A 288358-nucleotide genomic window follows, 5' to 3' on the forward strand; every position below is an offset into this window, starting at 1 on the left:
TGAATCAACATATTAAACAAGCTGATGTTTGGCACTCAGTTATGAAAAGGGCACCATTAATGTTCAGAATAGATCTGGAAATGTATTCTGGTAAGCAAACTCTACACCCTTGATTTGACCTAAGATGAGCATGCTTCCCTCTTTTAATATGACAATGTAATGTCATGCCAGGTCTAGAACACTTTACAGAGACTAGATTATGCAGATTAATTGCCATAGGAGCCCAGCTTCAGTGTAACAGGAGCTCTGGCTCACAAACCCCACCATGTATCCCCTTAAGATCCTTAGCAGGCCACAGGAACCTCTAAGAAGCACAATCCGGTGCGTTTCTCCCATCAGAGCCATGATTTACACCCAACCCTCTTTAAAAGGGCACACATGTCCTTACATTTGTCCTGCTTTAGCTCCTGGAAGATTCATGGCTCAGGGGAGTAAACAGATGGGCTTTGCCTGCCTGATTGATTTTGCTTAGTTTCAACATGCCGAGGAACATAATAGCACCCTGGGACCGTGGAAGACCATTGCTGAGCCAAAGACAGTGCTCAGGGTCCGTAAACATTTTGCACAAACATACAACCCTAGGTGCTTTGAGATTACTGTGATGATGATTTAAAATCTTTGTCCTATGAAGGGGGAAAATAATATGGGAAATGTTGCTCATTTTCAGGGAGTTAAAATTATGGCACATTCACATTTAAAAATGTGACCATTTTTAAAAAACACAACCCATCACACATGTTTTAACTGAAAAGGTTAATTGGTCTATGAGCTGCATAGATCCCCACTCCTCTTGCCCAGGAGTCCATTTGACAGCACATTCACTTCATTTGCATGCCCGTTCTCTACACTTTAGTTTATAAGCTTGCTAGCCTACTGACTGGCTGGGGATCCCCCCAGTGCCGCTCTATGGGCACAATGCTGTTTGCATTGTTGGCTTCAAACCTCAAAGTTCCCTCCCTGCCACTCAGTCTTGTGAGGTGACCTTACTGTGGCATAAAACTCAAAGCATAATAACTTAATATAAGAGAAGGGTGCCAGACTCACTGCACACAGAAAGGCAACCACATGTCCCTTTTGCTCGCCCTGTTGGTCCCACGTCCTTCTCGGCCTTTCAAGCAGTCCAATGAACTCAGCCTGCATAGGTAGACGGATATGCATTACTTCTAACACTAAACACGTTTTTTATCAGTATGCTCAACAATGCTACACTATCTTGGTCATTAAAAAATACATTTCAAGTAGGACACTGCCAGCATTCACACTTCCATGCTTTTGAGTCCCCTGCATGCAATTTTAAAGATTAATGAGGCGGAGTGGACAAGGAAAGAGTAAAAAGCAAGCCAAACTCAGTTTTACTCTTTCTTTTTCCACTCTGTCTCATGGAAAAGTGAACACCACCGGCAAATTCCCTTTTCAGGTCACATTGACCAATGTATTCCTTTGGAATCCACCTGGTCTTGACCAGATGTAAAACTGAGGCAGATTCCACAGGTATCCCTTTGTTGCGTGCCTGCATGAAAATCTAATGCTGGTATACATTGAGACACACTGATGAGAAGGAAGAGGACTGCAGGGCAGAGAAGAGATCCTATCTCTGCCCCATTATCCATCTCATCATTACTCCTAAATGGGGCTGCACATTAAATGGAGGCGTAAAAGAATGATGTTTCACTTTTATTCCACTGAGATACGATACAAGCGAGTACAGGCTATTCCACCCTTTAACACAATATGGTACAGGTAGGACCAACAATGAGACAGGAGTAATGATCACCCTTTCATTAACAATCAGTTAAAGTTCAAAGAACTGATAATACAAAATGTATTCATAATTCAAAATACTCCAAAATTAAAACAACACGTGGATGTGTATCTAACAGCATTTCTAGTAAATTTCAGGATCAATTGCACACGATAAAACAAAAATGACAATGTTATAGTGTGGTTAGTAGTTGAAGTGACTTGGGGCCTCATTACACGGAAGGCGGTAATGGTTAACGGCCACCGTTAATGGTAACGGTGACCGTTAACCATTACCGCCTTACTATGAGGTTCCTTAGCGGGTTGGTGCTTTAACGCCTGCCTTTTGCAGGCGTTAAAAACCAACCCGCTAAGGGACCTCGGAGCTAATTACGGCACCGCAAAATTGCGGTGCCGTAATTAGCGCCTTCCCCATTCCCATAGAGCCCTATGGGGCGGAAATGGGAATGGGGAAGGGCAATGGCGGAAGGGGGATTTACCGCCCCACCAACCTTGGAATGGGGCGGTAAATTCCCTTTCCGCCAAGGCGGTGCCAGTAATTTACCGGCATGGTCCAGGGTGCTAATAGCACCCTGGATCACCGCCTTCCGTGTAATGAGGCCCTTGGTGTGTTGCACTCATTGGCCCTCATTAGGACTCCGGCGGAAAACCATGGTGCTATTAGCACCATGGTCCATGCCGGAGTCCGCCATGGCGGAATGGGGAATTACCACCCCTTTCCAAGGTTGGCGGGGCGGTAATTCCCCATGTCACCATGGCCCTTCCCCATTCCCATTTTAGCCCCATAGAGCATAATGGGAATGGGGAAGGCGGTAAGTACGGTACCGCAAATTACGGTACCGTACTTACCTCGAGAGTTCCTTTGCGGGCCCCTACTTTAACGGCTGGTCTAGACCAGCCGTTAAGGTCGGGTCCTGCAAAGGGACCTCGCAGTAAGGCGTTAAGGGTTTAACGGCGCCGTTAACCCCTTAACGCCTGGGTCCTAATGAGGCCCATCATCAGCACACTTCCTAAATCAACACATTTTCACTATAATTCATGGAAGTATTTGCGCCGAAAAACGGGGATTTGTGCACCATTCTTCCCCGCAAATCCCTGTTTAACAAATGGGGATTTGCGGGCAGAATGGCGCTCAAATCCCCGATTTTCGGCGCAAATAATTCCATGATTCAGCCCCTTTGTGTTTCCAGCTCGGGGATGACTGAATGTGGTTTCAGTTTAAATGTCTAATCTCTCCTCTGCACTTTCCTCAGGAATAGTATTGCTAAATGCGTTGTGGTTTTAGCGTGAAGAGAGTGCTCCAATCTTTTATTGCTTCTGGGTGTCTTGGGCTTATTTCACATGGGACTGTCAAAAATACTGTCCTATGTGTTGATTTATCTCTGATGAATGCTAATTCTCGGGTTAGCCAGGCAAAAACAGCTTCTCTTCTGGAACTATGCTGGTGTGGTACTCTTCGCGCCGTGCATACCAGCACAGTGATCTCGAGACCCTCTGGAGGAAGATGGGTGCCAGATGTGGTGTTGATTGCCAGCTGAAGGGTCGCGTCTCAGTGAGTCCTCGATCTGCTCTGTCTCAACTACCCTATTTACGTCACTCTTATGCCTCCATTTAATGCACAGCCCAATTTAAAATTAGGCTTTACATTTGTATCCAATAGCAAATATTTCTACCACATTCACAGGCTAATTCATAGAATCCAGCGCACAAGTAGCGCACGCGGCTGGCGCACAGCGTGCGCCTGCGATAGTCTGCGCCAGGCACGTGCGCTAAAACAGATTTCCGCGCACAGCGTATTCATGGATTTCAAGCTCCCAAACCAGCCGTGGCGCAGAGAATCGCAGCGAGCCTGCAGCAGCGCCAGTAACGCCCCCAAGAACGCCCTCGCGCAAGGAAAAGCCATCAAAATCGCTAAATCATCGCTAAGGGCTGCGCTAACCCTGGACCACTTCACAGGGCAGGCAAACAAGGAAAGCAAAGCGGGCAATCTTCAAATCATGAGTATGCGGGAAGTACTACACGCGACTAGGCAGGGAACGTGAATTACAGGGGTACGCGGGAATCACCACACGCGAACAGCCAGGGTGCGTGTATTACAGGGGTACGCGTGAAGTAGAACACGTGATAGGCCAGGGAACGTGTATTACAGGGGTACGCGGGAATCACCACACGCGAACAGCCAGGGTGCGTGTATTACAGGGGTACGCGTGAAGTAGAACACGCGATAGGCCAGGGAACGTGTATTACAGGGGTACGCGGGAATCACCACATGCGAACAGCCAGGGTACGTGTATTACAGGGGTACGCGTGAAGTAGAACATGCGATAGGCCAGGGAACGTGTATTACAGGGGTACGCGGGAATCATCACACGCGAACAGCCAGGGTGCGTGTATTACAGGGGTAGCGGGAAGTCCAACACGCGATTGGCCAGGGTACGTGTATTACAGGGGTACGCGTGAAGTAGAACACGCGATAGGCCAGGGAACGTGTATTACAGGGGTACGCGGGAATTATCACACGCGAACAGCCAGGGTGCGTGTATCACAGGGGTAGCGGGAAGTCCAACACGCGATTGGCCAGGGTACGTGTATGACAGGGGTACGCGTGAAGTAGAACACGCGATAGGCCAGGGAACGTGTATGACAGGGGTACGCGGGAATTATCACACGCGAACAGCCAGGGTGCGTGTATTACAGGGGTAGCGGGAAGTTCAACACGCGATTGGCCAGGGAACGTGTATTACAGGGGGACGCGTGAAGTAGAACACGCGATAGGCCAGGGAACGTGTATCACAGGGGTACGCGGGAATCATCACACGCGAATAGGCTGGGTGGGCCCTCACAGGTGTACCCTGTACACCCTCCACGGCCCCTGCAGGCAGCCCACAAAACAGTGGACTACCCTGCACACCTGATCATGTCCCCCTGCACCCCCATCCACCAGGGGCACCCTCCACCAGGCCCCCACCCATGTCTCCCACCACCCCCACCCCCCAGCAGTGCAGGGGCACCTGCCATCAGGCCCCCACCCATGTCTCCCACCACCCCCACCCCCCATCCACCAGGGGCACCCTCCACCAGGCCCCCACCCATGTCTCCCACCACCCCCACCCACCAGCACTGTGGGGCACGTGGCCAGCAGGCAGTCAGGCAGCAGCAGATGGCAGGTGGGAGCGTGCTCAGGGCTCTGGGGGACTTTAATTTGGCCTCCTGACCAGGAGCGTGGACTTTCGTGTTTGAACGCATGGACAGCCTGATAGGGAGTGATTTTGCACGTGAAAACCCCACACTCAGCGAATCGCGTTAAAAGCCGTCCCCAGCATATGTGCGTCAATAGTTACCTGCACGTGCAGTGTCAAAGCGTGTGATTGGCGAAAAAGGATCTACACGCAGGAGTGACAAAGCGTGTGATTGGTGAAAAGTGAGCTACACGCAGGAGTGTCAAAGCGTGTGATTGGTGAAAACGGATCCACACGCAGGAGTGACAAAGCGTGTGATTGGTGAAAAGTGAGTTACACGCAGGAGTGTCAAAGCGTGTGATTGGTGAAAAAGGATCCACACGCAGAAGTGACAAAGCGTGTGATTGGTGAACATGGGCCAAGCACGTACACGCCGTAAGTGACGCTGTACGTGTGGGCCTGTATAAAAGGTAGTGTTGAACACCATTTCCTTGTACGTGCTTTTCGTGGAGAGCGAGTGGGTGAATTCTGTACTTCTTGTCGTTTCACACGCGATTGACTTCACGGCGTTTCCAGTTCGTACTCCCTGTTACCTCTGACAGCTTTTTCTCTTTTTCCTCTAGTACTGGTTTACCTGGGCCTGTTCCCTCAAACAGTGTCCCCTTCTACTGTTGTCCTGTCTCCTCAGACAGCGTACACATCTTCTTTTGGCGGGGGTGTTGCCAACCAAACGCGCTCATTTTTCACGCTCTTTTACCTGGCAGACGGTGAGTCACGCACGTATCTAACTTCTGTGCTTGCCCCGTGTGTAGCCTACCCCTTCAGAGGTCATTCTAGGCTGCGTGTGACACGCATACGTTCATTGTGTTACTGGATGCCACAGCGTAGTGCAGGGTTTTCCATCAGCACACGTGGTCTAGGAGGGGTATTGTGCACGTTCCTTAACTTTTTTGGGGTGCCTGTGCGTTGCGTGACCCGTCATCTTTCCCCAGGGGTGTCATATAGCCTTGCCACTGCACTAGGGTACGAATACCATCTGGTACCCAACCCCTTTGACACCCAATTGCCCAGGACAATTGTGCACACCGACTCCCATACGCACAATACCATCAGTGCCATGGTTGGGAGGCGTGCAAGCCGTAAGGGTGGCAAAGGTGGCCGAGCCACACGTGGTGGCCGTGGAGGATCCACTAGGGGACGTGGTTGTGACTTGCAGGGTGCCCCTGTCCCCCCCAGTCTGGAGGACCAGTCAGGGACACCCATGCCCCCCCCCCCCCCCAGTTGAGAGTCATGTGGCTGATACCAACCCTGATCAGCCCTTGTCGGACCAGGCCATTGTGGCACCAGACCTGTCCGAGGGTGATCCCATCGCTGACACCCAGGTCAGCAGGTCCACTGCACGTGCACCGGTGCACATTGGTGTCATCAGGGCACGCGCATCTATGCCAGATAGGTCATCTGCTGGCCCCCGTAGCCAGGGTGTGGCTCCATCCACCCCACCTCTCATACACCCTGCCAAGACTGTGTCGGTCCTAGTTCATGCACCTCAGATCAGGCCTGACCCCATCCCACTACCCCCAATGCCTGCACCTACTCCCATGCTGAGTGGGCAATCCCACACACCCAGTACTGAGTCCACCACGGCTCCTGCCCCTAGTGTCCACAGCGGCGTAGGACACTCTGGATCCCCACCCCCTTCCAAACGCAAGAGGAAGAGTGCACGTCCGGCACAGGCTGATGCACCAGGCACGGCTGCACAGTCCGGCCCATCAAGGAAGCCAAGCTTCACAGACGCCGAACTGAATGCACTTGTTCAGTATGTGTCAGATCATGATAGGGAAATGGTCATCGTTGCAGGGTCCAAGACCACACATGCCAGACGCCAGGCACACTGGCAGACCATTGCTGACAGAATAAGTGCCCTTGGAGTAGTGAGGCGCACAGCTAGTGATTGCCAGAAGCGCTGGAATGACCTTAAGCGCAGGGCAAAGGATAAGCTGGCCTCAAGTCATGCCGCAACCTTGGTGACTGGAGGTGGGTCCCCAGCACAGGAAATAGAACTCACACCACACGAGTCCGTAGCTGGATCCTACGTCACCGAGGGACAACTCCAAGGTGTGGGAGACCTCCCTGATTACGAGGCATCATCCGGTGAGTGCACATGCATGTGTGTATTATCCATGTGCATGGTGTGTGTGTGAAGCATTCATGTTGGGTGCCTGTCAAGGGGGTGTGTGGCAGAGTTGATAGTGGCACCCATGTGCCCCATCCAGTATGTTCAGTGCAACACCATCTGCCCACAGCACTATCCCTACTGGCAACAGTGCACATATGGCCCGACACCATGGAAGTTGCCCTTGAATTGTCATTTTGTCACTACATTGTTGCTCATACTCCCCTGTCTATTCATCTGATGTCTTACATACCATTCCTATACTTTCCCCCAGCCATTCAAGTTTCATCTTCACATGCCTGACATGCAATGATACCACATGCTAATGCGTCCTCTGTATATAAATGCCAACCAACATGCTGTCATACTGTGGATGTTGCCTTGACATCCACCTCCTACCTGTGGGCTTTGGTACCGTCTGGTTTCGAGCCCCATTCCCTCACACTCCATGCTGCTCTTCATGGTCTATCTTCCATGACTTCTACAGTTCAGACCATCGTGCCCTACTCACGACACCTGCTTGCCAAAAGTCAAATGAGGGCACCCTGCCCTCCAATGCGACCCACCCTATTGCTGACCAGTGCATCTGAGCCTACTCAAAGCTAACTCTCACTGACATCTGCTCATACATGCCTTTGCCTGTCCCATAGACCCTTCACATGGTCCCTGTCCTCTCTCCTTGCTCCTCTTCCACCATCAATGGTGGGACCCGTTGGGGTGTACTCCTGGCCTCCTTCCAATCCTCAGAGGCCACTATTGATGTGCATGGTAATGGGAGCGTCCCAGTCCAAGGCCCTTAGGCCAACCTCAATCTCCTTGAGAAATGCTACCCACATCTCATCAACTTCCTTACCTCTCCTGCTGTCCCCCCTCCTCTCTCCTCATCAATCCTGCACTGCCTCCCTGCACCCTCCCATGAACCTTCTCCGCCTCCCACTCCAACTCCTACACATGCTGCACCCCTGATCTCTAGCACTCCCCGTAAGTCCTACAAGGCTGTCAACCTCCTCCACAATTACACTCCTTTCACTGCGGCTGCATCAGGCATTCCTCCGATATCTGTCACTTACATGAGGTTATGCACCTTGACATCCTTGGTCTCATGGAAACATGTCTGACGGCCAGCTCTGTCTGCATCCTTCACACACTCCTACCTGATGTTCGGGAGACCCTCTCCTTGGCCCGCCACTACTGTGCAGGGGGGGTGTGCCCTTGGCTTCCCTGAGGGTATTCCTGCCACTGTCACTCCTACTTAGACCTACTCCACTCTGGAATGGCTTGTGTGACGTCTCTCTCCACCACACCTTGACATTCTCAAACAGTGCGTACTGTGTCTGGGAAAACTGGTCAAATGTACTACTTCCTTTCTGAGTGTCCTCACCTCTCCTCCTCACTCATGTCCCCAGACACAGAAATCCTCATCCTTGGTGCTGTACGCATCCACCTGCATGCTTGTTGACGCCCCCACGTGACCTTTCTGTGACCTCAGCAACTCCCTCTCACCCTCTAGACTCCCGTCTGTCCCTACTCATTCTGCAGGGCACACTCTTGATGCTCTGATCTCATCTGACTTTCCCCTCTCCGTCCATCTCTGCACTCCTCTCTCCTGGAGTGATCACATTCTCCTCTCCTCCCAGCTCACCCTCACCACCCCACAGGCAAAGCCACCCTCACCACTGTCACACACCTTCTTGGTATTCCGACCCATGAAGTGTGTGTCAGTCGAGGCTCATGCTGCCAAAATCTCCCCCCCATCCAGCTCCCCCTTAGGCTCACTCCCATCCTGACAGGGCACACTCCATGCTCCACTCCATGTCAGGTACACTGGATGTCTTTGCCACGGTCATGACCAACTGTCTGAAGCCCCATGCCAATGCAGAGTCCTGGCATGACTCGGATCTTGTGAACCCAAACCACAGGTGCCGGGTGGCAGAGAGGGAATGTCCTGCATCATGGCCATCCTCTGGCAAACTGGCCTGCCACATGCTCCAAAGGCAATAGCGCCTCACCCTTTTCACCAAGATGAGATCCCCAATCCAAAGGCACATATCTGCGGCATGTGACAACTCTGCAGGACACATAGAAATCTGCAAGGACCTTGCCGAGCCAGATGCAGTGTGTACCTCCCCTGTCCCCTCCGAGCCCACAGCACTGCATGATTGACTCTGTACCCCTATAGGCCACCCCCCCAGCACTTGTCTGCGCCTAACACCATCTGCCCTTGACGTCAAGTCCTACTTACCTTGTACAGCACTTCCAGCCGCCACTTCCCATTGCACTTCATTGTGCCACCCACCCCTGCACTTGCGTGACATGAATGACACCAGCACCAGTAGGATTGTTGACTGGCATCCCCTTCTGCCCCACCACCCCTCAGTGCTCCGCTGTACCTTCATACATTTCTGGACCGGTGCTTCACGAATGCAATATGAATCCTTTACAGGTGATGGGGAGGTGGAATCACATTGTTTACTGCATTTTGTTGATGTAGACAAGGCACTGTGCATCGTGGCCTATTTGGACTAGCAGATCCATGTACAACATGTATACTTATTGAAGTGACGATGCAATGTCAGGACCAGAGTGGTTGAAATCCAAAAAACTCGCCCTCCTCTCCCTCTTCACTTGGTGGCTATGTCACATGCCATGTGTGTGATGGCATGTGCCTTTGACATGGCAATCACCGGCCAATGTGTGATGGCAGTGCTAGGCAGCATGGTGAGCAGGCGTTGCTCTCCAATCTGTACATTGTATGCCCTGAGCCTCCCCTACAGACCCAGTGATGGTGAATGCATAGGAGGTCTCCCAGTCATGTGGGACATGTGTCGTAGAACTACTGCCTCTGTTGTTCATCAGCCCTTGTTGCATGCCATGGTGCTAATGCCTGTTTCCATTTTTCTCTTTCATGTCTTTGCAGGGGACAAAGCACTTGTTGATGCTGGGGATGTGGTGGTTGAGCCGTCCCAGGAGGGCAACCCGGGCCGACCTACCACAAGTGAGGGACGTGGTGTGTTTGTGGGTGAAAACCCACAAGTGCTGCAGGCCGTGCTGTCGAGGGGTGTCTCTGGGGGTTCCTCCCCCGAGCAGTATTCAGGTGTAGACTCGGAGGATGACACCTTTGTGCAGTCGCAGGTGAGTGTTCTTGGGAGAGAATCTCCTCTGTCCGACCCACCTGCAGCCGGGCCATTGCCCTCAATGGGGATGTCAGTGTTGGCAGATCAGCCTCCGGTGGTTACGGATGCAGGGCCACACCACCCAATCTCTGATCCTGTTCCTGGGGCTGCAGATCAGAGAGGGAATGCAGTCCTGCAGCCTGAGGCCTTGCCGGCACAGCAAGGCGCAGTCCGCCTTGCCCCAGGCAGGTGTGGTGCCCGTCAACGTGGTGGCCGTATGCCACCTGGCAATACCGTTTGGGAGCAATCCATCTACGGTATGGCCACCCAACAGGCAGCATCATCCGAGATGATTGCACAGGCCATGGATAGGGTGGCCACTTCCATTGTCCCCCCAGAAAGGCTGATGGAGCGACTGGAGCAGGCTACAGAGTCCATCTGCCAGGCACACAAGGAGGATATGTTGGCGTCCAACATGGACAGGCGGGCGGCACTGGCGACTCTGCGGGAATCACTTTCCATGGAGTCCCAGCGCCACAGGGAAGGCCTGAGGGAAGAACTCCGTCACCTCAGGTCGACCCTGTTAGAGCTTGAGGCTTCATCCCATAGAAGGACAGAGGAGCAGCTGGAGCGTCTGACACGGACGCTCTCGGCCGAGATGCAGGCAACTCGTGCGGAGGTCAGGTCATCCCGCGAGTTACTGCATGGGGACCTCCGCATGATTATAACCCAGAACCAGAACTACCAGACCCGCCTGCTTGCAGCCATGGAGGAGCAAACTCGTGCTTTGCGTGGGCTGCCTCCCATTGTCACACCATCTTCTGAGGCAGCTCCCCCACCTCCAGAGTCAGCTGCAGGGTCTGGCCAGAGCCATAGCGACTCATCTCCCACAACAGAGTAGCCGTGTGGGCCACGAGCCTATGGGGTGTTTTCGTTTCCCATGATCCACACAGGTGGATTGTGGCGTGCATCCTGTCCTCGGACCTCATAGGTGCCCCCCCCCCCGCCGGCCCTTTCATGGCCATTTTTTCTCTATTTTATTTTTATTTTGCAAGAGTGTTGCCTTGTGTGGGTACCTGGGCATACACTGTATTGTGGCTGGGCACATGCAGGCTTGTCCTGAGTTTGGTTTCGATGCTTGGGTAGCAGACATCCACACCCCTCCTGCTTCCCTTTCCATGGGCTTGCAAAGGGTGTGCCCAAGTGACATCAAATTACACGGTGACATTGGACTCCCATGAGCTGTTGGCCAGTCCATAGTCAATACTGTGTAGACATTCATAGTGTTCATTGTTGTTGCACCTAACTATGCATGATGGTTTGATATGTGCCTCTACTTACATATGTTGCTCATGTTTTGCAGGTATTTCACACAGATCTTCACAAGGGCATACTCTCTGGAGTCAGACTACATGTCGGTAGATGTGCACTGACACTTTTGCATGGCGCCATCACTGTACATCTGGACGGTGAGGACATACCAGCAGAATCAGGTAATGAGACTACCATTGATTACATGCATTGTGTCTTGTTTGGGTGGGCTTCAGGGTGGGTTGGTGTGTAATTTGATTGAAATTGCTCTTACACAGGTGTGTAGTAGTGGCTCCAGGTCCGTTAGCTGCTCAAGTGCGGCTATGTTCCATTTGGGGCACTGCTATTTGTGACACTGGTGTCATGTTGTGATGGCCAGTTTGTTTGCTGTCACATACCATGACATGGTGTCCTCAGTGGCGGGACTGTGAAGGGAATGGGTGACATGGCAATGTTGTCATGTAGTGAATCGCCTGTGGCAATGCATATTAGATTGATGGAGTTGTGTCTTTGCGTTGTGATGCATTGCTGGTGTATGTGTAGCTAGGGGTGCACACATATTGACACTTCCATGTTAACAATCTCAGGCTGATGTGTATCTGACAGTTTATTGTCAAGTAAATTTCAGACATTGTCAGGTAGTGTCATCATTGATTGTCAGATGGTATGTGCCAGAGCAGTGTGCACTAGCCAGCACTGTGATTCCTAGGTGAAGAAGTTGGCCACCAGTTGCGTACGGGCTGCCTCCCCCCGTGCCCTTTCCCCTCCCATGCGCAGCGGGCGTGCATGTGGTTGTGGATGTGGGGGCACCACCATGTCCACGGGCAGGCCCCGGCGTGTTGCAACGTTGTGCAGGACACATGCTGCCACTATGATCCTGCACACTATTCGGGGAGCATATAACAGCTGCCCGCCAGAACGGTCAAGGGAGCGAAAGCGTGACTTGAGCACTCCGAATGTGCGCTCCACTATGCCCCGTGTTGCAATGTGGGCTGTGTTGTACCTTACCTGGGGTGGCGTGGTGGGGTTCCGGATTGGGGTCATCATGTGGGGGCTGATAGGGTAGGCACTGTCCCCTGTGGAGGTGGTGATGGGTATCATTAGTGGTGTTGTGTCATGACCCAGTATCTGACATGCATGCATGTGCAGTGGCATTCATGCTCACCAAGCAGCCATGTATCTCCATGCTGTCCAGCCTCTAGGTCCCGGCATAGGGTAGACATTCTGTAGATGAAGCTGTCGTGGGTGGACCCTGGATAGTTGGCATATACTGATGTGATTATTCCCTTGGCATTGCATACAACTTGCACGTTGATGGAATGCCAGTGCTTGCGGTTTCTATAGATGTGCTCTGTTGCCCTGGGTGGACGTAGAGCCACATGTGTGCAGTCAATTGCACCAAGCACTTTGGGGAATTGAGCCACACCATAGAATTCCTGGATGCACGTCCGCCTTTCTGCATGAGTCCTGGGGAGATATATGTGCCTGCGGACTGATGGCCGTGCAGTGATGATGTTCAAGACCTGGTGTAGGCAGCGTGACTGCGTGGCCTGTGACACCCCACCCACTATGGCACTTGTCCGCTGAAAGGATCCAGTGGCCAAGAAGTGCAGTACATTCAGGACCTTCTGCAGGGGGCTGAGTGCTTGGGAGCACAGGGTGGGTGATGTGAGGTCATCCTCCCACTCACTGACCAGGTCCAGTATGATGTGTGCTGGAAACCTGTACCTCCCATACACCTGGTCATCAGGCATCCCGAATAGGCTGGTTCTGGGTGTGAATATTCTGGCCCTGACTCTCCTCCTCCTCCTCCTTTGGTAGCCCACTGCCACTGCTGCTAGGAACGGTATGTTCATCCTGGCATCTGGCTTGTTTTTTGAAAAGTGCGCAAATTAATGCCTTGCGCGTGTTGTAGGCGAGCGTGTGAGCCTCGCACCCCTGGAATCGAGTTCCCACTCCAATCGCGTGTGGAAATTCCCACGCAGCAGGCATACAGGTGCGCTGACGTACTTGCTTGTGTAAGTGGCCGCGCACCCCTGAAATACACGTACATAGGCCAATGGCGTGTACGCGCACTTTTGGCCAATTACACGCGATGAAATACACGTACATAGGCCAATGGCGTGTACGCGCACTTTTGGCCAATTACACGCGATGAAATACACGTACATAGGCCAATGGCGTGTACGCGCACTTTTGGCCAATTACACGCGATGACACTCTGACGTGCAGTATTTCCGCGTGTGCTCCGTCTTCACGTGCTGAGTGGGGAACGCCCGTGCGGATCACGTCAGACGCGCTTACGCGATGAGGGACTCTGGTCCAATAGAATCGCGTATGCGTGCTGACGCACTTACGCGCTAAGGGCCTTTCCTCGGATTTCACGCTGACGTGCAGGAATTTCACGTGCCAAATCACTCCGTATCAAGCTGGCCACCCGAAAACACACGGAACACCACGCTCCTGCCCCGAAGGCCGAGTTACTGCCCCCCCAGTGCCCTGAGCAGCCTCCCACGTGCTATCTGCTGCTGCCTGCCTGCCTGCCTGCCTGCCTGCTGCCACCGTGCCCTGCCATTTGGTGCCTGCACATCAGCCATCTGCAGGGGTCCAGTTGCTGTGTCCACCCCTGCTGGAACTGAAGACTCCCAACTGGGATTACATCGCTCCACAGCCCAGCCCCAGGACCCAGTTGCCCACCCACACCTGCCTCTGGGGTTGCCATGTCGGGCACTTCTACATCTGGCACCAGTGGCAACCCCAGGCCAGAGGGGCAGAGGGGCACCAGCTTCACTGCCACCGAAGTTGGTGTCCTGGTGGAGCATGTCCTGGGGCAGTATGATGCCCTCTTTGGATCGTCCCGCGCCAGCAAGGAAGGACGGGAGAGGATCTGGGCCGACTGTGTGGTTGCCATCAACGCGGAGGGGGTGGCAACCCGCAACGTCTTGAAGATCAAGAAGCGCTGGGAGGACTTGAGGTCCAGGACCCTTGTGAAGGCCCGGCGCCTCGTGGAGGGGGGCCGGGGCCACATGAGTTCCATCCAGAAGAGGGTCCTGGAACGCGTACGCCCAGCGCTCCACGCCCAGATCCTTGAGAGGGAGACCCGTCTGGAGTTGAGCGGTAAGTGTCCAAGCATCACTGTGTGAGACAGTGCATGTTGCGGTGTGCTGGTTCTATGATACTTGCCTGTATGTGTGCCATGGGCCATGTATGCATGTATGTGTGCTGGGACATCATGGTAATGCATGTGCGACCAGTGATGTGTGACCCACATGGTTGTTGCATGTGTTGAAATGCGGCATGGGGAGCACTATGCAGATTTGGGACATGAGAGCATGCCAGTCTCTGTACCTGGACATGGATGGGGGTGAAGGATGGGTGCTGATGCCAGGTACATATATGGTAGTCATGTCTGTGTGCCTGACCTGCATGTCTGTGACTTGTGCATGCCATGGATGCATGACACATGTGTGTGACAATGCACAGATTCAGTGACGCACCCAACTTCCCCTTGTTTTGCCTGTGTTCGGTGTGATTGGGGCCAGATGGATGTGACTGAGGTGAAGTGTGTGCATGTGATATGCATGAGCCATGATGCATGTGAGTTACATATCATTGAATGTTTCAAGAGTCAATTGGACATGCATGGAAATGTGCATGGCATGCACCATGCCTGTTACTGTGTGTGTTTTGCCTGGACTGACCCATGTGTTGTGGAGGGACATGATGGAAGTGTACTTTGACAGGGGTGCTCATCTGCTATTGCTTCCTGTCTAGGGGACCATTGTACAGTAGCCTGATGCTTGTGTCCTTTGTCTCCCTCTACGCAGCGGCTAGTGAAGAAGAGGGCGGAGACGGCGCTGTGGAGCAAGGCGGCGGGGATGCCCCCACGGCTGCAGCGGAAGGGGTGGGTGAGCCCCCACAGGGGCCTGCTACGGCGGGAGACGGTGAGGAGCCATCCAGGTTGGTGGTTTGCACAGAGGAGGAGGAGGCCGACACTGGTGCACACATGGGGCCTGGTGGGAGCATCCCTGCTGGTGCAAGTGGTGCAGTCCAGGGCCAGGGGCAGGAGGCAGCACAGGTCACCGTGGAGGTGCCTGTGCATGTCGCTGTCCCTGACCCTGTGAGTGCACCACCATGCACCAGCAGGGATGCCCCGTCCCAGGCCCGTCCGCAGGTAGAGGGGATGTCCATGTCAACTGACTCCCCTCCACCTGCGGCCGTGGGAACCCCTGGCCGCGTGGAGCAGGTCCTGATTGGGGTCGCGATGCGCACGGCTGTGATTCGTGATGCCGTGCGTGCTTCCCGGGAGGAGCACGCACGTCATCACGAAGTGCACCGTGCCGACGTGGCCCAATTGGGATCGGCCATGTTCGGGGGGTTCCTGCATGTGTTGGCCAATCTGACGGCCCTCTCCTCCTCTGTGCAGGCTATCCACCGGTCGTTCTCCTTGCCGTCTTCCGGCCCAGATGCCACCATGGCCCCCTGTGGACCTGCCCCGACCAATGCAGCCAGCTCGGTGGGGATCCCATCCCTGCCGCAGTTGGGAGTCGGAGGTCCAGCAGGGGTGGACGACACAGCAAGTGGACCCCAGCAGATGGAAGATGTGCCGGCATCATCGGGCAGGGCACGTGCACGACGGCGTCGGTGGTTACCATCAGCCTGGATGCCGTCGTGCTGGCAGAGGCAGTGGCGTCGGAGGCAGCAGCGGGCTCGACGTGGGAGGCATCATGGCTCAGGGCCATCAAGATCAGAGGGGCAGGCATCGGCCGGAGGGCAGGGCAACCCTGGCATGGCGGTGTGTTCCGTGTGGGAGGAGTTTGGCCAGCGGATAGGTGCGGAGCGGCAGCGGGCGGAAGAGGAGCGGCTCGCCATGGCCAGGGCAGAGATCTCCATGCATCAGGCATTGAGGCGGGCTGAGTGCCTCGAGGAGGCTCGCAGGGAATTTGGTGAGCACATGGGGTTGTCCCTGCGAGACCTCGGGGCCAGGACTGAGTCCCGCCTCCAGGACATTGACATGGAGTTCGAGGATGCCCTGGCCAGCATCACCAAGTGAGCCGCAGGACTAGCCCGCTGCCTTTGTATATAGTTTTTTAGTTAGTTAGTGCTAGGTTTCCTTTATTTCTTTTTATTATTTTGGACCGCTTGGACAATGGCCACTTTTTTGTACATATTTTTTAACTTAGTTAGTATTAGGTTTCATTAGTGGTGTTGGGCTCATGGACCCTTGAACATTCCTGTATATATTGTTATTTTTTGGGAGATACATTTTTTTAATTTCATATTGTTTACACCATGTCGTAATGGTTTATCTTTGATTTCATGCTACATGTGTTTGCTTTGGACATAATCTATTGATTTTTCTATCCTTTGTTTTTTGGTTTCTCATTTTTGTTCCCGGACATGGACCTTTTATTTGCTTTGCCAGATAGTTGTATTAGTTTATTTTGTTTTTTATTTAATACATTTTTATATTATCTTACACTTGTGTCATTTTTTCTTTGGTTTCTTACATGTCATGATATGGGTTTTGACATTCACTTGCACCCATTGTGTATGTGTGTGTGGCGGACATGTGTTCTTTTGCATACTTGCCTTTGGGGTTGTGTCATGTGATTGCATTCACTATGTGGGTGCATGCAATCCTTGCCTGGGTGTTTGTGCTGGGTATGCTGGCCATTACTGCCATTATTGTGTATCGTCAGGACCAGGGGCCAGGGGGACATGGGTGGGGGCCTGGTGGAGGGTGTCCCTGGTGGATGGGGGTTGGGGGTGGTGGGAGACATGGGTTGGACATGGGTGGGGGCCTGCTGGCAGGTTCCCCACAGTGCTGGGGGTGGGGGTGGTGGGAGACATGGGTGGGGGCCTGGTGGAGGGTGCCCCTGGTGGATGGGGGTTGGGGGTGGTGGGAGACATGGGTTGGACATGGGTGGGGGCCTGCTGGCAGGTTCCCCACAGTGCTGGGGGTGGTGGGAGACATGGGTGGGGGCCTGGTGGAGGGTGCCCCTGGTGGATGGGGGGTTGGGGGTGGTGGGAGACATGGGTGGGGGCCTGGTGGAGGGTGTCCCTGGTGGATGGGGGGTTGGGGGTGGTGGGAGACATGGGTTGGACATGGGTGGGGGCCTGCTGGCAGGTTCCCCACAGTGCTGGGGGTGGGGGTGGTGGGAGACATGGGTGGGGGCCTGGTGGAGGGTGCCCCTGGTGGATGGGGGGTTGGGGGTGGTGGGAGACATGGGTGGGGGCCTGGTGGAGGGTGTCCCTGGTGGATGGGGGGATGGGGGTGGTGGGAGACATGGGTGGGGGCCTGGTGGAGGGTGTCCCTGGTGGATGGGGGGTGGGGGTGGTGGGAGACATGGGTTGGACATGGGTGGGGGCCTGCTGGCAGGTTCCCCACAGTGCTGGGGGTGGGGGTGGTGGGAGACATGGGTGGGGGCCTGGTGGAGGGTGTCCCTGGTGGATGGGGGGTGGGGGTGGTGGGAGACATGAGCAGGTGTGCAGGGTAGTTCCCTGTTGTGTGTGCTGCCTGCAGGGGCCGTGGAGGGTGTACAGGTAATGCCTGGGAGCACACAGCCAATTCGCGTGTGGAACTTCCCGCGCACCCCTGGAATCCACGTACCCTGCCATATCGCGTGTTGAACTTCCCGCGCACCCCTGAAATCCGCGTAGCCGGCCATTTCGCGTGTGCAACTTCCCGCGCACCCCTGGAATCCACGTACCCTGCCATATCGCGTGTTGAACTTCCCGCGCACCCCTGAAATCCGCGTAGCCGACCATTTCGCGTGTGCAACTTCCCGCGCACCCCTGGAATCCACGTACCCTGCCATATCGCGTGTTGAACTTCCCGCGCACCCCTGAAATCCACGTAGCCGGCCATTTCGCGTGTGGAACTTCCTGCGCACCCCTGGAATCCACGTACCCTGCCATATCGCGTGCGGAACTTCCCGCGCACCCCTGGAATCCACGTAGCCGGCCATATCGCGTGTGGAACTTCCCGCGCACCCCTGAAATCCACGTAGCCGGCCATTTCGCGTGTGCAACTTTCCGCGCACCCCTGAAATCCACGTAGCCGGCCATATCGCGTGTGGAACTTCCCGCGCACCCCTGAAATCCACGTAGCCGGCCATTTCGCATGTGGAACTTCCCGCGCACCCCTGAAATCCACGTAGCCGGCCATTTCGCGTGTGCAACTTCCCGCGCACCCCTGGAATCCACGTACCCTGCCATATCGCGTGTTGAACTTCCCGCGCACCCCTGAAATCCACGTAGCCGGCCATTTCGCGTGTGGAACTTCCCGCGCATCCCTGGAATCCACGTACCCTGCCATATCGCGTGTGGAACTTCCCGCGCACCCCTGGAATCCACGTAGCCGGCCATATCGCGTGTGGAACTTCCCGCGCACCCCTGAAATCCACGTAGCCGGCCATTTCGCATGTGGAACTTCCCGCGCACCCCTGAAATCCACGTAGCCGGCCATTTCGCGTGTGCAACTTCCCGCGCACCCCTGGAATCCACGTACCCTGCCATATCGCGTGTTGAACTTCCCGCGCACCCCTGAAATCCACGTAGCCGGCCATTTCGCGTGTGGAACTTCCCGCGCACCCCTGAAATCCACGTAGCCGGCCATATCGCGTGTGGAACTTCCCGCGCACCCCTGAAATCCACGTAGCCGGCCATTTCGCGTGTGGAACTTCCCGCGCACCCCTGGAATCCACGTAGCCGGCCATATCGCGTGTGGAACTTCCCGCGCACCCCTGAAATCCACGTACCCTGCCATATCGCGTGTGTAACTTCCCGCGCACCCCTGCAATCCACGTAGCCGGCCATATCGCGTGTGGAACTTCCCGCGCACCCCTGAAATCCACGTTCCCTGCCATTTCGCGTGTGGAACTTCCCGCGCACCCCTGAAATCCACGTACCCTGCCATATCGCGTGTGTAACTTCCCGCGCACCCCTGCAATCCACGTAGCCGGCCATATCGCGTGTGGAACTTCCCGCGCACCCCTGAAATCCACGTACCCTGCCATATCGCGTGTGTAACTTCCCGCGCACCCCTGCAATCCACGTAGCCGGCCATATCGCGTGTGGAACTTCCTGCGCACCCCTGGAATCCACGTAGCCGGCCATATCGCGTGTGGAACTTCCCGCGCACCCCTGAAATCCACGTAGCCGGCCATTTCGCGTGTGCAACTTCCCGCGCACCCCTGAAATCCACGTACCCTGCCATATCGCGTGTGTAACTTCCCGCGCACCCCTGCAATCCACGTAGCCGGCCATATCGCGTGTGCAACTTCCCGCGCACCCCTGAAATCCACGTTCCCTGCCATTTCGCGTGTGGAACTTCCCGCGCACCCCTGCAATCCACGTACCCTGCCATATCGCGTGTGGAACTTCCCGCGCACCCCTGCAATCCACGTAGCCGGCCATATCGCGTGTGGAACTTCCCGCGCACCCCTGAAATCCACGTTCCCTGCCATTTCGCGTGTGGAACTTCCCGCGCACCCCTGCAATCCACGTACCCTGCCATATCGCGTGTGGAACTTCCCGCGCACCCCTGCAATCCACGTAGCCGGCCATATCGCGTGTGGAACTTCCCGCGCACCCCTGAAATCCACGTTCCCTGCCATGTCGCGTGTGGAACTTCCCGCGCACCCCTGTAATCCACGTACCCTGCCATATCGCGTGTGGAACTTCCCGCGCACCCCTGAAATCCACGTACCCGGCCATATCGCGTGGGCAACTTACCGCGCACCCCGGTATGCACGCACACGTTTATTTTTTCTCTCTGCGCGTGTCTGTGTTTGTGGGTACCCCTTTGTACGTCATTTGTCCTGGAGGGCCACAGTATTGGACATTGATCATGTCTGTATATATGTGCTATTTGTTGGCGCACCTTTTAGCGCACATTTCTTGCAGGCGCAGAGACGCTACCGCCTGCTTTCTTGTGGCGGTCGTGTTTGTGCCTGTTTGTGCCTGTGCGCTGCTTTGAGCGTGCGCTTTTTTGCCCTATTCTATTCCATGAATACGTGTTGTATGCGAGCGTGTGGGCGTTCCGCGCACTTGCCTCCTTGAATTTCCCCGTGCCGCCCACATTCTTCCCCATTCCGAGTGTTGTGCCCCATTTTATTCCCCATTCCGAGTGTCCCGCCCTGTGTCCCGCCTACTTTAGAGCTGTGCGCTGCGCTCGGAGTGATGGCGCAGTGGCCGTGGCGCACGACGTTGGTTGACCTGTGCGCCGGCCTGCGCCGCGCGTTTTTTCCGTGCACGTCCTCTGCTTTTCTTGCGCAGGGACTTCCATGAATCGACGTGCGCTGGTTTCCCTGCGCTTTGCGCTGATTTTCGGCGCAGCGCACGTATTGGCCCCTCTGCGCCGGGATTTTCGGCGCACATTTATTCCATGAATCGGCCTGTCAATTGTTCAACAGTTAAACATTATAGGCAATATTACATATTTATACTGTAGTATCTCGATATTACAGGCAAATGCGATGAATGTTTCGTCAACATATCTGACAAATGTGCATGTAATTTTCATCTAAGGGCATGGTATTCAATATGTATGTGCATGCCAGTGGCTTCAACTGTAGACATGTGCTCTTCAAGTCAATAGAGTACTCCCCTTTGCACTGTGGCCCACAGAACATGGGTGAGTCCCATGAAGAATTTAGTCAAGCTGTCACATAGTCACTGGCAGAGTAAACCTCTTTGCACCTGAACACTCTGCATTGCATGACTATCATAATGTCTCTAAATCAGTAATCTCTGCTGGCAGTGAACAAGTCACCTACATTCTAAATAGTATTTGCACACAATACAGTGGTCTATTATTTTGATGTTTGTTCAGATTATGGTCTGCGGTAGGGCCATTCACACCACAGTGCTTCAAAGCCATAACGATGGCAGTAGGTGTAATACAAATAAAATAGATACCATAACAGAACATTTGTATAGCTTTAGGCCCACTACCTCTAGTTCTCTCAGGCACAGAAATAACGAAGAATGCAGAATTGGTATGTGAGAGACTTGCACACATTCCATGCGTTTCCCCTGCTGCTGACATAGTTGCAATGCAAAGGACAATTACAGATGAAGACAGGCTTCTACGTGGCTTTTGGGGTCTAGCCACTTAAAGCATTGCTTTGTTCACACTACAAGTCAAGCAAATGCAATGTTAAATCCAACATGTCAACATAAACATGTTTCGCTGGTGGAGTTTGTGCTACAACTGCAGCACACTTGAAGCATTGCTGGTGCATTATGACATTAGAGCTATCTTGTGCACCACAGAAAGCCTATCACAGAACGATGAACAATTGTTGGCAAAACATGTCACCAAAAGGAGGAGAACATGTGCAAAATATGGTTCCCCAGCGTTAATGTGTCAATGGCCTTGGAGTCAGTGTCTGCTACCACAAACGCCAGTATCATTTGCTGGATAGTTAACCATTCTGCCACTACCTGTCCACTTTATTCCACTTTTGTGATCATGCGAGTCTCCTACCATCAATGCCTTGCATACACAATGTGGCTTGCTGGTGGACAGTGTGAAGCTGCTCTCATTACTACTCTTTCTACCCACAATATGGGAATGTAACCCAATGTCCTGATACAGCCTTATAATAAGCAATAGTCCTGCTTGTTCACATATTCATATAATTTCACCTGTCCAAGATATTTCTCACCATAAGAACTACTGCATCATACAAAACAGGTACAGCTGTGCTTGAAAACTTAGTCTGGTTGGGAATTCGGAAGTGGGCATCACCTCTCTGGCATCTTTGTTTTCAATAATGGCATGCGGCAGAAGGTCTACTGCCAGCATTACCACCAATTTAGCATTAAACAGCTGTACCCTTGGCTGGTTACAATGACATTTCTGACTGCATTCAAATCCCTCACTGAAGGTGGGTCCGCGCTGTTAAACACTTGTGCATAGCCGTGTTATGAATCCCATATCATATATACATTGTTCCCCTAACGCTACTTTGTTTTGGGGTGCTGCCTATGGCACTGGCATAATGGCTGGCAGACTGAACACCTACCAGTTCTTGTTTCACCATGTGGGGCAGTGCCAGCATGCTGCTGAGGGTTCACTGGCTCGTGGTGTATGCTGTGTACTATGTTAGTCCCACTCTTGGAGCATGATGTCACTTCATATGACCCAGTAATGACATGACCATGTCAGTCCCTGTTTTCTAACATAACTCAACCCTGTAATCACAGAGTACTGGTGGCAATATGCTGCTCTTGATCCTGTACAAAACATGTCCACACTATAAATATGCACTGTGGTGTTGCAGTAAGTGGTAGTGGCTGTTGATTAGAGGTAGAAGATGAAAAATGGTTCTCCACAAGGCACACGGGGGCTAGGAGTTGTACTGACTGCTGTGATGATCTGATAGGTGCTGCCATTGAATGGCATACACCACTGCCTTCTCTGTATTTCCGAGGTGTCACAATGAAAGTATACACAGAGCAAGGGCTTTGTGGTGTACTTCTACACTTTGAGCCAATGTGGAGGGAGTAATAGCCTGTTCAGTCTATGATAGTTCTTTCAGCCTTCCTTCTGGCCCACTGCTGGATTTGAACTTAGTGTACTGTTATGGTTCAGAGGAGTGCAAGAAGTTAGCAACAGCAAGATGCATCAGCATAAATGACATTGGTATTGACGTTGATGGTGTTGAGTTCAGCTTTGATGGCAGTCCAACCGATTTTGATGTGGGGGAACAGGGAGCCTGAGCAGATCTAGTCTCCAGATACTGTGAGACCCAATTTAGGGGCTTGAGAACAGGGCGAGTCATTTAAGGGTATTCTTTCCCACCCTGGGAGATTCTGTAGTAGAATGGCAATTCCTGGTCCACAGCAACTGTCACCCTCAATGTGCTCTTGGAGTGGGTGGTGGCAGCGCTCTCCTCTGCCTTGGACTGCTCCTTCTTCACCTTAGTGGTTGCTGGCTTCTGAAAGCGCAACTCTTCCTAAAGAGGTTCAAAGAATCCTTCTCATGTGTTGGTCCAAAGTAAATCAAAGAAGTTGTGGGTGACCCCTTCTTTTTAAAGGTAAATGTCCACAGTTGATGGGACTAAAGCTAACCGGCTTTAGTGGTCCAATCCATGTTCTTGAAAGAAGTGGACTTTGCCCAGATGACACCCAGTGCTTGTCTCCAGAGGAAGAGGAGAACACGAGAAGGAGAAAGAGGCTGAGTGAAACAAGATAGTGAAACTCTTCCTCCACTTTACAGAACCCGCCTAACTACTCTAACCCTACCCCGTAATTTCTCACTAGGATCAAAGGAATGTAGAAATGTAACATCCTGGTGTGAGGCTACACCCTTTGAGTGGGTGTGCTCCTTTGATGTCGATGCCCAGGACAGCTGTCTGGGTGGCAGCTCTCTCTGGCACAGCGTGTTAACTACGCTCACAAAGAGATCAAAGAAGAGGCATGGCCATAGTGGCTTAAGTAAGACTACATTTACTAAGCACAAACAGAATAGTGTAAGTGTAACTTAAACAATTTTTTGTCTAAATTGAGCTTAGTAAATCAGACCAAAACATGATTTACAAATTACGTTCCTTTTGTGCATAGGTTACATGAAAAGCCATATAGTCATATGTTCGGTGCTAGTTATGTCCAAATTGGCAAATGTACCACGTCAGACATGAAAAACCACCGAATCTCACACCTTGCACAAATTAAGATATAAGCCACACCTGATTCACCAAGAAAAGATACGCACTTCCAAAAATACCCCACACAAATTCCATCGGCAGAACCAACGCCAGTGTAAGTGAACGCGTCAAGCAAAAATCATGCCAAACACAACAAATATTTTCATATAACAACCGCCAAAATGTTAACTGTACACTCACACACTTTCCACGTACATCCCTGCCATGAATGCACAAATCAACAAACTTACCTGGATCAAGTGCCATACTCACACCATCAACTTCAAGATTTTACTTACGAGACTCCACACACTTCTCTCCAGATCCAACTCCTTTAGTAAATACTTTCTAACTTACTGTCTGTGTGTGTCACACTCATCAAGAGCCACAATGCTGGTGATACTCCTTACAAAATATTAACACACCTACCAACACACCACAAAAACAATGGAAATCTCCATCGATATACCCACCAAAAATAGGCATGGATCCACCTAAACACCCATAATTCACTGGACACACCCACAGAAACTGGTGAGGCAGGAACAAGTTGGAAAGCACGCCACTGACACGTGCACCTTATATGACAGACATATCGACCCAGATATAACGCCAGAGAATGGCGGAAAATCCACCAGATGTTACATGTGTACCAGGGCCACTCTGACCATGTCCACATGGCAAACACTAGTTTTTTAAATGTTTTTTTTATTTATTGTAATTTAATCGAATCAATCACAAAAAAGAAATACATACAAAACAAACATCAATCAACAATTTTCAAAATAAAACACAAGCAAATATGAAAAGAAAACAGAAGAAGATGCGCATAGAAAAATCCCTTTTTCTTTTCCTTCCTTTCTTTTCTTCCCTCTTCTCTTCCTCTCTTTCCCTCAAAAAGTAATAAAACCCACAATTCTTAAAATCTGTAAAACTTCAATAGAGAGGCGTCTCTCATGACAAGCTATAAGTCTTTCCCAAAAGGCATCTGTTGAAAGCCAATCGCAATTTTCCTGAAACACTCCCATTTGATTTTCTAGTCCCCCTACACAAAATCAGCAAATTATCTAACGTTTGTGCTACATACGCACCAGAGAAGGAACATTTGGTTATTTCAGACGCACAGTTATCATAAACTGAATTTGCCCGGTTTTCACCAAATTTTGCCAAAATCTCAAGAACCCTGACCTTAACTTTCAGCTGGGAAAACATTTGAGATCATTTGGTAGAAAACCTATTGGTTGATCAAATACAGACAGAGAAAACAATATATATAACCCCTGCATCTGTGTTATTGTTTGTATCCAGTACCTTCGTGAAAGAGCCAACTTGACACCTACTGGATTTTCAATTAGCTCTTCCTTAAGTGCTCACGTTGTCGCAACAAGGCATCAGCATATCTAGTCAATTGGACTAGCACCATATAACCACGCTCCTACTGCTCTAAAACTATATCCCTGTATAGGGAATAATTCATAGTGCCAATATACAACAAAATAATGTCAGGGTTTTCCAGTCCATTGCCAATTTGCTGAGGCCGTGATCCCAGTTCATATCTCAGGCTCCCCATCGGTAATCCTTTCGGCAAATGTAATACTTCCTTCCAGATCTTACCTTTGATTCTAAGGTCTGGGAGTGAGATATTATGTCCAGACCATAAAGCAGCAAAGGGATTACCTTTGCCTTGTAGTATTCTATCAGTGGACATATTGAGAATTTACACAATGTATTAGATATCTTCTTCATTTGCGCCACCAATGGGATCAACTTCGAATCTAAAATAGACTCCAGCGGGGCACGCATCTGAATGGGATGCTGCTTTACCCCTAAATACGAGAGCTCTTTTACCACTGGAAATATTTGGTCCAAAAGCTGCGACTTAAAACGCAGCAAGATCTTACGTTTGCCCTTGAACAGCAACATTTCACATTTGGCTGGATTGACCTGTAAAGCATTGACCTTCGCCTATATACTGAAGGCAGTAAGCAAGAGCTAGATTGAACAGTAAATCATGGCAAAAACTTGCAAGACAGACACAGCACCCAAATGACATACACCTCACACCACACTACAGATACATACCAACAACTATTGAGACAAAAACATACAAAATGCACTCAACATCTTGACTACACATGTGCCACCATCAATACATCATGGCAAATAAGGTGCACGATAGGAAAAAGAAGTAGCTCTGATCACATGATGGTCACAACACCTTTGCACACACCCAACCAATGCAGTACACATGGATAGCACTACAAAACTGAATGACACACCCATCCTAATCAGCATCAAATGCCTAAACTTCCTCCTCTGATAATCAATGAATAATATCACACCAGTGGCCCCAAATGCGGAAGAGGTCATGGTGTCCTGCAAGATGCAAGCTGAAAAAGGTAAAATTCGGCGAAGGTGAAATGGACCTGATGCTGGAGTTCATGTACAATCACTGGACCCGCATTGTCTGGATACCTGGACATCGCACCACGCAGAGACAGTGGCACGCACACTGGCTCAGACTCACAGAGCATATCAATGCCCTAGGCATCAAGCAACACACCAGGGGGAAATCAAAAAGAAGTGGTTGGACGAGAAGCAAAGGGTGAAATTAAAAGTTACCCAGTACAACATTGCACTAGCTCTCGGAGGAGAAACACCAGGTCTTGGGTTGCAACTGACACCGAGGGTAGAGAAGACCATGAGCCTTTTCCTAGAGGAGGTGTGCAATGGTTTATGAAGCACAGCGATCGGAACAGACTTCCGTGTTAAGCACATCACCTTTGAACACCAACTCACAACCGCTTGACACCCACGCAGCACTCAGCAATTGATGCAAGTGACAAAAAGGGAACACAACATGCGCGCACACAGGCCATGACCGATGCCGCTTCCAAGTACACCACATAAACCTACGTCACAAAGTACATGCCATAATGTACATGCCACATAACAAACTAGAGAAAGATGTCCACAGAACACACATTCACATCAAACACACAAGTCATTGTTGCACATGGTAGATAACACCACCACTGGCACATGCATCGGCAACGCCACAGAAAACACACACAACGCAGTCACATGGACATCGCAGTCGCAATATAAGGGAGCATACCATCATGCCACATGTGCCACTTCTGCACTGCCAACTATCAACACATTACACACCACCTCTACATGAGCACCACATTCATTAGATGTCAAGCCTCTTGGCACATGAGACACAACACCCACATGCTAAGCACCTTCACCCGCACACGTAGCCATGCAACCACTCATGAGGCTGCCACCATAGCAGCACACAAAAATACCTGGCACATTATCATGCTGCCTACACATGCACCACTCATCACCAATATGTATATAGGGGTCATGGACGACAACAGTGGCTTGATGTGAAATGGGACGTTGTGTCAGGGCCACATGTATGTCAATCAATAGCAACATGTCTCACATCCATACTATGTAATGGACTTACATGTCTCCTTTCCTTTTCACTTCATAGCCATGACAACAGAGGAAGGGACCCCTGCTGAAAGCAGTCGGGAAGAAGAACAACACCTGCCTGTCTGGAGAGTACCCACCCAGGAGGCCCAATAGGCGGAGGACTGGGGGACACATCTCCCCAACATAGGAGCAGTGCCAGGCGAATTGCCACCTGCACACAGTTGCATGGGTCTCCAAATTGTCCCAGCTGCAGAGAAGGCAACACCAGAGGTGCTAGCCAAGGTCAGAATGCCTCTCGCACAGGTGGTGGAAGGTGATGAGGACATCAGCAGTGGAGATTCCACAAACATCATCTCCCCCACCATCACACCCAACACGGTGTGTCACCCGTGCCGGTATCAGGTAATAATATCGCCATATATATGGTCGCCGTAAATAATATCGCCGGGAAAATATTGTGGCGATATTATTTGGGTGACCATATATATTGGGACAGGGGCAAAAAAAAAATTTACAAAAAAAATAAATAAATAAAAAGACAAAAAAAAGTTTTGGGCTTGCGGGGGTGTTCCCTGCATGTTCCATGCAATAATGTCGCCACAAAAACTTGTGTTTTTGTGGTGACATTATTACATGGAACCCCCGTGCCACACCCACGTACCTCAGCCTGAGTCACTGCTGATGCTGGATCCCACCCTCAGGAAGCACAACCCCCATCAAGCCTGTGGAACCATCAGGGGAGGAGCAACGCAAGTGGCTCTACAAGTTCCTAGAGCAACAGTGGTTGATGGTCGAAACCGTGGCCGAGGTCAGGACCAACATCACATGGGTACTCACAGGTGTGTACAGAAATCTGGATGGAATTAACAGCACTGGCAAGGATATCAGGTGAGACATTTTCAGGCTCTGCACCTCCTTGGCTACTTCAACTGAGGCACACCTAGGAGTGTTGGGGAGATTTGATGGACTGATGGCAAGGCACAGTTAACTGATAGGGAGACTTGAGATGGTGGGCAGGGCCTTGTGTGCCAAAACCTGCCCGCAGGCCATTCACTCACCAGAATGCCGCTCAGCCTGGAGGCAGCGAAAACATTGGTGTGAGGACAGCTTGCCCTCCCCCACATCGAAGGCTGAGCCACAGGCCAAAAAGAGACATGGGAGGCCTAGAAGGTGGACCCTGACTCCCACATCAGACTCACCTCATTCTTCTCCTGCTCCTCTTACCCCAAACCCTTCTTCCATAAGTGCCACAAAATTATACTTGTTTTTTTTTTTATACCTCGCTTAATACCGAAGAGGTTTCTAAGCGTGGACCCAGGATTCAAACTTGTGTTGCTCTGCGTTGTCTTGCTTCCAAGACGAGCATGTTACCACTGAGCTATACTAACCATGTTTGCTGTAGCAACGCCCCCCTCCCTGAGCACGGACCCATCACACACACACCTTCACATCCCCACTGCTGCTTGTACAGCACCACACATTAGCATCAATTTACAGTTTGTAGAGCACCTAATAATTGAAATGTTTAACACCAAAACTTGCCTATGGTGACTTTCAAGATGCAGAGACATTGCTTGTCCGTGAGTGGATGGAGGTTGTAACTGTGTATGTGGAGCCCTGGAGCGAGACACAATGTGAACAGGTTGCCACATCCATGCACGTACATTGTCATCACAACACACATCTACCTGTGCCAAGGCAATGTCCCATGTACCCATAATTGTAACAGCAGTTAGCATGTGTCAATTCAACACATCCCCACATCAGTCTAGTTGGGATCAAGGTCCTACATCCCACACATGAGAGGATGTACAACCTAATAAAACCTGTGAAGCACGAGTCAGGAAACACTCCAAAGACCAAAGGTACAGGCCACAAGTATATTACTGTGTCATTCCCACCATATCCCTTCACTGAGAGATACAATGTAAAGCAGCACACACACACACATGCACTGTAGGTAAAGATGTGCCAAAAAATGAAAGACATTATGAATCAGCAAGTGTATGCCAAAGGTCCATGTAACCTGCATGAAGGGATAGGTGTAGTAAGTAGGCCCACAAGACAAGAAGCACAATAGAAGCTAGAGCAGCCAGTTATTAGACGAGCATGTGATAATATTTAGTAGGAGGGATAGTTTACGATGTCACAAGTGAAGGATAGCACTCAGCCAATGAACATATATAGAGGAGAACATACACAGATAGACTAAGCAATGAAAGTAATAGCGATGACAGGGTAACACAGGAACAGACTTTAGGGCCTAACCAAATCACATATAAACGCAATTGCATAGATGCTATAAACTAAGAAATACACTAGGTTGCTAATCGTGTGTGCTAGCAACACTAAGTAATAGAAAATATGAAATATGATAGATGCATACATGTATACGTACACTCCTGAACACTCTTCAGGTGCCCAAACTTTAGTAGGCCTCAAGGTTGAAGACAAGGCCTAAGCCATATGGAAGAAGCATTAGGAATTGCTTAACACCGCAAAGGCCATCATCTTAGGACAGCACAAAGAATGCCATGGCAAGGTTGGCAGCCTTGAGCACAGTGTAAAGTCGCACAGTGATTGGTCAGAAGTATGAGATGAACACTTTTCCCAACCAAAAGTACAAGGTCGCATGACCTAATCAAATGCTGCTAAGGGAAGCAGGGTCTGCAATGGGAAGGGGTCGAAGGATGCCTAGTGATTGGCTGCAAAGGATAAAGTTCAATCCGTCCCACACAGTCAGCAAGTGAAAAATATAATACATAGAAGTTTTGCCCATGTTCCCAAAAATGAACCAAAGCAAGGTCATAGCACTGGTGAGAATCAGATCATGGGCAGGGACAGACAAGGGACACAGTCATTCAGACAGAAAGGACACACCCTCCCCCCGTACTAAAATATTCATCCAAGACTGGAACCAGACATAATTGAAGGTTAGCTTCTCTCCCAGCTAGAAAACAACATACACAGGTTCAGAGACCCTACATTTACACCAAGGATTCCATGAAGTTGTGCATAGATTAGAACCTTTAACAAATCATAAGAATGATTCAAATTGTAATATAACTTGTTCATATGGCAGTAGAACACACATAGTTGCAACCAGTATTCAGCCCAAAGCAATGGGCCAAGGAGCATAGTACATGAGGTCATGGGCATCAGCCATCAGAAAGGAAGGGACATACTTGCATGTTTCCAATCAGACATTGCAATAATGTGCTGCCAGTTCACATAGCTTGATGGGAGAAATGGTAAATTGGTGCCAGTGTTTAGTTCCCATGAGACTAGGATGTGAAATATTCAGTGTGCACCAGGAGGAGGCCAGAAGGAGCAGGAATGATCCATTGGCCTGCATAATTACTGGAGGCAGAGGCACCGCTCCTAGGTGTGCAGGCGTTTCTGAGGGAGGGATGGCATCAGAGGACTTTAAGAGAACGTAGCAAGCGAAGTGCAACAGATGCAAGAACAACGATCGAGAGTTAGTATATGTGGAAAAGTGGAGTGTGTGAAGTGGACCACGTGGTGTAAACTTTTTAGTATAAGTTTGGATTTGTAGCAGGAATGGAAAAGGGCTTCTGTAGGGAGGAAGTGGTGAAATCACAGTAGCTAAGATTCTGGGTATTGTAGTTTTAACTTCCTTTCAGAGATTACTGGGGCAGCAGTGTTCAACTAAGAGTGGGAAGTCCCACACTAACAGGGACTGTAGTCCTACATTCCACAGGTAAGTGAATGAGAGCAGGACAAATTAAAAATGTTTATGTAAGCATTGGGTTTTACTTGTACTGTAAAAAGTTTAGATATATTAAGTGCTTTTGATAAGAGGTGAACACAGATTGGGGTGAGTGTGGAAGAGTAATTTTAAACTGTGTAGAAGAAGGTTTCTGTAAATTTTGAAATGGTGTGAAGATGCACAGAATAAATATCTCTCTCTCAACACTCATTGATTATTTTGATTGACATTTTGTGTTTTTTGGTAACTCAGGGGTGCGCCATAGGGAGCGACCACAGGAGGTCAGTTTTGTTAACTCTTGGTGTTATCTGTACACTGTGGCAAGCAAATATTGATCAGTATTTTATTGTGGCACTGAGTGTATTAAAAATTGAGTACTCCGGTTGAACATATGTGCAGCTCCCGAAATACAGGGATAAGATCTTGCAGCATAATTTGGAGTGGTACAAGGGAAAATATTTACAAATTGGCCAGCAGAAGGTACACATGATAATAATATCATTGAACACATGTACACACATCTGTTATCCACTTACAAGGGTAAAAAGCAGAAAAGAAGGCAGAGTATGTTAGAGATTTGGATGCTTTATGAGACTGATGGGGAGTGAGAGGGAGGGGAAGAGGTTAATGGTGAAACAGCTGTAGTGAGCCCGCCCTTACACCGTACAGAGACATAACAAGCACGACACAGGCTTTAACACCTGCGCAGTTGTAAGTCCAATCCCAAGGGTATGAGGGCACACTGTCGGCACCGGCTTCAGCACCTGCACAGCCGATATATACATTGCTAGCCGGAGTCTATCCAGTAAAGGCAGCAGCGGGATATACAAACCCCTGATACAAACCAGAGCAGACCCAGAAACATTAACATCATGAGGACCCCGGGGAACACTAAAGATAAAGACCCCATTCTTGCCAGGCTAGAAAATAAAGCATGCAGGGTTCGAGAAGCAGTGATCTAAAAGACAGAGGAAGAATTGCAGAGTGTGACGAGACAATGAGCACGAGAAGGACTATGTCTTGTAGTAAATGCAGATACATGGACAGCAGGGGAAGAATTGTTCAAAATGAATTAAGGATGGGAAGAGGGAAGAAAAGACCAATAAGACACAATAATGGGAAAAAAGGGACCTATTTTCCATTGATACAGAAGGGGATAGGGAGGTCACAAAATGTGCCCTGTACACATATGGACAAACATAATTTGATAAAGACCATTCCCACTCTCACTGGGCGAGAGGGCAAATGGATATTTGCACTTGAAAAACAAACAGCGGGAGTAACATTAGCAGTGGGTAAGATGAAAATTTTACTCGCCGGCATATTGGGGGAACAGACAAACACGATTTGGGAGGAAGCAGGGTATCCTGCAGTCCAATTAGTGAATGAAGCACATGATGGAGCCCCCTTCAATAACTGCAGAGCTCATGTGCAGGATGCTCTGAGAAGGGGCACACACAATGCGAGCTGATGAAAGACCCAGCATTATTCATTCACTTGATTCAGGAGATGTGGAGAGAGGAGAGAGGTGAAGCATGGGATAAAACCATACCGATATTTTATCATGTATTACACAGGGGATTGCCAACAGATTTGCAAATGGAGGTAGTCAAAATAGTGGGCATATAGGCGAAAACATGGAGGGAAATTCAAGCACATATAGTATTGTAAGCGCAAGCAAGAAAAAGAAATGAAAAAGGATGAGCTGGTACAGCGTGCTCAAGCAAAACTAGTGCAGAAGAAGTTAGCAAAGATGAGTATGGAAGATGCAATGGTTATGAATGTAAATGACAACCTACAAGGCAAAGAGCATCAACAAGGAAGGGTAGGTAATACAGATAACAATAGAAGAAACCTGGGAGGGGTACAAGGAACATAGAGAGGGAAAGGAGGTGGTTTGGGGTGTTTGAGACCCAGGTTTGGAGAGTCATGCTGGACATGCAGTAAATGATGTCATGTAGCATGCGATTTTAAAAATAGGCAACCAATGTAGTATCATTCAGGTGCATCCCTACACCAATGCCCAACTTATGGGTCATCATACTGTGCACCGACCTATGGGGGATATGCCTCAGGGTCAGCACAGGCCCAATACCCAGGCCCCTGAATGCAATTAACATTCTATTTAAAATGTGACCCCTACTGTGACAATAGGCATGTGGTACAGTGCTCAAGGAACTGATTTCATGGCTGTCACCAAACAATGGATCACCTGTCCCTGTACCACCCATTAGCAAAGCCCAGGATAGCAGCTGTAGCATGGCATTCATGCATGTGCATGAACGATTTGACAGGAAGGAGAAAGTAAAGCAGGTAATGACCCATTCTCTAATTCCCCATTTGAGACAGCTGATTATGGTACTAATGCTGTAGCAGCCGCAAATCTAGCTGAAACCATGCTTATACACTGGTTGCCCATGCCCTTGTGTGGAATCACTTCAGAAGCCAGTGACCACCACTAGATACGATGGTAAGTGCATCCCATGAGGTCTGTGCCCACTTTGGCCACTTGCGTAGTGCCCAATAGCTGTTATGAAAAGAGCATTCAGGACATCAACTCTCTTACAACCATCAGATAACAGCAATGCTGACTCAGTGGAAGTCCATCCTCTGAATGCTGGAGCTTCTGCAACAACAGTGGAACACAGCGACCGACTTCCGAAATAGCCAGAGCTGTAAACTGGATTGTGCCTATCTCATAACCACAGAAATGTTGTAAAAATGATGTGTGATATTTGATCTTTAACAGGTTAGCATCACTGCCACATCACTCAGCAAAGTGCTCCCACTGGTATAGCCATTGGAATTAAACCTAGCTCATCCAAAATAATCGAGGACATATTTGGCGATCCATGAAACTTCTCACAACCTCACAACAGGATCAATACATTGCTTCAACAAAGGGAAATATGATGTAACGCCTGCCATCTTTCTTGACCCAAGTTTCAAAGTCAAATTGGAAACTTTGAAACAGCATCTTTGTGATAAGGACAAGTAAAAAATAGGGGCTAACATTCACACGAGGATGCCATATTATTTTGTAACTATGCACTAAAAAGACATGTAAAATTCCAGATGTAAAATGAATACAAAACTAAAGTCCGAGATCATCAACACAATACAGGGCTCCGCAAGTGTAAAGAAGGATATAGAATAGTGCAGATTCATTTTTCTCACCTTCTCAAACTAGTTCAGCGGGCACGACAATGAGCTTTTGTACAGTGGAAAAAGTAAGCAATTGTGGGACAGAATCCTCCCCAAGTCTGGCTTGCTCTATGCTGTGAGGTCTCCTCGAGAACACATCATGCTCACTGCACACAAAGTGTTTTATCCCCATGTTCTTGCCACATGTCAAACAGGTAGTAAAGATGAGTCACTTCTGGTCTAGAAGGCGGTCAGTGTTGGCACCTGTACATCTTTAATTAGCTTTGGAAGTCATAAACTGGAACCCAGCTAGCCAGCATTGTGAACATATTTATTGTTGCTGGGGCTATTGCCTCAGGCTAAAGGAGGTGCCTCAATGACAATGGCACATGTGTGTGAGAGCTTACTTTCACAAAAATTAATGAGCCTCACATCTCCAAAAACAAGAGCTGCAGTTAATACCTGGTCCATCACTTTCAACACCCAACATGATGAAGATATTTGTACAAGTCAGATGTAGACACATGAATGGTGAGGCATTGGCAAAGAAAAAGGTGGAGGTGGAAGACATACAAGCTTCCATGATCATGCAAAGCTCATTCTTGTCAGCTATTCTGGCTCATATAAGTGCATTGCACCAGTAAAACATTAGGTTTCCCTTCATCCTCATTCTGTTTTGCTCTACCAAAAGATTAAAACTGTTACATCTAGAATATATGCAACTTTGGACAGTACGATAAACTCTGTTCTAATTTTTGTGCAAACTTTTACCAGGTTCTTTCATTTGTCTCTACCTATTACGCTCACCTGGCTCCCACAGGGGTGTCGAGCGGAACTGGACAGCCACGGTCTCCACCAACGTGATGCGTAGTGCAGAGATGACTGACTGGACTGGTCCACCTAGCTTCGTCTGCTTGACCCGTAGAAGCAGTCTCCTAAAGACGGGGAAAGGGAATTAGCCACCCGTGGATTTGAGCAGGCCCGGCTCCAGCAGGGGGGCCAGGCCCCCCCAAAGCCAGCCTCTGGCCCCCCCTAGAAAGGGGGCCATGCCAGTGGTGTTAATGACCACTGGTAACCGAGGGAGTGGGGGGTGGATGTCACTCTAAACCACAGGTGTACAACATGCGGCCCAAGTGCGGCCCAGCATGTTGATGTTCTCGGCCTGCCAGGATGAAAGACACTCCTAACAGAGGACAGGCTGCAAGCAGCTACGGCCGTCCTCTGTTAGGAAATACTTTTTTTTACTTGCCAGGCCGGGAAATGCTGACCCTCTATTGGTGGACTGCATTTACTACGTGGCTCTTACAAGTCACGTAGTGCATGGGCTACACCAATAGAGGGCCAGCATTGCAGCTGGCGTGGCATGGACTGTTGCCGGAAGGCATTTCAGCCTTTCCCTGCCAGCTGCAGCGCAAGCACATCCACAGTGCTGGTAAGTGGGGGGCGCTCTCCTGTTCTTTATCAGTGTGTGTGCTGGGAGTTTGGGGTGTGTGCAGGGAAGTATCCAGCATTGCAACAGATTGTCAGGTGAGGCGCAAAAAAAGTCCTGCTACTTTCCCCCCAAATGCAGTGTGTGCAATTCCATACATACGGCCTCATTCATGCAGCTTCCCCTCCCATCAACTTTTTTTTGGTAACATTAGTGGTAGATGGCATTTTAACACCTACACTTGCATACGGATTGCACCAACAGAAGGGACTTCACAGAAAAGGACTTTGCAAGGAGCATCATCAGTTTTTGGTACTTGAAGTTACAATGGAAGTGACTTTAGAATAGGTTGCCATAAGTAAGCCAAGTGGCAAATAACTTTGTGGTGCAAAATACCTAAATTGCACTGTTAATATAGATGCAGCAACTCTATAGTCATTAGCATTTGTTTTTTATAACAACATGATATGCTAACATAAGCTATGAAGTGAATCACTGCAGATAAGGCACAGTACGATTGCATGATTTGCCCAGGATCACACACTTTGTTCTGTAGTGAAACCGGGATGCAGACAGTCATTTGTGGATGCCAATTCTATTTAGTTCACTGTCTTTGTGAAAAGGCTCTTGCGCTTATGCAATCCACTGGTCATTATGTTGTTTGGGGGGCGTGGGGCATATGGTTTGGTTGGGGGTGGTGGCCATGGGGCATAGTGTGGGGGTGCAGGCCATGGAGCACAGTTTTTAGTTGTGGGATTGTGGCCATGGGCATAGTGTTTGGTTGCAGGGTGTGGTCCATTGGGCATAGAGTTTGGTTGGGGGGTGGGGGCCATTGGGCATAGTGTTTGGTTGGGGGCGTGGGGTCATTGGGCATAGTGTTTGGTTCGGGGGGTGGCCATGGGGCATAGTGTGGCGGTGCGGGCCATGGGGCACAGTTTTTAATTGTGGGATTTTGGCCATGGGGCATAGTGTTTATTTGGGGGTGGGGGCCATGGGGCATAGTGTCGGTTGGGTGTGGGAGCCATGGGGCACAGTGTTTGGTTGTGGGTGGTGGCCATGGAGCATAGTGTGGGGGTGCGGGCCATGTGGCACAGTTTTTAGCTGTGGGATTGTGGCCATGGGGCATAGTGTTTGGTTGGAGGCCATGGGGCATAGTGTGTTTGGGGGGGGGCATGTGGCAGAGTTTGGTTGGAGGGGTGGTGGCCATGGGGCATAGTGTGGGGGTGCAGGCCACGGGGCACAGTTTGTAGTTGTGGGCATGGCACATAGTGTTCAGTTGGGGGTGGGGGCCATGGGGCATCGTGTCTGGTTGGGAGGTGGGAGCCATGGGGCATAGTGGTTGGTTGGAGGTGGGGGCCATGGGGCCTAGTGTTTGGTTGGGGGGTGGTGGCCATGGGGCATAGTGTGGAGGTGTGGGCCATGGGGGACAGTTTTTAGTTGTGGGATTATGGCCATGGGGCATAGTGTTTGGTTGGGGGTGGGGGCCATGGGGCATAGTGTTTGGTTGGGGGGTTTTGGCCATGGGGCATAGTGGCTGGTTGCAGGGTGGGGGCCATTGGGCATAGTGTTTGGTTGGAGGGTGGGGGCCATGGGGTATAGTGTCACACGCAAGAGTTAACCCAATCATAAAGCTAAATTAGGCACAGTTAAGAGATGTACCTCCTTTTTATTTTGTTGAAACCTGACTCAACGAAGGCCATACTCCCAAGAGTATGGCCAACTCAAACTGCAAAGTATAGCAGTCCAAATAGTAGTCCAAAATAATGAGCTTGTGCCTTGCAAATCTAAAGCAGCATAATGCGTGGGATGTTTGAGCGCAGTGTTTTTTCTCCTGAATGATTTGTCTACTTTGTCCACTATTGCCAATATATCCTTACGAAAGAAATGAATTATAAAAATGGAAAATCTGTAGTACAAAATATACGTTTGAAATACACAAAGACCTGCACACCTAAAAATGTATTTTTTCCATGTGTTTAATAATAATTGAGGGTTGAAGAACACTCCTGCCACTACCTCACCTGCCGCTCCTCCCGCATTTACTTTTCGGCCCACTATAGGCAGCATGTAGGGTACCTTTGGCCCTCTGGCAAAATCAGTTGTACACCCCTGCTCTAAACATTCAGCAGCAACCTCAGAGACATCATTCCGGAGGCTGAATTGCAAGAGGCCGGGCCACGAATGGTTTTCTTACCCTAGACAATGATGTATGCCCCACAGCCATTCACACCTCTTAGTGAGGTAGCACACTTGCTCAAGCAGGCTGCCTACAACCATTTTCTGAAACCTAAAATCAAAATTTTGGATTCTGTAATTTAAAGTATGTTGTTTTTTTGTGGGAATATAGTGGTTTTACACATCATGCTTAATAAAATGGTGAACTAGATCAAACAATAAATGACAGGTAAAGTTGCTTTAACACAGATTTCTGCAGAAGGTGCGTCAACTGACGGGGGGCCTTACAAATTACATTCAAAGTATATATTCTGCTGCATTAACTACTTGAGTATAAGTGAAAAGATAAGGTTGGTAGTAACAAAAATGTAATTCTGGAGGCGAGAGTATGGTCAAATCAAAATGTGATAGATGCAATGCTTTGAATTAAACATTACCACTACTGTTGCTCTGCGCAACATTCCATGCCATAATTCTGTAGTATGTCTGTGCGATTAGAGAAGGGGACAAGGCATTAGCAAATGACTTTTGGTGCTGCCACCAAAACGTGCAGTTTAATCTCAATTGCTAAGCGGTATTGCATCTGCACTGGAACACAAGCAACCACATTAATGTTTAGGCTCTGCGGTTTAGCAGTTTGGGAAGGGCTACTGAAATTAGTGACAGGGCCAACGCTGATATGCAAACAATGGTATGGAAGGCTGGCCAGAGCAATGGCGGTGGTTCTGATTGATTCAGAGACTTTTTACCTATTAGGTACCAACAGAACTCATGCTGTGGAACACAGATTACAAGGCAATAAACTGTGAGGAGATACACACATCCTATGGGTGTGTCTGGTCACCTACCCACCTAATGACTAGCCATGGCTATGTCAATGCCTCACCACCAAAACCTAACCTTTGCAGAACTCTTTGAGCAAGCTCTGTCACAAAGTAACAACCAACATGTTGCTGTACAGAGTCTGCCAGTGTTATATCTAAGCATTCTTTTGACTGTTTAATTACTTAATTGCCTCTGTAATTGAGCTACTGTTGTAGTAAAATTATCTTAATGTGTGCCTTCGGCCAGTTGATTTTATAAACAATATATTTGTCAATGCCTCTGTGACTTGCACTGAAGTCCTGTCTTAAACAAGCAATCACAAAGTCAGCAGTTTTGGCTTGCGTATAGGTATTAGCAGACATTTGCCATCATATGCCCAGTTACTGACAGCATTTTCCAGCTTTTTCCATTTTATGGCCAGGTGTTACCCTCATGGCAGTACCTGGCAAATGCCTATCCATGCCTAATCAAAAGCCCAAGCTTTTGGCTCTGCCAGGGCATGTTGCCTTGAGTTTGTCTCCCTAAGAGAACGTGTATATGCCCAGATGTGGGTGTCTTGCTTGCTACGCCTAGGGAATCAAGCTGCAACTCACTGAGCTGGTCCAACAAGGCCCTACTTGAAAATGATAAGGCTAGGTTGGCAACTATTGACCAGTTTCAAATCTTCTCATCCATACTTACCAGTGGGGCTCCGACCTAAATAGAATGTATCTTTGGAAGGCTAGTCTACTCTGACCGAACGTTTCATGATTCAAACTGATAAGTACTGACTTGATAACCTCATTCTGTTTGAGTAAATTTACAGAGTTTACATGTAAACAAAATAGGTCATGCGTGTTGTGGGATTTTTTTGGAATGTAAGATGTAAATCTTGGGTGCTGCGTGTTTAGGCAGTGCTGGAAATGAAACATGAACACCCGTAAAATAACAAAAAAAAGTGAGTTTTCTTTAATGTTACGGACAAAGAATAAAAAGTGTACATCTTTTATAACTAAAAAGCAGTATTTAAAAATTTTCTTAAGAGTGCAATCAGAGGTGGATTTAACAATTGGACAAGGGACAAATGCCAATGCCCCCCGCCCCCTGCTCTACTCCCTCCCATCGAATACAAACAGCAGGGCTGATCAGGCCCTACCAGTGAGAGTCTCAGAGGCAGATTATTTACAACAGGAAGTGATTAGAGATGAGAAAATGTAAAAAGGCAGTGCCCATTGCTGTAGCACTTTAAAATAAGTTATATAGGGTTTTAAGAAGCTATTTAAGTGTGATTGTTGGGTGATTAGTAAGTAAGGGGATACAGAACAAGCTGTGTGAAACAGTAACATTGTCATGCGTTTCATTTCACTTTGAGTCTGTATAAGTAGTTTTGTACATTCTCATTAATTGCTATGCTGGTGCTTCTAGGCTTCCATTCAGGATGGGGAAAATAAAGCTACAGTCATAGGGGATAATTTTCCAGGTCAAGCAGTGTGGAAGAAGTGGTGCTAAATGCATTTAGCTTCACATTTTATGAGCTGCTGGATTTTGTATGATTTGACAGGCGAAGTTGGAGAGCAGATCAGACTTAACAAGGTCCCCCTGCCAAATCCGATTGGTGTTCCACCAGCATGTATTATTACATTGGGGAAAACCAATGGATTCCTATGGGATCTGTCTGATGTTTACACCTAGTAAAAGCAGGCAGAGTCCAAAGGAATACATTGTGGATGGCTCCCATTACTCTTTACTTTTCCACTCCTTGGTGGAAACAATTAAAATTAATGAATGGTACCTTTTGCAAAAAAAGTGCAAACAGGAAAATAACTCTTTGCAAGTTTGGATTCAAAACAAAATGCCCCCCTTAATCTTTTCATCAACATGTTTCTACAATAATTAATACATTTTCAGGTTGGTTTATCATGTGACTTGTGTATTTTTTAAAGTGATCTGTATAACATTGAGTATTATTTTAGGTATTCAAAGCCAAACTTCAACACATATGTGTACCAACTTGAGCTCAGATGATGTGTGGTGAAGTATCTAAATTTCAGGCTAGGCTCAAATTATGGCTTTACCACTTGATCAAAGTGTGTGATCCTTGGCATACTTTTAATTTCACTGTGCCTTACCTGTTAAAATTAGGTGCCCCTCGAAATTATTCAGTTTGCATTATAAGCTATTCCAAAAAGCCTTACTCATGGTTTAATAGATGGACAGCACAAGCATTAGGACACTCACATGTAACTTTGAAAATATCCAGGCCACATTTATTGAATAAGATTGTGCCATCCAATAGCAAATCAAAGTAAACACATCAAACAAAGAGTCATCATGGACAATTGCATATTATAACCAGTGTGTTAACAGTATGTACCAGACAATGATGTACAGGGTCACGCCCCACAGGAGCGATACCAGAAGGCTGCAAACCCCTCAAATAGCACCGTCTGCCTCCTGATGCAGCACCTAGCACTCCTGTGCACTCTCAACTCAATTAAATAACATTTTGTGTTTAACATGGAATATTGGACATGAACCATTGATGGGAGACATTCAGAATTGGACTGCTGTAGTGTTTCAGTTGGAAAGAAGGGGGGAAGAAGGTTGTGGAATCGGTGGGTGGAGGGAGGATTGTATATAGATGTGTATGTTATTGGAGTATATGTTGTTGTGCTCGAAATATTCTTAAGATCAAAAGACTTCCTGTGTTGATTGGACATGGTATGTTCTGTTCTTGAAATTAACTGAAGTTTGAAAGAAAATGTAATTTTGTAGGAAACAAAATCGCCTATTCCTTGCTTCAGTATTCTGAGGGGCCGGGGGCATCCATCTTTCACAACAAGATGGAGGGAGCACAAGCATCTCCTCCGGGGCACGCTGGGAGTAGCCATCACATCAGGATCAGATATACCAGAAAGGGGAGAGCAGATGGGAAGGGAAGATAGGTAGATTGATGTTGCAACACTATTTTCCTTGCTTCTCTTTTGCTATGTACTGTTTTTTGTAGAGGGGTGCACACATATTTTTGCAGATCTGGGAAGACATTGTTTGCTGGATCACGGATCTGGGAAATCTGAATCAACGCCAGCACTTTGTTTAGGGTACTCCTAGACCCACACCGAATGGAATGTGGGCCCCCCTGATCACAACCCTGGCCCACCCAAATGAAAATTCCTGGAACCGGGCCTGGATTTGAGTATTAACACCTCATTGCGTCCGCACTTGTCACTTGTGACATTCCCTTTCACAAAGCTCACCTTATAGTTTTGTATGATGAGCTCTCCATCCTGCGAAGAATGCAGGGGCGCGTTGATGGCCAGTTACTTCACTGGCTTGAGGATATTGGAAGAGTTCTGGACAAATCTTGGCTCCAAACCTCTGGGAGAAAGGCCGTAAGTATATAGTTCTAATGAGTTCAAAATGTCCGATGAATCACTCTTGTCCAATTTCTTGTTTCTTTTGCAGCTTAGACCCAAAAGATGATCGTCTTGTGGCAGCTGAAAACGTTCAGGTAAGAGTCTGTGTTTTGTAACACTGTCCGGTAAATGATGCCAAGGTTTAACTCGCTGTTTTCTCTTTTCTTGCATGTGCAGCGTAGGAAGATTTGGCGTGCTGGTGGATAATACCTCCTGCGGTAAAATCAGGTAAGAATATGGTGGCAAGAGATTGTCCTTGTTTGTTCCCTTGGCTCACCTTGTTGTTTTCTTGTCCCCCTTAGGCTCTGGAATGCAGCAACCAGGTGATGGAGACAGCACCATATCGTAGAGATGCTGCGAGGAACGGGGAGTATGGTGCAGCGCTGCTGCTGGCGATGCGACGCATTTAAAATGAAGTCTGTTTCTGGTTCGAAGATGCGCTGAATCCAAAATCAGGTATGAAATCCAGTAAAGTTCTTGTTCTAACCTTTCTTCTTCTTTCCCTTCTTTCTAGACGCTCTGGACTCGAGGCGGGCGTGGCAGGATGCTTGATGCTGACTGCAGACACGGTGAGCGTTACGCTGCTGGATGCAGAATAACGCGAAGCATGTGCTGCTCTTCGGGCGTGGTTTAAATAGCCTTCAAAGTAGTCCCAGGTAAGTATTCCTCCATAGCCACACCCGAGTAACAAAATAGTCCCTAAGATAAAATAGTCCCTTCAAGCCTCACATGGGCTTGGATGCTTGGATCCCTTGCAGCATGGTCTGCATCAGGTAAGTTTTAACATATGAGCCTGGCGCCTATGGCGCTAGGACTAATGTCCCATATGAGCCTGGCGCCATAGGCGCCAGGACTGTACCCAGATAGCCCCTAACAGGGGTTGCTGGGTTTGCTCCAGGTATCATCATGCCTGTTTCCGGGGTTGATGGACTTGGTCTGGATGCCTGGGGGTAGCCCTCATGACAGCACTCCCCCCCCAAGGCCCCTCCTAAAGTCGTTCCTCCCCTTGGCCTTGGTTTGTCTGGGAAATTCCGGTGGAATCTTCTCACCAACCTAGGTGCATGAACGTGGTCACTAGGTTCCCATGACCGTTCTTGTGGTCCGTAACCTTTCCAGTCGATTAAATAAAAAAGTCTTGACTTAACCATTTTGGAGTCCAGGATACTTTTCACTTCAAATTCGGTTTCCCCGTCTAGAAGGACGGGGTCAGGTGCTTGGTTAGTCTTGTCCCAGGTTGTACTGGCTTCAGAAGTGACACATGGAAGAAGGGTGAATTTGCATACTAGCAGGTAATTCCAATTTGACGGCCACCGGGTTGATAATGGCCTTAATAAGGTAAGGTCCCAAATATCTAGGGTTAAAGGTCCGCTTTCCTTTTAGAGGTATGTGTTTTGTGGCCAACCAAACTTGATCCCCAATTTGGTATTGTGGAGCATCACTTCGATGCTGATCAGCGTTTTTCTTGTACTTTTCTTTCGCATGTTTCAAATGTTCAGTTGCTTCCTTAAAGGCTTGTGTAATAGTAGCGTGCAGATGGTTCACTGCGGGCATTTCTAAGTGTTGAGGCGAGTCAAGTTCTGAGGTTCGAGGGTGGTGCCCGTATATGGTATAAAAGGGGCTTTGTCCAGTTCCAGAATGTACAGAGTTATTGTATGCATGTTCGGAGATCCATAGAATGTCCTTCCAATTACTTTCAGTCTGGTGTAACATACAACGCAGGTACTGTTCAAGAGTCTGGTTGGTCTTCTCCGTTTGACCATCTGTCTGGGGATGGTGACTGGTCGATAACCTCACGTCGATTTGCGCCAATTGACAACATTTCTTCCAAAAATGTGAAATGAATTGACTACCTCGGTCAGAGACCAATACGGAGGGAAATCCGTGTATTCGAACAATGTTTTCGAGAAACTCCTTGGCCAGAATTGAAGCAAAAGGTAATCCCTTTAAAGGAATAAAGTGGGCCATTTTGGAAAAAAGATCCACAATAACGAGAATAGTGTTAAATCCATTACATGGAGGTAGGTCTGTAATAAAGTCTAACAATAAGGTGTGCCATGGTGTAGGTGAAATATCCAAGGGTTTTAAAAGGCCAGCCGGTTTTTTCTTTTGACTTTTGTTTTGGGCGCAAATGCCACAGGACATTACAAAAGACTTTACGTCTTTTCGCCAGGTGGGCCACCAGAATTGTCTCTTAATTTTAGCTTCATTTTTTGCGATACCTGGGTGCCCTTCCATCAGAGTGTCATGATAATTGGAGATGACTAGTTCTTGTAGTTCCTTATGTGGTAGAAATAGATGCCCTTGATAATAATGTAGGTCATTTATGACAGAGTAGTCTGAGCCTTTCTTTACCCAGTCCTGCAGGGCTGTTGGATCGAAGAGTTGTTGGATCTTTACCTGAATATCTTCTAGGGTTTGTAAAGTAGTTATGCCAAGAATTCTTTGTTCTGAAATTATAGGCACTGGCTCCTGGTTCGCATATGCTTCTTCCATTCCTATTCGGCATAAGGCATCTTCCTTGCCATTTTTACAGCCTGGTTGATAAGTGATCACGAAATCAAACTCAGCAAAGAACAATGCCCATCGAAGTTGGCATGATGATTGGGCTTTGGCTGTCTTTAAATACTGCAAGTTACGGTGATCAGCGATTACACTAATGGTATGCCTGGCACCGAGAAGATAATGCCGCCAAGCCTTGAAGGCGGATTTGATAGCTAATAGCTCCTTATCGGTAACCGCATAGTTTAACTCGGGTGCCGAGAACTTTCTGGACCAAAATGCTAGTGGGTGAAGTTGACCGGTTTCAGGATCCTTCTGGAACAGGACAGCTCCCATGGCTAAACTGGATGCGTCGGTTTCAACTATGTAAGGGAGATCATGACCAGAATGCTTTAATACAGGTGCAGACGTGAATTTCGCTTCCAGTTCTTGGAAGGCATTCTCAGCTTCTTTAGTCCACAGGAAGCATTTGTTTTTTTGCAAGAGCACTGTGATAGGGTGTACAACGTGCGAGAAATCCGGAATGAATCTGCGATAGAAATTAGGAAATCCGAGCATGCTTTGTACTCCTTTAACTGAACTGGGTGATGGCCATTTGAGAATTGCATCCACCTTTCGAGAGTCCATTCGAATTCCTTTTGGAGTCAGGAAAAATCCAAGAAATTCAACTTCTGTAGTATGGAAAACGCATTTTTCCAATTTTGCATATAACTTGTGCTGGTGTAGTTTCTCAAGGACTGCACGAACGTGCTTCACATGGTCAGATTCTGAAGAGGAGTACACTAGAATATCATCTTTGTATACGACAACACAGACGTCAATGAGTTCACGCAGGACATCATTCATAAAATACTGGAAGGCTGCTGGTGCATTGCACAACCCGAAAGGCATCACCTGGTATTCGAATAACCCGTACTTAGTGCGAAAAGCAGTCTTCCATTTGTCGCCTTTCTTCCATTTGTCGCCTTTCTTTACACGTACCAGATGGTATGCCCCTCGGAGATCTAATTTAGTGTAGATGCAAGCGTCCTTTACTTGGTCTAGTAATTCTGGGATCAGAGGCAATGGGTATCGGTTCTTAACCGTGATCTGATTTAAGGCGCGGTAGTCTATGCACGTTCTGAGGTCACCTTCCTTTTTTGGCATGAAGAACAAAGCTGAAGATGCAGGGGACTTGGATGGACGAATGAAGCCATTGGCAAGGTATTGGTTCTAGTATTGTCGTAGGTGAAGGTTCTCGGGTTCCGTAAGTGCGTAGATCCTACTACATGGAGGTTGTGCACCAGGTATGAGATCAATTTGACAATCGTGTGATCTGTGAGGTGGTAAGGTGTTTGCCTGTTCTTTTTGGAAAACATCCTGGAATTCTTGATATTCATGCGGTAACTGCACAACTGGAGTAGCGACTGTGGCCAGGTCCTTGTTCAAGGTTTTTATCGGGTAACAAGTATGTGCACAATCCGGGAAGGTTATTCTCTTCTCTCGCCAATCAATACAAGGATTATGTGTTTCCAACCAAGGTATCCCCAGTATTATTTGGAACTGCGGGGTTTTGATTAAATCAAACACTATAGTCTCTCGATGCCCATCCTGTCCCAATAATGTCATCTCTGCGGTGGAATGAGTTACAGGCCCAGAGGCAATTTCAGTTCCATCGACTGTGGTGATGACATCTGAAGTGGTCTTTCTGCAGAGAGGTAGATTCATCCTAGAAGCCAATTTGAGGTCCACATAGTTTCCTATGGCCCCGCTATCAATGTATGCCCTAACTGCGTGCAAACGTGATGGCTGCCTTGGATCTATAAGGCCCATTGGTATGATGAAATGCGAGGTCTGAGTATCCTTCTTCAAGCTCGGCAAGCGGACCTCTACGCTTGTCGGGCGTGGTCGTTTCCAGAGTCAGGCTCCATATAGCTTTTATCAGCAGCTCCGACCACCTTCTTGGATGGTTTTACAGGGCAATCCCGTAGAAAATGTCCCGAAGTTCCACAGTATAGACATAATTGCATTTGCCGCCTTTTTCCTCTTTCCTTCTGTGTCAAGGGTCCTTTAACTCCTCCGATTTGCATGGGTTCTGAGGCAACTGTTCCTTTGGGGGTAGCTTTGGGTTTAACCAACACCCGGTTCTCAAACTTGGCTCGATCAGCCTTTTGATTCTGAAGTCTGTGATCTAACTGGACCACTAAGTCTATATATTCAGCACAGTCTTGAGGTGGGTTCACAACTTGAGCCAAAACATCTTTGAGTTCTCCTCGAAGTCCCCGATGAAACAACGTAATCCGTTTTTCCTCGGGCCATCCAGTTTCCACCACCAACCTATTAAAGTTTGCTATGTAGTTTAGAAGGTCTTGGTTACCCTGTCATAGGGACAAAAGTTCGTTATCCAGGGCCTGTCCTTGAGAGTGCCGGGCAAATAGTCTTTCCATGCTCATTTGAAAACCCTGAAAATCCCGAAGAATAGGGTCATCCTGATTGACTAGTGGGATTGACCAATCCGCTGCACTGCCGCTGAGATATGATCATACGAAGGCTACTTTGGCTTGATCGTTTGGAAAGGCTCCAGGTCTGCATAAAAAGTGCAAACGGCATTGGTTCATGAACACAGCAAATCTTTTCAGGTCCCCCGCAAAGCATTCTGGTGGGGCTAAAGGGATATTGCCTGGTAAAATCACTTGCACGGGGTTGCTTGGTGAAACAGTGTTTGGAATCCCCCCGAGTCCTGGTAGGGGTGTTTGCCCCGCTTGGTTTTGCAGTAATTGTCTAGCAAGATCATCAGTGCGTTCCTTCAAAACAATCAACTCTCTCCTGAGTCTATTAGTTTTCTTGGCGAGCGGCATGTACTTCAGCCCTAAATTCCTCTAATAATTGAGCCAGTTGGTCAGTTTCTGAGGTCTCCATGACACCCGGGTGAGAATTTGTAGGAAGGCTTTGCGTTCTGTTACGCTCAACTGGCTCCCACAGGGGTGTCGAGCGGAACTGGACAGCCACGGTCTCCACCAATGTGATGCGTAGTGCAGAGATGACTGACTGGACTGGCCCACCTAGCTTTGTCTGCTTGACCTGTAGAAGTAGTCTCCTAAAGACGGGGAAAGGGAATTAGCCACACATGGATTTGAGTACTAACACCTCACTGTGTCCCCACTTATCACTTCTGACATTCCCTTTCACAAAGCTCACCTTATAGTTTTGTATGATGAGCTCTCCATCCTGCGAAGAATGCAGGGGCGCGTTGATGGCCAGTTACTTCACTGGCTTGAGGATATTGGAAGAGTTCTGGACAAATCTTGGCTCTAAACCTCCGGGCGAAAGGCCGTAAGTATATAGTTCTAATGAGTTCAAAATATCCAATTAATCACTCTTGTCCAATTCCTTGTTTCTTTTGCAGCTTAGAGCCAAAAGATGATCGTCTTGTGGCAGCTGAAAGCGTGCGGTAAGAGTCTGTGTTTTGTAACACTGTCCGGTAAATGATGCCAAGGTTTAACTCGCTGCTTTCTCTTTTCTTGCAGGTGCAGCGTAGGAAGATTTGGTGTGCTGGTGGATAATACCTCCTGCAGTAAAATCAGGTAAGCATATGGTGGCAAGAGATTGTCCTTGTTTGTTCCCTTGGCTCACCTTGTTGTTTTCTTGTCCCCTTAGGCGCTGGAATGCGGCAAGCAGGTGATGGAGACAGCACCAGATCGTAGAGATGCTGCGAGGAACGGTGAGAATGGCGCGGCGCTGCTGCTGGCGATGCAACGCGTTTAAAATGAAGTCTGTTTCTGGTTTGAAGATGCGCTGAATCCGAAATCAGGTAAGAAATCCAGTAAAGTTCTTGTTCTAACCTTTCTTCTTCTTTCCCTTCTTTCTAGGCGCTCTGGACTCGAGGCGGGCATGGCAGGATGCTGGATGCTGACTGCAGACACGGTGAGCTGCTGGATGCAGAATAACGCGAAGCATGTGCTGCTCTTCGGGCGTGGTTTAAATAGCCTTCAAAGTAGTCCCAGGTAAGCATTCCTCCACAGCCACACCCGAGTAACAAAATAGTCCCTAAGATAAAATAGTCCCTTCAAGCCTCACATGGGTTTGGATGCTTGGATCCCTTGCATCATGGTCTGCATCAGGTAAGTTTTAACATATGAGCCTGGCGCCTATGGCGCCAGGACTAATGTCCATATGAGCCTGGCGCCATAGGGGCCAGGACTGTACCCAGATAGCCCCTAACAGGGGTTGCTGGGTTTGCTCCAGGTAACATGATGCCTGCTTCCGGGGTTAATGGACTTGGTCTGGATGCCCGGGGGAAGGCTTCATGACACTACCAACCGGCAGGTCTACTGTGTAATTTCTGCACTCTTGTACCTGAGATTCTGCCTCAATGTATTTGGCCCTAACTACCAGCAAACCCACGCCTGCATGTTTAATGGCCGCGCCAAGTATTCAATGTCTCCATTTTTAATACCCCCTAAACTAGACAGTTAAAAGGAGATAGGGTGGTGCTCTAGCATGTGGTGTTTTCCGGGGATGCCATAACTGACACAATATCCACACACTCTGACTGAAATATGACAGGCAATGCATGTGCTATATGCCTTCATTCCTCATCATGCTGTGTCTACTGTCCAGATTAAATGGCACCAACTCTAACAAAACTAACAGCAGGTTGTGTTGCTAGTAGTAGTAAAGCAAACCTGCTAATCAATGGTGCCACTTTGCCAGACTATGATGGGCTTGACATGGGGCCAGGAAGACATTTGGGCTGGCCCAGACTCGGGAGCGGGGGTTGCTTGTTAAATCATGACCATTGTCTTGCAGAAATTGCATATTAAACTGCTTGCCTTTTACCTGAAAGCTACACCATCTGGCAATCTAATATAGTACCATGACCAGATGTGGTTTTTGTCGAAGGTGTAGTTGTTGATTGACCTGCTTTCGCCCCTTTAAGGTAAGCCTGGTCCTACCTAATCTCCTTGGGTGTTTCAGTCTATTCAGGAACAATTGTTGTATCTTATTATTGTGTTGTTAGTTTATGACCTTTTTCTGTACATCAAATTAAGCCATCTACTATTGGAGTCTACTCAGAAATACTCTCATAACTTTTCTAATGTGCTCATCTATGCTGTTGGTTTCTTGCTTGAGGTAGGTAGATATATTGCACTGCTCAGTTACAGGCAACCTGATTTCAGGCTCCAAAGGAACTCATTCTGTAATCTTATTCCGTGGTGGCATCCCATGTGGCTTTTGGCTCACAAACCCACGCAGGACACCACAAAGGAATAGAAGAGTGTAGGTGGCCAGTTATATTGTCATACCTTACTTATAGTAAGAGTACCTGCTGTTTTAGAATTGCTCAAGACTTTGGATTGGCTGGCTAAACTACCTTCTTGAACCTTAGGGCACATGATTGAATATCGGATCTCATCTCCCACCTTTAGACTCAAGGTGAAGTTTTATCCTTGGTATAACCAACCGAAATCCAACCAAGCAAGTCATACATACATGGACATATTCAAACTTTCCCTCAGTCAGTTTGATATGGGTTCCACTACCCCAACCAGCCAATGCATGCTTGCTTGTCAGGAACACAACCAGCTCGCAGGTATTCATGAAAGGGCTGGTAAAGGGAGTTAGGTAGAATTTCCTTTTGGGGTGTAGTTCTCCCCAATTGTCAGTCATCAACACGTTTTGCTGGGCTCTTGGATTTTTTACCAGTTCTCCTGAGCGGGAACCTTTTTCCACACTTATTCAGTCTTATACTCTAGAGTTTGGGACCTTTTTCAACCCTTTTGGTTGTATCTTTAGGAGTCTTCCTTTCCTCCAACTTTTAAGGCATCTGCAATTTATTATTGCAGCACACAACACTTTACTTTCTGTGCAGTGTTGCTGAAAGATCCTTGACCTTACCTCTTTTACTTTCTTAGATTTTCCTTTGATAACTTAAGGTGACAAGGATAAGTGAAATGTGTGATAGTACCTATGCTTTTCTTTTCTGAGATCAGATCAGACCACCGTATGTGGAGTGCTGATGGGACATTTTGTATCCCCATTGTATCCCTTTTCTCACCTCTCCTGTAACTTTCTAGTATAAAACTGAGTGGCTGGTGGCTGTGGATGATTTTCTACCGATGTTGTGAACCTTATATCAAAGGCTGTATTCGTAGCTTCGGTAAGGCACACATCGGCACACTTGTTCCAAAATGGTGCCTGTCTATTTTTTTTTCCAACTTACAATGACTTGTCCTTTCATGAGCCTTCTTCTGTCTACCTGTGTGGGGGACGTCCCGCCTATTCCTTTGTCTTTGTCAGGCTCCCATTGTGCTAGCCCGCCGAAAGTGTTAGTGTGTCGGGGAGGACATGAAACTGGGAAGTCACCAAATTTGCTCTGCTCTTTGTCCTCCGGTCTGTCTGCTTGGATCCAATTCTGACTGGCTGCCTGCATAAAAACACCACCCAAGGTTTGCGTGTAGCACACATGCTGATTGGCTGGGTTAATGATAAATGACCAGGGTCTTGATGCTGAAGGGAGAGTTGACAACTGGAAGATCCATCAGCTGAGTCATGGACCAAGAGAATGAAAAATGTCTGCCATGTGACAATCATTGCTGCTACAATGCCTGTGTCAAGCCCCTCAAAACCTGATGCCATGAAAATTGTCTGCTGGGCATCCCTGTGACTGAGTCTGTCAATCTGCTCCCGCCAAATGTTCTTCCTCCAGCTGTGAAGGCCAGAGACCCAAACTGGAGATGCTGTTGTCTTACATTGGGGACCTACCGGTGACATTGTTGTTCTTCCTCATAGAAGGTACTGCCTCACTCCTGGGTACTTACCTGGGCAGTTATTGTGTTGCTGTTCTCCCTTCCTGAGCTTTTCAAGTCACGTTGGGGTGGACAACACAACCATGTTCTGCCCTGCCTAAGTACCTCCATCCTAGATGCCGAAAACCTTCAGGTGGTCTACCTACCCCCCTGATCCCTTTGAATCCAATTGTGTTACTTACTTGCTATGTAAAGCATCATATTTGAATTTGACAACTTTCACATCATCTGTATTCCTTTGTTCTGCTGCCCACAGGTCACTAGCTCCCCTATTACTCCATCTCACTTTTGGGACTCTCATTCTCCAGATAGGGTTGGACTTCTAAGGTTTAGTCCCACAGAAAGTTATCTAACTTGCCAGTGTCGCTATTTAGTAAATGTTGGTTGATTAATGATTTCAAATGCCCTACTGTATATATGTGTGAAACCTTCCTTACTTACCTAAATTGCATTTAGAGATTAGTATTGCCCTAGTGTACATAATAAATAATACTATTCATAATATTATTACAGTGTGTAAGTGTTTCCATGTCTATAAGTGAACTGAAAGGTCTTTGTACTTAATTACCCTCCTCCTAGACTAATCATGGCTGCTCGACCATAGTTACCAAACCTTTTGGGTAGTTCAGGCCAAACTGATGGGTTGGACGCCTGTACACCTAAAAGTGAGTCTTCTACAGGCTCTGACCTAGCTACACTTAAACATAAGTGTAGGGCGGCTGAGAGGAAATGGAGGATTTCCTGTTCATCCTCTGACAAACGGGTCTGTCGCCTGCTACAAAGGCAATACCGACTCTCTGTCCTCACCAAGAAGAGAGTCCACATTCAAGCTTGTGTCTCTGTGGCATCTAAGAACTCGGCTGAAAATCTGTAAGGAGCTGGCCAACACTGCTGCAGTCTCTAGCCCTCCTGTTGCCTCCCAAGCTCTTTGCAATGCCCTTGATTCTAACTTCATTTCAAAAACCCAGGACATCCTGTCCACCCTCTCCACCCCCACCCCTCCTCTCCCCTCTCCATCTGTGTTTGCTGACCCTCCTTTGGCCACCCCTCCACCATCTTTCTCGTCCGTTCTTCTTTTCTCCCCTGACGAGGTTGCTAGACAAGTCCAATCTATGAAAGCAGTATCAAAACATGTTCATCCCTGTTCCTCTAAAATCATCAAGGACCACATTGACACCCTCGCTCCTGCCCTTGCTGATTTTTGCAACCACTCCTTTGCCTCAGGACCCTTCCCCTCCCCTCTGAAGCACTCCTCTTCTCAAGAAACCCACAGATGATCCTTCTTGTCCAGCTAACTATCACCCAATTTCCATCACTCCCTTTCTGGGCAAACTCCTGGAAAAGTTGGCCATCTCTCAGCTTAACCTTCATTCCAATTTGTTGGCTGTCTACATGACCACCAGTCTGGCTTTAGAGCTGCCAGAAGCATGGAAACTGCTCTCCTGAACATCTGTGAAGATCTGCTCTCCAACCTTGACTCTAACATTCCCTCTGTCCTCATCCTCCTCGATCTCTATTCTGCCTTCGACACAGTCAACCATACCATCCTGCTCAATCATCTCCGTGAAAACCTGGGTATCGCTGATCAGGCTCTGGCCTGGATGACCTCTTTCCTCTCTGATCGACACTCTCAGGTCCAACTTGGGTCCTTCCTATCATCTATCTTCCTCTCTACCTGTGGTGTTCCCCAGGGGTCTAACCTCTCGCCCTGGCTTTTCAACCAATACCTGGCAACTCTCGCCCACTGCATTGACATTTTTCACTCAAATTTCCAGTGCTACGCTGATGACACTCAACTAATTTTCAGGCTGCCCTCGGCCACCTCCTCTCCCTCTCTTATCTCTGATTGCCTAACTGCAATTCAAGATTGGTGTGCCGCCAATGATCTTTGTCTGAATTCCAGCAAGACGGAGATCATCCTCATTGGCACACCTTCACCATCCTTTCCCCTCACTCCCTGGCTGGCTTCCCTTGGCCCGCCTCCTCCCCCCACCTGCAAGGCTAAGAACCTCAAGGTCATCTTTGAGTCCACCCTTTCCTTCTCCGCCCACATCTCTGAGGTCTCTAGAAAGTCAAACTTCCTACTGAACCTTCTCAGAGGTACTCTGCCTTTCCTCTCCTTCCCCCAGAAGCTCATGGTATCCCAAGCTCTTGTTCTCTCTAGGTTGAACTAATGTAACAGCCTCTTTCTAAATCTACCTGCCTCTACTCTCCGCCCTCTCTAACTCATCCAGAACAGGACGGCGAGACGTGTCCTTGGCCTCAAGCCCTGGGACCGTATCAATCCAGCTCTGAAATCTCTCCATTTGCTCCCAGTGGATGCAAGGATTAAATTCAAAACCCTCTGCATTGTCCACAAGGCTTTCTGGGGCCTGGGTCCAAAATACCTTCAGCTATCCCTCTGCAAATACCTCCCCTCTCCAGCTCTTCGCTCCTCTACCTCTAACTCCCTCAGGGCCAGTCGTTTTTCAAAGAAATGAGCTGGGGGTAAATCTCTATATTCGGCAGGGGCTTCCCTCTGGAACAGCCTCCCTGCCACTCTAAAACTTGAGGAGAACCATCTCCGGTTCCGGAAGCACTTCAAGACCTTCCTCTTTTCTTCTGCCTTCGCTCCCCCTCTCCCCTGCTGATCTGTTCTCTTTTGGCTCTGTGCACCTGGCTACCCTCTGTCCTACAGGTCCAGGTACCTGCTCACGCTGCCACCCTCCTGCACTGCCTCCGGGCCACCCCTCGCACTGGGGTGTGTATCTGTACCCATACAGCCCCCCCTTTTTTCTTCCTACACTTATCAGACTTAGCCTGTCTGCTACCCTAAACCTAGCACTTGCAAATTGCTGGCTGCACTACCACTGCCTTTATTATTATTTATTTATTAATATTTATCTGTTTCTCCTCTGCTTCGCACTTTCCACTTCTCCCTCCTTCCATGCACTTTTCCTTTCCCCTCCCCCTCTCCTATGCACTTGCGTGTTCTCATTGTCACTGGGCCTAGTAAGATCGCTGTTTTGTTCTCCCCTGTTCCCCTCCCTTGCCTTGTCGCGATCTGAGACACTTGTGTACGGGCGTGATAGAAATAAAATATCAATATAAATACAGTCCTACAACAGGTGGACTTTAGTAAAAACTCCCTAACAAAGGGTTTGTACATTCACAGACATTTGCTTGCATATTTCACCTTGTTTCCTTTGTACAGGGGAATGTCACCCCTTGTGCACTTCTAATTTTGTAAAATACGGCCACAGGTTTTTTTAGTTTCATCACGCTCTGCTTATGCTCCAACTAATGTTACCTGATGCAGTTGATGTGCCTGGTTACCTAACACAATCAAGGGAGAAGCACCTAAATGAAATTAGCAGCCCACAGGTGGTCTTATGGGGCCTTCTATCCAATCAGGGAGATCATAATGCAGGCTTTCGTTCATGAGCAGCAGGAGGCTGTCATCATAACCCTGGAACACAGCTCCACTCTCGCCCCCACCAACCCTGACAAACTCCCCCAGATGCCCCAACCCCATTTCAGCACCATCCCACCCAACCGCCCACCCAGTCCTCAGACCACCCCCTTACTTAGCTGGCCCATGGCACCTGCCATCCCTCCTTTTCGCTCACTGTCCTTCGCCATCATGAAAAGGGAGAATGATATGATATGATAAGTCATTTATAACACACCTGTACACACGTGTTTCTAGGCGCGACAAGACAACTGAGTGAAGAGAGAGGGAGGACAAGACAAACGATCTTACTAGGCCATGTGCCATTCAGTACAAGAACGAGAAGTGCAAGGGGAAGGGAAGAGGGAAGTGCAAGGGAGAGGGGAGGGAAAAACAGGGTAACAATGCTCTGAGTGTGTGCGGCCAGGGCAGCAATGCACTGGGTAGTGCAAATAGAACAAGGGCCAGTAGGGTTACAGTTACACTCCCTGGTAGGTCCGGAGGAAGTGCAAGGGTGGCTGATCAAGAAAGAGCCTGGTACCCAGTGAGACTCTAGGAGTAGCCAAGCAAGCAGTCGGTACAGCAGACAGGTAGGTCCAGTAGGCCAGCAGGGGAGGGAGAGAGAGAGAGGAAGCAGAAGAGAAGAGGAATGTTTTGAGTTGCTTCCGGAACTTCAGGTGGTCCAGTTCAAGTTTGAGAGGGCCAGGGAGGCCATTCCAGAGGGAAGGACCTGCAGAGGAGAGATAGATCTACACCCCCAATCTCTGCCTGGACAAGCGTCTAACACTTAGACAGTTGGAGGTAGCTGAGCGAAGGGCTCGAGATGGAAGGTTTTTTCAAAGAGAGCATTGGATGAAGTGTGGGCGCTGTCCCCAGAAAGCCTTGTGGAAAATGCAAAGGATCTTGAACTTGATCCTTGCAGCCACTGGAAGCAGTGCAAAGGACTACATGTATATCTTGTCTACCTTGTCTTTGGCAGCTACCTTGAATTGAAGTGGGTTTTTTTTATAAGTTGAGGAACGCAAACATGGCAATTCCCAACTTAAATAAAATAAGTATTAAGCACCCTGGAAAACATGCCAGGGTGCTGATAGGAATAAACCCCTCGATGGGGAAGCATTACTGGGTCTGGTAATGCCCCGGGGCTCATGTTAAGGCCCTAGCTTCTTCTTCAGGAATGCAACGTGTTCCCAGGAGCATTACCTGACCCATTAATAACCTTCATCCTGGGGCTTTCTGCTTAAATAACTTTAAGATGTATCCCCTACAAAACTCCTAAATAAAGAAATAACGTAGAATTTAACTGACTTGCATTTTTGTCGATAGATGGTTTTCAAATTTCTGGCCAATTGATGGGATATTTTGATGTCAGCATTTAACACGTTACATTAACAGTAGAAAGAAAATTCACCCCATCAATCAAATCCAAATAGGCGGCTTATACATTTCAGTGACCCTCAAAACACGGTGGTCATATGGTGCCTGTCTCTCTAATATCCTCTGTTTCAAGTTAATCTTCAAAACAAGGTGAACGTTCTTCCTGGCACAGCACTATTAATGCGATATCATATCAAGGCTTATTACACTAGCACAAGGGTTTGTATCCTTTGGCTCTCCTGATGGTTTGGACTATAACTCCCATAAACCCTGTCCACCATGCTAAATGGCGAGTGATCAAGAGGGTTGTCCAAACATCTGGAGAGCAGCAGGTTCCAGATTCCATGCACTAGCATATCTCTGGCCAGTAAAACAACTATTTGAAATGCATCATTTGTAGTGTAATGTGTAGACACAAGAATAATGTGTTTCTCTTAGCAAGTTCAACTGTTCAACAATGGGCTTCCATCATCTGAATACAAGTACTATCAATCAAACGAATACAGTCTTGCTCCATCGAGTGATGGTTTCGACTATTTTGCAGGCAAAACTGGCAAGCATTTCTGAAAACTGCGATGGGTACATTTACAGATACAATGCAGCCAAGGCAACTATTATTTCTTAGATTCAGAAGAAACGCCATTTAAATGAGTCATAGTGAAGGATAGTATATGTACCTCTGTTATTTAAAGATGGCAAGCTTAGCCTGTAATTGCTTAGCCTCTGCCCAGAATAAACCTCAGCAGCCATCTGAGAAAGTTTCAAAATGCCAAGTTCAACAAATCACTAAAAAAAAGGCTGTTCAACTATTAGAAATCTTCATGAACTTTCTGAATATTGTTATTCTACATTCATTTTTTTCACATTCCTATCATCTTTCAACATAAAATGCCACTTACTGTAAATGTCAGTTTTGTTCCACGGCCTGTGCTACAGCCATAAAATCCCAATTGTTTTCTTTCGTAAAGGCCTTGCTGAGCGTTGACTTCATTTTATTTCTGTTTTATTGCCAAAATGGTCTATTTTAAATAACATCCCTTTTTCAGAAATGGGAGTTAAACAACAGAACAAGGTTTAGTCATTACCATAAATGTATAAAGTACTGTGCGAGTAATAAAATGGATCATGGATTCAGGATAATGCAAACTGAAATGTTATGTTCGGTATCAAGATTAGATTACATTAATGCAGTTCTTTCCCAGTGCTTTAAAGGCCATGGGATGCATGGAAAAAAGAACGGGCATCATAACTTAGAATAAATAAACTGAGACATTTGCTTAGAATGTCAATGATAAACAAATGTATTATTGCATTCCCCCATGTTGAATTGCCCTCCAAGTGCTATTAAACAGCCAGACTGTGAAGATAAATTATAGTTTTAATTATAAACATTACCTTTGTGTATTTATTAGTTTATAATAGAACCATCCTCAATAACCGTATATCACTTATGTCAGTTCACATTTTAATTAACTTGGAATGTACGCTACTTATAATTTCTGGTTCTTGTCATCTGCAGCTAAATGAACATGGACGCGTTGACTATTGTCGGTATTATAAAATGAAGCACGGGTAAAATTCGATTCTCTTATTGTGCAGCTATGTGAAATGATGTGCGACAAAGCCACATTGGAGGAATCTGCGTTTGAAATCGAGTTCACGGATGCAAAAGTAGTATTGATGCGGATTTAACTAGGGCGTCATCGTCCTTTGAACTGTGGATTGCACAATGGGACCACGCCTATATTCACGTGTGTGCAAAAAGGTCCCAATACTGTACTTCCTTTCCACCAGGTAGCGGAAAAGTGAAGAGTTCAACATGGGTGACATCGTCTGCACTCTTCTCTTGTCCACTACATGTTGGGAAACGTGTAAACGTCTGCTGCAATTAACAGTCGGAGGAGGCCTTCACAGCTGATCCGTCAGCTTTTACCAAGTGGCCATTTCAGTTGGATCCATAAGAAGCCATCTAATTATCGCCAGCAAAAAAATACATGCTTGCAGTAATGCAGCCTCATTCATCAGGTAGAGTGGGAAAGGAAGGTGGACATGAAAAGTGTGTCCTGGTCCCTAACTCTGACAAATGGTTGAAAATAATACTGCTTGGTAACAATGGCAGTACAAATGTACCGCCAATTTACCACCATTTTTATTACCTGCAGGACCCACAACACGACCCCCAAAGAGTTTTAGATACATTGCTACCCTTAACAAAGGGGTTGAGATTTGTGAAATATGCTACTAGTGTCTCAATCTAACTGATCCCCACCATGCAATTCACAATTCAAATGAAATGAGTCCCATTTGATAATCCTTTATTACAACCTCTTAATGCCCGTCATAAGGAATTGTGCTCACAGTATTAAGTCAGGGGACAGTTGATCACAGAAGATCCCATCTCACCACTCAAATCCATCCTAGGTGCCAATAGATATCTAGTTTGAGGTACATATGCATTTGAATAGCTTATCCATTCTTTCCAAAATGCATAAACGGAATCGGCCGAAATGTATGGAAAAAAAATACCGACTCCGCAAAAGACCTAAAATACACACCACGAAAAGTTCTAACTACCAAAAGTTCGAACTTTTCGTGGTATGTGTTTAGGTGTTTTGGTGGAGCCGGTGTGAATTATTATTTTTTTTAAAGACTGCAGGGGCTGTGGCCGAGGGGGTGCCCCCCGCGCCATTCCGCTCACTATACTACACAGTATAGTGAGCGTGGAGTCACGGGGGACACCCCTGCATGTTCACATGGGAAATGTACGAACATTTTGTATTTGTGCAAATATTTCCATCGCAGGAAAATTAGCCACAGAAAAATCACGTAGATCTGCATAAACCACTGTTGTGAATAAACTAATGTGTACTTTTCCCATACAACGTTTTTCTCGTCACCTGTGGTCTGCTAAACAGTATAAGTTCCAGACAGCACTATGTGCTTTACAAACTGCTGTTGTGTATTATTGCACTTGCCAACATCCATGTAGAGGTAATCCCATGAATACCTCCATCTGGGCTTTACAGACTGGGAAACCTCCAGCTGTTAGATCACACAGTACCTAACATAATTGAATGCACAGCAGCAAACGTGCACATGCTGAAGCTGAGTGGCAGCCGCTTATGTGGGTTTCATTTAATGTTGTTATGGAAACCCTTTCCCATCTTGTAGATGTCTATTGAAACATCTCACCTCAACCATCTTACAGGGAGAGGGAAAGTATGGTGTGGAATTACTGATCTTACTTTTCCTTCGCCTGTGCTTCGAACTGTGCTTTACCAAGCTAATCCTCCTAGGTAATCGAATTGAACTGTGATGTCGAAGGCAGTCACCGCTGATCCCATACATTCGTGACCAACTTGCTGCATTGAACCATCATGACTAAACTGCCTGATTTTTCAAGCAACCTGTCACACAATCAATCTGCGGCAGCTTGAGGTAATACCGCCTGCAACTGGCCAACACTGAGTCCCTTCAGATACCCATGGGCAGCAATGCACACACAGGTGCTCTTCTCAAGTCGCCCCATTCGCCTGCTTTGGACCACGAATTGCGCCATTGAAACCAAGAAGACTGAATACTAAGGTAGAAATTCGAATGGACCAGAGGCCCCTAAAATGCCTCTATGGGTTCTTACCCCCTGGCCTTAATACCTTATGCCCCAGAGAGATTAACAACACCATTCCCTGTCTTATAAAACATTTCTAAGTAGCCATTGTTGCATGTGATTGTTTGTCTACATTTATGTCTATTTTTCTTCGTTCTGTCATTTCCAATTTAATTTCCAGTGCTGGCAGTGTAAAGTGTTTTTAACGAAGTGTCTGTGTTTTAGTAAAGTATCTATATTGTATAATAGCCCTGCTTGGACACTCATTTTTAGTTTTATTACCAATGTTCAAATGTTGCTTGGATGCTTCTGTAGTGGTTCACAACCTCCACCCCCTTCCTTGAAGAGTCCAGCCTGCTCTTCGAGCATGCTACCTTAACAGGCGAAGGAGGTATACATCTCATGTGGGTGTCTGATTCACCATTATGGTTGGAACTCTGCTCTGATAGTAGTGTTGGATGGAGCATAGGGCATACAAGCTATTGCTCCTCCCTTTTGGTGTGCAATAGTCATGTTGCCACACAGCGATCTCTGCAAAACCCATCAGTTGTGGTACACCGAGATTTCCAGATAGGTTTTTATTATTTAACCATTGCTGTGCCTTTTGCAGAGTGTTAATGTGATTGATTAGAGTACAGCTTCGAAGAGATTGAAAACCTTGAAATGCCATTAGGGCTATTTCCAAAACAAGTTGGATAAACAAAAAATGTTGCAGGAAAACACAGCCACGCGTAATCTATCACTAAAGTGTAAACCATGGCCTATAAAACGGGGGTCCAATGAAGTCTACAGAATACCATGCTTTTTCATAACGTAAAATCGGAAATTACGGGCAAAATGGCAATAGTGAAAGCCTGGTGGGTGGAGAAGAAGATGGGAATGGTCGAGCAGGTGTATGTGGGAGAAAAACTGAAATTGTGATGATTACTTGAAGATGATGGAGAACAGGATGCGAAGAATACGAGGGTGAGTTGTCCGAGATGATCTTGGTTGAGGATGTTAAGGTAAACCAAGTAAAATGCTGCAGATAAGCCCAGTGGTATAAACCAGAGGCCTCATTTAGGTCTACCAGATGGAGAGAAACACTGATTCTGTTCTGTGACCTATTGTCACTCCAGCTTGTACAGGTTACAGGATGTCTTGCACTTCACTGAATATCCTAAACTGGTTGTTTAGGTGCATTTGTAAACTATTCCTAAATATGTGCATCCCCATCTTATATTAAGTGACTGCCTGTAGCCAACAATTTTGATGATCTAATATTATCTAATGTTTTCTGTGTTGATCACCAGGTCCTGTGCACAACAAATAGAATGACAAATATTTAAACATTTCAACAATGCTTATTCAGTCCTGGTCTTCAACAATTCATTGGCATCATACAAAAATATGCCACAGATCTTTCTATTGTAAAACTACTTCAGTAAACAGTTTAAAATGCAGCCTTGTCAGACATCTTTAGGTAGGGAAGATTTGCTGGTTTCCTCACCCATTTTACTTTATTTTACACAGGGCATTTTTCCAGTATGCAATAACCAATTCGCTCCGATGGCATTCTCATCCACATCTTTAATTCTCGTAGTGGCTCAAAGATGCTATCTATTACCTGAGTTAAATGCCACACTGATATCAATGAATAATCAATAAAGATAGCCCGATGAGCTGATGATGTGTATTGACAATAGTTTCCTCTAATCTTTTAAGCAGGGACATTGGAATAACCTTACCTTTAGTGTCAAGGAGCGGAACTACTTGGGATTTGATCTATCACTATTCTTGTGAATGGGAAAAGTATTGTGGCCAGACAGCAAGAAAGATGCACCTGGCCTTACAACAGTGGTGTTCTAATAACCTTATAAATTAGAGGGGACCAAATTGCTGAATCAGTTTTGTATAAATCAGTTGGAAAGCTATCTATAGATTGAGAGTTTAAGCGATTCTTGGAATTAATTTCATCAACAACTTCGATTAACAAAAATGTCTCCAGTAGCGAATGAGAGGGTACAACTTGTTCAATCAACTTCAAATCATTAGCTGTCTCAGGTGTATTAAAGGTTGTTGCAATTTTATACAGATGTGAAAAATGCTCCTGCTAAGTTGCCTTGTCAATATTAGAAACAGGTGTCATGGTTGAACATTGGGCATAGATTCCTCACCAAAAAGCTCTAGTGCCCCCCCACTAATCATTGCACATGTTCCAATTTGCTTATGATAAACCCATCCTTCTTTTTACTTGACACACATTTATATTGTTTCTTGGTATCTATAATCAACAAAATATCTACCAGGTAACTTGATCTTAGGTCTATAGCTAAACAAAAGATTGTCCATTTTAATCTATCCAAGAACTCCAGTGGAATGAGTACTTCTTCAAGGGACTGATTTATGTATACATTATGATCCTGGTCTCAAAACCATCTCCTGGTAGTTTTTCAATATAGATTCTGATGAGGCTAATGTATCCAGGATAATTACATGTGGGAAAGTCCCTTAAGAAACAACAAGCTGCCACTGTCAAGAAAATTATGCCTTGTCACATTTCTCATGTTAATGTAGAGTGCAAAACCCAGTGTGAGTTTAGATAGGGCATTCAAACCTGTAATATAAAACCTTCTGGTAAGAGGTATGTGGTTGCTTTCCACTATAGTAATTACTTCAAGATCCACACCAGGCACCAATGAGCTTAATCAATTATAACGTAATCAATAACAATGCTACTTGACACTAATATGAACAATGCCAGTGTATTAGAGGGGGGTCGACCATTACACTGACATAAACCATACACTGTTAGGAAATTGGATAATTTCTTAGCTCCCTTACGTCCCATTTTAGCACATTATAATGCGTACATGATTGCTTAGATTTCTGTGAAGAAATTGATATAACTATAGATCTGTACAGCTTTGTTAAGCATTATATCAAATCTCCTGACAGTGGTTTGTCACTTGTTATAACAATGGTTTGTTGGTGTCCTTAACAATGATGCTAATTTCCTTTGCATGTGTTGAATATTCTGTATCATCTAAATAAGAATACAGTACTTTAAAAAGGTGTATAGCACATCTACCCACACCCCTTATTGGTATCTATTTAATATTTGGATCTGTCCTTCGACATGTACCAATCTGTGACTTGTTGGGTATCTGCTGTACAAGCAATCTAGTAGTTTATCTTATAGTGCTTTTCCCAGAACAAGGACAGTAAGTATGTATACATGAAGGGCAGTCCTATGTAAATTCTCCACAACTGGGCAGAAATACCATGAACACACGCCTATAAAGACTATGTGCAAACACATGTGTTAATTGGAAATCTATAAACTGTGTAGGGGGCCTGTAATAGATGGTACTTCAAAACCAAAAAGGCATGGCATTAAGAGTCAAGCATGCTCCACATTCATTATGATCAATTAATATAATCATTTTAAAAAAAAAAAAACCCTATGAATAGGGAAAATAAAAAAATCAACATACAATTTCACACGGAAAGCCAATAGTAAAATCTATAGAGCATATTGAAGATGAGGATGGTTCTGTGCAATTCCTAAACACAGTCTCACTAACTACAAATGGCAAGCAACATTTAATTGTAATTGTAAACGCTGCCTGCCATGGGATCATGGTAGGCAGCCTTTCCTCATTTGCATGGCACAGGGCGAATGTGCAGGGTTTAAGGAGGGGAAACTGGGTGCATGTAAATGACTAAAATGTGGCAGCTGCTTGCGTGTATGTCTTACGTGTATGTCTACACATAACAGAATCCTGCCAACAAATTACGCCCTGGGACAAAATCAGCTCAAAATTTTCCTTTCTCTGTTATGGTGGCAAAATCTTTGGATTGCTGAAGCATTGTACACGGAATGGCAGTTAAGCAGTGAATTTTGCAAAATACGAAGTGAAATATATTTTTGGAAAGAAAACTGTAGGTTTTATAGACATTTAATTGGGCAATGTGAGGATCCAGCACTAAAATAGATACATAATTTCAATTAAAATATTAATTCATTTGATATACGTTTTAGTTCATAGAACTTTCATATATTTTTATACATAAAATACATACAAACATTTTAAAACATATATTCAAAACATTTCAATTATTTATATACTGTCACCAACTACAGCATAACCTATAATCGATATCACATTCCAATGAACCATGTACAAAAGTACTACTAAAATAACATAAAATAAATAAATAAGGTGTGCCAATTCATATAACCTAAAAAGAAGAGAATCATGTTTACAACTCATAAGCAAAAGGTGAATGACCAGTGCATATACGCGCTCTCCCTTAAAGTTTCAAAGTTTTAACGCTAAATTGATTATTTCAAAGTTAGAACAGAGCCGTTGAGTTAAGAAAAAATGTTTTGTTTCAATAGCCAAAATCCATCTTGAATATATAGAAGGCTTATCCAAGTACCTTGTTAATGCACTGAAGCATTATGTTATTCAGATGTCGTCATATATAAGAGACACTACACAGGTATTACAATTTCTTGCACAGATAGAATGGCAACCTCATTATATTTTGGTAACCTTGGATGTATCTGCACTCTATACTAGCATCGACCATCAACTTGCAATAGCGTGTCTGGACTACACATACCGGGGGGAATCTGCCTCATATAGAACACACATCACTATGCTCAAGATGTTTCCTCAATTCACTTTAGAGAACAATGTATTTTTATTCAATGAACAGTACTAAACACAGGTCAAAGGAGTAGCAATAGGGGCTAAATATGCCCCCTCTTTGGCCAACCTATTTATGGCCCAAATGGAAAACATGCAAATTCTTAATAACAGGCAGCACATCTCCAACATTGTCATCTGGAAAAGATTCATCAATGATATCCTTATGAGCTGGTCAGGTTCTTCTCTGGAACTTCAAAGTTTCCTCACACACATTAATGATAACAAGTTTGGCATCAAATACACTGCACAATATAGCAACACCAACATTGATTTTCTTGATCTCACTATTTTCATTGAAGATGGACGTATCAACACAAAGACATTCCACAAGCCCTCTGAGGCCAACTCCATTCTGTTCTCCACCAGTTGTCATCGGTCATCGACCATACAGAATATCCAGAGTGGTGAATTTTATAGAGCTTGCAGGAATTGTAACAGAGATTCGGACTTTGAACGTGAATGTACACTACTATCTACTAGATTTAAACAACGTGGCTATTCCAGTGATAATATCAACAAAAGTCTAAACAAATATCGTATCATGGATAGATCTATTACTTTGGAGTCCAGAAAGCATGCACCTCGCCACCAATCTACTGTTGATCTGATAACCAAGTTTACCAGGGATTCTAAGCATCTTTATCATATACTACACAGGTACTGGGACATCTTACTACTCGATACCGATATCAGATGCTATTTAGCAGACAAGCTGAAGCTTATATTCACCAGATCAGAGACAATTCGGGGCAAAATTAGTCCGACATTTCTGCAAAACAAGCCTATAGATCCCAAATCAAGTTCAACACGGTTGTCCCCAGTTTCAGGCTTTCATAAATGTGGCAACTGTTCAATGTGAAAACATGTGGACAATAATGTGATTCAACAACTCGATATTAATGGCCAAAAAGTTCAGATTCATGACTTTATCAATTGCAGAACCACCCATGTAGTATATGCTTTGATATGTGTTTGTAGCAAAGTATACATTGGTTCCACCATCAGACAGGTACGTTTCAGAATTCGTGAACATCTGGCCAGTTTGGGTAGCCAGGATGCCATATTGCCCTTGGCGGCACATTGGCAAGCCAAACATCAAACTGACAACAAAGTGGTCATTCGCTTTGTGGGTTTAAGCAAGGCTAAGTTAGGTAAAAGAGGGGGTGACATCACCCGTAAGTTTAGACAAATGGAAGCTAAACTGATTTCTTCTCTTCGATGCACCATTAAGGGCCTTAATACCGATGATGAGATGCATGTTTTCTTATAACTCTCATTAGAGTACATACATTCAGATACTATTACGCTTTCATCCACTATCTACACTCAATAATGCATAACTCATGTTATGATTTTAGTTCCTCTCGACAAGATATCAGCTGTCCAGTCTATTTAGAGACCACCAGTCTACAATACTGTTCCAACTATAAAGTTACTATCACAATGGACATTTTAATATACATCTATAACACTATTTTGGACTGTATTTAAGCTAGACTGTGTCCAAGTTGGATCGCAGAATTTATTGTTATGCATTGTTCATTTAGCGTGTATAATTTTAATTGTATTCACCACTTAGGGTAGCTGATGTGGTCACTGACCAACACGTATAATATACATTTACAATACTATCTTAGATTGTATCCATAGTTGGATTGTGCCCTAGTTGGATCTTACAATTTATTGTTATGCAATGTTGATTTAGCGTGTATAATTTTATTCACCGCTTAGGACAGTAGATGTGGTTACACACTGTATCATACGATAATCTGTGCAGTATGCATAACATTGAACTTTGTTTCATTGCCTATACCGTGACAATTAACAATATTTTATCATTTTTTCACTACGTTTGACAACACCTACATGTCACATTTGAGCGTGTGTGTCAACATGACCAGATAGCTGTGCTCCACTACCAATCTTATTTCAAAAGCGATCTATACTTATATTACTTCACTGTCCTATGAGACATTAGCTATCCTCTCCGTGTCAGGCACATTTCCACATTTGAACACCATTCCCTTTGTATTGACACTACACAAACTCAGTTACAGACACTTAACACGCATGCGCGACTCTGACACACTGAACTACTATGGAGCATACCAATTAGAATAGCGCAACCTCTGTAGCACATGCGCAATCACATCTATTACTTTATTCTCGTCTCTTGCACATGTGTAGTAACCTATTCTTTTTGGCCCGTCCATGCCGAACATTATTTAAATTGGAACCCTCACTGGACTCCATTTCTTACGCGGAACCCACTCGAATCAGGATTTAACCCTTTCATAAGGTAAAAGGAGGAGTCTTGGACAAACGTTACGATACTAGATCATATGCCTTTATTAGAATGACATGCTTACTAATATTCCTATTCAAACTATTTGACAGATTGCTACTTGACAATTACAAAGGCGACCAGCAGTATGTACGGATAAACTATTTTGTCATTATCAAGTTTTCGACTCACTGTACAGAATTACCATTCCATGGTGAGTCACATCTCTTCTATCATAACACAGTTTTAGCTTTGCCTGACCTCCTAATCTACTCTGTGCATGCCGTACAATTCATGGATTTGTAAACACGCATAAATTGCACGAGGAGAAAATGTTCTAATTATCTGCTACTCAATAACGTGTTAAAAAGGGCTATTCTTATGGACCTCAAATCCTTTAACACACATTCATGTGGTTTCTACTATCAGGTGCAAGTTGGGAGTGGGGCATGTGCACTGGTGATGTGGGGCACACATGCCAAATGACTACCTGTATTCAACATTTTCACAGTTTTATACATTTTAAGTAGTGTACTGTTTTCTTTTCTTTTCTCATGCTCCCTTCATGCAAAACCATACTGCCTCACATCTGATTGGGTATGTTAATATCATATTATGATGTTCCATTGCTTTATTATTGTTTCATTTTTTATCACGCTACTTTTTTGCGACATGGACATTTCTCTATATATCCTTCACATATTGTTTGTTACTATATTGCTCATATTTACTTTGATGGTTCACTATGCCAGCCTTGAAAACAACATCATTGTCGAAACACATGTCGGCTGAGCTTTCCATATAATAAACGGCTGAGCTTTCCATACAATAACACTTCTAACCTGGAATGGATGTTTTCGCCAGTATATCGGACTATATATTCAAGATGGATTTTGGCTATTGAAACAAAACATTTTTTCTTAACTCAACGGCTCTGTTCTAACTTTGAAATAATCAATTTAGCGTTGAAACTTTGAAACTTTAAGGGAGAGCGCGTATATGCACTGGTCATTCACCTTTTGCTTATGTTTTCTATATGCTGGGTGCAAACAGACCTGCCCATCTTATGACCAGAATACGCAGCTGGATCCCCTGCAGTTCTAAGTAGATTTGTTTCTAGCGCACGCACCGGGCTTTGGTCTGTTACCCTTGATTTCTCTCTCATGATTACAACTCAGAGCACACTGTAACATCTCTCATTTTGTACTCATTTTGCTCATTTCATTAATCTACATATATGCAACCACATTTCTTTAATTGGGATCAGGACAACAGCTTCCTACTTGAAGATATATGCTCATCAGAAGAAGAGCTCATAAACAATCCATGTAAACCATAAAGAAGTTAACAGACCCCGAATGGAGTAGAACTTTAGAAGAGGCTGTGTCTTACAAACTTGCAGTGAAGGTGTTGGCTGATATGATATAAAGAAGTTTAATGAAGTAAGAGGGCATCTGACATTTTTTGCAAACAAACTGATGAGCAGAACTTTCCTGCGAATGTGGCTAAACTTGCTGAAAAATGGAGAAATAATGGCCATAAGAGATAAATGTGTGTCGGTTCTGTAAAAACACCAATCAAATATAAACCTTGCGGCACCTTTTGTTGAGCTGCAGTGGCACTCAGAAGGCCAGAGAGACCTACCAGGGAAGAATTGTGAGAACATTTAAAACACTAGATGAAGAAGCATGGTGGTCCCTTTTGATGAGCAGTGAAAAGACTCAATGGGTGATTGCGGTAACTTTGGTCATGAAAAATATTAGTTTGGGAAATTGAGACATCTAACCTGGAGTTCTAAGGAGAAAAGGCACAGACGTGGAACTTAAATAAGGAAGCGGATTGGAGTTTTAAAGTGAATTGGAAGCCGTACTCAATATAGAGTTTATGTCCGTCGTCTTTTTGTAAAAATTGCAATACAATTAACAATACAATTAACAAATAAATAAATAAATAAATCTTGAATTTCTTAGCACAAGTTCAACTTTTTATATGCAACATTATGCTACACTCTTGGGGCAAAACAGGTCCATTTATATCATACTTTATTACTCAAACTGTATCCTAATAGTTTCCCAATCTTGATATAGAGCAAGTTGAGGTGGAATTAGAATTTAAACATTAGGCCCAAAAGTCCTCGTTCAAGATCGTTTCATAATTATGAACCAAATGACCCAAGCGCTGCATGTAAAGATCGCCAAGTTTAGAACACTTGGTGAACATATTCCTCACTGTTTCTATCTTTGATGGGTTTTTGCAGATTCTACAGAAGCGATCCTCTTGGCACAATTTTAAATACCCTCCCGTGACGGACTGCATTGGCACTGGATTTATCCTTGTAAGAAAATACAATCCCCTTACTTTGGTGTCAGGACGGATCACTAAATATAGTTGTGGGCGCAAAAAATGATGGAGTATTTGAGAGACCTGTGGATATCCATGTAATGTTCCCAAATGGGCGCAATTACACAGCCAATCCCACTCATTTAACTTCTGCGAGAGCACTTTTAAAAATGTTAGACAATGTGTTCTACACGAAAAATCAGGTTTCCAGTTTATGTTTACAGAAGTCTTGTTTGCTATTCCCAAATAATTATCCTTTTGTCTATACCCGACCTGCTGGTAGCTAGCCATCCAAGTCATCAAAGAAGTTCCTGTTGCTAGTTGGGAACGGAGGAAAAGTTCATCTTTACATTTAAGCAACATTGCTTTAAGGGATAGCAGCCCAAGCTCTATTAAACTATGTTAACAGGTCCATGCAAAGAGCTTTCCAAGAATGTGCACTGCTGTCACAATATTCAAAATTTAAGCAAATACAACAAAATAGTATGTTGTGAATGTAGAATGTCACAGCTGCAATATCAATCATTTTGCTAAAAGACATTACAAAGAGGAGACCGTCTCTTTTAAAAGCTGTCACCATCTTACAGCAAAATGAGGCCTTATATGCAGATTTACTTTTAGAAAATCATATTTAGCTCTTGTAAAAATGTATGCAGATTTCTTTAAGAAAATGTAATTTAGCTCAGGATTGCATATTTATTACTTAACAGGCACTAGTGGACCTCATTACAAGTTAGGTAGTTCATAGAAAATCAGTGCTAATTCTATCAGTGCCACTTTTCTGGCAGTAACAGAATTACTACTGTTTTTACCACCCACCAAACTACAAGTTTGACCTTAAAGTGGAGGAATTTCCTTTAACCTCATACTGGGGGTAATTTGCCACTTTAAGGTAAAACATCAGGGGAATGGACTTTAAAAATAGGGATCAATATTGCCCTACTATCACCTGTAATCCTGTGGTAAACCCACGGGTCCAAGTAGTGGTAACAGTAAACACGTTTGCCAATAATCTGGTGGATTTACTGAAAAATTACCACCAAATTAATACTGACGCCTACTGTGTGTACAGTGGCAATTCTTTCCTATGAATAGACAATATCTATTGTACCCCTTACTGTTATCCAATAGTAACTGTAAAAATACTGTTTTAAAATGGAGCAGGGTGTACAATAAAAAACAAAACCGTCCGCTTTATTTTTTAGAACACCTGCACAAATGAGGATACCTTTGCGTCAACACCAACTTTGTATACATGCAATATTATGGTAAAAGAGCAGGCATTAGATATTGGGTAATAAATGCTGAGGTTGCTTTGATAATTATTTTGTACTGGTTTACTGGTAAACATGCAACTTTTTCAAATAAAATATGTTTCAAGTACAAATATGAAAAGCAGCCCATTTCTAATATCCATGGGTTATACCATATCCCTTGTAGATTGCAAAGTTATATTTTTTCAGGTTAATAGTTTTATTTTCTGTTGCCCAAAGCTCACAGAGTAGATGACCTCCTACATACACCTTTTTTTGGATATTGACCGAGACATAATACCCAATTTGTGGATGGTGGTTGAAATTGATTCACAGGCATTATTGATGCTGCTGGTATATTGTACCTTATTTTGGATTAAATGTATCTGCAAGATTTGTATGTGCTTAACAAGCTACATCAGAATATTAATATAATGGTGTTCTCCAATGGTAAACACTACTTGCTTCTCATAGTGTGAAGAGGAACAAAGTAAAGTGCATACTCCTGGATGTTCATGCTTTGGTTCCATCCAGTTGGAAGTGGGTGGAACTTGAAATATGTATTATTATTATTATTTTTATTATTATTATTATTATTATTATTATTATTATTATTATTATTATTATTATTATTATTATTATTATTTTAACTAATATCTAAGATTATATTACACGTAAATTGCTATTCTTTTGGATTTTATCTTTTGGGTTGTCTTGTGATTAAACTTAACTGAGGTTTATTTTACTTTAAGAGCTTGGAAAAGAAATGTTTTCTTGTGGCTGACATTTCACAGTGACAGGCCTTTTAAGGACATGTCATGGTGCAATGTACTCAAATCACCAAGGTGGCTGCTGGGAGCCTGTAATAGTTTAGTGGAGGAGCATGCTCCAGTCACTAATGTATGTAAAGGGGCTGGCCAGCTAATAATTTGCAATGCAGATAAGCTCCCTGGAAATGAGCAGGTCACCTTTGTTAATAAGGTGATCTACACATCGTCTGCACTATTTTTAGATGCCACATTTGTTTGAGAATTGGCTTCAGTGTTTTCTAAAAACAAGGGGGGGTCCTGGGATTCCCTCTGCCAGACATTAGTGCCGGTTATGAGAGCCTTACCCGGAGTCTTTAGCTCACTATCTTGTTTCAGCTACATTCATATTGTGTATTTAGTAAGTATTGGGACCAGAAGTATGCATCAATAATTGTATCCTTCTCCCTGGCTATGGTGGATCCCTATCTGCAGGCTGGTTTTTTTGACATGCAGCCAACCTGCACATTTGGGTATGACGGGGAGTGTTTTAACCTGCATCTTCAAATCACTAGCCTGGCAGAGAGAACTAGATAGAAAATATGTGTTTTTTCCATGTCATTAAATTAAGTATTTCTAAATCTCAAGTCAATAAAAATTGTGAAAGGGACTATGCTGTATCTCTTCCCATGCTGATGTACTGGTGGTTCTGGTGGTCTTACATAAGCTGGATATTGCTGGTCTTATTAGAACCTTTCTCCAATGATGTTGACTAAACTATTAAGCTCTTATCTATTCAAGCAGCCTCTTAACTCAAAGATTCCTGGGATGTAATACATTTAGTATTTAGTAGAGGGAATGACGTTTAATTCCACCACAGATTGGCTAGTACTTACCTGCTGTTTAGCTCAGCAAGAAGTTTCCCCATCGAGTGCCCACTAAATTATTTTACGATTTAGCTACTTTAGTGCTTTCTGAAAATGTCTTTGTTTTTAAGGGAGTTTTCTATAAGAAAATATAAAGCACCTCAATGGGAACTGTGTTTGCCCCTGGTTTAGCAAATGTGTTCATTGAACAATTTGAAGTGATATACACACTATATTAGGAAATGACCATCTCAGTTCTTTGAATATTAATTGAACTACTTGCTGTTAACCCACTGCGTCAATGTTTATAAAATTGTTTATTTGTTTTGAAGTACAACACATTGAGAAATAACAACTGTGGTATTTCAATTTGCTATGAAGTAATAAAAAAGGGCAAAGAGAAACGCCTGAAACAGAAAGAGGGATTACCTTGCTAGAAATGTCTTTTTCAATACTACGACTGCCTAGAAAATTGGGTTTGAAGGTAAAGAGGTAGTCAACACCTCGAATTAACTAATGCTATAACATGAACAATTGGTGCCTGTTTGAACTTTAAGGGGGTAATTCATAGAATTCAGCGCACAAGTGGCGCACGCGGCTGGCGCACAGTGTGCACGTACGAATCCCTGCGCCAGCCGCTTGCGCTAAAATCCATTTCCGCGCACAGCGTATTCATGGATTCCAGCCACCAAAACCAGCCGTGGCGCACAGTGGCGCAGCGACCCTGCAGCAGCGCCAGTTACGCCCCCAAGAACGCCTCTCGCGCAGGGAAAAGCCATAAATATACCCAATCCAGCGCAAAGGGCTGCGCTAACCCTGTACCAGCACAGCAAGCGGGCTACGTGTATCACTGGGGTGCGCGGGAAGTACCTCACGCGATTGGCCCCGTGCGAGCAGGGTACGCTTATTTCAGGGGTGCGCGGGAAGTGCCACACGCGATTTCAGCAGGGTACGTGTATTTCAGGGGTGCGGGGGAATTTCCACACATGATTGGGCCCGTGCGAGCAGGGTACGCGTATCTCAGGGGTGCACAGGAAGTGCCACCCGTGATTTCAGCAGGGTACGTGTATTTCAGGGGTGCGTGGGAATTTCCACACGCGATTGGGGGTACGCGTATCTCAGGGGTGCGCGGGAAGTGCCACACGCGATTTCAGCAGGGTACGTGTATTTCAGGGGTGCGCGGGAAATTCCACATGTGATTTCATCATGGTACGTGTATTTTGGGGTGCAGGGGAAGTTCCACACGCGACATCAGCAGGGCACGTGTATTTCAGGGGTGCGCGGGAAGTTCCACACGCAATCTCATCAGGGTATGTGTATTCTGTGGTGCGGGGGAAGTTTCACACGCGACATCAGCAGGGTACGTGTATTCCAGGGGTGCGCTGGAAGTTCCACACGTGATTCCATCAGGGTACGTGTATTCCAGGGGTGCACGGGAAGTTCCACACGCAATTGGGCCCGTGCGAGCAGGGCACGCGCATTTCAGGGGTGCGCGGGAAGTTCCACACGCGATTCCATCAGGGTACGTGTATTACAGGGGTGCGCGGGGAGCACCACACGTGAATTGCACGTGTGGGTCCTCCCAGGTGTTCCCTCTACACCCTCCACGGCCCCTGCAGGTGGCTCACACCACAGGGGCCTACCCTGCACATGTCCTGCAGGCACACCATCCACCATGGCCATGACCCCCAGCCAACCCACATGTCAACTTGCACTATTGCCCACCAACGCATGTCCCCCTGCACCCCCAGTCACCAGGGGCAGCCTCCACCAGGCCCCCACCCATGTCTCCCCGCACCCACACCCCCAGCAGTGCAGGGGCAGCCTCCACCAGGCCCCCACCCATGTCTCCCACCACCCTCACCCCCCAGCCAACAGGGGCAGCCTCCACCAGGCCCCCACCCATGTCTCCCACCACCCCCACCCCCCCCCAGTCACCAGGGGCAGCCTCCACCAGGCCCCCACCCATGTTTCCCAGCACCCCCACCCCCCAGCCACCAGGGGCAGCCTCCACCAGGCCCCCACCCATGTCTCCCACCACCCCCACCCCCCAGCAGTGCAGGGGCACCCACCACCAGATCCCCACCCATGTCTCCCACCACCCCCACCCCCCAGCCTCCAGGGGCACCCACCACCAGGCCCCCACCCATGTCTCCCAGCACCCCCACCCCCCAGCAGTGCAGGGGCAGCCTCCACCAGGCCCCCACCCATGTCCAACTCATGTCTCCCACCACCCCCACCCCCAGCACTGAGGGGGCACCTGCCAGCAGGCCCCCACCCATGTCCAATTCATGTTCCCCACCACCCCCACCACCCAGCACTGTGGGGCACCTGCCAGCAGGCCCCCACCCATGTCCAACTCATGTTCCCCACCACCCCCACCCCCCAGCACTGTGGGGCACCTGCCAGCAGGCCCCCACCCATGTCCAACTCATGTTCCCCACCACCCCCACCCCCCAGCACTGTGGGGCACCTGCCAGCAGGCCCCACCCATGTCTCCCACCACCCCACCCCCCAGCAGTGCAGGGGCAGCCTCCATCAGGCCCCACCCATGTCTCCCACCAGCCCCACCCACCAGCAGTGCAGGGGCAACCTCCACCAGGCCCCCACCCATGTCTCCCAGCACCCCCAACCCCCAGCACTGTGGGGCATCTGCCAGCAGGCCCCCACCCATGTCCAACTCATGTTCCCCACCACCCCCACCCCCCAGCACTGTGGGGCACCTGCCAGCAGGTCCCCACCCATGTCCAACTCATGTTCCCCACCACCCTCACCCCCCAGCACTGTGGGGCACCTGCCAGCAGGCCCCCACCCATGTCCAACTCATGTTCCCCACCATCCCAACCCCCAGCAGTGCAGGGGCACCCACCACCAGGCCCCCACCCATGTCTCCCAGCACCCCCACCCCCCAGCCACCAGGGGCACCCACCACCAGGCCCCCACCCATGTCTCCCACCACCCCCACCCCCCGAGTCACCAGGGGCAGCCTCCACCAGGCCCCCACCCATGTCTCCCAGCACACCCACCCCCCAGCCACCAGGGGCAGCCTCCACCAGGTCCCCACCCATGTCTCCCAGTACCCACACACCCCAGCCACCAGGGGCAGCCTCCACCAGGCCCCCACCCATGTCTCCCACCACCCCCACCCCCGCAGTCACCAGGGGCATCCTCCACCAGGCCCCCACCCATGTATCCCAGCACCCCCACCCCCCAGCAGTGCAGGGGCACCCACCACCAGGCCCCCACCCATGTCTCCCACCACCCCCACCCCCAGCCACCAGGGGCACCCACCACCAGGCCCCCACCCATGTCTCCCAGCACCCCCACCCCCCAGCAGTGCAGGGGCAGCCTCCACCAGGCCCCCACCCATGTCCAACTCATGTCTCCCACCACCCCCACCCCCCAGCACTGTGGGGCACCTGCCAGCAGGCCCCCACCCATGTCCAACTCATGTTCTCCACCACCCCCATCCCCCAGCACTGTGGGGCACCTGCCAGCAGGCCCCCACCCATGTCCAACTCATGTTCCCCACCACCCCCACCTCCCAGCACTGTGGGACACCTGCCAGCAGGGCCCCACCCATGTCTCCCACCACCCCCACCCCCCCAGTCACCAGGGGCAGCCTCCACCAGGCCCCCACCCATGTCTCCCAGCACCCCCACACCCCAGCCACCAGGGGCAGCTTCCACCAGGCCCCCACCCATGTCTCCCAGCACCCACACCCCCCAGCCACCAGGGGCAGCCTCCACCAGGCCCCCACCCATGTCTCCCACCACCCCCACCCCCCAGTCACCAGGGGCAGCCTCCACCAGGCCCCCACCCATGTCTCCCAGCACCCCCACCCCCCAGCAGTGCAGGGGCACCCACCACCAGGCCCCCACCCATGTCTCCCACCACCCCCACCCCCCAGCCTCCAGGGGCACCCACCACCAGGCCCCCACCCATGTCTCCCAGCACCCCCACCCCCCAGCAGTGCAGGGGCAGCCTCCACCAGGCCCCCACCCATGTCCAACTCATGTCTCCCACCACCCAAACCCCCCAGCCTCCAGGGGCACCCACCACCAGGCCCCCACCCATGTCTCCCACCACCCCCACCCCCCAGCAGTGCAGGGGCAGCCTCCATCAGGCCCCACCCATGTCTCCCACCACCCCCACCCAACAGCAGTGCAGGGGCAGCCTCCACCAGGCCCCCACCCATGTCTCCCAGCACCCCCACCCCCCAGCACTGTGGGGCATCTGCCAGCAGGCCCCCACCCATGTCCAACTCATGTTCCCCACCACCCCCACCCCCCAGCACTGTGGGGCACCTGCCAGCAGGCCCCCACCCATGTCCAACTCATGTTCCCCACCACCCTCACCCCCCAGCACTGTGGGGCACCTGCCAGCAGGCCCCCACCCATGTCCAACTCATGTTCCCCACCACCCCCACCCCCAGCAGTGCAGGGGCACCCACCACCAGGCCCCCACCCATGTCTCCCAGCACCCCACCCCCCAGCCACCAGGGGCACCCACCACCAGGCCCCCACCCATGTCTCCCACCACCCCCACCCTCCCAGTCACCAGGGGCAGCCTCCACCAGGCCCCCACCCATGTCTCCCAGCACCCCCACCCCCCAGCCACCAGGGGCAGCCTCTACCAGGTCCCCACCCATGTCTCCCAGCACCCACACCCCCCAGCCACCAGGGGCAGCCTCCACCAGGCCCCCACCCATGTCTCCCACCACCCCCGCCCCCCAGTCACCAGGGGCAGCCTCCACCAGGCCCCCACCCATGTCTCCCAGCACCCCCACCCCCCAGCAGTGCAGGGGCACCCACCACCAGGCCCCCACCCATGTCTCCCACCACCCCACCCCCCAGCCACCAGGGGCACCCACCACCAGGCCCCCACCCATGTCTCCCAGCACCCCCACCCCCCAGCAGTGCAGGGGCAGCCTCCACCAGGCCCCCACACATGTCCAACTCATGTCTCCCACCACCCCCACCCCCCAGCACTGTGGGGCACCTGCCAGCAGGCCCCCACCCATGTCCAACTCATGTTCTCCACCACCCCCATCCCCCAGCACTGTGGGGCACCTGCCAGCAGGCCCCCACCCATGTCCAACTCATGTTCCCCACCACCCCCACCCCCAGCACTGTGGGGCACCCACCACCAGGCCCCCCACCCATGTCTCCCACCACCCCACCCCCCAGCAGTGCAGGGGCAGCCTCCACCAGGCCCCCACCCATGTCCAACTCATGTCTCCCAGCACCCCCACCCCCCAGCCACCAGGGGCAGCCTCCCCCAGGCCCCCACCCATGTCTCCCAGCACCCCCACGCCCCAGCCACCAGGGGCAGCCTCCACCAGGCCCCCACCCATGTCTCCCACCACCCCCACCCCCCCAGTCACCAGGGGCAGCCTCCACCAGGCCCCCACCCATGTCTCCCAGCACCCCCACCCCCCAGCCACCAGGGGCAGCTTCCACCAGGCCCCCACCCATGTCTCCCAGCACCCACACCCCCCAGCCACCAGGGGCAGCCTCCACCAGGCCGCCACCCATGTCTCCCACCACCCCCACCCCCCAGTCACCAGGGGCAGCCTCCACCAGGCCCCCACCCATGTCTCCCAGCACCCCCACCTCCCGGCAGTGCAGGGGCACCCACCACCAGGCCCCCACCCATGTCTCCCACCATCCCCAGCCCCTAGCAGTGCAGGGGCAGCCTCCACCAGGCCCCCACCCATGTCCAACTAATGTCTCCCACCACCCCCACCCCCCAGCACTGTGGGGCACCTGCCAGCAGGCCCCCACACATGTCCAACTCATGTTCCCCACCACCCGCACCCCCCAGCACTGTGAGGCACCTGCCAGCAGGCCCCCACCCATGTCCAACTCATGTTCCCCACCACCCCCACCCCCAGCACTGTGGGGCACCTGCCAGCAGGCCCCCACCCATGTCCAACTCATGTTCCCCACCACCCCCACCCCCCAGCACTGTGGGGCACCTGCCAGCAGGCCCCACCCATGTCTCCCACCACCCCCACCCCCCAGCAGTGCAGGGGCAGCCTCCACCAGGCCCCCACCCATGTCTTCCACCACCCCCACCCCCCAGCCACCAGGGACAGCCTCCACCAGGCCACCACCCATGTCTCCCACCACCCCCACCCCCCCAGTCACCAGGGGCAGCCTCCACCAGGCCCCCTCCCATGTTTCCCAGCACCCCCACCCCCCAGCCACCAGGGACAGCCTCCACCAGGGCCCCACCCATGTCTCCCACCACCCCCACCCCCCAGCAGTGCAGGGGCAGCCTCCACCAGGCCCCCACCCATGTCTCCCAGCACCCCCAGACCCCAGCCACCAGGGGCAGCCTCCACCAGGCCCCTACCCATGTCTCCCACCACCCCCACCCCCCAGCACTGTGGGGCACCCACCACCAGGCCCCCCCACCCATGTCTCCCAGCACCCCCACCCCCCAGCAGTGCAGGGGCAGCCTCCACCAGGCCCCCACCCATGTCCAACTCATGTCTCCCAGCACCCCCACCCCCCAGCCACCAGGGGCAGCCTCCACCAGGCCCCCACCCATGTCTCCCAGCACCCAACCCCCCAGCCACCAGGGGCAGCCTCCACCAGGCCCCCACCCATGTCTCCCACCACCCCACCCCCCCAGTCACCAGGGGCAGCCTCCACCAGGCCCCCACCCATGTCTCCCAGCACCCCCACCCCCCAGCCACCAGGGGCAGCCTCCACCAGGCCCCCACCCATGTCACCCAGCACCCACACCCCCCAGCCACCAGGGGCAGCCTCCACCAGGATCCCACCCATATCTCACACCACCCCCACCCCCCAGTCACCAGGGGCAGCCTCCACCAGGCCCCCACCCATGTCTCCCAGCACCCCCACCCCCCAGCAGTGCAGGGGCAGCCTCCACCAGGCCCCCACCCATGTCCAACTCATGTCTCCCACCACCCCCCAGCACTGTGGGGCACCTGCCAGCAGGCCCCCACCCATGTCCAACTCATGTTCCCCACCACCCCCACCCCCCAGCACTGTGGGGCACCTGCTAGCAGGCCCCCACCCATGTCCAACCCATGTTCCCCACCACCCCCCAGCACTGTGGGGCACCTGCCAGCAGGCCCCCACCCATGTCCAACTCATGTTCCCCACCACCCCCACCCCCCAGCACTGTGGGGCACCTGCCAGCAGGCCCCACCCATGTCTCCCACCACCCCCACCCCCCAGCAGTGCAGGGGCAGCCTCCACCAGGCCCCACCCATGTCTCACACCACCCCCACCCCCCAGCAGTGCAGGGGCAGCCTCCACCAGGCCCCCACCCATGTCTCCCAGCACCCCCACTCCCCAGCCACCAGGGGCAGCCTCCACCAGGCCCCCACCCATGTCTCACACCACCCCCACTCCCCCAGCACTGTGGGGCACCCACCACCAGGCCCCCCACCCATGTCTCCCAGCACCCCCACCCCCCAGCAGTGCAGGGGCAGCCTCCACCAGGCCCCCACCCATGTCCAACTCATGTTCCCCACCACCCCCAGCACTGTGGGGCACCTGCCAGCAGGCCCCCACCCTTGTCCAACTCATGTTCCCCACCACCCCCACCCCCCAGCACTGTGGGGCACCTGCCAGCAGGCCCCCACCCATGTCCAACTCATGTTCCCCACCACCCCCACCCCCCAGCACTGTGGGGCACCTGCCAGCAGGCCCCCACCCATGTCCAACTCATGTTCCCCACCACCCCCACCCCCCAGCACTGTGGGGCACCTGCCAGCAGGCCCCCACCCACTTGCAATTTGTGTTCCCCAGCCAACATGTTATCACAATCTAGATCCCTGGTCCCTATGGTCAGCCTCCAAATGCAAAACACCCATCCGAGTATTGCATCCACCCACTCATAATTTGCAATTACATCACAGAACACCAATTGCAAGTTCCGAAACAAACACATTTCCCTCACATACACCCGATGGGTGTCAGTGAATCTCAAAACACATATCATGAAATGCATGAAACCAATGAGATACCACACATTGAAGTTCACCAAAAAAAATATGTATTAAAGGAAACATAAATAGAATCAAAAATGAAGAAACAGAAATGTGAATGTACAAAAATTAAAAGAAGCATGTCCGTGAAAAAAAGCAAAACCAAAAATAAAATTCCAAAGTAATGTTGTCCAAAGTCAATGTCCACAAAACAAAATCCAATGGTAAATTAAAAAGAAAGCCATTGCTCCATGGTTAAAAAGTGAAAAAAAAATACAATCCAACTGTGAACTATGTACATGGGAACAAGCCAGGGTCCATTATCCCAACAAAATAAAGGAAACCTATCTAACTACACTAACTAATAAAATAAACTATATACAAAAATGTGGCCAATGTCCGAAAGGTCCAAATAAAATCAAAACAAAAATGAAACCTAACACTACCTACATAACTATGTACAAGGGCAGCGGGCTAGTTTCACGGCTCACTTGTGGATGTCCCGGGCCAGGGCATCATCAAACTCCTCCTCAATGTCCCGGAGGCGGTCCTCCTCCATGGCCCCGAGGGTCCGCAGGGCCGTCGACGTCTCCACCTCCAAACCCCTGCGGATTGCCTCGAGGCACTCGGCCCGCCTCAGGGCCCTCCGCATGGAGTTCTCCGCCCTGACCATTGTGAGCCGTCCCTCTTCCGCCCACTGCCGCTCCGCATCTATGGCTTGGCCCAACCGCTGCCACACGGAAGACACTCTCTGTCCTGGGTCCTCCTGCCCTCCGGCCGATGCCTGCCCCTCCGATGTTGAAGGCCCCGAGCCTTCATGGCTCCCACCACGTTGCTGCTGCTGCTGTGCCTCTGCCCGTGCACTGCCTTCTGCTGGCTGCACATCCTCCGCTGGCTGGGGTGCAGTCGTAGATGTGGCCACCCCTGCTGGACATCCGACTACCGACTGTGGCAGGGATGCCTCCTCCACCAGCCTGGCCGCACCGTCAGAGGTAGCTCCACAGGGCACCCAGGTAACTGATGAGTGGGAAGATAGCACAGAGGACGACTGGCGCGTAGGGGGTCCAGTTGAGGAGGGTGTCGTAGCAAGCCCCATCAGATGGAGGAATCCGGCCTGGGTGACCTGTCCCAGCAGGCTGACGTGGTCAACGAGCCATTCGAGATGATGTGCAGTCTCTTCATGAAAAGACTGCAGGTCACCTCGCATGGCCCGTTGACGCAACGCCACACCAGCCAGGACAGGCTCAACCCGGACCTGGATAGCCACGTCCGCAGGCAGAGGAAGGCCAGTTGACGTGAGCTCATCCCCTGCCTGAAAACGGGTCTGGACGTAGGCATCCCTGCTGGTGCAAGATGATGCAGGGACAGGATCAGGAACAGGATTGCACACAGGCACCTCCGCGGCGGCCTGTGCTGCCTCCTGTCCCTGGTCCTGCACTGCACCACTAGCACCAGTGGGATCCGCACCTCCAGACCCCGTCTCTGGTGCTTGCACGGCCTCCTCCTCCACCAAACCCCCCACCAACCTGGATGACTCTGTGCCATCTTCCCCTGTTGGGCCCTGTGGGGTCCCAGCTGCCCCTTCTGCTGCCGAGGAGTCCAACTCCAACCTCCGCCTCTTGGACCTCCCCCAGGCAGCTGCGGCCTGGGACGCGGCTCCGGACTCCTCACTCCCCGACGAGATCACAACATGGGAGGGGAGCCGGGCCTTGCGTCTCCGGCTGGCGGTGGGATCCCCACGTCTGTGCTCCACAGCACCTTCTCCGCCCTCTTCATCAGTTGACGCTGCAGACAGGGAGAAACAAAACACAGGCATCAGGGCACTGTACAATGGACACATACACACATGACAGTTGTACATGAGTGGCATTGGCAAACCTCAGACATGTCATCACAATCCCCAACACACATGTCATTACAACTCGCACACATGAGCCATACCACAGCCATATCGCAACTGCCACCACCATCCATACACATACAACAGCATGAGCAGCCAAAGGTGAGCCAGACATCACATGCAACACAGGAAGTGCACCACACATGTACACACACCACCACACTTGCATGCATGTGTACACCTCTGCCAAGTGTTGCGGTGTTCAGACGGGCATCCATGTCACATCTGCCAATCAGGCTTCCACATACCGCTGTCACATGCATCCATGTTGCATCACTGTTGCACCCTTGTCAAATACACACACATGCACATGCACACAGTGCTGATACATGCAGCCAAAAACAACATACATGCGTGACATCACGGACATGTCTACTTACATACACATTCATCCAAACATGTGTGCCCACACAACTGCATTTGGCATGCAAGCCTACACACACAAGCACCATCCATGTCTCACACATTCCAGCCCTCGCATGTGTCAGCCCCACGGCCCTGTACACCCCCACCCATACTCGACCCCATACAAACAGATGTGCAACCTGCACACTACTGAATAATCACCACATGCACTGCTCACAATCAGGATGCATGTACACTCACCGCTCGAATCCAGACGGGTCTGCTTCTCAAGGACCTGGACGTGGAGCACTGGGGATATGCGTTCCAGGACCCTCATCTGTTCTTCCGACAAGTGGCCCCGGCGCCCCTTGGCATCCGCTGCCTTCAAGAAGCGCCGGGCCTTGTTCAGTGTCCTGGACCTGAAGTCCTCCCAGCGCTTCTTGACATGTTGTATTTCGCGGACTGCCACCCCCTCCGCGTTGATGGCAGTCACAATGTCAGTCCAGATCCAAGTCCGTCCTTCCTTGTCGGCGCGGGAACTTCCGAAGAGGGCATCATACTGCCCCAGGACTTGCTCCACCAGGACACCAACTTCGGTGGCACTGAAGCTGGTGCCCCTCTGCCTCTCTGGCCGGGGGTTGTCAGTGGTACCAGATGGTGTTTGCCCCGACATGACAACCCCAGAGGCAGGAGTGGGTGGGCAACTGGGTCCTGGGGCTGGGCTGTCGAGCGATGGAATCCCAGTCGGGAGTCTTCGGTTCCAGCAGGGGTGGTCACAGCAACAGCACCCCTGGCTGATGTGCAGGCAGCAAATGGCAGGGAACGGGGGCAGCAGGCAGTCAGGCAGCAGCAGATGGCAGGTGGGAGCTTGCTCGGGTCTCTGGGGGGCAGTAGTTCGGCCTTCTGGGCAGGAGCGTGGTCTTCGGTGTGCTTACGCGTGGCCAGCTTGATACGGAGTGATTTGGCACGTGAAAAATCTGCACGTCAGTGTGTAATTCGAGGAAAGGCCCTTAGCGCGTAAGCGCGTCTGCACGCATATGCATTTTCATTGGACAGAAGGCCCCTCAAGCGCAAGCGCCCCTGTGACGTGACGCGTACAGACGTGCATGGGCATTTCAGCGCGCGTGAAAAACTGCACGTCCGCGTGTAATACGATGAAAGGGCCCATGCGCGTAAGCGCGCGTGGAAAACTGCACGTCCGCGTGTAATACGAGGAAAGGGCCCATGCGCGTAAGCGTGCGTGGAAAACTGCACGTCCGCGTGTAATACAAGGAAACGGCCCATGCGCCTAAGCGCGCGTGAAAAACTGCACGTCCGCATATAATACGAGGAAAGGGCCCATGCGCGTAAGTGACGTGACGCGCGCGTGCGTTTCCCTCAGCACGGGTTAAAGGTGAGCGGGCCCAGCAGTTCGCTGTACGTGCCTTTCGTGGAGACCGACGTGTGTTGCTGCTTCCTTTTGTTTCGCGCGCCATCAAAACTTCACAGCTATCAAGGACGTATCTCTTCTTTTGGCGGGGGTATTGGCTACGCGTGTTTTTCTGCATCGTGCTAGTCAGACGGTGAGTCGCACACATTCTTTTTCCCACTGCGGGTGCCCCTGTGTATCGCACCCATTTTCGATGTCATAGTAGCCTGCGTGTCCCACGCGTACGCGTTATTCGTGTTACTGGGTGCCACCGCGTACTGCGGGAGGTTGAATCCACGCACGTAGGCTGCAGGGTTGCGTGCACGGTTTTACTGCAGTTTTGGGGTGCCTGAGCGTTGCGTGACCCGTCACCACATCACCGGGGTCACATACAGCCTTGCAGGTGCAGGGGGGCTGTTAACATCTTGCTTCCCACCCCCTTCACCCCAATTGCCCAGGTCAATTGTGGTGTACACCTCCCATTGGCACCACTCCATCTGTGCCAGCACTACTACATCTGTGCCATGGTTGGGAGGCCACCAAAGGTGAGGGGCGCCTCAGCTGGGCGTACTCCACGTGGCGGGCATGGTCGGGGACGTGGCCATGGTGACCAGGGAGTAGGGGGACTCCAGGGTGTCCAGGGCAGCCACAGAGGGGGAAGAGGCAGGGGTGCGCCACTTGAGCACAATGTTGTGCCATGTGTCGGTGCAGCCATGCCACCACCCCCTGTGGTTCTGGGGGATGCAGCTCCTGCATCTGGCACTGGCACCCGTATGACCCGGCAGTCCGTTCCATCGACTGCCACGGGCACAAGGGTAGTGGTAGCTGCAGGTGCAGCTGTGGACACCGCCACCCAGGCTCAGGGTCTGCCAGCGCAGGTTGCGTTGGCACTTTAAGAGCCCTTGGTAGATCTCCAACAGGCCAGGGGGGAAACCATAGGGGCACGCCGGGCTGCTCAGACCAAGACACGTGTCCCTGGGGCAGTCATGTCATCTGCTGCCCCGAACAGCCGGGTGTTGGCAAGTGCAGGGGCAGATGCACCCAACAGCACCCCGGTTGTGAGTCTGCCAACCAGGACCGTTGCGGTCAATGACCCTGCCACAGCTGATGTTGCTGCGCAGGGTCCATTAGTAGGCACCCAGCTGCCACTGACACAAGTCAGGCCTTTGGTCATCCCTCCGCCTGCCACTCCCTTGGCTCAATCCACCGAACCCTATGGCCATACTGGTCAGGGCGGCATTAGCCAGCCAGGGTCTGCACCACATTCCAAGAGGAGGAAGGTTGCACCTGCAGCACAGGCTGGGACCCCACACACAGTCACGAACTCCTGTATGTCGAGGAAGAAGCCTTTCTGTAAGCAGGAACAGGACTTCCCCGTGGACTACGTGCGGGGCCACAGCCGTGACATGCTAGTGGGTGCCAATAGTCAGACTACGGCTGCCCAACGTGACACCCACTGGAAGCATGTTGCGGAACATGTCAGTTCATTCGGCCATGAGGTGCGCACGGCGCAGGAGTGGAAAAAGCGTTGGAATGACATCAAGCGCAGCACTAAGGCCAAGCGTGCCTCAAATTACAACTTGACTCTGGTGACTAGCGGTGGGCCTGCACCAGAGGAGGAAGAACGCACTCCGCATGAGGCTCTTGTTGCGGAGTTCATACCACCTGAATTGGTCAAAGGAGTGGGAGAGATGCTGGACTTTGATGCCCAGTCCAGTGAGTGTTGATGCGTGTTTGTTGAGGACGTGTGTGTTTCACTTGTGGGATGTGTTGTGCATGATTGCTGCTACATGTGACGCGTACATGGTTCTGATGTGTAAGTAATGCAATGCTACCGTCATGCATGTCTCCTCTGCCTGCATGCGGGACTCCATGTGGGCATGCTCCCTTGCCCCTCCTCCGCCACTCTGCACTCCAGTTCCACCTTTGCACTGGTCTGCTTCAATCTTGCCAATGTGTAGTATCTTGTTCATGTGTCCTGTGTAGATGCTAACTTCCAGCGTAGAAACTGCCAGACATATGCCGTGTGGTACAGCCTTAGTACTCGATGCAGGGTATCTCACTTGTATTGTGCATGGGTCAGATGTCCCGCAGGGACATGGGTGCCCATTCATGCTCCATGTGCATTGCACGCATGCCCCTATGTGTTCTTGACTGGATGATCACTGTAATATGAGTCCTTGGTTACATACATTGCCTGCCATCTCATCGGCCTCCCCATGTCAACTGTGGCTCAGTCCTGCGTTGCACACATGTTTAGGCCCTGACAATCTGTGTGGCTCACAGGCCTCAGCCTGTTCAATGGCCAATGACTCTGTCCAACTCTTGTGTCTTCTTCACACGTGGACGGCCTCTGGAGTTTTCATCATGTGTCCTGCCCACTGTCCCAGCATCATTTGCAGTGTTGTAATTTGTATCATATTAAGCTGTTGATGCCAGTCAACACTGCCTGTCAAAACACAGGTGTATGGTCAGCCTTTTGATACCATGCTAGGCATCCCTGCTTTGGTACTGGGGTGGAGGGGTGCTTGGCTTCTAGACATGGTACACATTGAATGCACAATGCACGTGATGTCTGAATTTGACATTGCACTGCCTTCACATTTCCTGGCACACACCATGGAGTGCTTGTACATGTAGGTAGTGAGTGGCGTACACATTTTCTGCACTGCATAGACCCACTTCCATGGAAACTGCCACCTTTCAACAGGTCTGATCACAGAAGCTATTCAAAGTAGACCCAGCATGCATGCCAGGTCATATGTTGTGTGTCACATGTCTGCCGGATGCCTTTGCTGTCGGTGTGTGTGTGTCATGTGCTTCTGACATGTGTAGTGACCTTTTTCTCTCTATTTTTCAGGTGATGACGCAATGGAGGCGGAGGATGGTGTTGTCATGCCAGACACAGGGTTGGTAACACCACATCAACCCGGCACTAGTGGGGGTCGTGGGGTGGTAGGCCACGAAAACCCCCAAGTGCTGCAGTCCATCTTGTCTCTGGCTGCCTATGAGTCCAGCCTTGATGACGACTCTGACTTCCATGTTGAGTTGGATGAGCATCAAGTCCATGTGTCAGGGGTGAGTGATTCTGATGTGGACACTCCTCTGTCTGCGACACCTGCACTGAGGGATCAGACAGTCTTGGTTCCTCCGCCCGTGGTGGATCGGGACGCAGGGTCACCCTCCACACCAGTCACTGATGTGCCTGGGACATCACGTCGACGGGGGCATGTAGTAGTGCAGCCGCAGGCGGTGCCAACACAGCGAGGACCCCCGGTCCTTGGGTCCCGGCGGGGTCAAGCCCGGCAACGCGGTCGCCGCGCGCAACCGCTGTATACTGAGTGGGAGCAAGACATGACTGCCAATTCCGAATGGCACGGGGCAGCAATGGAGAACATCGCTGAGAGCATGGAGCGTGTGGCCCGATCTGTGCTCCCCCCTGCTAGGCAGGTGCTTCTCCAGCAGCAGGCGGCACGGTCCACGGCCCGCTCGCTCAGGCTGGGCATGGCGGCCTCAGACAGGGCACGCCAGGCTGAAATGTCGTCTCTGCGTCAAGCAATTGCTGCTCACGCAGAGGCGCATATGGATGCCCTGAGGGAGGAGTATGCTTCCCTCAGATCCACTCTGGGTGTCCTTATGATGTCCCAGAGGCAGCAGGCAGAGGAGAGGTTTGCACAGCTTGAGCGTACCATCTCGGCTGAGCTACAGGCTTGCCGGGAGGTGCAGCGGTTGTCCAGCCAGGCCTTGCAGGAGGAACTCCGTGTTACACGTGCTACCTTGCAAGAGGAAGCACGTGTATCACGTGAGGTTCTGCATGCAGACCTATGTAACATCGCCACACAGAACCAGGCTCACCCGTCCGGCAGACTTGCTGCCGACGAGGGGCAAGCTGCAGCTAGGCGTGGCCAGGCTACTGTGCCACGTCCTCCTTTACAGGACGAGCCAGACTCAGACGACCATCTATCTCCCACAAAGGTCGTGCTGTGCAGGCGTTGAGCCCATGGAGGATTTTTTTTTTGGCTCAGCATCATCGCATGTGGATGTTGAGCAGCACCCTGTACCTCCCCCCTCCTGGGTGCCTCCCCTCCCCCCCGGGTCGTATGTGGCCATTTTTGATTTTTCTTTTAGTTTAGTTAGTTAAGTTTCTGTTTGATAGTTAGTTTAAATAGGTAATGTAGGTTTTCCATAGTCAGTGTAATTAGTTAATAGTTGAGTTAGTTTAAAATTGCTAGTGTATTGTGCTTTCATGTGACGGTGCGGTGCTTTGTGGCTTTTGAAGGTATCCACTGTCTGTTCCAGCTGGGACCTTCAGGCTTGTCTTGTGTATGTGTTTGCTGCTTGGGGTCCTTGACTCACATATGCCACTCCTGCCTCCCTTATCCATGGGCTCTCAAGGATGGTTCGGTGTTACAGAATATTACACAAGGGCTTTGGACTGTCATATCTGTGGCATGTCTGGTGCTGTGTGACTTGTGTTGACACCCCTAGTGGGGATGATTTAGGTGTCATTGTCCACTGTTCAGCTTTTGCTAGATGGGGTGTGTCATGATTAATGTGGACATTGATTGCTATGCATTGTGTAGTATGTTTCATATCTTTCCTGTACACGTGCTTGTTGCAATTCATGCTGTAGATAGAGTTCCACACTTTGGAGGTGAAAGACGGACTGATGGTGTGATTTGTGATGTGACTCTCTGACATGGTCAAGTAATGAGATGCCTGATGAGACACACACAGATGACTTTGAAGCATTAATCATGTGTTTCATGCCCTTTCTGCAGGGGGATGAGCCTCCAGAGCACCTTTGCCAGCAGACATGGCCCATTGGACGACGGAATTCTTGACCCGTTTGTTGGTGCCCACATGCACATGTGTGCACAAGCAGAGGCACAGTGATTGCAGACCCACATCTTAGAACTGCTGACATGTTCCAAGGAACTCCAGGCAAGGTGGGCATCACAGGGGGGCCACGACACAGCAAAGCTTGCACCAGGCGAGTTGCACATGCAGGCTTAGTCACAGCACTGAGGGTGAGCTTAGACGAATATTGGTGTTGAAGCACACAATGCAGCTCAGATGTGTTTGTGGACTGATGACTGTTGATAGTAGGGTTGTCTGGGACACATGCAGGGGCAGTGGCACATACCCTCCGGTACACCAAGGTTCATTGAGGCACTTTTATCAACCATGTAGCCTTCCGAGACATGGAAAGGGGCAGCTCACAGGGACATACAGCAAGGGACATTCTCGGGTGAAGTGCATGTCTTTTCCACGTACTTCATGATAAATGCACTGCCAACTTTGTTTCGGTCATGGTGGTACGCAACTTGCTCTGTAGTCATGGCTTGCTATATGGGTCTGTCTGCTTACCGAGGGAACATTGCATGTTGTGTGAATTGTGACACATTGGTGTTCCATTTGCCACGCACCCACCAGCGGCTGACTTACCGCATTGACTGTGTATGACCCGTCACAGGGGTGATGTTATATATGGGTACGGAGCATCAAGCACAGATTGTCTGTTTGTAGAGTAGTTTGTTGCTATGGGGCATGTTTGGTGTTGTGTTTTTGTGTAATTGGCACGTACAGGTTGTTGACTGTGGCTCTCTTTGCAGCATTGCAGTGCTCCTGTAACCGGGCCTGAGAGTGCGCAGGCAGGAGGCCAGCACTCAAAACCAGAGCTAAGTGTCTTGTTGTTTTTTCTTTTGAACTGCTCTGCATAGGCTTGCTGGGGAGTGTACTGATGCATGGATGTATGTGTGGTTCAATTTGGTATGTTTCTTCTCCCTAATCACCTGTGATCCTATGCAATTTTGAAACCTGTACCCTCTACCGGGTGTTCCTGCTTCCCGTGCCTATCCGAGCAACGTTCCCTGACCCTCTTTCCCCACTGGGGTTGCGGATGCCTGTGTAAGCCCCGAACTTGCAGGCGCCAAAACCCTAGAGGGGGTGGTTGGTTCATACCACTCCTGAGCCTGGACTACAGAAGGCCATGACAATGATGTCCAAGTTTGTTTGGATTGTGTATGTGTTCATGCAGGTTGTACATTTTCGTGCATTCCCTAGTTTCATGTGTCATTCCTCCTCCCCTCTCCTGCCACTCATTCCAGTCATCCAGTGTGTCAACACCTGTCCCGACTGCATATCCCTGAACCTCATTCCCCACCAGGGTCTCAGGGGCCTGTGTGAGTTTGACCTTGCAGGCACCCGGGACATGGTGGGGGTGGTTGTTTCGTGACACTCCCGCGCCTGTACAGGGGACCTGTGACAGTACACATCCATTCATGGTGCATCATCCTATGTCATGTACCACACATGTCTCACATCCTGTCGTGACATTGTTGTGCTGTGCTATCTTGGTTGTTGCATCATTGTGGTAGTACTTGGCCTTTGTGAGGTACTGCTACGTCAAGTCATCTACTGGAGGGTGTTTGGGTTAGTTTTTATGCCTTGGATTTTGTGATTTTGGAAATGAGTGTGGATTCTGAGGGTTCAGGCATCTTTTTACACACAAGGTGGGAGATGGTGACGAAGGGTAAAGGTGATCCTGTGGCCAGGTGGAATTGAGGTTTGGAGGCTCCATGACCCAGGTGCAGTTGTTCAGTGGGTCATGGTCATTTGTGAGGGAGGGGGAGGGGGGTTGTTGTTGATAGTTGCCTTGCCTACTTGTCTATCCCTACAGCCCTCCCTTCCCAGCACTTGTCTGCACTTGCAGTGTGATGGGGACTCTGACATAGTAATGGTTGTATCCTATGTACATGTTGTGTTCTGCTGATCAATGCCTGTTCATGTGTTGTGTTTTCCTTTCAGGTGCGAGGGGATAGTTGTGTTTTGACATGGTGGGGTGTACACATGGTGGATGTTCACATGTGATGTGTAGGGAACACTGATGGTCACTTGAGTGCACATGCATATGTGGAGTGCATGTCCTTGCAGAACCACACACTTGCACTCGGATGCACTACATGTACTCCCACCCTTGCATATCCATGTGTACACTGTTTGCCTTCTGGTGCCCACTGTGTCCCGGCAGCACATGTTCTGTGACCGATTATGGATCCAGTACATGCCTAATTTGATGTTTGATGTGGTCTGTCACTTAGATGTGATGCTCAGGGTGTGCATCACACACAATGGCTGTTCACTGTGCTGTGCGCTGAGCAGTGTGATGCAGGAGTAGGACACTGCACACATGAGCTGCAGTGTTGATTTTGCAATGCATAATGTGCATGTAGACAGGCATTCATTGTGATGTTACGTCTACGACAGTTGTAATGCATTTGGAAATGACTTATTTTGGGTGGGAGATTTTGTTGGTCTGTCATGTCATCTGATTCCAGGTCAGGCATCATTGTCCGATGTCACTGTACATTTAGGACATGGCAATGTGTACCTTATCGTAACTGCGTTGGTGTATGGGTATTGCTTGCCATGTCATGTTGATGTTTGGGAGGGCTTGAGTGACATGACAGTGATGGCCATGGCCTGTTTTGCAGGTGTGTGTGATGCACACCTTGCATGTCCGGGTCATCCGCTTCTCAGAGCCACTAGCTGGGGGTAGATTTCTCTCCGCAGCAGGGCCCTCCCCCTGGAACAGACTTCCTGCCTGACTTGAACTTGAGGGGAACCATCTCCAGTTCTGGAAGCACCTCAAGACCTTCCTCTTTGCTTCTGCTTACTCTCTGCCTATCCCTTGCAGAATTCTTCACTGGAACTGCACAGGAGCTGCAACTGGGCCACTCTCACTGACCTCAGTCCCTGGCCCAGCCACTCTCCACTTGCACTGCCTCCCTGGCAACCCCTGCAGTACAGTACTGTCTCTCTATCCCTACAGCCCTCCCTTCCCAGCACTTGTCTGCACTTACCTTTGCAGTTGCCACCAGGCGACCTATGTATTATTTTTTTGGGCTACTTCCAATGTACTGGACTCCCCCCCACCCTTCCCCTTGCACTTTTCCCTTCCCCCTACCCCTGCACTTGCACAATCTCAATGACACCTGGCCTAGTAGTACCGTTCTCTGTGTTCCCTTGTTCCCCCTCCCTGCCTCATTGCGCCTTGGAATACTTGTGTATGGCCCATATCATGTCATATGTCATATGTGTGCCTTTCGGTCACACAGGATAGCTTGTGTTTAAGTAGCTAGGGATGCACACAATGTAGCGCTTCCATGGCAACATTCTCAGGGTGGTAAGGTTGTGACAGTTGACTGTCTCTTTGTCATCATCGATTGTCACCTGGTATGTGCCAGGCCTGTGTGCATTCCGCAGGGGTGGGAGTTTAGGTGAAAAATGTGGCCACAAGCTGGGTCCGGGCTTCCTCGCCACGTGCCCTGTCCCCTCCCATGGGCAGCGCCTGTGCCTGTGGTTGGGGATGTGGGGGCACCACCATGTCCACCGGGACGCCCTGCCGTGTTGCAACATTGTGCAGGACACATGCTGCCACAATGATCCTGCACACTACTGGTGGTGCATAGAGTAGTTGCCCACCAGAGCGGTCAAGGGAGCGGAAACGGGACTTGAGCACTCCGAATGTGTGCTCCACTATGCCCCTGGTTGCAATATGGGCGGTGTTGTATCTTACCTGGGGTGGTGTGGTGGGGTTCATCATGTGGTTGCTCAGAGGGTAGGCACTGTCCCCTGGGGAGGTGATAATAGTTGAGATTATTAGGGTTTGGATATTTGTCTGTGTGTGACTTGCATGCATGTGCAAGGGCATTTGTACTGACCTAGGAGCCATGTGTCGCCATGCTGCCCAGCTTCCAGGGCCCGGCTCAGGGTGGACATTCTGTATATGAAACTGTCATGGGTGGAGCCAGGGTAATTTGCATAGACAGAGGTGATGATTCCCTTTGCATCACATACCACCTGTACATTGATGGAATGCCAGTGCTTGCAGTTTCGGTAGATGTGCTCAAGGGCCCTAGGTGGATGTAGGGCCACATAGGTGCAATCTATGGCACCGAGCACTTTGGGGAAGTGTGCCACCCAGAAAAAATCCAGGACAACGGCCTGCCTTTCTGCGGGTGTTCTGGGCATGTATATGTGCCTGCGGACTGAGGGGCGCGCTGTCATGATTGCCAGTACCTGGTGTAGGCAGCGTGACTGCGTGGCCTGTGAGACCCCCCCCACTATGGCAGTGGTCCGCTGAAATGACCCAGTGGCCAAAAAATGCATGACATTGAGCAGCTTCTCCAAGGGGCTCAATGCTTGGGAGCAAAGGGTGGGGGATGTGAGGTCATCTTCCCACTCCCTGACAAGGTCTAGGATGATATGGGGTGGAAACCTATACCTGCCGTAGACCTGGTCGTCAGGCATCCCAAAAAGGCTTGTCCGTGGTGCGAAAATGCGTGCCCTGGCTATTCTCCTCCTCCTGCAGTGTCCCACGATCAGTGCAGCGACAAATGGGGCATTCATCGTAGCTGTATATACGCGTTTGTTGTTTGCGCGCACTTTTATGCTGTGCGCGGGGACACCTCCGCCTGCCTTCGTGTGGGCGGACGCGTTGACGCCTGTGCACGTCTTTTGCCGTGCGCGGGTTTCCCGTATTCGGATACGTGGTAAGACTGTAGGTCCGAGTGTCATCGCGTGTGATCGGAGGGGAGTGAGCGTACACGCGATTGGCCTGGGTACGTGTGTTCGGGGGTGCCGGGAACTTTCACACGTGATTGGTGGAAATCCACGTGTGTTCTGTCATCACGTGCAATGAGGGAAACACCCGCGCGCGTCACGTCACAGACGCGCTCACGCGCTAAGGGCCTTTGGTCCAATGAAATCGCATATGCGTGCTGCCGTGCATACGCGCTAAGGGCCTTTCCTCGAATCACACGCTGACGTGCAGATTTTTCACGTGCCAAATCACTCCGTATCAAGCTGGCCACGCGTAAGCATACGGAAGTCCAGGCTCCTGCCCAGAAGTCCGAACTACTGCCCCCCAGAGCCCTGAGCACGCTCCCACCTGCCATCTGCTGCTGCCTGACTTCCTGCTGCCCACGTGCCCTGCCATTTGCTGCCTGCACATCAGCCAGGGGTGCTGTTGCTGTGACCACCCCTGCTGGAACCGAAGACTCCCGACTGGGATTCCATCGCTTGACAGCCCAGCCCCAGGACACAGTTGCCCACCCACTCCTGCCTCTGGGGTTGTCATGTCGGGGCAAACACCATCTGAGACCACTGACAACCCCCGTCCAGAGAGGCAGAGGGGCACCAGCTTCAGTGCCACCGAAGTTGGTGTCCTGGTGGAGCAAGTCCTGGGGCAGTATGATGCCCTCTTCGGAAGTTCCTGCGCCGACAAGGAAGGACGGACTCGGATCTGGACTGACATCGTGACTGCCATCAACGCGGAGGGGGTGGCAGTCCGCGACTTACAACATGTCAAGAAGCGCTGGGAGGACTTCAGGTCCAGGACCCTGAACAAGGCCCGGCGCCTCTTGAAGGCAGCGGATGCCAAGGGGCGCCGGGGCCACTTGTCGGAAGAACAGATGAGGGTCCTGGAACACATATCCCCAGCGCTCCACGTCCAGGTCCTTGAGAGGCAGACCCGTCTGGAGTCGAGCGGTGAGTGTACATGCATCCTTATTGTGAGCAGTGCGTGTGGTGATTATTCAGTAGTGTGCAGGTTGCACATCTGTTTGTATGGGGTCGAGTATGGGTGGGGGTGTACAGGGCCGTGGGGCTAACACATGCGAGGGCTGGAATGTGTGAGACATGGATGGTGCTTGTGTGTGTAGGCTTGCATGCAAAATGCAGTTGTGTGGGCACACATGTTTGGATGAATGTGTATGTAAGTAGACATGTCTGTGATGTCACGCATGTATGTTCTTTTCGGCTGCATGTATCAGCACTGTGTACATGTGCATGTGTGTGTATTTGACAAGGGTGCAACAGTGATGCAACATGGATGCATGTGACAGCGGTATGTGGAAACCTGATTGGCAGATGTGACATGGATGCCCGTCTGAACACTGCGACACTTGGCAGAGGTGTACACATGCATGCAAGTGTGGTGGTGTGTGTACATGTGTGGTGCACTTCCTGTGTTGCATGTGATGTCTGGCTCACCGTTGGCTGCTCATGCTGTTGTATGTGTATGGATGGTGGTGGCAGTTGCGATATGGCTGTGGTATGGCTCATGTGTGCGAGTTGTAATGACATGTGTGTTGGGGATTGTGATGACATGTCTGAGGTTTGCCAATGCCACTTATGTACAACTGTCATGTGTGTATGTGTCCATTGTACAGTGCCCTGATGCCTGTGTTTTGTTTCTCCCTGTCTGCAGCGTCAACTGATGAAGAGGGCGGAGAAGGTGCTGTGGAGCACAGCGGCGGGGATCCCACCGCCAGCCGGAGATGCAAGGCCCGGCTCCCCTCCCATGTTGTGATCTCGTCCGGGAGTGAGGAGTCCGGTGCCGCATCCCAGGCCACAGCTGCCGGGGGGAGGTCCAAGAGGCGGAGGTTGGAGTTGGACTCCTCGGCAGCAGAAGGGGCAGCTGGGACCCCACAGGGCCCAACAGGGGAAGATGGCACAGAGTCATCCAGGTTGGTGGGGGGTTTGGTGGAGGAGGAGGCCGTGCAAGCACCAGAGATGGGGTCTGGAGGTGGGGATCCCACTGGTGCTAGTGGTGCAGTGCAGGACCAGGGACAGGAGGCAGCACAGGCCGCCGCAGAGGTGCCTGTGTGCAATCCTGTCCCTGATCCTGTCCCTGCATCATCTTGCACCAGCAGGGATGCCTACATCCAGACCCGTTTTCAGGCAGGGGATGAGCTCACGTCAACTGGCCTTCCTCTGCCTGCAGACGTGGCTATCCGGGTCCGGGTTGAGCCTGTCCTGGCTGGTGTGGCGTTGCGTCAACGGGCCATGCGAGGTGACCTGCAGTCTTTTCATGAGGAGACTGCACGTCATCTCGAATGGCTCGTTGACCACGTCAGCCTGCTGGGACAGGTCACCCAGGCCGGATTCTTCCGTCTGATGGGGCTTGCTACGACCCCCTCCTCAACTGGACCCCCTACGCGCCAGTTCTCCTCCGTGCCATCTTCCCACCCATCAGTCACCTGGGTGCCCTGTGGAGCTGCCTCTGACGGTGCGGCCAGGCTGGTGGAGGAGGCATCCCTGCCACAGTCGGGAGTCGGACGTCCAGCAGGGGTGGCCACATCTACGACGGCACACCAGCCGGCGGAGGATGTGCAGGCAGCAGGAGGCAGTGCACGGGCAGAGGCACAGCAGCAGCAGCAACGTGGTGGGAGCCATGAAGGCTCGGGCCTTCAACATCGGAGGGGCAGGCATCGGCCGGAGGGCTGGAGGACCCAGGACAGAGAGTGTCTTCCGTGTGGCAGCGGTTGGGCCACGCCATAGATGCGGAGCGGCAGCGGGGGGAAGAGGCACGGCTCACAATGGTCAGGGCGGAGAACTCCATGCGGAGGGCCCTGAGATGGGCCGAGTGCCTCGAGGCAATCCGCAGGGGTTTGGAGGTGGACATGTCGACGGCCCTGCGGACCCTCGGGCCATGGAGGAGGACCGCCTCCGGGACATTGAGGAGGAGTTCGATGATGCCCTGGCCCGGGTCATCCACAAGTGAGCCGTGAAACTAGCCCGCTGCCCTTGAACATAGTTATGTAGGTAGTGTTAGGTTTCATTTTTGTTTTGATTTTATTTGGACCTTTCGGACATTGGCCACATTTTTGTATATAGTTTATTTTATTAGTTAGTGTAGTTAGATAGGTTTCCTTTCTTTTGTTGGGATAATGGACCCTGGCTTGTTCCCATGTACATAGTTCACTGTTGGATTGTATTTTTTTTCACATTTTAACCATGGAGCAATGGCTTTCTTTTTTATTTCCCATTGGATTTTGTTTTGTGGACATTGACTTTGGACAACATTACTTTGGAATTTTATTTTTGGTTTTGCTTTTTTTCACGGACATGCGTCTTTTAATTTGTTTACATTCACATTTCTGTTTCTTCATTTTTGATTCTATTTATGTTTCCTTTAATACATATTTTTTTGGTGAACTTCAATGTGTGGTATCTCATTGGTTTCATGCATTTCATGATATGTGTTTTGAGATTCACTGACACCCATTGGGTGTATGTGAGGGAAATGTGTTTGTTTCGGAACTTGCAATTGGTGTTCTGTGATGTAATTGCAAATTATGAGTGGGTGGATGCAATACTCGGGTGGGTGTTTTGCATTTGGAGGCTGACCATAGGGACCAGGGATCTAGATTGTGATGACATGTTGGCTGGGGAACATGAGTTGCACATGGGTGGGGGCCTGCTGGCAGGTGCCCCACAGTGCTGGGAGGTGGGGGTGGTGGGGAACATGAGTTGGACATGGGTGGGGGCCTGCTGGCAGGTGCCCCACAGTGCTGGGGGGTGGGGTTGGTGGGTAACATGAGTTGGACATGGCTGGGGGCCTGCTGGCAGGTTCCCCACAGTGCTGGGGGGTGGGGGTGGTGGGAGACATTGGTGGGGGCCTGGTGGAGGCAGCCCCTGGTGGCTGGGGGATGGGGGTGCTGGGAGACATGGGTGGGGGCTGGTGTTGGGTGCCCCTGGTGGCTGGGGGGTGGGGGTGCTGGGAAACATGGGTGGGGGCCTGTTGGAGGCTGCCCCTGGTGACTGGGGGGTGGGGGTGGTGGGAGACATGGGAGGTGGCCTGGTGGAGGCTGCCCCTGGTGACTGGGGGGTGGGGGTGGTGGGAGACATGGGTGGGGGCCTAGTGGAGGCTGCCCCTGCACTGCTGGAGGGTGGGGGGGTGGGAGACATGGGTGGGGGCCTGGTGGTGGGTGCCCCTGGTGGCTGGGGGGTGGGGGTGCTGGGAGACATGGGTGGGGGCCTGGTGGAGGCTGCTCCTGCACTGCTGGGGGTGGGGGTGGTGGGAGACATGGGTGGGGGCCTGGTGGAGGCTGCCCCTGGTGGCTGGGGGGTGGGGGTGGTGGGGAACATGAGTTGGACATGGCAGGGGGCCTGCTGGCAGGTGCCCCACAGTGCTGGGGGGTGGGGGTGGTGGGAGACATGGGTGGGGGCCTGGTGGAGGCTGCCCCTGGTGGCTGGGGGGTGGGGGTGCTGGGAGACATGGGTGGGGGCCTGGTGGAGGCTGCCCCTGTTGACTGGGGGGTGGGGGTGGTGGGAGACATGGGTGGGGGCCTGGTGGAGGCTGCCCCTGGTGGCTGGGGGGTGTGGGAGACATGTGTGGGGGCCTGGTGGAGGCTGCCCCTGGTGACTGGGGGGTGGGGGTGGTGGGAGACATGGGTGGGGGCCTGGTGGAGGCTGCCCCTGCACTGCTGGGGGGTGGTGGTGGTGGGAGACATGGGTGGGGGCCTGGTGGTGGGTGCCCCTGGTGGCTGGGGGGTGGGGGTGCTGGTAGACATGGGTGGGGGCCTGGTGGAAGCTGCTCCTGCACTGCTGGGGGGTGGGGGTGGTGGGAGACATGGGTGGGGGCCTGGTGGAGGCTGCCCCTGGTGGCTGGGGGGTGGGGGTGGTGGGGAACATGAGTTGGACATGGATGGGGGCCTGCTGGCAGGTGCCCCACAGTGCTGGGGGGTGGGGGTGGTGGGAGACATGGGTGGGGGCCTGGTGGAGACTGCCCCTGGTGGCTGGGGGGTGGGGGTGCTGGCAGACATGGGTGGGGGCCTGGTGGAGGCTGCCCCTGGTGACTGGGGGGTGGGGGTGGTGGGAGACATGGGTGGGGGCCTGGTGGAGGCTTCCCCTGCACTGCTGGGGGGTGGGGGTGGTGGGAGACATGGGTGGGGGCCTGGTGGTGGGTGCCCCTGGTGGCTGGGGGGTGGGGGTGCTGGAAGACATGGGTGGGGGCCTGGTGGAGGCTGCTCCTGCACTGCTGGGGGGTGGGGGTGGTGGTAGACATGGGTGGGGGCCTGGTGGAGGCTGCCCCTGGTGGCTGCGGGGTGGGGGTGGTGGGGAACATGAGCTGGACATGAGTGGGGGCCTGCTGGCAGGTGCCCCACAGTGCTGGGGGGTGGGGGTGGTGGGAGACATGGGTGGGGGCCTGGTGGAGGCTGCCCCTGGTGGCTGGGGGATGGCGGTGCTGGGAGACATGGGTGGGGGCCTGGTGGAGGCTGCCCCTGGTGACTGGGGGGTGGGGTGGTGGGAGACATGGGTGGGGGCCTGGTGGAGGCTTCCCCTGCACTGCTGGGGGGTGGGGGTGGTGGGAGACATGGGTGGGGGCCTGGTGGAGGCTGCCCCTGGTGACTGGGGGGTGGTGGGAGACATGGGTGGGGGCCTAGTGGAGGCTTCCCCTGCACTGCTGGGGGGTGGGGGTGGTGGGAGACATGGGTGGGGGCCTGGTGGTGGGTGCCCCTGGTGGCTGGGGGGTGGGGGTGCTGGAAGACATGGGTGGGGGCCTGGTGGAGGCTGCCCCTGGTGACTGGGGGGTGGGGGTGGTGGGAGACATGGGTGGGGGCCTGGTGGAGGCTTCCCCTGCACTGCTGGGGGGTGGGGGTGGTGGGAGACATGGGTGGGGGCCTGGTGGTGGGTGCCCCTGGTGGCTGGGGGGTGGGGGTGCTGGAAGACATGGGTGGGGGCCTGGTGGAGGCTGCTCCTGCACTGCTGGGGGGTGGGGGTGGGGGTGGGGGTAGACATGGGTGGGGGCCTGGTGGAGGCTGCCCCTGGTGGCTGCGGGGTGGAGGTGGTGGGGAACATGAGCTGGACATGAGTGGGGGCCTGCTGGCAGGTGCCCCACAGTGCTGGGGGGTGGGGGTGGTGGGAGACATGGGTGGGGGCCTGGTGGAGGCTGCCCCTGGTGGCTGGGGGATAGGGGTGCTGGGAGACATGGGTGGGGGCCTGGTGGAGGCTGCCCCAGGTGACTGGGGGGTGGGGTGGTGGGAGACATGGGTGGGGGCCTGGTGGAGGCTTCCCCTGCACTGCTGGGGGGTGGGGGTGGTGGGAGACATGGGTGGGGGCCTGGTGGAGGCTGCCCCTGGTGACTGGGGGGTGGGGGTGGTGGGAGACATGGGTGGGGGCCTAGTGGAGGCTGCCCCTGCACTGCTGGAGGTTGGGGGGGTGGGAGACATGGGTGGGGGCCTGGTGGTGGGTGCCCCTGGTGGCTGGGGGGTGGGGGTGCTGGGAGACATGGGTGGGGGCCTGGTGGAGGCTGCTCCTGCACTGCTGGGGGGTGGGGGTGGTGGGAGACATGGGTGGGGGCCTGGTGGAGGCTGCCCCTGGTGGCTGGGGGGTGGGGGTGGTGGGGACCATGAGTTGGACATGGCAGGGGGCCTGCTGGCAGGTGCCCCACAGTGCTGGGGGGTGGGGGTGGTGGGAGACATGGGTGGGGGCCTGGTGAAGGTTGCCCCTGGTGGCTGGGGGGTGGGGGTGCTGGGAGACATGGGTGGGGGCCTGGTGGAGGCTGCCCCTGGTGACTGGGGGTGGGGGTGGTGGGAGACATGGGTGGGGGCCTGGTGGAGGCTGCCCCTGGTGGCTGGGGGGTGTGGGAGACATGGGTGGGGGCCTGGTGGAGGCTGCCCCTGGTGACCGGGGGGTGGGGGTGGTGGGAGACATGGGTGGGGGCCTGGTGGAGGCTGCCCCTGCACTGCTGGGGGGTGGGGGTGGTGGGAGACATGGGTGGGGGCCTGGTGGTGGGTGCCCCTGGTGGCTGGGGGGTGGGGGTGCAGGGAGACATGGGTGGGGGCCTGGTGGAGGCTGCTCCTGCACTGCTGGGGGGTGGGGGTGGTGGGAGACATGGGTGGGGGCCTGGTGGAGGCTGCCCCTGGTGGCTGGGGGGTGGAGGTGGTGGGGAACATGAGTTGGACATGGATGGGGGCCTGCTGGCAGGTGCCCCACAGTGCTGGGGGGTTGGGGTGGTGGGAGACATGGGTGGGGGCCTGGTGGAGACTGCCCCTGGTGGCTGGGGGGTGGGGGTGCTGGCAGACATGGGTGGGGGCCTGGTGGAGGCTGCCCCTGGTGACTGGGGGGTGGGGGTGGTGGGAGACATGGGTGGGGGCCTGGTGGAGGCTTCCCCTGCACTGCTGGGGGGTGGGGGTGGTGGGAGACATGGGTGGGGGCCTGGTGGTGGGTGCCCCTGGTGGCTGGGGGGTGGGGGTGCTGGAAGACATGGGTGGGGGCCTGGTGGAGGCTGCTCCTGCACTGCTGGGGGGTGGGGGTGGTGGTAGACATGGGTGGGGGCCTGGTGGAGGCTGCCCCTGGTGGCTGCGGGGTGGGGGTGGTGGGGAACATGAGTTGGACATGAGTGGGGGCCTGCTGGCAGGTGCCCCACAGTGCTGGGGGGTGGGGGTGGTGGGAGACATGGGTGGGGGCCTGGTGGAGGCTGCCCCTGGTGGCTGGTGGATGGGGGTGCTGGGAGACATGGGTGGGGGCCCGGTGGAGGCTGCCCCTGGTGACTGGGGGGTGGGGTGGTGGGAGACATGGGTGGGGGCCTGGTGGAGGCTTCCCCTGCACTGCTGGGGGGTGGGGGTGGTGGGAGACATGGGTGGGGGCCTGGTGGAGGCTGCCCCTGGTGGCTGGGGGGTGGGGGTGCTGGGAGACATGGGTGGGGGCCTGGTGGAGGCTGCCCCTGGTGACTGGGGGGTGGGGGTGGTGGGAGACATGGGTGGGGGCCTGGTGGAGACTGCCCCTGGTGGCTGGGGGGTGGGGGTGCTGGGAGACATGGGTGGGGGCCTGGTGGAGGCTGCCCCTGGTGACTGGCGGGTGGGGGTGCTGGGAGACATGGGTGGGGGCCTGGTGGAGGCTTCCCCTGCACTGCTGGGGGGTGGGGGTGGTGGGAGACATGGGTGGGGGCCTGGTGGTGGGTGCCCCTGGTGGCTGGGGGGTGGGGGTGCTGGAAGACATGGGTGGGGGCCTGGTGGAGGCTGCTCCTGCACTGCTGGGGGGTGGGGGTGGTGGGAGACATGGGTGGGGGCCTGGTGGAGGCTGCCCCTGGTGGCTGCGGGGTGGGGGTGGTGTCTTGGTGGTGGGGAACATGAGTTGGACATGAGTGGGGGCCTGCTGGCAGGTGCCCCACAGTGCTGGGCGGTGGGGGTGGTGGGAGACATGGGTGGGGGCCTGGTGGAGGCTTCCCCTGGTGGCTGGGGGACCGGGGTGCTGGGAGACATGGGTGGGGACCTGGTGGAGGCTGCCCCTGGTGACTGGGGGGTGGGGTGGTGGGAGACATGGGTGGGGGCCTGGTGGAGGCTTCCCCTGCACTGCTGGGGGGTGGGGGTGGTGGGAGACATGGGTGGGGGCCTGGTGGAGGCTGCCCCTGGTGGCTGGGGGGTGGGGGTGCTGGGAGACATGGGTGGGGGCCTGGTGGAGGCTGCCCCTGGTGACTGGGGGGTGGGGGTGTTGGGAGACATGGGTGGGGGCCTGGTGGAGGCTGCCCCTGGTGACTGGGGGGGTGGGGGTGCTGGGAGACATGGGTGGGGGCCTGGTGGAGGCTGCCCCTGGTGGCTGGGGGGTGGGGGTGCTCGGAGACATGGGTGGGGGCCTGGTGGTGGGTGCCCCTGCACTGCTGGGGGGTGGGGGTGGTGGGAGACATGGGTGGGGGCCTGGTGGAGGGTGCCCCTGGTGGCTGGGGGTGCAGGGGGACATGCGTTGGTGGGCAGTAGTGCAAGTTGACATGTGGGTTGGCTGGTGGGCATGGCCATGGTGGATGGGGTGCCTGCAGGACATGTGCTGGGTAGGCCCCTGTGGTGTGAGCCACCTGCAGGGGCCGTGGAGGGTGTAGAGGGAACACCTGGGAGGACCCACACGTGCAATTCACGTGTGCTGCTCCCCGCGCACCCCTGTAATACACGTACCCTGATGATATCGCGTGTGGAACTTCCCGCGCACCCCTGTAATACACGTACCCTGATGGAATTGCGTGTGGAACTCCCCGCGCACCCCTGGAATACACGTACCCTGCTGATGTTGCGTGGGATACTTCCCCCGCACCTCAAAATACACGTACCCTGATGAGATCGCGTGTGTGACTTCCCGCGCACCCCAGAAATACACGTACCCCGCTCAATCACGTGTGTAACTTCCCGCGCACCCCCGAAATACACGTACCCCGCTCAATCGCGTGTGTAACTTCCCGCGCACCCCCGAAATACACGTACCCCGCTCAATCGCGTGTGTAACTTCCCGCGCACCTCCGAAATACACGTACCCCGCTCAATCGCGTGTGTAACTTCCCGCGCACCCCCGAAATACACGTACCTCGCTCAATCGCGTGTGTAACTTCCCGCGCACCCCCGAAATACACGTACCCCGCTCAATCGCGTATCTAACTTCCCGCGCACCCCCGAAATACACGTACCCCGCTCAATCGCGTGTGTAACTTCCCGTGCACCCCCGAAATACACGTACCCCGCTCAATCGCGTGTGTTACTTCCCGCGCACCCCAGAAGTACGCGTACCCCGCTCAATCGCATGTGTAACTTCCCGCGCACCCCCGAAATACACGTACCCCGCTCAATCGCGTGTGTAACTTCCCGCGCACCCCCAAAATACACGTACCCCGCTCAATCGCGTATTTAACTTCCCGCGCACCCCCGAAATACACGTACCCCACTCAATCGCGTGTGTAACTTCCCGCGCACCCCCGAAATACACTTACCCCGCTCAATCACTTGTGTAACTTCCCGCGTGCCCCCGAAATACACGTACCCCGCTCGATCGCGTGTGTTGCTTCCCGCGCACCCCCGCAATACACCTGCCCCGCTCGCACAGGCCCAATTGCTGTATGTTGCCACTTTTGTGATGCGCTGGGACTCTACCGCCTGCCTTCGTGTGGCGGACGTGTTTCAGCTTGTGCATGTCTTTGGCTGTGCGTGGCTTTGCCCTATTCGATTCCATGAATACGTGTGGTTCGAGTGCGTGTGGGCGTTCTGTCTGCTTCCCTGCAGTACATCCCCAGTTACGCCCTTATTTTCGCACGTTGTTCCCCATTCCGCGCGTTACGCCCCATGTCCCGCCCACTTTCTGGTGTATGCACCGAGGTTGTGCGCTTTCACTGTGCGCATCGCGCACGCCTTTCGGGATGTTGCAGTGACTTGTGCGCCATGCACGGGTTTGGCGCACATCCCGAGGTGAACACGCGCAGGGACTTCCATGAATCGAACGCATGCGCGTGCGCCGGTTTTTTTCCGCTTGCGCCTGCTTTCGCCTGCTTGCGCCTGCTTGCGCGAAGATTTTCGGCGCACGTTTGTTCCATGAATCGGCCCCTAAGTATAGGACACTCTTTGTTACAACTGTGTTTCAGTTTAGTCAGCAATTTTTATTATCACTTTCATTTTTTACTAATTATGGAGAGGAGTTATGAAGTATGTTATAGCGTTGTTTATGATGGTTTCATGGATATGAAAAATAACATTTGTTTGACTGAATGACATAAATCAGCATGCAAACTGAGTCTGTATGTAACAATGAAAGGTGCATGAACTTGCAAGCTACTTCCACCGACTCTTACAAAAGCAATGCCATTAGAAGCATTCTTAATGGTTTCAGCTAATTTCAGTGACGAAACAATAAAATTGATCTTACTGAACACTGCTCATGGACACACACTTTAAGCAAAGGCCAAAACGAGTACATTTTCACAGAGGTTATACTGGCATTTGTCATGGTCTCTATCACATTATGTCTCACCCTGACCCTTCTTTTGCGTAGCCAACCATCTGTTGCATAGAAATGTACAGCCTGCTTTGCTGTTTATACTTTCCCTTGTTTTTACTCGTAGTCCTTCACATTCATAGGATTTTATTCACAAATCACCCTCCCCCTGCTATCACCATCCAAATGACTAAGGGGCCCCTTCTAAGCACATGGGTACTGGTTCAGATGCAATCTGAACCACACGTATGCTGGGCATAATTGTCAAATTGAGCTCTTCCAAACATTATCAGTGGGTCTAGCAATTTTATTTGGGTATTGCGGGCTAATCAATTATAGAGTCAGGGGGGAGATCAGATTGCATTCATCACTTGTAACATTCTTTTTTGGTCAGAACAAATTTTAATTGCTTGCAGCGTTTTGAATACAACATTATTTTGAGGCAAGGGAGTGTGCCCAGTATGTGTAACTGAGTGTTGCATCTGTGTGTGGCCAGAACAAAAAGGTAGGAACAGAACACCCAGAGATGGAACGTCAGAATTCCTACCAAGTTTCTATACATAAACACCAGTGAAGTGTATACATTGGGGACTGCACACTTTAAAGGGAATCCACCCAACATATCACTTCCCATGTTCTATCTGCAGACAGCTTGTAGGCTAGTAGGCCAAACATCAAAATATTAAGAAGCAAAAGTATGGGTTTGCAAGAATTTCTCAGGGAACAATGGTGTTAAGTAACAAAAAAAAACAACTTTCTACAAAATAAAAACAAGGTAACAAGATGGACCAAACAATATGGTGATTCCCTTGCTCCTTAAAGATCACTGGTCCTGATCCCAAATGTCCTGGACCTCATTAGAGTGCAAGGTTTCAGTGTCCAGAGCAAGAACTTTTTGCAAGCAGTGGAGTTGAGAATAACACATGTTAGAATGCATGTTTGGCTAAAATTAATTTAGAGTGTGTAATTGCATGCATCCTCCTTTTATGGCCTGATCAAATACTAGTTGCAGACAGAAACAAATCATATTTCTTGGTTGGCTGGAGGTGCTTATATTGTGTGTCTCTAACTGAGTGTGCCTTTTTTATTATGCCATACTAGATACTACTTGTAGAAAAAACAACGATATTTCTTTGGAGGCAGGAGAAATTATATGCAGTGGCTTTCAGTGAATGTGCCATCTTTCTACTGGACAGACCAAACACCTGGTGCAACTTGAGAAACTGCAACAGAATGCATTCAGCGTTTGTAAATATGTGTTGTCTTGTATGCAGCCAGATAAAATTATATTTGCAAAGAAGACCTCTTATACTTATTATTTACTGGAATATTTTCAAACCTGTCGCAGTAAGTGTCTGTGCTATCTTTAATGTTTGTTGGAAAAGTAGATCTTAAAATTCTTATTGGTAATAGAGTGTTCTCATTGTCTTTTTCTGTCCAGACCAAAGATATTTGCATTGAAAGATGTATATTAGATAGATTGGATGTAGTTACATTCAGTGGCTGCAAGTGACTGTGTTATTATTTTATGGCCACTCCAAATACTTGTCACAATCTCCAAAGCTGTGAATAACACATGTTACTATTCTCTTTGGGTAAGTGAGTATTGTTAGGCAGAATCACCTTCAGTACCCTTTGGGAACACTACAGGTAATTAGGACTACTAGTGTAAGCACAATTTCACCTTTGGTACAAGTCTGTACTACACAGTAAAGTGGTAGCGATGGCTGAGCTGCCAGACTTATTTCAAGAGTTTAAGTGAGCAGTAGAACAAGTTACACAAAAGACCAACTAATACAGTGATTCAAACATACACTTACTCAAGGTTTCTTGGTAAATGAATATACATTTATTTACTCAGTCACTTAGAAACCATTACACTAGCATAAGCAGCTCAATATCACACACTAATACACCAAATAAATCCAACCGGTAAGTAAATGAACAAGTTTAGCTTGTGTGAAGTGGGAGCAAAATGGCACTTCAGATACTTAATAAAGCTATAAAAAGACGAGGTTATAAGAATAGACAGCCCAAATATATTCATAGGCAGGGCAAAGGGTTTCAATTAAATACAACCAGAAATTCTTCTCATAGGCCTGGGCCGAAGTCAATGGTTCAGAGTCTTTGAATAGGATAGCACCGTTCTGGTATATAACGGTTAAGTCTTTGCCACAGAGTTTAGAAGAATTTGGCTAGGCGAAAAGCTTGTTCCTGGCAGTTTGAGCAGATCTTGCTGTTCCTGGGCTTCACTCGTGGGGACAGGAAGGAGGACGTCAGGAGGTTCCTGCACTGCCCAGGTATGAGGCCAAAAGCTGTAGCAAGACTTCGGTTTAAGGTGTGAGTGCGTTAAAGTTCACAAGCTGCTTTCCTTCCCTCTGGCTATACGGTTTTCAACAGCACCCTGATGAAACTTTGACCAGATAAGGACAGTATCCAGGTGGCTTACGAGTTGGTTGTTCCCACCAAACTCAAGATTGGCGTTTCAGGCGATTTGGACCTGTAGCAGGGCTTCACTGGTTGTCCAGGAGTTGCAGCAATCCTCTTGCTTCAGCTCATCTTCGGTTCTTTCATTCCAGTGGTCGACTCTGCTTTCCAAGTCCCAGCAACCTGCTTTTAAACAGTTTTCCCCCATTCATTCCAGCCGGGCTGTCACTCACACAGCAGGGTAGCTGTCCTTGCTGGATAGCAAGCCAGCCAATCACACCAGGGTCCATTCTGGTCCCCTAGGAGACTAAGCACAGGGAGTTTCGGGCACCTCCCTCACATCCTGTCCACCCCAGACACTCAGGTGACAGAGGAGGGCTTCAGCACTGAAGCCCGCCAAATGCAAATGAACAAAGGGACCAAATCTGGTTTGGCACGCAGAGACAAACACAAGAAGGACTTTTTACTAAAAGAAATGGTGAAAAAAGATGACCGGAGTCTGTTTTTACAGATAGGTCTTGGGTGCCATATTGAAAAACATGGCTGACCCGATTTTTAGCTACCGTTGTTAGCTGTCGGGAAAATCATGGTAGTTGATCTAAACCACTGCCACCAGCCATTTAAAGTAGGAAAAGGTAGCATTTTACTGTTACATGAGTGTGTTGACTCAGGAGAAGCTAAGCAACCCCTCCAGCACTTTAAAGGAAGATAGGGTGTGCTGGGTCAGCACATTCAAATAGACTAGTAAAGCCAATTTAACATTACATGCTCTGGGAGACAGTAGTCAGTCCCAGAGAAGGTAGTTAAACCTTGGGGAGTCTGAAGGACACCCCTGTGCCACTGCACTGAAGGTGCTGTGTGACACATAGAAAAGATGATGCCACTGGAGTTGTTTTAAAACTCCATAACCAAAGAACACAAAAGTAAAACACACCCAAAATACATGAAAGAGTGGGGAAAAAAGGCTCTCACTCTTCCCAGGTAAAAAAAAGTCAAATCCTAGAAATCCAGCAAAGATGCCGGGGGTCTCAAAAGGTAAGGGAAATTAGCACATTTTGAGAATTCTCCCCAACAAGTATGTCATCTTTTTAATGCTAGAGCAAGAGTAAATGTTTTACATTTCTGTAAAGACAGAAGGAGAGTTTATGCAATGGGTGAAAGTGATAGTGTCATATTTTAGTGGCCAGATAAAATACTATTTGCAGGGAAAACATCTTATAGCTAGGCAGGAGTAAAATGTCTTCACTGCCTGTAAGTGACATTTCCATTTTAGCACTTGGGAAAATGTCTATGACATAAACACATATGACATTTCTTGTCAGTGTGGGAAAAGAACAACACTGATTTTTTTTATTAACATGTAAGCAATTAGATTACACTCAAGGGCTGTAAATCAGCATGCCATCCTTTAGTGGTGTTTGGCCATATGAACTATCTGTGCTTGAAAGGTTGTGAATAATGCATCTTAGAATGTGTTTAAGGCAAGAGAATATACTCTGTGTCTGTAACTGATTATGGAAAATCACAACTTCTTGTCATTACAGTAAAGTGACAATTTCCACCTTCACCATGCCTCTTTCACAAACAGGTGCTTTGGGGATAGGACATGTGTGGGAGGAGGGGGTCCCAGACCCCCCGTCCATTCTGAGACAACACACACTTCCTGGGTAGGCCCTGATGTGGCTGCTTTGGGTTCAGGGCCCCGGCCCCAGAGCACCATCACGGGAATACCCCTAGGAACTGTGACCCCTGAGGACAGTCCAGATCTGAGTCCAACCAGACTCCATTTTGTGTGCGACCGACTCCATCTTGTTTTCACATAATGGCAGGCCAACCATGAAACTAGAACGCAGGCCTGCAGCTCTCCCCTCAATGCGCGCACAGCAAACAAGCTACTCCCCCCAAACCTCCTCCCTTCTGTGTTCTCTGCCGCCGTCCGGTTCTCATGGGAGACTGGCCGTGCGAATGTAACAAACTTTGCACTGTATCTCACCTCATTGACCCTGCCGCAGCCCAGCTCAAGGCCCGGCAGCAGAGAGTTGTTCATCTCTATAAACCTGCCCCCACCATGCAGACCCAGGCCATAAAGAATACCAACCCCATATCCTTTGAACATGTTCAAACAATTAAGAATGACCCTCAAGTAGGTAAAGTTTGTTTGCGCCTTAATATGAGAAAATCGAAGTGCCTTCCTTTACGCAATCAGAATGGGTTGCGTATAAACTGGTTCCTTTGCATGCAAAATAATGAAAGGATTGCAGTAGAAGAATAAGCATATCAGTGTGTTGCATAACATATATATAATCAAACCACTAACGTTAGATCCCAGTTATATAAAGCATGAAGTATATTAAAGTGTAGTGTGAAGTTTAATAGAAATAGATTGTAATAACAAAATGCGTAACAAAACATAACACTGCACGTGCCAGCACAAAGCTACCTCGTTTTTTACTTCAATGCAAATATATGCACAGCATCATGTAAAAGCAATTTAGCAATCAAATGCCATAGCCAGTATGATTTTATCATGATAACATGTGTTAAGGCCTACATGTAAAGAATCTAGTAATGGACCTCTTAATCTATTATAGAAGATAACATGTGCATACACAAGTTATCACTGTGAGTTTTATAACAATGAGAGCACCCAGCTATACAGAGATGATAACATATTCTAGACAATCATAATCGTAATGTAATAATTATGTGTGAAAAGCCTTTATGTAAAAATCATTTCAAGAGATCCCGTTCCCTCCTGCAATACAGGACCATACCTTGAAGGTGTTTCGATTCCTCCCCCAACCTTCATGATGCCAGAATGGACCAGGAGATATTTAATGTTGTTTAGACAACTTGCTTTTAACCTCCATAGCAAGACTTATGACCATTATGGTATGTGCCTTTTTGTGATCCACCCCATCAATGTATAATCTGGCTCTTAAATCTAGTGCCCTCTTTGTTGTGTACCAGATGGACATTCCAGGCCACACTGTGATCCCAAGGTCTTGGCCTCTTAAACAGTATATCTTGTATTACAATAGCACTCAGTTATGCTGCTCACTAATACATCTAACACTGAGCTAAAGAAATGCACTATAACCTATGCCCAATGGTAGTTAGCCTGCATTTGAGAAATGTCTTTTCTTTTGTGTCAAGATTCACAGGTCCTAGAATCTGCCAGACAAGATACAGTGTAATATTGGATCAATGAGAATGTGTGGCCACAAGGGCAAATGTCAAGTGTCTATTGATATGTAACACTACACAAGTTGCCAACACTGCATGCCAATCCGATGAGCCCAGCTGACCAATTGACCTGAAAAGCACTGTCACCGCACCATGTGAATTAGCACCAATCGCAGCGCACCGACCCTATGGCACCTATAGGTGCCCGTCCCTAGTGACCAATCCCAACTCTTCATGTGCCCCTTAGGCCTCCCTTCTACTGGATGACGCAAAAACTGTATAAAATGACTTGTAACATGTTTTTCGGCAAAGCGCTCTCAGCATGAGCAGAGTATATTCTGCTTGCCCTATTTTAGATAAACGATTTTTGATATCACAAGCGCTTGGTCTTGGTCTCATTCCCTCTGGGGATGTGTCCTGTTTGACTCTTATTGGGAGAATTAAGTACATTTTTGGGGACTTCTCACTTTCATTGGTGATCCCGATGCGATTGTGTTCTTTTTGTTCCTTTTGGCACGAGACGTCCCCCCGTCACGACCCAGAGCGCGCTCATTCTAGAGCTACCCGGCAACAGCAACCGGTACACCTAGTGCACTCAATGGGGCAATAGGGTACGGGTTCCCCATTACAAAACCCACCGTACCACTCGCCGGAGCCGGGTGTGGTGTTTGAGTGAGGGGCGGCACCCTGACCGATCGGGTCCGGAGGGTGTCGGATCAAGACGGACACATGAGTATCAAGTGCGGGTGATATCAAAAGGAGGGTGGGAGTCAGATTAGGAGGTCTTGGTAGTAGAGAATCAGCAGGGGTGCACAAGAAGGAAGGACATTAGAGAAAGAAGGGAAGTCTTGGGCCTGTTCTATATTCCACTCTGTTCTTTTTCTATCGCATATGGCCATTAGGACAGTGACGGAAAATAAGGTGAAAAGAGGCTAAAGGGATACTATCTCCCTTGGGAAGTGCTATCTCGACTAGTACAGGATATATGGATATTTTTATGGTAGATTCGGGTGCGGAAAAATAATGCCTCAAGTAAAGCAGGTTCCCGCTCTCTATCAAACTTTGGAAACACAGGATTCTCGGGGCAGTGGTCGAGGTTCCATACACGGAAAATTAGAAATAACAGTGGGGGGGGGGGACTGTACATGCACCCCTGTTGTATTATGAAGAATCACCCATTAATTTGCTGGGAAGGGACCTTCGCAGCAAGCTTAACAAGACCATATATTTACTGAACGAGGAATAGTGTGCTCTACGCCAGGAATATGTGCAATACGTGCCATGCTAGTGATACACACTCAAGCAAATTTCTCACAAACACGTGGCATACCCGTAGAATCAAACATGTTCATACAAGGGCTGAAGATACTAGCGAGAATAGTGCCAGAATTGAGAAGAAAAGAATGGAGAATCCCCTGAGAGTTTATTTTTTGCCCAATCACAGACCCAGAGATAGTGCTGGGATCAATAGCATCTCTAGACATACATGCAGTACAGGTGTCATCGGAAAGAATAGCATTGATTGCAATGGACATGCAGGGGTGCCAGTGGAGAACAGTGCTGTGCATTGACGCCAATATGGCTCTGCATAATTTAACAGAGGAGGAACTCTTTAGTGACTCAGATGATGATGGGGAAATAGTGATGGAAATTGCAATCCCCTTTGATGTAATGATTCAAAAAAGAGAAGTACCACTACCCCTTGTAGCGGCCGTCAAAGCCCCACAAGCATATTTCGAGGAAGACATGTCCCAAGTGTTGCAGCAGTTGTGGACCACAGGCCCACACGATGTAGGGCTACTACATGAAGTAAGACCTGTAAAGATAAAACTCAAACACAGGGCTATTTTACCCTGGGTAAAGCAATACCCCTATCTAGGGAGGCAGAAGAGGGAATAAAGGACACAATATATGCACTAATGATACAGGGAATAATAGTGCCATCCAATTCGCCCTGCAACACTTGCATTTACCCGATCAAGAAAGCGAAGGGAGGGCCGTGGAGGATGATCCAGGACCTACGCCCCCTTCATGACGTAGTACAGAAAGAGTTTCCCCTCGTCCCGAATCCTGCTTCAATATTGTGCAGTATCCCAACAAAGGCTACATATTTCACTATCGTGGATTTGAAAAATGCCTTCTTTTCAATCCCGCTTGACCCAGATTTGTGGTACCTAACAGTGTTCACGGTGGGAGGGATAAGGCACGAAAACTGCAGATTGCCCCAAGGGTACTGCGAGAGTCCCAGTATTTTTAACCGTATTTTTGACAGAATTATGCATGAAGATCTTGGAAACATACACACGACCAGTCCAATAATTCAATACGTAGACAATTTGTTGCTCTGCAGCAGAGATGAGAAAGAGTGCAGGGAAGATTCCATCATCATGTTGACATTATTGGCACAGAAAGGGTACAAGGTAGACAGAGAGAAAATGCAATATTGCTTGACAGTGGTGTTTTACTTAGGTCAGCTCTTATCCAAAGATGGCAAAAGAATAATATCAGAAAGAGCGGCAGCAATAAAAGCGATAAAGGAACCCAACACAGTTAAAGAGATGCAGACGTTCCCTGGCATGTGTAATTACTGCCGTGCCTGGATACTAGACTATGCAGCATATACAAGACCCCTATGACAAGCACTCAAGGAAGCTCAGCGAGAAAACACGCAGTTACAGTGGACACCAGAAATGCACACAGCCTTTGACACACTCAAAGAATTGATGTCCACAGCTCCAGTTTTAGCAACCCCCAAGTATGATCATGAATTATACCTGTTCTCACACTGCAATGGCACATAAATGACAGCTGTGCTAACACAGAAAACATCTCTAGGCCACAAGCCCCTGGCATTCTACAGTGGAACACTGGATACAGTAATACAAGGACATTTTGCATGCAAGCAGGCTCACACAGCCGCCGCGTTTGCAATCTACAATCGTGATTGGGTGCTCTGTCACACTGTATGTAGAACATTCTCTTTTCTCTATGCTAGAGAGATCAAAAAGTACACTTACCACTCAAAGAGCAACAGCGTATGAGATAATCATATCTAGCGCAGACATTCACATTGTGCGGTGTAAGAGTGTAAACCCTGTCACATTCCTGACAGAAGCATGTACGGTAGAGGACATGCAGCAACATGACTGTGCCACCTACAGAGGTGACGATAGTAACACGCCTACAGAACATGAAAATGCCCTAACAGAAGGAGAAATTTATTTTGTGAATGGGTCAGCTTCCATAGATTGTGAAACAGGAGAAAAACACGTAGGAGCAGTAGTAGTTCGGGTGGAGGATGGGGAATTTGAAGTAATTGTCCAAAAAAGGTTACCATCTAATTTCTCAGCTCAGGCAGCAGAACTCGGAGCGTTAATAAAGGAATTGCACACAGCCAAACATTGCGCAGTGATGATATATACTGACTCTGCCTATATGGCAACAACAGTACATGGAGGGTTAGCAAGATGGGGAAGGAGAGGGTTCAAAAGAGCAGATGGGTCCCCGGTACCAACATGCTGCACTGCTAGGTACGCTAATTGTCACATTAACAGAACCCACTGTTGTGGCTGTCATTAAGTGACAGGCCCATACACAAGGTGACAATGTCATCTGATTGGGAAATGCGGCGGCAGAGGCCACCGCCAACGAAGCATCCTACTTACCAAAGGAAGTGACAGGTGAGTACATACTGCAAAAGGTAGTTGAGGAAGAGCACCCAGAAGGCTTCAACTCATTGCCAATTTCCCAAATTATTGAACTTCAGAAAGATGCACCAAGTGAAGAAAAGGGAATGTGGGTAAAAAGAGGGTGTAGCCAGTCATCCACTGACCTTTTATGGAGACCAAATAATACTGGCAAGGTAGTAATGCCTGTAAACTTTCTGAAGATAGCATTCCAACAACTGCACTTCCCTGCCCACAATGCAAAACAACACATTATCGCAGACATACAAGAGGACTGGTTCACCCCGGGGTTGCAGGAGCAAAGTACAAAGCTAATAATAGAATGTGTCACATGCCAAACATACGAACATTGAGAGGAACGTTGCCAAAGCCTGAAGGGCCTTTCAGAGAGCTGCATATAGATTATGCAGACATGGGAGAGCGGTGCAATGGGTCCCGATATTTGATTGTTGTGGTGTGCCCCAGTGGGTGGAAGCATGCCCCTGCGCCATCCGGACGTAAGGTGTGCTGCCAAATTCTTCGTCAGGGAAGTGTTCCCCCGCTGGGGTATTTGTGATGTTATACATTCCAACAATGGGACGCACTTTGTAAATGACATGTTCAAGCACATAACAGCAATGCTGGGAATAACTCACAAGCTCCGCACAATTTATCATCCGCAATTGAATGGGATTGTTGAAAAAATAAATGGATTCCTTAAAAGCAGATTGTCAAAATTGTGCCATACTCTAAAAAAGAACTGGGTATATTGTTTACCCTTGGCCCTTTTTGAGATGAGGAACCAACCCAACAAGGACCAACACCTGTCGTCCCATGAGATTGTGACAGGTAGGAGGATGCACACAGCCACTCACCCTTGTGCAGACAATCAGATGCACACCAGAGTGCCATAGTACTAGGAGAAGAGTTCCATGAGTATCTCATAAATCTTACAAGAGCAGCACGTCCCATAGAAAAGCAAATAGCACCCCCATTCACACAAGAAATAGCCACAGACACGACCACCCCAGCCACAAATAGCCCAGACTGCCAGTTGATGACAGGTGATATGGTGTACATGAGAAGCTTTGTGCGTAGGTGGAATGGACCTAGGTTCCACGGCCCCTATAAGGTAATATACTGCACGCCCACAGCAGTCAAGGTACAGGGCCTGAAGTATTGGGTGCACTTAACAGATGTCAGCAAGGCTCAAGGGAACACGGACTACAAAGACTATGAAAATGGCAGAGATGAACACAGTGCACAAACATAATGAATGAGGAAGCAAAAATACAGAAACTGGCTGCAAGGATAGAAAGGAATAAGTGTATAATGGGAGAGATTGTTAGAAAAGATGCATGACCTGAGTGGGTACAAACGTCAAGTACAGTATAGAAAATGAAGAAGCACTGCTAAAAATGTAAATAATTGTATAATGAAAATGATGGATGTCCTCTATACTCTCTCTCTCTCTCTCTCTCTCTCACTCCCTCTCTTTCTTTCTTTCTCACTCCCTTTCTCCCTGTTGGTTTTAGGTTGCTAGCAAATCGCCTCTCTCAATTTCTCTTCCCGATGCTCGAAGTATGAGGAGGAAGAAAGGAGGGACGCAAAATGAACACCTCTATTAAGGTACAAAAGTAAGCACAAAGAGCGGAAGTGTTAAAAATTAAAATTAAAATGTCTAAATAAGTAAAATATAATGTGTATGTTTAAAAAATACCTTACATCTCATTTAATAGGAGCTAAGATGGGCATGGAAGAGGCCCCAACGGCAAGCGACAATAGCGTTCATAGAAATTGAAGAAGAACGAGTACCTATCCTAGTTATTCGTATGAATGTGTGTTGTTTGTATGCGTAGTAATATTCTTTTAAACATTGTTTGGCCTGGTACTGTACTGGGCCATTCCTTTTATGTCAACTGACATGAGCCAGGGGGTGGTGGAATAAAACCGATTAAGAAAGGTACCTGTTAGGAAAGATTTCATGATTGTAGGTAATTTTCCTTCCATGTGGCAACCCCCAAACTTTTTGCTGTTGTTTTACACCCTGATCTAGACTTTGCCGGAGAAGCGCAGCCTTTCACCGCAATCCTCTGGGCTTTCGCTCCGTTCTTACGGGGAAATTGACATGCCCTTAAGACAGTCAGTACCGGGAGACTTTGTTTCCCTTAGTCCTACAGCTTTTGAGCAACATGAAACAAGAGTGCACCGTAACTGACATTACCGTGCTCTTGGGTCTCTAGTCATTCCAATGGCCCTAGAAACTCTTGCTGGAATTATCATGAAATGTGCAAGTGTGTCACGGACGGGACTGGTGGCAGCTATCGTTTCTTTGTGTTTTGAACCCCTTTTTGCCATGCTAATCACGCTTACTGCGTTTGGCCCAAATGGGTGGCTTGGCCTCCAAACTGGCCATGCCAGGAGGTTCTTTGTCCTGTCTGCTGACCGTCTTGCCCCTTCACCTTCCCCCAGGTCGAGCCGACCCGGGGCAGTCCTTATTTGGTCATGCACTTTCCCGCGAAACACCACGCTTTCACGGGCTTCTGTATGCCTTGTGTGTGCCTCAAGAATGTGGGCTGGGATGTCTGTTCCCAATACACATCCTGGGTGCCAGATCGTCTAGAGTGTCTTGAATGCCTGGGACCACCATGGTCCATGATAGGTCCACGTATGGTGTGAGAGTTTTGTGAGCAGATCTCCCATTGGGTCCTCTCCGTTTTGGCGCGAAGGCAACTCTGGATAAGAGGAGGCTGGAAACACCACTACCATGTCGATCTCCTGAGTTTTCACAAAAAAAACAATAAGGATCCAAGTATCCTGCAACTAAGAAGCTGAGTCGAGGAATCGCTGGTGACCCGCTGAAGGTTTGGCACCCTGCACTGCTGTCGTCCTGTGAGACCCCTCTGCCTCTGATCGAACGAGAAGGCCTGTACTGGCACTTCGACCCTTTAGAATAGTGGAAACAACTATTCTCAGCATCTTCACCAAATCCTGTACGTAAGCCTTCGGAAGCATCCCTAGGCCATCCAGTGGACTGACCAGCCTACACAGGAACCTTGCTCTGTCACCGCCGTCTGGCTTACTGCTAATCCCGTGTCCTCGGCACTCTCACACGATGCGTACACTTGGCATTCCCAGGTCTGAAGTGAGACGTGTGCTTTGGGACCGGAATACATGCGGTTGCCGAGTTGCCCTGCTGTGGTAACAAACTTGTGCGTGTTCGCTGCATTTGGGACACCCTCGACCCTGTCTCCTGCTGGTGCGGAATCTACACGGCATCGGGGCATCCTGCTGATCGCATCTGAACCTGCCAGTACCAAAATGGAACCGGAGAAGCCTGGGTCTGCATCGGGGACCGGTGAGTAGTCAATACCCTAACCGGTCGCCCTCCCGCAGGAGCCTGTGGCTCTCCACCGCTGTCGTAAACAGCAACCCTTTTCCGCACTCGTGCCCTGCTTCTGCCCACAAGTGGAGGCCACACCTGAGTAGCGGGGAACTGTTCATCATCGTTTTGTTCACCTCTCTGAACTGCCTGATCTCCCTGAAGAGACTCTCCTTTGCCCATTGGCACCCGTGTGTGCAGGTACTTTTGAGCACAAGGATCCACTCTTCGTAGGGCTCGGACTTCCTTCTAGTTAGGTGGCCTCTGATGTTGAACTGGGTCTAACAATTACTTGCACTGTCTGTTTTCCTCCCCATCTAGGTGGTCTGCATATTTTGTGCTTCTAACTCTTTAGACCCCTTGGTCTTGTATATGTATTGTATTGCTTGTGATGTGTTGGTTTATTGGAGTTTTACCGTGATTCTTTACCATGGTCGATGTTACAAAGGCCTTGTAATAAATGAGTCTATAATTTTTAATATAACACCTGTCTGGAGTAATTTGTAAGTGCCCTTGCTTTGTGTGCTCATTGCGGGCTTTCAGTCACCCTCACCCATCTTGAGACCTAGTCTTGACCGCCGCCATCACTACCCTGATGTGTCTGGCTTGTCCAGTGGTTACCCTGTTCCAAGAAACTAGGCTGGCCTTCTGAACCTCTGCACCCCCAAGACAGAGTTCAGAAATCCATCTTAACAGTACCCAATTAATATGGGGTGGATTCAAGTTAATATGGGCCCATGGAAGGCACAGGAATGAATTGCATGATAATAATGACCCTAATGGTATGATTACGCAGAGCACTCAAGTCCCCCACCACATCAATTAATCTGAGTTTAGTGGTTATTACATGAATGACAGAACACCCTCAGAACTCACGTGGGTGCAGGATGACCCATACCCAACCACAATGCCAGTTGCAGAGATCTCATCACTTGATAGTGTAAACTGCAGAGAGGAGACTCACAAGAACAAACACATGGCCAACAGCTATCTGAGACTATACATAGAATGAGAGGAAAGAGGGAATGGCGAGGAACTCCAAGATAATAAGGTGGGTGGCAACAGAAGGAAAAAAAGGGGGACACAACAAGAGAAATGGGAGGAGCATTATAAATTTGGCCTTGACACAGTGGATGATCCTCAGCACCCACACCAAACAAACAAATGGTACGCTGACATGAGCAATACGGCAAAACAGACAACAAATGAAAGTTGTTATGTTTGTTCACTTATACCCCATGCCTCAGGCACCCCTAAGGTATTGCTGCCACAAGAAATTCCATTTGCAGAGGCACAGTGTCTCCTACATCTCACGCTATGTAGAATCAAAAATACTTTTCAAGCACACACTGTCTCATTCAAACTATTGCAGAATGAGCGGACATGTTACTCTAGGCCGCAAGGAGTGATTTGTGATAAAGAGCCGTTTTGGGTGATAAAAGGAACATTACATTCAGATAATAAGTGGCAGAACGAAGAGATCTTATGTAAAGCAGAAGCATTGCGAGGACTGTCTGAATAAAAACTATCATGGGTACAGTGAACATGCTCTCCCATATGGACAAAACACATAATGAAACTCATTTGGGTTACTGCCATTGAAAAACCCTTAAAATTGCAAAAAGACATTCCATACGAACTGTGCTTTCATGGGGAAGGGTAAAGAACATGGGAGAAAACAAAAACTGCAGCAAAACTCTCATAATACCCGACATGAAGAAAGGAACAGCTTCAATGATGGATACATACTGGGTTTGCGGCAACCTGACGTACTTGCACCTCCCGCAATCATGGAGGGGTACTTGTTCACTGGCAACGCGGCATTCTGCTCTGATGGTGATCCAGAGAAAGCCATATCCAAGGAGAAAAGCCACAAGTGGCAGTGCCAAGTGAACTATCCCCAACACCGCCTGAAGAATTTCCCCTCTATGTCACAGCCGAGGAAAGCCAACAGAGCACAGTGCGGAGATAGAAAAGGTCATCTAACTATATCTCCGCCAAATCCTCAGAACTGTTGCTGCAAATTCCTGATCAATTCCGGTTGTTCAGCTCCATCGAGACATTCTTTGCAACTTTTGTTCCCAGCATCCCGGCAAGAGTGAATGCAAAATGGCTTCAGATCACCAGATGGGAGCTCATCTAGTTGGCCAATGACACAGAAGGAGGATTCAACGTCAGCAAGTGGAACTCAGAGCTTTACGACTAATGACCATGCAGAACAGGTATGTGCTAGACCTGTTAACAGTAATGGATGGAGGTGTTTGTCGAAAAATCGGAGGGCAAGTTGCACTTTTGTACCTTCTGCAGACGCAGACAACGGCTCCCTTTCCCATGTCATAGAGGCTGTGCATGACCTTGGAGAATGCATGAAAGACGAAGGAAGAGCACAGCCCAGCACCTGGTTCGACAATCTTTTTTCCTGGGTACCATTGTGGTTCGGAATGACAGTGAAACTCCTCATACCACTCATCGTATTTTCGCTCCTCATTTTTTGTGTGTGCCAATTACGTCTCAGGTGTTGTGCCAATGCGGTACCTAATGGTGTGTTAATGATGGTAACAATGGGCCGTGCAAATACAGTGGCGCAAATTAAACACGAGGCAGAAGTACAAACAGGGGAGAGTTCAGAGACAAAATATAGAATGACCGCAGTATACAATACAGGTCATATAGTAGATAACTTATATCACAAAACCATAAAGGAGCCAAGAGAATTACAATGGTACAAAGAAGTATGGGTGGACACGGAGGGCGATGGAGGGTGCATTTACATGACCTGCACCCCTGATGAATATGCTAGAAGGGGGTGAAAGCATTAGAGCAGTGTGTAGAGCATGGATGCCAATAAAGGGAACACCTGTATGGGATGAGGCAGTGGCTGAAGAAGAGGAGCGCAAGGGGTTGGGGTAACTAAAATATTTGTTACTTAAGTAACAAAAGGGGAGAATGTGTGAGAGGAGGGGGTCCCAGACCCCCTGCCCATTCTGAGACAACGCACACATCCTGGGTAGGCCCTGATGCAGCTGCTTTGGGTTCAGGGTCCCGGCCCCGGAGCACCCACATCTAAAAAAACCCTAGGAACTGTGACCCCTGAGGTCAGTCCAGACTCCATTTTGTTTGCCATCGTCTCCATCTTGTTTTCACATAATGGCAGGCCAACCATGAAATTAGAACGCAGGCCTGCAGCTCTCCTCTCCAGGTGCACACAGCGAACAAGCTACTCCCCCAACCTCCTCCCTTCTGTCTTCTCTGCAGCCATCCGGTTTTCATGGGAGACCTGCCGCGCAAATGCAACAAACTTCACACTGTATCTTCGGTCTTCCATCTTACCTCATTGACTCTGCCGCGGCCCAGCTCAAGGCACAACAGCAGAGAGTCGTTCATCTCTATGAACCTGCCCCCACCATGCAGACCGAGGCCATAAAGAATACCACCCCCATATCCTTTGAACATGTTCAAACAATTAAGAATGACCCTTGAGTAGGTAAAGTTTGTTCGCGCCTCAATATGAGAAAATCGAAGTGCCTTCCTTTACGCAATCAGAATGGGTTGCGTATACACTGGTTCCATTGCATGTGAAATAATAAAAGGATTGCAGTAGAAGAATAAGCATATCAGTGTGTTTTATAACATATGTATAATCAAAGCACTAATGTTAGATAACAGTTAAATAAGCATGAAGTATATTAAAGTGTAGCATGAAGTTTAATAGGAATAAATTGTAATAACAAAATGCGTAACAAAACATAACACTGCACGTGCCAGCATAAAGCTACCTCGTTTTTTAGTTCAATGTACATATATGCACAGCATCGTGTAAAAGCAATTTAGCAATAAAATGCCATAGCCAGTATGATTTTATCGTGATAATATGTGTTAAGGCCTGCATGTAAAGAATCTAGTAATGGACTGCTTAATCTAGTATGGAAAATAACATGTGCATACACAAGTTATCACTGTGCGTTTTATAACAATGAGAGCACCCAGCTATACAGAGCTGATAACGTATTCTAGACAATCATAATCGTAATGTAATAATTATGTGTGAAAAGCCTTTATGTAAAAATCGTTTCAAGAGATCTCGTCCCCTCCTGCAATGCAGGACTGTACCTTGAAGGTGTTTCGATTCCTCTCCCACCCTTCATGATGCCAGAATGGACCAGGAGTTTAGGCAACTTGCCTTTAACCTCCATAGTAAGACTTATGACCATTACGGTATGTGCCTTTTTGTGATCCACCCCGTCAATGTATAATCTGGCTCTTAAATCTAGTGTCCTGTTTGTTGTGTACCAGATGGACATTCCAGGCCACACCGTGATCCCAAGGTCTTGGCCCCTTAAAAAGTATATCTTGTATTACAACAACACAGTTAAGCTGCTCACTAATAGATCTAACACTGAGCTAAAGAAATGCACTATCACCTATGCCCTATGCCCACCACCTGGACTAACAATGCAGCATAGCAGTTCCACAAAGGCAGGAGTGCTACTTGCCACCCACCTTTCTCTTGAGTGGATTTTACATGGGACACAGGAGTTGTGGTAGGGGAGAAAAGAACAAGTTGTTGGAGATACGTAAAGGATGGACAATAAGCACTAAGATCTTACTTGGGTTTTCTGTGCACCCAGCCCTGAATATGGAGTTTAGCGTATTCAGAGAGGTAAGCAGAAGATTAGATTTAATATGGTGTGAGTTTCCAATAAGCAAACAACTGGGCAAACAAACAAATGTTTCACTAAACACCTATAAAGTCTGCTAACATACTAAAAAACATGTAAGCGACAAATCGTCCTTAATTGTAGTATGTGGAATATCCCCATCCGGCTTGGATGCTCAGTCATCTGCGACCATTGTGAGAATGGGGTTCTATTGCCCTTGCTCTCCTTTGATGCTTGGCCGTGTCCTTCCTCCTACCTATATGAGCTTGGCAAAGTGCTTTCTGATGCAAACTAGAGGAGAAGACCCTTCCACGTGACCACGCACTTAGGTCATCACCAGCAATGCGGAGGTCTAGGCCGCAGAGCCCTAAGGGGCTCCGTTACTGGGGATAACTCACAGTGTCCCCAGCCACAAGAGCAAAAGGTACATTCTGGGCCAATGGGTAGGGTCTCCTGCTCTCCACTGGGATGCCAGACCCTATCACATACTCCTCAATATATTTGATGTTAGATTTTTATTCGCCGCAGGTAATATTGACAAACACACATTCCGAGTTTGGCAGTGCAGGGAAAAAGGTGGAGGTAATTCTGTTACCTTATTTTTTTCTGCCAGTGGCATTACCGGGTGGTAATAATACTGATTTTTGGAGGTAATATGGAGGTTCATGATGGAGGTACATCCTCCACTTTACCTCCAAAAGTCTGCTGTATTACCTCCCAGTAATTCCACCAGAGGTAATTCAGCCAAAGAATCCCCAAACAGCCACAAGTGGCTACTGGAGTTGACAAGTATCCAGGGACACGGGTTTGTGGAGGCTATGCGTGATGCAGAAAGAGAATTCAAATGCAGTCCAATAAACAAAGTCCAAGGTCAGATGGTTCCGGGAGCACAAGGAAAGAGCGACGTGACAAAACGTTACCAGACGTCTGTAAGAACGTTTCCAAGGGTCGTAGCAGTTCGTATAATCCGAATAGAAAGTAGAGTTTAGTTGAGCAGATTTCCGAGAAACAATCCAAGAGCAGAATCTGAGGTCAAAATCCAGTCAAAGAAAAAATCGAGAACGCTATGAGCTTAGCAACAAAAACAGCTCAGAAGCGCCGAGCAGAGCAACCAGCGTTCTCTTTATACTATTGCCATAGCCACCCGGTCATTTGACGGCATCCGTGTCACGTGAGCAGGTTGCCGCGCTGAGCGAGCGTTCCCCATTCTCCATAACAACTGCCATCTAAAGCGTGGCTGAAGCAGCCACTGAAACAACAGCTTTGATGATGTAGTGTAAAGTGTAGCCTCTACTAGTGTGCGCTTTGATGCAACATGGAAAGTGAGTACCATCTCGCAGATTTCTAGATTGGCCATGACCAATGTGAGTGTTTTGTGTGGGTGGCAGGGACTAGTGTAATGAATGTGGTGGAGACCTGGTAAAACGGATGCTGAAATGTTGACAGCCGTTAATCTTCCATTACCTCCATCACCAGGTGAGCTTGAACTTAACATACCACTGATGGTGGGGCGGAATCCTGCTTTATATACTGCTAAGGATGTATTAGACCTCTCGGTCTGTTCAGTAATCAGACCTAATATTAATAAAATACACACTCAGAAGACTACATCTTTCTTCTCCACCATAGGCGATCCTGTATCTAAAGTTACCAGGAAAGGATGCAGCCTAGAGCATAAGGACTTGTCTGATCTGGGCTGGTTGCAGGTTCCACAACAAGCTATCCCCAATCATGGTGTGAGCTACTTGATGTCTATAACATCACCCTCCACTGTCATTACTGCTATGAACAATCATGACGTTAGCATTGCGGACACCCCTCTGGCGCTTGAACAGAGAAGCGTATCCGAGTTACATATGTCAATATCCTTCATTGATTCCATGCCATCATTTCTACCACCAAGAAGATTATCAGCCATCCTGAGGGAAGTTGATCAAGTTAAGGGTGACACTTCTGACCAGATTTTAGTGGAGATCAACCATGTGCTATGTATCTTGGTATCTTTGAATGAGGGCCTTAAGGTGGAAACCAAGACAAACTCTGTTTGAAACACTATTATTTAAGTTTGATAAACAACAAGCTGCATGCATCGGCAAAAGAGTTCTTGTTTAATCAAAACCTTTTGAAGCCTGAGACCAAAATGAATAAACAGCTTTTGGAAGAGATCAAACATCTGGGAAAGCTTGTCAATCTGGGAGGTGTACGAATGGAAATGCATATGGTATGGAAGAGGTGGTTAAAATGGCTTCCCCGAATCAGTTGCAACACCATAATGACTGACTCTGGTGGGAACCTAGTGAATGTCATAGCTCATACATGTGAGGAAGTGTTAACTCGGCCAAAGGTCCACATATGTGACATCCACATTGTCTGTCTTCCTCTGAATGGATCCACCTTACCACCACAAGGTATTTGTGTGGATGATATCTACGCTAGGCACGAGAACTTTTTTACTACTTGGTCTGGTACTTTAGATGGCATTGTGGTTCAGAATACAGTTGACCCAAGGGGGAGCCCTGTAATCTGGGAAGACCCCAGGGGCATATAAGACTGAGGAACAGAGGGAGTCTGGTCTTCCCATGTACAATATTGACTACACACTTATGATTCCAGTGTGAGTTGTTTCAAATGATGACTGGCTGTAAATATACTAGCTTAGAGAATGAATGAACCCTGTCTCAGCCCTGAGAGTTCAAATCAATTGACAATGCGGTGCCACATTAGTTAAGTAGCACTCACTTTTGACATACAAAGGGACCATTTCAAATGTGTTGAGACAGAAAAGCGGTTGACTTAGTGACCGCTATTTATTTGCTATATTTTCAGATAACTTGTGACACACCAAATGTTTAAATAAAATCGAAAAATATAATATAAATATAGAAATACACAAAATCCGTTATTTAAGTGCACACTCGGACAATCAACAAACATATAAATATACATATAGTACAGAGCAGCTTCTGTGTTACAAATACATGGTGTACAAAACAATGAAAAACCAGGTAGTATCTCACATGAACTTGTAACAAATTAAGCAACCCACAAAATAGGAGCCTAATGCAGTAAGATCAAGAATGTGTGCGCCTGTCATGAATTGTATTATTGACTCTCAACCAGTTTAAAGAAATTATTTTGGATATAGGAGTGACCAGTATATGGTCACAGTGGGTGAGTAAAGACCAATCCAAGGTCATTAGTCATGGCTATTGAATGTGACGCATAGAGAATAAAGATCCATCTCTCGTCTCTTGCTGTAGTAGGATCAACCCACTCTGGCTCTTGTCTTGCAATACGTGTGGACATGTCCACCTGTTCAGTAACCCCATGGTTGGTGAGAAATAGAATTCTCAAACGATAGTCTGTTTGCAGGAAACCTGGTTGAGGTCGTCTCCCTCTTTCGATGTGTTTACAGTGTGTTTCCAGGCAGCAAAATGGGGACAGCTGGCCAAACTTATGGTGGTTTAATCACACTTGTGAATCCACTAAAGAAGTAGTAGAATTAGGTGGTATTGATGTCTGTTGTGGGGTGCAAGGAGCACATGTCATGTTTTCTGCAAGAGATCAGGTTCACATCCTAATCATCAATGTATATTGGCATATAGGCATTGGTGATTTGGACGATGTTCTTGATCAAATTACTCTCTGGATAAATGACTGGAGTGAGATAGATGTGGGTGGCCATGTTATTGTAGTAGGAGATTTAAACTTTGATTGCATCAATTCTGACCATTGTGATGAGGGTGATCAGCCTGGTGAACATCACAATACCAACACACTGAATGGTAAAAAATGGGCAAGGAATTGGGAGATCTAGGTATGTGCCTATTGAATGGCACAGTCTTTGATGGTATTCCCAATCGACTTACTTGGTCCAATGGTGTAAAGTCCTCTACCATCGAATATATTTTTGTGGGTCGATGGTTGTTTGAGCAATGTGTGTTTATTGAAGGAAGTTCCTACTAATCTCAATGATCACTCTATGAAATAGCCAACAGGCTGTGTTTTGCTGGTTGCTCTATTGTAATAAAAAATCTGAATGAAATTGTATATACCCATACAATTGGTAGAGATGAGGGACAGCTTCGGCTTCATCTACCCCTGTTAGATAGGCATTGCACCATTCACCATCAAGGGCCAGGCACTCCCGTTAGGGTCATGGTATTCTTCCTCCAGGGATAGATAGCACATTGTTTTCCCACTTGTTGTTTGTTCAATATTTGAACAACGATTGTACCCTTACTTGTTATTTTTAAACCACAGTGATTTATGGTGGACAAGTAAAAATAATCACTAAGCCTGTCCACTAGAGTATTTTTGAAAAGAGAATAAGTTTCTTGATTCTAGAAATCCTCAGGATGTGTCAACCGGTAAGAGCATGTCACCACCCACTAATTGTACATGGTGTTTCTAAAAAATATTTCTAAGTGCAAAAAGAACAGAGAGTCAACAGAAGATTTGTAAAAAAAAGTCAATCATATATTTTCAACACTTAATATATCAATAAAGGAAAAACGTAAGAATTTCACATGGTACATATGATTAGGTACTTTTAAAGTAATCAACAGAGTTACAAAGGAAATGTTATAGAAAATGCATATAACAAAATAAAAAGACAATGCTTTTTAGTTAAATCACTAGCAGAGTAGTATTCATAGGAAGGGATTCGAATGCATGTGCAAAGTTCAATGGATCCATTGCATCATTGATTTCAAACTGGATACTTTACTTATCCTTGATGTAGCAGAGTTATTCAATAAGAAAGCAATGAATGCTACAGGGTCATTAGATACAAGATATCTGATCTCTGCCGACATGGTGAGATGTTGCTTAGACACAAGAATCAAAAAACAGGGGTGCAGATGTTCAGATATTCCCTGTGTTCTTCACGTTTCAGCGGTGATATACAGTGGTAAGTCCGCCTTCATCAGGGCTCCTAATCGGGGACCCTGAGGGGGTACATGGATACCTAGTAAGTTGGCTTTGTGCTGCGGGTGCCCACAAGGCTAGGGCACTTATTTAAAATGATTTGATTCTCATAGCTAACCGGTCAGGATACTCTCCTGCCGGTGCTTGTGATCCCAAGCGCTCGGGTTCAACCAGCGCAGGAGGTATGCCAGATGTCAGGACCAACCTTGTAGTTACCAGGGAGTCTGTGGAGCTTCACAGTCAAGTTCACAGAACGAGTTTTCTACAGAAGTGTTCCAAAAAGAAGAATGGGGCCACATGAAATGGGTGCCAGGGTCTCACATGGGGTTGTCCAAACAACATTATACACAATGCAGAGCCTGGGGGGTACCCCTTTACATTTGGTTAAGGGGAACAGATCGCAAGGTAGCTGTTACCTGTGGGGTTCAGGACGCAAGGTCATCAGGCCGTCTACAGCAAATGTTAGCAAAGGCCGGTGTTGGTTGCAGTCCTTCAATCAGACTCCTAAGGGAGCAAACACAAGGCAACAGAACCTCGTTTGAGTGGAAATGGTAATGCTTTCCCATGATCAAGGCGATTGAGTAGGCTATAATGTTTATTGGAAATTGGGTTAATTACAAAATATTTTAGTTTTAATTGTTTTGAGGATTGCGCTTAATGCTTTAAATGTAAAAGCCAATCATGATGTTGGCGGAAAAGAAAGCAAACACCAAGCTGCCGTTATGCCAACAGGACCGGACTACATTGAAACTTACACATGAATAAAAGAGGTAGCCTAGGCGTTTGTGATTTGTAGCGAGTATAGGCCAGGCCTTACCTCATATTCTAAGTTTAAAACATGACATTGAAATGTGCGTTTGGTGCACCGCACACTGGGCAGTTAAAGGGAAAGAGACAGAGGGACCCAGCCTGTGTGTTCACATTGACTGGCCCAGGAGGCCCAGTTGTCAAGTGTGCTTGCGGGGCAACGAGAACCGCAGGCTTACCTGACTTGGACATTCAGGCAGAGGGGCAGCTGCATCAGTCAGCCGGGTATGCACAGGGCCTTAAAGTAATCGCGTTGTCTCGCCTCTGGAGTGGAGACAGACAGTGTGCACGCACGGTGTTCGTAGAGCATTAGGCTCATTGCTATGGACATGGCGCATGCGCGCTTGTCATGTTCTTGATGTTGGTGTTAGTTGTCATGGTGATCGCACGTGCTGGAATCACCTTCGTGTTCCATGACAGGCTCATTGAAGAGGCAGGTGGAGCAGGGCATGGGGCGTGACAGTAAACCTGCTACCAAGGTGAGATTGGCGAGTACAGGTGTGGGGGCCAGCCGTCCATACCTTGTTTGGAAAAAGTAGGCGCTAGTCAATACAGGGGGAGGGGGACGGCATCCTAGGTGTTGTAAATGAGCAATAAGGGTCAAAAGAGACTTGTTTGAATCTGATAGGCTGCAAATGGGGGATGATCCATGGTGTAAAGATACCCCATTGGGTGCGAATGAGGATAGGGACTATGTTACGAGCCCAGTCACTTGTGTGTCCAGAGTGTGGGCAATCAGAATTTGGTGCTGCATGTGATTGCAGGGGCTCTACATTTTAGTATGGAAAAAATGCTCCATGGTGGTAGGAAAGTGTAGGAGCACTTCATAGTACAGGTTGAAAGATTTCATTCAAGCCGTGGTGGTAGGTGTCCAGCGCGATTCTTTTCTAAGGAGGCTGTGTTGGTTATCAGGTCCTCCCTTGATTTTTTCGACCACCCACCAAAAAATGTTATTAGGGGTGTGGTTGGCTGTCAAGAAGTGTTCCACCAAAGGCACTGATAAATTTTTACATCGAATTTTAGACCTATGTTCAGAAATCCTGATGTTAATTGCCGTGTGGTTTGACCAATATAGCGGAGGCCACATAGGCATTCAATGCAATAAATTACATTCTGGCTCTTACAGTTTGTAAGGTCCCTAAGTATCTAGTTGCGTGTTCCAATTTGGAAAGAGCTCATCTTCTTTGTGAATTGGCAGGCAATGCAGTTACCGCAAGGATAATGGCTTTGTAAGGGTCGTAGGGTGCGACCCTTACAAAGGGTTGGTTTTGATTGGTTGGAACAGAGAGTGTACAAGATGTTCTCTGATTTTTTTAGCTTGTTTGTATGAAAACCTTGGGGTTGGGTCATCAGGTAGATTCAAATGTGTTATGTGCCAGTGCTTGTTGATGATTTTCTTGATTTTAGAGGTATGGGTTCCAAAGGTAACTACATAGGTCATACGGTCTTCTTTGGAGTCTGTGGCCCTCATTAGGACCCTGGCGTTAAGGGGTTAATGGTGCCATAAAAGGTTGCGGTGCCGTTAACCCCTTAACGCCTTACTACGAGGTCCCTTTGCGGCTCCTGACCTTAACGGCTGGTCTAGACGAGTCGTTAAAGTAGGGACCCGCAAAGGGACTTTGAAGGTAATTATGGTACCATAATTTGCGGTACCACAATTACCGCCTTCCCCATTCCCATTGAGCCCTATGGGGCAAAAATGGGAATGGGGAAGGGCCAATGGTAAATGGGGAATTGCCGCCCTGCCAACCTTGGAATGGGGTGGTAATTTCCCATTTAACCATGGCGGAGTCAGTAAGTTACCGGCGTTAACCATGGCGCTAATAGTTGTAGTTGGAGAAGGGTGTTTCTATTGCTGTTCCGTGCTCTCTTGTTGGCTTGATCTAACTATTTTTTGGGGTATCCTCTTGGAGGTACAATTACGGCGGATTCGTAAGTACTGTCCGTATGGCAAGTTATCTTTCATGTGGGCCGGATGGTTGCTGGCATAGTGTAATAGAGTGTTTCTGGCCGTTGGTTTACGATACAAGTCACATATTAGTTTGCCATTCTTGGAGCATATTGGTAAAAGCAGAAATTTGATTTCAGAGTTACTTGAGTCAATGGTAAACTGAATATCAGATTTACAAGTATTCAGCCAGGTCCAGAAGGTTGTAAATTCAGATAGGGTACCAATCCAGATAAAGATGACATCGTCAATATATCGATGCCAATGACTGATTTCTGATTGCCAGCTGTTGAGGTTGGAGAATACAAAATCCCTTTCAAATTTAGCCATGAAGAGGATTGCCAAACTGGGAGCAAAGGCCGGGCCCATGGCAGTGCCCTTCGTCTGCAAATATGTGGAGTTATCGAAGGTAAAAATGTTACGGCGGATCGCTCTAGCCATTAGCTCCAAAATGAAATTTGGAGGAGTCCTGGTAGTTGGGGGATCTGAAGTGAGCCATTCCCTAATGCATTCAATTGCTTTATCCTGGGGGATACTGGTATAGAGAGACTTGATGTCCATGCTTACCAAGAATTGCTCTGTCAGGTTAAATTCCAGGCCCTCAAATATAGTGATGGTATGCATTGTGTCTGGAAGATAAGGGGGAGTATTTGTGCTGATGGGTTGCAGAAAGAAGTCAACAAATTTACATAGTGGTTCAATAATTGAGCAACAGCCCGGTGGGTTGGTTGAGTCCTTGTGTTTCTTTGGCAGTGCATAGAAACACAGATTTCTTCCCGGTGATCTTATCAGGAACTCTGCCTCTTTTTTAGAGATCCAGTTGCGTTCTAGTGCAAAATTGATGGATTCAGATATTACTTGGGTTATTTCTAGGGTGGGATCTTTGTGGCGAACTTTATAGCTGTCTTGCTCATTGAGTAATGCCAACACCATGTTCTTGTATTGATTAATGGTCATGATCACTAGTCCACCACCCTTGTCAGAGGGTTTATGTCAGAAGCTCCCTTCTTTCTCACCTTTTTATCCTTGTTGGCATTCTTCCGGGATGTAGCTTCTTTCTTTTTCACCGACTGTGACTTGTATAAGCTGGATCCAGAGTCCTCGGGTTCCAGCGTGGAAGCCAGCTGCTAAGCAGGTAGCGTTCGAATATGCAGGAACAATGGCGATTAATCCAGGAAGGAGGATAGCGATAGGTAAGGATTGGAAGGGGGGGTTCCAGGAGTGAAGGAAGATAGAATGCACGATACACAGGGAGCGAACTCGAACACGTCTAGTAACTCGTAGGGGTAGAGTTGAGACACGCGCAGCCGCGGGGGCGTGCCGGTTTTCTAGGAAGCTGGAGAGTGCACGCAAAGGCTAGACCGCCGCAGTTCTGTGTCGGCAGCCATTTTGGATGGGTTTCAGAGTTAATGCCGTGGTGCATCAAGGACCATGAAGTCCAGAAGGGTATAACCCGCCCATTCATGACAGTTTATTGATAATGTGCTTGCTGTTTTGAAGCAATGTCAAAGCTTGTTTTTCAGCTATAGTCAAATTATGTTTGGTTTTGATGGGACTGGTTTGTAGTCGGGCGAGGTCCTCTAGGATGCATCTTTCAAAGGTTATATGTTCAGTTGAAACTTGGCTGTCGGAGGGGGTAAAAGAAGAGGGGTTTTGTAAACCGGTGTCCTCTTCTGTTTCCTCTGCCGCTAGATTGTGTTCTCGGAAGAAGGTCCGTAATCTCATTTTTCTTAAGAAGGTTCGGATCTCCATTTAGGAGTCGTACCAGTCTGTCTGGGTTGTCGGTACGAATAATAAACCTTTCGTGAGGACCAAAGTCTCAGCCTTTGAAAGTGTAATTTTGTCTAGATTGAAAATCGGAATTGTTTCAGAGTCTTTAGTTGGATTTAGTATCTCTGCTTGCGGCGCCGGGGGCGTTGGTTTATTCTTCCTCCGCGCGGTTGAAAACCCCATTGTGGTAAACCCCATTGGGGTTTGCCAAAACCCCCACCTCCTAAAAAAGGAAAAAAGGAAGGGGGGATATGCAAAATTTGCCGGTGGTGGGCCCTGTTGTTGTTGTTGTGGTTGAGATTGATTGTCAGAATATGACCCACTGCTTGAGCCCGAGGAGGTTACCCCTCGTCGGCGGTTTCTCTGAGAGCGGGCTCCCGGTGGGCCTTGGGCTGATACCTGGTTTAAGCTGTTGATGTAGTTGTCAGAAATATACGGATAGACAACTTCTAATTTAAAGTCTTTAATGTCTTTCTGAAGTTTCTTTGTTTTTCTATTAAGAGTTGTGGTTTTGAAGTTGTCAAATTGTTTGTTAAGGTCTGTCAGCAAGCTCTTGGCATTGACAATGGCAGTGTTGGTAATGAGACTGGCTTCTTCTAGGTCAAGATCTTTTTGGATCTGGGTGGCAATTCTGTGTGCAGTGTTGATGGTTAATACCATTAGGTCACGACTACACTTGGTTGCTACGTAGCTAAAGTTAGTCACATACTCTTTATCATCAAGGAAGAGGCAGGGGATGTTCCTGATGACAAGGCCACTGGGGGTGATGCTGGCTCTCAGATACTCTCTTAGTGCAATATTTGACAGTCAAGCTTTCATCAACCTTTTTTTTCCCAAAGAACCCTTTATGTTGTGATACAATACTGTTTGATTAACGGTTAGGGAAGGTAGTTGTTTTCCCACAATGTCTTTGAATTTACCCTGTTGTTATTCCCTAGTCAGTCGTTTGCCCAGCATTTGCCTGCTCTATTTCTGTCATTTCTCACAACTTCTATGAAACCCCACCTATGAAGAAATACAGCTCTGTGACAATTATTAATCATGCTTCCATTAATGTGCCTGTCACAGAGATTCGACAGAATCTCATCATACTTTCCATGTGTCACTGAGCTTCACAGGGATGAAGAGGACTCATGATGACATCTAATTATAAAAATTATAAAAACGAGTTGCCGTACATTTGCTAACATTTGCATTCTAATAGAAATGTGTACTGAAAATAGCATTGCTGTTTGAGAAAGTCTGGAAATTCACAGCCTTACTGTTAGCAACCTTACCCGTACCATCTTGTTCAATAAACAATCCGAATACCAATTCAAATGGCTCCCAAATCTCCACAACATTGGAGATCACCAGTTCAATCAGAGTGAAAATAGAGTCGCTGGCCTATAATTCGCGAAAAGATATTTGTAGCAAAGAGTTTCCCACTGCCAAATTGCACGACCCTGGTGAAAAGTTTATCAAATGTGGGGTCGTGTCTCGCACCTCATTTAACGTCGTCACTGGTTTTCCAGTAGTCATGATTTTATCAAACATACATTTTATTTGATTATCAAGAAAACACCCAAACCTCACAAACAAATCCAAAAGCTACACACACTACCAACCCTCCACAACTGCCTATTTCTACATTTATTTTGTGTAGCAACTGTCAATGTTGTGCTTTTCTTTAGTCTCTGCAACCAACTGTTCCTCAAGTATGATGTTCCCAAACTCATAGTTCCTTTATGAAACATCCAAAAATGCAGGGTTGTTTAATCCAGACTACTATAAGAATCGTCCCCTTCGTCACACTCAGTGGAGTAGTGGAGAAGCGGAGAAGCCAGCAGACTGAGGCCCTCATTACAACACCAGTGCTAAACCATGGCGGTATTAGCACCATGGTTGGTGCCGGTGTTGTAACGGGTCCGCCATGGTCAATGGGGAATTCCCACCCCATTCCAAGGTTGGCTGGGTGGTAATTCCCCATTGAACCATGGCCCTTCCCCATTCCCATTTTCGCCCCACAAGGCTCTATGGGAATGGGGAAGGCGCTAAGTACGGTACAGCAAATTCCGGTACCGTACTTAGCACCAAGGTCCCTTTGCGAGTCCCTACTTTAACAGCTGGTGTAGCCTTTTACGGCGTCGTTAAACACTTAGCGCCAGGGTCGTAATGAGGCCCAGAGTGTTCCATCCCCAGCACACAGCCAGACACTAGAATAGATGAACATGTGCGTCATTAGTTTTTATTATAACACCAAATATATTACATAAAAAGACATAATGCACAGAAACCATGCCTCGCCGTCCACAAACCAATTTCTATATTTATCCAAAATATAGTACAATGGTACTTAACTGTATCCTCTAAGGAATATTTCACCCATCCTGAATCAGAAATTGTACGTCACAGGCGCTCTCTACAAATTGTAGTATGGAGACTACACAAGAAGAAATGCAGTGATAAAGATTCTGTTTACACATCTTGAAACAGCTTAACACAGCTATGGAATCTATGCAATACATACTTCATCATTACATACCACTATTGCTGAAAGATGCACTTAATTCCATATGATTGTGCATTCTGCTATCCAACATGCTACTCAGTGTGTATTAATCGCTTTGCCATGTGCGTATCTACGTGAAATCGACATATATCTTGTTGGTGTTTTTCAGCACTTGTGTTCGCACTTACTCTAGCTTCTACTGTTTTGCCAGATCAGGAACAGAATATGATAGTTTACAAGCTGTCCCAAATATTCTGAAGATTGAGCTTTGCATTTGCTCTTGCCTTTACCCCTGTGGGAACAGCCAAACAGACATCACACTAATCAAGTATTGAATCGTTGAAGCATGGGAAGTTTAAGCTGTCAAGTACTGTAACAATCATACAAGAAAAAAAAATCTCTTCTGCTTTTTTCATTTCTTTCCAATTTCACAGTTCAGTTTCATGTGTGCAAGTCTATTATTTTTGATTAAATACAAACTCCCCATCTCTCTAGGAACCCTGCTCTGGTGCAATATTCTGATGAGTTCCCATTCTCAGTAGAAGTGTCAAATCAACCTCTCTTTTTCAATAAACACCATTCGTATTCATGCAAGATAAAACATTTAAATGGACAACTTTAAATCATGATCCTCTCCTTCCAACCCTCACATTGCATGTATCACTGAGCTTTTTTTTTTATATGAAGCCTTACACCCCACACCACCAGCAACGAGTTTCCTTTAATGTATTAAAGGAAGAGAATCTTAATCCACAGTAGCCATAGATTAAACTAGACAGAAATCATAGCAGGGCAGATGTTCTAACATATTACAACTGTGCAAAGGCTCACAAAGCCAATTTCAAAATGGCAAACAGCATTCACAGAGTTATGCAAAGTCTTATTTTCAGAAAGGAAATGGTTAGAATTTGCAGTGAACAACACAATTACAAATAGTAAAGGCCTAATTCACAGAGGCATTTTATAATGGCAAAAGCCCTTTGAAAAACGTTCTGTGAATTAGGCTCTAATCTCATATGTTGTGTGGAAATATGGTGCATTTTCATATGTCCAAATACAGTTTGCTCGAATGCAAATGTCGATGTCCATGTGCAGTCCAATTGGCATTTTGGCTACTATGATTCCACACTTGAAAATTGCATTTGTACATGCACTACCATACGGTTATCTCACCGGACATATTCAAAATTCACAATGTGTGAAAAAATACCCAGGAAAAATGTAATATATGAATAAAGCCGATTACACTGAAGCTTCAAATAAACGGACACCGTTTATTGTGGGCTCAATGACTGTCTGACACAAACTACCAAGTATACATTGTATTCAATACTCTGTAGTTTGTCGTGCATGTCGCTGCCTATATACCCATATTTGTTTTACTACAAAATGTATTTACCGTTTTGCTCTCATTTCACCATTCTGTTCGGGAGCCTCTACATCTCCGGCCAAGAGCATGGTTTCTATTGCAACCAACTTCCAAGTACGGTGAGCAGGTCATCAAATTAGAATGACATGTGATTTGCATTTTGTAAATCATGATATTTGTTCATATGGGTTCCTTGTCTAGGCGCGGGTTCCTACCAAGTAGAAAAACCTAAGTGGGTTGGCAAGCCCAGGAATTGGCAAGACATGTATGTTGATCATTACACAATCGTTGAAGATCACTTGTACATTCTTAAAATAAAACCATATATGAATGATTGTTCTGAATGATGGTTTTCTATGATAGCTGACCTGAATTTACAACAAAATGTTTCAGCATCCACAGCAACATTTAATTCAGTGCAATGGTACACACCTTCATAAAATGACAATTTATCCTTTGCAAATCAATAAATCATGAACATTAGAGAAAAGTTACAATATATGTAAATATCTAACCATCGGAGGGATGTCTTTGGGTCAAAAGCACCCTAATTTTGCGTATTTGTAATGATGTCCAGGATAATCAAAGTGAATGGTAAGCATAAAATAATGCAGCATTTTAAATACTAAAGCTGGTGTGGCCCTTCTTTAAGAACAATATGGAATTGGGGTGTATTCTTTATGAACTAAGACTCCCACATTCGTTCCACATACAATATCAAAAACAAGCTTGCCAGAGATGTTGGTCTGGCCACTCTTCTAGTAGAAGTAGCTTGTCTTGTAATCAAAGTTAGATCAGAGATATAAAGCATATTGAGTACCAGAGATAGCCTGGGGAATTTAGTTATTAATATGCACCCATATATATATTCACCACGTCTATGTTAATTGCTTGTGGTTGAGAACAGGATAGCAGTGTCTAGCTTAGGCTGAAAGCTCGTGAAGATGGCAGTGTGTGCCTGCACCACTCTATTCTGGTATCCTGCTGGGCAATTTCACTCTCTAAATATATCTCTGGTTTATGCTGTTCCTTCGATTAATTACATATCAAAGGATTGTGCCTTGGGGTGTTCATCTCCTAAAGGATGCTTGATCAGCCAGGCTCTAGGTATTCCATTGGTATCTTTAAATCTGCTACTGAATCTAGTAGTTTCTTATCCCAAGCCCTTGTCTTGTTCAGCGTCCTTGCCTTGCTTCTTGCGTTTTTCTCCCTTCTTCACCTTGTGTTAATCATTAAATAGTATTTAAACTCCTTCCCTCTAAGGTTCCATTGTTCAAAAACATTCTTGTTAGTCTAATCTAGGGTGTGTACAAATATTTGCAGACTTCACAAAGTTGCACAGTTTTTGACAGGTGCAATTATATTCGTGAAAATGGTGTCTTGCAGTCGTATCCTAATTAACAAGGGGGGTCCTGGGAGTCCCTCTGCCAGACATTAGTCCTGGTTACGAGAGACTTACCCCTTCTTAATCATGCAGTCGTATCCTACATTGGCACATTAGATTGTGCATCCCCCCAAAAACAGCTGTAATTAAAGAACACATCCTGCTAACATATTATAGCTGGAGAAGCAAGGACGGGGTGCAGACAAATATTCACATAAAACACTACATTCTGACATCATTTTATACAAACTGAGGTGAAGCGAGGTTTTCCCTTGACTCATACAAATAACATATCTCAGAATACCTGTGGCGGCGAAGGGGGAGGGGCGGTTGGTCAAGCTGGCAATATGCAACGAGACGCATGCACGCGCTGCCAGCATGGAGAGAGAAACATCACTTATCAGCTGCAAGGAAAAGGCTTCAGCTTCCCTCACCTGTGACTAGCAGCACAGCTGAAATAGCACACAGTTAGAATTATGACCTCCCATGTAAAAATACCTGGGTTCAATTCCCCATTTAAGACTGTAGGTAAACTGAATCTAAATTTACACAATGATATCTACAAAACCACAAAGACATGGGGAATTAAAATAAAATGTTCTTTCATAAAGCAAAAGGAACACTGAAATACATTCCTACCATCTACACAGGAGAAGAAAACCAGATAAACTGGAACACAGCCCTTATGTAGTAATTGCAACTCCTAATTAACTCAACTGATATTCCAACTGACAAATACTGGATGACCTACTCTGGGAGGCTATGATGTAAGCACTACTTCCCCCAATGGAGATGCCAGACAGTTCAGGCAATCGGGAGCAGGCTAGTAGAGAAAGGACTGTATATAAAACGAGCTAGCTCAGTTTCAAGTTGACTCAGAGGGGGACTAGTTCCCTGTCTCACTGGTTTGGGTTAACAGGGGAGAAGAAACCTGAGGAACGAAAGCTGCCTTGTGCCTGGTAGTTACCCTAATGCATAGAAGAGGGAAACCTGAGAAAACTCAGCTGAACTGAGAACAGGCCAGTACCCCTATGATTCAGGAGAACAGATGAGCTGGAAGAAAGGCAGCCTGTGGAAGGGGCTAGGTAACTTAAAGATCCCCAGGGAATTCCAGCCTGACTACTCCTGGAGGGGAGGAGTCGAGAAGGGGTGAGCCCAGTTCAATGAAGTTGTGTAAGAGACTAAACAATTTGCTCTGAATTCAAGATACCCCATGAGAGGGCACGAGAGTGAAGATACCCCAAGGAAGCGAAACAAGAGTCAAAGGACATCAGGAGAAGGAGAGAGTGAAGAGAACTTGAGCAGGTAGGGATAAAAGAGAGAAACAAGAGACCAATCCCAGAATCAAGAGAAAGAGAGCGTGAAACCCAAAGTTGAAAAGAAACCCCCCAAAGTTGAGTAAACAAGTGAAAATGGCCCCCATATGAGTCAGGGGAAAGTGAGACTGAAATACCCAAGGAAGACTTTATTTTGAACAACGTTCGCAACATTTAATCCTTACAATGGTACCTGAAGTACTTTCTATTCAGGGGGAAAACCTGGAACAGAAGCAGTCAAGTATAATTTTAGTTGATGAAACATTTTGACATATGCGTGTTAGTTTCTATAAATGTAGTAAGCTAATATCGAATTTGGACAAGGGACTTTATGATCTGATTCATCCTGACAAGAATACCATTTTCTTGAGCGTTTTCATTTTAGAAAAGGGAACGTATTGCTTAGAGTTAATTTTCATTATTTTAGTTTGTTATTTTCTTGGAAGCTGGCCAAGAGGTCAGACTAATTGTAGAAAAAGGTAATAAAGATCCATGAACATGATGTCTCAGAGTATGAGTCCATTTGCTGGCTTGCACAAACCAAGTACTTCCAGGTCAAAAGAATGATAGAGATGAGTGTGGCATGCACTGAAGGTCACAGGAAAGTATAGTAAGCTAGATATTGGACATGGACAAACAGACATTTATTAGGGACATGGAAGAATAACCTGTGCTAGTCACTGTTGCTAAAATGAAATCTGTATGCTACAAAACAATAAAAGGGTGCTCGTCAGGATGTCCCAACATAAATAATGTCCTCAGTCCAAAGCCAAAATTGACCTATCACTAAGCTACTCAGAAAATGAAGAAGATAGAAACGAGCTCTAAACTAATGACCTTCTAAGGGATACCCCAACAATGGGACTTTACTGGAGGATATTTTCTGACCTCCACCCGCTGCTGCATGAAGTTTCTGAAGACTCTCAAGTAATACTTAAAGGTCAAAGGAAAGTGTATTTTCAAGTCAACAAAATCTCACAAACAAGGTTGTTCCATAAGGCCTCTCCTAGATAGCTGTATTTACTGTGTCTCCTGGGATAAAGCAATTTATCCTTCAGGTCAGAGAAGAGCAAATTCCAAGAATGCTGCTCTCTGTGTTTTCCTGGATGTTCTGAGTTTCCGGCCTCAGATAGGCAGTGGGCTTCTCCAGGCTCACTCATGTTAGATCCTCTTAATATATGGGTGTCTCTCACCCAGGCTGTTCCATGGTTAACCCCTGTCAGGCTATGGCCATCCGCAGTCCTTGCGGTTTCTTAGTTTAATTCTCGCCACTTGTATGTTTCTCTTTCTTTGGCCTTGGGTAGGCCATGGGCTTGTTTGGTCCAGGTTATGAGCTCCTTTGACCCCTCAGCTCCTCGGTTGGCCCTTCCTGGGTTACGGGTATTCCCAACCTTGAGATTATTTGATTAGCATCTCACAGTCAAAGGGCATAGGCGGCCCTCCTGGTTCTTGGTTCAACTGTCATGGACTTTCTCGTTTGATCTCTCTCAGGCTAGGAGCTATTCTAGCCCCAGCACATTTTTGACTTGCTCCTTGTGGGCTATGGGAATGTCTGGCCCCTACTGGCCCTCCATTTGCCCTTCTCGGCCTATAAGCCCTTTGGCCTCCGATAGATATTTGGTTCAACCGACCTGGGCTTCGGCTCACATTTGCTTCCCCATGTGGGCACTGTTTGCCTTATTTGGCCACAGGGACGGTGCTCCCTGCTTCAGCCACCTCATTGGGCCTGGGGACTCTCCCTTTGTTAGAGCGCTGATGTCCTACTCCCACCTCAGCGTACATCTTACGAAGGACTCTCCCATTGCGCAGATCCGCTCGGCTGTGCTCCATCCTGCTCAGTGATATTCTCATCCTCTTTGGTTTCCTTCTGTGGATTGGAAGGAACAACCGGTCTTGATGTTCGTTGAAAGGGGATACCATATCCAGGTCAGAAACCCAGTCTCCCACCTTAAAAGGACCCATTACATAATGTTCCTATTTAGTCTCCATGTATCCCATCAACATGTCAGACTGTAAGTAAAGGAGAGGGGAGATTTGTTTTGTCAGTAGGGCATTTCTTGTCCCCAGACAAGGGTTCACCCCCAGTGGGATCCTACTTGCCCTATCCCCTAATAGTGTTCCTTAGTGGGCTCAGGTCCTTAGTCCCAAAGAGGCTAGCTCCCTCTTGAGAAGAAAGGACAAACTCCCTGGATTTGTCACAAATGACATTCTAACACTTCCACGTCATGTTTTACTCTCACGAATCCCCTATATAATTATTTATATTAATGACCTATTTGTTTATGTGTGAAACTCATTTTTTTAACATTTGAATGCTTTTTTATTGGTATGTTATTTCATATGACATGTTTTGATTATTTTTTAAATCATGATTTTTAATTCTTGTAATACTTTGTTTTACATTCATATTGCATGTGTCATTATTTCCTCGTATTTTACTGTCAATTTGTATTAACTATGATTAATATTTCATGCATTATTAATATTGTGTTTATAATAAAAAAAGTATGAATATTTTAATCATGTTGTATTACTCTTGACTAGTAATTTAGATTAATGATTTAATTTAGTAGTTAAATGTGATTTTTCATGAAATATTATTTTTAAAAAATGTATGTTATTCTTCATTATAAACCCTGATTAATATTAATTGCATTGTTTCATGTTTATTTTTCATACATTATGGATGTTTTACCTCAAAGATGCAATTTTGTCAATTTTTAGGTACCTACAAAGATCTTCTCTGTGTTGCCTTTGTGCATGTGTGTATAGGTCTATACACTGGGCTGGTTAGATTATGGCAGTTAATACAGGCATTATTCTATAGCCCCAAGCCCTGCTTAGACAGAAGCCCAGGCATTTATAAAATGGCTTAACCTATCATGAATGATGCTATTTTGCTCAATGTTCAGAGACTGATAAACTTATTCTTTGTTTTAGGTACTCTCTGTTTTAGCTATTCTCTGTTTACACTTATCAGCTAGTTTAGTCCCTGGTGGCACAGTGGGCCTCTAATGTGAGCCACCAACGATTCTCCTCGGGGGCTTTGTAAGGTCTGTTCGACTGCCACGTCAATGCCCGGCTTCTCTTTTCCTCTCCTCGTTACTCAGTCCTCGTGTACCAGCACATTTGATAGCACTCAGTGCAGGTTTTGCTTCTTCTTTGTCCATACTACTGTGAATGGAGAAGATAAACTGGCCAGTATCTTGTTACAGAAATATGGTGTGAGAGAAAGGGTTATTTTACATTGTTTTATACAATACACCGTTACCAACAGTGTGGTCTCCAGGCTCGGGTTTTCCCCTAGAAGGCTGCACACCCTCGGATGAGAGGGCTATTTACCCCCTCTTGACTAGGCCCAAATACGTTACTTGTCTTATGTCACGGCTCGCTCCCTCTGCTCCCGTTCCCGCCACTTGGGGGCATGTTTTGGGGTTTCTTCCCTACTGGACATTTCCTCCGAACCTTATGCTACAGTGTCCTGATGAATTGGGAGCGCTAAAACCTTATTTCCCAAATTACTTCCCTTCCGGATCCATTCCAGGTTTTTGGCAGCCAGCATGCTACTGCTACTTTAATCAAATGACTATGCTTCCCAGAATGCCTGGCTCACTGCCTCACCTCCTCCCTTGCAGGACAAGGCTGGGTGGAGGATAGGCAACACCTGTGGCTGCAGGTGCAGCAGGCGACACGCCTGAGGGGTGTGCTCGTTAATTAGCTTTAAAAGCCTCAGTTTGCTTCAGTCCAGCGCTGGTCATTGTTGCAGCGTTCCTGTCGTGACTGGTCCCTTGTTCCTGGTTCCTAGTTTTTGTGCCCAGTTTCTAGTTAGTGTTTGTTGTTCCTTGTCCTGGAATTCGTATTTGTATGCCTAATTGATTTCTGCCTTTTGGAAATCCCTTTCTCCCTTTCTCTGTCTGCAGGCAGCCTTTCTCTGAGCTTTCCTTTTGCTGTAGCCCAATTGCCTGTGTTCACTGTTTCCTAGAAATTGTCCTTTGCTACTGAAAGACTTGTTGCATTAATCTTTCCTTTACAGGTTTAGTTTCCTGCCTTTTCACCTTGGATGGGTGGGAAGGTTTCCCTTTTGATATCGTTTTCACTGCTCCTGATCCTTACCTTCTATTGGGATCCATGCCATGTTTTCCTTTACACTTTTACATGTATTTCCTATTTTATTATTAGGTGTGGGAAGCTGTTGTAACTAGCTCCTGTGTGATTATCTTTTGTTTTCCACACTGTACTATTCCTTCTTGCCTCTTGACTTGGGTTTAGGTATTTAGTTATCCTCACTCTTTGCCTTTACTGCCTTCTGGGTTCTTGTTTGATTTACAGGGTTGTGGGTTAGTACTGACTTTTGAGTGGTCTTTCCGGTCCTCGTGAATTCGGACATCCAAGTGGTCTTTCCGGTCTTCGTGGGTACTGTTTCCAAATTCTTTATTCAGTACCATCTAGAGTGTCAGCTCACAGATTCTGTCCCTGCTTGCCCTCTACGTGGGCTTAGCGCTGTCAGTATCTGTAATAGCATAGTGGGTAAGGAGTTTGCCGACTTTCCTTTCAGTCATAAGGAGGTTCTAAGTGCTTACCCTACATTCCTTTTTCATATAGTGGTATACATGAGTCTTGGGTATTGAATGCACGTTGTTAGATTCAAGGTTGTTTACTGTGTATTTTGTGCACATTACCTCTGCCATATCCATCGCCTTCTTCCTTTCCTGACATCTTACTGAGTAATCACTGGGTCAAACACTTGGTCTATGGTCACAGTAAGGTGACTGTATCACTACATATCCCCACCAAATATATCACCGTGTATATGGTTGTCTGGAACTGCCATAGGCAATATTTTTGGGGGAGATCATTTTGGGGGTTTTTGGGAACAGGGGTTGCAGGGGTGTCCCCCGCTCCTTTAATAATAATGCAGGGGTTGCGGGGTTGCCTTAATATCGCTGCAAAAAGATGGCAGTATTTTTGTATGGTGATATGTTTGCAATATTTTTGCGGGGATATTAACACATGGAACCAAGGTGATGTGATGATGTCCACTGCCTGATCCTTGGAGTGGATGGGGAGGTGTTCATGGAGACCAAGATACAGCAACCATCTTTGATGCAGTGGCTATGGGTGTTATGTGGATATAAACAATTACTATACTTGTGTCAAGGATTCATCACATGAACTCTAACAAGATATCTGGCCCTTTAACTAAGCAATGTTCTCTAATGCCCCATAAAGTGGATAACAACAATGCCACAGGCCTTTTTAATTAAGTCATCTGATAAACAATCATGCTCATTTCACTGATGGGAAAATAAACACATCTAATGGTGGCAACACTGCTTGCCAAAAAATAAATGTATTTGGCTATCCCTAGCTGAAAAGCACAAGGCTCTGTAGCTTCAACACATACATGGAACAGACTGAATTCAAAATTCCAGATTGCATGAAACAGCCTCACTCTGGGGAGCTAAAAAGACACAAGTAGCTCTTTACCAACAGCTGATTTTAAATGCTTATTCAAATACAACCATTAAAATGGCAGACAGCCAGTACAAGAGACCCGAGATAGCAAGGCATAAGTAAAGGTCTGAGGAACGAGCATTCATCAGTATGCAGGCAGCTGATAACAGAACCAGATACTCATAAAATGCATTAAGCTTAGTGTGCAGCAGGAATCCCATTGCTGGGATGCACGTACAGCATCCCAGCCAGGCAAAAAGACTGAGGAAAACCTATTACAATGTAATGTTATGGGAGCAGGTTGAGGTCTGTGCTGCATATAGAGCACATGTTTTTTTTGGTTAGGTTTGACACATATCAGATACTTACATATAGCAACACAGAAAAAAAAAATGTATCAATGCTGTGGTTGCAAAAGTTATAGATAGGACGGCATTGCAGGCATTTAGTTGCTGTAGCCATAGTGATGTAGCGTAGTGTGATGTGCGGGAGGATTGGAATAGGCAGAAGATGGAGTCAGTAAGGTAGTGTGGGAGAAGGGAGGTCCTTGTGTTAACTTGCCAGAAGTGTCACCATTTTGGATTTTAAGACTTAGCACAAGATGCACAGAAGAGAACCTGGGCCTTGGTGTGGATCTGCAGCTCTGTTAGTTCAGCTCCAAAAACAAATCTCCTTTTGATCAGAGGTCGAAGTGGGAGGGAGCGGTCAGGAGCGGTGCTCCTATACTTTTTATTTTTAAGTTGCACTGTTCCTATACTTTTATTTTAAAAGTAAACCGTTCTGGAATGGTTTATTTTTAAAATAAAAGTGTAGGAAGAAGTTGAAGCTTGCACTTCAGTGCAGAGCACTGAATATTCCCATAAACAGCAGGTGTGTTTGTTTTGGGGGTTTGTACTGTGTGTGGGAGGGGCCGTGGTGATGGGGTTTGTGGGAAGATGGGCCAGGCCAACAGGGAACATAGTTCCACTACTTCTTTTCGTACACTTTGACCACTGCTTTTGATGTCCCCAAGAGAGAAGCCGAAGTCAGAAGCACCTATGTTGCACAGATAAGCACTAATTGTATCCAGCTGTGGGACAAATGCAGTGGGAATGGAATGTAAGCTGGACGATTAGCAGGAAGATATGCGCCCTTTGAAGGAAAATTCCATGAGAAAATGGCACGAGGTCCTGTGATGCCAATGGTCCTCAAAGATTTAGAACACTACTGCCCCGACCCTAGAGTGGACACCTCATATGAACTACACCTAGACACACATCCTAAGCAAATAAGTCCCTGAAATCCAGACTCGAGAGCGGTGTCCTTGTTGCATTATCCTGGGAAACTGGGGTTGGGAGACGATAAGGGCGGAGCTGTGTCTGGAACATCTTGTGATTCAGTATAGGAGGAACAGAGCTGATGCCCAAAAATCTAATAAAAGTTTGGGGGTGCAGCTTGTATGTGCCACGATCACTGGGTTAATGAGAAGGTCCATTGTCTTATTGAAGCCAAGTTGGCCTCACCCGTTTACTTTGATTGCGTCTGGACAGGGGGGTGGACATCATATGATGGTCTCAATTTATGAACCTATGGATGAAGAGAACCCACTAATTAAGCACCTGGGTTTGACAGTGATGATGTAGGGGACCACATGTCTAGGGGAATAGTTTTAGATCAGATGTGGCCAATCAGTGAAGAAATTATAGGAGGGGATTAGCATGTTCTATAGGTGGTAGCCAATGAGGGGGTGGGATTATGTTGTACTAATTATTATGCAGTTAATTTGCATCTTTGTCACTTTATATTCTGTAACCCATTGAGATAAAATGAGCTCTGTGTCATTTTCGTTCCGCGAGACCATCTGAGACCTTTTTGCATGCAATAAACCTTGTTTTCTGTTGCAAAGAGTTGCAGTGATATTTTGAGTTACTCTGATTATTTTTTACAAATGATTTTTGAGTTGCCTTCCTGTCAATTGGTGAACCTGATGTAATCCCACACCCTCCATTATGTCGGGGGTGTCTCACCCGTGCACCCTGGGGTACAGCACCCATCTGCAGTGACCAGTACACCGTACATGAACTGAAGAGGTTTGCAGGTGCCATGTTGGCCAGGAGGCCTGCCTGCTCATTGGAGCAGGGCACTGCTTCCCGATTGTGCAGGTTATCGACATGACACTGTGTCAGAGGAGTTAGGGAGAGCGCATAGATGAAACTACACCCTTGTGGGTGAAAACAATAAGGGGAGAGTGGGTATGTGTGCAGTGATTTGTTGTTGCTTCAGAATTAAAAAAGAGTTTAGGTCCATTATTTGGCCCATTATTTGGAGGACCGGGGATCCCGCCACTTGGCAAAACGGAGTGAGAGGAGGTAAATACCGTCATCCTGAGGTGAGCCGATAGAGGTAGGATCTATACCATTTACAAATAAGTTTGATTCTGTTGTCTGGGCTCATTATACGGCGGGCCAGGATCCACAAGTGTGCATACGGAGGTAAATTCCCTCGTCTTGAAGAGAAGACTGAGGAAGGGTCTAAACCATTATGTATATCATTTGTGATAGTGTTGATTTTTGATTTATGTTGTATTATTGAATTGTTGTAGTGGTTGTTGAGTTGTGTGAAGAGTTGTGGGGGGTATTTGGTGTAAGGTGTGTGGGGCATTGAGGGAAGGGTCATAGGAAGTGTAGGCAATAGCGGGAAGGAAGGGAAGACCGATACCGCTGGATTGGTGGCCAAGAAGTGTAATAGTGTTACATGGGTAGGCTCAGATGCAACATGAGTTCCTTGATGCCACTCAAATATATCTATACAGCACTTCCGCTGTACTGGGAAAAGATTATGAAATATCACAATGAGTGGGTTGCTGACATGATAGAAGGAATATATAAGCCGTGGCCCGAAGAGAGAACAAATAATAAAGAGTTTCTGGTCCACATGTACGCATATTTCATGGCGAAATATAAGGGGAAGAATTTCAGAAAAAGGCCTAGTATTATTGAGCTTTGGGAAATGATAGAGGATTTGGAAGATGTCTCTGAGGATCCCAAAAGGGGAGACATAATAACATAAGCATGGTGTGTTACTCCCATACCTAGTATAACGCCTGCATCCTGTGAACCACCCAAAACACCCACAACACCCACAGCCCTGCCACCCCCACAGGGGTGTTATCCTATGCAAGCGGCTTTAGGTTATACGAACTCAGCATACGTACCCCACGCAGCCCTGCTACAGCCAGCACCTTCTATAGGTGGTAGCCAATGAGGGGGGTGGGATTATGTTGTACTAATTATTATGCAGTTAATTTGCATCTTTGTCACTTTATATTCTGTAACCCATTGAGATAAAATGAGCTCTGTGTCATTTTCGTTCCGCGAGACCATCTGAGACCTTTTTGCATGCAATAAACCTTGTTTTCTGTTGCAAAGAGTTGCAGTGATATTTTGAGTTACTCTGATTATTTTTACAAATGATTTTTGAGTTGCCTTCCTGTCAATTGGTGAACCTGATGTAATCCCACACCCTCCATTATGTCGGGGGTGTCTCACCCGTGCACCCTGGGGTACGGCACCCATCTGCAGTGACCAGTACACCGTACATGAACTGAAGAGGTTTGCAGGTGCCATGTTGGCCAGGAGGCCTGCCTGCTCATTGGAGCAGGGCACTGCTTCCCGATTGTGCAGGTCATCGACATGACACTGTGTCAGAGGAGTTAGGGAGAGCGCATAGATGAAACTACACCCTTGTGGGTGAAAACAATAAGGGGAGAGTGGGTATGTGTGCAGTGATTTGTTGTTGCTTCAGAATTAAAAAAGAGTTTAGGTCCATTATTTGGCCCATTATTTGGAGGACCGGGGATCCCGCCACTTGGCAAAACGGAGTGAGAGGAGGTAAATACCGTCATCCTGAGGTGAGCCGATAGAGGTAGGATCTATACCATTTACAAATAAGTTTGATTCTGTTGTCTGGGCTCATTATACGGCGGGCCAGGATCCACAAGTGTGCATACGGAGGTAAATTCCCTCGTCTTGAAGAGAAGACTGAGGAAGGGTCTAAACCATTATGTATATCATTTGTGATAGTGTTGATTTTTGATTTATGTTGTATTATTGGATTGTTGTAGTGGTTGTTGAGTTGTGTGAAGAGTTGTGGGGGGTATTTGGTGTAAGGTGTGTGGGGCATTGAGGGAAGGGTCATAGGAAGTGTAGGCAATAGCGGGAAGGAAGGGAAGACCGATACCGCTGGATTGGTGGCCAAGAAGTGTAATAGTGTTACATGGGTAGGCTCAGATGCAACATGAGTTCCTTGATGCCACTCAAATATATCTATACAGCACTTCCGCTGTACTGGGAAAAGATTATGAAATATCACAATGAGTGGGTTGCTGACATGATAGAAGGAATATATAAGCCGTGGCCCGAAGAGAGAACAAATAATAAAGAGTTTCTGGTCCACATGTACGCATATTTCATGGCGAAATATAAGGGGAAGAATTTCAGAAAAAGGCCTAGCATTATTGAGCTTTGGGAAATGATAGAGGATTTGGAAGATGTCTCTGAGGATCCCAAAAGGGGAGACATAATAACATAAGCATGGTGTGTTACTCCCATACCTAGTATAACGCCTGCATCCTGTGAACCACCCAAAACACCCACAACACCCACAGCCCTGCCACCCCCACAGGGGTGTTATCCTATGCAAGCGGCTTTAGGTTATACGAACTCAGCATACGTACCCCACGCAGCCCTGCTACAGCCAGCACCTGCAATCAATGAGAATGTCCCATAGCCCCAGCAGCGAATGCCAAACACAACACATTAATGGAGACAGAGAAAAGAGCACACCAAGATTTAGAAACATCACTTCGAAGGACAGAGGCAGAACTTAAAGTTAGATAGGGGAGAGGGGTGAAGAGCGCCATTAGGCACTGATGAATGAGCGGGGGATATTTTATTAAGGATTGCTAATACTGTGATTAGGGAGGCACACGTTGAAACAGAGAATACTGGCCACAAAGATGAAGGGTATTGAGGCAAATCAACACGAGCATGAGTTTAGGTTATGAGCCCATCAGATCAGATGTTGATGCAGGAGTAGCAGAGGAGGAGGACTGGGGAACAGATGAGGAGCAGGGTTACGAAGTGCCACGCAGAGTGATACCATGAATATAATGTTTGTGGGGCCCAGGTCTAAGAGCATGTCCCAGTAGTATGGTGGTGGTAAAAGGAAAGTGTGGAGGGAGGAAGTCATCTCCGAAGCAGGTGAGGACACAGTTTCCATTGTTGCATAAGGGTCCTGGAATAGCACATTAAGTGCTCTGGCCATACATGGATAGAATAAATTTGATTAAGGCGTAGCCCTCGCTCGCCGCAATATCAGGCATGTGGATATACATGCTCGAGAAACAGACCATAGGCATTACATTGGAAGTGGGAGACATGAAAAGCTTGTTCACATTTTATCGATTGCTGGACTAGAGTATGGCTGTTTTGAGAACAAAATATCCTGATACAATGGGCCTACATTGAATTATGGCACGTACTATGAAGGAAGCACAGAATATATTACAGATTCGGGAGATGTGGAGGGCAGATACAGGGTAATCATGGGACAAGATAATAGCAATATTTTATAGCATTTAAACAAGGGACTTCCAAAAGATGTACAGAAGGACTTGGGGAAGATAGCAGGGATTGAAGCTAAGGGATGGGCAGGGATTCAGACAATTATGGTGCATCACTGCAAGCTGAGTCAGGAAAAGGAAGTAGCGGATAACGGGCAGAAGGCTGAGGTGAAGTTAGTACAGAAGAAGTTGGTGAAGTTGAGTATAGAAGCAGCAGTGATTACGGGTTCACCCGTACAGCAGGTGGAACAAAGGATGGCACAGGTAGAAGCAAGAAATGCACCTGAGTGGACCGAAGGATACCAAGGGTATTCAAACAACCAAGGGTATCAGGGTGGTTAACAGTGTGGGTATCAAGGATGTTAACCAGGAGGTTACCCATGGGGAAGAGGGTGATTTCGAGGAGGTAGAGTAGGAGGATTTGGCAGGATGGAACACAGATTTGGCTAGCTAGGACCCTGTTGGTCATGTGGGAAGATGGGCCATTTTTCATGAGAATGTAGGAGCAAGCAAGTGTATATATATATATTTATATATATAATCCCTGTGTGTATCACAGCAGACCAGCAGCTCCAGTTCAACCACAGAATGAGATGATGCACCAAGCATCTCCTAAGGCGCACTGCCAAGCACAAGCACCCAAGCAGGTACAGCAACCCCAGTATCAATATCAAGTACCCATGCCCTAGCAGATACAACCTCCAGCGCCTAGTAATATGCCAGTGTATGTGCAGCAGCAGACATAACAATCAGTCCCACAAGTCTGGGCCAAAAATGCTTTGCTGCATGGCACAGTGACACCATACACATAGGCAAGTGTGGTGGGTGGTAACCTCTTCGTATTCCCACAGTCAAATACCTATCCAGATCAGGGCACCTTACAGAGAGCACTGACATGTCCAGTCATGTCAGTAACAAACACACCATAAGGGGAACCCCTGGTAGGTGTGGAAATGGACAACAATCATTTGTTTTCATGGTTGATGGAGGTGTAACAAAATCATGCATAAAGGAAGGGGGCTTCCCCTTATCAGGTAAAGTCATGAACATGCAGGGATTCTCTTGGCAAATACATTTGGTTCCATTTAGAGAAGACTTATCCATCAGGGTAGGTGACCAAGAGGTATTAGCACCACTATTGTTTTTTTCGAAAATGACATTGGTACAGTTGTTGGGAAAGGGATTTTTAAGTACATTGTATATGACAATCTCATTTTCGGAAAAGTGACTAGTATATTCTACACCAAGAATTTGTCATGGCATTGTATAGTTATGCCGCTGCTAGGGTAATTGTCACGATCCAGAGGTGCACACACTTGAGGAGTCCACTACAAGACAATGTTAATACAGGGTTACATTCTAGGTGCTTTCAGTTTCCAGCAAGCCGGCATACTTTCCTTTAAGAAAAGTCTTCAGTGGTAAGCCGGGACACAGAGACTGGAGATTGCCATGCAAACGCTGGTGTTCCTTACGCTTGGGTAAGCAGTGTAAGCTCACGTGTATTCGTCCTTATTAGCCCTTTGATGTTCAGCTCGGTGCTTCTGATCAAACTTTGACTGTTGTTTTGGGTCATTGTTTTTTCTTGTTGCCAAACCTTGCTTGCTTCTTTTCTACGTTTTTTGCCTTGGCCTGCCCCTCGGATTCTGATTTTCCTCGTTAGAATTTTTTACCCGGACTGAATCTCGACCTGCTATTGGATTACCCTTGTTTGTAGTGATGCCGACTTCTATTTGTGCTTTCTTGGTCATGGCTCTATCATTGTTCTTGTCCTTAATTGAACAAGGTTTCTTCTTAGCTCCTTTTGCCTTTTCCCCGGTGCTCAGTTCTACCTTACCTTCTTACTTTAACACTGCTGTTCAAGTGAGGACGCAATTGCGCGCTCCGTGAGCTAGAACTTTGTTTTCTTCCATCTACAACTTCAGTGAGGACACGAACGTGCGCTCCGTGGGAAAGAAACTTTCTCTTCATTTCTTCTACTCATGTGAGGACGCGAACCTGCGCAACGTGGGAAAGGATTGTTGCTTTTCATTTTTTACACTTCCATTGAGGACGTGAACTTGCACAATGTGGGAAAGGATTGTTGCTCTTCATCTTTACACATCCAGTGAGGACGCGAACGCGCACAATGTGGGAAGTACATTTGTTCCTTTCCAGTTTTCTGGTAATGTTTATTTACCCTTGAGGTCTTCAGTCATATTCGCTCCACACTATCCGGATTCCACAGTAAGCACACACCTAAGGGGGTTTCTGGAGCTCAGGGGATCTTGAACCCGAGGTTAATCCTGTTCTTGTTTCTACTGTAGTTGTTAACCAGACCACCTGCCTGTGCCTTCAGAGTTTCTTGAAAGGAACCTGCGCTTATTTGCACAGGTCTGTATTGTCTTTTGTCTGATCTTGAGTTTAGATTCAGTAAGGTTAATCTTGTTAACGTGTACATTGTTTCCTTACAGCTTGGTGATTCGTGGGATCCATCCATCTTTCAATCAATAGGTCCCTCTGCATGTTATTTTAGCATTCAGTGGGTCACATTGTTAGGAAGAAAGTATAACTTCACTATGTGTCAAGTCTACACGTGGAAGCTTTGGCTGGCACTGACAGTAATACCCTTGAACCCAGATTTGTTCATGAATGGAGTGACTGTGATTTTGAGTTGGGTGCTAGGCATCCGGAACAAGCCATGGAGGGTGCTGCTAGAATATATTTTTAGACCAGCAGTGCCCCAAGATCATGCCCCAGGTTCCATTATTACACTACATTCGGTGGGGGTGTTGATTGCGGATTATAAACTTGTGCTCATAGGGACTGATGAAGAAGGAGGTGAGTGGCGAACAGTTTTGTGTCTGGACCTTCCTTAACCATTGAGTGGGGTGGCCGATGGACAGTGGTTTCAGGACACTGACAATGACAGTGAGATCATTCTAAAGGTGTGTGTTCTGTGTCAAATAAATATTCAGCATAGGAATGTCCCATGTCCTATACTCATTGCTAAAAACATGCCTGCACAATAACAAGAGGACATGTTACAGGTCAGTAGCACTTTAGGGACATACAATCCCCTCCGCTCAATGTCTCTAGAGCTCTTGTTTTCTCTAGGCTGGACTACTGCAACAGCCTCTTTCTAAATCTGCCTGTTTCTACTCACTGCAAATCTTCCAGAACAGGACTGCAAGACTTGTCCTTGGACTCAAGCCCAGGGATTGTATCTATCCAGCACTGAAATTGCTGTATTGGCTCCGAGTGGCTGCGAGGATTAAGTTCAAGACCCTCTGCATTGTCCACAAGGCCTTCTGTGGCCTGGGTCCTCTATACCTCCAACTCTCTCTTCGTAAACACCTTCCTACTCAACCTTTTCCCTCCTCCACCTCCAAATTCCTCAGGGTCAGTTGCTTCTACAAGCAATGAGTTGGTGGTAGATCTCTTTCTTTGGCTGGGGCCTCCTTCTGGAACAGCCTCCCTGACTCTCTGAAACTTGAGGAGAACCATCTCCGGTTCCAGAAGCACTTCAAGGCCTTCCTCTTTTTGTCCTGCCTTCTCTCTTCCTCTCCCTTCTGATTTCCTGTCTGATACTGCACTGGTCACCTGGCTACCCTCTGATTCTGGGCCTGGCCCTGCCCACCCAGTTGCACACCTGCACTGCCTCCCGGCAACCTTTGCACTTGGGTTTGTATCTGTAACCCTACAGTCCCCCTACCTGCACTCTTGGACAGCTGCTGTCTCCACTTACCCTTGCACTTGCCACCTGCTGGCCACATTTCTTGTTATTCTTTGTATCCCATGTACAGCACTGCCTCCCTCCCCTTTTCCCTGGAACTTTTTCCCCCTCTCTCCCCTGCACTTGCGCAATATCAATGTCACTTGGCCTAGTAAGATGGTTGTCTCTGTTCCACCTCCCTTGCCTTGTCGCACCTTGAAACACTTGTGTATAGGGGTTTTATAAATGCCATATCATATCATATTGTATCATGAAGTAGAGCTCTTAAAGAGCATAGGAGCATTACGTATTAAGTTGAAGCAAGAAGCAGTGCTACCCAGAGTAGGACAGTACCCATTGTCAAGAGAAGCAGATGAGGGGATGCGTGAGACAATTGTTTCATTACGGTGGCAGGGCATTATGCCCTCAGAGTCCCCTGTTAATATGGTGATATACCCTGTCAAAAATACAAAAGGGTCTGGGTGGAGGTTCATACACGATTTACACCCGTTGAACAGCATAGTGGAAGCAGAGTTACCACTTGTACCATATTCCACAACGATTCTTTAAAACATACCCACAAAGGCCATGCATATCACTTTGATCAATTTGAAAAATGCTTTCTTTTCTATTCCATTGCACCTGGATTCTCAATGTCTTACCATAGTTATCTTGGCAGAGATTCCAACATACCATACTCCCTCAGGGGTCCGTGAGCCTCCCAAGTATTACACAGGGATTTAGGCAATATACATGTACCAAGAAAAATAATTCAGTATGTAGATGAGCTTCTGGTGTGCAACTCCACAGAAGAGATTTGCAGAGCAGATTCCATTACATTACTGACATTGCCTGTGGGCTATCAGTGTGTTACAAGCATACATAAACATAAACATTGCTTGCCGACAAGGGATCCAAAGTAGACAAGGACAAAATGCAGTACTGTTCTACAGATGCTGTGTATCTGGGACAAATAATATTGTCAGTATGGAAAATGGTTACCAAGGAAAGAGCAGCTTCAGTACAGCAAACACTGCGATCAACTACGGTTAAAGAAATGCAACAATGTTTGGGATTGTCTATAGCATGGATTTTTGACTATTCCAGTTACACAAAACCTCTCCTGCATGGGCTCAAAGAAGTACAGAAAAGGAAAGGTTCACTGACATGGATAGGTGAAATGGTAACATGTTTTGAAGAATTAAAACATGCTTTAAGCAATGCTCAAATATTAGCAACCCCATATTACACAAAATAAAGATTTCTATTCTCACATTCTAATTGACAAGTAATGCCGGCAGACATCACTAGTACCCAATCTCCTAGAATGTGGCATTTTAGATTCAGTGATGCAAGGCCAGTTCCTTTGTGAACAGGCAATGGCCGCTGCAGCCTTTGCCAATGAGAAGTGCTCAACAATCTCTATGGGCTGCTCAGTGACATTGTATGTAGAACACAATGTGTTCTCAATTCTTGTCCGATCTACAACCACATTAACTACACAAAGGGCCTCTGTGTAGGAAGTTATTTTGTCCAGTCCATCGATTCACATTGCAAAATGCATTGAAGTGAACCCTCCCACGTTCATTGCGATACCTGTTGTGGAAGGTGGCCCAAAGATGATTTAGTACGAGCACGGGAGCATGCACTTGAGGAAGGGGAGGTACTCTTCTACATTGATGGTTCATCGACGATTGATCAGGAGACCAGCAAGCAATACACAGGTGCAGCAGTGGAGCTCCTTGTAGATGGGGATTATGAGGTTGTTGCTAAAAAAATATTACAATACATTTCTCTACTCAGGCAGTAGAGCTTGTTGCATTACGTGCAGCATTAGAAGCATCTTAAGGATGCATGGTGCTGATTTATTTAGACTCTGCACCCCTAGCCACCTCTGTACATCCAGGATTGTACATATGGAAAAGAAGGTGGTTTTGTAGCTCCAACAGCATGGCTGTACAGCATGTGGCTTTACTGGAAAGAATGATATATGCCTTGTCCCGCTGTTCCGTGGTAGCTGTGGTTGAGTGCACCGCCCATGCTCAAAATAAATACCCTATTTCACTCAGTAATGATGCTGTAGACAAAGCCACCAAAGAAGCAACATATCTAGGAGACCCAGGTTTTACTTCCTTCCCTGAGTTGACCAATCAACAGTTGCAGTTAGCAGTGCTATATACTACATTAACACACCCCCAAATAATTGAACTACAAGAACAAGCGCCCTAAGGAAAGAAGGACCTGTGGGTGAAAAGGGGCTGCTCACAGTCCCCAACAGCTTTAATTGGGAGGCAAATAATTACAGGTAAGGTGGTAATGCCACAGGAGTTGCTAATGGTTGCTTTTGATCAGCTGGAATACCTAGCTCATGTTTCGAAATAAGTAATTGCTGCAGATATTCAGGAGGACTGGTTTGTCCCCAATATGCAAGAGTTCATCAACACAGTTGTGGTAAATTGCACAATGTTACACCTCTACAGCACTGGCCAGACTCTCAGGATGCTGTGTGGCACATTGGCCCATTCGATGCGACCATTCTGGGAACTTCACATTGACTATGTGGGTATGATCAACAGGCACAGTAATTATCGTTACCTTATTGTTGTGTCCGTTCTCCCATTGGGTGGAGGTTGGTCCATGCGCACAACCTGGTGCCATATCAGCCGCAAAATGTTTAGTATTCAAGGTATTTCCTTGTTGAAGGGTGTGTGAGGTCCTAAAATCCGACATTGGAACTTACTTTTTTAATGATCTGTTTGAGGAAATTGCATTCCTACTGACCCTAAAGCACACACCATGCTCAATTTACCATCCCCAGGCCAGCAGATTGTGGAGGAAAAGAACCGACTTTTGATGAATATATTGTCTAAGATATGTGTAACGTTATGGAGGACCTGGATGCAACGTCTCCCTTTGGCATTGTTTAGTCTGAGAAGGCAATCCAGCAAAGACCACCACTTGTCCCTGCACGAAACAGTGAAAGGGAGAAGGGTGCACATGCCTGTTACTTCTATATGCAAAGCATCAAGTGCTCACAGGGCAGCAGACGTTTTGGGGGAGGATTTTCAGGGGTATTTGCAGGAATTAACAAGCAGTATAAATGTTCTGTCTCACCAGATTGCTCCTAGAAGAGGAGACACAGATACATCATCAGCAACAGATGAACTGAACCTGCCACCTCCTCAGCTCCTCCCTAGTGACAAAATATATGTGCGCAAGTTCGTGTATCGCTGGAATCAGCAGAAGTTTCCAGGCCTTTTTACTGTTTTTTCCACCCCCTTTGCTGTTCCGTTGAAGAAGCTGCAGTATCAAGTTCACCTCTTTGATATTTGGAGGGCACCCAACAACACCTCACCATGACACTGACCAACCTGCTCATTAAAAATAAAGCATATTCTTCACCACCTCTTGAGACCGATCTGTTTGTTAACTATAATTAAATTATAGTGTCCACCTATACATGTGCCTAACCCACTTGTCCTTTAAGATTACAGGATAGTTTGCAGTACACTTTCTGTTCAATTTAGCAGATGGTCCATCCCCTTCTCATGATGAAAGATTTATATTTGTTTGAATGGATGTCTGTTTTTTTCTCTTCCTCTGCAGGTTCAACACCATAGACGTTGTATAATAGATATGTTATAGTGTAAATGTGTTTTCTTTGCAGGTTGTCTATTGTTTCTGTGTGATTATTTAATATGGTAGGGACATATAAAGGGGGTTAGTGTGATTATGGGTCAACTCTGAAAACAACAAAAAATTGGGAATAAGATGAATTAGGAGGGAAACTGATGAAGAGATAGAGTATAATCAGTATGAAAACGTGTTATTTGACAACGTGACTGATGTACGGCACCCCAAATCAGACATATGATATAACCGCATGCTTGAAGTGGGGAGGGAGAGGTCAAATTGGAGCTGCTATCTATGCTCTTTGATACCTCATGTGACGGGTGCACCCAAGTTGTTTATACCCCAAGAAATGCCACTCTTATAGCCCAGTGTCTGGTACACTTAGCCCTGTGCAGAGTATGATGTCTCTTCAAAGGGCTCACTGTCCAAATGGTAACAATGGACATAGATGATGACGAATGTGCCAAGAAAAAAGAACAAGCACTACGCAATGTACAACCATTGCTGAAGATGGATGGAGTGATGATCTCTAGCAATAGATGGGTGGCAGGAGTAGTGAGCTGTGCAGCAGGGGGCTTACTGGGGTTTCCTGAATATGTGGTGGCAAGCGTGAACCAGAAGTGTGGTAGAATATGGGTTAACTAAATGCCATAATTGACATGGATTGAGTTAAGTGAAACACCAGCCAAAGTACAAAGTCCAGCAGAATATTCATTTTGCTTTCCAGGAAATGGCACTATACCCATATGAATGAACAGTCTTTGTAATAAGACTTTGCTCATCCCTGAACTATCTGAGGGCATAGCAGCACATTGGGTGTGTGGACAATATGCATATTTAAGCCTCCCACCATCATGGAGGAGCGTCTCCTCGATGACCACCCTATACTCTACTGTTTTAGTAGTTCCTGATTGCCACATTTCAGTAGTAGATGTGCTGACCCCAGAACCAACTAAGGCCCCATCCTTCACTTGTGCTTGTTGCTCACAAAGTGGTAGTCATCAGAAGAGGTCAAACTATCTGTCAAATATTCCTCTGAGAAAATTAAAGTTTTTCCAGACCAATTTCGATTATTTACAAAAATGCAAAAGTGGCTGCAGATAACTAGACGGGTGATGCTCCAGATGTCGAACCAAACCGAGCTGGGCCTTAATTCAATAAAGAGCGAGTTGAGAGCGAATAGGCTCATGACTCTCCAAAACCAATATGTTCTGGATCTGCTCTCAGCCATGGAAGCGGGCGTATGAAGGAAAATTGAACTGTCCTGCTGCACATAAACTCCCCCAAATGACGCAGACAATGGGTTGTTTTTCCATGCAATTGGGGCCCTTCACATATTGAGGACTGCTGTGGAGAAAGAATCTGGGGGGAACGATGATGACTGGTTCCTTTCTATGTTTTCATGGGCCCATCAGGCTTAGAAATAGCTGTAAAAATGGTATTTCCATCGTAGTTTTTTTGCTTTTGCTTTTTTATGCGTGCCAGATGATCCTGAGTTGCTGCACAAAGATCTTGCTGAAGATTACCTCGATAATGGTATTGATAAGGGTGGGAAGAGCTCCTCCTCTCATGATACACAAGTACACCCAGACTGATAGATGGAATGGGGTTGTAAGGCCAAGAATGGTATTTGTATTTGTATTTGTATTTTATTAGGTTTATATAGCACTTTACACCAAAGCGCTGCACATTTTAACAACAAGATACATTTAACAATAACAGAAATAATAGTAACAATAGAAGCAAGATACAATTTTGAATCAGATCAACAACACAATATGTGGAGCAATTAGACAGACGGGAAGGGACTAGAGGAGTAGAACTGGGAGTAGGAGGGAAGAATGTGAGCAGGAGGAGGGAGATGAAGGGGTAGGGAAGAGGAAGGGATGGGGGAGGGGAACCATGGCGGGGAATGGAGGGGGAGAGATTTAAGGGAGGAACGGAATGAGGAAAAGGTAGGGATAGAGCGGACTGAGAGAGGTAAGGCGTTCCAGTGAAGGGGAGCTAGGAGTTGGAAAGAGCGGAAGCGGGAGGAGGCATAAGGGGAAGGTGGAACTGTGAGGAGGAAGTGGTCAGCAGAGCAAAGAGGGCGAGAGGGAGTGTAGAAAGAGAGAAGGGAAGAGAGATAAGGGGGAACAAGATTCTGGAAAGATTTGAAGACTAAGCAGAGAAAATTAAATTTAAGTTGGGAGTGAAAGGGAAGCCAGCCAAGGGAGAATAGGGAGGCAGAGATGGAATCGCGGGAGGTGAGAAGACAGAGAGTACGGATGGCCGAATGGTAGATAGATTTGAGTGGGGAGAGATGTGAGGTGGGTAGACCAAAGAGTAAGGAGGAGCAGTAGAAGAGGCAAGAGAAGATTAGGGAGGAGATTAAAGGTTTAGTGCCATGGAAAGTAAGAGAGGGGCGGACTTTACGAATGTTATAGAGATGGAAGCGACAGGCACGAGAGGTGAGAGAGATATGATGGGAATAAGTGAGACAAGAGTCGAAGTAAATGCCTAAGTTGCGAGCATGGGGGTAGAAAGTGATGTTAGAGGGAGGAAAGTGAATGAAAGGAGGAGGAGAGGGAGGGGGAAGGGAGTTAGAGGGGAAGAAAAGTACCTCAGTTTTGTCAGAGTTAAGGGAAAGAAAGTGAGAAGACATCCAGTCTTTAATGGCAGTAAGACAGGACGAGAGTTTAAGGTGGAGATCAGGAGAGAAGGAAGAGAAGGAAAGGAAGAGCTGTGTGTCATCAGCATAGAAGTGGTGAGAGATGCCAAATGAGGAGATGACAGGGGCAAGGAGGGAGGTGTAGAGTGAGAATAGGAAAGGGCCGAGCACCGAGCCTTGGGCTACTCCGTATTCTATATGTTGGAATGGAGAGGAGCGGCCACCCCAGGAAACAGAGAAAGAGCAGGAGGAGAGGTAAGAGGATAGCCAGTTGAGTACGGAGCCTGTGAATCCGAAGGAAGAGAGAGTGTTGAGAAGGAGGGGGTGATCGACTGTGTCGAAGGCAGCTGAGAGATCAAGAAGAATGAGGACAGAGGATTGCTTAGAGTGTCGAGCGGAGAGGAGGGAGTTAAGGATGTAAGTGAGGGCTGTTTCAGGATAGTGTTTAGGGCGGAAGCCAGATTGAGAAGGCAGAAGGAGAGAGAGATTAGAGACAAAGGTAGAGAGCTGCGAGTAGACGGGGCGCTCAAGAAGTTTGGAGAGGAATGGGAGGAGTGAGATAGGACAGAAATTAGAGGTGAGTAGGGGGTCAGTGGAAGGTTTCTTCAGAATAGGAATGATAGTGGCATGCTTGAAAGCAGAGGGAAAGTTGGCTGAGGAAAGGCAGGTATTGAAGAAGGAAGTTAGATAGGGAATAAGAAGAGGATAGATCTTAGGAATAAGAAGGAAGGGGAAAGGGTCAGTTGGAGCAGACGAGGGGTGGGTTTTGGAGAGGAGGATGGAGACATCAGAAGGGGAGACAGGGGAGAAGTCAGTAGAGGGGGAGAAGGAAGAAGGGGAGGGGGAGAAGGAAGAGGAATTGCTTTTTTGTCGAAGGGAAAGAATCTTGAGGAGAAGAAGTTAGCAATGTCGGAGGGAGATAGGGTGGAGGAGGTAGAGGGATCAGGGGTAGGGGGAGAGAGAAGACGAGAGAGAGTTTGGAAGATTTGGCAGGGGTAGGAGGCCTGTGTTTGAAGAAGGTTAGAGTAATAGGAGCGTTTAGCCGAGGAGAGGCAAGAGTCGTAAAGGGAGTGGTAAGAGAAGTTGGAGGTTTGGTTGGATAGCAAAGGAGATTTGAGCCAGAGTCTCTCAAGATGTTGAAGGAGGCGTCGCATGGAGAGGAGTTGAGGAGAGAGCCACGGTTGAGAGGGTTTCTGGGTTGGACTGAATAGGGAAAGGGGGTGGAGTAGATCGAGTGAGGAGGAGATAGAAGAGGTGAGAGTGGAAAGTGTGATGTTGGCCGAAAAGAGAAGAGAAATCTTGGAGAGGGGGGGGAGAGGAAGAGCAAGTTTCGAGAAAGAGGGAGGGATCAAAGCTACAAAGTTCACGTCATGAGAAGATGGAAGGGGAATGCTTAGGGGAAGAAGGAAGGGGAAGGGGAGTAAGGGAGAAGGAGAGTAAAGCATGATCAGAGAGATAGACAGGAAGTTTAGTTTAGTTTAGTTTAGTTTATTTATTTATAAAGCGCGCCCAAACCCTCAGGTAGCTGGGCGCATAATCATGTGCACAAGAGAGTTACATATTGTTACACGAACATCATAATACAACAGACAGAGCATACATTAGTCCAGGCTCTGAGTGTTTACATACAAGAGTAGAATATACAGAGAAAAGTATGTACAGAGAATAGGCACAAAAAAGTTACAGTGGCTAATGCGGACCGGGTTACAAGTTGGTCCTAAATAGGCTGTAGATAGAGTAAACATTACTACAGGTAGAGAACCTCCTGCTGTTTTTAGGTTATACTTAGGGATCTTTAGTTGGTGCAGGTAAGGTGTTCTGGTGGGTCTAATGGGGCAGTGTCTAGAGAATTTGTCAGAAAGGTAACGTGGGGCAGTACGTGATAGGCACTTGTGGGTGATGACCAGTGTTCTTAGCTTGGTTTCTGTCACAGATCGGGAGCCAGTGGACTTCTTTTCTAACCGTGGATATGTGTACCTTGTGCAGGAGGTTGAGGGCACATCTAAGTGCATTATTTCGTAGGATCTGGAGTCTATTCAATTTCTTAGTGATAGTGCCTAAGTAGAGTGTGTTGCAATAGTCTAATTTAGACAATATCAGCGCTCTAGATAGGGTGAGGCAGCTAGAGGTGGAGAGAAAAGGCCTACAGGCATTGATCAATTTATTGGTGTATGCGGTAGCTGAGATGGTAGAGTTTATTTGTTTCTTTATTGATAAGGTAGAGTCGAGGTATACACCTAATGTTTTAACCTCTTTGGAAACTTTCATGATGTTGCCATCAATGGTAAAGGATTGGTACCTTTGGTCCAGTTTGTTGAGGCGAGCCTGGGAGCCTACGATAAGCAATTCTGTCTTATCGTCGTTAAGGCAAAGACTGTGTGTGGCCATCCAGGCTTGGATTTCTAGATAGATATCATTAAGCTTTGCAACATCTTCTTCATAGCTACCAGTGAGCGTGATGAGGACCTGGGTGTCATCTGCATAATTAGTGTAGCTGACACCCAGATCGTCAAGACGGTCAAATAGGAGCTTCGTGAAGATGTTGTAAAGTGTGGGAGAAATGCAGGAACCTTGTGGCACTCCACAAGTGATTGGGATGTGGTCTGCAGCCGCAGTGGGGGCGAAGACTCTAGTCGACCTATCAGATAAGAATGACTGGATCCACTTAGTGGCATTCTGAGAGAATGCAGCAGCCAAAGAGATTTGTTGAGTGAGGATCTGGTGGTCAACCAGATCAAAGGCGGCAGAGAGATCCAACAAGAGCAGGATGGCCAGTTTGCCCTTGTCTTTGGCGTCATCCATTTGGATTTTTAGATCCAAGAGGGCAGTGTCAGTCCCGTGCCTTGGTCTGAAGCCGGATTGTCGCAGGCCTAGGAGGTTGTTGTCTTCCAAATGTTGTTGTATTTGGAGATAGGCTACCCTATCCAAGATTTTGAGAAGAAATGGGACTGTGGTGATGGGTCTGTAATTTGTGGGGATGTTGGGATCTAGGTTGGGTTTTTTGAGCAGGGGTAGGACCCACGCTTCTTTAAGGTTGTTGGGGACCACTGAGTTTATGAAAGAGGAGTTGATCAACGAGGTGATGATAGGGGCTAACTCATTAGCGCCATCTTTGATGACAGATGCTGGGCAAATGTCACCTTTGCAGTTGGATGGTTTGAGGCTGGCGATTATCTTGATTACTTCCTCTTCTGTGACTGGTGAGAAGTGGAAAGATGGGCAGATAGGGATAGTGTGGTTAATTTTGCTGTTGGGGTTCTGCTTGGAGGCAAGGCTAGCTTTTTTTGCTTCTATCTTAGTTTGTGGAAGGGCAATTTTATTAGCGAGGGCCAGCTGGATATTATTGCACCAGGCCTTGTCTTTAATGCAGTCCTCTGAAGGAGGCAGTGGTGATTCGAGTTCTCTTAGTATAGAGAAGAGTTCTTTGGTGCCAGATTTGGCATTTTGTATTCTCAAGTTATAGGTCTCTTGCTTAGCATTTAAGATGGCGGATTTGTAGGTGGAGGCAGCTGAAGCAAATTTGTCTTTAGTGGAGAGAGAAGGGGCTTTTCTCCAGCTGGTTTCTGCAGTTCTTTTAATATTACGGAGAGCTTTTAATTCTACTGAGAACCATTTGTTGGAGTGGGCAATAGGTTTGGCTTTTCGTTGTTTGAGAGGAGCTATCTGGTTGAGGGCTAGTTCTAAAGTATTGTTATATAGGTCTACTATGGCTGATGGGTTGTTTTTTTGCGTGGGTAGATTAGCTTTACTGATAGGCGCGAGAAGAGGTTTGAGGTTCTCTATAGTGATGTTGCGGATATTTCTGGAGATTATTTGAGGTAGCTGTGTGGGCCGTGTGGTAGATGGTAAGGATCTAGGTAAAGAGAAGGTAATAAGATGATGGTTAGTCCAAGCACAGGGAGTGATGTCAGTCAGTGAGAGGTTGCAATTGGCATCTGTAAGCCAATCCAAGGATCTTCCTTTTGTATGTGTAGGTTGATTAATGTGTTGGGTGAAGCCTAGATGAGTAATCGTGTCATTAAGGGAAGTGGCTTGGTTGTCATTGGGGTCATTGAGTCCCAAGTTGAAATCCCCCAGAATGATGATTTGGGACTTCGGTTTCAAATTGGTAGTGAGTAGGAGAGAGATATCCTCTTCAAAGGTGGAGGGGGGTCCTGGGGGTCTATAAATAATATGGAGCTGGATGGTTTGTGTGTCAGATAATGGGAGTTTGACGGATAAAAGTTTGGCTGAAGGTAGGGTTGTGCTGGTTACTTCTCTGAGGTTTAGGGTGGATTTTGCAATAATTGCAGTCCTCCTCCTATACCATTTTTCCTGTCAGCTCGGATGATGTTGTAGTTGTCTGGAGTGGCTAGAGCTATTGTGGGACCGGCTGCTGGGTGGAGCCATGTCTCCGTTATGGCGATAAAGTCTAGGTGGTTAGTGGAAATAATGTCGGCGATATCAGTCGCGTGGGCAACCAGTGAGCAAGCGTTGATGAGGGCTCCCTTGATAGAGGTCTGTGGAGGGTTAGTTTTCATGTGTGGTGGCGAGTGAGGTATAGTAGGGTTGTGACTCGGTGGGAATTCAGTAAGTGAGGTAGGCTGCTTGGGGTTCTTAGTCTGATTGGTGAGCATTCTGGTGAGCTTTGTAACAAGATTAGTACGATAGCTGAGTCTATTGTTTCTAGTCATGGTCGGTGGGGCTGCCTTCAGGCATGTCCTGGTGGGTGCAACAAGGCGAGAACCTAGTCTTGTGTTTCTAAGGGGTGTGGGACAGGGTATGCATGGTGAAGGTGGGCGAGCAAATCTGTTTATCCATTCTATTGGAGATAGTAGTTCTGGGTAGAGAGGTGTGGTTGTGTGGGCGCGGAGCAATGGGAGGAGGGTAGCCATAGTTAGAGTGGCGCCTCTAAAAGTGGCCATTGTGGGTGGCTTGGCTCTGATGATGGGGGCAGTGAAGTTCATAGGTTATTAGCAAGAGTGCAGTAGTAACTACAGATAGGGCACAACACAAATCAAATGGGGTCTATTAGCGACCATGAGGTACAACACAGATCAAATGAGGTGTATTCGCGAACATAGGGCACGACACAAATCAAATGTGGTCTATTAGTGACCATGAGGTACAGCACAGATCGAATAAGGTCAATTAGCGACCATAGGGCACAACACAGATCAAATGTGGTCAATTAGCGACCATAAGGCACAACACAATTCAAATGTGGTCTATTAGCGACCATAAGGCACAACACAAATCAAATGTTGTCTATTAGCGACCATAAGGCACGCCACAAATCAAATGTGGTCTATTAGCGACCATAAGGCACGACACAAATCAAATGTGGTCTATTAGTGACCCTGAGGCACAACACAGATCAAATGTGGTCAATTAGCGACCATAAGGCACAACACAAATCAAATGTGGTCTATTAGCGACCATGAGGTACAACACAAATCGAATGAGGTCAATTAGCGACCATAGGGCACAACACAGATCAAATGTGGTCAATTAGCGACCACAAGGCACAATACAAATAAAATGTGGTCTATTAGCGATCATAAGGCACAACACAAATCAAATGTGGTCTATTGGTGACCCTGAGGCACAAAACAGATCAGATGTGGTCTATTAGCGACCATAAGGCACAACACCAATGAAGTGCAGCACATGATGCAGTGTGGCAGCATCTAGGTCCAGAGTAGTACATCGGCTAAATTAGCTAATGCCTAGGTTCGGGTAGGTCACTTAGGCCAGTAAGCCGTAGGGTGGCAGCTGAATACCTAGAGCTACAAAGCTAAAGTGTCATGTGCATGGACAGTAGAGTTGTGTCGGAGCGCAAGTCTTTAAGGCATAGGCTGGCAGGTTAGAGTACTGGGCTAGAGTGTCAATGATAGACAGTATCCTCGAGTGAGCCCCTTGATTACGGGGTTAAGCTACAGGAAGTAATTACAGATAGGCAGCCTAAATTGCAAGTAAAATGGTGTCATAGGTGCAATGGCGGCACATTAGATACGTTAGCACATTAGGTGCCTGCGGGTTGATGGCGTCACAGTGGGCCAAATAGGGTCAAGGATGCAGGTGTCACAAAAATGCAAGACATGCGTCTAAATATCAGGCGTCTAAAATGGCCATCAGCAAAGACGGGGCAGTGAGGGGTAGGGTAGTAACATGACCAGGGTCGCGGCGGGTAAGGGATGACTGCCTGATAGTGAGGGGTGCAGTTTCAGGGAGCTGATGCATGCGCCGAATGCAAGTGTAGAGACTGAGGAGGAGGGGTAGGAAGAGTTGAAGATAAGGTCAAGAGTGGAGCCAGAGGAGAAAAGGTGAAAGTAAAGCAGCCTTTGGAACCCCTGGCAATGTTGACCAGACCCCCACCATACCCAGAGAATTAAACAGAGTGCCGGGTTGATCAAGCAGGAGATGGAGGGTGTTGTTTTATGACTGTTAGCTCCAGAAGAATATGTCAACAGGGAATTTAAATCACATGTGTAGGGCATGGGTGAACAATGATGCTGGGTAAAGAAGAAGAGAAGAAGAAGGGTTATTTAATGGAGTATTACATAAATAGAGGAATGTTGGGATGCACGTACAGTGCCCCAGCTAGGCAGAAAGATTTGGGCTGAGGAAAACCTATTAGAATGTAATGTCATGGGAGCAGGTTGAAGTCTGTGCTGCAGACAGAGAACATGTTTTAGTTAGGCTTGACATATACAAGATACTCATATATGGCAACACAGGAAGAGCAACACATTTATCAATGTTGTGGTTGTTGAGGATTAGATAGGACAGCATTATAGGCCTGGTGTTTTTTGTTGTAGCCATAGTGACGTGGCATAGTGTGATGTGCGGGAAGAATTGGAATAGGAGGAAGATGGAGACAGCAAGGTAGTGTGGTAGAAGTGAGGTCTGTGTGTTAAGAGGTGTCACCAATTTGGATGTTAATGCCTAGCACATGATGAACAGAAGAGAACACAGGCCTTTGTGTGGAGCTGCAGCTCTGGTTGTTCAGTTCCAAACCAAATCCCCTTTTCTCATTCCCAGAGAGAGAGAAGCCGAGGTCAGAGGCACCCATGGTGCACATATAAGAACTAACTGTATCCATCTGTTAGCCGAAAGCGGTGGGATTGGAATGTTAGTTGGAAGACGAACAGGAATGGATGCACCCTTTGAAAAATGATTCCATGAGAATAGGGCAGCAGGTCCATGATTGTAATGGGCCGTATGAAGATTTTGAGCACTACTGCCCTCACCCTAGAATGAACACAATATATGCATTATACCAAGACAAACAATTTAAGCAAATACATCCCTGAAATTCAGAGTGGAGAGCTGTGCCCTGGTCACGCCATCCTGGGCACCTGGGTTGGAAGAAGATAATGGGGAACAGTGTCTGGAACATTTTCTGATTGGGATGGAGGAGCATAGGTGATGCCAATAAATGTAGTACAAGGTCAAAGGTGCAGCTTGTGTGCGCCAAAGTGCCTGTGTTAATGAGAAGGCGTATTGTCTTATCGAAGCAGAGTTGGCCTTGCCAGTTTACTTTGATCGCGTCTGGGACAGTGGGGGTGCACATCATGTGATGGTCTCAATGTATGAACATAATGTTGAAGAGAACCCACCATTTACGTACCTCAGTTTGGCGGTGATGATGTAGGGGACCACTTTTCTGGGGTAATGGGTTTCGATTAGATGTGGGCAATTGATCAAGGGACTACGGGGGGAATAGCATGTTCTAACGGTGGTAGCCAATGAGGGTGGTGGGATTATGTTGTACTCATTATTATGCACCTTTCTGTTAATTTGCAGCTTTGCCACTATATATTCTGTAACGCATTGAGATAAAACAAGCTATGTGTCAGTTTGGTTCCAAGGTACTGTCTGAAATTGTTTTGCATGTAATAAACCTTGTTTTTCCTTGCAAAGAGTTGCAAAATTGTACTGATTATTTGACTTTCTCAGATTATTTTTACAAATGGTTTTTACGTTGCCTTGCCTTTCACCAGCTCAGAGGGTGTAGCTGAAAAAAAATCAAGTAATGAAGAACATAGAAAATGACAGAGAGAGTAGCAGTCATGGCAACACTCTCAGTATCCAAACTAACACACAAAACAACGACTCACACCTAGAAGTAAGCAGCGGAAAGGTGCATATATAGATATCAGTAAAAAAAACTTTGTTAAAGGGACGTTATGGTTTAAAGTAAAACCGAAAAACCCCTGAAATTCGCCAGTTATGGTAAGTTAAACAACCATAACTCACGCCACCACTGTGCACTGCTAAGACTAACACCCAGGACATCAATGATGACATCACACATGTCATTGATGACATCACTGATGACATCACATGTCTGGCTCCCCCTTCATTCCTTTACTGACATATGTAGGGAACATGGTTTTCTTCAGTAGCAGGCAGGAAATAACAATTGAAAAAATACTATATTTATAGAGTTATCCCAGAGTATGTTCTTACAGTAATTCTCTTAGGGTCCAGTCATATCATATGAAACATATACATAAGGGAAGACACAGGCTTGAAAGACAGCAATGGTTTCTGTGCATGAAGATAATCAGTAGGGTTAGCAGCACTTTCTGATAGTATTTTTTTTTTACTATACTTTCCCTGTATATATTCATATTTGTATATATTGTACTCACACTACTTTCTTTAGGGTGCAGTCACATTATGTGATACATAGGGTAAGTTGCACCTTTAAAACAGAATAATCATTTCTCTACAAAAAGATAATTAGTTAGGTTATGAACACTTTCTGCTACTGCTATTGTGTTTTTGCTTATTTCACTTTCCATGTATATACTCATATTTGTATGTGTTGTTATTTATTTGTGTTTTGTCTGTAGTAAGTAGGTTTTATTAGCTACTTATTATATGTGTAGCAGTATGCAAAAGAAAGTAGTTATCATTTCAGTATTGAATATGTCAAAATTATGTATATTAAACTTCCATCATGTATACTGCACACAATGCGTATGTTTCTACATGAGTATGTTAGTATACTTGAAAGAATTTATAATAGAATGTATTTATATCAATGTATTGATTAATGCACTAAGTAGCTCATGATATTTATGCAAATGATCCTTGACACTTTTTTGTGAACATTATAATAAGAATGCATTGCACAGACTTTTTATGAAAAGTAAATGCACATGTGATGTCATCAGTGATGTCATCAATGACATTTGTGATGTCATCTTTAATGTCCTGGGTGTTAGTCTTAGCAGTGCACAGTGGTGGCGCGAGTTATGGTTGTTTAACTTACCATAACTGGTGAATTTCAGGGGTTTTCGGTTTTACTTTGAACCATAAAGTCCCTTTAACAAAGTTTTTTTACTGAATTTCATAGGTTTTTAGTAGAGCAAGTTAACCATAACATTCCTTTAACAAAGATTTTGTTACTGAATTACATAGGTTTTTAGTAGCATAACTTAACCATAACGTCCCTTTAACACAGGTTTTTTACTGAATTTCATAGGTTTTTAGTAGCACAGCTTAACAATAATATCTCTGACTTTATGTACATGTAACTTGGAACATACTGAACCCCCTGTACTGAATTTGATGTCTGCAAACTCTTCTAATGTCCGCGGACATGTGCGGACAACAGCAGCACTACCCAAAAAGTCTGGGGGGTATCTTTAATTGTTATATCATAACATATGAACTCTGCACAAATTCACAAACCAGCACACATACACATTATATGTAGTAATAAATAAGAAGTGTAACCCATATATAACACATCAACCATTCATTTAAATAAAATGTGTTCTAAAATGGAATATACCAAAAGAGGAAAGATAGGCTTCCAACATGATTACCTGACAGAAACTCCACAACTAAGAGCAACAGCAGATCTACAGACCAGTAAGAACACACCTTACCAGAAGCTAGTAAGTGTACTTCATTTTACTCATATATTTCTAAAATTTCTGTATTAGATACAAAGAAAGTAATATTATTATTTTTTTCTCACAGAAATGTCTAGTACTCTGGAGTGGCTAGAGGAGCATTTCCCACGTGAGGAAATGTCTGAAGATAGTGAACCTAATGGTAGACACTTTTCTATATAAACCAATTAAAAATATTATTTTATATATACATTTAACATTTTTTTGTACAGACCATACAAACATTGAAAATAGTAAACAAAAAGAAATATTGGATAAGACTCCACAGCACATGCAAGAAAAAATGGACCTACTCATGGAAAATGTCAACAATTTAAAAAACTTTGTGGAGGATCACTTGAAACAAAAAACTAGATACCATTGTCCCACATGTACCTGTCCCCCTCACCATATCCCAGTCAATTATCCCCAAACCTTCTCCATGAACAAAAACGTTTTGATGAGACTTCCATCCCTTCTTCACCTCATATGAATCCTCTTGAAACCCCCCAATCCACCTGTGTTTGTCTCAGTTTCTGCTTCACCTTCTCAGTCATAAATTTAACATCCATATATAATAAAGTAAAATTATTATATTGGGCCTCATTCCGGGTTTGGAGCTAACCATGGAGTAATTAGCTCCATGGTTACCTCCGAAACCGTCCCAAATCCGGCATGGTGAATGGAGTAATTACCGGTCCATTCCAGGGTTGGAGGGACCGGTAATTCCCCATTCACCTTTTGCCCTTCCCCATTTCCATTTCTGCCCCATAGGGCTCAATGGGAATGGGGAAGGAGGTAATTACGGCACCTTAAATTACGGTACCGTAATTACCTCCAAAGTACCTTTGCGGGTCCCATACTTTACTCCTGCTAAAAGCAGGAGGTAAGGAAGGACCCGCAAAGGGACCTTGAAATACGGAGGTAAGGGATTACCGGCATCGGTACCCTTACCGGTGCCGGTAATTCCTTACCTCCAACCTCGGAATGACCCCCATTGTGTCCTAATTCATTTCTTGTATTTTTTTTTAAAAGCAGAGGTGTCCACAGACAGCGCGGGTGTGCGGAATGTCCGTGAAGAAACAAAAATGGAGGTGTCCTAAGAACACTATACCTGTCCGCACTGTTCGCTAGCAAGTTGAAACTGTTCTAAGAACACACAAGATGTCTCGGATATCCGCAATTAACCAAAATGGACATGTTCTAAGAACATTATGCCTGTCTGTAATGTTCGCAAACAAGTCCAAACTGTTCTATGAACACATTCGGTCTCCGAGATGTCCGTAATCACACTAACACATGCAGTGTCCTGAAAAGTTTGTAAATAAACAAAATGGGGATGTCCTGAGGATGCTAGACCTGTCCGTGCTGTTCATAGGCTGGTTGAAACTGTTCTAAGAACACATCAAGTGTTCCGGGATGTTCGTAAATAAACAAAATGGGGGTGTCCTCAGGACACTATGTCTGTCCGTATCGTTCGCAGGCGAGTTGAAACTGTTCTAAGAACACAGGCAATATCCTGAAATGTTTGTAAATAATCAAAATGGGGGTGTCCTGAGGACACTGTCAGTATTGTTCGCAGGCGAGTTGAAACTATTCTAAGAACACAGGCAAAATCCTGAAATGTTTGTAAATAATCAAAATGGGGGTGTCCTGAGGATGCTGTCCGTATTGTTCGCAAGTGGATTGAAACTGTTCTAAGAACAAACGCCTGTTCGTAACTTTTCGTTTCGCTTGTGTCGCACTTTTAATTAGTTTCTGGACCCGAACAGTGTCCGTAAAACACCAATGCGCATGCGCAAAACAGTTCCCGTTCATTTGGTTTCCTGCGGACACCGCTTCCCTTCGTGGACATGTTCACGAAGCTATCATGTGACCGCACCCACGCTGAGCATGTGTTCTGACTGCGGACACTGTTTGTGTCCCCGAACAATTAAAAACTACCTTTTCAGACAATCCACAATATTTTTCAATAATAAATCACCATAGCACAAGTCCCAGACATCAATCCTGACTTTCTACATACTTTTATAAACCTTTTTTTGGTGTTCGATCTGTCCGCAGACAGCGCGTGTGTCCACGAACTGTGCACAAGCACCCCTATAAAAGGCCACACCCCAGAGCTCATCCTCATTGTGTTTCTGGCTATCTTACAGAACACAGTGCATTTCTGCTGCCAATTTTCCAGATTTATTTCTGAAACCTGATGGCATCCATGGCTGCACTACTGCCACCTGGTGCTACATCTGCCTCACCACCAACCCCACCCCCTCCACCACCACCACCTCCCCAAGGGCCTGAAGAGGGGAACAGGAGTGAGGATGCAGAGGAGGATGAAGAGGATGATGAGAATGAGGTAGAGGAAGTCCATACTACCAGTACTCGCCGTGAGTCTTGGGTGTGGCGGTTATTTACCATTCATGGTAACATACCTAAGGCGCGTGCGAACCAAGTCACCTGCAACCAGTGCAAAATGGTAATGAGTCGCGGGAGGCCTGGTTCATATAGCTTTGGTACGACTACTATGAAGCGACACCTAAAGTCGTTCCATGCGGGGGCCGTTCGCAAGGTTGTACCTTGCAAGGAGCATAGTAGGTTGACTTCCTCTACTACATCCTCTGTTTCTGATCCTGTCACCACAAGGAACACTCCTGTGGCACAGCGTATTCCTCCAGCTGCCTCACAGGCCATTCACAATGCTGATGACCCTTACCTTTCGAGGATCACAGTTGTGTGTATGTACTGTGATGCAGTACTCTGCAGGGGGGAGATACTCTGATCTCAGAGCACGAGAAGACCTGCTCACTACCTAAGTAAGGCTCACTCTACATCTTCCTCTCTCCACTCGCCCTTTCTTATCCCCGTGGTTGGTGTCCCCCCTTACCCTCCTTTTCCCTCCTCTCCTAGTGTGTTGTGTGTAAAAAAACAAAATTAAAAAAAGGCTCTTTTAGGAGCCGCCTTACACAGTTTAAAAATAGAAGTGAAAATAAATGAAGCAGGGCCTTGTGTATTTTTTAGAAGTCCGTAGAGAGTCCGCGAGCATCTAAAATGTTGGGGTGCTGCCCTATCATAACCATTGCAGGTTTGTCTGGGAGGAAGTGGTGGCTCTGAAAAGAGCCTTTTGGTGGTGTTTGTTTGTGTTTGAAAAACTTGAAATGCTCAACACCTACTACAAAATGGATGCTGTAATTCCAAAAAAGGTTGCAATGCATTTTGTACATTTCTCAGAAAAATCTGATTTCCAGCAAAAGTAAGATGAACTCCATTTCTGCGAAAAATGTATGTGCTACGAAACATAATATTTTCATTGTGAAAAGAGGACATGCCAACATCTCTTAGAAAGGCACACACAGCCTTCTTGACGTTGCACCTCGCTTTGTCCATTTGTGGACCAAATGAAGAAGAACGCAGCCACATTTGTCTCTGCGGAATCCGAGAAAAAATTACTTGAGAATTTGCAAACATGTCCATGACCTTCCCAAGTCCTTCTTTCATTGCAAATTGCAAAGACATTCCAGACACATGTCCTAAACTATTCCATCCACAATTAATTATAATTATGTCTGGATGATGCTCTGTCTCCAAAGTAGCGCAGAGAGGTAGCAAGTCCAACCACTTCATTCCACGTACTCCATGCCAGTGCACTTCCACATGTGGGAATCCAAGATCTATAGCTACTCCACAGCTGTCTGCATGCACCTTCACCAATGTATCCATGAGACTCCCAAAATCCAAACAATCTGTTTCTGAAACACAAAGCCATATCTATCTATTCTTCTCTCAGGAAAAAGATTATCTGACAAACTCTCTCCTGGCACAACACACCCACTAAACTTTACTGACCAATCCCTTGCTCTGCTCATTCTCATTTGCATGCCTCCCCACCCCAAAATCCCCGGATGTAACACGCGATGTCCGCGGACTACCGCCATGTCCACGGACATATCGTAACATGGACAGTCCTACCATTTCCATTTCACTATCTGTGCCATTCCCTCATTTGATATAGCTAAGCAGTCACATGACCATCCACCAATCACATCCAAGACCTCTACATCTAACTCCATTATCATAGATCAGCACTTCAAATGTACTGTTAATCACTTTGAGTACAGGGGTCATATCATTGGAAAGTACCTTCTACAAGAAATACTGTACAAGTCTCCAAGATTTCTACTTGCAGCTGCATGCATATCCAGATGCATGAACACAAACTACAGGTTTGCATATTTTCTGTATAGTACATGTACAATTCTTATACATTCATATAAACAGATTAAGTGACTTTTAGCTTCTATAACCTATAAAATGAATTTACTGTCATTTTTCCCATCTGCTATAATCAACTGTCACTTCCAAACCTATCTGCTATTTAATTTCTTTTTACACACACATTTGCAAAGCATGTTGAACTAACATATTCAAAGTAAAATATAAAGAGTTTACATAGTCAAACAAAATTGCATGCACACTCTATGTTCAAATATCAAACAACAATACTTGTACAAAAACTTAAAAATCAATATCTAAAGTAACATCAGTGCTATATACAAACAAAATTACTATTTTTTTTCCTTTACAATTGCAGTGAAGACCACTCTCCTGAAAAGCAGCAGCAGAATTTGAAGTACAAACAACAACTACAAAGAAACCTTCTCATTCCAAAAAAAAGTAAGTTAAATACCACCATAATATTTGTACTATTACTCAAACATACTGTAAGGTAAATTCATGCTATGTCTGCGCCTAAAACAGAAATTGTGCACCATTCTGTCAACAAATACACATTTGTTAAACAGAGATTTACAGGCAGAATGGCGCACAAATCCCATTTTCTGGCGCACAAAAGACACAACTCAGCCCCTAGAATGTTGATATTATAGAACAAACAACTGTTTTAATTGTATACCATTAGATTTACTATTTGTGCTTCTCCTCACCAACCACTAGCTTACTTTCTACTGTCATCTGAACCCCAGTTTAGTAGCACATAAATTCAAGAATACCCATCCCAAATAGTTGTAGTTGCCCAATGCACAATCACACACCATCACATACATATTTATCATCATACTCAGACACTCATGCAGACAGCACACATAAATTGCAGAACACCCCAACCCATACCTTCTTTATCTTTTTTCAACAGACCATAAAGAATGCATACCAAAAATCAAGTCTGCAGAAAGCAACGCAGAAGTAGAGCAAATGCAAATAGAAGGGTCCAAAATAATCATCCATCTCTAGCAGAATTTGTAAAAAAAAGTTCAAACGAAACAGCTAATACAGTCATTTAGCAAAACAAAACAAGCTTCAAGTACTTTGCCTTCTCTATCAAAATGTAAAACGAAACAGAAAACAATTAACAAGAATTAAGATACCACTACTGATAAAACTGCTCCTATAAATCTTGATATAGTGCCAAGTAAGCATAACAAAAAAAGTATATTAGCAAAGATGTTCCGCCACAGAGTCCTTCAAAACCTTATAAAAACAGGAGAGAAATCATTCACAACAAAACTAATGACTACATTACAAAAAAGACTTCTCAATAAACGAAATATCAACAAAAATAACTTCTGAAACATCTGTGTAGGTGAGTGGAGTCACACTACAAACACAGAACCATATTTTAATGAAGAAGCATACAAACAAAATCAAACAAATACAATTGCCATACATAGCAGTGGATGAGGTTATGAAAAAGTTAATAATACCATAATGGAACAAGAAATACAGTTTACAAAAATATACCCAGAAAACTTAGAATTACCTCTCCATTCAACTAAATCAGAATGTGTAGTATACAAATGGCCATGCACGTCAATGTGTAACATTCACAAAAAATCTTTCAAGTCTTTACGGCAATTCCTCAATCAGTATGTGAAAGGCAAAGACAAAATCAGAATTAAACTACTGCAAAATATGGATACCTGTCCAGTGCGCAAATACACAAGACTACAAGGACATTCATTGGCCTGAATTTCAGGAACTACTTGCAAAACCACCTTCCATCATATCAAAATGATATCAACACATCATTCAACTATAAGAAATTTAGTCTATAAACTGTACTATGCTAAAGGTCCTGCTTTAGCACTAGCCAATTTAAATAACATTCTTCTACATGGTACAGCAAAAGACCTACTTGAAGAAATCGACTATGTCCAGAAAAAATATTTTGGAAGTGAAAGCCACTTACAGAATGCAATAGCTTTACAACAAATTAGCAACACTTCTATGCATGGCAACCTTCTACTACACACATACAAAAAAGAAATACTGAAATTTAAAAGTACATCTGCTGAAGTACCAAACCATGTGTGTGTATGTTGCTGCAGAACTTTTTATAAAAGTAAAACAAAAACTGTAGACCTAACATACAAACTAGAAGACAGTGATGATTCTAAAGGGTTTGAATTAGCTCTCTACCTTATAGCAGAAAACAAATACAAAATAACTGACCCCTTAATACTTTGCAGTTACTGCATTACAAAACTTGACAACAATCAAACTCCTTCATGTGCTATCACAAATAATTTGGAATTATTTCCACTACCAAAATTTAAACCGTGCAACCCTTTCAAGCATTAAAACGCTTTCAACCAAAAAACAGCAAAATTACCTCCCTCTGAATTGGTGAAAGGCATTCGTGGAAAAGTAGTGTATTTACCATTAGATCTAAAACAAAATGTGCACACTCTGGCAGAAATTAATATTGAAGAAAACTTGAAGGAAACCACTGAAATAATTCAAGAGTCACCAGAAGCTGGTTGATTTGAGCTTCTAGATCCTGCTACAATATCCAATACTTTAGACCATTATACAATTTGTCCATTGCACTCTAATGACACCGTAGAAGATGCGCTAGAAATGTACCAAATGTGACAAACAAAAGGATCACCAATCAGCATATGGGAAAAAAGTATAGAAGCATGTGCTTTTCCTCTACTTTTTCCTACTGGGAAAGGAGAAAGGTATGATAATATACCCACTCAGATAACAGCATCAGAATCCTGCTTGTTACGAATGTATTCTGAAGATCCCAGATTTAGACAAAATGTGGAATACATATTCCACCTACTCTTTGCAAGTGAACTAGCAACTCTATGCTACGCAGATGCACACACATTGAAATCAGGTACCCATTTTCAAAATATGTCAGCAACACAATTACTACAAAATATGCAAGAAAAAGATGAGGTTCTACAATCAAGCATTACAAATCTGTTATCAAACATGTGTGGTACTAAAGAGTACTGGTTCTGACGTCATTGAGATGTACGTTGTATGATAAGAAACCTTGCCTCACCCACTTGGTTTGTTACATTAAGTTGTGCAGAATATGCATGAAGATTTACATGATTTCCTACTCATATCAATCAAAAAGAAAACAAACATAGATATACTAACACCTGGAGAACTTTGCTCTCTAGATCCTGTTAATGTTTCAAGATATTTCTATCATCGCTTCATTGCTATTCTACACTTTATTTATAAGAAAACTGTTCCTCCCCTCGGTGAGGTGCAACACTTCTTTTGGAGAAAAGAATACCAAGCCAGAGGAGCACCACATATCCACATGCTTTCATGGATTAAAGATGCTCCTAAATTTGGTCAAGTCTGTGATGCCACTATTTTACAGTTTATCGAAAAATATGTCACTTGTGAAATTCCTTCACAAACAACAAATAGTGATCTTCATGCACAAATTTTACAATTTCAAAGACACAAATTTGGGAAATATTGTCGTTGCAAATACAAAAACAAAGGGAAATACTACACCAAATGCCCCTTTGGTTTCCCTAGACCGGTTGCAGCAAAAGGTCAAGTAAACAACTTCATGTCTTCATTTAGACATAGTGTTAAAGGTAAATCACCTAAGAACACATATTACATAAAAGAACAGAAGAAGATAAATATATCAATGATTACAATGCAATCATTGCCCTCTTATGGAATGCAAACATAGATGTGCAGTACATTGCAGACAATTCCACTGCAGTTGCACGATATGTTACAGCCTACTTAACCAAAGCAGAAAAAACAGAGCTTCAAGACCTCTGGGATGACCTATCATCAGACAAAACAATGGGCATCATTACGAATCCGGCGGTAACCGTAACGGTAAAACCGGCAGGTTACCGCCGGACTTGTGTTACCATTCCGCCTCTGTGATTCCCGGAAATACCAGGGCATTACAACCCCAGTGACACAGGAATTCTGGAGGTGGAATTGTGTAAGTCCCCATCCCCATGGAGTCCTATAGGTCTCCATGGGATGGGGAGGACAATGGAAACACTGGTTCCGTCTATGACGGAGCTAGTGTTTCCATTTCTGCCTGCAGGCGAGTGGTGTTAAACCCGCCAGGTCAGACCTGGTGGGAGTGACACCTCCATCCTGCAGGACTCGGAATCAGCCGGTCTGGAAAGAACAGTGGTGGCGGTTTGACCACCACCGTTCTTCCCAGACCGGCTGACTCATAATGAGGCCCACTGTCTCAGAAATTGTACAGCTTAGGCATAAAAATGCCCTCGCATAGAGAATGTGGCTGCTGTGATCCGGTACTGCTTTGTATGGACAATCTGAAAATATAGTATGGCTAAGTCTTGGTCCTGCTAAATCTAGAAAAAGATTTCTCAAATCATACGAGGACGTAGGAACAATAGCCAAAAATGATCCCAACAGCCAAGACATTTTGAAAAACATACTAGACACATACTACCCAAACAGGAGTACCACTTTGGAAACCATGGGCCTCATTACGACCCTGGCGGTAAGTTACCGCCAGGGCCGTGACTTTACCGCCATGGCGCAAACTACGTTTACGCCATGGCGGTAAGGGGATTTACCGCCCCATTCCGACCTTGGCGGGGCGGTAAATCCCCAATCCCCATTTACCCTTCCCCATTCCCATTTTTGCCCCATAGGGCATAATGGGAGTGGGGAAGGCGTTAATTACGCCACCGTAAATTACGGTGGCGTAATTAACACCAAGTTCCCTTACCGCCATGGTTTTTTACACCTGCTAAAAGCAGGTGTAAAAACCGCCATGGCGGAAAGGGAACTCGTAATTGGCGGAAAGGGGTTGGCGCAGCTAACGCTGCCGCAAACCCCTTTCCGCCAGGGTCGTAATGAGGCCCCATGTGTCTATACCACATAGCCCAAAACTTCACAAAAAAAAATAATATAAAACCAGATGAAAACAAAGGTAGATACAGAGTGACAAATTGTGAAGGCAGCTTAGTGAAACTTACTTAACCAAGCTTAATTAATCATATCAAAATTGTCATTAAAGACTCATCAACATAAAGAACTATATTGCATGTCCCTGCTACAACTTTTTAAACCATGGAGAAAAGAAGAAGAGTTACTAGATATCTATGACTCCTATGAAAACGCTTTCAAAGCAAATGAAAGCACAATAACAGATATGTGTCACTATGAAGAAGATACAGAAGACTTAACTGTACTGAAATCAAAACTGAACAATGAGCAGCGTAGCATTTTTCAAGAAGTAACAAATTGCACATGGTGTACAACATGAAAATAAAGAATGTACCTGCCAAAATTACAAACCCATACTACTATACGTCAGTGGTCAAGCTGGTTCAGGCAAAACATTCTTAATCAAAATCATCAGCAAGTTCCTTCAACAATTGACAAACAACAAATTGTCAGCTGTTGTAACTTCCTCCACATGTTTAGCTGCCTACAACATAGGTGGTGTCACTTTACACCGATTACTACTCCTTCCAGTAGAACACCAAAACAAATTAGAATATTACACACTTTCTACAGAAGCTGCAATGGAACTGCGCAGAGTTTTCAAACAAATGAAAATGCTACTAATAGATGAAGTGAGCATCATCTCCAACCTAATATTGGCTTTGATTCATCTCAGATTACAAGAAGTACTCAAAACAAAGTATGAAGAGCTCTTTGGAGGAAAACACATTATTGTGTTCAGAGATCTTCTTCAATTGACACCAGTGAAAGGTGAACCTATTTTTAAAACCTTATGGCACAGACTCTGTAAATCTGTTGGCAGCATAGGAAATGTCAACCTTTGACAACATTTCCAATATAGAGAATTAACAGAAAACATGTGCCAGTCTGCAGACCTCACATACACCAACATTTTAAAAAGTATTAGAGTTGGTGTACTATCTCAAGAAGCACAATCAATATTAAAAACCCGGCACATCCATGCACTGTATGGCCATAACTCATGTGCTACTGATGTCATGGAAAAATTAGAACACAAAAATTTTAATTGTATGTCCTTGATGTCAACTCTTGCAAGCTGTTCAAAATTCAATGAAACAATGTTGAAAAAAGAAATGCAACCACTAATTGAAATTTGCTCCACAGACAAACTGGACGTACATGGTATGCTATTACCCATGTGTCCACAAGCCACACCAAGACTAAATACCATAGAAAACTTTATCTCCAACACAGCTGGTTTGGAGAAAATATTAAAATTATCTTTAAACTGTTTAGTAATGCTTAAACGTAACCTTGACGTGGAGCAAAGACTAGTTAAAGGAGCACTTGGTACAGTTGTTGACTTTCAAACATACCCACGTGACAACAACATTCAGTTTGTCAATATTCTCTTTGACAAACTATCAGAAGTTAAAAGGATAGGACGCTCAACAGCTCGATTCCTTCTTTTCAAAGACATGTATGTATGCAGAGAACAATTTTCTCTAACTTTAGCATACACAGTCACCATTTACAAATCACAAGGTCTTACCCTAGATAAAGCATTGAATGATATTGGGAACACTGTCTTTAAAGAATGAATGAGCTACGTAGAACTATCACGCTTACATACACTTGACGGTCTATTTCAAATCAACTTTGATGCAATTAAAGTAAATGCTGATATTCCTTGCATTTTAGAATACAACAGACTACGTTCACTGTACACACCCCATCTAAAAACCTATCCTGTTCCACAAAAAGCAAAACATTGTAAAAGAAAACTACTTCATCAATTACTACAACCAAAGAAGAAAGTAACTCAGGTACTTCTTCAAAGAAGCAACACACACTCCGAAGAAATAACTTGGACACAGACTTTTCAGGTCCATTCAAATTTTCAAATATAACTAGTGTAAATTGCTACGCAAATGTAGCAATACATATTCTATTTCAATTGCCACAAATTATTGACATTTACTTACACAATGCATACCAATATTGTTTGCAAATTTTGGTCTTTCATAGAAATGCAACCAACAATCCTGACAACACATAAAGTGTTCATGGAATAGGACAAGAATTGGACTACTGTGCTGGAATGATGAAATTCACTAAAACTCACAAGATCCACAAGAATTTCTAAATACATATAAATTAAATCTTCCAGATTTCATACATGTGGAAACATACATGCACACTCTGCAACCGTGTGGCACAGGAACAAATCCCTAATGAACGCTTTGTGTATGTATCCATACCTAACTGTGAATCTATATCAGATTTAGTAATGGAGGGCTGTATGTCAGTAATATCCGTATCCACCACCCCTTCCTCCTCAACTGTGTCTTCGGACGAAGTCTCCTGTTTGGGTTCCTTCTTCCTAGGTGTCTTCTTTATTGTGAAGAGATAAGGTCTTCTGCGGTAGGAAGCCAGGCTGATTCTCTGTTGAGACAGGGAAGCAGAGGACCCCCCCCCGCAGGGACCAGTAGGAGAGGAAAAAAGCAAAGGCTAAAAAAACTCTCTTAAACTTGACGCTGTAGCTGTTAAATAGTTTCATGGAATCTCCAGGATAGCAAGCAGGAAGATGGTCCGATTCCCCAGGCAAGGCAGTTCTTGAAAATGAGGAGTTCTGGGTCTCCGTTCCGGAATGGATATGCAAGACCCTAGGTCCTGGCCACAACCACCACAGCATAACACACCCATAGAATCAAACATTTTAACTGTGCTATATGGGCTACTTATACAGGATATTAATTACAATCAATGCTGTACTAACAACCCAAAACCAATATCATAGTTAAGTAAAATAACCAGAAGTGCATTTTTTATGTCCGCGGACAGCTGCAGTGACCTCGGACATGACAAACACATCAGGGGTGTCTGCCACCTAAACGAATACAGCATTTGACCCATCTCTTACTCCCCCACCCTCCCCAAGCACTCTTACACACCAACAAACTCCCCAAAGTTGTATTTTCCCCCGTTCTTCACTGCGCTGTCCGTGGATCCAAGATGGTGGGCGCATCAAGACAATATGACGCACTTCACGCTTCAACCCCACTGCGCTGTCCGTGGATGTCCGTGGATCCAAGATGGTGGGCGCATCAAGACAATATGACGCACTTCACGCTTCAACCCAGGCAATCAACGAACATGCCCTATGTGCGCAGACATGATGCAAGCCGATTAGCCTATCAGTGTCCTGTCCGCAGAGCGAACAGGGAAATGTGTCCGCGGAGCGGACATAGATATCACTAATTTCATGAGACCTACTTTTTGGTTGTTTCCACCAAATTTTCAAAAGCATGCTTTCGGGACCAAGCCGATGCTCCTGCTTCAAATTTGGTGCAAATCCGTCCAGCGGTTTGATCTGTAGGCATGAGCAAAGTTTTTTCCCTATTCACTCTATAGGAAAAAAAGAAATTTTGGGACCCCCTTTATAGGTTTTCCCCCTGCACCAAACCTCACTAAAGTTTGCAAACAAATTCAGAGTGGGCCATATACTTTTTTTGCAAAGTTTGGTGAGGATTCGTCCAGGGAGAGCGAAACTATAAGCCACCCAAAAAGTGTTCTTCCTATGGGATTAGCAACTTAACCTTATCTACACGGCCACTATAAGGGGTGATACCAAGGTCAATATAACCCAGAAATCCTAGGAATAACCAGCATAGAAAACAGAGCCTTTATTGCAATAATTACCCACCTTTCCACATGATAAAATAATACAGAAATATCCTGATGTTGTGGGGGTGAGGATGGCATTCCATAGTGAGTGTTGTGTGATTGTGAGAGGAGACATCGGATTGCCAGAACTGTTACTTACAACAAGATGGTACACTTGGAGCAGAGCCAGGTACAAGAGTGGATTCACAGTTTTAGAGAGGGTAGCTTAAGAATTCCGACGATAGGTGAATACCTGGGCCCATACACTGAAATTAGGCCAGACAGACAGTGCATGAGGACATGGTGAAGTAAGCCAGGGCGATATAACCCCGTAAGTGGCAAAGTGAGTTGGGAGCTATGTCCACTGAAAGTGGTGAAGCAAGCAGGTTTCTAAAGCCGCCTGACCAGAGATTGAAGAAAGCAAGATAGGATGGGGGTTGGATCTCTAGGTTGGGAGTTTCTACACCATAAACACAAACTCAAGAGATTTGTAGTAGGAACTCATTTAGGGGGAGATTAAATCTGACCCAGAATAACCCAAGTAGGGAGGAAAATACCTACATACATTACCCAAAGCAGGGCACAAAGTCAGGCGCGAACCCTAGGGAAGGAGAGTGAACTACATACCTTACCAACAAGAGAACAGGAGACTGCCTGATGGTATTTCACTGTAATAAGAGTGATGCCTGGCCAAGCCACAGCTAGGGACTCCGGCAATGAGGACCTGGCTGCAGAAGGACTGGAACCCAACTAATGATAAGGAGGTGTGCTGGAGCCCTATAACAGTCTGAGACTATCAGTGACTTTGGTGGATTATTCCCTCAGTGTGAAGACTCAGAAACGGGCTTTCTAGTACAAGACACAAACATTTTGGACTTAGGACAATAGGTTGCTCTAGAGTAGGTGATTCAGTTTATTGTTTTGCCCATCCTGACATGGTTCAATATAGAGAGTTCCCTAGTTTGTTGTCTAGAGAACCCTCCCCCATGGTCCAATAGGACTTTGCTCTCCCCTGCCTACCTCTCCATGAAACCAGTGAAAGGAAATCAGAAGGCAAAATAGCTCATGGCAGGTATAGTGCAGACAGGGAAATAAAGAGAGGCTGTTGGGTGGAGAGAGACTTTATTTTTTGTGCTATTCAAACCTCACTGCCCAAAGGGCTTCCTATTGAATTACTTTTTTGTGCAACCCTAACCTGTATTAAAAATAAAACCTGAGAGAAATATATTTCTACATCCAAGTGTTTTGTGCCTCACTCCTTGTAACAATAGGCTAAGACTGGTTAAACGTTGGTACAGAGATAAGATACACTGATAACTGCAATCAGCTGTAACTGAAAGTCAGAGAATAGTCAGAACAAAGTAATTCCCATATGATATTTCCAACACCTCTGATTGCTTATAATATTCTGATATACCAACAATTCACTTGATGAGGTTCTACAGTAGCTACAATGCACGATTGTAAGACTGATTCCATTGCTTGTCCCAAAATGTTAGAATGTAGCTGCCGACCTTTGTTTCATATTTTGAGGGCAATACAATTCAGTTGGAAGGGCTTTCTAATTAGTAAATAGCTGAATGATATATTAAGTGGATTCAGATACCATCTTTGATGGAAGTCCAAATGTGGCAGCAGGACTGTTCTAATGGATGAATGGCAGGTGTCAGATAACAGCAGGTGGTATTTTTCTTCTGTAAGTGTCTAATGCTAAAAGTTCTAAGGCACTCCAGAGTCACGTGAAAAAGCACAATGCTACACTTCATAAACTCACAGGCCATAGGAATTTCGAAATATGTGCAGGCAGTTATAGTTCACTTCACCATGGGGCAAAGAGTTACTGGAAAAGCCTTTTAATTGTTATTTTCAATATTTATGGTCAGTGCAGTAGCCCATGGCAGCCTTGGCACTGACATAGTCCACTGGGGTACAGTGGAGCTGGAAGATACACCTTCCAGGAAATTAATTTACAGGGCTGCTCCTTGCACATTTCTTGGCAAAGACACAGGTCCTATACACTAATTACTATCATCGCTCTCCATTGTCTATTGGTGTCACCATCATTTGGAAGGATCAGTACACAGTTAATAAATAGGTATGTCATGGTGGGGAGACCTGAGGGCTTGCTTCTTGAATTGCTAAGCCAAATCTGGCTACCTCCCACGTGGTCCAGAGGAGAAGGGACTGGGCCAGTCCCCCTCTGTATGCTTGAATAAGGCAAGTCTGAACACACACCAACAGAGCTTAACCAGCAGAAAGGAATCTTGCAACATTGTCAGCTCTGACAGAGCTTCCATGTCTTGGGTGGGTTATTATGCAATCTGAGAGTATTATCACAAGGTGTGTTAAGTTATGGGTTAAATGGAAATCCATGAGGGGTGACTTCTAATCCTGTTCTAAATTATTGTATCCATACAGAAATTTGGCAACCACAAAATCACTGGTGGTTCCCACATTCAAAGTTTCTTGAGCATAATCCTGGGCTCTCCTTTCAGTTGTGGATTCAGACTTCATTCCAGAAAATAATAAAACATTTGTCAGTTCATGTTGTGACTCTGTAGCTGTCATTTTCTGTGGTAAACGGAATCAATGCCTATATTTGGCCATATCCATATCCAATCACTCTGCAAGGAAATAATGCTATGCTGTTTGAGTAAGGTGTGCATTTTACAAGAAGTCGACCTAGAGTCCACCTGTTGTACAGTAACCTCTCTTTAATTGTACACATTGTATTTATGTTTTACTATATATGGATTTATAGAGCACTTTTGCAAACGTGCTATACAGAGTTTACATTAACAGCAACATCAATGGCATAAACAATGAATGACCAACATGAAATTACATTTCCATTCAAGAGTTATCAAGAGGACAACTGTGTAAAAGCAGACCATACAGAGAAGAGAATAGCATATCAGAGTTAAGGAGTTAGGAGGACAAAGGAAAGAGGGTGACATGGAACACATGTTGGGTAAGGGATGGCTAGGAAAAACAAATAAAACAAGGGAAGTGTATAAGTGGGAGCACAGACTAAAAGAAAAGAAGAAAGGTAAGATGGAGCTCGACCCTGGACATGGAAGAATGTACAAGACATGAAAATGGAGACGGGTAAAAGAAAGGCATCAAAGTTCAATAAGTGATTGAGAAATATGAGAATGAGGTAGAAGCATGCAAAGAAGATGACAGCAGAGTTCAAAATAGACTGAAGAGGAGTGAGAGCATAGGTAGGGATGGCAAAGAGAAGAGAGGAACAGTAGGCATATTGATACATTGCAATGGCAATGTACGATTAAGAGTTGTAAAGGAAAGTTGTAAGAAATTGATGTATTTTGTTTAATGTTATGGAGTTGAATGTAGCATGAAAAAACAATAGATGGAATGTGTTTAGAAAAGGGAAGACAAGAGTCAAACATAATGCTGGCATTATGAACAGATGGCGAGAGACAAAGAGAGTCTGGGTAGAAAAAGGAGGTGAACAATCATGAGGACAGGGGAGCAGGAAAGATGAACATGTCAGTTTTTGAAGAAATGAGATGTAGAACATGAGAAATTATCCATAGTTTGACAGCTTAAAAGACAATCAGAAAGGCAGAGTATATAGTTGGTCAAAAAAGAAGGGATGGAAAAAGGATCTGAGTCCTCAGCACAAAAAAGACAAATGAATCAACATGACAGAATAAGAGCAGTGACATGAACAGTATACAAAGAAAAGAGTAGAAGGTCAATATGTAAGTCTTGTGAATCTCTGAAACACAGCAGTATAGAACAAAAGGATTCAACAGCTCCCAAAACAAAGCAAGTGACATTGAAAAGAAAAGAAGAAATCCAGGACATAACAATACCAGATATACCAAGGGAAAAAGAGAGGAGACAAAAATCAAATGATCCTACATGCAGCAAACAAATCAAGAAGAATTAAACGTGTGTGACATGCAGGAGTGCAGTTTCTATAAAGTGAACCGGACAATACCATTATTTCAACAAGGCTAAATGAGAATTGGACTCCAAGTATGAGGATACATGGGAGTGTAAAATCTGTTCCAGAAGATTAGAAAGGAAAAGAAGGTGAGAAATTGGACAATAGAAAAATTAAGAAATGTTTTTCAATAATTAGAAGACTAGTCCAGTGATTGAAAGAACATGGAATAATACTAGTAGAAAGAAAGGAGTTGAAAAGAGAGGTCAGGTAAAAAAGAAAAAAAGGGATCGTTCAAAGAAATAAGAGCCTTTGGAAGAGGATCCAACATCGGAAGAGGATAATGTTTGCCCATTAGAAAAAGAGATACACTGAATTTAAGATAGATGGTGAAACAGGAGAAAGAAATGGACACATGTGAAACATAAACAGTTAACAAAGAAGCTGAAGAGAACAAAAATTGTTAATTTTAGAAGTGAAGTAAGAAGCAACGTCTGAAGCAGAAATTGTCCGATTCAGCTAGGGTCACCAGGACAAGGAACAAAAAGAATTTTCAAATAAAAAATAGGCAAAAGGTGAATGAGTGGAAATAAGTGATTAATAGTCATTTTGTTTAGCAAGAAATAGATCAAGATCACAAGAAGCATGAACACATGAAAGAGCAGCAATTTCAGAAAGAGAGCATGATAACATCACAAACTGTACCAGTTTACTTAAATGTCTCTGGATAGATTAGAGAGAAAAGGAAAGACATGAATAGGGTTTTTCGAGAAAGAACAGAGTATAGTCAAGTGAAGAAGACATATCGGTAAAAAAGGATAAAAGAAGATGAATCTGGGTGAAGGGAAAACATGTGTGTATGATAGTACACACATAAAGATGCATAAACATGACACAATGACGATGCTAGAAAGACACTTTAGAATAAGAAGTTAAAACTACAGAGGGAAGAATACAGGAAAAGGAAAGAAAAAGATGATCGACAGAGAGAAAGTGGAATGCAGGAGAGTCAAAATGATGAATGACAAAAACTAAATCAGAATAACAGCCAGACATATAGACATACAGGAAGGAGGTTTAAGATAGGAAAGACAGTTGAAAAAATCAATAAAAACAAAGAAAGGGACAGGAAGAATCCGTAGAGAAACACTACAGTTAAAAGTAACCACAAACAAGAAAAGGAGAATCAGAAGGAAGAAGATAGGACTGTAACAAATCAATATCATCCAAAAAATGAGGGGTGTGGCTAAGCACCGACGGAAATGGCGGACTAGTCATGCGCTCCAAAACTATTTTCATTGAGTCTTTTATTATATCATAAACACCGCAAAAAGTACCAGAGGAAGTAGGCAGATGTTTTCCCTCTGGTGAAGGGTCACTGCTTGGCTTGTGGAACTTGTGGAGCTTGGTTCGGGTATCATCGCAGACCACTTTCACTACTGCAACATCGTGTTGGTGACAACTATCTTAGAGAGTGCAGTGTACGATGTTGGAAACAAGCAAGGAAGTGTTTTCTTGTGGAGGAAGGTGACTTTTCCTTTGCCTTTATGCCTGAATATCTCTCCCATTTGGCCATTATAAGAATACACTAAATACTAGCTTCCAGTGAAGAATTTATTTTCATGCAAGAATGTGTGCTTAGCTTTTATATCATCCTCAGTGATGCATGCTATCATTTTCAAATGTTGGTCCTTTAAGGGAGATACTACCTTACAGGACTTTCCACACTCTTCTCCTGCATTCCACTTTGCAGCTCCATCCTACCGGCGAGCTGATGGACCCTGCTGATGAGCCCGGACGACCATTCTACTCTAGCTAAGACTAGCGAGGCTCACGCATTATTACCCATGTGCCTGAAGCTGACTGCAAACTACGTGCATCCGGCTGGTCATTTGATTCACCCATTTGTCTGAAAGTCTGCTACATTGAGCAGTATTCTGTCCACTAAATGTGTACAGTAAAGTGGGCACTGCTAATCTTCTCAGAATGCCATGCTGACATTAAGAAGTATCTTGGGGCACTCCAAATTGGCCGGGAAGCCATCCAGTGACGGAGTTATGCCCCCACTTCCTTGTCGCAGCATACAGCTGCTGTGATTGGTTTTCTGGCTCATATCAACACCCAATTGGGAGCCGGTAGGCGAACCCCAGCCTCCCACCAAAGGTCCACACTCATGGTCCTGTCTGTGTTGTCCATGATGGCCGTGAGGATTGCGGGCCACGTTCCTTACCTCGAAAAGTAAGTCACCTAGCTTTTTGTCCTAGAAATGCTCTTCCAGCCGTAGCTGCCACACTAGACCAGGCTATTGTTTGTTCCTCTTAAGTATCAAACTTACTTACATCACTGTTGTGCACACAAGTACTCCCTGCCATGTTTGCGACTCCCATTGTTCATGATACTACCCTCCTATTCTTCTTGGGCTGACTGCCTATGTACATCCGTCATCTGAGCGAAAAAGTTTCCAGTGTTGCACATTATCTGTCAATGAACCCGCAAACTTAACTGTAGTTTTAGCAGTCACATGTCTGCCTAACATAGGAAATTTACTACATTTACCTCTGCTCCATCACAGTACCTGCTCGGTTAAACCGTACCTCATGTGTCTTCTATCGCTCTTGACCTCCGCTCACTGAGGTATTCCCCAGCTTGCACCGAATCAAACCTTTAACCACGATACTGGTGGCCTATCACATCTCGCCACTTCACCCATTGTCGTATGTAATCTGCAACGTTCCACTGTGTGGCTTCATGGACTATTGCTTTCTGCATATTCTAATTTAGTATTTGTGGATCACTCCCCTCTGCCATTGTGTCTTTGTTGCACCTAATCTAAAACGTACCACTGTGTGGCTTACGTGGACCACTTCATTAGTATTTGTGGATCACTGCCCTTTGCCATTGTGTCTTTGCTGTATCTAATCTGCAACGTACCACTGTGTGGCTTACATGGACCACTGCATTAGTATCTGTGGATCACTCCCCTTTGCCATTGTGTCTTTGCTGTACCTAATCTGCAACGTACCACTATGTGGCTTATGTGGACCACTGCATCTTGCCTATTCTAACTTAGTATGCGTGGATCACTGCCCTTTGCCATTTTGTCTTTGCTGTACCTAATCGGCAACATACCATTGTGTGGCTTCATGGACTATTGCATCTTGCCTAACTATAACACAGTATTTGTGGATCACTGTACTTTGCTTAGGGTCACAGTTGTGTCGTGCCTTAAAGTGTCACCTTGTTGCCCCTAACTGTATTACAGTCTCTGTGGTTTATTGCACTACACTTACTGTCTAGTTCATCGTATTCCCTTTATAGGCTCTATGATGTGCCAAGATCAACACCCCCTTCAAATGCCAACCTACGTAATATCACTTTTAACGCCAAGTATTACTACTTACTTTAGTGTATCATCACTTACACTAACTATGTACGTGTACACTTATATCGGCTGCTATCTACCTATACTGTTAAGCCTTAGGCTACAGCATACAATGGCCACCATTGATACCAGAAACCACCATCCCATACTGTCTACCAGTAATTCAAATACTATGGCTAGAATCCCTAGCATTTCTCTCACCATGGCTTCAAATATTCCTGCAGAGAATAGTATGCCCCCTACAGCCTTCCTACCCTCTTGCCTTCATCCATTGCCTAAACTCAGATCCATCATAAATAATCCTTATTTTAACACTCTGACCCTGTGGATTACACAATTTGCCACAATACCTACACCCAACCAACCTTGCATACTGAAACATAGAAATGCTAGACTAGGCTCTAGATTCCTGACAGTCCACATGTCACCTAATTCCAAAACTACTATAATTACTAAAGATCCGACTGCACAACTTACCTTAACAACTAATACAGATGACCTCCCTCAGAATATTGTAAATAAAGTCACTTTGACTAGGGAAAACGCCTCCCGTGCAAAATGTATCTGCAACAAAGCCTCTGCACTGATCAAAGGCACCCTCATCATTGCTAGGTCCCTACCAGCCCATGCCCTAGACATTGATGATTTTATAACATCTCAAAAGGGGCCTCATTACGAGTCCGGCGTTAACCGAGGCGGTAAAACCGCCTGGTTAACGCCGGACTCATATTACCATTCCGCCTCCGTGATTCCCGGAATTACCGGGGCATTACAACCCCGGTTTTCCGGGAATCACGGAGGCGGAATGGTGTAAATCCCCATTCCCAATGAGTCCTATGGGACTCGATGGAAATGGGGATCATGGAAACACTGGCAGCATCTCGTAATGCTGCCAGTGTTTCCTCGTCCGCCTGCATGCGGGAGGTGTTAAACCCGCCAGGCCAGACCTGGCGGGAACATCACCTCCCGCCTGCAGGGGTCGGACTCAGGCAGTCCGGAAACAACGGTGGCGGCGGGTTTACCGCCACCATTATTTCCGGACCACCTGGGTCGTAATGAGGCCCCTTGACTTCCAAGCACTTACAGAGACCGAGCTCCATTCAGCTGCAGGGTCTGCAATCTCCATTGCCATCCCTAATGATTACTCCATCATTAGACTTGATAGAGACTCAAATCAAACCAAAGGTGGAGGTGTGGCCTTCATCTCCAAAAATTACCTAGGCCACAGACATTTACCTAGCCAACCCCTCCTCTCAACAGAACTACTATCTGTCAAGTTACCCATCTCAGCATCTCAAACAATCACTATTCACCTCCTATACTGGCCACCTGGGCCTGTCAATACCTTCGAAGAAGACATTACTCTTCTACTTACCTCAAACACTAAGCCAGGATCACAAATTATCTTATTAAGTGACCTAAACCTTGGGTATCAAGACACAAAGGATGTTAAAGCTCTGGCCATCGATGATACGTTTACAGAACTTGGCTTTCTTCAGCGTATCTTGGGACCTACCCATAACAAAGGTAGGACTCTAGATTTGTTGGCCTGCTTCAATTGTGACATTAACATGCTCTCCAACACGTCCTGCACCTGGTCAGATCATCAACTGATCTCATTCAATATAAAGAAAGATAACCAGCGCACCAATAAGACCCTTGCCTCTCCCTCATGGATGAGAAACAATCGTGACAAAACACTGGAGAAATTGCTTCCACTGCTACAACCTATCCCTAATATCACTGCAAACATTTACACAGATGACCCTACTGTGTTATTGGACCTCTACAAACAGATCCTACTCAAAGCCATTGATACTATCGCACCTCTTAAATCGAGCAAGGTTAAACATTATGCTCACTTAAACTCCTGGTTTATGCTGCATCCCAAATCTGTTTGTAAAATTTAAAGAAATGCAGAAGTACTCTGGAAGAGCCTCCCAATAGCTTATAATAAGGACAACTTCCTGATAGCATCCCCAATTACAAAGAGGCGATCATACAGGCAAAAAATCAAATACACTGTATTATCCAAGCTAAATCAAGTACTAAAGAACTCTTCAATATACCTAGAGAGCTAGAATCCCCTGCTGTACCACCTGATTCTTGTACTAAAGACACTGCCTGGTGTACTAACATTCAGAAAGCGCTTCTGGATAAAATAGCCATGCTACAAGATAAAACTGAAATTAAAAAAATAAGTCTCCCCACTACCACACCTCTACCAACCCCATCAGCCCCACACTCGAACACCTACAAGTTATTTAACTTCTCTGCGCTTTCCACTAAAGAGGTAGAGGACATAATCTCTAAATTAAATCTGTCAAGATGTAAGGGAGACATCTGCGCTGCCCCAATCACCAAAGAGACAGTCAAGGAACTAGCTCTGTTCATCACCTCCCTAATCAATGCTTCCTTTGAAACTAGTTAAGTCCCTAATAACTTAAAAGATGCCTGGGTCCTCCCCTTACTTAAGAAACCACCACTAGACCCTAACATTCCTACAAATTATAGACCGATCACTACAGTCCCTTTTTTATTGAAAATTTTGGACAGAGCAGCCTACTAGCATCTAGAAACAAATAACCTCCTCGGCCTCAAACAATCAGGCTTTAGACTGAGACACGGTACGGAAACGGCCTTGATTGACCACAAAACACAAACAGAAGAACTAAAATACAATGGTAAACTTAACCTCCACCTACTTCTGGACTTATCAGCAGCTTAAGACTTAGTAAATCATAAAGTACTATGTAATCACTTGACTTCAGCAGCCCACTTCTCGGATAAAGCTACCACTTGGATCCAGTCATTCCTAGACAACAGATCAATGAGGGTCTTCTCACCCTTAGCCTCTGCTGAGCTGGCACCAATTACATGCAGAGTCCCCCAAGACTTGTGCATATCTCCCACGCTTTATAATGTGTTCATGAAGTCCCTCATCGATGGCCTTGACTATCTGGGTGTCACCTACACTAATTATGCAGATGACACTCAGATACTCATCCCCATCATGGGTGATGATGAAGTGGACTCTAAAGTACTTAATGACATCTACTATGTCATACAGGCTTGGATAGCTAGGCATGGACTCTGTCTTAATGACGATAAGACAGACTTACTCCTCATAGGATCCCAGCCTAAACTTAACAGACTAGATGAAAAGTTTGACTCCTTTAATATAGATGGTAACACTATCAGGGTCTCCAAGGATGTGAAAACCCTTGGTATCTATATTGACTCCACACTAACCTTATCTAGACAAACGAATGCAATAGCCTCTTTGACGGCCTACTCATGTAAATTAATTACTGCATGCAGACCTTTCTTAACCTTGACTAATCGCATAACCATAGCCAGAACTCTAGATTATAAAAACTAGACTACTGCATATGTGTCTGGCGAAACTTGCGCCAAGATACCCGACCAATAATTTCTCACATAGCATTTCAGACTGACCTACTAGATCTGCCCAAACACTTAAGATCCCTAGGTATAAGTTACAGAAAGCAGGAGGCAGCAGCTTTGCAGTACTAGCAGCTAGATTGTGGAACACCCTACCTACAGCGGTAAGAACAGAACTGTCCCACCACTCATTCAGAAGTAATGTCAAAATAATTACTCTTAGCTCAAGAGTCCTAGATTCCCCCAACTCACTGCAACTACTTAACCAATATGTTATCCATGCAACCCATCTGTAATTTCGTAATCTGTATGTTAATATGTACCTTTAACCTCGCGTTAATCTTGTAACCTATGTACTTTTACTTGCTACTTGTAACTGTGTAACTTTATGTTAATATGTATCTTATGTAGGTGGAAGAATTGTATGTAATTGTGTAACCTTTTTACCATGTAAGAAATGCACCCAGATGCCTTTGGTCTTTGTGCGCTCTACAATTAAACAAATACAAATACCCTTTCTGCTTGCAAAGAAGAGTTATTTAATGGAAAACTGACATAATTGAATTATTTTTGTGACATTTCGGGCAGTTTTACAAATACTGATTATGGCTTTGTCAAAAAATTGTTTAAATAAAGAAGTGTCATCTAATACATTCAAAAGAGCAAAAAGTGATTTGCCACCGCCAAAATAGGCTAATATAGATCCAACTATTCAAACCATTCTGTTGGAACTACGGGCTCTGAAGCCCTTCATGGATGCCACTAATGTTAAACTACAGCAACTCAATGATAAATGGTCATCTTTTGAAACCAGAATTGTTGTGGTTGAAAGGAGAGTCAGTGACACTGAGGATGTTACTGGCAGAGTGGCGGAGCTAGAATCAGTGATTATTCCAGGTGTTATGCAAATTCAGTGATCAATTCATTTTTGACTCATAGTTAATTAATAAGTCATATGATGGAGCGGAACTTGGGTCAGTCTTCTTTTCTACAGCCGCTCCACCTCTGCATTTTTGAGCATCAACATGATTACGTGTGGTTGTTTCCTGTTAGCCACGTTATTTGCTTTTGACATGATTCATTTCATGTTGATGCTTTTTGTCCCTCCCTTTTCCCTTGAGTTCCTATGCTCATTGTCTACTGTTACTGCAGGATGGCTCTATTGGACATTGTGATTTCATTTCTAACTGTGGTAGGATTATCAGCTCCAAGACGTGTTGTTTTCTGGTGAGACAGGATAGTTTTAATACACAACAGGAACATTTTTCCTTATTATTAAATCATTCTCAATCTCAAAATTGTGATTAAAGTGAATTTACAAGTACCATTAGCTGAGTATTATGGTTTTTATATGTACTTAAACTCAGGGATATGTTGCTAAATATAACACCATGGCATGTTAAAAAGGGTTACATAATCCTATTAAAATATAAAAAGTCCTTTCATATCTAAATAGATCCAAACCCTCCATTTTGTGCCTTCAGGAGACTCACCTCTCGGAAACCAAAGTGGCCAAACTCAAGCGTTCTGGGTGGGTGAAGTTCTGACTAGTGCAGCAATAGGAAAAGAAAATGGGGTGATTACTCTTATTAACAAGGCTCTTAAATGCAAAGTGCTTAGATACGATTACAATGATTCAGGTAGGTGGCTATTGGTTAACATTCTAGTGGAATCAGTGGAATATACAATCTTAACTGTGCACGGTCCCACTACATCCAATCCCTCATTTTGGTCTCTTGTAAGCAACTATTTCTTTCAATCTAATATCCATAACTTAATTGTTTGTGGAGATTTTAAAAAATTTTTTTTACCATTTTCTAGACAGAAAATATGCAGTGTGATTTAAAAATTAAAAATTAAAAATCTCATAAACCGTTTCTAAATTTCATATCTGAATTAGGCTTTACTTTTGTTTGGTGTATCACTCATCTTACAGATATTGATTTTACATTTCACTCCATCAACCATAATTCATTCTCAAGAATTGACTATATATTTCTTTCTAAATCCATGTATTATTAGATGCAAGTATAGTTTGTAGTTCATTGTCAGATCATGCTCCTGTCCATATCGAGCTTGAAATGGCACAAAACAATTTGAGATCTAATAGATGGATGTTTAAAACAACCCAGTTGAAGGATGAGCCATTTACATACTTCCTGACTGAAGTTCATTGTTGTTTCTTTACTGATAATAGGAGTGAAGATACTTCAATTGTAAATAACTGGGATGGCTAAAGGAAAACATTAAAACAAGAGTCCGAATAAATTTTGAAACAGTTTAAATCTTTCGAAAAACAATACACTCATAATGTTACTACTCCTTCCATACTTAATAATATGACATCATTGAGAATTAAGTATAATAAAAAAGTATTGGAATTCTCTAGTGCTGCACTGCTAAAATACAAATCAAAAATATACCAATTCTCCAAAAAGAGTAAATCACTTGCTTCTATCTAAAGGATAAAAAGAAAAGAGAACAAATCTCTGTTGTTAACGATGATTTGGGTAAAAGGAAGTTTCTAGATAAAGATATCATTACATGTTTTTCCCCGAAACTTAATGAACTCTTTACCAAGTTTGTAGCACAACGTATATCTGAAGGAACCATCTCAGAAGCCATGTTAATTGATTTTCCAAAGCCAAACAATGACCCCGAACTCCCTAAATGTTATAGACCGATTTCACTAATAAACACTGACTCTTTGTGAAGATTTTTCGCCAATCGACTACAGTTTTTACCCAATTTGATTAAGAATGAGCAGGTTGGTTATGTTAAACAGGGACATCGTCTTCCAATCTAAGATTATTCCTGGATTTTCTGGATATCGTTTATACTTCCAAGAACAGTTGCACAGCTTGAGCTCTCAATGCTGAAAAAGCATTTGGTAGAGTTGAGTGGAACAATATGTTGGAAGCACTTAAATGGCAAGGTTTTGGCAGCTTGTTCTTATCCATGATTAATGGACTATATTCCAACCCAACAACTACCATTTTCGCTAATGGGCAGATGTTGTCCTATTTCCCCCTGTTCAAAGGTACTCCTCAAGGCTGTTTTTTGACTCCTTAGTTATTTATACTGGCCATGCAACCTATTCTAGAAATGATTAGATCAGATAGTCAAATACAGGTTATTGAGTTGGGAGGTGTACAAACTGAATAAGTGGCTTATGACATGAATATACAGTGGCTTTTGGTTCATATTTCCCATTTTTCATTAGCGTTTGGATATAAATTAAATACAGACAGATCCAAAATGATACCCCTTAATATCTGTTGCACAAAACATTATATTCAAGCTTTGGGTATGAAATGGTGTCCAGAAGGAATGAAAGATGTAAGTGTTCATATTTCCTCCTCTACTAAAGATATCATCAAGCAAAACTCAAATATTGTATTGTCTAGAATTAAGGACTTTACTGACTCATGGTCCCCCCTATACCTGACCTGGTGGGGTCGACTAGAGACCATAAAAATGATGATTTCTCTGGTTGTTTTATAACTTGTATATATGTTACCAGTCTCCTTTCCCTCTACCCTATATAAAACAATTGATTCCTGTTTGACGTTTTTATGGGGTCGAAATAAACAAAGAATTTCCATTAGCAAACTTTAGCTTTGGTGTTGTTTTGATGTTTTTATGGGGTCGAAATAAACAAAGAATTTCCATTAGCAAACTTTAGCTTTGGTGTTGTGACAAACTCAAATATGGTTTACCCCAGAAGATTATAATAATTCTCCCTCATGGTTAACTTTGGAAAAGATAATGGTATCCCCACTGCCATAAATTGATTGTTATGCTATCAAGGGTAAAAATAGATGTATTAACTGCATGAGTGTCACCCTATCAGCTCACCACCTTTGAACCATTCTCTATCCATATATCAAAAAAACCTCTGAGTTTGTCTTTCAATTCCTATGGTTTAATGGTTTGGTACATGTAAATGGTTGGTCTGTCTTTTCGGAAACATGGCTGTCTCTAGGTATCAAATATGTTGAGCAACTATTAAATCAAAGATGTCCCTTAGTCTTCAATGAACTAAGTGACACATGTTCTATTGCTTTGTCCTATTGGCACCATGATGTTATTATTATTTATGCACTAAAGGAAAATCATGAACTGGTCTTGTCTTGCTCGCCTTTTCCTCATAAAGCTATACTACAACATTTTTATAATCTTGACTTTTGTGTCTTAATGTTCTACAAGATCCTATCCGCAGAACTGATAACTGAACCTGCATGGGAATCCAAAGTCGTTTGGCAAAGGGACTGTAACCTCAATGATGATGAAAAGTGTTGGCATCAAGACTGGAGTAAAATGTTGCGTGTTACTAGATCGGCTATTTTGACTCGGGCTTCATATTTATTTCCACAATAGAGTTTGTATTACTCCTACAAAACTCTTCAAGTCTAAGGTAGCACAGAATGATAGATGTAGGAGTTGTATAGATGAGGCAGCCTCATTTAAACACATGTTTGTTGAGTGTAAACATGTCGAAACATAGTGGAAGAATGTCTGGGATATACTGAAAAAAATGTATGCTCAAATGCAACTTTTCCTTTACATTTCTTCTTTTTGCAGTATCCTTCTGCAGAATGAACCTGAAAATAATGGTTACCACGTGTTTGATCTTTTTATTTTAGTTGCAATAAAAATATTTCGGCCAACTGGAAAAATCGTGATCAAATTAATCACAAAATGTATTGGAACTCCAAATGTAATATTTATAGACTAGAACGATGTTTTGCTTCCTCTCCTAGTCTTGCCCAGAAACATGAACTGAAATGGAATATGTTTCTAAGCTTCTACTCCACGCCTTCGTTTTTGGTATAATATTATTATATTACTTTATTATCCTGTCACTTCCTTCCTCCCCCTCCTCGTGTATGTGTCCTGTTGTGTGTGCCCTGTCTTGTTTTTATCTCTAAACCTGGTATATTTACAAGTTATATATACAAACATTGTTTATATTCATTTACACATCTAATACCTGCATTAGTGTTTATCAATTGCACAATTGCAAGAATGGCTTGTATTGATCCTCTGTTATGTTGCTATGTATGAATTTTCAGAAATATAATCGTATTTAAACTAAAAGGCCTGGTAGGACAGAAAACAGTTAGAAATGTATGGTAAGGTTAACAAAAAGATGAATAGTGGTTTTCAAAGGAATACAAACTAGGAAGAAAAAAGAAGGAGAGAAACGGGCCCATGCGGAATGGAACAGGGTGGCAGAGCCACCACCCATGCCTGATAAACAGAAAAAATGAGAAAACAATGTAGAGGAAGAGTCCAAGGCATCACAGTCCTGAATTGAAATAATAAATCCATGTTTCAGTGAGACAGAGAAATTGATGATTAATAGTGTGTGTGCATTCCAGAGGGAACTGAGGTCTTAGGAGGAAAACAAGGAACAATTGAAGGTTAAATTAGATTATCCAGATTCCACCCTTGAGAGAAGAGTGCCGGAGCAAGGAAAAGTGAGCCTTGAAAAAAAAAAGAAATGAAAAAAACAACATCATGAGGGACAAAAAAGAGAAACTACAAACATGATTCATGACAAGAACCAAGCTGGAAAGACTCCACAGCAGTCAAAGCCAGCAGATAGTAAACAAACGCATGCTTAGAGCCTCTTCAGAAATACGTGTACATGTTTCACAAACAGATGACTGGGATGTGAAAATGACAAAACAACAGCCTGGAAACCAGGATCAAGACCAATCCACAAGTAGGTGCCCAGGGAAAGCTTCAAGTTACAGCTCAACAAGAGTTGAAGACATGCCCAGTTAGAGATGGAAGTCACAGGCAATAAAATAAAACGTGCCTGAGGACTACATTTACCAAAGCAGAGAGGAGTGGGCAAGATGGTAAACAGAAGCTTAAGTGATGTACTAAGTGGTGAGTAGACAGCAGAGGGTGGTAAATGGTGTCTCTATAGATATGAAGGCTGCCACGAACGAAGGGAGCTCACAAGAACCACTGTGAGAAGAAATATGCACTGATAACAGAGATGCCTTATGTGGCATTTGCCAATGACTCATCTTGGAAAGGTCAGGCTAACCTATGACACAAGTACACACATCCATAAACCTATCAGCAGATGTGCAGTTTCGAACGTCCATTCTCACAGTTGCATTCTGGTATGAATAGTATCATTGATAGCATATGTATAGATCCGACATATGAGGGAGCAGATATGCACCACAGAGCACCTCAAACAACCAGTGACGAAAAGTAAACAATGATATGCCTTTAATGTGAAAATAACTGTCCCTGTAAATATTTGCTGATGAAGTTTATGAGAAAGGAAATGGCATATGCCTGTGCTTAGGGCATGCCTATTGCATTCATAACCAATTGTTGATGTTGTGGGTTCACATTTAAAATTCATTTCAGTTGCTGAAAGTGTGATTATGTCAAACTGGTTTTGGTAGAAGGATTTCAGTTTCTGAAACATACAGATAATGCGTTCTTAAAACAGACAAATCTTTTGAACGTGCTTTCGTTTTCAAATCTTTCTGTGTTTTAGCTTTAGAAGGAATCTGTTTATGTAAGCTGGCGCCAGCAGAACATTACGCTATACATATCCGTAGACAACAGGCAGCTTTAAGGGAAGGATAAACAAATTGTCATAAATCAGCTGCTCTGGTTCTGATTAACAGACTGTGCAAAGATGATTTCCAACCTGAAGTTCAAAGACCATAAGCTTTCCCGCAGGAATTTTTACTAAAAGCTTGACAGCTGCACTTAACACTTACCATCATCTTTTTGTGGTCTCTAACTACTCTGAAACAGATTTCTCTCCAATTATCAACTGAGAGACTATTAATAGTGGACCGCATCTATTGAGATTGCAATTTTCTTCCGAGGACTCTAACATTGTCCAAGACATATGACTCCAGAGAGTTTCCCAAAATATTCATAAAGAGTGTATTCTGGCCCTTAGTCATTACAACCACCATTTCCAATGCAGCCATTTTAGGCATTTCATTTATGTCCTGATCCACCTATTGGGTTTTCTGCTCTTTCCAGTGAAATTATACAATTTTCTTCCTTGTGGTAGTTACCCTTTTGATAAAAAAAAGACGTACTGGACGTACTGTAAACATTTGGTGAATGAATCTTCTTAGTTTGAGAAAAAAATCTAAACTGTTTATGAGACTATTTTTTCTTCTGCTGTACATCAAAATCTTGTTACATGACTACACCTCCTTTGAAGGCATCTTGGACAGCATTTCCTTTACTCTCAATTGAAAGTACCCATCCACCCCTTCAGCAAGTGAACTCAAGCTCTCCTTCTAAACCCATTCCAGACAATTGTTTCCATGTATTTATTTATTGGATATGTTTAACGGCTTATACACGACAGTGTTTCAAAGTGCCACAAGGCAGAAGGGAAGAGAAAAAGGGAACAAATAAAAGCGGACAGCTATCCTTCTTAGCCTTGTGACTTGAGTTGTTTGCTGGAACTTGAGGTGGTCCAGTCAAAACTTAGAGAGAGGGAGAGAGAGAGAGAGAGAGAGAGAGAGGGGGAGGCTTTTCCATAGGAGGGAGCCAGCTGAGGAGAGAGATCTTCCCCAGCTCCCTGCTTGGAGAAGCGTTTGATCAACAGAGAGTTGGAGCCAGAAGATAGCCAGAAGATAGAAGGGATCTGGAAGAAGAGTATTTAGTGAGAGAGAGTGGCAGGTAGTGTGGTTCCAGACCCCAGACAGCCTTGTGAATGATGCAAAAGGTCTTTAATTTGATCCTTGCAGTAACCAGGAGCCAATGGATAGGTTTTAGAGCGGGAGAGATAGGGTCCCAGGGATTGAGGCCATGGATAAGACGTGCTGCCCTATTCTGGATTAGTTGAAGAGGACGGGGTGAAGAAAGAGGCAATTTGAGGAAAAGACTGTTACAGTAGCCTAGCCTGGAGAGTACCAGAGCTCTAGAGACATGGAATATCTGGGGGAAAGTGAGGAAAGGGAGAATGCCCCTAAGGAAGTGAAGTTGAAAGTGGGCCTTCTTAGCAAGGCCCAAGATGTGAGGAGTAAAGGAGAGGGAGGAGTTGAAGATGACCCTACGTTTTATGGCATCAGTGGAAAGAGAGGGAGGTGAGCCCATAAAGGACGGCCAGAGTGCAGGAGGGATACAGGGAGCAGGTGTCCGATGTGAAAGATCTCTGGCCTTAATGGCATTGAAAACAAAGGGTGATAGCTGGAAGGTTTGGAATTAATCTTAACCACTGGCGTTGCTCTGGGCAACCCTCCAGACCATCGTTCTTTGCGTACCAAGCCATTACAGAAGGGGAAAGACCATATGCAATCAGACTTGGCCCCACACCAAAAGGGGCAGTCCAGCTCGAACTGCTAGGTCACATCCCTTCTGCACGAGACCACAAGCAACCCCAAACATGTTTCAGCCTTTTTGGGCCTCATCAGTGAGGAGTAGCTTAGGTCTCTAGGCCCAGCAGGCACGGGACCCACGTCTGGGCATACCCGTCCCACTTGGAGTGACATAGTAAAAACAAAGAGGTGATGGCTGGAAGGTTTAGAATTAATCTTAACCACTGGCGTTGCTCTGGGCAACACTCCAGACCATCGTTCTTCGCCTGACAAGCCATTACAGAAGGGGAAAGACCATATGCAAATCAGACTTGGCCCCACCCCAAAAGGGGCAGTCCAGCCCGAACTGCTAGGTCACATCCCTTCTTCACAAGACCACAAGCATCCCCAAACATGTTTCGGCCTTTTTGGGCCTCATCAGTGAGGGGTAGCTTGGGTCTCTAGGCCCAGCAGGCACGGGACCCACGTCTGTGCATACCCGTCCCACTCGGGGTGACATAGCATAAACAAAGAGGTGATGGCTGGAAGGTTTAGAAGTATTCTTAACCACTGGCATTGCTCTGGGCAACCCTCCAGACCATCATTCTTCGCAAAAGGGGCAGTCCAGCCCGAACTACTAGGTCACATCCCTTCTGCATGAGACCACATGCATCCCCAAACATGTTTCGGCCTTTTTGGACCTCATCAGTGAGAAGTCGTACTGGCATTAAGACAGAGATTATTGGAGGTTCAACAAGACTGAACAGAAGACAAGCAGTCAGGGATGATAGTCAGGAAGAGGAGTAGGAAGAGCGGGCTTGAAGAAGAGTAGTGTGTCACTGCAAAACACTGGAAATGAGGAGAGAAGGCAGAGATCAGGTAAGAAAGAGGTAGATGTTGAAAAGCTAGGTTGAGAGGATAGAGCACTGGAGAACACCACATGTAGACAGAGTTGTGGAGGAGGAGAAGGATCCCTGGAGCACCTGGGAATGGAAGTCAGTAAGGAAGGAGGTCAACCAATCCAGTGCCCGGTTTGAGATACCAAGAGTATCTTGGAGCCGCTTTATGAGGATAGAATGGTTGACTGTGTAAAGGCAGAAGAATTGTCAAGGAGAATGAGAACAATAGGAGAAGGAGGGTCAAGATTTGCGAACAGTTCTTCACGGTTGTTCAGGAGAGCAGTTTCCGTGCCTCTGGATGCTCGGAATCCAGATTGATGGTCATGTAAACAACCAACAAGCTCAATCTGTTGGGTCAGTTGGGGGATGACCAACTTCTCTAAGAGTTTCATAAGGAAGGGTGTAGTAGAGCTAGAGCGGTAGTTGGCCAGACACAAGTGAGTCGGCTGAAGGCTTTTTAGGAGGGGGTGCACACAAGAATGCTTGAGAGAAGAGAAAAAAGAGCCAAATCCTAGCGTCTGGTTGAAAAAGTCAGCAAGAGCTGGATCGAGGGAGAATATGTTGTTCTTAATAGTTCTGGAAGAAAAAGAGACACATGTTTGGATGAGCCCTTCAAAGAGCAGACTACTTTAGATATCTCATCCATTTTGATAAGTTTGAAAGTAGAGAGAGTGGAAGGGGGTGTTAGAGAGGCCAAGGGAGGCAGGGGACAGGCAGAGGAATGGAGGAGGAGGTAGAACAGAGAGAGGTCAGAATGTAATGAGTTTTAGAGGTGAAATGGGTGACCAGTGCAGATCAGAGGGCATGAGAAATAAGAGGTGAGGTGGAAACTACAGATGGCTTTGCTAGTTCCTTGCTGATTTTGAAGAGTTTAGCCATGTTGTTAGAGGCTCTAGAGTTACGAGCCTGGATGTAAGCCCTCGTCTTGGAGTGGATAGAGAGACGGTATTGCCTTTGGAGTAGGCGGCAGGCCATTTTGTCAGAGGAGGAGCCTGAGGTCTGCCACTTTTGTTCAGCAACTCTCCATTTGTGTTTCAGAGCGGCTAGATCGGAGTAGTACCAACTGTTACGCTTGGAGGCAGGTTTCAGGTGGATCCTCATGACAGATATGATATGATATGATATTTTATTTGTATCGCGCTCGTACACAAGTGTTCAGAGCGCGACTAGGCAAGGGAGGGGAACAAGGGAGAACACAGCACAACATAAAAACCATCTTACTAGGCCCAGTGACATTGAGAACGCACAAGTGCATGGGAAAGGGAAAAGGGAAAAAGTGCATGGAAGGGGGAGAGTGGAAAGTGCAGAAGCCGAGGAGCGAAGATAAATAAAATAAATAGAACATTGAGGCAAACTGTGGTAGTGCAGCCAGCAAGTGGCAAGTGCTGTCTTTAAGGCAGCAGACTGGTTAAGTCTGAATAAGTGCAGAAAAAGAAGACAAATGGGGGGGGCTGTATGGGTACAGATACAGTCCCCAGTGCAAGTGGTGGCCAGGAGGCAGTGCAGGAAGGTGGCAGGGTGAGCAGGTACCTGGGCCCAGGGGACAGAGGGTGGCCAGGTGCACAGTGCCAAGAGAGCAGATCAGCAGGGGAGAAGGGGAGTGAAAGCAAAAGCAAAGAGGAAGGTTTTGAGGTGCTTCCGGTACCGGAGATGGTTCTCCTCAAGTTTTAGAGTGGCAGGGAGGCTGTTCCAGAGGGAGGCCCCAGCCGAAGATAGAGATCTACCCCCAGCTTGTTTCTTTGAAAAACGACTGAGCCTGTGGGAGTTAGAGGTAGAGGAGCGAAAAGCTCGAGAGGGGAGGTATTTGCAGAGGGATAGCTGAAGGTATTTTGGAACCAGGCCCCAGAAAGCCTTGTGGACAATGCAGAGGGTTTTGAGTTTAATCCTTGCACCCACTGGGAGCCAATGGAGAGATTTCAAAGCTGGAGAGATATGATCCCAGGGCTTGAGGCCAAGGACAAGTCTTGCAGTCCTGTTCTGGATAAGTTGTAGAGGGCGGAGAGTAGAGGCAGGTAGATTTAGAAAGAGACTGTTACAATAGTCCAAGCTAGAGAGAACCAGAGCTTGGGATACCATGAGCTTCTGAGGGAAGGCGAGGAAAGGCAGACTACCTCTGAGGAGGTGCAGTCAGAAGTTTGACTTTTTAGAGACATCAGAGATATGGGCCGAGAAGGAAAGTGTGGAGTCAAAGATGACGCCAAGGTTCTTAGCCTCGCAGGTAGGGGTAGGAGGAGGGCCAAGGGAGGCCAGCCAGAGAGTGAGGGTAAAGGATGGAGATGGTGTGCCGATGAGGAGGATCTCCGTCTTGCTGGCATTCAGACAAAGATCATTGGCGGCACACCAATTTTGAATGGAAGTTAGGCAGTCAGAGATGAGAGAGGGAGAGTAGGTGGCCGAGGGCAGCTGAAAAATGAGTTGAGTGTCATCAGCGTAGCACTGGAAATTTGAGCAGAAAATGGCAATGCAGTGAGCGAGAGTTGCCAGGTATTGGTTGAAAAGCCAGGGTGAGAGGTTAGACACCTGGGGAACCCCACAGGTGGAGAGGAAGATAGATGATAGGAAAGACCCCAGTTGGACCTCGGAGGGTCGATCAGAGAGGAAAGAGGTCAGCCAGGCCAGAGCCTGAATCAGTGATACCCAGATTATCACGGAGACGGTTGAGCAGGATGGTGTGGTTGACCGTGTCGAAGGCAGAAGAGGGATCAAGAAGGATGAGGACAGAGGGAATGTTAGAATCAAGGTTGGAGAACAGATCTTCACAGATATTGAGGAGAGCAGTTTCCATGCTTCTGGTCGCTCTGAAGCCAGACTGGTGGTCATGGAGACAACCAACAGAATCTGAATGAAGGTTAAGCTGAGAGATGGCCAGCTTTTCCAAGTAGTTTGCCGAGAAAGGGGGTAATGGAAATTGGGCGATAGTTTGCCTGACAGGAAGGATCAGCTGTGGGTTTCTTGAGAAGAGGATGCACAAGGGAGTGCTTCAGAGGGGAGGGGAAGGATCCTGAGGCAAACGAGTGGTTGCAAAAATCAGCAAGGGCAGGAGCGAGGGTGCCAATGTGGTCCTTGATGGTTTTGGAGGGACAGGGATGAACCTGTTTTGACGAGGCTTTCATAGATCGGACTTGTCTAGCGACCTCGTCAGGGGAGAAAATAGAAAAGGAAGAGAAGTATGGTGGGGGGGTGCTTAAAGGGGGGTCTCCAAGCACAGACTGAGAGGGAATAGGAGGGGGAGGGGAGGCGAGGGTGGACAGGATGTCCTGGGTTTTAGAGATAAAGTGCGAGGCAAGGGCATTGCAGAGAGCCTGGGAGGCAAGTGGAGGGGAGGAGACTGCTGCAGGGTTGGCAAGCTCCTTGCAGATTTTAAAGAGTTCCGCCGAGTTGTTGGATGCCGCAGAGACACAGGCTTGAATGTGGGCTCTCTTCTTAGTGCAGACAGAGAGTCGGTATTGCCTTTGGAGCAGTCGACAGGTCAGTTTGTCAGAGGATGAGCAAAAAGACCTCCATTTCCTCTCAGCCGCCCTACACTTACGTTTAAGTGTAGCTAGATCGGAATCATACCAGGAATTGCACTTGGCTTTGGACTTAAAGCGGATCCTCATGACAGGGGCAAGAGCATCAAGAGTATCAGAGATGGAAGAGTAGAGAAGGGACAGGGTTGTGTCGGGGTGTGAGTCAGCCAGGGGAGGAGGAGGGGGAGAGAAGGTGTCAGCAAAAGCCTCAGCTGACACACACTTCATAGGTCGGATGTCCGAGAAGGTAAGTGGAAGTGTTGGGGTGTGGTTGGCTTGGGGAGAAGAGAGTGAGAGATGGGAGGAGAGGAGGCAGTGGTCACTCCAGGAGAGAGGAGTGGTCAGTGGAATAGAGAGGGGGAGCCCAGGGGAGATCAAGACGTCAAGTGTGTGTCCTGCAGAGTGTGTCGGGCCAGTGGAGAGGATAGAGAGGGAGAGGCTTTCGCAGAGGTTGTGAAAGAGCAGCGATGAGGGACAGTGAGAATCTAGGTGAATGTTGAGGTCACCAAGGAGGAAGAGTTGAGTGGTTGAGGCCAGGAGGGAGGAGAAGAGGTCGGCCCACTCAGAGAGAAAAAGACGTGATTTGCCCGGGGGGCCGGAAGAGAGTAACAACAGTAAGAGAGTGGCTAGGAGAGAGTAAGAGCCTGCAGACAAGGCATTCAAAAGAGGAGTAAATCTGAATGGGAATGATAGTGTCAGGAATCCACTCAGGAAAGATCAGGGCTACGCCCGCTCCATGTCGAGTGGATCTGGGTGCGCAGAGGATCTTGTAGCCCTCAGGGAGTAGAGTGTCAAAGCTTGTGACAGAGCTAGCAGTGAACCATGTCTCTGTAAAACCAAGGCCATCAAGGTCCAGTTCTTCAAGGAGGTGGCAGATGTCAGAGGCATGTGACAGGGGCAACAATGTCAAGAGTGTTGGTGATAGCAAGATGAAGGTCGGCAAGGACAGAGCAGGTGGGAGAATCAAGCAGAGGTGAAGGAGGAGGAATGAAGGTGAAGGCAAAACCAGCAGCTGACAGTTGTTTCCTCAGTCATATGACCACAAAGGAGGCTGGCAATGATGGTGGAGGATCCTTCAGGCGGCCAAGAGGTCCCAGATGAGAAGAGAAGAGAGAGTGGTCAGACCAGGAGAGCTTGATACTGAGAGGGTTGGAGAGGGGGAGCTCACCAGGGATGAAGGCGTCGGTTGAAGAGTGTGTCTGGCAGAGTGGGTAGGGCCAGAGGGGAGAATAGGGAAGGAGAGATAGGTACAGAGCTCTCGGAATAGAGAAGAGGCAGAAAAAGTGGAGTCAAGGTGGATGTTAAAGTCTCCAAGGAGTAGGGGTTTAGAGGTAGAGGTCAGAAGAGAGGAGGTGAAGTCAGCCCATTCCAAATGGAAGACGGACACAGGGCCAGGGGATCTGTAGATAGTGGCAATGGTGAGAGAGAGAGTCAGAGAGATTTTACACTTGCAGACAAGACTTTCAATGGAGAAGTAGGGCTGGGTTGGTATGAGGGTGGTAGGGACCCACTCAGGGAACACTTGGCTACTCCACCAGTAGGTCAGTTGGGCCGAGGCTGGGTGAGGATCGTGTAGCCATCAGGGAGAAGGGAGTCAAACGTAGTGACTGAGCTGGCATTGAACAGTGTTTCGGTGAGAGCAAAGGTGTCATGCTCAAAGTCTTCAAGAAGGAGGCAAATGTTAGAAGAATGTTTGACAGCAGATTGAGCATCCGGGGTGGCTAAGCGTAGCCAGTCACTGTCATGGAAGGTTTTTGGAGAATGGGTACAGTTAGGTGGTACACCAGTCAGAGGTGGTGAAGGAAGTGCAGAGAGAGAGGAAGGACGAACATTAAAGGATGAAGAGGAAAAAGGGGAGAAGGTATAGATCAGATGGGGGCACTATAGGTAGAAAGAGAATATCAGTGATGGTCTGTCTGGGGGTAGCACTAAACTAGGTGTCAGCAATAGGTAGGCCAGGATTAGAGGCCAAGAGATCTTTTGTAAACTATTTTCTTCCAGACTTTGTGAGGGAGGATGGATAGGAGATAGAGTAACAGTTAGAATAGATGGGGGAGATGGATGGTGCCATAGAGGTGGAGGAAAAGAGGCTGCACAATGGCGGTTAATCTCACCAGGTGACCTAGCAGTCGAGGAAGACAAGAAGAATGGACAAATGTAAAGCACACCCAAATTTGAATTTACCAGAAGCACACAAATGCAGTACGAAATGGAGGCTGCACAGATGTAAAGCACGCCTAAATGTGAATTTACCAGAGAGCACACAAATGCAGTACGAAATAGAGGGTGCACAGATGTAAAGCACACCTAAATTCGAATTTACCAGGAGCACACAAATGCAGTGCAAAATGCAGGTGCACAGATGTAAAGCACACCTACATTCAAATTGACCAGAGAGCACACAAATGCAGTACAAAATGGAGGGTGCACAGATGTAAAAGACACCTAAATTCGAAGATACCAGAAAGTACACAATGCAGTGCAAAAAGCAAGGTCCATAGATGTAAAGCACACCTTGGAATGATATTTTCTTTAAGCAAGGCATTAAGAAAATAGTGATAACATACAGTATGATGCCCAGCAAGATGCATATTTAAATTGGGGCAGAGATTAGAATTTGCAGATAGGCAAGTAAGTAAAAGATGCAGGTAACAGTCAAATAGTCAGCGTGACCCAGTGAGGTGTGTAGTGGAGAACAAGTTAACCATGTTGCTTACTGGAATAATGGAAAGCAGGTTTTTCTAGGTCAGATCATGCAAGGGTCACTCACTACCAGTTAGATTGACTGGAGCATTTCCAAGAGGCAGGATGATGGAAGTAGCAGCATCTAGAAGGGGTCCTTCCAGCTTCGGATAGGTCCAGAAAGGAGCCTTAGTGGTGGGGCTTGGTGAGGGGGCTGGGTCAGCCTGCCAGCTCCCTGATTGGCCTTTAGTGGTCAAGGCTGGCCAACATCAATCAATGTAGGGCTGGCTGGGGAGGCACTCATGTGGGAAAGATGGTGTTGGTGATCTTGGAGTCTGTACCACATAATTGCATTAAACAGCCCAACTGGGCTACAGTAAATGATCAAAAAACGCCTGATTTGCACCATTTGTGAAAATGTCACCAAGTATAGCAGATGGCCCCCGGGTGAATTAAGATATGACTGGCACCAGAAGATGAAGTCGCAGAATGAAGGATCCGCAATTTGTAGATACCCCAAGCCCAACGGGATTTACCTGCAAATTAGAGTATTTCAGCAGTTAAATAGTCTTTCAGGCAGCGTCGTGATGTGGAAGCTTGTCAGTGATGCTGAAGGTCCCTCTGTGTTAGGCTGAAATGGGGGAAAGAGATCTGGGAGGGCCTAGTGGTGGGCCTTGGTGAGGGGTCCGGCTAAGCCTGCCGGCTCCCTGATTGGCCTTTAGTGGTCCAGGCTGGCCAATAGCAATCACTGTTGGGATGGCTTGGGAGGCACTCCTGGAGGAAAGATGTTGTCGGCCATCTTGGAGTAGGTGCCACACATTTGCATTCAACAGCCCAACAGGGCAACAAGTAAACGATCATAAAACTGCAGATTTGCACCATTTGTGAATACATTGCCAAGAATAGCAGCAGACCCCTGGGCGAATTAAGATATGACTGGTGCCCAAAGACGAAATTACAGAACGTAGGATCTGCAATTTGTAGACACCCCAAGCCTAACGGGGCTTACCTGCAAATTAGAGCATTGCAGCTGAAATAGTCTTTGAAGCAGCCTCATGGTGAGGATGCTTGTCGGTGATGCTGGAGGTCCCTCAGTGTTAGGCTGAAATGGGGGAAGCCATCTGGGCTACAAGTAAACAATCATAAATCTGCAGATTTGCACCATTTGTGAAAATATCATCAAGTATAGCAGCAGGGCCCCGAACGGATTAAGATATGACTAAAAGGATAATGAATTTGTAGATACCCCAAGCCCAATGGGGCTTACCTGAAAATTAGAGTGTTGCAGCCTTTGAGGCAGCCTCGTGGTGAGGAGCCTCATCTTTGATGCTGTAGGTCCCTTGTTGTTAGGCTGATGCAAGTTCTTGATAGAAGCTATTATATCTCTTACTAATGCAATCAATGCTACTTTATATTTGGCCATGGTCTGACCTGATGGCCGCTAGACTTATGCTATTCATAAAACCACCTTCATTGTAACCTTTAATACTTGCTAATTTCAAACCTATCACTCTACTGCCTGTAATAGCTACAGTCAAGGAATGAAAACCTATCCCTGAGCCCTGTAACTATTTGGAGTGCATTGATTTCTTTTTTCTTTCAGACTCGCCTTTGCCCTTGCAGGGGTGCTGAAACCATCACAGTGATCGTCTCCATGATTTTTACCCAATTTAAGAGGTTGGCAGTCCCACTCTATTCTTCCAATTAGATCCATTGGTAGCCTTTAACACTGTAGACCATTCCAAGGTCCTTGATCACTTGGTAATGCTAGGCATAAAGGGCATAGGTTTGGCCTGCTTCTCTGCCTTTTTGAAGGGTTTAACACTTTCATGATATGCAAATGGGGGCTTATCCACCACATCGCATTTTTGTTGTGCGTGCACAGTGCACAGTGGCCGCGTACCTGGCTGTTACCATGGTGCCTCTTGCAGCGGCAGGCATGCATAGGCAGACCCTTCAGCGTCTCATTGCCTGGGCCACGACGTCGGATGAAATGACACATGATGGCGTCCGAAGCCTATGTCTGCTTCGTTCGTCTTCACTGCAGTGCTTCTGATTGAGGTTGCTTCAATACCATTCTGTCCGCATTGAAGAATTTGTTTTGCTTCTTGTTACCGACCTGGATTGTTTCATAGATTGGCACTGCCTGGTCCTCAGGTTTTGCTGGACTTGACCTCAGAACGCTTACAGGATTGTCGTTTGCCTACTCCGTGCTTGCTTTGTAGATATCCAGCTCCTCGACCTCGGAACGCTAAACGGATTGCCGCTAGCTGTCTCATACTTGCCTATGGTGAGGTTTTGCTCCTCCACCTTGAGTCTACTTGGAATCCATCTGCCGTTCTCTATCCTTTGCTGTCAGTCTCTGAAATTGCTAGTTACAGAGCATGCTAAAGACTGTTCCTACCTCTTCTCGTTTCCTTGTCTTCACTGACATACTCGGAGACTCTTGGACTATTAAATACCGGATTAGACTTCTTGGGACACCTTACTCTAAAGAACTCCGTATTGGATTGTACTGGGATATTCTAGGATTCACCCCCTTGTGGATTTGGATGCTATGCAGTATTCCACCGTCAAGGATTGTTTCCCCCTCATCTTTAGTGCATCCTCGTTTCGTTCGGGATAGGTCCTACTAGCACACTAATCTTATCCCATTCAGTCCTCTCTCTGGTGCTGGGTCCCTCGCTCATCTATCTACAAGATCCTGATTTATTCCTTGTCATGTACACATATGAAATCAAAGTGTGTTTATCTAAGTTTAGTGTTATGTCTCAGCTTTCCTTTTGTTCTGCTCTTCCTACCTTTCTTGCTTGACATACTCTTTCTCTTTCTTTCCAGCCTGGCGTGTACTGACAGTAGCTTGCTCTTTCATGTGGGCCGTTGTGGTACCCGTATATCCTACATGTAGCACAGTGTCTCAAAGGAAAGGTTTCCCTCTGTTGAGGATACCCTTCTTGAGTTCAAGTCGTGTTCTGGCGGTACTAGTCGGATCTCAGGTGGCCTGACCAATTTTGCGTATGACATACTCAGCCTAAATCTATGGAATTGTTATCCCCTCCTGTTTTACCACTTCTTTCAAAGGTTGTTCAGGGATTTCCCAACTCACCCCACCTATTCAACATTTACCTCCATCTCTCAGCAGTCAGCTCATCCATGACCACGCCTTCCGATTTCTTATTCTGACTATGCTCAGATCCTTGTCTGATTGGACTAGAGTTTGTTGATCTGTCATGCTAAATTTTGTTGAGTGTCTTTGTGCCATGGACCTTTGAAATTCTAGCCATTGACCAAAGCCTATTATGGCCAAAACAATAGTGATGTTGGGTAGGGGCCACAGGAATGTGGGGTTTACCATTTTGGCCTCTGGGTATAAAACCCTTTACTCCTCAGTTTGTAACCTTCAATTTGCTTGAAAAGGACCTATCATTCGGGTCAGATCACATAGTTTTTTTTATACTAAAACCTCTGTAGAAAATCGTACCTCTTATCCCTCTTGAACTTAGGGCTATGACTACAACTGCACTGGTCTCAACCTGGTTGGACTATGGAAACAGCCTTTATTTTTGATTACCTCATTCTCTGATTTGCTTTTTGTAAATTATTCAGACCATTGTGGTCTGACTGTCTTTGCAAATTCCCCACTACTCCTCCTATCAACCTCTCCTATCCATACTATATTTACTTTTGGTCAGAGAATTAAACAAAAGGTAATTAGCTTGGTTCATCGAGATCTTCTCAGGATTGTTCCTATTCTTTTAAAAGACACACTATGTGCAATTGTAGACAGGTACTTCAGTCATCTAATCACCAGTTACTATTTACCTCTCAGTTTCTCAGTACCTATGTGCTTTAATGCGACTTTTCTGATTGCCCTCTCACTATTGAATAGACTTATTTTTACATTTGCAACATTGGAAATGTCCTCTTTTTTTCTGAGAGCCCAAAAGACTTTCCTGCTTCCAAATTCTGGGTTTGCATAGTTTATTTATTCTCATATTGAAATTGCAATAGCATTAAGACATTTTTTGTTGCAATTGTACTGTTCTTAATACTATATTGTATTTTAGCATGTAAGAGTTTAGTGTTTAGGGGTTACGTGTGTACTTATGAACTTGTATTCTATTCATGTCTGATGGATTTATTAATATTTGAGTATTTACATATTTTTATGAAAATTATTTATTTTTGAAATAATTGTCTATCTATGAATTTCCTTTTTCTCACTAATGGTTCACTCCCATCTTCCCCAACTGGCACCATGATGCCTTTTTTACAAACCTTAAACATATGCACACCCACAGTTGAACAGAATCACCATTACATCTTGGCTCATGTCATGGTGTGTCGCTGTTCTAATCCTCTTGACTTTCTCATCACACAACTTCTGTGCATATTTGCATTGAAGGAGAAAGTGCTGGAAGGTTCCCCTCACCTCATCACACTTCTAACATAGATCGTTGTCAGCAAGATTAAAACTAAAACTCTTAATTTGCCCAGTACAATCAGATGAAAAAATAGTGTTCCATCTAATGTCATCGCTATTTTAGCTAAGATATAGAATCTCTCAAGAAGATACTCTTGTTCCATTATGTACAGGTCTGGCTCATCCCTCCAACCTGATAAGTTTGTGTGGAAACTTTCAATATTTGATTGTTCCAGTGCATCACAAGCATGACTCACTGGCGAAATTGGTGCACTTCTCTTCAACGTGTGACCTTTTATCATATATAAAGTGTCTATCCCGTAGATAGGAACTTAAGGAGGTATGTCCAGTATCCTTTTTTTGTTTTAAAAAATCATCTGAGAGTTGGTATTATTTCTTTAGATTTTCAAAAATCACCATTTTTCTTTTGACCGTGGCCTATCGTGATGATGGCCTTCCTTAATCAGCTTTGATAGAGGAAAATACCCTGATTGTCCTTTAGTTTCTTGTTTTCCAGACAAGGAAGAGTGAGCTCTCCATGTTCGTGATTTTTTAGCTCTTTTATCTATTTTTCACATTGTAACCACATTTTGAAGGGGTTTTGGTTTTATTTTTCAAATCTCTACCTAAGATTTATGATGTTGTCCTGTAATCTTGTAGCGATTCTCACCCCAGAAGTCCAACACAATTACCACAGCAGCAGCAACAAAGACAGGATGTATTCCTGTGCAGCTGTAGAGAAGTACACAAAGGGGTAGAGGATCCTGCACTCGTATTTAAAAATGTGACCTAGTCTTAAAAAGGTTAGTAGATTCACAAAGACAATCCATGATTCATCAAAATAGATTTTAAAAAAACACCTTTTTCTGTGCAAATGAATACATATTTGTTTAAAAACTTTCATCAACATAGTGAGTCTGTCCTGTATGCACTGTGCCAATGGGTTAGTATGTGCTTGTATCATCAAAGTAAAAGAATAAGACAAAACAAATCACAATAATGAAGTGAAGGAGAAAAAATGATATTATGTCAATATAATATTCATCTCCACTTGTTTACATCACTGTTGGGATATCTGTTGTGTCAATTGTTTCCAACTAGTATGTCTGTGTGTCATTATCACTGGGTCTTGTCATCTAATCTTGCAGCATTACTATTTTTCTCAATGGCTAACGTATGTCCTTTATCTGGGAAATTGTGTTTTGTGGGATTTGAACACTCTTTTTAAATGGGGTAGACACACCCCATGTTTTGTCACGCCTCATTCGGGTAGTGAGGAAGCTTATGGTATGCATCAGCGGAGGATAAAAACATTTTGTGCATTCCGGCCTCATTGTTAAGTTGCCTCGCCGTTCTTTCCCCGTTGGTTTTCCCAATGGAGATGTGCATTTTGAACTGTACCCACGCAGCGTATCCTGAGTAACGCTGCATGCATTGCGGTCACGTTATTTATCACATGATTGCTTCCCTATTGGCTGCAAGCATTTTTCTATAAAGTCCACCTGCTCCGGCAGTTCTTTTCTTCTGATTGAACTCAAGTACTACGTTTCACTTGTTGATTGATCCTGAATCCGACCACAGCTTTCCTGTTCTGTGACTCCTCTTCTGCCTACTGATTCTGTTTTGACTTAGTCCCTATATTACCTAAACTTGGCTTGCTTCTGGACTGCCTGGATCATGGACGCCTGTTACCTTGCCTGGGGATGATTTTGCAAGTGCTTCCGCTTGCTCTCAGGGTCTCCTCCTCTTCAGTTCCTACTGGTACAGGAACACTGTAGCTTTTCCGCTTGAACTCCTCCTGTGAGTACCTTCAATCTCCTGTTTCTACTAAGAAGTCCTCTTGGTTCCTTTTGCCTCCGTGCACACCATCAGGACGCTTTGCTGCTAAAAGTACGTGCACCATCCTGACACTAGTGCAGCCCTCGTTCAGTTTGGGGTAGCACCTCACTAACATTCCCTCCTTCCTTTTGTTTTTGCTATTAGACTTCCTTGGACTGGGTATATCCTAATTTGATAAGCTTTAGTTCTTTTGGAGTAGATTTTGAGAATAATTAACAACACCTTAATAATAGTACTCCTTCTTTTGGTTTTCTCCAATTCTACCAATGTCCCTAACATCTGATACGTGTATGAACATAATCCTTTAGAGGAATACAGTGCCCTTGAACATAGCCATCCTAGAATCAACCAGTGTATGTGTTTTGTTCCTTAAGACTGTTCAGTTAGGTGTGATATTTGTCACCTTGATTCTAATTTTCCTTCATTCTTCTCAGCCTGGGTCCCAGCGGTTTTGTTCTCCTGCTCTTTCGTTTGATTTATCCCTTTGTTCTGTTATTTATTAAAACAGCAAAGGTGTGTATATAAAGGAAGATCTCCCTCACTTTTGAGTGAGGAAGAGACCCTGGCCAGGAGGGGTCTCGGTCTGTCTTCCTGTACCCAGTCTGAAGGTCTGAAATTTCCATTGAGTACAGTCAGAGGGGCAGTTGGGTGAGTACTTGACATGTGTCCACTATTGCAAGTTTAAACAACAGCTTTCATCAGGACTACACAACTATTTATATGGGTACTGGATCCTAGAACCCCTGGTCAGGCAGAGCATTACTTGTCTACAATAAATGAATAAAATAAAAGTGTGTCACAAATAATGGCAAAATGCACTGTTGTCTGCTTATTCAAGTATGATGTAAGGTGTGATTCATGCAGTACATGGTTTTGGGCTTTAGTCTTGAGACATGGCATATCCAATATGGGTCACTTCAGTGTTGATCATTTGTTCCTGTTATAATTACAGTGAAAATAGTGTTAGGAAGGGCACTACAAATGGCACACCTCACCAAATTATTTACAGTATATAGCTACTGACAGTCTGAGTATCTATGGTTTTCTTGCTGTGAGGCATGCAAAACCTTGGTGTATATGGTGAAAGGTATTTCATAATGGAGTCTCACTATTCAATGTGGTTTTACTGCTTCTACCTTCCCTGCAGGCTCATACTGCAGAGACACAGTGTCCCTGTGGAAGTTAGTCCTGTCCACTGGGACGACTTACTGATGCATATCCAGAAGAGCTGTTTTGCATAATGTGACCAAATACAATGTGCCACACATTCCTCTGGTGCATATCCATTTGGTCCTTGATTAATTTAATCAGCCTTTTGGTAGACTGTTTACACAGATCAAAATGCCTCCACCCTAGATAAACTCATTATGTTTTATGTATCCTAGTTGGTATTGTATCCAGCCACCCTCCCAAAGTTCTCTATTGCAGTTAGATAGTCCAATAGTGAATTTTCCAACATCAGCACATTGGCTTACTATACCTGGGGCATATATCATTTCCTTCCCACTATATAGCCCCTGGGCTCAGTGTTCTCTTGTGGGGAAATTAGTAGAGACTCCAAGTGAGATGCAAAATAGCTGGGGTGATAGCCAGGACTCCTGCTTTGTTCCCTTTTTGACTGCCATTCTGCAGAGAAATTGCCCTTTAGCACCATTCAAATGGGAGATACTCTGAACTATTATTTTGTTTCTTTGTAGATTTGAGTACTACTGATCATGTAGTCCAGGACCACTTGAAAGTCATTTCATTTAGCATTATCCAATGCCTTCTCTCCATCCATAATAATGTCCCATCTGTTGTTTTCTTCTTTCTGAGTTGTCAAATATATTATCTAGGCATTTTGCATTATTGTTTCCATGCCTTGTTTATGTAAATTCTACTTGTTCTTTACTTACTAACACCATATTGATGTCATTCATTTTCAAGCCCAGAAATTGGTCACTATCTTGCCATCTAAATTAATCCTTGAAATAAATCAGCAGTTACCATACAGTCAGTGGTCTATGTCCAGTTTTGCTCTCACAGGAAGCTTTCATTTATTTAATTCCTTCGTCAAATTCCATGACTCCTTTTTAACCACAGGAGGGAGTAAATATAAGGAATTAATATTAATGGGTGATTGGAATATCTGGTTAGATGAGCTCTCAAAATCAGATTCAAAATAGTTATGGGAACTCTTGGATATCCATGGTCTACACCCTTAAAGACTCAATCTTCCCATGTAAAAGGTCATTGCTTGGATGTACTTATATTAAGTAGCACCTATGCTTCCCTAATGGGGACCATGCCAATCTATTGGTCTGATCATTTTGTACAATTTCTCTCTTTGACTTTGCCTAAAGGGGAGAAGGCGAGGGTTAAGGATAGACCGGCCATTCTCTGCCGTAAAATCAAGGTTTTGGACAGAATCACTGGTGCGGAAGTCAAGGAGGCATTTGCTTCCATTGACCCTCTGCTTCTGAGTGAAGAATTTCTTGCAGTAGGAGCATTAATCCCGGATACCAAGGTGGCCCCTTTAAAAGCCAAGAAGAGGAGGACTTCTAAATCCTTGTTTGTGCAGAGTCTAATCCCTGTGTGCAAGCTGGTGAGCTTGACAGGTCGAAAATGGCAGGAGAATCAAACTTTTATTCATTTTTTCTCTTTCTTTAATGTCTTTCTTTTTTTTCTTCTTTTCATGTTTTCTCACTCTTTTTCTTGGTTTTAGACCTTATACAAACTTGCTAATTGTGTACAGAGGGTTAGCAACAATAGGGTGTTGATAATTTTGTTAGTCTACTCTTTGGATAAATATACTGTTTTAGGAATTACTCGTTTAACTCAATGATGATTCTGTACATTTTGTGAATATTGAAGTTAGGACTTTTTGAGAATTATTACCTATTGTTGATGTTATCATATGTGTTGTTGAAAAATATAAATAACGTTTTTTTAAAAAAAGAATCAATCTTTGGAGACAGCAAATAGGGTCCAAAGTATTTTGACTTGCTACAAACGCGCTATCTTTCAAGCTAAGAACGACTTTCTTTGAAAAAAGATAAAGGCTGCAAGTAATTTACCCAGAGAGATTTTCTGTATACGTAGCTGTAAAGTTACCTCGATTGAATCTTCCTCTGCACAGGCTAATCTTTTTCATTGCTTTATTCTTTTTTTTTTCTTATTGTTCATAATGCTTTTGCAGGAATATTTCATAAGAAACGTTTTCTACAAAAATATAAGTTACGCCATATAAAAAATTATACATGTACATATATTACTTGATAACATCATACAGTTATTCACAAATACACAGGTTCAAATGGTGTGCTCTATTTTTCTTTTTACATTAGGAGTGGGGTGAATCGGACAACTGTAGAAGTCTCTTTCATAGTAGAACATCCTGCAACGTGAAAAGGTTTTCAGGGCAAAATTCACCAAAAAGGACACATTTAAAAACAGGTAAATCAATAAGACTGCTAGGCTGAAGAATGGCGCTACACTGTTTGAGGTCATTTAATGCATCTGACAATAGCTTTTCAGACTGACATATGCCCTTTAGCAACCTCTCTTGGTCCCAATAAAGCCATACAAGTTTGCCTCAACATTCAAATGTAAAACATTTTTCTGGTTCCCAGTGGACAGCAGGAAAGAGTGTTTAGCCCAGACACATTCCGCTTTCATTTGGTCAATGGTGAGCTGCTGGGGACTGGCAAACAACATCAGAATGGAGGAAAGACAATGCCGCTTGTTTTTGAAACAAAGAAAGTCTTGTTGTTTCCCATCATTTTTGGAAGGAGACCCACCAATATAGATTCCCCAAAGGCTCTGGTAGTACCGCCTACAGAAGCTGCTTCAGCACAGAGTGATCAGTTCTCCTGTACGTCTGCAGGCAATTCCACATCTCCTGGCCAATTACCCAGCTATCTTCATTCGACAATTTCATATGAAGGATCAGTCTGTTCAACTTCAGCATCTAAAATGAGCACTTCAGCTCCCAAAACTTTGTGCATTCCAGACCCGGGGCAAGTTCTAAAGTCTGTTTTTGTGGAAAATGTGGGCTTGGATTCTCAGATGAGAAATGGAGCAGTATGGGTTCATTTCAACGATGGGACACAGTTATTGGTTCAAGCAGGTGTCTCCTCCATTGTTTACACCTCGCCAAATGGTCAAACAACAAGGTATGGTGAAAATGACAAACTACCAGAATACTTCATTGCCTTATTGTTGATAAAATCAAACTTATTGAAGCTGACATTGCAAATAAAATTTAGGCCGCAGCTTCAATTTTACCTGGATTGTCAACCTTCAGTGAAACTAACTGATTTGCAGATGCAGAGGCTATTACCTACTTTAAATTTTCATCAAGTATCAGACAACGAGGTACACCAACTTATTGTGGCTCTCAAACCCACCAATGATTCCCTATGTCCTCTTCCTGCTTTTGTAGCAAAACGTCTATCGACGGAACTAACCCCTTTTGCGACTAGGTTTATTAATACATCTCTGATGCAGTGGAAGTATATCAAAATCTAAAATATTCTATAATTACACTCTGTTAAAAAAAACTACCTTGGTCTTGGAGATCCTGCAGAATTATCTACGTATTGCATGTCTCCCCTGGCCTGCAAAAATTCTTGAAAAGGTGGTCTTTGGTCAGCTGCAGGAATTCATGGAGCGAGTTTCGCTATTGGACATTTTCCAATCAGGTTTCAGCCCGAGGTTTAGAACCGAGACTGCCCTTTTATCTGTCCAGGATGATTTATTGGGGTCTGCGTATCAAGGTGAACTCTCCCATTTGGTGATGCTGGACCCATCACATTCTCCTGAACCAACTGCAAGTGGTTGGAATGGTCTCTGATCATGCAAATGGTTGGTTTAAATCATTCTTGACAGATCGTCATATGCAGGTGAGATGGGGTGAGTTTCTGTTGGACTCCATTCAGTTGAATTGTGGAGTCCCACAGGAATCATCACTCGCCTTTACTGTCCAACCTATATATACACCACTGATGGAGATTTTGAGACAACGTGGGATTAGTTTCCACTCCTATGCAGCCCACACTGAAATCTTCATCAGGAATTTTAAGTTTGATTAAGCATTTAGTAGACTTGGGCAGTGCTTAGATGATGTCAGCCACTGGATATCTAATAGTCAACTTCAACTAAATGCAGGTACAACTGAACTTATTTTGTTTGGCCCAAGACACTTACTTATTGCTACCAAGAAATTGCCTATTTCGACCCTCCTAGGAACCAATTTAAAATTTGCTTCTAAGGTTAAGAACTTGTGTTGTGTTTGGCAGGATGATCTTGGCAGCGAAGGCCAGGTTGGAGCCAAGTTTCAGGTGGTGCACTATGCTTTGAGGCTCTTATTGCAGGTACTCCCCTATATTCCCAATGAGGACCATGCCTCTGTGATGGGTGCCCTGACAAATGCACATCTGGACTACTGTAATAGCCAGTTGATTGGTATTCTGTCCAAACAAGTGCAGAGACTCCAAAAAGCCCAGAACACGGAAATCCGAATGAACTGCAAGTTGGGCAAAACTGCCCATGTCTCACCTTTTCGTCGTGTCATGTGCTGGTTATCAGTAGAATATCACATTAGATTTAAGGTAGACTATCTTATTTTTAAATGGCTGAATGGGGCTCGCTCCAGCATAATTGAGTGAAAAGATTCACGCCTACTAACTTTCAAGATGTTTGCGATGCAGAGATCGTCATATTTTGTCTACTCCACACTTACAGAACTAGGGGAGACAGAAGATTTGCAGTCTTTGGTACAAAACGTGGAATTCGATTCTGATAGAAATCAGGATACATGAATCATTATATGGGTTTCGTTGGGCCCTGAAGACGTTTTGGTTTAGATAGATTTATCTTTCGGCTAAATTTGTGTCCACATTCCTTTTTGGCTCGGCTCTGCTTTACATGAACCTGTTGTACCAATTGCGCCACTATATGTTTTGGTCCGTCATGTGCAGGATACAAATAAAAAATACAAATACAAAGAGTACCAATTGTCTTTGTACAGTTCCGAGAGCATTGTGATACCTGATCCCTGAATTTTTTGTAAAGGTTGTTTGGGAATGTACACATTCATTGGTCTCATCTACTCTATCGCTATCCTCATTTCAGCATTAATTAGAGCTGAATCAATAGTGTCAAGTTGTGGTATATTAATAGAGATTAAGAGCAAATGGGCATCGGCCCTAGTTTGTAGAGCTCATAAAACAATTCTGCATGCTGCAAATATTTCCAATTCATTAATTCAAACTGTATTATCTCTGCCCTTTACAGATTGCATTTGTTAAACTATGAAGGCAAGAAACAGGCAACACTCATCTCCTTGCTCCCAGTACTGCCCCAAATCTGACATGTGCAAATTCTACCTTCACAGTATAGTAGTTCAGATCTCGTATTTAAGTCGTTTAACCTTGCTCTTGGTCTCCAAGTGTATGATGCCATTACATGTGTCCCCTCATGTGATTCATGTTCTCTTTGTGGGCATTTTACTGTTTCTGCATTTTCTTTTTTGCTTTCTTGAAGACTCGGAGTTTAGTCTGCCCTTTTTGGAGGTTTTGATTTTTTGCCAGCAACAGCATCTTGACACTACATTTCTCTTTTTCTGTACAGAATACGACATGTCTTTATTAGTTGAGCAAAGTGAGAGTCCACCATTTTCCATGTAGTAGTTATTTTATCCAGAGCACCTGTGCTCACATGCAACATCACAGGGGCATCATCCGACAAATGTATCTTGCTAATTTTACAGAAAATAAGTATGTTAACTATATCTTTTGTGCACGGGAAATAGTCACTCGTAGCTGGAACTGCCACGAGTGCTTAAGAAGTATGTGCAGTCACATGCTTTGGTATTGTCCAGCCTCCAAATATCAAGTAGCTCCATATAGGAAATCACTTTGATCAGTTTTCGCCTATCCCTTTTGTTACCGATTTTGGTAAAAGCACTTCTGTCTGGGATGCTAGGATGGGAGATTAAAGTCTCTTCCACATTTCACTGCTTCTTCTCTGTAAAATAGTATATTCTAAACATCATTAAACATCAAGTTCAAATTGAAGATTTGTATGCACAGATTTGCTTCTAGGTCCATTTAAAATTGATCACTATCCAAATCCCATTTTCAGTCTTAATTCTGCATTTCTTGCTAATCAGTAAGGTCACGCCACTTGCAGTGAGGAGATACAGTTCTAGGATTCTCCTTCCATTAATTGGTGCTCTAGCTTGTCCTCCTTCGCTCTCATCAGGCATATCTCTTAAACAAATGATACCTTGGGGTTTGCTTTTTTCAGGTAGAGCAAGCCACTCCTCATAATGAACACATTGTTCATGCCATTTACGGGCCAAATAATATATCTGGGTTCATGTGGTATAATTACTGCTGGTTAACATGAAGGAAAAATTACAAGAGGGAGAGTAAGAACTGAGGTTGAATGATAGTATTGGCAATATATTGCAATTGAAGGGTTTAAGTAGGTGGTGTCAGCAGGCCCATATCCTTATCTAGAATATGTACTGTATTCGAGCTTGCGTGCTGTATGTTAACCCCAAAACTGCTGTTCATAGTATAGTAACCATATGCAACATCACAATGTAATCAGACCTTCCAGGATTTTGCGGCATGAAATGGCAAATTTTGCGGCACAAACCTTTATTTATTGCAGCATTTTTTAGGGACATTTTGTATCAACTGGAGGGTGTAAGATTGCCACATTGCAGGAAATAGGCAGAGTGCAAGGCTACAAGAGAGCCAGGGTATCACTATTATGTATCTTTTGTATTAATTTAATAGGAAGAGTCCCAGATGTCTCTGGCTTGGCAGAACAGTGTTTGATTTGGCTACATTTCTGGTTTAATGTTCATGTCTATTTAATAGTATTAACTACATTGATCATTATCAATTGTAATGCTGAACATATTCCCCTTCTATGTTCTCCAATTCCCCAAACACCCACACACCTCTCTCACCAACACACATCTTACCAACTCTCCATCACAACTTACATTCCTTAACCTCTCACTCTGTCATACAAATACTCATGTGCTATGTCACACTGCCAAGTCACAATTTGCACTGCCCAGCCCCTGCCACACTTCAAATCATACTCCCAACTCACACCTTTACACTCTACAATTCGTCCCGCAATGTACAGTTCTTTATTCTTTTGTGCTGCTTCTGCATCTTGCATCCTTTCTCCCATTCTATCGCACTCTTCCCTCATCCTTTTTCCCAATCTACAGCTCACTTTTAAAAAAAGAACGGAGGATATGCTATTTTTAGACAACCCATTTTTGGAAATGAGCAGGTCACCTTATTCTCAAAGGTGACCGGCGCATTTCCACAGGCTTGAGCTGTAGCACAAATTGTGCGCTGGCCAGCTGCCTAGAATGGTGTTCTGGGTTGTTTGACCAAAGTGTAATTATTTGCGGCGGAATTGCTGCAAATTGATTTGCACTTCAGCCAAACAACCCACTCCCCTACTTAACTGCTTGGTCGCTGCCGCTTCCCCTGCAACCTTGCCGTGCCAGATCCGTCCCTCTAACGCGGGTCGGATCCAACTCCGCAGGGTCCCTTTTTTGTTATTTCTTTTTTTCTGTCCCTGCCTCCAATTTTGAGGAAAAAGGGGAAAACACTTCTGCAACCACGGTACTGAACATGGGGAGCGGGTGACACCTCCGCAACACATGTTCAGTATTTATAAAAATCGATCGAATAGTACTGGACGAAATAGGTCACATTGTAACATTCAATAGATTTTTGTCATCAAAATGGGCAGTACTTTGAATACAATCGCTCTCCCGACAGTGTTCTGCAAGCTCCCAGCGCCTTTCACAGGGACAGGCCCTCCAGGCCCTCCAGGTGCCTGCCGCTGTAAAATGCAACCCAAAAAATGCATTGTTATCCTGTTTGAGGAACAGAAATGCAAGAGACACAGCAGCGGTTCATACCTTAAAAGAAATGCATGACAGGGTCAGGAAAGACCCTGTCATGCAGTGGCAGCCTTACATCCCGTGCGCATGGGGTTGCCTACAATTTCTACACATTTAAAAGCGCATCTTGCTTGGAAATGAGGGATGCGCTTTTAAATTGACAGAAACGCCACTTTATTTGATCAAGGAGGTGAAAAAGGCCCTCTGAATGAGCGTGCATATAAAATGTGCCCAATCATGTGTCGCTTGTGGATTGGGCTGCGCTGGAGGGTCTGTGTAATGCCTGCAAGACTCGTAAACTACAAATCCATGGCAAAATACACTGAAGTTCAATTTTAAATGTAAAACTCTAACTCTAAATTTAAGCAGAAAAAAATGTACAGGTATAATTTGGCCTAATGTATGGTCCTGAGGTGCCGTCACCCCAGTCATAGAGGTGTGTAGAGAGATTACATAAAATAGTCACACTGAGAGGTGTTTTGATCTAATCATATTAAAGTAGCGCCATGGCTAATCATGTGTGGATCATCCTACAACTTAATTTCAAAGCCTGAACCTGAGCACAGCCATCTCACCCACAGTTGTTTGTACTCTCCATCTGCCTTCCACCCTAGCTGTTCCCTCTGTGATCCTTTTCAGATTTTGCAGGCAGCTTTGAATGACTAATATGGCCTTTGCAGTTATTGACAGCTTTAAGTTGATGGTCTCTGAGCTCTTCCGTGGACCAAATGGATTGCACACCCTCTTCTTGTTTGATAACCTTTCCATCTGCATATCTTCTTGGGCTCACATCCATTCCCAACTCTAGCATCATCGCTTTCCATCTGTTTGTTTGCCCGCATCTCCACCAACTGAGGATTCATCTGTGAGACGGGCCAAGAAGGTTCCCACCCCTGTCAGCTTTCTTTCTTCTGTGCCACACACATTTTTCCATTCTTTAGCTAGCTAGTCTTCAGGTTGCTCTGTTGTTCATGGCGAACTCAAGTGGAATGGCTGTACAGTCTTTCTCAAATGTCACATCAGCTAGAGGAGCACCAGCCATCAAGGCAGCTTCGATAGACATATTTCCAGTGAGTTCTTATTTTCAAGACATAGGCATTATTTGAGAATTCAAGCATTAAATATGTCTTCACCATCACCTTGTTCAATGGTCCTCAGGTTTTTTTTTCTTCTTCACAGTTGTCACATGAGGCCAGCTTGATATTTACAATGCTTACCTAGTGAAAAATACCTGTGAATTTAAAATGACCCCAATGCACTCCTCCCCAACATATATTGAACTTATCTATAGCTTTCATGTTTGGTGTGGCTCAATTTGAGCTTCTACAGCGTCCCTTGGCACAGAGACTGCTGCCTTACTTCTAAAAATATAGAGGACCAGAGTAAGAACACATACGCCCTACCCCTAGCACCTATTCAAATTCAGATCATCACTGCTACAACAAAGATGTCCTTGTTTGATAAAAGAAAGGGGAGAATAGATTGAAATGGAGAGATGAGCCATGGGACGATAGATGAGATGAAGTTTCAAGTCTGGCTCTGGTAGAAAAGAGGAAGTATCGAGCAGAACATTTTTAAAATCGTAACTTGGTATTAAATCTTTCTTTTTTAGGGTTTGTGTGGGAGGACCCCCCCTCCATTCTGAGAGATCACACTTCCTGGATAGGCCCTGATGCGGCTGCTTTGGGTTCAGGGCCCCGGCCCCAGAGCACCCGCATGGGAATACCCAAGGAACTGTGACCCCCCTGAATACAGCCTAAGACTGAAGTTGAACCAGACTCCATTTTGTGGGCTACCGACTCCAATTTGTTACTTCATAATAGCAGGCCAGCTGTGAAATTAGAACGCATGTCTGCAGCTCTCCCCGCCAAGCGCACACAGCAAACAAGCTACTCCCCCCACCTCCTCAAGTCTCTCATCTTTGCAGCCGTCTGGCTCTCATGGGAGACTGGCCGCGCGAATGCAAAAAACTTCACACTGTATCTTCTGTCTTCCGCCCTACCTCAGTGAGCCTGCCACGGCCCAGCTCAGGGACTGACAACAGAAGTCATTCATCTCCACAAACCTGCCCCCGCCTAATAGACCCAGGCCATAAAGAATACCAGCCCCAGATCCTTTGAACTGGTCAAATAATTAAGAATGATCTTTCAGCATGTTCTGTTTGTTCGCACCTTAAAACCAAAGTGTCTTTCTTCACGCAATCAGAGTAAGTTGCTCATGAACTGTTGCCACTGCATGTGGAATAATGAAAGAACTACATTAGAATAATAAACACATGAGCGTGTCACATATTACATGTGTAATCAGAACCACTAACATTAGATTCCAGTTATATAAGTATGGCGTGTATTAACGTGTAAAATGTAGTCTAACAGAAATAGATAGCAGTAATAAAATGTATAACAGAACTTAACATTGCGTATGCTAGCACAATGCTACCTCTATTTTAATCTCAATGTAAATATATACATGATATTGTGTAAAATCAATATAGCAACCAGTTGCCATAACCAGTATGATCTTATCACAACAATATGTGTTAGAGCCTGCATGTGCAGAATCTAATAATGAACTGTTCAATTTAGTATGGACAATAACCGGAGCACACGTGAATTATCATCATAAGTTATGTAACAATGAGAATACTTAGGTAGAAAGGATGACATGCTTTTGATGAATATAACCAAAATGTAATAAGCCATGTGTAAAAAGCCTTTATGTAAAAACTGCTCCTGAATGCCCTGTCTCCCCGTGCAATGCAGAACTACACCGCAAAGGTGTTTCGATTCTCCTCCACCCTTCATAGTGTCATATCAAATCAGCAGATATTTAATGATGTTTAAACAACCAGTCTTTAACCCCCACAATAAGACTTATGACCATTGTGGAATGTGCCTTGTGTGACCTAGTCTTTTAATCTGTAAGTGAGGCCTTAGATTTAGAGCCCTCTTTGTGGTTTACCAGATGGACATTCCAGACCACAGAGTGACCTCAAAAGTCTTACCTCCTTAGCCAGTATATCATGTATTGTATTAACACACAGTTAAGCTTGCCTAAATTGGTGGCCTGGCCTCCAAAATGGCCATGCCACGAGGTTCTTTGTCCTGTCCGCTGACCGTCCTGCCCCTTCACCTTCCCCCAGGTCGAGCCGACCCGGGGCAGTCCTTATTTGGTCAGGCACTCTCCCACGAAACCCAACGCTATCGTGGGCTTCTGCATGCCTTGTGTGTGCCTCCAGGATGTGGGCTGGGATGTCTGTTCCCAATACACATCCTGGGTGCCAGAGAGTCTAGTGTGTCTTGAATGCCTGGAACCACTGTGGTCTGTGATAGGTCCGTGTATGGCGTGAGTGTTTTGTGAGCAGATCTCCATTGGGTCCTCTCCGTTTTGGCGCGAAGGGAACTCTGGATAAGACGAGGCTGGAAACACCACTAACATGTCGATCTCCTGAGTTCTCACGAACGAAGGATAAAGGAGCCAAGTATCTTGCAACTAAGAAGCTGAGTTGAGGAATCGCTGGTGACCCGCTGAAAGTTTGGCACCCTGGACTGCTGTCGTCCTGTGAGACCCCTCTGCCTCTGATCGAACGAGAAGGCCTGTACTGGCGCTTCGACCCTTTAGAATAGTGGGAACAACTATTCTCGGCACCTTCACCAAATCCTGTACGTAAGCCTTTGGAAGCGTCCCTGGGCCATCTAGTGGACTGAACAGCCTACACAGGAACCTTGCTCTGTCACCGCCGCCTGGCTTACTGCTAATCCCGTGTCCTTGGCACTCTTACACGATTCGTACACTTGGCATTCCCAGGTCTGAAGTGAGACGTGTGCTTTGGGACCAGAATGCATGTGGTTGCCGAGTTGCCCTGCTGTGGTAACAAACCTGTGCATGTTCGCTGCATTTTGGGACACCCTCGACCCTCACTACTGCTGTCGCGAAATCTACACGGCGTCTAGACATCCTGCTGATCGCATCTGAACCTGCCAGTACCAAAACGGAACCGAAGAAGCCTGGGTCTGCCTGTATCTGGGACCGGTGAGTAGTCAATACCCTAACCGGTCACCCTCCCGCAGGAGCCTTTGGCTCTCCACCGCTGTCGTAAACAGCAACCCTTTTTCCGCACTCACACCCTGCTTCTGCCCACAAGTGGAGGACACGCTGGAGTAGCGGGGAACTGTTCATCATCGTTTTGTTCACCTCTCTGAACTGCCTGATCTCCCTGAAGAGACTCTCCTTTGCCCGTTGGCACCCGCTTGTGCAGGTACTTTTGAGCACAAGGCTCCACTCTTCGTAGGGCTCGGACTTCCTTCTAGTTAGGTGGCCTCTGATGTCGAACTGGGTCTAACGATTACTTGCACTGCCTGTTTTCCTCCCCATCTAGGTGGTCTGCATATTTCGTGCTTCTAACTCTTTAGACCCCTTGGTCTTGTATATATATTTTTGTGATTGTGATGTGTTGGTTTACTTGAGTTTTATCGTGATTCTTTACTATGGTCGATGTTACAAAGGCCTTGTAATAAATGTGTCTATGTTTTTAATATAACACCTGTCTGGAGTAATTTGTAAGCGTCCTTGCTCTGTGTGCTCATTGCAGGCTTTCAGTCACCCTCACCCCTCATGAGATCTAGTCTTGACCACCGCCATCGCTACCCTGATTGGTCTGGCTTGTCCAGAGGTTACCCTGTTCCAAGAAACTCAGCTGGCCTTCTAAACCTCTGCCCCTCCTGGACAGAGTTCAGAAATCCATCTTAACACCGCGCACCAATTCGATGAGCCCAGCTGACCAATTGACCCCAGAAGCATCATCACCACACCACGTGCTTCTGAGCCAACCACAGCCCTCCGAATCTATGGCACCTATAGGTGCTCAACCCTATGGACCAATCTCAACTGTTTATGTGCCCCTTAGGCCTTTTTGCTGTTCGATGACGATAAAGCTGTATAAAAATAATATGCAACATGTTTTCTGCAGAGAGCTCTTGGTGTAAGCAGAGTAGATTCTGCTTGCCCTATTTTAGATAAAGACTGTGATATCACCAGCACTTGGTCTTGGTCTCATTCCCTCCAGGGAAGTGTCTTGTTTGACTTTATTGAGAGAATTAAGTGCAATTTTGGGGACATCTCACTTTCATTGGTGACCCCGACTCGATAGCGTTCTTTTCCGTCCATCTGGCATGAGACGTCCCCCTGTTGCGACCCGTCTCTCAAGAGCTACCTGCCAAAGGCAACCAGTACACTTAGACGTGCGCACGCAATAGGGCGAAAGGGTACGGGAAACCCCTTTACAAGCCACACTATACCACTATACCACTCGCCGGAGCCGGGCGTGGTCTTTGAGCGTGGGGCGGCGCACCGACCGATCGGGTTCAGAGGGTCTCGAATCAAGACGGACACTTGAGTATCAAGTGCGGGTGATATTAAAAGGGGGGCGGGAGACAGGTTAGGCAATAGGGGTGAATAGGTGTGGAGATTCGTAGCAATAAGGGGGAACCCGGGGTCTGTTCTATATTCTATTCTATTCTTCTTCTATTGTATATGGCCATTAGGACGGTGAAAGAAAACAGGGTGAAAAGAGGTTAAAGGGATCCTATCTCCATTGGGGGGTGGAAGGCGGCGCCGAATAGTGTTACCTTGACTAGTACAGGATATATGGATATGGGAAAACTGAAGTAAAGGAAAAAAAACGTAGGGGTCTCAAAGAAAGACCCGGAATATTATTTAGAAACACTTCTTTCCTACTTTTTCTTATCTGTCTCCCTCACCTGGACATAGAGAAGGTGTTGGGAGAGAATTGTTTAAAGGGATTGTAGAATCAGGGAAAGACACCGAGAAGAGGCAGGTAGGGTGTATTAGGGAAGGTGAGGTAGAATTTATGTTGTCTATGTTATTTGTTGTATATAGTATGTGTTAAGGTGTCATTCTTTTTTCTGCGAAAGTATTGTTTCTTGTTGATGAACGTCAATACAAATGATTTGAAATCGTATTGAAGAAAATGTGTTCATATTGGTATGGTATATAAATGATAAAAAGTGAGTAAACAGTCCTTTCCTCTCAAGAAGGGTTGTATAACCTATTGAGTTGATCAAAGAAGAAGTGTAAGAGTATAGAAAAAGGATTGTTGGTTGATTAACGCCTTCATCTTGGTAAAATGGGCGTAGAAATGCCCCTAGCCCACATCTGTAAAACTCTGCCAGGACATGCAGAGAAGATCAACAAATACCATGACCAATGGGTCACGGAGATGAAGAGAGAAGGCTTGCCCAAAGTGTGGCCCCAGAGAGGGTCCTTTGACAAGGCTGTGCTAGAGATGGTTGCCACCTGTCTGTTCATTAAATATAAAGGGAATCAGTTGCAGAACAGGAGGGAAATCTTCGACTTGTGGCGGTTGTTTGAGGAAGTCCCCCCAGGTAAAAGTGGCGAGTATAATGCATCTCCCCTGACAACAACTGGCAGCAAAGGGCCAATTGAACAGAATGAAAATAAGATAGAGGTTACAAGCATATATCCCTTATTGACAAAGCCAGTGCCCGCAGAAGGATATAGTGACCCTGTGTATGTAGAACAATCCACACTGCCTTCGACACTTAAGCCATCCGCTACTGCACCATCCCCATATGAGTGTCAAAGCTCGACAGGACAGGTAACTATTCCCACAATAGATATTGAGAAACTCACACAGGATTTAGATTTCCGATTAACGATGGCTCGAACAGAGCTGTCCCATCTGAGGGCCACGGGAGAACAACAGGGGTCACTTACCCCCAGGGTGGAACGAGACACGACGCCTGGATTGAAAAAGGGAGAGATACTATTTCGAATAAATGACACCCCCAAATGAATCATAGAAATAAATACAGCTGGCAGTGAACACAAGCTAGCAGAGGGAGGAATGACATCAGACAGGGAGGAAGAATATTGGTGTGACATAGAAAAGCAAGAAGAAGAAGAAAGGAGGTTGGGAACCGCTACTGGTGGGGCCTCGCTAGGGGTAGGACTGTCCCCCATGGAAGAGTGGAGGGGAAGGTTGAGGAACAGAACAGGATGTGTGGCAGTGATGGGGAGGAAAGGAAAAAAGGTGAGTACTGGAAAAGGGGGAAAACATGTACAGCTGCCATTAATCCGCAGAGGGGCAGGTAGACCAAACTATATACCATGGGCCCAAATGGACAAAGCTAATTTGCTAAAACAATTACCACCACTGTCCGGAGGCACCAGCAAGTGGATTTATGCATTTGAAAAGCACACAGCTGGAGTGCCCTTGGCAGTGGGGCACATCAGACGTTTGCTGGTATCTGCAGTGGGAGACCAGGCTAACCGGGTTTGGGCAAAGTCAGGGTTTCCCGGAATAACATTGGATTGTGACCGCCATGATGGGGCCTCCTTCAATACAGTACGAGCAAGAGTGTGGGATGCCTTGAGGGAAACATTTCCAGACACGCCAGATTTACAGTCAGTAATGCAGTGTACAATGGGAGATGAGGAAGATGCAATGTCTTTCATTCTCCGGGTGCAGTATATATGGAGAGCAGAAACGGGCATGGCCTGGGACCAATCAACTTCCCTATTTTATTTTATTAGAAAAAGGGGGCTTCCAAAGGAAGTACAGAAAGCACTTGATAAAATAGCTGGGATAGAAGCCAGAAATTCAAAGCATAATAGTGCATCACTGTAAAAGGATCAAAGAGAAGGAGAAGGAGATAGCTCAGTGGTGGTTAGCAGATGAGGTTAAATTAGTACAAAGCAAACTATTGAAGGTCAGTGCAGTAGCAGCAACCAGCACGGCAGGAAGGGAGCTGGAGGAGTACGAAGGACAGATGGGCATACCGGTGCAAATGGCAGCAAACTGGACAGGTAATAGCCAGGACTCATGGTCGGGGGAAAATCAGTATGAGGGACCTCAATGGCTGTTGAGAGGCGGCCAGGGCAATAGAGGAGGATTTTGGGGGCCGAGGGGAGGTGCTGCCGGGTACAAAAGACGCGGAGGAGGAGGGCAAGGACATGTTGGAATTGTGGAAAGTGGGAGCATTTCATGAGAGAGTGTCAGAGCAAGCCCACTAATTCATACCCAAATGAACAACAGTATGGACACCCCCACCCAGGGAGCCCCTTTGGATTACCAATGGGTGGAAATAGAAGGGAGAGAGAGTCAGCCTGACCTTAGGTACATGAATGATCACCAGATGCCCCCACAAAACGCACCTTAACGCCGCCAGTGCCACAAATGTACTACCACTACAAATGCACCTATACCATGTAATGGGATGGCAATGATAACAGGAAATGTTTTTGTAACTGATGAACTCCCATGGCATTCAGCATAGGGCAGCCCACAGAGAACACTTGCGTGTCCAATACTGTTGACGACCCTTAGCACATCAGAGGAACCACTGGTGGGGCAGCGATAGGAAACATGGTGGATTGGGGGTGGAAAAATCATGCCTCAAAGAAGGCAGGTTCCCGCTTTCTAATCGGACTTTGGAAATGCAAGGATTCTCTGGGGTGGTAGTCAAGGTTCCATATACTGAAGAGCTAGACATAACAGTGGGGGGAAAAACTGTACGGGCACCCCTGCAGTACTACGAAGAGTTGCCCATTCATTTGCTGGGAAGGGACCTTCTCAGCAAGCTTAACATGACCATATTGTTTACTGACAGAGGAATAGCATGTTCTACACCAGGCATATGCATGATCCGTGCCATGCTAGCAATAAACACTCAAGCAAACATCCCGCAAACACGTGGCATACCTGTAGATCCAGATATGTTCATACATGGGCTGAGGATACTAGCGAGAGTAGTGCCAGAATTGAAAAGTGAGAGTACCCTCAGAGTTCATTTTCCGCCCAATCACAGACCCAGAGATAGTGCCAGGCTCAATAGTCTCCTTAGACATACATGCAGTGCAGGTGTCATCACAAAGAATAGTAGTCATTGCAGTGGACATACAGGGATGCCTGTGGAGAACTGTGCTGTGCATCAACGCCAATACGGCCCTGCAGGATGTAACAGACAAGGAACTTTTTAGTGACACGGAAGATGATGGGGAAATCATGATGGAGATTGCAATCCCCTGTGATGTGATGATTCAAAAATGAGAAGTGCCACTACCGCGGCCGTTAAAGCACCACCAACATACTTTGAGGAAGACATGTCCCAAGTTTGACAGCAGTTGTGGACCACAGGCTCACACGATGTAGGGCTGCTATATGAAGTAACACCTGTAAAGATAAAGATCAAACCGGAGCCATTCTAGCCCGGGTAAAACAATAACTCATATCGAGGGAAGCAGAAGAGGGAATAAAAGATACAATATGCGCATTGATGATACAGAAAATAATAGTTTCTGTAATAGTTAACTCACCCTGCAACACTTGCATTTACCCGATTAAGAAAGCAAAGAGAGGGGCTTGGAGGATGATCCAGGACGTACGCCCCCTCAATGACGTAGTACAGAAAGAGTTTCCTCTCGGCCCAAATCCTGCTTCAATACATTGCAGCATCCCAACACAAGCCACCCATTTCACAGTGGTGGATCTGAAAAATGCATTCTTTTCAATCCCACTCGACCAAGGGTCTTGGTACCTAACAGCATTCACGCTAGGGGGGAAAATGTATGAACACTGCAGATTGCCTCAAGGGAACTGTGAAAGTCCCAGTATCTTTAACAGAATATTGCACAAAGATCTTGGAAACATACAAACAACTAGTCCATTAATTCAGTATGTGGACGATTTGTTGGACTGCGGCAAAGATGAAAAGGAGTGCAGAGAAGATTCCATCACCCTGTTAACACATTTAGCACAGAAAGGGTACACGGCGGACAGACAAAAACTGCAATATTGCTTGACAGAAGTGCTATACTTAGGTCAGATGATATCCAAAGATGGTAAAAGAATAACACCCAACAGAGCAGCAGTGATAAAAGCAGTAAAAGAGTATTAACACAGTAAAAAAGATGCAGAAGTTCCTTGGCATGTGTAATTACTGCCAAGCCTGGATATTAAATTACGTAGCATACACAAAACCCCTATTACAGGCACTCAAGGAAGCGCAACGTGAAAAAACTCAATTAAAATGGACATCAGAAATGCACACAGCTTTTGACTCACTCAAGGAATTGATATCCACTGATTCAGTTCTAGCAACCCCCAACTATGATCGCAAATATTATTTGTTCTCACACTGCAATGGCACACTCATGACAGCTGTACTAACACAGAAAACATCTCTAGTCCATAAGCCCCTGGCATACTACAGTGGAACACTAGATGCAGTAATGCAAGGATCTTTCACTTGCAAACAGGCTCTCGCAGCCGCTGCGTTCGCAAATCGAAAAAAGCTCTACAATCGTGAAGGGATGCTCCATCACTTTATATGTAGAACACTCTCTGTTTGCATTCCTGGAAAGATCAAAAAGCACACTAACTTCCCAAAGGGCAAAGGCATATGAGTTAATCATATCCAGCGCAAAGTGTGAATCCTGCTACATTCCTCACAGAAGCATGCACAGTAGAAGAAATGCATCAGCATGACTGTGCCACCTACAGAGGTGACGATGGTAATGCACCTACCTGATACGAAAATGCACTAGCAGAAGGAGGTCTGCCTCCATAGATTGTGAAACAGGTGAAAAACACGTGGGAGCAGCAGTAGTTTGGGTAGAAGATGGGGAATTTGAAGTGATTGTACAAAAAAGAATTACCACCACACTTCTCAGCCCAAGCGGCAGAACTAGTGGCGCTCATAGAAGCATTGCATACAGCAAAAGGATGCGCAGTCACAATCTACACAGACTCTGCCTACATGGCAACGACAGTGCATGGAGGGTTGGCAATATCAGGTAGTAGGTGATTTCGAAGGGCAGATGGGTCCCCAGTCCAGCACGCAACACTATTAGGAGAATTGAGTGACGCATTGAAAGAGCCTACACTTGTAGCAGTCATGAAATGTCAGGCCCACACACATGAGGTGATGACGTCATCTCATTGGGGAACACGGCAGCACACGCTGCCGCAGCATCCTATTTACCAAAGAGCTTAACAGGTGAGTACATACTACAGGAGGTAGTAGAGGAGGAGCACCCAGAAGGATTCAACTCATTGCCAATCTCTCAAATTATTGAGCTTCAGCAAGATGCACCAAGTGGGAAAAAGAAAATGTGGATAAAAAGAGGGTGTAGACAGTCATCCACTGACCTTTTATGGCGACAGAATAACACAGGTAGGGTAGTAATGCCTACAAAATTATTGGAGGTAGCATTCCAGCAACTGCACTTCCCTGCCCAAAATGTAAAGCAACACATTATCGCAGACATACAGGAAGATTGGTTTGCCCTGGGACTACAGGAAGAAATCACGAAGCTGATAATAGCATGTATTACATGCCAGACATACAACTCTGGCATGACATTACAGACACTTAGAGGGACATTGCCAAAACCTCAAGGGCCATTCAGAGAGCTGCATATAGACTATGCAGACATGGGAGAGGGGTGTAATGGGTCCAGATATTTGATTGTTGTAGTTTGTCCCTTTTCCCGGTGGGTGGAAGCAGGCCCCTGCGCTCATCCAGATGCACGGTGTGCTGCCAAATTCTTGGTCAGGGAAGTATTCCCCGCTGGGATATTTGTGATGTCATACGTTCCGCCAATGGGACGCATTTTGTAAATGACATGTTTAAACATATAACTGCAATGCTAGGCATAACTCACAAGCTGTGCGAGTTATCATCCGCAATCGAAAGAAATTGTTGAAAAAATGAATGGATTGCTCAAGAGTAGGTTCTCAAAACTGTGCCATACACTCAAAAAGAACTGGGTATATTGTTTACCCTTAGCCCTTTTTGATAGGAGGAATCAGCCCAGCAAAGACCACCACTTGTCACCCCATGAGATAGTGACAGGTAGGAGGATGCACACATCCCACTCACCCCTGCGCAGATAGTCAAATGCACATCAAAGTGCCACAGTACTAGGATAAAAGTTCCATGAGTATCTCAGAAATCTCACAAGAGCAGCACGTGCCATAGCAAAACAAATAGCACCCCCATTTATCCAGGAAATTGCCACAACACGACCACCCCAGCCAGCCAGAGATAGCCCAGACTGCCAGTTGATGACAGGTGACATGGTATAAGTGAGAAGTTTTGTGCGAAGGTGGAACGGAGCTAGGTTCCACGGCCCCTGTAAGGTAATATACCGCGCACCAACGGCAGTCAAGGTGCAGGGCTTAAGGTACTTGGTGCACTGATGTGCACAGGGCTCATGGGAGCACAGACTGCACAGACTATGAAGACGGCAGAAATAAACAGAGTACATAAACGTAGCAAGTGAAAAAACAGAAATACAGAAATAATTTGCAAATAAGAGAGAGAGTGTTGAAAAGATGCACAAACCCAATGTGTAAAGATAATAAGTGTGATATGCAAAATGAAACATCTCAGTTAAAATGTATATACTTGTACAAAAATGATGATCAATGTCCTCCATTCTCTCTCTCTCTCTCTCTCTCTCTCTCGCTCTCTCTCTCTCTCTCTCTTTCTCTCTCTCTCTCTCTCTTTCTCTCTGTCTCTCTTTTATGTTCCACTCTTCACTGTTGGTTGCCAGAAAATTGTCTCCCTCTGTTCTTCCTCCCCTGTCTCAAAGTATGTGGAGGGAGAAAGGAGGGATGCAATATGATCACATGTATTAAGAAACAAAGCAAACACGGAAACACTTGAAAAAACTGAAGTGTCTTACGATTAAAAGGTGTAAATAGTGAAAACTTAACATGTGTGCTTAACAAATGCTTACATGTCATTTATTAGGAGCTACAATGGGCATGGAAGAGGCCCCAACGGCAACGAACAATAGTGTATATAGGAATAGAAGAAGTGTTTATCCTACTTATTCATATGAATGTGTGCTGTTTGTGTGTGCAGTGATATTCTTTTCAACATTATTCAGCCTGGTTCTGTATTGGGCAATAGCTTTCATTTCAATTGATATGAGCAAGGGGAGTGAGGGAATAAAATCAATCAAACAGGGAACCCATTTAATTTGGGATGGTGATAAGGTAATATGGGCCCACGGGAATCACAAGAACGAATCCCCTGATAAAAATGTCAATAGTACAGTTGCGCAAACAACCCAAAAGCCCCATTATTTTAATGACTCAGATTTTAGTGTTTATACAATGAATGACAGAATGCCTTCAGAACTCACGTGGGTACAAAATCACCCAACCACAATGCCAGTTGCAGAAATCACATCATCAAGTAGCATAACCACCAGAGAAGGGAACAGCGATAACAAACAAATGGCCATCAGCTACTCCAACAACCTATACACAGAGTGGGAGGGAAAAGGGAATGACAAGGAGCCCCAGGGAAATGAGGGAGGTGGACGCAGGAGGAAAAAGAGGGAAACACAACAGGAAACATGGGAAGAACATTATACATTTGGCCTAGATACAGTTGATGACCCTCAGCACCCACACCAAACAAACAAATGGTATGCTGACATTAGCAATACGGCAAAACAAACAACAAATGAAAGTTGTTACGTTTTTTCACTTATACCCCATGCCTCAGGAACCCCTAAAGTATTGCTGTCACAAGAAATTCCATTTGCAGAGGCACAGTGTCTCCTACATCTCGCACTGTGTAGAATCAAATATACTTTTCAAGCACACACGGTCTCCTTTGGAGAATTACAGAACGAGCTGACATGCTACTCCCGGCCGCAAGAAGTAATTTGTGTGAAGGAGCCGTTTCTGGTGATAAAAGGAACACTACATTCAAGAAATTGGGAGCGCATGTTGCACTTTTGCACCTTCTGCAGACGTGGACAACGGCTCCCTTTCACATGTTATGGCAGTTGTGCAGGACCTTGGAGAATGTATGAAAGATGAAGGGGGAGCACTGCCCAGCACCTGGTTCGACAATCTTTTTTCTTTGGTACCATCATGGCTCGGAATAACAGTGAAACTCCTCATACCACTCATCGTCTTTTTGCTCCTTATTTTTTGTGTGTGCCAATTAGGCCTCAGATGCTGCGCTAATGCTGTACCTAATTGTGCGCCGATGATGGTAAGAATGGGCTGTGCAAATGGAATGGTGCAAATAAAACATGAGGCAGAAGTGCAAACAGGAGAAAACTCAAAGCCAAAATATAGAATGACTACTATATACAATACGGGGCATATAGTGGATAATTTGCATCACACAACCATAAAGGAACCAATGGATTTACAATGGCACAAGGAAGTATGGGTGGACCTGTAGGGCGAGGGAGGGTGTATTTATATGACCTGCATCCCAGATGAATATGTTAGAAGGGAGGAAAACCTCAGGGCAGTGTGTAGAGCCTGGATGCCAATAAAGGGAACGCCCGCGTGGGATGAAGCAGTAGCTGAGGAAGAAGAGCGTAAGAGATTGGAGCAATTACAATATTCGTTACTTAAGTAACGAAAGGGGGAATGTTTGGGAGGGGGGTCTCGGAACCACCTCCATTCTGAGAGAGCACACTTCCTGGATAGGCCCTGATGCGGCTGCTTTAGGTTGAGGGTCCTGGCCCCGGAGCACCCGCACGGGAATACCCTAGGAACTGTGACCCCCCTGAAGACAGCCTAAGACTGAAGTTGAACCAGATTCCATTTTGTGGGCTACTGAAAATGTAGTCTAATAGAAATAGATAGCAGTAATAAAATGTATAACAGAACATAACATTGTGTATGCTAGTACAATATTACTTTGTTTTTAAGCTCAATGTAAATATATGCATGATATTGTGTAAAAACAATATAGCAACCAGTTGCCATAACCAGTATGATCTTATCACAACAATGTGTTAGAGCGTGCATGTGCAGAATCTAATAATGAACTGTTCAAATTAGTATGGACAATAATGGGGGCACATGCAAATTATCATCATAAGTTATGTAACAATGAGAATACTCAGTCAGGTAGAAAGGATGACATGCTTTAGATGAATATAACCAAAATGTAATAAGCCACGTGTAAAAAGCATTCATGTAAAAACTGCTCCTGAAGGCCCTGTCTCCCCGTGCAAGGCAGAACTACACCACAAAGGTGTTTTGATTCTCCTCCACCCTTCATAGTGTCATAGCAAATCAGCATAGATGTAATGATGTTTAAACAACCGGTCTTTAACCCCCACAATAAGACTTATGACCATTGTGGAATGTGCCTTGTGTGACCAAGTCTTTTAATGTGTAAATTAGGCCTCAGATTTAGAGCCCTCTTTGTTGTTTACCAGATGGACATTCCAGACCACACAGTGACCTCAGAAGTCTTACCTCCTTAGCCAGTATATCATGTATTGTATTAACACACAGTTAAGCCTGCCTATCGATGGATCAAACACTGGATTTAATAGCTGCATCTTGACCTATGCCGAAATGATAATTAACCTGTATTTGAGAAATGTCTTTCCTTTGGTGTCTAGCTCATAGGTCTCAGAGTATGCTGGACAAAGCATATTATAGTATTGGATGAATGGGAATGTGTGACCACAAGGGCAAATGGCAAGTGGTTATTTAATATGTAACACTAAAACAGTTGCCGACACCGCATACCATTTCGATGAGCCCTGATGACCGATTGACCCGAGAAGCATCATCACAACACCACATGCTCCTGAGCCAACCACAGCCCTCTGACCCTATGGCATCTATAGGTGCTCACCCCTAGTGACCAATTCCAACTGCTCATGTACCCCTAGGCCTTCCCTCTGTTTGATGATGATAAAGCTGTATAAAAATAATATGCCACTTTATATAAGTCACAACAAGCCCCTTTTCAAACGTTCTCACACGGTCAGGGGATGACCCAAATATATTAATATGTAAAGGAGATCATTGCACCATATAACATTTGTCTGATCTTGTGCATATGTGTTGGTGTGTACCCCACAATACTGGTACCTTCAGTCCTGAGAAAATAGACCCGGTACTTGTTGTTTCTGTTATAAAAAAGTTTTTTAGTTTTTAATCGTTAATTCACAAGCATAAAAACACTTATAAAAGTGTTTGGTATGAGTCAAACCCAACCTCACACAGCACGGTTATAAAAAACAATACAAATCACAAATTACACATCCATATATCCACATACAACAATAAAAAGAATTACAGAAACACACAATAAATGGATTTAACAATTTTCCAAAACCTGCGTGTAATGACTCAGGTACAAACAACTCCCGACATGTTTCAGTTCTTAGTTGCTCAGATGCATGAACTTTCTTCAGGGGAATATTTCAATTTCAAGGTTTCCACCATGCAATCCAAGGTCACAATTATGGGTTCTCACACGCTTCCTAAACCAGGAAACAAACAAAGGGGGCAGTCACCACCCATATACATCAGTCAGATAAGCTCAGAAACAAATTCCATACATCAGTGCAGTTTGTCTAATAAATCACAAAGCACTGATACAATTAGGACATGATTGCACTCAACCTGTCCCCAATAACAAGCTACATACCTCTTCAATTGGTACCAGTAGCGCCGGTGTAACTACACCAAAATTTGGCCGTTGACTCCAACAAGTCGAGTCTTAGTTATTGAATAGCTCTCTAGTAGCTGTAGGTCAACTTCAATGCTGCAAACCAGTCAAAACATACATTTCATCACAATCAGACCACAAAGAGTATCTGCCTTCACCAGAAAAAACACCAATATGTAACCAAACAGCCCTTTTAGCAGCACCAAAGTGTACCAACACCACACTGTAATAGTATTCCATGGCCGACATGTGCCCAACACCCCCACTCATTTCGCCTAGGCATGACAACGCCATAACCTGCACAACCACAGTGGTAAAAACAATACATTGTACCTCCTTTTCCAATGTGTGCCGTGTCATTATATATCCTGTTCCTCTTAGAAATGGATCAATAACAATTTCCTGTAAAATGTTTGACCATGGGCGCTGTAAGAAGCTGTATAAAGAATCAGATTCTTACAGCCCCCATGATCAAACATTTTACACAAATGAAGCATGCACATGAGGATTTGAGATGGGTAATTTTGAAGAAAGTGGTGGGTAAGAACAAGTGTGAAACAGATAGGAAATTGTTATTGTTTGAACAGAAAATGATATTTAAATGTCAAAGCCATGTTGTGGGTCTAAATGAAGAAATTGAGTGGCAACATACACACTAGTAAGTAAAATTAATTACACCTTTACAAAAAGAAAATTCATAAAAAAAGCAACAAATATACAAATTACCAATGTTCAATATCTTAAAACAAAATATTTACAGAATAATTACAAATCTTCATTGTTTCATCTCGTTGACTTAAAAACCCAATAACCAATTATGATGTGTTTACAAATTTTGCAAACATGTTCAACTTTCAATTTTACATGAAGTATAAAGATATTTCCAACCTTCTCGATAGGGATACTCCAAAGATTTTAAGGGCTTATTATACCAAATCATCACCGATCTAGCCCATATGATTTCATATACAAGAATATTTGCAGAGCAAAAATTATACCCCCTCACTTACAGTTTGCAACCCACCATTTCGTTTAGTACTGCCTCAATTACATTCACAAGTCTCACCATCGCCAGTATGATTGGATTATTATATCCCCACATGCATCGTAACCAAACCATTTGGCATTCACAACCTGAGTTAACTCCCATAAAAGTGCCTAGACATTTCAAATAATAAATGCTCTAGGGATTCTGATTCATTGAGGTTCACACAGAACCAGCAGGCCTCTCCAACCCTAGACTCTTGTTGTCCAAATCATTTACTAATGCGGATGCCCATATGGATTAGGTTGAGACGAAATCTCATATAGGTCATTCTGGCATTCTTATCAGTAAAGCACAAGAGATATTGCCTACTTGGAGGGAGTGTATGCATGTATGAATCTAACACAGTTGGTAAATGACGTGTATCCTGCAATTAAGTCAGAATTATGATTCCACGCATTCATGTAAAACCGTTTCTTTAACAGGCCAGGGTGATCAATTAAATCTTGATTGGCAAATTCAAAGAAATTAACAACTGGCTCATTCGCTTTTGAAAAGTGGAGATTGAGGCTGGATGATCACTGATTAGCATCAACTGAAAATCCTCATTCAGGGAGTTGGAGATTGGAGACAGCATTTTCACATAGTTGTTAAACATGCGCCATTTGTGCCTGTCAGCTATTGAATATAGGCCTAGTTTGTGTATCAGAATGGGGTTTGGCAAATATCCTGGAAGACCCAACATCCTTTTCCAGATTTTGCCTTGAAGTTTATTCAAGGTAGGGCCCCTATTCAACAAGCATATATCTAGGCTATACAATAAGTTGGGCTCAACCTTCATTTGATAAAAGTGTATCAGGGGAAGTATGGAAAACTTGCAATGACGATGGTAAATGAGTCTCATCTGTGCAGTCGATTGCATTAGTTTAGAGTTTAGAATTGCATTTAGTAACAGAGTTGCTATTAGACAGCTGGTAGCCCAATTAGCGAATCTCACTCATGATGTTAATCTGATTTGCGTCCCTGCTTCACTCCAATTCTAGTTGGAATGATAGCAAACAGTAGACCCTTAGAGTTAATACGTACCGTATATGAGGTGTGTTGATGCAACAGCCAATTAACGCTACCAGGTGAAAGGGAATTCCATAAGCCAGCATTTTCTGCCAAAGACGAGTGCGGAGAACACTGTCAAACGCAGAAGAAAGGTCCAAAGATGCCATATAAATGGCACCGTTGGACAGGGTGCGTGAAGACATCAAAAGATGTGCGAGGATAGATGCATTTAGTTGTGTACCCATCACATTGTGAAAGCCCACCTGGGCTTTGGATAGTATGACTGCTAAGGAGATAGAGATTTCCAATTCGCTCAAAATAAGACGAGCAAAACTTTTCTCCGCTACATCAATCAAGGCAATATGCCTGACATTTTCAGGATTATGCAATGGCCCCTTTTTGTGAATTGGTATAATTATCGCCATCAACCAAGATGGAGTTATTAGTCCCATTTGGAATATCAGTTCGTAGCAGGTGAGCAAATGCTTTGCCCAAAAATGAGGGTCATCCTTGAGAACACAAGGTGGCAACCCATCAGGTCCTGCAGCTTTGGAAAACTTCAATTGGGAGATCGCCCAGATTACGCCTTTTGTCTCCCAGTGGCATCTAGATGGAATCTGCATCAGAGGTATATCGAGCTCCTGTTCTCGGTGGCGAAGGGGCAGATCATACTTTTTCCCAAAGAATGCCTGCCAGGTGGGTCCGGCCATTACAGCCACCATACGGTTGACTGACACGCATGAAGGATTTCTTAAAATAGCCCACAAATCCCTTGCGTTGCGCTTGCATAAAAGTTCAATCATCCATTGGTTCTCAAGATTGTAGCGATCATGACGGATTTCATTCACTTTCTTCTTATATTTAGCCAGTATTGATTTTTTTGCTGGCATATATAATACAGAGCCTGCATATGTTCATTTCGCGGCTCGAAGATCATGATTTTTGAGACATTTCAAAGCAGATATATCTGATGAAAATGTATGCATAAATTTAGGATCAGTATCACTCAGCGAGACCTTAGATATGGTCACAAGATGGTCACGAATCAACATTAGATTGATGTCACTGACCTTCTCTAAAAAGACTGAAGATGCCAATTTGTCAGTACAAACCAACAGATCCCTGTTGACCAGAGACACAATTCTACGACAAGTGCTTGGGTTCCATCGTACAGAAAGTATTTGTCTGTCGCTCTCCACTAGACTCATGGCAGTCGAAGTCTCAAAAGTTTTGACCGTGAGATGTAGCCTGGTGCCCAGAAAGCTATGATCACCCAAACCTACATTAGAGATTACCATTGGGTCAAGAAGGCCAGCCATCTCTGGTGATGCCAAAAAATAATCGATTAGTGAGTGAAAGTTACCACGCTTCCAGGAGACTGTTGTACTATGGGAAGCAAGGGAGATTGGATAGCTATTCCAGGCTTCAAAGAACTCAGTTCAAAGCTTCCCTCTCCTTTGAGACTTCCTTGTATAAGGGGTAGCATAACAAGCAGCTACTTTTTTTCCATCTTATTACAGGCGTGCATTAAGATCTCCACCGATCAAAATTTCATACTGTGGATAGATCAGCGAAACATTGGACAATGTCCAATTTAATGCTTTGAAAGTGGTTTCCAACAGTTCAGCAATTGGATTCCAATAAATTGATAGCAGCAAAAGTGAATATATAATGTCCCCTGTGATGCACAATTCCACCATTAAAAAGCCTTCAGACTTGTCCAAAAACTTGGCTGTGAATTTCAGGCTATTTTTAATAAGAATAGCAATACCACCACTGGGACGGCCTGTCTGGTTCCGGCGAGCAGATACACTAAACGACACATAACAATCTAAGACAACGTCAATCAAGGACATTGTTTCTTTTAAAAATAAAATTTCGGGAGCGTTTTGTATCCCCACCATCTTGTGCCAGGCCTCGATATTCCTTATGCCACAACAATTCCATGATGAAAGAGCAATAATTGATGGTTATGAGTTTGACGTACCCTCCTTCAATGACGCTGCCAATTTAATAAGAGGCTCCAGCTACGTTAGACTGCTTAATGCCTGAGTGAGCAAAGCAAGTTGCTGTACTAGTTCTCTGCTTTGGTACCCATTAGTTGACGTATCAGGACCTCTTGGGGCTCTGTCCTGAGACACAGGCAGGACGAAATCCAAGAAGGACCATGCATCCTCCATGTCACCAAACAAGTATGGATGAAGTCCCAAGGTCTCCAAATCGTCCTTAAATTCCAAAATAAGTTTGGTGATAATTTGGGACTGGAATTTACACAACACTCTAAGGTTGTTGTGACTTGCTAGTTTGACCCATTCGATATCCTTTGTAGCTAGGTTTCGCAATGAAGGAATCTGACAAAATGCGTTCATCAAGAATGACCTATTGATTCGCGAGGTTCCATTTATGTTTCGATCACTTACCCAGCCGAGTATTTGATTCATCTCTCTGGGAGTCTACGAAAATAACAAATTCCCAACAGAAGGAGTGTCGCGATTGGCCTCTGTAGAGGCTGCCCCTTTGGCAGAAGGTTCATCCTTTCTCACTGACTTAATCAGTGCGTGCGGATCCAACCCAGGCCCAATGGTCTCCATGTCATTTGAGACAATGGAGTTGACGTCAGCCTGTGGAACAGGACCCTCTGAGATTCTTCACTGTTTATCAAGGGTGTCAACGTGACACTTTTTTTTGTACTTGATGGCGGCAGTCATCTTCTGTTACAGAGGTTGCCGCCTTTTTATTTTCAGTGCTAGGAAAGAAGGTGTGTAGTTGGGATTGCGTCTTTTCAATATGTTTTCCCGTTGGTTTTGAAACAAGCACCTGAACATCGCCATTTCCTACAGCCTTATTCTGAAGGTGTTTCTGGCTTTCCTCGTTCAGTTCCAGAAGATGTCATTAATGCCTGATCATCTGCGTTCGAACAAGACTTTGTGGTGAGGTCAGAAACAGTATCGTTGTTAGCTGTTGGGGATGTGTCCACTATAATTCTGGTTAGAGATCTATGATTCTGCTTAGCTTTAGCAGAATGTGACTGTTTTTGAGCTCTCAAAAATGATTTATTTGCCTTCGAGAGATGAAATGCATCCCTGATTGTCCAGCATTGTTCACACCTGTGTCCGTCACCAGTGAGGAATCATGTGACTTTGCAGAAGCCTGGAGGTCAATTATATCTGTTAAGGCTGAAGGACTATCGGGGGACGGAGTTGACTCCTCAACCGTTTAGCCACCTCCAGAAGATTAATGGGCTTCTTGCTACCATGCTCTGTTACAAAAACATTTGAACCTTGCAAAGCTTGGGAATATGTTCTTTGGGATGAATATGTATCATACACCATGTTGACTGTTTGCGTTCCCTGTGAAGTTACCAGGGGATTGGATGGTCGAGGCACACCGACTGATTGAAACAATGTCATCATTTTTTCTATTTGGTTAAGATAGAAACATTTTGATTGTTCCTCAGACAGAATGTATCCTTCGAGTTTGCTCATTCTTTCCTTCATAAAGGCTAATGAACCCTGCATTTCTCTCAATGAGCAGTGAGTTAGTTCATGGCCTTTATCAAGAATTCTTGTAATAACCGGAAAAAATTTTTAATTTGTGAATAAAACTATCAGTGGGAGAATCCTCTGGAGTTGAGGATGGTATGTCAACTACTTTTGGAGTAATATAACCAGCACTATCTTTCCATAAGTCATGATCACCAAATGAGTTTGGTAGAAAGGAACCAATGGCTTCTGAGTGAATATCAAGGTTGTCTCCCTGACCAAGAACTGTACTCATTCCAGGCCCCTGGTAACACAAGTCCAGGGTTTCCCTTCTGGGTACCATGGGCGCCTTATAAGTACATTTATTTGGGAGGTGAAGGTGAACTTGTTCTCGGAATGCATGGGACCTAGATGCCGTCGATGAGGGGCCAAGGGATAACCGTACGCATTTTCCTAGCTCATTCAGAATCGCAGGCACAAGCATTGAGGTGTCAGCAGTGTGCACAAAACCTTCCTGAGCATATTTCATTGAACAGCCACAATCAGCTAGGTGGGGGGATCACAGGTTATATTCCCTTCATCGTTGTTTGCATCTTTCACTGAAAATGAAGGCAAGTTCAAACCTGAGTCAGCCACCATGGGGGAGGGACCCTCAGTGGGACCCTCCCCAGATACCAAACATGTAGGTGAGGAAGGAATCTGTGTCTGCTGGCAACGAGCCCGAGGGCATGGTTACCGACATGAAAAGGAGAGATTTTTTAGTTGGCGGTAACAAGGGTAGGGTACTATTTGATAATTTGACAGCAGAACTTTTCACTAGAGCTTTTGTTGTTTCACCCATGCGATTTCCACTTCTCAGTGAACAACTGATATTCAATTTTGGACAAATAAGTATATCCAATTGACTAAAGGTGGAGCAACAACAGGTCTCTTTTTGTCCACACAAATAGATTTGTGGACAAGTTGTACTAGTCAGAGCTTACTCTAGTCAACAATATTCAGGAAGTGAAAAGCAAATACAACCAATGTGATCGCCCACGCCAAGCTATCTGCCCTTCAGATAAAGTTTCACCACAGGCCGTTCGAGGTACCAATTCAAACATACAGAACTCACATGACACAAATAATAATTCGTGCATAGCAGGGACAAGAGTGGCAGAAGGTCATTCGTGCATAACAAACTCAGTGGTGTCCCAAAAAAGGTACTACTAAAATGTTTATATGAGGTAAGATTCCGGAACTGTATTCCCAACAGCAGTCCCCTAGCCCTTAGGCCAGAGTAGAAGGACAAAACAGGTTCTGGAAATAAAGTTGTGTAAAAAGACTGCCACAACTTTGTATGATGTAATTATTAGCAAATTAAACGTCCCACCACCTTGCCACTTTCTAACAAAGTATGTCTTTGCGGTTACCCGTTGTACTTGATTCCATCACCTATCAGGGTTCAAAGGCACCATGGCCCGCAGTCACCCTCACAGGGGATGAACCAAAACTAGCCAGGCCAACACACTTCGGCCAAGCACAATGCAATTTGCAAAATTCCACTACCTGCCCGGGTTCAAAGGCACCACAGCCCACAGTTGCCCAGCAAGGTGTAAATCAAGATTGACTGGACCACTAGACACTGTTTGAAAGTCTGCCACTATGCCGCGTTCCTTTTCCCAATGGGGTTCAAATACACCTAGGTCCACAGTCACCCCAAAGAAAAAATATGAGACTGATTTGGTGTGGCCAAGGAGTACATGTTGAGCGTGAACCACAATACTAGTTGCAGTTAACACTAGGGGTTCAAAGGCACCTAGGCCTGCAGTCACCCCCTAGCATACAGCACCTAGCACGGGCATGCAGATTGAACTACAATTGGGTAGCTTTTACTCTCCACTTCATCTTCACGGTTTACGCCGTCTCTCCCCTTGAATTGAAACATGGTTTACTTCGGGAGTGAAGTACACCCCCACACAGTGAAATCCAAGTTCGTAAAGTACAAAGTGATCTTCCTTTAGCTGGACAAAGGGAAGCCAAGAAGGGATTTAAAGTACATAGAAAGTCAATGGAATCCAAACGCAGATGGTGACAATGACACACTGCACGGCTGGTACCAGATGGACTAAAGGCAAGTGTAGGCGTCAGTTCATGGTAGAATTAGGACGGTGTTTGCCATATGTAACATGAAGACAGCGATAGTGTCTACCCAAATCCGATCGATTTTACCGTCAGGCAGAATAAGATCAATCAAACTTGGTAGCTGAATGTTAGAGGAGACTCAGCAATTTTGAACATGCACCAGTCGTTAGTTGGAAGCCTACGAGCCGACGCCTCCACGACCCCATGCGCCCACCGAACACCAAACACACAGCTGGCACACCGCGCCTTACTCTGTGCATGCACGGTGTGTTTAAAGGGTGGAACGGTGATCCAGCAAAATAGAAATGGGACTGCCAAGGATTCCAATAGGCAATGATAGATGAGTCTTGCAAGTCACGCAGATATATATCAATGTTGCAGCAAACTCCAGTAGTAAAGCCAGAGAGGCATAGACGACAAGCCTCCTCCACCAGCAACCACCAAACACACAGCTGGCACGCAGGTTACACATTAACTCAATTACAGTCTGGAAGGTTTTGGGCAGGAAGGATCACGCTGAGAGCTTTTTGAATTTTCCCCTGTAAAACTGGAAACCATTGTCTACCAAACCATCACGGTTGTTTCCATCATGAGGATGTATCTTTTGTCTCTGCCAATGGAGAATTCACAGTTTCTGGAATGCAAGAAATGGGTGTGTGTGGAATGAGATCTATTATTGGTGAGAATTATATAATAATATACTCTCCATCTTCTAAACTTCCAGGCCTCCCTCCCCAAAAATCTTTGAGCTTATTTTGTAATCATCTAAAACAATGATTCTTAAGTGCCCTTTTTTGATGATATCTGGTTGGATAGTGATGTCCTATAGGGAATATGCTTGTCATTGGCCCCTTCATATGGGCTTTGAAGTGAAAAGGTACTATTTAAGTGTTATTTTCCAATTAAAACATCGTTAGCAACCCCAAGTGTAAGAAGTCCAGGTAGACCATTTGCAGGATGATATATTTTACTTGCTGGCTGCTCTATTAAAGTCATTTAGCTAGTGAAAAGAAACAACTCCAGACACCTACACCTATTTGTGCCTCATCCAGAAGCCACAAAAATAGGGATTTCCCTTAATTGAATATGTCTAGCTGACAGGTGATACATACTGGGGATGCATTCAATGTGTAGCCAGCCAATGTAAAGCCTTGTTTTGTTCCTGTCATGGCAGACGGTATCCTGCACATGGGACTAATTTGTGCAGCTGCATGGGAATAATATCAGGGTGGATGATCCTGAGAACTTCTGCGTAAAAGAGGGCTGTGGGAAGGGTTCAAGCGTCAGAAGAAGGAAATGTGCAAGGGCCACAACGTAGGGATGATGGACGTACAGAACAACATGCCCCCATGGCACATGAAGTGGTATTAGTTTAACATGTGCTTGGAGTCCACTAATGAGCATTCAGCTATTGTGGACACACATTTTATTTGATATAAATAAAGATATATATTCATGAACATGAGGAAATCAATGAGGGGGATGTTACTTTTGCCAAGAGTGTTTAAGGAATGTCCCATTTGAACTGCAATGATGAGCATGCCCCAACCCTATGATATTCCCCTGTTGGCTGAAGCCAATGTAGGTAAAACAAAACATGCAACTTTAGAGACATTAAGCTCTCTTCCCTCTGGGGGTTTTGGAGCAAGGCTGTGGGCCTAAGTTTAACAATCCATCCAGTCAGAACTGGAATAAACAATGGACAGTTCTCAGACAGCAGTTATCATCATGGGGTGGTAGACCTACATCACTCAGCTAATGAGACAGAATCAGAATACCTCCACTGAGGAGGATCCCAGCCCTTCGTCTGGAAGTATTGTGTTAAATGTCACTTCTGTTCATGGACATTGCAGTAGGACTTCCTACTTTTAAGAAAGGGTTTATTGTTTGGCGGGAGGCTGGATAAACATGCTGGAAAGCCTAGGTTGAGCTTTTCTTCAAGCTTTGTAAGTCAGGTAACCATAGGAATGTAAATATAAAAGCTTGGAAGTTAGGATTAGATTAGTTAGATTGGATTTGGGATGAGAACGATGTTGCCCTCCTTCACTTCCAAGCCAATGAATAAATCACCTCTGTTTGCCGTCAATTGAAATTGAATTGTGAGCCTAGTTTTCTCTGACACCTCCAAAAGCAGATACTATCTTTTACAGATAAGACCATAAGGTTGATTAGAATAATTCCAAGCAAGTAAAGTTGTTGTTCAATACCACCTCTTTGATATAAAGTGCTTCCATATGGTCTCTGCGCTCCAGAGGTTAAGGCATGTTATCATAATAAGTGGCATAGTGAATACAGTACTACAGATACACCATAAAATGCATAAGTATTGGAGTTAGTGTTCTTGGTGCAGCTTGCCAATATGTTCTTATAATACATCTGTACATAGAATTTGTAAACTGAGTAGGCAACCAACCTTGCATATCGATCAAGTCAATGCAAGGATAAAGTCATTATTGTTCTGCAAGTTTAGCCCCCCTCCCCTCTGTGCTTTTAACAGGTAGTTGGCAACTGAGTGGACTGCCAAACTATCCTTCGAGGAGCAACATATAATCAATGCTTGCATGGTTGTTCTAATGGATCTCACTTGGACTAGGAGGTCCAAGTAATAAGGAAAAAATGACAAGAAGTGAACAATACTTTCTGTCACAATCTGGCACAATGGACAGATATCACCCACAGTATGATTCCATTCTTGACGTGATTGTGCAACCTGAAGGATGCCAAGACAGAGCTTAAAGTAGACGGCTCTCATTGGCTTGAGACATATGCCATCTAAATAGGTCTTATAGCCGAATTCTACATCCCAGTAATTTCTGAATACATTTGACTGGCCAATTGACCATAACACCTCTGTTTGTGCTTTGACAAGATAGGCATTCTTTATGAGGTGTTTCGAAGAAGCACCCATGCATTCTGCTATCTGCCTGCATTCATCTCTCCCCAGGGTAGAGAGTTAATTTTTTATGTGCGCAAACCAGGGGAGCGATTTGCCGCCTTCTTGGGCCATGATGTCCACCATAGCTACTGTGAATCTTGATAGTTCTGTGGTTGTGCAAATCCTAACCCAGAAAAGCAATGCCTTAGATGTACATATGGATTCTATTCTTTGTAGGTTCATCTCCAGATACAGAGTCATATTAGGTGCACTAACGGGGAACCCTATGATGTTCTTTACAAACTTGTTCTCTATTAAAAGCAAGTTATTACAGTTGTCTGTGCCCCACAACTCTGCTCCATACAAGGAAGGATGTGTTTCCTCAAGCTTGCATGCCTCTAGCATGATGGCAAGTTCCCCACTCTCACAGTCTCTAGAAAATCTTGCCAGTGCCCCACTCGACAGTGTTACCCCTGACCTTCCGACTCTTAGCCCAATGTAGTCATAGCTGCCCAACTGTTCCACCGGTTGGCCATTCGGTACTAAGCCCACCTCTGGTTTGCTTTTGCTCCTGGCCCCACTGAATAGCAAAGATTTTTTTTTGATACATTTATAGACAATCCATTTGCCAAACAAAAATCTTCGAAAACCTTGAACTGCTTTTTGAGCCCCACTGGAGTAAGTGACAAAAGCACTGCATCATCGGGAATCTGTCACTAGCCAAGGTGGGGGCATCAGCAAGGGTTCCTAATAAGTCGGTGAGAACATAGTTGATGATAAGACAAAGTCGCTTGGGAGCCAGCACTCAGCCCTCATGCACACCCATCTCTATGTCTATCTTTACAGTTGTCCCTCAATCAACATTCCAGCTTACTTCTGCCTTGTTTTCAGTGTAGAGCATCTGAATTGCCCTCAAGAGAGCTTGTGGGATACTTTAGTTCACAAGCATGCTCCGAAAAGTTGACTGAGGGACCATAGGCAGTTTGCAAGTCTAAAATGACCATATAGCCTTAGATTTTTTACAATGTTATATATTTAACCAGTAGCAATGTTAAATAAAAACGTTGGTCAATTGGGCTTGTGCTACTTTGGAAACGTGCTTAGAGGTGCTGGATGGTGCTAAGCTCTTGGATCCAGGACTCCAAATGATCCAAACAACCCTCACAAAAATCGTCCCCCCTGCATTCAGGAGGGAGATTTGACAATAATTGCCAGGATCATGCCTCCCACCCTTTTTATAGATGGGGACAACATCTGCCCAAGAAGGAAGAGTGTGGTTAGATCTTAATGCAGCATTAAAGAGATTTATAAGGATCGGTGTCCAGACTATTGCTTCCAATTGATCAAAATCGACAGGGACTATGTCCGGGCTGGGCACTTTACCAGCATTGTGGCTACTCAGGGCTTGTATTACTTCCTCCTCCTTGACAATTAAAAATGTCTGATCATGATCATGGTTGTTCTGTACCATCACTGCATTGGGTTGCTCGACAAAAGTTCTGGTTTCCACATAGAGATTCTTAAAGTAGCCAAACCATACGGCCCTCATCTACTAGGTGATCCAACAATCTTCCTGTCACAGAAAGGCCTAGAATTTATGTGAGTCTTTGGCTTTGATGGCCTCCATTAGTGATTCCTAGGCCCCTTCTAAAAAAAGTGTATTTCTGACTCTTGTCTCCATGTTCTTATATGCCCTCCTGACCTCCGTCAAGGTGTCAACACCGTCATTAGCAATGTGCATTGCCCTGTCTACCACATTTTTCTAAGCCCTGCAACAGTCCCATCATACAAGATCAATTTTCTGTAGGCTGCATTCTTAACCATCAAACCGTGAAGTAGCCTCCTAAATATCTCATGAGATTCTTTTAGACCTCTGCTATGTTCACACTATGATCTACATTAATTACTGAAAAGGCTTCAGGAGCAGGTAGGATGATATGATATGATATGATAAGGCATTTATAATGCGCCTATACACAGGTGTTTCCCGGTGCAACGAGGCAAGGGAGGGGAACAGAGGGAAAACAGACAACGATCCTTCTAGGCCAGGTGTCATTCAGATTGCGCAAGTGCATGGGAAGGGGATGGGGGAGAAATGCAGGGTGGGAAGGGGGAGAGGACAGTGCAGTACATGGGATAAGAAATATAACAATAGGTACAGTACGGCCAGCAGGTGGCAAGTGCAAAGGTAAGTGCAGACAACAGGTGTCAAGTGTTGGTAGTGGGACTGTAGGGATACAGAAACAGTCCCCAAGTGCGGGGTTGTCAGGAAGGCAGTGCAGGAGTGCGACTGGCGGAGGTAGGGGACCTGGGCCCGAGATCAGAGGGCAGCCAGGCAACCAGTGCAAAGTCAGTGTCAGCCAGGAAGTCAGCAAGGGAGAGGAGGGGAAAAAGCAGAATCAAAGAGAAACGTTTTGAGGTGCTTCCGGAACCGAAGATGATTCTCCTCAAGTTTCAGGGAGGCGGGGAGGCTGTTCCAGAGGGAGGCCCCAGCCGAAGAAAGAGATCTACCACCAAGTTGTTGCTGGGAGAAGCGACTGACCCTGAAGGAGTTTGAGGCAGACGAGCAAAGAGCTCGAGAAGGAAGGTATTTAGGAAGAGAGAGTTGATGGTATTGAGGCCCCAGGCCCCAGAAGGCTTTGTGGACAATGCAAAGGGTTTTGAACTTAATCCTCGCAGCCACAGGGAGCCAATGTAGAGATTTTATTCCTGGGGAGATAAGATCCCTGGGCTTGAGGCCAAGGACAAGTCTCGCAGTCCTGTTCTGGATAAGTAGCAGAGGGCAGAGAGTAGAAGCAGGAACATTTAGAAAGAGGCTGTTGCAGTAGTCCAGCCTAGAGAGAACCAGAGCTCTGGAGACAGTGAGCTTCTGGGGGAAGGAGAGGAAGGAGAGTCTTCTTAGATATTTGGTAACAAGGTGTCAGCATCAGCATCACGCTTGGCCCATTTTGTAGTGCACCTGGCATGTCCTTCGACGGTGAGCATTACATTTGGTGCACTAGCCTCCTTGTCCCAATAAGGGCCCAACGTGTGCCCAGTATAATGGATTGTGGTCACTTTCTAGTCTATTTATCACAGCAAAATCCCTTACTAGCCTCCATGATTCCACATTTACCAAGATGTAATCAATCAAACTGGTTTGAATTCGAACCTCAAAAGTCATTCTAGCTGAGGAATCACAAGGTAACCTTCCATAACAGGCCCTCAGATCGGAGGTCATCAGTAAACTGGCTACTTCTTCTGCCTTGTCATTCTTCTTTATTGGTCTTGGAGCATTCAATTCCTCAATTCCCCAAACTCTATCTACTTTGTCAAGTATGTCTTTCATGATGTCCAGGGGCTCAAATTGCATATTAAAATCCCCAGTTATAATAATCCCTCATGAACATGGGTATTCCTCCCTCCACATCTCTACTCTGTCTTTAAACAGGGAGAACATTCTAGCCCATAATTCTCTGCTTGGTCGATTATTTAAATTAACTAGGAGGACTTCAGTTCTGTTTGTATATTTCAGATGTACTTCTAGCAAATCATACCATTTGTTGCAAATCACTACAAAGGTAATTATCAGTGTGAGTCCACCCAAATCAAAACACCACCGCAGATCCTACCACACTTGCCCAGTTTTGCTGCAATAGCATCGGTCACACACCCTTACTGGCTGTACTGGCCAATTTTCCTGCACACATTTAACTTCATGGTCACATACAAAACTAATCCAGTCCTCATCTGCAATGTATTTGCCTAGCAATATTTCAAGACATGACCCTCACCACTGACTCTTGGATGGATGCCATTGACAAGGCCTGAGCCTCCATTCCAGAATCATGGTGCTGACAATGTCAATTGAGATCTTCTATAGATGCAGCACCCCCAAAACTACTTCCAAACTTCTGCATCCTGAATCGGCTGGGTCAGATGTTTGCTCATGAGTGGTAACTACTCCCAGTAACTGCATTGTGGGGTTCTATATGTGTATTGGTGCTAGTTGTCAGTGGACCTTTTCTAGTACTATTAGTGAATGGTGGGTGTGTGCCTTTACTATGTGCTCTACCACCCCATAAACCGCTGGCCAGAGGTGCATTCAACTTTGGGGGACTCATTTTTATCGTGATCTACAATCCATGTGGTGGAAGTGATCTCTGCTCCATTGCCAGCAACCCATTTAAAAGATCTACATCTGTTAACTTAGTCGTTTGACCTGAAACTTGGACTTCACAAGCGCTTGCTCTGCAGTATATCACTTCCGATGATACTGTAACACCCCCTCTTAGCCCGCAACTAGTGGATCACATTATTAGTTAAGGATTCCCCTAGTTCCTTATTATTGCTTGCAATCCTAGGCATGTTTACTAAATAAAAGCAGCTTTTTTGGGCAGGCGTGCTATACTGACCCCTCCTACAACCCAATCCCTCGTCCCGACCCACCCTAGTATCAACCGAAAATCCTAGGCTGTGTTGCAAAGTGGTTCTTTGCTGTGAGCGCATTAATTGCATGTGTTACTTTATCCACAAGGCTGGTGGTTGTGGGGTTTGCGCTGTTGCTTAATGAATGATTGGGAGCAGGTAAGGGGGGTCATTTTACCCTTAGGAATGTTCATGGGTGTTGGGGCCTGTAAATCTCCCAAAAGTTTTTTGATGTCATTTAATTTGTTACATAATGTGAAATTATATAAATCTTGAGTTGATCAATAATGAAGTAGAGATCTCTGCATCCCTTGCAGTAATGCTTGCTACAGTCGGAGTAATTGCTTGCTCCCCCATGCCAATCCCAGCCTCATGGGAAGGAATACCTTCCATGCTGAATTCAGAATTTCTTACATCACTAGAACTCTCTGCCTGACTCCATCATCAATAAATTATACCGTTTTTCTATGGGGGTCATTACGAGTTGGGCTGTAAGGGATACCGGGCACCGGTAAGGAGACCGGTGCCGGTAATCCCTTACCACACAATTCTGAGGTCCCTTGGAGGGAACCGTAAGGAACGTGTGGTCTGACCACACATATGTGGATGCGCAGAGTCAGGTGTGGTCCCTCGGTCAGATGCCACTACAGAGTTGGTCAGCCACAATGACAGGTCTGCCTGACCCCAATGTATCTTACTGTCCGCTTCAGGCCTTAGTCATGGACCCTGGGCCCAATATACAAATGGGGCTAAAATGAAGAATAAGGAGGTTCGCCATCTGAAATCCAAGAAAAGGTTAAAAAGGACCAGAGAGCAAAGGCAAATTGTGTGATTACCTTGGAATGACAGGCATGCCCTAGCAATTACTGCTGTTATTGGACAAATTGAGATTAACCAACCAGTATAAAAGTGAACTCAATAAGACACTTTTTGAGGGTGCGTGAAAGAGGTTTGGAATCGAGATGCAAAAAAAGCAGAGCAAGTATTGAAAAGAGGAAGGAGGAGTAGAGGAAGAAAAAACTGGTAAAGGTTGGAGTTTGAGGAGCCTCCCAGACTGCATATAGGGCTGGCACATGTTGTCCCCCATCCTCTTACTCACAAATGGGCATCCTGATGATGATCTATGGTATCTTTAGGTATTGTCATCTGGGCAAAGGAGCTCCATGAATATGGGCCTGCCTTTTCTTTCCAGCACTTGCTTCCCCTTCCTACCTCATGGTACAACATGGGTAACAAGGGGAATGTTTGTGTGTGCTGAGGGCGATAACATTTATGCTAGGAATGGGTACTTGGCCATGAAGGGTTAACAGGGCTCCCCATATATTTCCACCAAGGCCCAGGATTTATTTTATTTATTTGTATTTATTTCTTTTTATTAGTTTATTTATATTGTGCCGGGTAGATGTAGGTTTTCACACGTTTACCAAAATGTATGTAGTTTGCTTGCATTCTTATATGTGCAGGGAGGTTGTTCCACAAGCCAGCCGCTGGAATGGAGAAGTATTTTTCTGAACCGAATTTGCGCTTGTGTATAGCCAATGAGACATGCCTTGATCAGAAGATCTGACCGTTCTGCTAGGGGCGTACAGATAGATTTTTATTTAGATTTTAGATAGGCTGGTGCTTTCCCGTGGATGCATCTGTTCACCAATGTCAAAGCCTTGAATTGGACCCTATTTTCAATTTTTAACCAGTGTAACTCGCTTCAAGAGTTGCTTATGTGTTGGGATCTGGTTTTCTGCTTAATGATCCTCACTGCGTTGTTCTGAACAACTTGATAGCTATGGAGACATTGTTTGTTGGACCCTAAAATTAGTGCATTGCCATAATCCACACGTGATAGTTTGGTAGCCATTGCTATGATGGCACAGTTACTCTGAGACATATAAGGCCTAATGGCTTTTAGTAGTCTGAGGTAATATGCGCAAGTTGTTTTTATGTATTGAGCTTGGGCTTCGGTCCCTAATGAAGCTTCAAGCATCATTCCTAGTGTTTTGACTTTGATCAGAACTTGTATTTGCGTATCTTTTATCTGAAACAAGCTATATACTGTGGATAATTTGGCTCTGGCAGAGTGAGAGCCGAATATCATGAGCTCTGTTTTTTTGCCGTTCAGGCACACCATTTAGCATCCATTCATAGTTCTACGATGCTGTAGACCATCAATAGTTATTCACTGTCTTTCTTGTGGTCCCCACTAAGTTTGATCACCAGCTGAGTACCATCAGCATAATTGGTGAAGAATGTATTAATGTGATCGAGGACTAGACAAATGTATCTTAGGTATAGATTAAATAATAGAGGTGACATACTGGCCCCTTGTGGGACACCACATAGAATTTCTTTTTCCAGCAAGAATTTGTCTCCCCAGTGAGTACGGAGCTGGTGGTGGCTACTGGCCCACATCCCCATTAAAAATGAAACTGTGGCTAAGAGAAAGGGAGTATGTGGCCTGTCTTAAACCAGTGTTCCTCTTGCTTAGAAAATGGTTAACTAAAGAACTAGGAGAGAAATAGGGCTGTATAACCGGGTTGCCGATAAAACCTGCCAGCAGAAAGTGTGTTAGCCTGTAACACTGTTTCCGCTGCCTGACTTCCCTGTGCCAACAGGATATTATGGCAGGTGGCGGAAATGGTAATTCCCGGTGCTTCATTGAAAACACTGCTGGTAGGGCCTTGAAGCCCCAGCAGGTGAGGCCTGCCGGGAGCTCTGTGCCCCTACCTGCAAACTCTTTGTTTGGTGGTCCAGAAAAGGTGCCAGTGCGTTGCTATCAGCACCCTTAATTCCGGCCTGCCAATCTTGTAATGAGGACCATAATGTGACATTATGAGATCTGATCAACAACCCAAGGTTTTGCAGCCTAGCTTTGCCTGAAATATGTGAGGCAGTTAGCAGCCAATCTAAAGATGCCACCCTTGGCAACAAATCAAACAAATCCTGAACACATATTGGCAAAGGATTATGAGCATGTCAAGGAGGCCTTCTGAAATTGTGTAATGATTGAACAGTTGAATAAAGTCTCTAGTTCAAGAATGTATATACTGTAAAAATATATCTTAGCATTGAGCAATGTCTTGACTGGATTGAACCATTTGGTGTTAAGCAATTGCACATAAGGTTTTGACTGAGCCTTTTCCCTTTAGCTTCTTACATGGAAAAATGGAACCCGGGAATACAAAGAAACGTCCAAGTTGTAATGTGTGAGAAGAAAATGAAGCTCATTTCCGATTTAGATGCCCTGTTTATGATGCTTTAAGACAACATTAATTAAAGCCCATGCTAAACATAATGATATATGTCATATAACCCGTGCCTTAGTATGTTGTAAATCAACTGAAATTCTTAGTAAGATCTTTACTGTTCTGAGCTTTATTGGGTGAGCTTGGTAGAAAAGAAGTAAATATATGAAATTAGCAGAATGAGTATGTAATTGTTAACAATGTATTAGACATAACTAGGTTAAATTAATTTTCTCTTCAATATTTGTTACTTCGTGTATACTTTGGACTGTAATTTAATGTGATTTAAATGTTGTAATTTTACATGTTTGAATTAATTGATTAGTATCCAAATAATTGATGTGATTAAAATGTGAACAGAGCTGTATAAAATCTAGAAATGATAAATAATATACATACTAGTAGTCTAAATGGATTATCATCCAAAATCTAATAATGTTATGTTCTATGTATACTTTTATCATTTTAAGGTATCTTACTTTGGGTTTATATATATTGGCTATTATTTTAGGGTATGACAATATGTAATGTACATTTGTTATTTTTATGGATTTTCACCTGAAATAAGTTATGCCTGATGGTGGTGATTATTTGCAGGGTTCAATATGTGGAGTCTCAGGGTGATGAAAAATAAGCTCTTGAGAATTAACATTTTAGAAAAAACAATCTCTTCAGACATATGAAGGCCTTTTATTGGCAGGAACTCAATGGATTAATCGCGTAGTGTTGCTTTTTATGGTCGATAAGTGTTGTGAATAAAAGTCTTGTCTGAATTATTTGTTCTGAAGAATTCTGCTTAAAATTATCTGCTGCTAGCTGATAAATGAACATTAACAATTTACCAATAGAGATATAGTGGATAAAATAAAGGGTTCCATGCACAACAGCAAAAGATGTTTGTTTCTTATTGGAAGAATGGACAAATCCAGCAGGCATTATAAATATCATAGTTATAAATGTTGTTTTTAGATGTCCCTTTTTCCTCTAATATTTCAGAATGTAGGAGTTCATTTTCTATCCAGGGTAGCAGCTACAATGTTATTGCAGTCACCATCAGGAAATAAATATATCCGCTAACATGTTCTTGATATATTGGTAAAACGTGTAGTTACTCTTAGTGGGCCTACAAACATTCAGTACCAACGCTCCTTGACATTGAGGCCCTTTCTATTAAGACACCCTTTCCATTCCATAAAGAAAGAGCTGTGTTTCCCTGCCCCATCCTCTAAATGAATCACTTGTTGGAATGCCAAGTGCAGGGTGGGTCTATTGCCTTTCCTTTTGGTGGAGAAGGTGGAGTCCCACTCATGGTGTGAGCAGATCAAACATAAAAGACTTCACCCAGGCTCCAGGGGACAGAGCTTTCACTTCTTCCAAGAATGGCAAATAGATCAGCTCAAACAATACATGAGCTATTACATGTTCCTGAAAAAGCTTGAACAAAACAAGTCACAAACAGTTCCTTTGGTGGTTTCCACAACTGAAGGATTCGGGTCATAGAGAATATGGATATCAAAGGACCATTCATTTCACTCCCATTATTCTGGTGTGGAACTACTTGTCATTGCCATTAAAGCTCTCCGTCTTCGTTATCCATGATTGTTCAGTTTTGAGTCCTGCAATGCATATCTCCAGGACAGTGAGGCTACCTGCTGCTTTAGTCCTGGTATTCTGACTCCTCTCCACATCACACCATGTTGGCTCCTCCTACTAGCGCCTGACCTCCCCTCTCTTTCGATCTCCTTGACTTATCCAAAGTTGGATGGATTTGTCACTTGGACCTCAGTGCCCACCATTGACAGCTCCAACTCAACACCTCCTCCTGACAGTATGTTCTGTATCCTCTATACCTTTCCCTTTCCTCTCTCCAAATGGTTTTCCTCCATCCACTTCCTGAAACCTCCCTTCTCCAACATCTCCCATTCCCTGATTGTGCCTTTCTGCTTCCCTTTGATGTTTCTACTCTTTTCAAACTCCTACTCCAATCTTCTTCCCTCCTCCTTCCTTGTGTTCTCATCCTCTTTGCAGTGGTTCCTCTCTCTGTTGCCAGCAACTCTCTCTGCCCTATATTTACCTACACCGTTTTCCAAACTCCCATAAAAACCCCTCCATTTGGGCCTATTTTAAATTGTGCACTATGGGTAATTATGTCCACTAAGTGGTGGAACAGGAGTATCTGTGAAGACTCAAGAATCTGTCTGATGGATTTGCTTAAGTTAATCAGCACCTCCCTCGACTTCAGTACAGATAAGCAACTTTAAATTTGTATTGCTGCATGTGAAGTGCATATCCTGGGCCCCCATTTGGAGACAGGTTACCCTGTCATAGTGGGACCCTGATTCAAAATTGGTTCAATTCCTTGTCAGTGTTTCTCTACTGGATTTGTGATTCTGGCTTCTCATATGCCCAGTCAGGATGACTGTGACTAATATTGTGTGGTCATTGGTGGTCTGTGGTGCACTTTTCTCTCCAATATGGCCTATTTGTTCTCTGGTTCATAGGGCCACAGGTCATATTCTCATCAAGTTTATGCGTGCCCATGATCCTACAGGCAGCATTGTTAAAAAGGGGGTGTGCTTCAGTATGTTTTCGTGTATCCGGAGTGAAGGAGTGAAGGAGCGCAACCTATGTTGTTGATACGGATTTTAACCTGATACCCAGCTGTTGAACAAACGGGGTCCGTATGGTTGGTCAAATGCTGTTTTAGCTTCAGGAGTTTAAACTACTTGTGACGGGACCGAGGAGTTTGCTGAGGTAAGCCACTGCGGACCGGGTGGCCCCCCCACTGCTGGTGGAACGCATCTACATTTTATTTTTCTTGATAAACTGGAGGCCGTTCCGATGGATTTGCTTGGTGGGCTGGCCTAATAACTGTGTGTTCATCTTGAGCAATGTGAGGTTGTTTATTTCTTCGGACCCCACATATGGTGATAAGTGTTTAATTACAGTGCGGGTACGGCTTGCTTTGTATATCGCCCGGCTTACCTCCATTAGACAATTCCATATTGCTGGCTGTCTGTTTTGAAATCAATGAACTGTTTCGTGTGACCGTTTAGTACACCAATTTAATTTTTTGTTCTGCTTATATACAAGTGGCTCATAGTCCAGAAGTTCAGTGTAATTAAGCATATAACACCCAATTGAAATTAAATTAAAGCTGCCCTCGAGGTGGGGACTACGTAGTGAATTGGCGACTAAAGGCAAACGCCTGAGAAGCCCGGCACAATCCAGAAAAGTAGTCAAAAACGTTCCAAGTCAAAAATGGGGAAAAAATAAGGTGTAGTCAATACAAAAGCAGGTTGCCTTGCTGACAAGTATATCTGGCTTTTTTTCGGGGAATGCACACTTGATGAAACATATTCAGAACCTTACAGTTACCTCTGATAAGGATCAGGGACCTGATTTAGTACCAAGTACTTTGCTTATGGATGAGGTTCCTATGAAGTCTGTCCAAGACCACTTGCTCTCCTGGTCAGGGAAATCATTGGGAGTGACTATTAAGGCAAGGACCACTGCAAAACCTTCAAATCTCTCTGTTAGTCCTAATTAAGACGCCTTGATGTCACCCAGTGATCAGACTGCAGCACAAGGTAGGGCCCGCCGAGCATATTTTTCATCCCCTAGGGAACCAAAACAAGAGGGACCACATTCTGATTTATTACTAGTTACTTGCAAAAATCGAAGCAGTGTTGGCCTGATGTACAGTATTCACCTCTGACCAATGCACACTATATACTTTGATGTGTAGAGTGTTGGAGCCTAATGGTCTATTACGGTCTCAGATAAATCAATCAAAAATTACTCCATCTCTGACGATGCCTGTGCCTATAAGTGATTCTGAGCCTCGAAGATTAGACATGAGCACATAACAGTTGGCTAAGGCTAAGATTGACATACCACTGGATATTTCAAGTGCGGCAATTGAGATTCCTAAAATTTCTGATCTTGTAGATGTAATTTGATTTCCTCATTGTATGCGTTTTTGTTCCATAGGACTATTCCACCCCCTTTGTCTGCAGATTTTATTACAAAAAGTTAATTTGCTTGTAGGTATTTTAATGCCTGTCTTTCCATCGGGCAAAGGTTGTCTTTGGAGAAGTTTTTTGTAGATAGTAGTTTCTTTGTTTCTTCAATTATTTCATTTTCAAAAGCAGCAATGGCTGGATTTACCATATTGTTCATGGTAAAAAAGGTTGAGGGTGGTTTCAGACCCGTTATGCTCTTCTCCTTTTCTTTATTGCTTATGATAGAATTTCGGAAGAAATATTTGAGCCGAATTGTACGAAAGAATTTCTGCAGTTCGATCTCTGTTTGGAAATTATCTGCCTTTTTAACAGGTACAAAACTTAGTCCACGACTTAGTACTTTAGTCTCACCCTCTGTAAGAACATGAGTGGAGAGGTTAAAAATCGGAATTACCAATTCTGCACTGGTCCATTCCAGTTCCGTGTCTGCATCCGTTGGGGAGCTTGGGATCGATTGCGGCCTCCTTGTGCCCTCCCTTGAAAAAACTGTTGTCTCTGGTTTTTTCCTCCTCTTGATGTATTAGTGTTGGCGCTATTATCAGAATCACTGCTTGTCGTGCTGTTGGTGGTATTCGAAAAGGTGACATATTGTTTCCTTTGGTATCCATTCCTTCCTCTAGGAGGACCTGTTTTGTTGATATTGTCATAGTATGTTTCAATGAGATATGGATAGGTCTTCGTTTCCTTGTACATTTCAATATCTTTTTTCAGTTTCCAAATTTTCTTATCAATAGTAATTTTTTTGAATTTGATCATTTATTTCCAGCAATGCTGAATTTCCCTTGGAAATTCAGCAGTGTTGGAAATAAATGTTCTAGGGATTGGCTCATCCTAATCATTGACATTACCCAGGAAGAAGCTAAAGAACGAGCTGAAATTGATATTGAAGAGAAAATAAAATCAGATCCAGTTATTACAGAGATCAAACAAAAATTGAGGAAGAAATGATCAAATTCAAAAAAATAACTATTGATAAGAAAATTTGGAAACTGAAAAAAGATATTGAAATGTACAAGGAAACGAAGACCTATCCATATCTCGTTGAAACATACTACGACAATATCAACAAAACAGGTCCTCCTAGAGGAAGGAATGGATACCAAAGGAAACAATATGTCACCTTTTCGAATACCACCAACAGCATGACAAGCAGTGATTCCGATAATAGCACCAACATTAATACATCAAGAGGAGGAAAAAACCAGAGACAACAGTTTTTTCAAGGGAGGGCACAAGGAGGCCGCAATCGATCCCAAGCTCCCCAACGGATGCAGACACGGAACTGGAACGGACCAGTGCAGAATTGGTAATTCCGATTTTTAACCTCTCCACTCATGTTCTCACAGAGGGTGAGACTAAAGTACTAAGTCGTGGACTAAGTTTTGTACCTGTCAAAAAGGCAGATAATTTCCAAACAGAGATCGAACTGCAAAAATTCTTTCGTACAATTCGGCTCAAATATTTCTTCCGAAATTATTATAAGCAATAAAGAAAATGAGAAGAGCATAACGGGTCTGAAACCACCCTCGACCTTTTTTCCCATGAACAATATGATAAGTCCAGCCATTGCTGCTTTTGAAAATAAAATAACTGAAGAAACAAAGAAACTACTATCTACAAAAAACGTCTCCAAAGACAACCTTTGCCCGATGGAAAGACAGGCATTAAAAGACCTACAAGCAAACAAACTTTTTGTAATAAAACCTGCAGACAAAGGGGGAGGAATAGTCCTATGGAACAAAAACGCATACAATGAGGAAATCAAATTACATCTACAAGATCAAAAATTTTACAAACCACTACAGGGTGACCCGACATCGCGCCTGAAAGAGGAAATATCGAGTCTGATGCTTCATGCAGAAGCCGAAGGGTGGATAGACTATGATGAGAAGCGGTTTTTGATTAAAACCAATCCGACCATTCCAGCTTTCTATCTACATCCAAAAGTGCACAAAAATAGTATAAGACCTCCGGGGAGACCAATAGTCTCAGCCATAGACTCGATACGCGAACCTCTGTCTATTTACGTCAATTGGTTCCTTAGACCCTTTGTATCGCGCATGAAATCGTATGTTAAAGACACAACGAGAATGATAAAGATCGTAGAGAATATAACCACAGAACAAGGAGACACCCTAGCAACGCTAGATGTCGTCGCCTTATACACCAGCATTCCGCAGCTCGAGTGTTTACGAGTACTGGAACAATACTTGAGCCAACGTCATGTGAATAATAAGACCGTTCCTACCACCTTCATCCTCGAATGCGCAAGATTAGCGCTTATGGAGAACTACTTCATCTGCGGAGACGCTTTCTATAATCAAAGACACGGGACCAGCCTGGGTGCAACATTTGCCCCAGACATTGCCAATTTATACATGGATTCTGTGGAGACTAAGTCCATTTATCATGAGGATAATCCCTTCAAAATGAACATCATTGCATGGCGCAGGTATATTGATGATTGTTTTTTAGTATGGAGAGGTCCAACTTCCCTCCTGCTGGAATTCCAAGGGTGGTTAAATCAATGTAATACAAACATCAAGTTTACCATGTGCCACAACACAAAGACCATTCCGTTCCTAGATCTAGAAATCAGAATAGAGACAGATGGTTCTTTAACCACCAATCTCTATAGGAAAAAAACGGATAAAAATACACTCTTGGAAAACAACCGTTACCATCCAGCGAGTCTAAAGGCCAATCTTCCGATTGGCCAATTTTTAAGAGTACGTCGCAACTGTACGAATTTAGACGATTATAAGATCCATGGTAAACAACTCAAAAAACACCTGGAACAAAGAGGATACCTGAAAAAACATGTGAATGTGGCATACAAAAGTGCGAAAAATAAAAATCGAGAAACATGTCTAAATCCGCTAAACAAAACAACTTTGGAAAAAATTATATGTGTCACAACTTTCAGTCCGATTAGTCGCAATTTACGTAACATAGTTCTAAAAAACTGGCATATAATAAAAATGGAGGATTTATATCCAGCACCTCCAAGATTTGCTTTCAAAAGACAGAAAAATCTGAGGGACAATTTGGTTCATACTTATCCTCAAGCAAATAAAACAGAAACACAGCAAACCCTCTGGGACTTTCCACCAGTAACAGGACATTTTAAATGTGGCAAGTGCTCGGTCTGTTCACTCACGAAAAATATGAAGAGTGTCAACTTGAAAGAAAGAATCTGGCAACTAAAATCGTTCACAAACTGCAGTTCTCAATGGGTGGTTTATGCGATCCAATGCCCCTACCTACTTTTGTACATTGGGAAAACAAAAAGACATATCAAAATACGCATAGGGGAACATCGGACCAACATCAGAAATCAAACACCTAATAAACCCAATGTTGCTCACTATCTCCTTCTAAAACATAAACCATGCAAAATATTCTGGTTCATATTTCAAACAGTCCGAATTTCAAAAAGAGGAGGAGACCGTGACCTAGCATTGTGTAAATGTGAACAAAAGTGGATTTTTGACTTGGACACAGTGATAAATGGTCTAAATTCAGCAGTCGAGTGGGGAATTTTTTTCTAAGTAAAATAAGTATTTGTCAAGCCGAGTCCCTTCCACCACATAAGTACACACTCTGTACCTTCTGGAAAAATCCACACGTTTGATTGACATCATCCGTATACATTATCAAAGTAGACTGACCCATCTATTTTACTCCGGCACCTCCAGATGGGATCTAAGTAATATACACATCTTATGTACGGTAATCTCGCACATCGGAATGTGTTCTAAAACATCTATTCTCTTGATTTAGTATTTCCCATCATCAATAGTATGGATCACTTTAATTTACTCCAATGAACAAAGCGCATTTACACATTACTGAGATATATCGAAGGAGGAGGATTCACCACCTTGCCCCCACCTTTCAAGATGGCCGCATGTTTAACTAACAGGAAAGAAACATGCGGACTAGACGTGTACGTGGCAGTCACATGACACGTAAACACAAAACAAATACAATCTCCCTACTCGAGGCACCAAATTTGAATGTACTGGCTTTCCCGCGTTGAAACCGAGAGGAGCTGCATTACGGTGTGAGAAGACCAATCTGCTGAATCATTCACAAGGTAAATCAAACCAAACACCAGAGTTTTGCGTTTCCCTTTTAAACAACAGTGGGAGCTGGCCAATACCAAGATGAAAACAGTAAACTATAGTCAGCTTGGGGAGCTTGTTTGGATAAACACCTCCCCTAATGTTTTTTCTATCCCATTTGTCCCTGCAGGTCAGTGGAATAGAAGAAAAATACGGCAGCCCTGGGAAAATAGCATACAGGCAAAACGCGCAACTGTCAAAAAATTCAGTACCAAATCGAATTACACGACATTGGCTAAAAAAACATCAGGTCAGTAAATAAAGAAGATGACCTTGTGTTATGCAACAGAAATATTGTAAAATGCAACAACAATCTGCTAAATTCTAATATACGAACCTTGTTTTAGGTACAGAGTCAGAATTACCCTGATGAAAGTACCAATATTAAAAGAATTATGGCAGTTACAAAGATAAAATAATACAGAAACAACGTACTGTATCACGAAAAAAATGGAAAAAAAGGAAGTGAATTCATCTGTCGCTACCACAGAAACTAAAACCTTTAGTCCAACCCCAAAAGCATATAAAGGTCAGTGAAACATGGGGATGTGGATAATATAAGAATCCATGTCACATGAACCAATACCGGAACAACTTTTAATGTGGATTTACTTTAGACCAAGCACTAACACAAATTCCATATTTCCATTCTTTGCAGCATTGGAAAATAGTGTGAATACCTGGGGTCTTTTGAACTCATGTCAAATTGAAAAACAATATATCGTCCTGAAGAGGGCCACAACTATAACAGCAGAACACCAGGGATGGTGTTGATGCAACCTGTGTGCCGAAACATATGTAGACATCCTGACACGATAATGTAGTGTTTTTCTACAGCTTTAAAACTCTCATGCTGTGCATTCAATGTTTTGTTTCCCCTAAACAGAGCAAGAAATTTAACAATTGAATTGTAAAGGTGTTTCATTAGAACTGTCACTTTACTAACCCTAGATACCACTAGTAGAATATGTGTGTTTTTTGCTGGACTTTTTAATTTTATGTGTTCTAATTTGCTTCTGAGTTTGGAGGTGTCTTGTGGAAAGCACCGACCATTCACAGATGTGTATAATTTAATTTATTAAAATTTGTGTTTTTACTTTGACCGCTCTTTGGACAATGAAATGTGTTCTATGTGACCTCTAGATAGATAAGAAATAATCTATCAAAAAATCCCTTCGTCCCGGACCCTTTTGCAAGGTGGACTAAAAGAGGGGTAATTGAGCTTTTGTTATGTTTTTGACTCTTTCCTGTAGGGGGGCCAGGGTGTTTTGCCCCAGTGCTTTGGTGTATGTCTCCTCCACCTCTTTTATGCGGGCTTCAGTCTGGGACAAACTGGAGCGAATCTCTTTCAGTTTACCATGCACTCTGAGCCATACCTTAAAGGTTTCCCATATTGTGGTGTTTGTTGATACAGAGCCCTCGTTGCGTTAAAAAAAGTTGGTCAGTTCTATGCAGAGTGAATCCACCAGCGCTTCATCCGCTGGAGTTTTGGTGGCATTTTCCACATTCGGGTGCTTCGGGGCGCGGAGCCAAGCGGGAGGTCTAGCATGACCGGGGAATGGTCTGAGAGGGTACGGGGTAGTATGGTACACTCTTTAGTCTCTTGAATACATTCCATGGAACAGAGCCAGTAGTCTGTCCGGGAACTAGACCCATGGATGTATGGATGAAATGTAAACTCATTTTTGTGTGGATGGAGTTCCCTCCATGTATCGGCTAACGGTAGTAGGCACATTGCATGTTTGATGGTTGAGGCCGCCTTCATCTCTTTTCTACTACTTGTGGTTGTTCTGTCCATCTCTGGGTATAGGATGGTATTGAAGTCTCCACCCCAGATCACCTTTACTTCTCCTATAGACAATATCAGCAACAGTATCTGGTGGTAGAACTCTGGGGTGTCAAAGTTAGGGCCATATGTGTTGAGGAGTATTATATCCTGCATCTGAAGTGTTCCCCATATGATTATGTATCTGCCTTCGGGATCACGTATGGCTTTGGTTATAACAAAGCCTGTTCTTGGGTGTATAATTATCGCCACCCCTCTGGATTGTGAGGAATAATCAGTAGTAATCACTTGTTGGCCCCAGGTGCGACTTAGGGATGCTATCACCTTTTCAGTTGCGTGAGTCTCTTGCAGAAACAGAATGTCGATGTGGTGTCTTACAGCGTAAGCCATGACTTTTCTTGTTTTGATTGGGTTAGACAGGCCCCTTATATTCCAAGTCAAGAGCCTGGTGCTCACTCTCTTATCTTGCGTTGCCATTCATTCTGTTCTGCAAATTTTGTGCAACGTCTGTGACACCCAGATGCATGCTTCCCGTATTTCGCTGTACCAGGTTTTATATATGACATAACATAGTCTCAGTTTTTCCTTTTCATAACAAAATCCGGTAACTGTAGAAACTTTTCCCCAACTGGATCCTTTGTTTGCGTTCCAGGGTGTAAGTATGTGTAGCATCGAGAAACCAGTCTTAACCAGGCAACAGGCTCGTAACTCATGCCACCCCCCACCCTCACCATCCCCCAAATCGGGCGGTGTATCCCTGTGCACCATATGCAGTATTGCAAAGTGAGGGGGGCTGAGTGGGCCGTTTTCCTCTCCGGAGTCGTGGCTGTATTAGACTATTGTATTGTTGCATTATCATTCTGTTTCTGATGTGACTCTTGGTCATATGGGCTTCTGATTTCAGGTTCCATCCTGCACTGTCGGAATGTGTTGTTCCAGGTATGACATGGCCTCGTCTGGTGTCTCAAAGAAATGTATCCTGCCGGCATGTTGTATGCGTAGCTTAGCTGGAAATAGCATCGCGTATACTATTTTCCTTTCCTTGAGAGCCTTCTTTACTGTGTCAAAGGAGCACCTCACTGCCTGGACCCCTGATGAAAAGTCTGGATATATGTGGATGCGGTTGGAGTCGTAGGATAGAGGGGCTTGTTCGCGTGCCAGTCTGAGGATGAGATTGCGATCCCGGTAATTAATTATTCTTACTATAATTGTTTGGGGTGGAGTGCCTGGCTTAGGTGGAGGGGCAAGTGCTCTGTGTGCTCTTTCGACCAGAAATTGTTTCGAAAACTGTGCCACCGGGAACAAAGAATGGAGTATATCTTCGAGGAAGTGTTCCATGGGAGTGTTAAGTTTGCGCTCCGCCGCCACCCTTATGCTGCTGCGGCGTGAGCGGGATTCTAGGTCCTCGCACTTGCTCTGGATATTTTTTATATCTTTTTGGATTTGTTCTATGGATTTGCTCTGTATGACAGACGTGTCTTCGAGAGTGGACACCCTTTCCTCAGCCTCTGCGACTCTGGAGTTGACCTTCGTGATGTCTGCTTTGATGGACGTGATGTTATCGCCTATGTCACCCAGTTTGGCGCTGATTGTCAAAAAACCTTTCTCCATTGCCGTCATGTATGGGGTCATGTTTTGTTCTGGGGGGTGATGTGGAGCCCCTGGGGAGGGACGCTGAGTCAAGATTTGGGTCCATCGTGGTAGTATCAGCAAGCCGTCCATGGGTCTCCGTTTCTTATTTTGTGATCCTCCCATCGTGCCTGTGTGTTGCTTCTGTGGTCTTCTGAGCCTCTGGGGGGGGAGTGGTATGGGTTTATTTTCAGGTCCTCGCAATGGAGTTCTGTGGCTCAGGTGCTCTGAGGCTCTCTAGATGGTAGATACGGGGTAGAGGATCGCCGTTTGGTGGCGTGACAATAAGCGCCAGGAGCAAGGTATTGTCCAGCACCTTCCTCAGTCCACTCTAGGGGCGAGGGGCTGCGTCTGCGCCGCGGGCTGAGTGGGCCACCAGGGGTGAATTTATGGGGGGGCCCTCCGCCCCTACATGTACCTTGTTGGTGTCGGGACGGTCGTGCTGTTATCTCTGCGGTCGGGATGGGACAGGGAGCAGGGCACCGTGAGCGCAGCCTCTGCTCTTTGCCATGCTTTGTCTCCGCTGCTGCCCCTTCCCAGATGTTTCTGTGTCTCACCGTTGGGGGGGAATCACGGTTCCAACCTCGTGCAGATTTCATTCAGCTGTAAGAGCAGGTGGGGGGTGGCCCGCAACGGACTGTCCAGGCTCCTCTCTCACCCCGTCCAGATGTTGTCAGGCTATGCAGGCACACACGCAGCCCCCGCATTCTCACAGGCCGTGGTCCCTGTCCAGAGCTGACCCTCTACTCTCGCGTATCCGCAGCAAGTGCTTGACTGCACAGTGGCTTGGCAGCCGGAGGGGCCCCAGATCTTGCTTTGGTCCTTGTCATCAGTTGCCCTGAGCTGCTCTCAGGCTAGTATGGTGCCGGTAATCTGGCCGCTCGTAATCCTCCCTCCGTCCAATGCGAGGATGTCAGCCCAGGAATGGTTTTGGCGCGCAGCGTCGCAGCCGTTGGGGAGGGATCTCGGCAGTGCAGCCTTCTGTTTTTCCGGATCTGGGATCCGATTTCGCCCAGGGTTGGGACAGTGTGTTCCCGGCATCTTCAGCAGACTGTTCACAGTATCTGGGCACTCGACAATTGCAGATTCCAGCAGGATTTTCAGATGCAGGATATTGCCAGCCACGAAGCTCAAAGATTAGGCGGCCATCTTGTTCGGCGCACAACAGCGCCCCCGTGAATCCAATTTTCTACTGATGGAATGTATGAGTGGCAATGAAATTGAGCAGTGGATTGGTACTAAGGCAGCCGAAGTGGCTGCTGCTAGCAATAAAGGGCAGAAATATGTATGTGATAGACCGCTACATAAGTATGATATTGTGATTAGAGACACTAAAAGAGGTATGAGAAGGGAAATACGGAAAGCACGCAACTTCGGGCTATCTGGCTGGGAGTTGGCTAGGTGTACCTTCAAGATTAAGAAACGGTATCAAGGTTGGCTCAAAAGGTGGCAGTGTTCCACCCTCAATGGCAGCTGGCAAAAAATGTTTATTGCACTTAGTGAGGCGACCCATAAGAAGATATGGGATTTGCTAGCAATGGAAAAAGGGGATAGAAATAAATGCTTGCACAACCCCATCTGAAACAATGATTGGCTGCTATATATTCATAAGCAAAGTGTTGAGGTTGAGCCAGCAATACCCCCAGTGCAATTGTCGGGGGGTTGGCCCTTGATATTTGATGAGGAGGAGATATATCGGCTAATCCTGAGTCTTAAGAACTCTAGGGCCTCTGGCCCTAAAGGTCTTGCGAATATTACCTTGAAGCATAACCCTGTCATCTGGGCCTGTATATTAAGAATATTATTTGAGAGGGTGTGTTTGACCCAAATGATTCCTGAGTCGTGCCAACAGTCGATTTTATTGCCTGTTTATAAAAAAGGTGACTGGCTTATGCCAGAAAATTATAGGCTTTTATAATTGTTGGATGTTTCGGGAAAAATCTTCTCAACATTGGTCCTTAGGGCGTTGCAGGCCTGGTTTGACAAGGCAAATGCATTACCTTTTATGCAGACTGGGTTTAGACCAGATTGGTGTACCACTCATAACCTAAGATTTTTGGGTCCCTTGATTGTATATTATGTTTGTTGACTTCAAAGCAGCTTTTGATGTAATCAACAGGTCCAGGCTGTGGGAGAAATTACTTGAATATGAGGGCCCGGCTTGGATTGTTGAGGTTTTCAGAGGTTTGCACCAAAATATTCAAGCCCGAGTTAGGATGAACGAAGAGGGGGTCTATCTAAGCCTGTCCCAATTATGAAAGGTGTGAAGCAGGAGTGCACTATCGCACAATTGCTCTATAATCTATTTATAGCCGATCTCCCATCTTGGTTTGCAGCTGACAGGAGATGCTGCCCAATGTTGGGTGGTGGCTCCATCCACTGCTTGCTGTACACCGATGATTTGGTTATGTTTAATATATATGTTTATGGGAGCTAAAGCTATGTTTGAATCTCTTATAAGTTATACGACTGTAAAATGAGATGCAAATACATATGGGGAAAACAAAGATTATGGCTGTTACATCAAAAAAGGTGAAATTCCTTGATTTTTCAGAACTCCCTGGGGAAAGTCGATTAGGTGGCATCATATCCATATTTGGGCCTCGACATGAGCCCCAGCAGGGCTGATGCCTACATAGTGTCTAAGAAGATAGTTATGGCTAAGTGCATGACCACCTAATTTGTAATTTCATTAGAAATACTGCAGGATTTTCTATGGTGGGAATCCTTACCCTCTATAAGCAATGTGTCTGCCCTATGGTTCTTTATGTGCTAGAGGCCCTGGCAATGAGAGATCTTCGATGGTTGGGAATATTAGAGGGAGCATTTTGGAAATCCATACTGAGATTGTGCAAGTCCATCCCTATGAAATATTTTAGAGTGGAATTAGGGCATGTGTCTCTCAAGAGCGAGTTGCTCATTAGAAGGGGTGTTTTTCACATTAAAATGTACACGCTTTCTAAACGCCACCTACTTACACTGATGGGGCTCAGTATTTCCACTCAATTCACTGGGAAATGACAGCTTGACAAATTGGTACGTAGTACGTATGAGGCTATTAATTGGTACCCCAATTTCTCTCAAGGGACCAGCTTTTGTGCCTGAGACATATTTTTAAGCATCAAGTTAGTCAATGGGACTGTATTAACAATTATATGCATTTGGCCATGATTAGAAGTCATTTGAGGTGTCAATGGTGGTATATAAATATTTGAAACCTCAGAGATATCTGAGACAATGCCCAAACGTATCGGTACAGAGTTTCCGTTTAAGGCTCAGCAACAATCAGCTGCCTACGTTGGCTGTATTGGGTGAATTTTTGGCCATTCCGCTTGAAGATAGAATGTGTCATCTCTGTAAACTATCAGGCAGGATGAAGACAGCTAAACATCTGCTAGCGGAGTGCCCAACTATGAGTCCGGATTATATGAATGTTATAGGACATACTTGTTACGATTCAATTATATATTGTAAGGATAGCTCAGTGGCAACGTGTTCGCCTTGGAAGCAAGACGACAATCCCTGGGTCCGCGCTTAGAATTATAAATAAGCAACTAAGACAAAAATTAAAATTATGCAACTAAAAAAAAAAACAATTCCTGTAACAGCGCCTTGATGCCCGCAAATAAATAAATAAATAAATAAGTGTGGACGAAACCCACCCATACTTTACTTTGCTAAATCAAATGTATTTTTTTGAGGATTTCAATGCAATCTTATTTATTATTTTATGGAAAGATGTTTTAAGGTATGTGATAAATTTCCATTTGTAACTGCTGATGGCCTCCTGCAAACAGACAAAATTGCAGGTAGAAACTGAAAAATGCTGTCAAAGATTCTTTTCACCACTGTTGACGCACTCTATTGAGTATTTGTGATACGTGATTGTATTAAGAAATTATTTAATAAGTATGAATTGTATATAGTTGAATTGTAACAAAATGTTTTGTAAAAGTTCTTTTATAACTATATAAAAATAAATAAAATAAATAATACATTGTTGAAATTACTCTTTCTTGGGTTAACTATCATAACTAGGAGATGCACTATAGGGCACCTCAGGGCTCTACATCACATATAAGGTGGTCGTCCCATCCTTCAATTTATTGATCTCAGATGCAGGACTCTGGCTTACCACTCACCTATGTTTTTGAAAAAAAGATATACATACAACACATGAGTTTCTTGTAGACGTGCAACATTGCTACTGGACATTTCAATACATTTAAGGACATTACCTTGCTTATCAAGACCAAGTTAAAGGAAAACCCATTTAAGTTAGTTAATTTTATCAACCCCTACCTAATAATTTATTTAAATAGTCCCTGGGGAACTCCTTGGCATCACCATTAAGGAGATGACACACATATTTAACTAAAGTTCAATTGCATGAAGGACATCCATTTATTCAAACACTGGCTGTACCTCATTCAAGCCTGCATGGCAGGAACATATCTGAACATCTAACCTAAAAATACCAAAGTTGTTTTTTTAGGAAACCCAACATTTATGCCCAAGTCTAATATGTGCTATATGTCACGAGGTTGATGGATTACAACATTAACACTGAGCTAGTGTAAGGTCTGGGACCCCTGTCAGGGATGATACCAGTCAAGACAGGGGCCGGCCAGGTGCACCCTGTGGCTCCAAGAAATTCACCCGAAGCCACACAGGGTCCTGGACATGAGTGGTTTGAGTATGGAGGAGAAGAAACTGCAAAACCATTCATGACTGTAGTTCTTACGTTAGTCACATGAGAACGAAGATCCTGTGAGGGTTCAAAATTCAAGTGGCCATTTTGGGCTGAAGTCTATAGAGGCCACGCCCAGTTGATCATGTAATTGGTGTTCACTGCATCTCAAAGTAACACCTTCAGTGATGCTTCAAGGAAACAACCAGAAAAAGGCAACCAAAGTGGAAGGCAAAGAAATAAAGAACATGTATGACTAACCTGCCAGAAGGAATTGAAGGAATTGAGGATTCCATCATGAGGATTCCATCATGCCTGGCGTCAAGACTCCAACATGAACAACCTGAACAAAAAAAGAAGGAAGCGCATATTCACGCATGCATCCTTTAGAGTGCAGAGTGAAGCGCTACTGAGAGGGAACAACAGTGACATTAATTCCCAAAAAAAGTCTGAGTGGTGCTAGGCAGACACTGGAGCAAATCACATTTTCGAAACATTGGGGCTCATTACGATTTTGGTAGTGTGGGGGAAAAAGTGGTGGTAATTCTGTTTACCTCAGTTTTTCCTGCACCGCCAAATGACAAGTTTGCTAGTAATGGAAATACCACCAGAGGTAATACCAGCAAAAATCTCCAATGCACAAAATGGGTATTTACACTGCCAAATCACCATTTGTAATCTGGTGGTATTAACACCTGAGGTAATGCCTCCAGTGGTAATACCACCTGACCAGGTGGCAGTATCGGTAATTCCATTTGCAGGTATTCTGGCAGATTTACCACCAGAATACAGGCAAACTCACAAAGAGCCTCATTAAAGTGACATGATTGAAAATTGCCAAAACAAGAGCAAGTAGCACCGGGTAGACATTAGAGCAAAACAAGTCAATGACATTGTGGATAAACTGCCTGAGTGCCTAGAGAGTGAATGAACTCTGTTCAAGACATTCCACATCAGAGTGAAGTAAATCTTCAAGTCGTCCATAAAGATTAGCTAAAACTACTCCAAGACAAGGGAATTGCTTTCAACCAAAGGGCTAACAGAGTGGAAGCTAAGGTAATAACTGGAATACTCAGGACGAGGATTTGGAAGGGAATTTGGCTAGGACTAGTGGTAACTGCTTGTATTTTCTCACCATTCACGGGGTTGCCAAGGAGACTAAGAACAGAGACAAGCAGGTGTGGGGTCTTTGTCCAGGAAGGACACACAATACACTCCACCTCTTTGAGGGCGATACCTAGGACACACTGGGCGTGACTGAGATATTCTTTCCAAGGTGTCTTGGTGTGAACTTCAGCTCAGACCAGAGAATAACTTCCTTCACTGCATCGCCTGGGAAAAGCCAGCTGAGGTAAGGTGATACACTTAGTACAAAATGTCTCTGGTTCACTCTTGACTTTGATGTCTCATTCAAAATCCACATCACCAAAAAGTCCATGCAGCATGGTAGCAACTTCAGGACAAAGAAAATGTTCCACATCATCCCCACCTTCAAGGAGCTTCACTGGCTTCCTCCTTAAGCAGAAATCATGTTCAAGACTCCCAGAAATGCAGTTATAACCAAAGCACAACTCTACTTGGCCAAGTAACCTGCCATCTCCGGAGGTCAGTGCTCGAAACAAAGAAATGCAGGAGGTAAAAAAAACAGGAAATAGGCCTTTTCCTGCTATTCAAACTGTCTCCGAAAGAAGAAACCTATTGTGAAGAATCTGGATACTGCATCCGTTCTTCCCTAGGGGGGAGCCACCCTCTTTGAGGTTAGGAAAGTGAGCCTGCTCAGCAAAACCCTCCTTAGGGGTTCGGGAAAGTTGGACTTCACTGGAAGTGCCTCCCCTGTGGGACTCATATTCCCATGGGCATCTAAAGCATCACCCGCTTACATGGGAGGAAGAACTACTGGCATCACATTTATGTGTTGGGCTCAAGGTAACACTGACATTACCTGATATCACCTCCATGTGTATGGCTCAAGACAGTGCTGATATTTCCACCCCTTTTGAATCTTGGAGCAAGGATAAAGGGGCAACAACCCTTGTATTTAAGATCTAGTGGTCCTGAGGAAGTTGTAGGTTACATGATCTGTTGGATCAGACCTACTGAGAGCACTGGCCCCAGCAGGCATTCTCATAGACCAACAGTCCAGAAAGGGTGCCGGTAAGTTGCTACCAGCACCCTAATTTCCAGACTGCCAGAGGTTTAATGATGCCCATTGTGTCCTGTATGCCTTGTCATACTTGGTTGGTTTCCATATGCACTCATACTGTCACCAAAAATGCATCCAGTTTGTCACATGGCAGACAGCTCTGCATGAGTGGTACTTACACAAGTGTGGATTTTGTAACTTGACGTGTGTTATCCTTCAACTTTCCCAGCATGTTGTTCTGCAACTAGCTAGTTTATAGAATTACCACTCCTCCCTATACATCTTCTTTTCTGGACACTACTTACTCCATTCAGCACACATGAAGCCTACTGAGTGAAAACATGACACCTGTTATGTATGGTCCAGGGACTTTGTTGTCAAGAGCTAAGTAGAAAAATCCAAATATATGTGATGTTTAGATTTTGTGGTGTTTAGATCAGAATTCCTGTTAGTGCCTTGACATTTTCCCTGCAGGTTGGAAGCACCCAGGGCCACCCAGGGCCAATCCAAACTTTCCTGGCATTGGATTATTGTCCTCATCTGAGAGCTGCATCTGAGCTTTGCTAGGCTAGTGGGTTTTCTTCTTGCTTGGCCTCTTGTTTTTATATCCACAAAGCTTTAGTGAGAGAATCCAAGCTGTTGTTTTTGGAAATGGTGCTGTTAATCAAGGATGGTCTTATCTTCATCACTTGAAAAGTAGGTTGGGTTGATGATCAGGTCTATGGACACGCTAGGATTCAGGGTTTCATGGACTTAGATCTCAGAATTACTAATAATGTGCCTTCTTTAGAGACTAGACAGCAAAGTAGGACTTCAAACCTACACCAGCATAGAGAAGGTATGTATATTGGTAAATTGACCTAACAGTGTCTGGATCAGTCAATGTAACGTATGACACTGTATATGACACAAAGTTAAGAGGGATCAATGCTTTGTAGAGTGAATGACCCAAAGCCTGAAAGATAAAAAAAACAATTACAAGTAGGCCAAACAGTCTATGCACTATTTGCAAGGAAAACAACGTTTTATTACATGCAAAAGGTATCAGTCATTCCCGTAGAACCGAACTAACACAGAGCTCGCCCCACCCAAAGAAGTAACATATGTTATAGGGAAGTGACACAAATTAACAGAACTATGCATATTAATGAGTACAAAATGATCCTGCACTCGACATTGGCTAACACTTATATACCATTATAAATAGTTATGGTTAAGTTGCTGTTTCCATAGGAAGAGCACTTTTTGGGCAGCTTATAACTCGGCTCCCCCTGTACGAATCCTTCCCAAAGTTTGCAAAAAAAGTATATGGGCCACTCTGAATTTTTTTCCAAAGTTTGGTGAGGATTCGTCAAGGGGGGCCAAAAGTTATAGGGGGGTCCCAAAACATCTTTTTTCCCATAGACTGAATGGGGCAAAAACCTTGTGCACGGCTACAGGCCAAACCACTGGACGGATTGTCATCAATTTTGCGGCAGGGGCTTGTTCCCCAAAGTGTGCTTTTGTAAATTTTGTGAGAAATCTTATTGTAGTTTCCTTTAAAATGATCAAAAAATAGCACTCTAAGAATTAGTGATATCTATGTCCCCTCCTCGGTCCCACTTACCTGTTCGCTCAGTGGAGAATATTTCTATTGGCTAATCCATGGCATGCTGTACGTCAAGATGTTGTGCTTTCACCGATTGGGTCTGCCGCAGCGTCAAGTGCGTAGCATTCTTTTGATACGGCCGCCATGGTCACTTAGTTTTTGTGTTGTACGCCGACATCACTGAAAACAAACCCTTATGGAACCTTGTGCCAAAAGGTAAGCATTACTTATCAGTGGCAGTAGAAAGTGAAACAGCACTTTATTCTTGTTACCACTAACATACCATGCACTGCAACTTGTTAGACAATGTACTACAATCTTTACTGCGTCTATGTAAGAAGCCACCACCAAAATTACTGCGGTTAGACTGGCGTCCTATATTTTGGAATGTGAGGCAGCCACCTGCACGGTTTCGTAAACACAGCGCGTCTGCACGTGGTCGGGAGTAACGGTTCTCATGAGTGACTGCTGATATGTAGTTGCAAAAAGAGAATTTATTTGCATTCGGAGTGAAGGTCAGTTCATTTCATTTTATTTTTTCAGTAGGCGCTCAGTATGGTTGCGCATGCGCCAAACCTCGTAAGGGTCAATTGTTTTTCAACCTTGACGTACAGGGAATAGAGACGGAAAGAATGTAGGGAGTCACAGTTTGTGAAACATTCCCTTTGATAACTTATGCTTCAAAAAGGTTTGTGAGGCACATGACATATCAGTTCCCGTGGAAGTCTTCTAGCAAAGAACTACTGTGTGACTGCGGAGGCCGAAATGGAGGTGGTGCATATCATTTAAGCTTATTTTAGAGGCCTGTACTCCAAACTGCCATTATTTACTTAGTCTGAAAAAAAATATTTATTACTAGTAATGCTTTTGGAAGTTTGTGTGCCGTTGAAATTTCATATTGCGCATTACCGCCCTTTTGGAAGTTTGTGTGCCGTTCAAATTTCATATCGCACATTAGCGATGTCTGTACAATGTCACTAAAATTTCCACTATTACCTACAAAATGTATGTGACAAACATATTTTTTTAAGTGCTATGCACATTTTACATTGTCGCCTTTTCTGAGGAGTCAATACATTTCGCCATATAACATTAATGGTTTATAGAAATGTAATGTGTTACCCTTTACATTTCCGCAAAGGCATTCTATTCATAGATCTTTTTTGTCATTTTACCCTCAGCTACTTCCTTCCGTATTGCGAATGTCATGGACTTCAGCGTCCGAGTGACAGTTTCTTTAATCGTCAAGTGCAGGTTTTCATCACCGGTTGTATGTGCGTCATCATTGAATGGGATGACCGCATCGGACCTCTATGTCCGTACGCGGTTGTAGTAGTAAGAAGCAACATACCATCCTTTCTGGTGTCATAGTTTGCAGCCGTTCACGTCGCCTTGTAAATCACTGTGACAGGAATACGCATACTGTGTCAGCAACGCATAATTTTAGCGTGGTTAAACAACGACGTCACCATTGCCACTAACATTATAAGTAACATACCATACTTTCTGATGGACTACATCACAGCGATTGACGCCGTCTTGACAATGAATGTGAGAGGAAACCGACTACTGTGTCGCCACTGCATACTATGTGTGTGTGTTAAAAACTGAGGCACCAACGTATGGTGGTTGTGTGGGAAAACCGTCAAAACTAACATTTTAATTGTGCAGCAGAGACACAAACTTCCAATGTCTTTGCAACTGAGAAAAGGGCGATGATTTAACACTATGCATTGTGAAATAAAAGTCTCTTACTTCTGTTTACATGTTAGTGTGTTTTTTAACCATTTCATGTTCCCCTTCATAATCTGCCATGCTACGTTGCAGGTTGTAGTATGTTCTTTAATAGGTGGCAATCAAGCTACGTAAGCCTTTATGGAATCATTTCTTTACGCCGCCAAGGTACGTTATCCAGAGCGCTATTGGACACCACTTGCTTTGGCAACGTTAGGCTCAGGGCCATCTATTATGCTTTCGTGCCATTAGGGTACTTTCTGATACCCAGATGCCCCAATTACCAAGATCAGTTCTGCATGAAGATGCTATGTTGTCAGATTTGGTATCTTTCTATAAGTGGAAAAATGAGATCAGGTGCAGTGAAAGTGTTTGCTGTACAGAAACGTTTCAAAAGCAATGCTTCCTTACACCTTCTCAGTACACCTTTCTTCACCCATTTCACCTTGTGACACTCACACAAAAATGTGTGCACAGGTCAGTGTTGCTTGCAATATTTCTGCCATTAGTGCATTTTTGCCAAACATAATCCCTGCATTTTTCACACATTTATGTAAAGGTCATTGCACACGAAAAAACACCTTTTGTATTTTGCATGTGGTACTGCTTTCATACTTCCCAAGTGTCGTCATGTACATGAGAAATCAACGGTACGCCTTTTGTCTCTGAAGCGTATGCTGTAGGGATGCTTACGGGCATTGTGGCGCTGTTACAAGAAGGTTTACTTAACACAGGCGAATAACATGAAAGGCAGTGGACGTGGTTACAGACATGGTTGAAGGTACGAGGTTACATGGGACAGTGCAGTTTGGTATAGCAGTACACAGAAATTATTTGCATTGCAGTAGATTTCACTTAAACAAGGTGGTTTTCAGAGCTTTTCTAAAGGCACTGAGGGATGTTTCCGCTCTCAGTTTGGGTGGTTGGGAGTTCCATGCTTTTAGTGCTAGGACTTCGAAGCTCGAGCCGCCAGCTTTAACTCTGTTGAAGTTAGTGACTAAGAGTTGGTTTGCGTACAGGTCCCTTTTGGGCCTGATTGTTTGGACTGGTTGTATCCGATCAGTGAGGTAGCTAGGGGCAGAATGGGATATGCATCTGTGGGTAATGGTTAGGGTCTTGAACTGGATGCGCTCTTTGACTGGGAGCCAGTGGGCATTTTGTCTTGCTAGAGATATGTTCCATCTTCAGAATATAGAGGGCAATTCTCAAGGCGTTGTTCTGTGTGATTTGGAGTCTATTAATGTTTTTAGCAGAGGTGCCTAATAGGAGGACATTGCAATAGTCCAATTTGGCACCTATGGTGGCCCTGGCTATGTTGAGGCAGTTTGTAGTGGATAGGTGAGGTTTTACTGCATTAATTATTTTGGTTGTTAAGGCTGCTGAGGATGAGATGTAGCTGACATGTCTATCCATGGAGAGGGTGGAATCTAGATAAACTCCCAGAGTTTTTACAGCAGAAGAGACCGGGATGACCGAATTCTCAATTAGGAAGGTGCTATATTTGCCGTCAAGTTTGCTAAGGGATTCTTTGGGGCCCACCAGTAGGATCTCTGTCTTGTCTCCATTGAGACAGAGGCCATTGGCTGCCATCCAGGCCTGGATGATGACATATGTGTGTTGTAGGGCTTTTAGATCTTGGTTGTAATCGCCAGTTAGAGGGAGAGGAATTTGAGTGTCGTCGGCATTATTGGTGAACGTTATGCCAAATTCTTCTAAGTCGTTGAATAGAGGGAGTGTAAATAGGTTATATAGTGTGGGGGAGGTGCAGGAGCCTTGTGGTACTCCGCAGTTGATGGGGGAGGGGGTTGCTGATGCTTGGTCTGAGTAGACTCGCATAGCTCTGCCTTCCCGGAAGGATGAGATCCATGTTGTGGCTTCGGTAGAGAAGTGAGCTGTATTGGTGAGGTGTGTCTTTAGAGTTTTGTGGTCGACTAGGTCGAACGCAGCTGACAGGTCAAGGAGTAAGAGGATGGCACATTTGCCTTTATCCATATTTTTTAGGAGTTGGTTTTTCAGGTCGAGTACCGCAGACTCTGTGCCGTGGCGTGGGCGAAAACCGGACTGTCTCTTGCCTAGGATGTTATGGGATTCGAGGTAGGCTTGTATCTGTAGATAGGCAGCCTTATCCAGGATTTTCAGCAGAAAGGGCACTGTTGTAATGGGCCTGTAGTTGTTAGGGGAGTCTGGATATGTCCATTAATGCAGGTTTTCCATTAGCCAGATCGGAAAAAATCTTTCATTTGTGCCCACCAGTACAGTGCCATTAACTCTGAAGCAAAAAGAGAAGTGTGTTAGTATTTTCACTTCAGCATGCTTCTCGTTCACTTCATTCCAAATGAGTTTTGACACAAAGGTGCTCCAAAGCTTAGAACATTTTTTTTTTTTTAAATGTATGTAGATGTTTGGTTTTACAACACGGAAAATCTTATGCCTGTCAAATGTACAAAAAAATCTTTCAAAACAAACAAATTCTCCTTCGCCTCTGCCCTTCATAACAAGAATCATTTTTAAATGTTGACAGTTGTCAGTTAACCACTAGGCGTCGCCCCAAATTTAGGTTTGCTTGCTTCAATCCTACTGAAAATCTCCTTCAGCAGCCTTACCTTGGCCAGGGTCACAAATATCCGTTCCCCCTGTGTGAACACAAGCCAACAGTCATCAGCTGTCATCGACTCGCATTCATTAATTAGCCTACACAAGATTGTGGTCTTTGTGTCTCTTATAGCTGGGCAGAATAATATCAAATGACTCAGAGTTTCCTTTGAGTCTATAGTCAAGCACAGCTTGCATGATGTATCAAACCCACTGTCATGCACTCTTGGGCTCAATAGTTCCCTTGTGGGAAACAAATTCAGATTAAAGCGAATGAACCATGCTCTAAAGTCACAGTTGGGGAACTGCTGCATACATAAATGTATTGCGTTTTCTGGATTATTGTAAGGGTTTTCCTTAAAGTTTGTATGATTGCCTCTCTTGTGTGTTAATCCAATCCTGCATTTATAACTTTCTTTTGATTCCATTTGGGTTGCTGACCAAGCATTTTTCTGATTGAGCCAGGTCTACTAAGGTCTCCTGGCATATGTTCCTCCATTTATTCAGGGTTCTTTCTGTGTTGTCGTGTAAGGCTTTGTTTAATACAGAAAAGCCTCCCGAGGGATTTGACAATATACACTTACAGTACGAGGAAAGGGATTTCCAAACCACTGTCGTGTACAAGGATATTAAGCCAAGTTCCATCCTTATTGCTTGGATGGGAGTGCTTTTCGGTGGCACAGGACTCTCTTCTAGAACAACCCCTCTAGTTTCACCCAGGTCTCTCCTGTTCAGTACAAAGGATGCTTCCGCCCCATACGTGAGGATCGGTATCACATTCATACGGTAGAATGAAACCAGGGGCACCATTGAGAAGGCACAGTATTTTTTTAGAAGAAGCCTTCCCTGTGCTGCAAAATGTGTAACTTTGTTTCTTAGGGTGATTTCTCTCTGGGCATCCTGCTGCTGGTATTCAGATACATGCTCAGGTAGGTGATGGATCTTACTTCAGTTACTTTTTCACCACTTAGATATTACAAGTGTTTTTTTTCCTCTGCTTGCCCCCACACTTTCCATTAAGAGTCATGATCCAAGATTTTTTGGGGTTTATTTTCAGACCATTTTTCTCCACGTAATCTTGCAAGGTGTCAAGCTGATGTAAACTCATATGTGTTTGGTCCACTGTACAACATCATCCCACTAAAGCAATCTGCCAATGGATTTGTTAGTTAGTTTTGGGGGGAAGCATCTGGTGTTGTTAAAGTCTATACATTCGAGATAAACAGATTGTAAAACTAAGGTGCTAACGGGCAGCCTTGCTTTAGACGTTTGTCATTTGCAATTCGGTTCCGAAAGCAGGCCACTCCCGTTCAGTCGGACCCTTAAAGTTGTCCCAAAATGAAGGTCTTTCAGTGCTTCACTGATGTCACAGGGGCATCCCCATTTGTCAAGTTTCCTCCAATGTTTCAGCCGACTTATGGTGTTGAATGCTTGTGCCAGGTTGATGAATGTCAAATAAATCTTCACCTCTTTCTCCCTCTCTGTTTGGGCCTTTAAGATGATGATAATGAAAAGATTGAGAGAAGTGTCGCCCGACTCCTTTGAAAAAGCCTGATTGCCATTTGTCCCGATGGCCAGAAGACACACTCCAAATATTTTGCCTGCTAAATCCAGGGGGGCGATAGGCTGATAGTTCTTGGGGTCTGATCTGTCCCCTTTCTTGTAGATAGGGACCACCACAGAAGACATTTATGGCAAGGGGACCCGTCTAGCCTTCTTGATGTGTGCAAAGAGTTCATGAAAGAATGTAGCCCATAGCTCTGGATCTTTTTTTAACATAGTGTTGGTCATCCCATTTGGGCTTGGCACCCTTGAGTTGCTAGCCTTTGTTATTAATTCTAGGATGTCTTCGAATTCCATGGTGAAGGTCCATGGAATGCTGTTTAATGGTGGTCCATGGAATGCTGTTTAATGGTGGAGTTTGGTTCAGGTCCTCATCTTTACACTCAAAGAGCGAGGCAAAGTGGTCTACCCATGAGCTGGCTGCTAAAGCATTCGTAGTTAAGGCATCTTGTGGGGCGTGAATTGTGTTCATTATCTGCCAAATTTCCAGAGTATTTTTAGATGTGATCTTGTTCATCATGACTGCATGACAAGTCGATTCTGGTCGAAGCAGTAGAGGTTCAGATCCCCGCTGATGATAATACAGGGATCATGCCACCGTTCCATCTGTTGGTCAAGTAAGTCTGTAATAGTTTCTGGAAGGTGGCATGTTTCTGGAGCTAATGGTTTCCAGTATACGTTACATGCGACCATGACTCTTAGACTTGCCATGTCCCCTTGTTCCACCTCTAATGTTATTACCTGGATATAGGAATTGGGGTTTTAGGTTGTTCCTGTTTTTTAAGGCAGTTAGCAGACCTGAAATAGGCCTACCTTTGGGTTCTTTGGCTGCTGGATTTAGGTAGGTAGTATAACCTTCTAGTTTGGGGGTCTGCTGCAACCAGGTTTCCTGTAGACAGATCATGTCAAAGGATTCAAAGTGGAGTTATTCTTGATGAAACAAATGGGCAAAGCCTCCAGTGTTCCTGCTGCCAAATGAAAAGTCATTAGGATGGATGGTTCATGGTGTTATGACTTCATCATTTTGTCTACCAAGATGCCCGTCAGATATTTCCAGTTTTCTTCTTTTCCCTTGTGGATCCCTGTAGTTATGCCGGGTTCACTTTCCATCTCCATCCTGTGGCTCCCCACCGTAATTGCCATTGTTGGATGGTTGACTTTGTTAAGGTCTTGATATCAGAGCTCTCCCTTCTGGGGATTGCCTCTGTTCCCTGATGTTGTGAGGCTTTGGTTCGAAGCTTCCTGGGTCAGTGTGCATGCAATATCCAATTTCATCAGGTCAAAACCCAATGGTAGCAAACAATAGGTCTTGTTTAACAAAAGTTGTTTCAATATCAACGATGGAAGGTAGACAATCAACTTGTCTAACCTTTCTTCTTCTGGAAACTGGATGATGTCCAGGTCATTAGTTGTCAACAGCATTAGACTAGGGATGTGATAAAACAGATGCAAGATGTTCACCTGTTTGAAGATCAGGCTATCATTCAAGTGTATTATTCTCTCCAGTAGCAAGCTGTTTGTAGCTATGGAGGGTGGTTCCACAAGGAGTACATCTTAGATTTTGAGTTGAGCTCCAGTCATTTTTCTCATCACTTTCAACAGGAATTGAAGTTTTACCTCTCCAGAGCACTTCCTTCCTTCTTTGTTCCATTGATTTGAAGGAAGGGGATTGAACTCCTCTTGGTTTCTTTTCAGTATCACTCTCCGTGTTTGCTACTGCTTTGTCGCCCGGTCTCCAGGCGACTTTCTCATCCCATTCTTCAGGGCTGCCTCTCTCTTCGCAGGCTAGCCTGGCATGATTGGCTACCTCGTTGAATTTGATTCTGTATGCCATGTTCTTTTTGTCTCATTTATGTCTATGCAGGTTTGTCTGCTGTTGCTGCGGTTCAAGTTGGGATTGTAAGGGATGTCTCTGGATGCATCTCTCAAGTGCACTCGAGGCCCTGCCCTACTAATTGCCAATGAGACAGAAAATGGGTGAGGTCTTGCTGGTCTCATCTCCAGTGTCAGGTCTTCTCTGGTCTTTGGATAGGGATGGGAAAAGGTTGCAGGCTTCTTTGTTTTTGGCTGAGCACAGATCATAGTCATTTGCTGCTCCATTCTCATCCACACTAGAGTCCAGGACTATGTTAGTTTTGTCATCCTCTTGGTTGAGGGAATCGTAGGTCTCCTCCTCTACAGTCACCGTATTCGTAGAGAGCTCCAACAAGTCCTCATAAGTGATTTCTGCTGATCTTAATTGAGCATCACTCGCTAGTTGCTGTGTGCAAAGGCAGCCATGCTACTTAGATTTTTGGGATAGAGGTCAGCATGGTGGATTGCCAATCTGAGGTGGTACATCCTGTTTTAGAAGGGTTAGGTTTCTAATGAAAAAGCGACTACCATTGGATCTCGGCTTGGGGCACAAGCTTATGTTCTTTTGTTTTTTCTGCAGAACCTCTGTAATATGTACCGTCCTTAGATGTTTCTTAGGGGGTGTATTCTAAATCTGTACTGGGTTTGCAGAGGCCCCCAGTATAGTTTTTGTTCCTTCTTGATTTCTTTTAAAGATGTCAAAGGCTTTTGCTTTGTTCATGTTGTTCTGGGTGGAGGTTCCGTCTTTAAACCCCACCTCTCAAGGTTCAAGGAACGGTGGCGTCATTTTGTGGTCTGTTGGTGGGATTACTTTGCGTTAGGGGGCTATCAAGTATGTCAGCAGGGATCTGTTGCTATTGAGTCCTACCTGATTACTTCAGGTTTGTGGCCATAACTGGACTCAATACTATGAGTTGGGTCTGCGCTGACCGGTCATGCTTGATGTAGGTTGAGCTTCCTGGAATATGTTTCCCGGTGGTACCATGTCGAGCTTTGAGATGTTACTACTATCAGCATGGTCTGCAGGCTTGTCTATTGAAGAGTTCAAACGGCCCGGTTTCCCATTTGAGGCTCTTCATTTGTTTTTGTCCTTGATGATGGGGACCAATATACTGTGTAGTAAATTGGAGACCCGGTCGAGCTGTTAAACAGATTGTTATTGATGCTGGTGATGAATCCTTCTACAAATAACATTTTGGCATGCATCATCGCAATTATAGTCGGTCGCCTATATTCTCATATCGCTTCATGAAGGGCGCCATGGCAATAGATAAAAATGCAACTTTACTGGCAATGATGCCCTGCCGGGGAGGGAGGCTGTCCACTGTTCGAACTGAATAAGAATCAGATGGCCTCATGGGCTCCATGAGGGTGGCATGGTCCACTACCACTGGAGGGATGTTGTTTGAATTGTGGATAACCAAGGAGGTCCTTAGTCTTTTGTTAGATCCATTAAGCTTGGTGCAACTGCTTGAAATTGGGTCAATTCTGTCATTTTGTGCTGTGTTGAGTTGCCAAGTGGCGGCACAATACATCTACCTGGCACTGCAATCCTGCGCTCTGGTGAAGAGACGTCTGCTCCCGAAGCTTTCCGGAATTCTTTTGTCGTGTTGAAATTTCCTTGCCATACCTACCCCAGCACTCTATTTGAACATTGTAACTCTCCCCCCTCGATGATGTCAATGGGCTGTGTTGTCCATGTCACCTCAGGGAGAACAATGGAAATAGTGGTGTGTACTTGGACGAAACGAATACAGGGTCTAAGGAGATGGTATTTTCCAATAGAGAGCGATCCGATACCTCTCCCCGGGGTCCCAGATCTTCATTAGCACAGTTGGATTGGGCCGGAGGTCCTTGGTGGATGCTCAGTGATGATTCCCTGTAGAAAAATCGCTTGTGTGCTAGCAGGCTTGTGCACGTCAAGCCCGTTGGTTTCCAGATGTTTTTGGATGATTGTCTGTTTAGGTTTAAGTTTTTCGCTACTCCACCCTTTGCCATTCCGCCTGTTTGTGTTGAATTATTCAGCAGTTGGAAAAGCCTTGCATTGACAATTCAAGGTATTCTGCAGAGATGAGCTTTCAGGGAGATCTGTGGGCTCCGGGCAAATACTCCCATCCAAACCAGAGCCATGGTCTGAGGTGTTAATGGCTCTGTTTGATGAGTTGAAGAGGTAGACCATGAAAGGATATTTCACTGTGGTCCTTCTTTCATTGTTGGAGGGGGGATTCACACCTTCTCCCTCATGCCTTGGGCTGTGTAATGTAAGGGCTCCCCACTGGCTGTAGGCATTTGTTGAAGGTTAGGATGTGAGCCACACACCGTATATGGAGTGTACTGTGCTGTTGGGGATAGGTCTGCTCGAGCCAATGTGCACACGTTGCATTCCCAAATGTTTGAGCGTATGGCCCAGCGTTAGAATCGTCAATGTGGCCCTTGTTACTGCAGTTGCTGCTGTTGTGATTTCTTGAGAGGGCGGGTTCCTTAGCGTGACAGGGTGCATTTAACAAGGCAGTGTTTGTTCCAATGTTGACGCGAATATCAAACCGACAAGTAGCCTCGTTGGTGAGCGACTGCCAGTCCTTGTAAAACCAGTTTGTCATGTTAAGAGACGCGCTTGCATAAAGGGAAGGCCGTGCCTGGTTACTCACATTCCACGTGGACTCTATAGCGGTTGCTGACATCTCCTCGGTGGTCATGGGTGATGTAATGGGTTCGCCCCATGCCCAAAAGAGGGGGCCGCGCTCAGCAAGTCCCCGTCCATGGGCATTGCTCCTTTGCTTTTTTACCATCTTCACCAGCTGCTGCATGATACAGGCTGCAGAGATTGTCAACCTCTGCAAAGCTCTTCCAACGCTCTGCATTGTGGGACACTCGTTTAAAGGTATGCTCCTCTTCTGACAAACACTGCAGAAAGACTGCTGCTCAAGGTTTCTCAGGGTTGACTGCTTAGACTTCCAACCTCTGTGTCCCAGCTGCAAGATTCCATTTTTCTTCCATGCAACTTCTCTGCCAAGATGATGGGGGAGAGAACACAGACACAGGCTGCCTCCTCGCGGCAAACACCTGCACCACATTTCTCGTTGACAAATGCCACCTCATCTTCTGAGAACCCCAGTAAACCCCCCACTGTACAGTTCACTAACCC

The sequence above is a fragment of the Ambystoma mexicanum genome, chromosome 1q (assembly GCF_040938575.1).
Source record: "Ambystoma mexicanum isolate Mex_15411 chromosome 1q, UKY_AmexF1_1, whole genome shotgun sequence".
NCBI classification, from domain to species: Eukaryota; Metazoa; Chordata; class Amphibia; order Caudata; family Ambystomatidae; genus Ambystoma; species Ambystoma mexicanum.